Source organism: Ambystoma mexicanum, chromosome 3p, assembly GCF_040938575.1.
Source record: "Ambystoma mexicanum isolate Mex_15411 chromosome 3p, UKY_AmexF1_1, whole genome shotgun sequence".
NCBI lineage: Eukaryota > Metazoa > Chordata > Amphibia > Caudata > Ambystomatidae > Ambystoma > Ambystoma mexicanum.
This window is the reverse complement of record NC_090925.1, coordinates 761,397,163-761,685,520: the sequence shown is the minus strand read 5'-3', so window position 1 is coordinate 761,685,520 and position 288,358 is coordinate 761,397,163. Positions and strand designations below refer to the sequence as shown.

The 288,358-nt window shown below is 45.6% G+C and overlaps 1 protein-coding gene across 1 annotated transcript; it reads left to right on the top strand.

Annotated features, from left to right (window-relative positions):
• Window positions 1–46,644: 46,644 nt before the first annotated feature.
• On the top strand, window positions 46,645–287,244 carry PELO (pelota mRNA surveillance and ribosome rescue factor). The gene is made up of 13 exons (XM_069651673.1): window positions 46,645–47,212; window positions 102,456–102,548; window positions 103,511–103,661; window positions 104,099–104,189; window positions 131,170–131,333; window positions 143,955–144,015; window positions 144,698–144,859; window positions 151,631–151,677; window positions 182,345–182,418; window positions 248,093–248,164; window positions 265,719–265,793; window positions 276,535–276,566; window positions 286,963–287,244. Exons 1-13 carry the CDS (start codon window positions 47,172–47,174, stop codon window positions 287,049–287,051), a joined length of 1,152 nt encoding a protein of 383 aa, XP_069507774.1. The 5' UTR covers window positions 46,645–47,171; the 3' UTR covers window positions 287,052–287,244.
• The last annotated feature ends 1,114 nt before the right edge of the window (window positions 287,245–288,358 follow it).

Below are 288,358 nucleotides of genomic sequence, written 5' to 3'. Positions count from 1 at the left end.
CACTAGGATCTATACGAAAGCTACGGATAGGAACAGCTTTCTGCTTGCAACTAGTTTCCACCCCCAATGTACTATTGACAGGGTGCCTTTGAGCCAGTTCCTCAGATATAGATGTAACATTTCGGAAACAGTGGAATACAAGAGGTAATCTACCACCCTGCAAAAGTAATTTCTGAAGAGGGGTTACAGTCCTACCGTCATATCCATTATTGCAGAAAAGGTTGAAACAATTGATAGGGAGACTCTTAACATCCAAACCTCCCAAACAGAGTGAGGCATTGGTCTACGTGACGACACACTCCATTCAAAGTCATAAGATTAAGAACACCGTAAAGAAGAATTGGCTGATGTTGCAAATGGATCCACAACTACAACTGTTGTTTCATCAACCGCCAACTTTTGCTTACAGGAAAAGTAAGGCGCTATGGAACAGTCTAGTGAAAGTGGAGATACCTGCTATCCAAGCATGCAATAATAAACACAAGGGAACACAGCCTTGCCACAATTGCCAGCATTGTGGCAACATTATAACGCGCAGCAGCATCACACATCCCCATTCAGGTAAAGCCATTTGGCTTAAACACTTTTGTACGTGTGATTCAGCAAACGTAGTATATGCACTAAAGTGCCCTTGTGGTTTTTACTATGTATGCATAACAATGAGAAAAGTTAAAACAAGGTGGACTGAGCATTAGTCTAACATCCGTACAAAGAACTTGAAATCACCTGTTGCAATGCACTTTACTGAAGCGAGACATACCGTGGCTCAACTTAAAGGTGTGATACTAGAACAGGTCAAGCTGGGTAACAGAAGAGGGGATTTACATAAGAGATTACTGCAAAGGGAAATTCTTTGGATTGATCTCCTTCACTAGCTCCACCCGCGGGAATGAATTGTGAGTTTGATTTAATGTGTTTTGTATAAGTCATCGTGGTCCAATCACCTGGGGAACACTACCGGTGATGCAAGATTGCAAAAAGGTGGATAACCTTTGAGGCCTTATTATGTAATAATGGCACTATGTTACACTTTAGAGTAATGCTCTATTTTCTTTAATGTGAAGTGTAACTGATTGTCAGCAATGTCACTACCAAGAGAGCTGTGAATATGATGCATGCAATGAATGTATTGCAAATGTATGGGTTTTTAATAAGTTGACACAGTTTAGTCACCAGTGATGCAAGATAGTAAATAGGTGGAAACCTATGAGACCTTACTATGCGAAGATGGCACTATGTAATACTCTAAATCAACTCTTCATTCTTCTTTTTTTGTGACGCATTGAAACAGATTGTGAGCGGGTTTACATCCGAGAGAGTTGGGTATCTCATCTGTATGAGGGAGCTTCACTCCATTAATAGCGTTACCTTTACCCGCTTTTAGGAGGACATTTACCCACACTGAGGCATGGATAACTCTTATGATCCAAGGCAGTGAGTCAAAAGATAAGTACTTCATACCACCATGCTGTATACGAGAGTATCATAAGCACTGGACTAGTCTCGATTGGCCTCTATCTTAGGTTTCGCATTATTCCACTGCCATTGGCTAACCAAGTGCCCATTACCTTCGTGAACCTTTGTATCTAATCCAATCATAGCGGAATATGAGCACCACCAGGGTATCTTGTGGCAGCCATACCGCTTACCTAACACAAACCATTTAGAATATCCTTTGAAAATGGCAGGTGTGGGACACCAAACCAAATCATATTCGGCTGAGGTGCCATTCTTCCTGTCTTTTGATTGTTACACATAATCCGCTTGATAGCGGGGTGATGATTGAGAAACATGTGACTTACGACACATTTTATAGAGACAAGATTGGATGACTAAGCCTAACACTATTGGCTAATGTCGTCCCTCATAATATACTCAGCTTCCCCTGTGGATCACAGTGGTGCAGCAAACAAAACTTTAAAGCTGAGTTACAGTCACCTTCAGTAACCATAGCATTCCCACACCAAGATGCTGTATATTGACACGTGGCAATGACGCGCATGAGCGGTGGTGCCATGGTAACAATATATACAATATGAGATTGGCCAGTGTGTCATGGAGACAGTCAGCCCTGATCCAGTACAGAACCAAGGTGGGTGATTACATGGCTTTTGGTACGCATATTACACTGACAATGAACATCCTTACATCAAGACCATGAATGGGAGTTATGTCTTGGGATTGCCCTCGAACACGCAGAGTGACCGCATTACAGCCGGCACTGGCGTTCTTGAGCAAGTAGAGGATCAATGTATTAATCGAGCGTGTGCGAGTATCTGCAATCCCTTAGACCTAAACAATTAGTCTCCTGACAAGTGGTATTGTGGACCTATTGAGGAACCCTCATTCTGTACTCGGAGTGACTACAACATTGCGGTCACTCTCTACTTAAGAGCATTACCGTATGAATTCAGAGTGCGCCTGGCGTTTGGAATTTCCGATATACAGACAGTGATAACTTCTTGCGACATGGTTTGCTTGAGGAAGTTAACTCATTATTCTTTTCACTTTTCTTTGACAAGGCAGCAGTGATTACTGCTTTCCACAAAGCAGCCGATACATCTCCTCCCCCGGCAAGTACAGGCTATGGGACAGCCGGGTGAGTTGACATCTCTAACCTGTTGGTTTAGCCCATATATTACATATAGCGGTCAACTGGTTTAAAATGGACCTGTATTTAGAGTTACTGATATCTGTGTTCTTGATATACAGGTGTCTGCGGTAACCTCTGTTCCAAACACAAGGGGAATTAAGGTTAGTGCTTCACCATATGGAATAAATATAATGATATACTGGCATGCAGTTTGCAACTGGACTAAGTTTGTTTCTCTATAACCTCTTAGGTGGTTGTGCTAATAGAAAGTTACTGTTGGAAAATTATGGAACTAAGAGCTCCCAAGCCCTGAAGATGGATTTCTAATAATTTGAAACTCGTTGGCAACTGTGATCTTAAGTGGAGCCTATAGGAGGATTACAATTGTTTTTATGTTTGATGTTGCAGCCCAGCACCGAAATGCTATGGCAATTCCCTTCTGAACAAGAGTACCAACAGCAACCCCATACATGTGTTTCAGCCTTGTTGGGCCTCATCGGTGAGGTGGAGCTGTGCCTCTCTGAGCACAGTGAGCAGGTAGTCCACAAACTTTAGGACTGCTGAAGGCCAGGTTCTGCTGCCTCCGCAGATCCGGCGGGACAATGATGTATAGCCCCATAAAGGTTAGCAAAATTGTGCTGGCATGTGCCCTGCTGCACAATATGTGTATATGCCGGAACATTGCACTGTCCCCTGACATGGATCCAGCAGATGAGGATGACGACGATGATGATGGGCTGTGTGTGCAACAAGGGTGGTGTGCCATGGATGGACTACATGCATGGGAAGTACTTATTCACAATTATTTCTGAACAATCCTCCCAAGCAGGTGGAGCACATTATCACACACGTAATTTGTAATACTTACATTACATAATGTATACACACACAGAAGATTGACCACTCGTTATTCAGATTAACAACCCAGTGTATTATGATGATGACAAAACTAAACAGGTGCAACAGCAATACCCACCCAAACGTACCCACCCACCTCCCAAGCCCCAACTACCTATCCCAACTATGGACCCCCTCCCAAATATACCCACCCACCTCCCAGCCTGAAAATGGCAACATGTGCAACAAGTGTCAGCCACTGAACACTACTGCCATGCTTAGCCGCATGTTTCTCCCTCAGAGATGACCCAGACAGGCACATGGGCCTTCTCCTGGGGCTGCCTGCCTGGGTGCTACTAGGTGTGGTGCTGGTGGAGGGCATTGGGGGGTTATGCGGTGGTAGGTGCGTTATGATGGCCTGTGGTGCCAGTGCCATTGTTTCTGCTATGTTTGACTGGACACTGTTGCCCTCAAAGACCATCTGTGACATCCTCATGTTTGCTGAGGCGGAACGCCCAAGGGCACGTGCAACCCGGCACCCAATGGACTTCTTGTTTTCACGTTGAAGCTGACTCCTCTAGGTGCTGCTGAACCAGTGTGGCCAGCATGTCCTGCCATTCCTCCATCCGTTGGATACAGCTGGTGATTTCCTGCAATGATGGGGTGGAGCAGCGCATGGTACTCCTGGGGCTCATGGGGCTAAATGTGCCAGTACTTCAGGGGTGTTCGGGTTCTCCTCGCTGCCGATTCCCGCTACCTCAACGGCCACTTCCTCTGCACTGCGGTCGGTGACTCGGCCTGGTGGCGTGGTGCACGTCCCTGTGGGATATGATATGGTATTTATAACACGCCTATACACAAGTGTTTCAAGGCACAACGAGGCAAGGGAGGGGGAACAGAGGGAAGACAGACAATGGTTTTACTAGGCCAGGTGTCATTCAGATCACGATTGCAGCAGGGTTGTTGGCCTGAGGTGCTTGCTGTGTCCCAGGGGCAGCAGGGATGTTGGTCTGAGGGGCTTGCTGTGTCCCAGGGGCAGCAGGGATGTTGGCCTGAGGGGCTTGCTGTGGCTCGGGGGCAGCAGGGGTGTCGGTCTCCTCAGCGTGGTGTACCTGGGGTCTTGTGACTTCCCAGATGGCCGAGGTGCCTGCAGCAGATGTTGAGGGACGGTGTGCTGAGCGACGTGCTCATCCGGTCCCCCTCGACGTCCCTGGTTGTCCGCCATCAGTGTCAGATGATGATCCTGTGGGTGAATTAAAGGCATGCTGTTAGTGGACATACAGGATGAGTATAGTAGGATTACATGCAACATAGTCATCGAGCTACATGAAATTGTGGGTGCAGGCATTGATGCATGATATGTGCATCTCATGCATGGGTTGCCTTGAGTGAAACAGGTGTGCTGGGTATGCTCACATGTACACGCAGATTGGGCTATGGGTAGTGCCATTTGCGTCTGCCTGTGTACACTAATTTGGGATGGGAGTCAATGTTTGGGGGGGCATGCCTGGAGTCGATGTGTGACCTGCTTGTCTGGGAAGGATGTGTGTGGTATGTTCATGGCAGAGCTGCCAGGTTCATATGAGTCACATGCACTCCACAATCAGTGTGGGCCCATGTCTCCGTGCAGTATTGTGTTGTGCTGGCAGTGTCAGCATGGCAGACAAACATGCAATACTTGTGTCCAGGATGCACGTTGTTGCAATAGTAGGTTGTGCTCTGTGGTATAGGTATTTGGGGCCGGCTGGGGTGTTCTCCTGTGTGCACATGTGCGGATGGGGGTGGGTTCTGGGTGCGTGGCCTACGCCATGTCCATGCTGTACATACAGCTGTATATGGGGGTGCCAGCATGGGTGTGTGTGCTGCGGTGTGCAGGTAACACTCAGTATGGTTCATGTATTGACCACGCCAGTGCTACCGGCACCTTGCTTCTGGTGCCATTACCATAATGTCACATTTGGGTGGGCAGGCATGTGCAGTGTCAACACTGTTAACGGTGGCAGTGATTACTTGGCAACTCTGCATGGCAGTGGTGCAGCACCCACCACAGATGTGCAGGTTGGTAGTTGTAGCCATGTCAGCCACTGTAATGGGCCATCTTCATGCGTTTGCTAAACCAGCTACATGTGTGGTGGTCTACTTAAACATAAGTGTCTGGTTACACGCATTGATATGTGCTGCATTGTCATGTGGGTGTGTATGGGTCATACTTGGGGGCAGGGCATCTGACTGCCTTTGCACTGTATTCTGAGAGGGGGCGGCCATAGGAGTACTGGGTGTGGTTGGGGTGATGTGGCCTTTGATATGGGCGTTTCTGTGCATTTCTGTGCGTTGATGAAGGGGGGGCCAGGATAAGCTTGATTCAGCTTCTTATTTGTGCACTTTCTGTACTCACCAGGTGTCCCAGCTCCTGCCTCTGCTGCACCAACTCCCATGATGCCCTCTAGATGCAGCACACTGCTGCACTTGTCCTACCATGGGAGCAGCTTTAGGGGCGAGTGTGGTCCGCAACCTGTTGCAGTGCATTTATGTCTGTGGGCTGCCAGAAGGTTCCGCACCCTTAGGCGGAGGTCATCACAATTTTTGTGGTAATCCTTGACGCTACAGGCTGTGACACCCACAGCCGTCACCTTCTGGGCAGCCTCAGCCCATGTGGCCTGGCGCCTCTGCTGCGTGCTGCGCTGCTGGTCAGCAGAAAATAGCTCCCCTGTGTTTTCCACAATATGGTCCACCAGCATGGTGAGTTCTGCTTCACTTAAGTGTGGCTTGCGCTTGTGGTTTTGGAGTATCCTTGCAGCCATATCACCGTGTGTGTTGGCCCACTCACTGATGCTGGATGGATTCTGGTACAGAGGGATTGCAGTGGATTGTGATTTTTGTAATGGCCTCCGGTCTCTTTCTGTTTCCGGCAATCACGTTATTTCTGGTTCTGGTGTTTCCGGCTCCGCATACGTGTGCTGCTATGTCCGGCGTGCACATGGCAGAGGCTGGTGTTACTGTAATGGCAGTGGCACCAGTTCCGCGCATTAGTGATGCACGCGGTTGCCAAGCTGTAATCCTACTTTGTTTGCGGCACCATCCGGTGGCAGACACGGTACGACCGCCATGACGGTAACACTGGATTTTTACTGCCAGAACCGCAATTACCACCACTGTCTGTTAAAACTTTCTTATTTCTCAGTATGTATGCAATGTAAAAGTCGACTTGAGAGAAATAATATGCCCATCCCGCGTGTCTGGAGTTCTGACAGTTCATCTGTTGAAGTACTCTTAGGTTGCAATGATCCGTCTGAACCTCAAACAGGTGAGTTGCTCCTTGCAGGAGATGTTGCGACTCAAGACAGGTCTGCCTGATGGCTAGGAGTTCCTTTTCCAAAACTGAGTAGTTTATTAAACTGGTGGTAGGCATACAGGAGTAGTAAGCTACTGGATGCTACTCCATGTCGGTACCAGTTTGTAAAAGTACTGCTCCAATGGCACCAGCCGAAACATCCGTCTCCACTATGAATGGAATGGTTTGGTTGAAGAAGGACGGGAGAAGAACAGAAGTGGGACTACAATTCTTGGAAGGCTAGGTCTGCCTGATCATTCCATTGGAAGCAAACATCCTTCTTCAGAAAGGCCATTATGGGTAAGACAATGTTGGAAATGGTTCTTATGAATTTTCAATAGAAATTTGCCAATCCAAGGAAGTGTTGTATATCCTTAACTGTTTCAGGCATGGGCCATTGCATGTTGGCTCAGATCTGTTGAGGATCCATCTGGAAAGGATGAATCCCAAATAAGGAACAGACGCTGCCTCAAAGACACATTTCTCTGGTTTGGAGAGCAGTTTGTGTAGTTGAGGGCAGTGAAGGACTTCGGTAACATGCTGAACATTTGCTGAGGTGGAGGAAGAAAAAATCAAAATATCATCCAAGTACACAATATCCGTATGGAAGAGTATTTTGGCACAAACCTTATCCATAAAACGCTGGAACACCGCAGGAGCATTAACCAGGCCAAATGGCATCACTTGATATTAGAAGTGTCACAAAGGTGTTCTGAAGGCGGTCTTCCATTCATCTCCTGACTTGATTGCCTACCAGTAAGGTGTGACCATGAGCCTCTTATCTCCACCTTGTTTGAGGCTGTGAAAATAGATCCTTGATCATCAGTCATTTCATGTCGACATTCATCCTAGGCTGTGTCTCAGCGCTAAAAGACATACCTGCCTAGGGTTGTGTGCTTACCAACATGATTAAACATACACAGCCAGGATTTGTAAAGTTCCTGGACTCAAAGAGCTACCACTCTGACACATTACTCTGAATTATATACTTGACACAGGAGTTGCCATGTTAATATATTTAATATGACCCCCTATCCTCTGAGGGCTCTTATTTTCATTAAACACGTCACTGTGTTCGCTGAGTTTAGGGCTCTTGTGTAAAACTCCATTAGGTGGGTTTTCGCACCTCCACTGAGAGCTGTGTACCCATTCAGTGAATGCCTCTACTGTACTCTATGGCCCTTGGCAAAGTGAAGAGGCATTTCTCTCACTTGTTACTTCTTAACCTTGCAGACGTGCACCACGCTTCTGTTCGTGTCTGCCAATTTCCTGTTCTTGAATCATTATCAGATATCACACTTAATGGTGTGAAGTCAACACTCGCACCTACTGGTGTGCAGTTAAAACAGGCAGTTTTTCGATTGTGGTTTGCTCTTCTGCCAGAACAGGAAAGCGCTACTTCCTGGACCATGGTAAGGCCAAGAAATATTCATCCAGCAAGTGTGCATACTGGCCTCCTGTGAAAATGTGTGCTGTATGTTTGACGAACATTATGTTTGATGAACATTAACAGCTGTGATCTACATTTGTCATGGTTTCACTGGATAAAGGCTGCATGAGCTATGAAAAGCTGTCTTAAATTAGGTTTGTTTTCATGTCACCCCTGAAGACAGTTGTTATAGATCAAAGATGTGTAGCACTGTGAAGCCGTCATTAAACCTTCTAGGAGCTACATTTGCAAAACACGCCGCCTATTTGGTGGCAAAAAATAAAGCATAGACATCCTAGCACTGGCAAGTATTGATGACTGCATGCAAAAGTAAATGAGTTGCTTGATAAATACATGAGCGCCTAGAAACATATCAAATCAAATAACTGCATCACACTTCAAAACAGTTAGCGTTTATGGCCAACACAAGCATACATGAATACATGTATTTAACAGTGAGGTATTCAGGATAAGTCCAACATATTGTAACTGGACCTACCCAAGGATGAATGAATGCATGTATGTATTTAATGTGAGGTATTTTGGTTAATTCAAACTCCTTACTGGCAATAGTTTCAGGGTAAGACAAGGGATTCTTTGAGACTCCATTAGCAATTAATAACCAGCATAGCTTGGCTCCTGACTTTCTGACAAAATGAGCTTTAGACTGTGTCATCTTGAGCGTGTGACCACACGTGTAAACAGTCCAGTTTAAATTGGTGTTCTTTGAAGTAGACCAATATGTGAGTGCCTTTGTTACCCACAGTGATTTGCAAGTGGAGGTCATCCAATACGTACATATGCTGTGTGCACAAACGTGTACCTTAAGGTATAATGCGGTGTGCAGTCATAATGTCGACATCAATAATGTCGACAGTCAAAATGTCGACAAATTAATGTCGAAAATCTATAATATCGACATACAAAAATGTCGACATTATTTTTTTCGACATTAATTTTTCGACACATAAATAAATACATAAATACATTCATTCAATACATGTAATAATTAATAAAATAAGCAACTCAGAAGGTAATTTAGTTTCATGTTTATTAAATAGTAAAAATTAATTATAGGTAATATTTAATTCAAACATAACTCTGCAACGTATTTTTTTAAATAAATAAATAAATAAATGTAACAATGCATTTTTTCAGATAAATAAATAAATAAATGCAACATTTGTTTATAATTTAGTTCAACATGTAATATACTAAATAACCAGTTGATGGCGCTAGCGCGTTAAAAATGTATGTTTATCGTTACTAACATATTTTTGTTTTGGTTTCCTACGCACGATACGTAGTACAACGTAAACGTGAGCGCCATTTTTAAAGCTCACTATCGATTAGTTTCTTCCGCGGTCGCGTCTCCGTCCGTTCGGTCCTCGGATTGTTTTTTTTTTTGGTTTTTCACCATTTTCTTCTGGTTTTTCATCGGATGGACCGGGTCTACTTGGATTCCTTGGATTTTGCCTTCTGGATGTTGGACTTTGCATTCCTGGATGTTTCCATTTTTTTTGGATTATGGTTTTTTTGGTAGTTGTTTTTTCCTGGAGTATCGAGTTTACCTGGAACAGATATTTGGATCGTGGATTAATGCGGATTACGGATACTTTACGTGGACTTTGGACAGTTTTTTTACTCAAGCTGTGGATTTTAGCCTGGAATCGGCACTTTTTCATGTTCAATGCAATTTCGTTTTGCACCAGGATTTATGGTTTTTTTTTTCTGAGTTTTCACCTGTTTCAACACGGATTCCTGAGGACCGTAAACTGTAAGTGTTTTTCTTAACATTTTAAGTTAAATGCAATAGAATCTAAGTAACTGTCCTTGTTCTCTATGCTGAATGCGTGTACTAGTTGCATTAATTTATTGTCATAATCTCTGTATTTTTTTGTTTTTGGCGCTTGATTTGCCAATGAAATTGTTTGTGAAATTCGCAATTCCTGGTGCTGTTCCTCTAATTTTAAGTCTCGTAAGAAATGCCATAAATTTGGATGTAGGGTGTTGAAATTTTTATTTATGCGGCTATGCCAGCCTTCTAACGCGTTATTTGTTCTTGGTTTGTTGTCCATGGTAGACTGGTAGCAGTTCCACAAATCAATTGGGTATTTCGGTCTGCGTCTGTTGCCACTCCTAGTTAATTGGCCTATCCAGGTATTTTCGAAGTAGTCCAGTAAATTTGTACATTCATCCTCATGATTTTTATAGTATTGACTTTCAATTAAATGTTCGTAATAAGTAATAACATGATTTTCCGGTACAAAAGCCAAAGCAAAAAGTTTCTTAACGTTAATTTGAAAGTAACTGTCCTCCGTATATTTTGATCCCAAACCTAATTTTTGTATTTTTCTCCAAACACTTTGTGTGAAATGAAAAAAACATCCTTTTATTTTAGTTTCTCTGTACACGCTAGAAAATCCCTTGATTTGAGCTGTTTCATAATCCATGATTATTGTCTCTGGTTTTGAATCTGGTGTTGTTTCCTTAATTTTATTGTATATGATTTTGTATGCGTCCTCTGTTTTTTTTGGCATCAAAAAGGAAATTAGTGGTATTATTTTGTCATTGATTGTTCCATGTACGGTGTAAAATTGAAAAAACGGGTGAGGGCATACCTTAAAAGTGGCGTCACTCTGCCAATTTTTGCTTTGACTCAGATGTTGAAAGTTTTTTGCGGTAGCGAACACCAAGATTTTGTCATTGTTTATTCCAATTGAGTCACAGTAAAAATTTTCTCCTCGTGCAGTAACTTTAAAAATGTCCGGAATAGTTATATTTTCAAAGGATGTAGGTGGAGGGGGTAGGTTTTCATTAGTATGTTTGGCTCGGTTAATAGTGCGCTGCATTAATTTTTCATCCGGTAATTGCGCTGTTACATGTGTTGGTAATTGGCCACAAACTTCTCTGAGTACAGATCCACTAGCTTCCCCCTCATGTTCAATTGCTTTTCTTTTTAGTTCCGTTAAGGTTTTCCTGATTATTATATTCGTCTGATCAGGCATATGATTGTGTTCAGCTTTTCCCTTTACCTCTGTTCCGACTGTTGCTGCGCGTGCTGTACATTTATTTTTTGCATATTCTGTGCAGCTGTCATGTCTCGCTGGCGCCGCGGCTCCCTTTGGCGGCGCTGGAGAATGCGGACTTTGTCCTTGTTTCATTCTCCCAGCATGGCCCCTGTTACTACGGGTAGCGTTGCAGTGTTCCCGTCTTCAGTCAGACGTCCTCTGACGTCACCGCGCTGTTCCAAGGATCCCGGATATGGTGCAGCAGAACCACAGCTCAGCGCGTCGCTTCTCTCCTCAGACGCTCCGTAAGTTCGCAGCTAGGGTGCATGTTACCTACATCCTTGTCCTTAAGCTAATCTTTTCTCTTTACCTACCTATCTACATATCTACAGACTTGTGTCCGTATCCAGCCTCCCTCTCCCGACCTCCGAGACTCCTCGAGACTCCTCCTCCATCCAACTCGCTCGGTACTGCTTTTTTCTCACTTCTGTCTGTCTTCTCCATGATTATATCCCAGCTCATACCCTGTTTTGTTTAAATTAGAATACAGAAGCAAATAGAATCCTTCCCACGTTGAAGATCGACGTACCGAGGACGATTGGATCCATCTCCGTTCCGGCAGGGTTTTCTCCCCCAGGAGGGTTTCCCTGGGATCCCTTACACAACCACTTGTTTCCTAATCAGGAGAGGGGAGGTGTCAGGGTCCCTAGGGGGCTCCCCAACTGCCTCGTTGATTGCTGCACCATAAGGTTAGTGTTTGAAAACCTTACAGCAAGCGACGCCCGTAAAAGAGAAATCTAATTATGACAACGCTGCAAGCAGCGTTAGACCAGGTGCAGCAGTTAACGACTGTGGTACAAGGTTTGTCCCATGAGGTACAAGCCTTGAAACATGAAAACGCTTACCTGAAACAGCAAATGTTAGTGAGGCCTCCCACAAGTTCGGAAATCCCTCCGGGTCCATTACCAGGAGGGAAATATGACGGGAATCCTCAATCACTAAGGGAATTTCTGGACGCATGCACAGTGCAATTTGCATTCAAAACATCTTTTTTCCCCTCAGATAGAGATAGAGTAGGATATATGATTACCCATCTAACAGGACCTGCTCTAGCCTGGGCCACCCCTATTGTAACTTCTAATAACGCCATTCTTGATTCAGTGCCCGCTTTTACTGCCAGCCTGAAGGCTATGTTTTCAAGAAAAGAGTACCATGTCTCCACTCAGGAGAAACTGCTAGACATCAAGCAAGGATCCTTAGGTATTCTAGAATACATCACTCGATTCAAACAAATGGCGGCCGGCACCTCGTGGGCTGATGACGCTCTGATAACTTTGTTCAGAAGGGGGCTTCATGAAGAGTTAAAAGACGAACTCGCGCGGATTTCTAGACCCAGTACTCTTGCGGAATTGGTCTCCCTCACCATGCAGTTAGACTATCGGCTACAAGAACGACAAGCGGAAAGGAAGAAAGGGAGAAGTCACCGCTTTGGGCCAGACATAGTTTCAGTTCCCAAAACCACTAATTCAGATGAACCTATGCAAGTGGGGATTACTCGGGGACCTCTTACTCCAGAGGAACGGGCTCGCAGGAAAAGCCAAGGGCTATGTATGTACTGCGGCTCTTCCTCTCATACAGTACAAGATTGCCCTATTGCTCCTCTTAGACGGCAATCACGTTCGGGAAACGCCAGACCCCAACCGCAAAGGGAACAACGGTCGGGGCAACGGGTGCTGATTCCCACTCTCCAACCCTGATTCCTCCATCATTGGACATGGTAGTTTTACGGGTCTCTCTTTCCTTACCAGATAGAACCGTAGTAACGGTACCCGCCTTGATAGATTGCGGTGCAGCGGGTTTGTTCATAGACGATATGTGGGCTAAATCCCAGAATTTACCTCGCTCTCCCAAAGCCTTTGCCATACCAGTTGAAGGGGTGGATGGCACGCCTCTAGTTTCAGGACCTATACGGGAACAAACGTTCGCCTTAAGGATGTCTATCGGTTCCCACAGAGAAGAGATCATATTCGACATTATTAAGGCCGCCCACTATCCCATTATTTTGGGGTTACCCTGGTTAAAGCTACACAATCCCTTCATAAATTGGTCAGCTGGTTCTATTTTCTTGGGGTCAGAACACTGTGTTCAACACTGTCTTGCAGTCGGCTCTATAGGGTTCTCTACTCCTCCTTCACCTCCTGACAGATCCCATAAAATAGTGGACCAGATCAGTCTTCTCCCTCCCGAATATGAGGAGTTCCAAGACATTTTTTCTTCTCCTCAGTTCTCGGACCTTCCGCCTCATAGAAGAGACGATTGTTCGATTCGACTTGTATCTTCACAACCCATACCCTTCGGTAAAATGTACATCCTTTCGGAGAAAGAAAAATCGGTCTTAAGACAGTATCTGGATACCAACCTCAAGAACGGTCTGATAACGGAATCAATCTCTCCTGCAGGGGCATCATTGTTTTTCATAGCGAAGAAGGACACAGACGAATTAAGGCCCTGCATAGATTATCGGGGTCTTAACAAGATCACCATTCCGGATCGTTATCCTATGCCGCTCATCCCTGATATTCTGGAGGCCGTAAAGGGAGCCACCATCTACACTAAACTAGATCTCAGAGGAGCCTATCACCTCATCAGGATTAGGGAAGGGGATGAGTGGAAAACAGCCTTTCGCACCCCTTTTGGTCATTTCGAGTACCGGGTGATGCCCTTTGGTTTATCAAATGCTCCTGCTGTTTTCCAGAGATTTATCGACCATATATTTTCTGATCTCCTTCTCCACACAACGGTTATATATCTCGATGACATCCTGGTGTACTCCAAGGACCCAAAGGAACATCACCAACATGTGAGTCAAGTTTTACACAGATTACGGAATAACCACCTATTCTGTAAACTAGAAAAGTGCAAATTTCATCAGACTACAGTTACTTATCTAGGGTTCGTCCTGTCCTCCTCTGGGATTTCAATGGATCCCAGCAAAGTAACAGCAATTCTGGAGTGGTCTCCACCTCGTACCGTCAGAGAACTCCAAAGTTTTCTGGGATTCTCAAACTTTTACAGGAAGTTTATTGCAGGGTTTTCTTCGGTTGTTCTACCACTAACTAGGCTACTTAAGAAGGGGAAGACTTTCGAATGGACAATAGAAGCTCAGTCCGCCTTTGACACTTTGAAAACCCTTTTTACGTCAGCCCCAATCTTACGAACTCCAGACCAGAGCCTACCCTTTATTGTAGAAACAGACGCCTCTCACTTCGCCTTGGGAGCCGTGTTAAAACAGACTCAGGCACTTGGGTTAGAACATCCTGTGGCCTATCTTTCTAAAACCTTCTCTCCCTCGGAAATCAACTACACAGTATTAGAGAAGGAACTATTAGCCATAAAACGAGCATTTCAGGAATGGAGACATCTCCTATTGGGTTCCCAACATCCTATTGAAGTACGCACGGACCATCAAAACCTTAAAAGCCTCCAGTACGCAGAAACACGTAACAGTCGGCAAGCTAGATGGGCACATTTCTTTTCTCCCTACAACATAACATTCACAATCATTCCGGGGAACACCAATCTACAAGCCGATGCATTATCACGCAGAGATCCATCATGCAAACCTGGTTTTCAGACCGAAAAATTGTTTCCTCGAGCTACGTTTATTACTGTAGTCCAAGATTTCCTTCACTCGATTGCATCCCAAACCTGTCTCATCAAGGATTCTATCAGTCTTCAAATGGGAAAGTGGGGTCTCTCCTTTGAAGACGGATGCTATTATCAGAACCATCGAGTCTATGTCCCTACTCTCCAACTCCGTACTGAAGTGCTGCATATGTGTCATGATTCTGTCATGGCCGGACATCGCGGTATAGCCAGTACCCGGGAGCTTGTTTTAAGGCATTTTTGGTGGGAAACCCTGGGTAAGGACGTGAAAAACTATGTTTCATCGTGCGTGGTTTGCCTCCAAGCCAAAACCCCTCGCAGCAAACCTTTTGGGAAATTGGCAATGGTACAAATACCTACTCGTCCCTGGCAACTGATTTCTACGGACTTCATTGTCGACTTGCCTCCGTCTACAGGTTGTACCACCATTATGGTAACGGTCGATTATTTTACCAAATTGGCCCATTTTCTGGCTTTACCCTCCATACCAACTGCCTCACAAATGGCCAGACGCTTCATCAATACCATATTTTCTCAGCATGGTCTTCCAGACAGTATAGTGTCCGATCGAGGTTCACAGTATATCTCCCGATACTGGAAGCAGGTCTGTTCCGCTTTGGGGATTAAAAGAGCTTTAAGTTCAGGCTACCATCCTCAAACTAACGGACAGACCGAACGTTTGAATCAAACCCTGGAAACCTACCTGCGTTGCTTTGTGTCTGCGGCGCAAGATAACTGGAGGGAACTGTTACCCATGGCAGAGTTTGCCTATAACAACGCTCCTCATGCATCCATTAAGACAAGTCCATTCCACTGTACCTATGGATATCATCCCTCCTGTTCTCCTTCCTCTCTTCTCCAATCTTCGGCATTTCCAGATGCCGACGCCCTTATGGAGGACATCCAACAGGGACATCTTTTGGCCAGGACTGCTTTGCAAGAAGCTCAGGAAAGCTCCAAACGCTTTGCGGATTTGCATCGTTCACCATCACCCAAGATTACTCCGGGGGATTTGGTTTGGCTCTCGGCAAGATTCCTTCCTAGACACTTGATTCCATCTAAATTGTCCCCTAAATTCTTTGGGCCTTTCACTGTTTTAAGGTCGAAGGGCTCTCTAGCCTTTGAATTACAACTTCCTCCATCTTGGTCACGAATTCACCCAGTATTTCATGTGTCCCAACTCAAGCTCCATGTTCCAGATCGATTCGGTCGTTCTAAGGACTGTCCCCCACCTGTGTCAACCGAAGATGGTCCCGAATTCGAAGTCTCCGGTGTTTGTGATTCTCGTTATCATCATGGTCGACTTCAATATCTGATCCACTGGAAGGGGTATACTATAGCGGACCGTTCGTGGGAACCAGCCTCTGCTGTCCACGCACCTTTGCTTGTTCGCCGCTTTCATAGGTTGCACCCCGACAAACCCGGTGGGGGGACCCTTGGAGGGGGGCATACTGTCATGTCTCGCTGGCGCCGCGGCTCCCTTTGGCGGCGCTGGAGAATGCGGACTTTGTCCTTGTTTCATTCTCCCAGCATGGCTCCTGTTACTACGGGTAGCGTTGCAGTGTTCCCGTCTTCAGTCAGACGTCCTCTGACGTCACCGCGCTGTTCCAAGGATCCCGGATATGGTGCAGCAGAACCACAGCTCAGCGCGTCGCTTCTCTCCTCAGACGCTCCGTAAGTTCGCAGCTAGGGTGCATGTTACCTACATCCTTGTCCTTAAGCTAATCTTTTCTCTTTACCTACCTATCTACATATCTACAGACTTGTGTCCGTATCCAGCCTCCCTCTCCCGACCTCCGAGACTCCTCGAGACTCCTCCTCCATCCAACTCGCTCGGTACTGCTCTTTTCTCACTTCTGTCTGTCTTCTCCATGATTATATCCCAGCTCATACCCTGTTTTGTTTAAATTAGAATACAGAAGCAAATAGAATCCTTCCCACGTTGAAGATCGACGTACCGAGGACGATTGGATCCATCTCCGTTCCGGCAGGGTTTTCTCCCCCAGGAGGGTTTCCCTGGGATCCCTTACACAACCACTTGTTTCCTAATCAGGAGAGGGGAGGTGTCAGGGTCCCTAGGGGGCTCCCCAACTGCCTCGTTGATTGCTGCACCATAAGGTTAGTGTTTGAAAACCTTACAGCAGCGCCAGTAAATCCTCTCTTTTCGCTGAAGCTCCTTATAGAATATGTAACCATTCCAAATTAACTGCTTTCCTCCTTTTTGGCTTTCTATAAATTCTACTTTGTTTTCCATTTTATCACCTGAAACGATACATAAAATTAGTTTTTTGTGGTATTTTATACTATGTGTTTTATAGTACTCTTTTATTTTTTATAATGGTAGTGTGTCTTACCTTTTCTCCTGTTATAAGTATGAATGAAGTGTAATCAATTGCCCGAAGTACCCTCTCAAGAGATGTTCTGTCAGGTAATGACGGTTTTCCACAGCCGTTACTGGTTTCCTGCTACCAAATCAAGGTGCTTTACTCAGGAATGTCATCTACTGTGTTAACCATTTCGTAACCTATCTTTATCTAGTGTAACAGACAAGTGGGTGATGAAGGACGAAGGGAAGGGGAGAGGGTGCTGGGATGGTTCGTGATGTAGGTTGAGGTCAGGGGGTTGGGGGGGACCCCCCCAATAATTACTTCGGGTTATTGTCTATGTTAATCGATCATTTTTTTTGTCGACATTTTTTTTTCGAAAAATTGACTTTCTCCATTATATGTATGGGATGTCGACATTACTGTTTTCGACATTTTTTTCGACTTTTTTGCTTGTCGACATTTTTTTTTCGACATTATGACTATAAACCGTATAATGCATATATTTTCAGTTCTGTGGACCCAGATTTTGATGCCAGCAGTGGCGGATTTCTCAAAATTTCACGCTTTCTGAATTCAGGGTTTGCTGCTATTTGTATTTTATATTTGTATTTCTTTTATTTATAACGCGCAACCCACAGGCCCGGGGGCATCAGGGCGCAATTTGTAAGGTTACAGAAATGCATAGATACAGGAATCGCAAAGCATGAATTTACAAAGGAATGCCATTACATGATATGAACAGGACATTAGGTACAAATAAACAGTCAGCAGGTCAGAGAAAGTAAGACAGAGGCGCTGTGCGGGACTTAAGGCTGGTCGAAAAGCCAGGATCTGGTATTGGCTTTAAAAGTGTGAAAAGACTCTTCCGCTCTGATTGTAGCAGGGAGGGAATTCCAGAGCTTGGACGCTAGGACAGGGAAGCTTGAACCCCCTGCTTTTTGCAGTTTAAATCTAGGGATAGCTAGACAATGGGACTGGGCGGTTCTTAGTGGACGGGAGGTCGAGCGTCGCGACAGTCGACTGCCGAGATAGATGGGGGCCTTGTTGGCCAGACATTTGTGCGTAATGGCGAGTGCTTTGAGTGAGATTCTTTGCTTGACAGGTAGCCACTTTAACTTTGATCTAGTTTCTGAGATATGGTGGTTACAAGGGATGTTTAAGGCGGCACGAATGGCATTGTTTTGGGTAGTTTGGAGTTTATTTAAGTTCTCTTGACTAGCGCCTAGGTAGAGGGCACTGCAGTAGTTGATTTTAGCCATGATGAAGGTTCTCGCTAGTGTGACACTGTTGGAGGTGGTAAGGAAAGGTCTGCAGGCTGCAATGAGTTTGCATGTGTATGCCGACGCAGATCTGACAGCATTTGTTTGTCGGGTTAATGATAGAGTAGCGTCAAGGTAGAACCCTAATGTTTTAGTGTCTTTTGAGACTCGAATGTTATTGCCATCTATATTGAAAAATTGATATGCCTGTTCAAGTCTGCTCAGGCGTTGTGCAGTGCCCAAAATGAGAAGCTCTGTTTTATCATCGTTTAGGCACAGCTGGTGTTGGGCCATCCAAGCTTGGATAACCAGGTAGACATCGTTGAGGGCCTTGGTGTCAGCCAGATAATCACCAGTAATGGGGATGAGTATCTGGGTGTCATCCGCATAATTAGTGTAGGAGACACCCAGATAGTCAAGCACATCAAAGAGTGGTTTTGTGAAGATATTATAGAGTGTGGGTGACACAGAAGAGCCCTGAGGTACGCAGCAGTGAATTGGGGAAGGGCCGGCAGCTGCGGATGGGGCAAAGACTCTCATGGATCTGTTGCTCAAAAATGATTTGATCCATGCTGCAGCCGAGGATGAGAAGTTGGCAGCGGTGTGGAGGTGCTTGCAAAGGATCTGTTGATTAACCAAATCAAAAGCGGCCGAAAGGTCGAGAAGTAGTAGCATTGCTAGCTTGCCCTGATCCTTTAGGACTTCGATTTGGGTTTTGAGGTCTATTAACGCAGTCTCCGTCCCGTGTCTGGGGCGGAATCCAGATTGTCGTAGACCTAGCATGTTATTGGATTCCAGATAGTTTTGAATCTGAAGATATGCAGCACGGACTAGAATCTTAAGCAGAAATGGTACTGTTGTCATGGGTCAGAAATTAGTAGGAATGCTTGGGTCGAGGGAAGGTTTTTTGAGCAAAGGGATCACCCAAGCATCCCTCAGGTTATCCGGGACAATACCAGTTTTGAATGACGAGTTAATGAAGGCAGTGATAAATGGGGCCAGCTCATGCGCCGAGTCCTTGATAATAGGGGCTGGGCATGGATCACCTTGGCAGTTGGAGGGTTTAATTCTGAGAATTATGTTTTCTACCTCAACGACGGTGAGCAGTGAGAAAGTAAATGGTGTGGTGTTAGCAGTCTCTGGAGTGGGGGCCTTGGCAGGGGAGAGAGCACGGTTATCGCGCTTCAAGTTGTCCTGTTTATCTTTAATTTTCGCTTGTAGTGTGGACATTTTATTTAGTAAGGCTGCTTGGATGTTAGCACACCATTTGCTATCTTTCAAGCAGGTGTCAGGGGGGCGACTGGAGTTTCAAGCTCTTTTAAGATTTGAAAAGTTCCTTAGTGTTCGAGTCAGCTTGCATAATGCGGTTGTTGAGGGATTCCTTTTTTGCAGTGATGATGGCATCTTTATAGGAGAGTGAGGCAAGAAGGAAACCATCTTTGTGCTCGTCAGAGGGATGGCTTTTCCATCGATTTTCGGCACACCGTTTCGCTTTGCGGAGAGTTCTTAACTGTGGGGTGAACCATGAGTTAAGGTGAGCTTGTAATTTGGCCTTCCTAAGTTTGATAGGTGCTATAGAGTCAATAGCCGTTAGCATGGTTTGGTTGTACGTGTCTGCTAAGGACGTAGGGTCAGGGCAGGTGTTGATGGCTGCATCAAGAGCTGGGAGGAGTTTCTCCTTAGTTATATCTTTTTTGCTTCTAGTGGGGAGTGCTGGGGCTATTGGAGTCAGGATGCGTGGGGTAGCTTCAATGTTAAAGGTTATGACGTGGTGGTCAGGCCATAAACAAGGGGTGTTGCTAAGAACCTTAATGTTGCAATTGGAGCCAGCTAACCAATAGTGTTCTACCTTTGATATGGGTAGGTTCTTGGATGTACAAAGTGAGGCCAAGATCAGTTAGTATGTTCTCCAAGTCAGTTGCCACAGGATCCTTTAGGTCTCCAAGACCTAAGTTAAGGTCGCCTAGGACGATAGTTTGTGATTTGTTTTTAGTATTGTCCAGAAGGAGGGTGGAGATTTCACTGGCAACGGACGGTGCCGGACCCGGAGGTCTGTAAATGAGGTGCACGGTGGCCGTTTGATTGGGGGTGAGTGCTAATTTGACTGACAGCAGCTCAGCTGATGCCAGTTTGGCATCAGGTATCACTCTTAGGTCAAGCGCATTTTGGTGGATGAAGGCTACACCCCCACCTCTAGAGTGGGCAGTGGGGCGGTCACATCGTGCGATGCCGTAGTCAGGCGGTAGAGCCAGCGCTAGTAAGGGGCCAGAAGCAGCATGAAGCCAGGTTTCGGATATAGCTAGGAAGTCAAGGTCAGACGTGGTGATGAGGTCAGCTATGTCTAGTGCATGTGCAGTGAGGGATCTGACGTTAATAAGGGCACCCTTAAACATGGGCAGTTTAACCTCTGTGGTTGTGGATTTGCAAGTGGTAATGATAGGCGGTGAACCAAGTGGAGGTAGTAAGGTTTGCTTCGAGACGTTGTTACGGGAGTGACGTAGGCGGAATCTGGTGCCTAGTCTCTCATTGTCATGATTTCCCAACGAGTTCCCTGATTTAACCCATGTTTCTGTAGGTTATTATTATTATTACTTTGTCATTTGAGAGAAGGTGTTGTTTCCATTCAGATCCATATAGTAAGTCATGGGAATTGGGATTCCAAGATGGCCGCCTAGTGGTGTACCCAGGAACTAATCTGTAGGTCTAGTCTTTTGCGACCTCTGTTATAAGTACTCAATTTCTGAGGAGACTCGCGCTTCGCGTTGCTGACTGCCTTGCAGTACGGACGCTCACCGCGGTCTCCGTCGAATTCCAGTCAGAGTTTCCCCGCTCTTAATATTTCCAGTCAGAATTTCCTCGTCCTGTCCCATAGTTCTCCTTCACTGCCCACAGTCAGTAGTTTCTTCCTTATTTGATGTCCCCTTGTACCGCGCTCTCAGTTCCAGTCCGAAGTTTCTCCTGTCAGAGTTTACGCAAGTACCAGTGCCTAGTTGTTTCTCTGTTACGAGTGTTTTTAGCAACGGATTAGTCATAGTGCATTTTCGCATTTTTGGTTTACACTATACATAGTTGTTCCTTGTGCCAGTGTTTGAATCTCATTTGTTGTGTCAGGTTGTTGTCACACTGCCCAATATGTGCCAAGTTGGGTAGCTGTTGTAGCTAGTAGAACATCCTTTTGCATATCATTCCGCATTACACTTTGCTGATAGTTATTTAGTCAGTTCCCGATAGGACGGCGCTACACCTCTCATGTCATCTATATTTTCCACTATTGCCCTCCAGTTTTGATTGTACTAAGGTCTTCTCACAGCTACATTCATATATGACTATGACTAAATAGGCATTATTTTCCCCTTGTCACCAATCTCCTTTATTCTTTATATAAGAATTCTATTGGCATCTAGACATACACTGTTTTCTTCAGGACATGCGCCCCTGTGTGAATGCAGGATGGAGGGCTCACAAAAAAAGCACTTAGGGTGAGTTTTCCTGATGTTGGTTATCATTCAATTTTCAGTACTGGAGAGTTTTCTCAGAACAGGGTAGGAACATTATTAAGGAGGGTTATCTTGTCATCCTTTCTACAGTGATTGTGATTACTGAAGTTCCAGGGAGTTCTTCTGGCGTTCCCGCAGATTGACAGGTGAGCGTTACACTCATTTCTAAGAAGGAAGGGGCAAGGTTGGTTGGGTGTAGGTTTCTTAGCGAAGTGTTCTAGCCATAGTGCAGGGTCATTAAGGTATTGGTTGATCTGTCCTCCAGCAAAGGCTGCCGGGCTCATTCTAAGCGACACCATAAGTCGTGGGGAAGCTAGACTGAGAGAGGGATGATCAGGTTTAGGATGGAGTGGTAAGGTGGTTACCGTATGTAGCTGCGTGACTTGGGCAAGTCGAAAAGCTAGAGTGTAATAAAGTGGAAGGAGAGCACTAATATACATGATGGTCGGCCTAGTTACCTGCGTAGGAGGGAGAAAGCCCGGGGGGCGCTGCAATCACAAGTATAAGTAGGGGTCACCTGGGTTCGATTTAGCAATGAAGGCAGAACGGCACACCAATCAGATGCATAAATAGGGACACCTAGATTCAATTTAGCAGTGAACGGCAGAAAGGCACAACAATCTAATGCATAATAATTCTTTTGATGTGCGTTAGGAAGAAAAGTGGTGAAGGAAACAAAATCTGCATGTCAGATTTCTGCAAGGACATGGGCATTGGCTCATTATGCCATGCACTCCTGGAACCAGAGGTATCCATCACTTGTCTCACCTGTGAAAGATCCCTGGATACAGCGTTTGAGAGTAGGCATGTTTCATCTTGTGTCTGGCTTAAAACAGGCTTTGCAAATGGAGGCTCAGCTGTTTCCTTTGCTGGTGTGTTGGTCTCACAAGAGACATCTGGACACTTTCATCACTCTCTGAGCGGTTTCCTTTTCCTTGACATGCTACCATGGTGAGGTGTGGCTTCCGGTGGGGTTTTCAATGAAATCACAGTAGAAAACCTGAGGGAAGAATTTTTGGATGCCACACACGTCTCTGTGCACAGACAGCGTTGTGGCTAGTCTGGCATGCCACAAGGCAAGTCTGGATGATGAGACTCTGACCCCCACGTTCTTGGCAAGATGTGATTCCTTGGCACACACCATGCATCTGGCAATAGCTGATACCGTCAATCTCTTCCTGATCAATGAGAAAATTAAATGTTTTTGAAATTGAGCACATAAATGGTACCCAAGACATCTGCATAGCTCAGCTCTGAACCGAAACCGAGTTGCTTCTCTTCATGTTGCGAACATTCATGATTCAGTTTCTACAGCAACACAAAAGAGGTTCCAAATATTAGCAGCAGTCCACATCCCCAAGCACTTGGCGAATAAGTCTGTGTTTTAATGAACATGTCCAGTGTGGCCAGCCCTTTTCGAAGAGCTTTTGTGGCGGTCATGGTAACCACAGAAAAAACAGTATTGAGCCAAGAGTGCATGGCCTCTTCCATTGTATCTTCAGAGGCTAGTAGAGATGCAATCTGGTTGACCGCCGTGGAGTGTGCTTCAAGATAAGACTTCACTGCTGCACACTTTTAGACGCAAGTTTTGCTGTCGTGCCATATATTCACGCTCAATTTTGGATATTCTAGTTGTCTTAATTTGGAACTTGGCCAGTGTAGGAATCTGAATTGGGATGGTCTAGGTGGATTCAGAATAAACCTATAGCACTTTACTTGTGTACTCTCAGTAACCAGGTTTGGAAACCCCATTGCAACATGACAACAGGACTCATTGAATGGCACCAGATTTGAGCCATTAGATAAGCTGTGTACTTGACTGTGAAAGAATGCAATTGGTGCAACATGAAGTGTGCATTTAGTGTTACTGTCACTGGAACTTTCTGGCGCAGCATTCGCGCAAACTATGCGCGTAGAGCCTTTGCATTCACGTAATGAGTACAGTGTTATATCAGGACTTGAAGGTGATACACATGCATGTGAATATGGCACAGCATAGTCTTCACTGATCCAAGTGTCATTAACCAAGTGCACATTACCCCAGGAATGCAGTTCCTGACGTACCATGGAAGGTGTCGTCTGAAGGGGAATATTTAAACACCATGCAAAATCCAATTGGTCAAGCCTGGTGACCAGGCAGATGATGCTGCAAATCTCTTTGTAAGTACACTAAGCAACAAGAACGTAGAGCTTGACATCACCTGGCATACTGCAACCTTGGACAAGTTAAGTGCATTTATTTGTTCCGGCCATGAAATTACATTAGAATCTGGGACTTCCCTGGAAAGAGTGTCCAGAAAATCTGTTACCACAGAAAGACTTTCTGCAGCTTCTTGGTTGCTTCTTATCAGACAGGTCATTGTGAACGAATCACATCACATTCACATCTGTAATGACATCTCTTAGTGCATAGAAGCTCTGCTCTAGCGCTTGATCATTAGAATCTGATGCATAAAATCCTAGCCGCACTGCCTCACTTTCAGTCTGCAAGATTTGCATTATTGCTTGTGACCAAGTGGAAGTTCTACACGTTATGGACGCTTGTCCCACCTCACAAGGTACTCTCGGGTCAGAGGTGGTGCAGGTAGCTGCTCTCTTGACATGCCCACTTTCTGTACATCTCAGTAACCATAGCTGACTGCAAGATAGCTGTACAATTCTCTTCTTTTATAAAGTTATCTAGAGATTGTATTACCTCACTCAGGTGATACTCGAAAGCATTCCTTGGCACAGCTTACCTATGGATATTGCTTGTGTCAGGGAAGTGTTATGGAAATTCCAAGCCCTATATGGGCCCACACTGGTTCCTGCTTTTCTTTTATTGCATTAATTTGCTTTAACCACCCACAAAGCAGGCCTCCCTGATGCATAAGTAATAAGCATGGTGCCATTGTGTTCTTTTTCTTCTCTATAGGACACACTGCAAAACTCACCTTCTTCCCTCTTCCATTCTGGGTAGAAGCTCAAGTTCCTATTGGTGCAAGTGGTCTAAAACTGCATATAATTTAAATAAATACATGAAATGTGGGAAACTGAATCCCATGTCTAACGAGTGAACACCTTTGATTTGCCATATCGGTTGACCCCCAAGTAGACCACAGAGGAACAATTTCCCACCATGTTTGTTCAGTCATGTTTGAAAAGTATTCTCTGTCAAAAATGACTGAATCTGCAACATACATGTGTTGTGCATCATGTGGCTCTCGAGGGAATTTATACTGATTTTTAAACATATAATGCCCTGCTTGGTATGGTCTCAGTGAAATGTATGGGAACTGTGCTAGGAATTCAAGACTATGGGTTTGAAAAGGCACTGCACAGTGTTCCCAGAAAGTATATTTTGGCCACAGGATGGACTCACACTTGAAAAGTAAAAAGGCATTGTAATATCGCACATAATACACATGGGACCCCATCCTATGGAGATCCTCAACATCATCAAAAACACCAAATAAAGCATTTTGCACAAATGTCTGGAGCCTAGTTCTTAACAGCTCTCTATATGTTCTGGACACAAGATTACTGGGATAAACAGTCTGAATTCATCAATCACAGAAAAAGTGTGAACTTGCAGCTGTTTGGCTGGGCGATTAAAAGTCTTAAACGATGGCATCTCTACACATGACCCATGGTTAGAGGCATCATTTGTATCGAGGCTGGAGTTCCTGGCTCTTGGAGCTCTCTTTTCTCTAACATGCATGAAGAACTTAAAGGCTTTAGAACAACTTCTTTGCTTGCAGGTGGAGTGGAAACCTTGCTCAAAAAATGCCCTGAAGTTAGTGAGATGAGAAACACAGTGAGGCTCAGCCACAGTAGAAGGAAATATACTGCCAGCATTATGTAACACAGTTTCAGAAAGTCTGTCCAAAAGAATTATTTCATTACTTTAGCAACTAGAGAGACTTCCTGTTTCCAAATTGGCAGACCTGCAGCTCAAACCCTGAATTATGGAGTTGTAGTCAAGAGTGGCATATTCTTACTCATATTGAACGCCAATCATCATCATTTGTCTGATCTCCATCTCTTCTTCTTTTGCGTGCTCCTCAACTGGAAGAGGAGGACTGCATGGAAACATTGTTGTAACCATCTAGAGCTTGTTTCAGGTGATCCACAGAAACTTGTCTGGTACCTCTCTTGAGTGGTATTGTGGGCAGGACAGCAGTGCTGTAAACTTTCCACCTGATTACTTACAGTGCTGGTCTGTAGGACGGGCCAAACAGAGTTGCATCATGGATCTTCTCCAGGACCCAATATCCTGCTTTGAAAGTGGCCTCAGGACTGGCTTCAGCAGCTTCAGCCTGGAGGGATTCCCTCAGCAGTGTTGTCACCAGCAGTTGCTCTTGCCTAGAGAGGGGCCTGCTGAGAGTGTGTAGAGCACACATAAACATTGTTCTCCCAAACAAGAGTTCAACCAGAGTCTTACCATTGTATAGTGACTGGCTTGGTAAATTATTTAAATTTCTGCTAACTGGTCTACCAAGTTACCCCTCACTGAAAAGATGCATTTAGTCGGCACAACCTTATTGAGAGATTTGCCCTTCCTATCAGCCCATTTCATCTATGGATAATACAGGTTTAGAAAAGTGCAGCTCTGATCCCCACGCTTTTAGGGCCTTTCTCAGGGCCCGCCCTGCGAAAGCTGGACCATTACAGCATGGAACGTTTGAGTTGCTGTCATGGCTGCTAGACCCCAGAGTGCCTGTATGACGGATTTGCAGTCTGCTCTCTTTTGAGGAATCATCCAAGTGAACCTAGTGCAAGAATCTACGATTACTAGAATATATTTGTACTTATTAATTGCTGTTAGTGGGCCTTAATGATCCAGATATTGAATCTCAAAAGGCGAGGTTGCCTTTCTTAAAGGAGCCTCTTTCGTTTTTTTGCTGTGGTCCACAGTTGTCTTCAGACATGTGTCTCAGTTCGCTATGTATACTTTAACCTGTTACCTTAGTCCTGGCCACCAATACCGGTCAAGTAGTAGCTGTGCAGTTACAGGAACCCCAAAATGGGTAGATGCAAGTCCAGTGTGTGTGGCTGCAATTAGCTTTTCCCTGTCTTCTCTATTAGGTATTAATCGTTTAATAGGACCCCCTTTTTTCATAGGAATTGTGACTACTGCTTTATTATTCTCAATGCCATGAATGTAATTACTTGGGAAGCTTTCGCCCTAGGTACAATACCTAAACAAGCTTCTTTTATTTCCTCATCCATTGCAGTTGCCGAGCGAGTTATGGCTGCTTTCGTTTTTGGCATATCTATCTGCTAATACATTGCCAATGCTATGAATGTGCCCTTTAGTATGTGCTCTTGTGTTCATCATCCATCACCCATAGGGTAAGTCCGTTTAAGGTCCCAAACATGTTTCTGGAGTTGCCTGCAAACAATAGTTTTATGTCTAATGTCTCTAAAGTCATTTTGAATCCACCAATGCAAATCAGTGTTATAAGCCCCGACAATGTAATCTGAATCTGAGATACTAGTGGGGGCTTCCCTGAGTCGGCTTGCGAAATGCAAGCAGCAATCCATGCAACTCAGCAGTCTTCACAGACTGTCTCCCAGATGCTTTGTTGCAATATCATTATGTATAAATGCTTCTTCATGTGTAAAAAGTCCTACCACTGCTGCAGACGCAGCAGCATATTTGGAGCATGTTCTAAAAGCTGTTATGGCTGAGTCATTAATAGTAAATTATTTGGAAAAAATTAAAACAATGGTATGTCCGTTAGTGAGGTGTCTGGCTCTGTATCTATTGTCCAAGTCAATCCACTCATTCTTTACAATTCTGCTTTATAATGATAATTTACATCTGGAGCATGTTGAGATGCTGACCATTGAATCCATCTAGTATGTAATGCCTTTGCATTGGGCACGCAAGCTGTCGTGGCAGCCTCAAGTTTAGATAAATGTGTACTTATGTGTATAGTTCTAATTTTGTTCTTAGGTGTAAATCTTAATTCAGGTGTGGAATATACATGCAACTTATATGCAATTGGTTTAGTCTCCCCTACATTGTAAACTGTATGTGAAACAATTATCTCCAACCAACAGGTTTATTTCCACGTCTTTTTCTGTATTTCTGTCTTGCAAAGGACCAGTTTGAGTCATTAATGAATACACATGGTGCAGAATGCGAGTGTGCTCTGGCAACCAGTGAGCTGCTTTGAAATTCGGTTTTATCAAAGCATACAATGGTTTCACTAGCTCAGCGAAAATAGACAATCTGCTGACAAGTCTCTGCCCACATCTGTAACAGTGAACCCTAAGATGACCTATTCTTGTGAATGACTCGCTGAGTGCGTGGGCTCTGCATTCTGTAAGACTCGTAGGGCTGCAGTGTGTTTTTTCTCAACTTTCGCATCCTTTCCCTAAGTTTTGGGAAACTGGCATCTTTGCCTGTGAGGAGCGAGAGGAGCCCTCATCAGTGCCATACCTTTGTGGACTTTTTATGTGTTTTCTGTCAGTTGGTCTAAACTGGGACTGCTCCCTAGGTTCACCCCAAGATAGTCTACCCCTGCGAGTGCCTTGCCACTGCGGGGCATCATTGTCTCCTGTAGTTTTCTCATTTCTTGGTTCATGTTCTGGGTATTTTTCTTCCTCTATTGGCGAAAGCTGTCGTCTATGTGGTTTACCACCCATTTTACCTTGGAAACGATCCCCGTCCCTTTGAGAGTTTCCCTTCGTGGTACGTCTCCTTGTCTGGCTTACTGTCCTCGTTAGCCTTTTTCTGTGCCTCTGCAGGTCTCCTGCCTAGGTGATCCCTGCCTAGTGATTGATAAGTGGAAGTCACCATGTCCCCAAATTGCTCCCTTTATTCTTGCTCATTTAACTGGGCCAATTTTCTATTTTATTTTTATTTTTGATTTTATTTCATTTGTTATACGCCCAGACCCTTGGGTATCACGGCGAGGTTACAGACAACTTGTCAAATTTCTTGTACAATGTTACAGTAAACCGTTAGAATAACAGTAAAGTGAATGGCTCATAAAAACAGTACAATTAATAGTCATTAGGTTAGTAAGGTAAATCTGTGTTAGTAATATGAAGGTAGGGAAGTCTGTTCATCAATATTTGTCAAACAGCCATGTTTTAAATGATTTTTTGAAGCTAGTGATGGTTTCCTCATTTTTGACTCTAAGTGGTAGGGAGTTCCACAGGGTAGGGGCCAGGACTAACTGCTCCCTCCTGCTTTGATGCTTTTGTGACGCAGGATTCCTAATAATGCCTTATTATTCGATCTGAGAGCTCGGTTGGTGTTTATTTTTGTTATGGCATTGTTAAGGTAGCTGGGGGTTTTGTGAGACATTTATATGCAATACATAAGGTTTTAAAAATGATTCTAGCTTTGATAGGTAGCCAAGGATTTTCTCGCCTAATATTGGAGATATGGTCTGATTTCTTAATACGTAATGCCGCTCTAAGCGCTTTATTCTGCAGAAATTGTAGTTTAATTATATTGCCATTAGAGGTTCCTAGTAGGAGGATGTTACAGTAGTCAAGCTTGGTTAATATCAGCACTCTGGCTACAGTTATACAATTGGCGGGTGTAAGGAATTGTCGACTCAGAGCGATGAGTTTGGCTGTGTATGCCGTCGAGGATGATAGGGCACAAATATGTTTATACATAGTGAGATTGGCATCTAAATAATATTTAAAACTAACCTTGCAGGCTCTCCTTTCAATAAAGGTAGAATTATGCTCTCAATCATTTGATAATTATTGGATGCTATGGACATGCCTAAGTTCACGCCGGCAGCAGCGCCCTGTGTTCCCGTGACTGCCAATAATAATGCTGGCGGTGTGAAATACGGCGTGCCTATCAGCTGTAAATAAAGCCAGATATACATTGAGATCCAGCTGTCACAGTTCGCTAAAGGTAGTGTGCAGCCAGAGGGAAGGAACATGACTAGTGCCCTATGCCTATGCTGTGGTGTAACCTGGGGATAGGCAGCTTGCAGCTGTCCTAGCTTTTCTGAATACCACTTGGGTATGTCCTCATTTCTAAAGGGTATGATCTAATATAACTCTCAATGTTTGTAGCTGCACTCCTCCTGCGTCTATCTGTCCTTGTGGCTGCTGGGCAGGCGCTAAGCTTTGCTGCACAGCATACTGCAATACAAGGTTACGCACGGTGTCAAAATGTGTAGCCAGTGTGTGGGAGCGAGGGGCCCTCAGGCCCCTCGCGTCCTCTACTTCTCAGTACAAAACTCAGACCAAGTGCCTCCAGTAGTGGGTTCGCCCCTTGCCCTTATGCAATGTTAACTTTGGTTGACTTTCGCGTAGATGGGACCACTGAGCAGGACACGGGGCATCCGTTTTTGTACCCCCTTTCAACTCCATCTTGGTGGCTAGGCCTCACTGCGATAGTACAAAAAAACGCTTCTCTTCCCTTTTCTCGCAGCAGCAAGGCCAGGCGTGCAGGGCACAGGGCCCCCACCCTCGTTCTCACTCCGACTGGAAAACTATGCGTGCCCATTCTCACACTGAAGCAGGAGATGCTTGCAACACATAATAAATGTAACACATCGCTCTTCCTCTGAGATCACTGTCCTGCAAGTGAACCAGCATGAGCTAAGCACATAGCTCGTCCATCTCCACAAACGTGTTGTTGCCCCTCCCGCACCCTCGCCAGTGGAAACTTACTGCCATTGTGACCCTGTGTCCTTGCAAGATATTCCTTTCATGTGCCAGACCACTGACCATGCTATGATGCCCACCCAGCAGATCCCCAACTAACATTAGACCCCTGCTGCAGTATATCGTTTCCTACTACTAACAAATGCCACATACCAGAGATTCTTATGAGTACGGACCTTAACTTCAACCGGTGTATTATAGCGGTCAAGACCCTTAACCTAAGACTTGTATAATCCAATGTTATTGATAGTATAGATATTTGTGTGACTTTTATAGAGACATGATAAACTACTGAAGGTCTTTGAACAATTATTATTTAGTGTATGCATTTCTTGAGAATATATTATGTTAGCTTAGATAGTGACCACCCTGCCTCCCAGCGACCTGACCTTCACCCATGCGGAGCACAGAAGACTGACGTCAATCTTCCCGCCAACCAAACGACCAACCCGGATGAAGAAATGCCACTCCACCTGAGACATCGAGTGAACTGACCAAATTCGGGACCAACATATTATCCTATGTTAGTTGCGTCATTTACCTTATAAAATGGAATGTAATGATAACTTGTGCAGAGCGCTCTCAGATATCTCTTGAATACTATTCATTAGATAAACCTTGCCTTGAACTCTTGCAGCCTGCACTCTTTGCCTTATTCCCTGTCAGGGGTGTGTTTGTTTTATTCTTTTGCACGTCAAAGACGGGGAGGGCACAAACATTTGGTGACCCCGACGTGATTTGGAGAGGTGCCTCGAGGCCCACACCGTGCGGCGAGATCCGGGACGCCCACCAGCAAAACCAGCCTGTGCGCACTACAAGAAAGGGTCAAGGGTTCCTGGTTGATGAATACCCGACTGAAAAGCCCCTCGCCGAGGCGGGCCATGGCTTGGTTGGGGTGCGCACCTGACTGGGGTCAGACCGAGAACGGTGACCCTCGGATTACCTGACTGAACACGTGAGTGCCGGTTGCGAAGGTTTCCAAGGAAAGGTAAGGGGGAAAGTACGGGAACAAGGGAACACGTGATAGTGGGTTAAAGCCGAGAGTAGGGACTGTGTGCGTGATGCTGAGGCTTTTCTGATCTGTCCTTTATATGGCCATTAGGTTTTGTGAAAAAGTGAGAAGAAGTAGAGAAGAGGTATCCTAGCCCGAACGGGGTAGAAGGTGACACCTCGTAGCATGGTCTCGTCCAGTGCAGATAAATAAGTGAAGATAAAGAGAAAATAGTAGGGGTCTCGTATATTGAGTAGACTCAAAGTAGTTATTTAGAATATTCTTTTTCTGTATAAGCAAGAATTCTTGGGAACGAGTAAGAGGTGGGGAGTGAATGAGAAGAGCAGGTAAAACGGGGAAAGGGAAGGGGTGTTCAGTAAAGGGAACAAAGGAGAAATAAAAGCGCGCAGGTAGTGCATGTGCATGTTATGTGTTATATGTTTTTGCTTTTCGTCCATTTTGTGTCGCATATGCTGAAATGTTGTAAGTGATTTGTTGGAAAGAGGTCATACATGTTAAAAGTGAACTATTGAAGTTAGAAATGCAATAGGGGCAAAAGTAACATTGAATATTGGAACACAATAATTGCCAATAATTGAGAAACACTTGACATATTGCTGATCTGTATAAGGGACAAGTGGTTGGAGGGGGTGATTAGAAGGGAGGCTCAGGTGCAAGTGCACGTACAAGTGAAGGGAGAAACATTGTCATGGGAGGAATAACACCACTAGCTCATATTTGCCAGCACCTCCCACTATATAGCGATAGAACACAAAAATACCACGATCAGTGGGTGACAGAGATAAAAGGGGACAGCGTGACACCTCTTTGGCCAGAGGGAGGGTTGTTTGACAAAAGTGTGTTAGATTTAGTGTCCACACACTTATTGGCAAGATATAAGGGGAAACAGTTGCAGAAGAGGAGGGAAGTATTGGACCTGTGGCGAATGTTTGAAGAAGTCGCCCCCACAGCTGAGGTAGGTAAAGAAAAAACAATCGAAAAGCAGAAAGGGCAGGAAGAGGTAAGTGGAACGCCAAAGGGCGAGTGCACCACGACAACAGCTGAGGGCGATACAACCACAATATACCCCTTAATGACAAGGCCAGCAGTAGGATATAGCGAGCCTCTGTACATACCGCCATGCCCCACCCCCACTCCCTCTAACGGAGCAATAGCCACCGTACCGCCGCCATATGACAAAGGAGGCCTGCCCCCAGTAAATTTAACGCGATTAACTGGAGATCTAGACCGCCAGCTAGCGCATGCACAGATGGAAATAACACGGCTGAGAGCATTGTGTGATAAGGGCCAAATACTGCCGGGGGGGGGGGGAGTACCACCATTATCTGTAGCAGATCTTACACCCTCATTAAGCGCAACAGGGGAGTTGGCACCAGCAACATCAGAGCCAGCACAATCCATATCGTCTCATGGAACACATATATCACAGGGGTGAGAAAAGGGATGACGGTCAGGAGAGTTCTGTTCCATCTGAATGATAAACCAGTGAAAATTAAACACCCAGCCACCCCAGAAAGTCAGCAAGGGGAAGGACACAGTGAGAATGGCGAGCAAGAAGAGGAAGTAGAAGAGGTGTGGAGTGATCTAGATGAGTATGAAGAGGGAGCAGCAACTATGGGATCTCCATTACCATCTCAGCTTGATGATTTTGACGAACCATCGCCCCCACGATGGCAGGGTAGATTAAGGCAGCGAGTAGGGAACATGTTGGTGAGTAAGATAAAGAAAGGGACAGTAAGTAAGACAGGAAAGAAACACAAGTTGCAGATGCCGCTGATACATAAAGGAGCAGGTAGGCCACATTATATTCCGTGGGCCCAAATGGACAAAAACAACCTGTTGAAGCTCCTCCCCCCCACTTGCGGGAGGGGCAGGGAATTGGATACATGCATTTGAGAAAAACACAGCAGGAGTACCAGTAGCGATAGGTGATGTAAAGAGTTTGCTAGTGTCTGCCGTCGGTGATCAGACAGACGCTGTGTGGGAAAAAGCAGGGTTTCCAGGAGTGACAATGAGTTGTGACTGCCACGATGGATCGCCATTCAACAATGTTCGAGAGAAAGTATGGGACGCATTGCGGCGCACGTTTCCAGATATTCCAGATTTACATTTAGTCATGCAATGTACAATGGAGGAGAATGAGGATCCTACGCAATTCATACTGCAAGTGCAAGATTTGTGGAGAAGCAAAATTGGCACGGCGTGGAATCAATCCACTGCCCTGTTCTACTTTATTGTCAAAAAAGGGCTCCTGTAGGAGGTACAGAAGGCCTTGGATAAAATAGCTGGGCTAGAAGCCAAGGGTTGGCCAGAAATTCAGAGTATAATCGTACAACACTGTAGGAGGATCAAAGAGCGAGAAAAGGAGATAGCACAAAAAAGGTTGGCAAACAAAGCGAAACTAGTGCAGAACAAATTGGTGAAGGTCGCCGCCATAAACGCCAGTGTAACTGCTGAGAGAACGAGGGGGACGAAAGTGTGGGAAATAGACCAGTTGGAATAGCAGCGCTGTGGGACGCAGGAGAACAAGGACAGTGGAATGGAAAAGAACCACAGAGAGGACCGCAGTGGCAAGAAAGACCAAGCAGAGGAAGAGGTGGGTACCGCGGCCAGAGAGGGGGGTTTGGAGCTATGGGAAACAGAGGTTTTGGTGGGCAAGGGATGAGAGGGGGACAGCAAGGGTCATGTTGGAATTGTGGAAGATGGGGACACTATTCAAGAGATTGCAGAATGCGGCCGTCAGGGTACTTTCAAGGGCAACCACCCATGGACAATGAACAGGTATGGGGTTGCCCACACCCAGGTAGCCCCTATGGACTACAAATGGGGAGTGGAAGACCACAGGACCAGTGTTATAATGAACCCCAAATGCAACAAAGACAGCCACCCCCACAGCCACATCACAGTGCATCACAGCCCATGGCACGACAAAACACTGCAGGGAATGCCAGCAATAACAGTTTTACAACGGCTGCTAATGGGGCACCTGCACCATTCCGTGGTGTAACAGTTGGAGATAATGTCTTTTCAGCGCCAGGACAAGGAAGGTATGCAGATTAGGACAGCCCACAGGGAGCACTTGTGTGTCCAGTCCTATCTACCACCCCACATGCAGAAGAGGAACCCACCTAACCTCTCGATTAAAAAGCTTTTTTACAAAAAATTATTTTTGCCTGCTCCGTTTATCATGCCTGGGACATGAGGTTATTTTACTATTAGCAACGATACAGTTATATCTAAGACGTCCCATCTGTGCCACCTGATTTGATTGCCTGCCAGTTAGGCTTAACCATGAGCCTCTTATGTCCACCTCGTTTGAGGCTGTGAAAATAGACCCTTTATCATCAGTCATTTCATGTCGACATTCACTCTAGGCTGTGTCTCAGCGCTAAAAGACAGGCCTGCCTAGGTGTGCGTGCTTAACAAACATGATTAAACATATACAGCCAGGAATTGTAAAGTTCTTGGACTCAAAGCGATACCACTCTGATACATTACTCTGAATTATACACTTGGCACAGGAGTTACCATATTAACGCATTTAATATGGCGCCCTGTTTTCTTAGGGCTCTTATTTTCATTAAACAAGCTAAAGCAAAAGCAGATATAATATAACATAACATCACACCTATGAACAGGATTGCCATGTGGGCAAAGATTATGTTTGAATAGACAAATAATAGAACATGTGGTGGTTTTAGTTTAAAAGCATGTGTAACCCAGATGTCTCATGGAGCTATGCTACATGCAATCAGTCTAAATGCACTCAGCAAGCCCCCACCCTTCACTCACATTTAGAGCAGAATGTGCTTCAAACTAAACAGCTCCTTCTGGAGCTTACGAGTTTTGCTTAGCTGGGCCCGGCTGTCTCTTTCCTCCTGCTGCTCTGATCAGGACTCCTGTGCTCTGCACTCCTCGCCAGCCCCTCCAGCCTCAATGCACAGGCAAGTCTGCTGCTGTTTTCCCCTCTTCCCCTTTTGCTTGGGCCTTATATGTATGAAGGAAGATTGTTTCCCTGCCCGTGTGCATGCGTGCGTGCGTGCGTCATATCCGCTGTATGCAAGAGTACAGCCTAGGACTGCGCGTGTCACTGTGTTCGCTGAGTTTAGGGCTCCTACGTAAAACTCCATTAGGTGGGTTTTCAGACCTTCAGCAAGAGTGTTGTACCCATTCAGTGAATGCCTCTACTGTACTCTATGGCCCTTGGCTTTGCGAAGAGACAGCTCTCTCATGTGTTACTTCTTAACCTTGCAGACATCCACCACTCTTCTGTTTGTGTATGCCAATTTCCTGTTCTTTAATCCTTGTCAGATATAACACTTAATGGTGTGAAGTCAGCAAGTGTGCATACTAGTCTCCTGGGAAAATGTTTGCGGTTTGTTTGACGAACATTGTTTGATAAACATTTAACAGCTGTGATCTACATTTGTCATTGTTTCACTGGCTACAGCCCGCATAAGCTATGAAAATATATATAGGATATATATCATATATATCATAAAAGCCATCTTAAATTAGGTTTGTTTTCATGTCACTCACAGATTCTTAGCAGATGGTAGGCGCCAACTTGGTGAAGATGGTCGCTCCTTGAACCACCTCATGGATATCCTTGATAAGTGGCATGGGATACCGATCCTTGACAGTGATGGCATTTAGATCTCAGTAATGTTACTCTCACCTGGTATCCACGGGCGAGCCACACGATACTGGATGGAGGTCTAAGCGCTATCCTGGACCCCTCTCTGCTTGGTTATGTGTCAGATGTTGGGTAACGCCTTTAACAGGAGAATGGAGGTTAATATACTGGTTCTGTGATGGGTGTACTCCCACCTTCTGGTCCAAATCCCCTCCCTTGGGGTTATTGCTCACCTCAGGTTTTTGTGCGTTGAACTCTCCGTCCTGCGGCTCTGTGCAGGGGCGCGTTATTAGTGCGGGCGTTCCATGGACCTAGTTGCTTCACTGGTCCGTGTGCCCTTATGTCGGGTCCAGACCGGCTCTGACTCCGACTCTGCTTGCTGTCTTCCAGGTGAGTTGTAATATCTTTTCCGTCTTTATTCTGTCTCTTTCTTTCCCTCTGTTTTCACTGTCTTCTCGGCGTCTTGCTCCACTACGCTGTTCCCTAACAATGTCTCTTTTTTTGTTTTCACAGGGAGGGTTGCGATCTCGGAGTTGCCGCGCCGATGGCGAAGACCACGGTGAGTTATTGATGCGCGGAGCGCTGCACTGTTTATTGGTGTTAATTGCTAACCTGTGTTCTGTTCTCTTTGTACAGGTTGCAGTGATGTTCCGGAGTGATGAGCGATCGAAGTGCTGCTTACCCAAGTAAGTGCTTTGTAAATGCTGATCTTGTTCCTTCTCCCTTGCAGGTTGCGGTGAAACCCGGAGATGGACGAGGTAAGAGAAGCGCAGGGTGTTGCCAGGACTCGCTGCTTGCCCAGGTAAGAATTGTTATTAATGCTGTCCTTGTTTCAATACCTTTGCAGGTTGGGCAAACTCTGGAGATGGGCGAGGTAAGCGAAGCGCAGGATGGATTCAAGACTGGTTACTTCACAGGTAAGTGTTCTTGCTCGCTAATGCTGTTCTTGTTCTTCCAGGATATTAATGGAATCCGGATCTAGGGCCTCAGGATCGGTCCGCCGGAGAAGCAGATGAGCAGGAGCTGGACACGTTGAGAGTTACGCTGCAGAAGTGCAGAATAACGCAAAGCGTGTTCTGCTGTTTGGGTGTGGTTTAAATAACCCAGGTAAAGTAGTTCCAGGCCAAGTAGTTCCAGGCCCAGCCACATCCAAAACACTAGACCGCATGGCTTGGTTCTAAAGAACTGAGCTGTGTAATAGGCCTCCATGTTGGATTAAGGTCCAAAACTGGTATTGCTTTATTCCTGATAATGAGCCTGGCACCACTAAGTAATATAACTTGGACCTGGTGAGTTTAGAATCTCAGGACATCCTTGACTTCAAATTCGGGTTCTCCGTTAACCAGTACTGGATTTGGTGGTGTTTTCACCCGATTTCCAGGCTGAACAGGTTTTAAGAGTGACAGATGAAATACGGGATGGATCTGCACATTTGGTGGTAAAGTTAGTTTTACTGCCACGGGATTTATAATAGCATTGATAGTATAGGGCCATAGATATCTGGGACGAAATGTTTGAGTTCCTCTTATGGGCACGTGCCGAAACACCAACCAGACTTCATCTCCGACTTGGTGGTCTGGGGCTTTTCTTCGGTGTTGATCAGAGAATCTTTTCTGTCTTTCTTTGGCTTGGATCAAATGTTCTGCTGCCTTTTTGAAGGCTTGAGTGATGGTCATATGTAAAGTCTTCACCGCAGGCATTTCCAAGGCCATTGGGGTATCTAAGTCGGAAGTACGTGGGTGCCTTCCATATACGGTATAAAATGGACCATGTCCGGTACTGGTGCTTAGCAAGTTGTTGTAGGCATATTTGGCTATCCACAGCACATCCTTCCAGCTTTCTTCCACTTGATGTAACATGCACCGAAGATATTGCTCTAGTGTCTGATTCGTCCGCTCTGTTTGGCCATCCGTTTGGGGATGGTGAGTAGTGGACAGACGAATATCAATTTGGGCAATTGCACAACTCTTCCTCCAGAAGTTAGACACAAACTGACTGCCTCGGTTAGAAATCAGGACGGAGGGGAAACCATGTAATCGTAATTTGTCCACAAGTTACTCCTTAAGGGCTTCTTTCTCAGGAAGAAACAAGGAAAACATTCTACCAAAAGGAAGAAACATATTGGGTATTAAGCCTATGGTACAATCGATGTGGTGGCAACTCTTAGGTAATGTCTCTTCGAATACATCCCTAAACAGGTCATACTTGGCTGGAACGCAAAGGCTCACTGAGGTAGGCAGATTCAAAGACAACCTCATCTCAAGAGCAGTCTTGCCTAGTAGTTTGTTTTCTTGCTTGCAGTTGGAAAGGCAATATTCCGACTGGAATAGCACAGTGTTAGCGGACCAATTAATCAGGGGATTATGTCTGTGCAACCATGGTATACCCAAAACAACCGGAAAATGCACAGTGCGTATCTGTAACGCTCACCTGACTCCCACGGAGGCGCTGGCCAGGTTCGCGCTGCTGTGACCTCTTCTAAGGTGATGAGCAGGGTTCGGAAGACGGACTGGACCGGGCCCCCAAATCTGGCTTGTCTGGCTCGCAGAAGTATCCTTCTGTAGGTGAAAATAGGGGATTAACTGTCTGCGGGGTAATGCAATCGGCCTCCCACTTTCCCCTCTCACCCTCCTCGAAACCCTTCTGTGATTCCCCATAGCGTCTCACCTTAGGGTCTGGAAGGACGAGCTCTCCATCCTGCTTCTGATGAAGGGGCGCGTTGGTATCCAGTTACTTCACTGGATTTTCGGATTGGTGAGAAGCAAACTTGCTTGCTTCCAGGTAAGTTTTTTGATAGGGGGTTCCCCTTGTGTCCATGCATTAATGTACTAATGCTAGTGTCTTTTTCCCCATAGGGGCCGGGGTACGGAATGCCGGGGAACAGGCACCGACCCGAGATGAGAGGTGAAATCCTTGTAGAAATCAGGTAAGTCTTAATGAGCGTTTTTTGGTAATGTCTTTTCATTCGCTCATTAACGCGATGTCTCTTTTTCCCCTTAGGGGCCGGGGTCCGGAAATGCCAGGATGTGGCGCGGACCCGAAATAAAGAGGGAATGAATCAACAGGTAAGTCTTAACATGGAGATTTAGCTTTCCTTATTCCCTTCTCTCTCTCTCTCACCTTTTGTTCTTGCCTTTTTCTCCCTAGGCGCTGGGGCGTGACTGCGAATCCGGATGATCGCTGCTGAACATGGAGGCGCCCTGTAAAGGTGAGTGGAATGCGGCACTGCAGCGATTGACGCAATGAGCTTTTAAATAAAAGTCTTCCTTTTCAGGATTGTCGGTGAGATGTCTCCGGGATGCGGATTTAGCAGGTAAGGACTTTTCCTTCTTCTGTTCTCTTCTTCTCTTCCTTTGCAGGTGATCCAGGATGCTGGCAGGCGTGGCAGAAGTCAGGATGCAGGAGCAGACACGGTGAGCGTCCAGCTGCTAGATGCAGAACAACGCGAAGCATGTGTGGCTGTTCGGGTAGGGTTTAAATAGCCTTGGAAGAAGTTCCAGGTATGTATCCTTCCTCCAATCAGGTATGTATCCTTCCCCGACCACGCCCGGATGGTAAATTAGTCCCACAGGTAAAGTAGTTCCTTTCAGGCCTCAAGGAGGCCGGGATCCTGCAGCATGGTCTGCATCAGGTAAGTGCACCCAAGCACTCCCATAATGAGCCTGGCGCCTATGGCGCCACGACTGATGCCTTTTATGAGCCTGGCGCCATAGGCGCCAGGACACTGTCCAAAGGGCCCCTATATGGGGTTGCTGGGTCTTTCCTTGGGGACTGGATGTCCGCTTTCGGGGACGCAGGGCTTGAACTGGCTCCCCGGGAGCGGGCATCATGACAGTATCAGATCGAAGGTGAGCATCTCCTGGTGGTTGAACATATCCATCTGTATGGCTTGGGTGTGCTGTAATATTGGGCCGGATATCAAGGGTGAACCATCCACACCATCAACTGTCACCGGTTCCGTCTTATCCAACTTTGGAATATTTCCTTTCTGTAGCCCAAGTGAAACCCATGAAGTTACCGGCTGCCCCACAGTCCAACAGGACTATAACCTCAATGGGAATTCTCTTATGTAAATAAAGAAGGATGTTGAAAACCATTCATCTGTTGTCTACTTGATCCTGAACCCTTGTTGTGGTATAGCAGGGACCAGATTGGCAACCCTGACCCGTGATCCCCGTTAGGGACAGGGTGATTAGTTTCCCTGTCGCCAAGGGGGTACCTCGGGACAATTGCAAAGAATGTGGGTCTGGGAGCCACAATACATGAAAAGACCCAAATATCTATGTCTCTTGCGTTCAGATGGAGACCAAGGGCCCCTAGCTGAACCAATTTGCATAGGTTCTTCAGAAGGGCTGACTTCAACTGGTGCGGAACGTGGGTTTGGTAAACTAGGAGTAGTTCTCATCTTCCGTCATTCCATCTTCCTTTCTGTCATCCAGAACTCCACTTGTAAGGAGAGGGAGACCAGATCCTGGAAAGAGGCAGGTCGAGACACCCTAGATAGCTCATCCTTTTATCTCCTTATTGAGTCCTCTCCGGAAGATGGTCTGTAAGGCAGATTCAGGCCAACCTGCTTGAATGGCCAGATGTTGGAATGTAGTAATGTATGACTGCACATGCGAAAATCATTGGCAAACATCTAAGAGGCATTTGTAGGCAGAAAAAAGGACCTCTGGCCGCTCAAATCTCTCTTTGAAGAGCAAAACAAAGGCAGGATAATCCATAAGAACCAGATTTGTATTTGTATTTTATTGAATTTATATAGCGTTTTAATCCAAAGCACTTTACAAGAGGAACAGGCAAAATACAACAAGCATTACATAATAAATTAATCAAAACCTGAAAACAGTACAAGGAACAATTTACATTATTGGTAAGGTTAAGCGTGAGTGAAGAGGGTAGTGGTAGTAGCAGCAGAAGTCAGAGAGGAAGCAAATGGTGACAGGGAGGTGAGTGGAAGAGATAAGAATTAGAGAAGTGCGGAAAGTGAGGTAGGAGGGAGAAGAGCTGAAGGAGAGGGTGAGGGGGTATTAAAGTGAAAGAGGGAGTAGGAGGTGTGGGTAGAGGTAGAAGCAGAATTAAGAGAGAAGCAAAAAGTGTCATGGAGGTGAATGGAAGAGATAGGATTTTAGAGAAGTTCGGAACGTAGGGTAGGAGGAAGCAGAGCGGATGGAGAGGGGAAGGCGGTTCCAGTAGAAAGGAGCGAGTAGTTGGACGGAGCGAAAGCAGGAAGGTGCGCAAGGTTGTGGAGGAGGATGGAGTAGGAAAAGATTGGTAGACGGTGAGAGCGAGAAGGAGTATAGATAGTGAGAATTAGCAGTTGGAACCAGGGGAGTTGCCCATGCCAGAGCGTTTCCCACTAGGTTGGAAACCAAGAATCCTACCTTAGCCCGATCTGAATCATAGGCCCTTGGCCTAAAGGTAAAGTAAACTGAACACGCATCCAAGAATTCAGTGAGCTTGCATGGGAGAGCCATTAAATTTGCCAAAGGCAAAGGTTAGAGGACAAAGGTCACCCTGCAAGTCTTCCCTGGTAGTGACAAGCTGCCATAGAGTAGCGTTTTCAGTCTGCAGGTTTTGCATTTTGTATGAGTGATTCCTTGCACCGCAGCTACCAGTTCTTCGTATCACTTCAAGCTAGACATCTTACGGCGTTGAAATCTCTCAAGTGTGACCTTGGACTCCTTAAGGTCCATACCTTGTCTTGGGAGGATAGCTCAGACGCAACATACTCACCTTGGAAGCAAGATGAATCAGAGCACCACAATTTTGATCCCCGGATCCGTGCTTAGAAACCTCTGGGTATTAAGCGCGTTACAAATACCCGATCATATCATACATGCTGAGTCCGATGAGGCCTCTGTCATCTTTTTCCCTTTACAGTCAATTCTGCTCGCGTGGAGATACGGTCTATCCTATCCCCGTTGTAGGCCACCGCACTTGATGCAATAAACAAATCAAGGACGGTGACACCCTTGGGGACAAGCCTTCAGAGAAAAAACCCATAGACTGAGATGTATTTCATCAATGAGGATTGCTGGTGTCAACATAAGTAAATAATGTAAGTAAATAATCCAGCTTCTTTGTGGTAGCATGTAGTATGTAGTATGACCATAGAGAATCAAAGAGTGATTTGAAAGTAGGTAGCAACTAAGTAGAATATCCAGAAGCGTGGAAAGTAGACTGCATTGAAGCCATGGGGGCTAGCGCTTCCTAGCGGAACGTCGTGGAACATCTACCCCAGCCGCCATTGCCTCCAGATCTGCGGTATGACACCTACATGCCACATCCTTCCATTCACACCCAGACCTACATGCCACCATTCCTCCTTCTAGACCCACACAGAGAAACCCATGTCCGTCCCTCAATATACTCACCCAGATGCCCAATCTGTTCATCAAAACTAAATGCCCATCACTCCTACCCTCCAAATTCATGCTACAGATTCACAAGTCACCATCCCTGCCTCCGGACCCACAAGCCACCATCCCTCCCTCCAGACCCAAAGACCCACAAGCTGCAGTCCCTCATCCACATGCAGATGCACCCAGACCTATATGCCTCACTCCCCACATCCCACCCTCCAGATCTACCTGTCTCCATTCCTCCCTCTAGGCCCACTTGCTACCATCCCTCCCTCCTCTATCCACACCCAGATGCTCCCGTCCCTCCCTCGCAATTGTCTGAATGCTGCCCCGTTATTCCTTGTGGTATCGATGGAAGCGTCAGACGCCCATTCTATCATGGGGTCCATGCTGGGCTGTGTTTGCCCATATCAACATGGTGGCCGCTATGCACATTGCATTAGGGGAGGAGACCGACATTCAAACCTCTGGTTGGTGAACACTATTTACATGGAATCCGCCGGCAACCCCTTGCTTCGCAACTACCCATCTTCCCGTTGCACTGGCGCTCGTCTCTCCATACCGCAAACTGTTCTGTTCACTCGCTAACCCTTGCCTCGCTCCCCTCTCCCCTGGTTCTTGCTATGCTGCCTCCCAGCACCTTCCCTTTCATTCTTGTTTTGCCCGCCGAGTCTCTGCTCACTCTGCTTCTTGCCTTTTCTGCTATGTTGTTTGGCTGTGCCTGCTCCTTGTGAAGCCTGCATTTTTTCTGCGCTTCACCACGCTTTCATTCCAACTCTTTTGGCCCATTATACCCTTTGCTCCTCCTGCATACCTGTTTTGCTGTTCATTTCGGGCGCTTCTTACCAGCTATTCCCTCTGAGCCTTTGCCTTGAAACAGAATTCTTCTACCAGCTGTTTTTATCTCCCCGCTTCTCATCTTGGCCTCCCAACACTCCATGCCCTCATGTTTTCTGTACCTTCTCATCACAAACGTGTCCTTCGGTTGCCAACCATTTTGGCGTTGTTGCCTTCATCTGTACCAGGACTGTACATCCCAGAGAGTCCTCAAACTTACATCATCTTCAACTGTTTTTTTTCTCACTATTTCAGGTTTTCCCCTGACTTTGGAGTTGGCTCTAGGACCAGCCCCTCTATCCGCCTGTGCTGTTAGGGGTTGAGGTGGCTGCCCAAAGAGACAGGCCTCATCTCTTCCCAGAAAAGCCAATCAAGTTCACAGGTAAGGCGCGCAACTGACAGCAACACCCAAATGCTTCACCTCTACCTCCAGACCCACACCCAGAAGACCTCATCCCTTAATCGACAGACATGCTCCCATCCCTCATGTACACCCACATGCCTCCATCCAGATGAGCCATCTCTCCCTCCAGAGCAACACCCAGATGGCCCCATCCGTCCTGACTCCAGACCCACTCCCAGGTGCCCCCCCCAACACTCCCTCCACATCCACACCAGGAAGCCCCATCCCAGACGCACACATAGATACCCACTTCTTTCCCCTTCATATCCATAGATGCGCCCTTCCCACACCAACATACTTGCATCCCTCCATTCCAGACCCAGACTAAGTAGGGTAACCAGATTTTCAAGACCAAAAACCGGGCTGACCAACATAAAAGGCCTATCCCCAACAATGCATCCATGCCTCAAACTACCCCTACTCCATACCACAGTATTTCCAGCACTGCTCCTATAATGTTTGTGCTTTTGACTCCTGATACAAGCTTAATAATCAAAAAAGCCTTTTCTTTGTTACATGATACGAGCCTTACTGTTCATTCATTTACCAAGTGGTCTCTTTGACAGAACCAGTTAAAGCGTGTGTCTGGTACCTATAATATTGGGGGTTCTAGCCCAGCCTGCCATAGCAAAATTCTGTGTATACTTACTTTATAATTGTTGCTGATCCTCCCATTCCACAAAACCGGGACTGGCACCCGCCGTTTCCCCAAAACTAGGACTGGGTTTTTTAATTTGGAGGGAAAAAAACTGTTGGGGTGGGGAAAACGCGTTTCCCCGGCCCCAATTCTGGGACTGTCCTGGCAAAAACGGCACCATCCACCCTCCAGAGCCACATCAACATGGCCCTGTCCCTCCCTCCCCACACCAAGATGCCTTCAGACCCACAACATCAAGATGCTCTTGCCTAACCTGAACCACACCCAGATGGCCCCAGTCCAACCCCTCTAAAATCACTGCATCCTTCACAACTATTCGTTAATCCAAGTGTTGTGATGTAAAACATGTTGGAACATTCTTTGTTCCAATTCCTTGAGGAGTCTTTGCTTCGTATGATTCTGGAATGTGGGAATCATACGAAGCAAAGACGGGTGCCGAGTGAAGGTGGTGAAGGGAACTCTCCGTGTAATAAACCTAATTAACTAATTACACGACTTTGGTGTGCTGATGTCATATGTACTGAACATAACAAGTGGCGACAGGGAGGCCGACTGCTTTACTCAAGAAGGAGAGTTCCCACGGTTAGCAGCAGTGCTGTCAGAACCAGAGTCAAAGCACAATCTGCAAAACAAACGGTCGGACGGAATCCACAAGCTTACGCTGACGAGGTAGGAGAGCGGCTAGTGACTATAAAAAAAATACTTAAAGAGAAAAGAGGATAACATCACTGTTACCGGACTGTGAAAACTGCATCATTCAAATGTACGTGAGCATAGCTATCTCTATGGACGATAGATGTTGAGAGATACGCCAGTGACATTGTGCGGGGATTGTGACAAGACGACTCGAGTAAAGCACCTATGTACGTGCTCTGCGTGCCGCCATTTTGTTGTTCGTTACTATGACAACATAGTACGGAAGGTGGCTATTACTGCACAAGTAGCCGAAGCAAGCACGGTGTATGTCGATTACAAACAGCTGATGACATATGAGTATACAAACAGTCACAGTGTGTATCTCTACCGTCTAACACAACAAAACAAAATGAAATTGAAAGGAGTGGCAACCAACTCGCACTGTTACAACTTAAGTTACACATTAAATGCAATGGGTGATCTACGCTTCGAGTTGGCTCTATAAGGGAAAGGGCCTATACAATTAAACAGTGAATTCAAGGAAGAGAAACTAATACTTACTGTGCATGTTAATAAGCAACATAGTAGAAATTGCTGGTGAATAAGTTTGGGTTGCTGAATATCGAACTCACACAAACTAATAGAGGAGGTGTCAATTAATCTCACTCTCATCATGCAAAATATTGTGGCTCCTGCGAAATGTTTAGCCCAACCAGGTAGTCCCATCTGCCCATGGGAACAGTGGTTAGACAATTTTCAAGTCTATTTAAGGGCCATCGGGGGTGCAAAATATAATGATGATTTGAAAGAGGCTACTTGCTTAACTGTGTGGGGGCAGAAGCATTGAGGATATTTTGAACTTTACCAGAGGTGTGTGATGTTGCTGAAGGATCTGGAGATTCTGCAAGTGGTAACAGGAAATATGAAACTGCACTGTTAAAACGGGGCAAAAATTTTGGAAACAAGACAAACATAGTCCTAGAAAGGTATAGATTCTTTTCTAGGAAACAACTCAAGAATGAATCTGTTGATATGTATCTTGCAGCTTTAAGAGGTCTTATAGCTATGTGTGAATTTACAGGAGTAGCAGACGAATACTTGAGGGACCAAATTGTTCTGCATGTTGCTGATTCTAGAATCCAACAAAGAATGTTCCAAAACATTTTACATCACACCAAGCACACTCTCTTCATCAATCAAATGAGTCCGTTTTTTAGCCTACTTTCATCAGTAACACCACCATCCACTGTTCCTTTCCTGGCCCTCTCTATACCTGTCACAGTGAATAGATGAAACCGATCGATGTTAAAATAAAAACATAATTTTCCGACGGTTCCCCCATCTCCATCTGCTGTCTAAGACGAGCCTCTAGCGTTTACAAGAACTTTCCCGTTCTCCCGAAGAAAATACCAATTTAAATCTCAGCCCCCTAGGAGCACGCACACTCCAGCTGCGTCTGCAGCGCCGCCTGGCAGACGTAACCTTGTTCATGCTCATGAGGAGGGACAAGATGACGTTGGAAGCTACGTGCCTGGTGGAGAACGCAACGTGGCAAAAGTCACGTGAGGAAGAGACGGTGGGGCGTTGTATGGTCCTTTTCTCTGATAGGAACTAGCCACACTACCAGCCCTCTATAGCAGGAGAAAATGGTCATGCGATTTCATTGAACCTCCAAGTCCTGGAGTTATCGCTTATAGACTTGATGCGATTCCATTTAACAAGAAGACAGGGCACCGGGCAGCTGTCATTAAATGAGAGCAGGCTGGAGTATCTGGGACCTTTTCCGAACCGAGAAGAGACAGCATCTGTTAACTTCAAGATAGGTTGAATTGGAACAGTTCATAAAACTTTTGGGGCCCCTTCTATAACAAATGGGTCTCCGGGAATGTCAGTAGAGAGGGCAGCGTGTAAAGTGTGACACGCTTACAGAAGGTTTCCGTGGAGAGGCAGATGCCTTAATTCTTGAGCCGATAAGGACTCACATTCTCTCTTACCAAAGACCTGCCAGCCCAGCAGAAGGACAGTACGCCTAGCGCCAACATGAAGCTCGTCAGCAAGGACATCGAAAAGGACAATGCCGGGTAAGCCAGTCTAAAGAGACCCAAGGGGCCAGTGTTTGGGTGGTGGCAATGTCCTCAACTACTTGTAACGTGGTCTTTCATGTCTCTCTAAGGCAGTGGTATTCCTACCTTTTCATTCAGAGGCCACCTCCCTTGGGTAAAAATGTTAGTGCTGTGCCTCCCTTGCTCTAGGGTGTAAAAAAAAAACAGCACTGCCCTATAAGGTAAAGACAATTTTTAGGAGCAAAGGGCTTGCATTTTGGTTAATGTGCATACCCACGCTGTGTTGCTAATGCTAAAGTGGCTCTGAACTAGAGGTACAAGTCATTCTGGGCTTTAAGTGGTCTCGAGTTAGCCTACCCCCTAAACCACCCCCATGATGCCAGTCAGCAGTCTTATAACAAAGCAATCTATTCATTTCTATATTCTTATTGTTCTGAGGCTTTAAATGTGCATTTTGCAGTGCTCAACCTTACAAGCTGCGTTTTGTGCGCTTCTGGCTGTCACTTCCCTCAGGGTAAACGGAAGTGTTATTGCCTCATTTCCTTTTAACACTGGCACCTCCACATCAGTTACTTGCTGACATAGAAGTATTTATAGCATTTCAGTGGGCATTTAGTGTTTCAGCTCCCAGCTGGCTTGCTGTCTTGTGATAAACCGGCCTATTAACCCTCCACCCACATGTATTTCTTTGTCCCCATTAATACTAAGACTGCTGGTTTTATGGTATTTATTTTTCAGTCATTTCCGTCTGTATTTATCCATATTTATTTTTGGGCCTTTTTTCTGTATGTCCACATTTTATTTTGTCATAAAAAGATAATTTGCAACCTGTATTTTTCTGCATTTATTCTAATTAAAAAAAAGGCATTTATTAAAGCACACATGCAGCCATATAGGAAAGAAATGCTTGCTCCATTTACTTTCCATAACAACAAATGTCTGCTCCTGTGAATACTGCTGCCTTAAGATAGATACTGTTGGCAATTTGAAGAACTTTAATTGTATTTTTCTACAACGTTTACACTCTCCATGCTGCCAATCTTCAATGTGATGAGTGACATCACAGAGAACCAGACAGAAAGACCTGTTTTTCCATTTTTATAAATAACACGGACTAAAAGCAGATTTCTGTATTTATGTGTAAAAACGGTAAGCCTTAATTTATAATGTATTCACCCCACAGGTTCCTCATTCTATTCTATGCTCTAAGCAACGGGTGCCCCCAGCCATCATATTGAAACGGTCACCCACATATCTTCAGTCGGGCCCGGGGGTCGGAGATTCTGACTAGAAAATCTAGAGATGCCACAACCTTGCAGGCAGCATTTTAATCACACAGCTACGTTGAGTTAAAGGTCTGTCTGATGGGTTTGATACCTCTCACAAACAAAAGGAGGTGGGACGCACTGGTGGAGGACAAGAACTTTCTGGGGCATTGGGGCTATAAATGCTACATGCTTGCACACAGGGATCACAGGAGATACTCTGGTCGTGTTTCTCCATTGATTGTTACATTTTTTTAACCAACCTATATAGGAAACCAGGGGTCACATGGGTAAGGATCGTTGGTTCTGTGAGAGCGGACTTTGAATTTAACTGTGTTAGTGTTAAAGGGGTAGTTTGGTCAGAAATGTTATTGGCCCCAATCGACCGGGCACGTATTTTAGAACATACATTGATAGTTCTTAAAAAATGTCTAGTGCAACTTACCCGAGTTTTTCTCACTTTAACACATGTGAAAACGGCGGGTCGGGTACTGCCATATTGTGCTATTATCCATTGTACCATTGCCCTAAGTTCAAGTGCACTTGCGTCACTAATTCAATTTTATTTATTTATTGCATTTGTATGTACGCCCAAACCCTTGGGTATCACTGCGTAATTACATATATCTTCGTTGGCAAGTTAATGTTACATACATCTTTGTTAGATAGCTGAGTACATATCTTAGTTACCAGGACTAGGTTACATACATTTTTTAGTTAGAGCAATATAACAAGCATGTAGTCTGTTATATACCGTGGTGATGATCTAATTTTGCTAGGTTTATCTGTCTAGAGTAAGAAGTGATTGGGAGAGTCTTAGTACTTGTTGAACAACCAAGTTTTGAGTTGTTTTTTGAACTTGGGTAGCAAGGTTTCATTGGATAGATGGGTGGCAGAGAGATCCAGGGGGCTGCAATGGTGAAGCTGGAGTTGCCTGCTCTTGTGGTTGTGAAGCGGGGGATGTGCAGTTGGATATTTGCATTGAATCTGAGGGATCTCAAAGTGGTTTTGCGTGCATTGCAGTTGTTGAGGTATGTAGGGGCCGTGTCTGATAAGCATTTGTGTGTGATGGTGAATGCTGACATCACTAGATGTTCACAATGAGCTCCACTTATTTTAATTACATTAGTATGCAGCGGAGCCAAATGTACCCCGTCATCACCAACGTTCTGTAACGCAGGAACATAAATGCACACATCCACAACAGATGCTAAATTATAAAAACTGTTAATTTTGAAGAAAATGGCAATAGTCTGGAGCGTATCTAGTACTTTTGACATACCGCTGAAAAGAGGTAATTAAATCCATAAAAACATGGGTAATTTTTCCAATCAAGTTTATAGCTAGTGAACATCGCATGGTTCTCATTTTTTGTTTAACTGTGAATGGTGATCTTATAATGCTAATTCCGTTCATCAATCGATTTAATCCCAGTCTTTGCATTCTTCTCAGAAAGTTATCTTCCATCACTGATCTTCTGATCGAGACACATGCCGTTCCGTTACAGAGGAGAAATTGGTGCTTTAAATTTCAAATGCAACACTTTCACATCCCCACGTTTCAACACCTATGCTGTTCCTTATAACTGCAATTGTAAAAGGACAGATTGGTGTCTGGCGATTGTCCCAGATAATGGTGTCTGGCGATTTTCCCAGATAATGGTGTCTGGCGATTGTCCCAGATAATGGTGTCTGGTGATCGTCCCAGATAATGTTTGTCACAGATGTGGTGTTGATGATTATTATCCAATTAGGGTTGAAGAAGCCATCGACCGTTAAACTGTACCCATGACAGGCGCACATCTGTATAATATAACTATGTAAAATCGAGAATGCAAAACATATTTCAGTATATAATTATAATTGTATATAGACAGTACATATTTATGCTACCTATCAATTTAAGTTACAATTAACACCTACAGTGTCTATTATTTGCATCAAAGTGAACTTTCATCTGTCACAACGTGAATCATGTAGTGCCAGGGGAAGCAGGGAGCGAGGACCACATGCAAAGCGTGAGGACAGGGGTGGACTAGGCTCGGGAAGGGATGCACACCCTGCCAGGCTTGTTGGGGCAAAAGGGTCTGGATGGGTAGGTGCAGGTTGGGGAGGGGGGTAGGAAGACAGGGTGCTGGGGTATACTGGGCGAGGAGGACCTAGTGCCCTGTGGAGCTCAGAAGGGACCAGGCAGCCAGTTGATGCGCCAGGGGTGAGGGGGCATTAGCAGGGAGGGGATAAAGAAGAGAAAAGGTTGGTCTTGAGAATCCTCCAGAATTTAAGGCGATCAGGCAGAGGCCTGAGAGGGGCAGGGAGGCCATTACAGAGTGAAGCTCCTGCTGAGGAAAGAGATCTGCCCCACACTCTGCTTGGAATAGTGTTGGATCTGCAGAGAATTGCAGCTAGACAGCAGAAAGGTCTCTGAGAGGGAGGTATTTAGGGAAAAAGGCGGATGTAGAGGGGTCACTGGTCCCAGAAAACCTTGTGGATGATGCAGAGGGTCTTGAACTTGATCCTTGCAGCCACCGGGAGCCAGTGGAGATTTTGGGCTTGAGAGATGCAGTCCCTGGGCTTAAGTCCAAGGATAAGTCTTGAAGTCCTATTCTAGATTAGTTGAAGGGAGGATTTAGGCAGGTCGTTGAAGATGCTGTTGCAGTAATCCATCCTGAAGAGGACCAGAGCTCTGGAGACAATGAGTTTCTGTATGTCTGCTGCTCCAATTTTCTGCTTAGATTCTTCAACTATTGTGAGTTCATTACAAACAGGGCTCAAAATTAGGATTGGACAAGCAGAAATTGCAAGCAGTGCCTGGGTTTTCACCAGTAACTGGTCACCAGGGGCTACCACTATGAAACAAGGAGCTAGTTTATGGCGTTACATTAGTTGGCCTGGGGGAGCCAAAAGTAGCTCCTGGTAACTGCTGGTTTTAAGCTCACAAGTCTCTTCTACATTTGATTTGATTTGAGTCACATACTTGAAATAATCAGACTGACATTTATTGTTCTAAAATCAATTATATTGATGGTAATAAATACACAAATCAAGGAAAAATAGAAATGTTGAGGCCTATCTGGTGACATGAATTCACAATTTAACAATTACATCTCATGTGGCATATTATTCAATTTATTGTACAATTAAAACAGTTTCCAAACACTGTGAAAAAGCTTGAAACTGGCATTGTTAAACATTGTGAAGAGAGCCACACATCATTTGAATCTTGAAGTCAACCTTTGAACAAGTTCAGGTGTGGGAGGGCAAACCTCTTTTGCAATGTTTGGGCCTTGGAAACAAAATCTGGATCAATTCCATGCGTTTGCATGGCCAGCACATTCAATGTCAGATCTTTCACAAATTCAAAATCCATCTGCTGGAAGATTGACTTTGCCACCCACTGTTTGCTTATTTTGGTAAATTCCTTGTGCCAAAGCATCCCAAAAATCCCTGCAGTTTTTGCTTCCTTTCCAATGTTCTTGTGTGCAAGTACAGCCAGTCTTGTTCTGACCTACATACCGTCTATGCCAAAATGCAACCTTTTGAGACCTGTATTTTAAGCGGATATTATGGAACACCTCCAAATCCCCAGTGTTTCAGAACTCGAGAGTCCCCTCCTGTCTCTTGAAAGGGTTTTGTCGTACACCACCTTCTCAAATGCTGTGTGAGCAGGGGAGCCTGCAACCAACTACCTTTGCTTAAGCTCCTGCTCCTTGCTCAATGCTCCATGTGCACATTTGTGGAAATGTTTTTCTTTCCAAGAGTGTGCATTAGAACAATTGTGCATCCATGAATGCCATTTTTCAAGCAGAATATCTATAGCTCTACACAAGTTTTTGAGCTCCACCAAAGATTGATGCTGCTACACTGGGACCAAATCTAAAATGTTTTCTGCAGCTTTTATTTTATTTTTTTCTTCGAGCAACTTTTTTATTTTTTATTTAATTTTTTTTTTTGCGGCATCCCATACATCTTATTGATGATTTTATGTCTGGGAACTGCTCTCGCATGGCCTTCACTATTGAAACGTGCCTGTCGGTGGCTTTCAGGTCAATTTGTATTCCTCTGGATTGCAGAAGTTGAATGGATTTAATGAAACCATATTTTTCCATGGCAAAAGAAGATGTACATTCAGTCGTCGTGCAAGTAGCTGAACTTGCAATTTCTTTGGTTTCCGTGTTTTCGGAAGTGGTAAGTTCAGTTTTGGCAGAAAAACCTGGACTGTCACATTGTCCATTACCAGCAAGCCAGAGCCTTTTGCCAACGAGAGCATTGTCCATTGACCTCTGTCTGAGTGTCCGTGCCTTCTGATATTTGTAGTACTGGGTTTTTGAAAGGCTCTAGAGTCCCATAAAGTTAGAAAAACATGTAATTGTACTGTACATTGATCCGCTAAACAACAAAGCAGATGGGGAGGGGGTGGGGAGGGGAAAGTACATTTCCAGCAGGCACTTTTCCAAGTATAGGTTGAGTAGAGCATGACAATGATTTATGTTGGTATACATAGCTACGCGATCTTAATGTTGGTGCTTTTGACTACACGAGTAACTTCACCAATGGCTCCCACAAATATTCCTACGCCATTTATGATCACATTTAATCATTTTCACAATCTTGATCAGGTAGCTGTCGAATACAATGTGTTTTGGTTCCTTAAATAGCCATAGTGAAGTCCACATAACAAGCACAATCGTCAATCATTAGCGAAGATGCTTCGGTTATTTGTGTATGTGATATTTCAGACTTAGCAACATGGTACTGGGGAAACAGGGACCATTGTGTTTCTTAGATGGCATCTTTTTAAAGGGTGTGTATTGTGAGCGGTTTTGCAAGAAATTCTGAAACATCTTCTGCGTTATCTGTTTCTTGTGGGTGACATTGTGTGCTGTAATAATGATCAAGGATTACTTTCCATGTGCCACTGCTGACATTCAATTCAAATTCCGGCCACTGGACATCTGCATCACGACACTGACTCTTGCGAGGACCATGCTGAGCCTCAAAATGTAGCCGTGTACGGTTTGACAAGCGACATCATTAGTTTGTGTAGTTGTCTGAGTCTTTTTTCCTCTTCTTCATAGGCATCTAATTGAAGAGCAAAAATAAATGAAAACATGAATATGTAATATCAATGAAATAACCGATAAACCATTTTTTAAAAAGTTGTGCCCTTTTTTCAGAATTTTCCTTGAAACAGTCACATTGAATTTGCTGACGACCAGAACAAGCTGAAAAATAGCATTTTGAAATTGCATAAACCTTAAAATGTGCCCTTCCACTTAAAGAATCGTATATACATATGTAATAAAATGTCACTGTGGAAACCATTAGAACCTATTAAATATTACATCAGTTAAAATGGATGACCGCTGATACTTTACAATACCTTGTGTAAACCATATCCATGTGTCTCTTCAATTTTGACTGCTTCAGTAATACATTCCTTGTACATAACACATTCAAAGAACATTGATTACATTGTTAAAATATTTTTAACATTAAATTGTTTATCTCGCAAAGTACATCTTGAGAAAGATATTTAGTGATTGTCGACCTTACAATATAAGTTAACTATGTAAAAATACGGTTAATCATCTGTTTAAAATTTTTAAATTGGTATTGCATTAACTTCGAACAAACACTGTGCACATGCATATTTTAAAAATACCCATTTGAAAACTGTACCTGATAACCTTCAGAGATGTCACAGGGAGTTGGTGTGAGATCACCCTGCAAAACATATTGTTTAAGTTGTGGCCCCTTTTAAAGCATTGTAATGTTATTTTAGCAGCTAAAGTTTATAAACAAAAACATATACCATTCATATAGTGAAAGGGTCTATGTTATTAAGTGAATTTTTCTCAAGGTTTACTTTAATTTGTTGCATGTGTTTCTGTGATAAATAATCACGGTTGTTGATCGAATGCTTTGCAATTTGCTGCCAGTATTGCACATTATCAAAAAAAGAATGATCTTAAATGTAAACAAGATATTGTTAATCAACTATTAGAATAAATCATCCACTTCTCATACATCATCCTCCAGACCGGTTGCAGTAGAAGAATAGTACATTATTGAAGTTCAGGCTCCGCCTAACAATAATTGTAATAATAAAGATGTAACATTAAAAAAACATCACATGTAAAAAAGATGGTCGATATTGACGAAGAAGCCTACAAACCAGTTTGTATCAAAAGCTAATATTATACTTAACAATAATCAATATGGTTGAAGTTAAACAAATACATGTTTTGTACAGTAGCATCTGAAGGAATATTCTAAAGAAATTACTTGAAAGGTGAGTGAGGTTGCTGTTGTCTCTGGAATACTGGTCGATGTAGCATCACAGTCCTTTAATCCATTTTTATATATTCATACCATTGTTCAATAGAAAATTCGTACTGTAATTTAGACCACATCAAAAACAATTAAAAAAAAAAGGTTTGTATGCAAGCTGCTTGGACTCACCATTAGGAAGTTGGACTTGTCTGTGGTATCCTTCATGGTAAAGGTCTGTAATTCCATCAGAGTGCTCTAGGTAAAGACAGACCTGGTAATTTTAATGACCTATTGTTAAAGGATGGGATGTGAGCCTGCGTTTGGAAAGGCTCCCATTGCACTGAACTATTCGAGTATCTCTAAAGTAGGGATACACAAAGTAATCTAAAGTTCAAAATGTAAAAAACACAGTACATTGTGTCACGAAGGAAACTTGTGTAATAAAATATCAATGGAAATATTCCCCGAAAACTGAAACATTAATTCTGTTACCTGTTCACAGACTATTTCAATATATTGAGTGGTCATTTATAAGACATATACAGGCAAATTTAGAAAATGGTAAACTACATTTAAAAATTCAGCGTCCACTAATCGCCTCGGTCAGCATGTGCTGAAATTCAGTTGGAATTGCATTGGGAAATAATTTGCGAAGGAGTCTGGGGCGATGCTTTTTAGTGTACTGTGATTGTTCGTACATATCTTCTGAGAAGTGCGTGCTGCAGACGTGGAATCAATTGCCCCTCACATCATCCAAGACATCCTTGGCTTTCAATTTCGGATACTGGAAATCCGCAGCTCAAGAGCCATTTTCTTATTAAATTAAATCCTTTGGAAATACATGCAGGACTGTACTCTGACCTTTAGCATGGCTGTTATTAGTGCAACCCAAAACCATACAAGAAGGCATTGTTGGATAGTCCCTATGATCTGTAAAGAAATATAAATATTTCTATTAAAGTATCACAGTGAGTAAATCAAACATCACATTCCTTTGATAATACAAAGTGTACGTAATAAAAAATGGCACCTAAAGCAAACATGCATTGCAAACGTGCACTGCGAAAGATTACATTTGGAAACAATCGTCCCGGGTGGATAACTTGGCGGCAACGTGCTTTGGAAGCAAGACGACATGAAGCAACACGGGTTCGATCCCCGGGTCCGCACTTAGAAACCTCTGGGTATTTACGCACGTTATGAATACGCAACTAAGACAAAAACTCCTGTAACAGCGCCTCGATGCCCCTGGGCTGTGTGAGCGCTTTAAAAATGCAAAAATAAATAAATGTTTGTATTGTTATGTACTAATTACAGAGATAAAAATGCGTAGAATGGTTGCTAATGTTGTAGACTTTTTGAATAAAATAAAATGTGAATAGGGTGTACATTGAGTATAAAGCAATATGTGGCCTAGCAGAGAATGTTGACACTACAGAAAACGATAGTAAAAGTTGACTAACCGTTACTTAGAAGAAAAGATTAATTCAGCAAGCAAGGTAAAAAGTGGAGAGCTGGCGATATCGTTGTTGATCTCACAAATGTTTTCTTGTTAACTCCCACAGTGTTTATAAAGGATTACAGAAGTGGGTGTGTATGTTCATGACTGACGTGATCGTTCACACCCACCAAGCCTCTGACATTGGTTGACCTCAATCCTGCCAGTGCAGTCCCCTTTTGATAACAAGCCCACAGATGCCAACTGTCATTGATGGGGGAGGGGGATGGATGTGGGTGAGGCGAGCGCGATAGGTGCGGTACAGATTCAAAGGGCGCAGACATATGTTGATTTACATATACTGGGTCTTCAAAGTGGAGTCTGGAGACACAGGTCTGGGGTGGCCAGTTGGATAAGGGTGCTGTAAGGAACTCATGGTGGCAACAGTAAAGGCAGACACAAGTCATCACAGTTCAAGGGTGTTTATTGAACTTTGCAATGGGTGAGATAAACGCCTAACCTAAATCTAAGATGGGAGCAAGCTATGACCATCAAATAATAAGGCAGTCCTAGTGGCGCCTAGTCAAATAAAAAAGGGCCTATACTAAGAAAAACCTATTGCAATCCTTACTGCCAATTACAAAAAGAGTGTGGGATAATGTTCATCCGAAAAGTGTTTACCAAATGAAAATTCAGGATGTATGGCTGGGTCTCCCTTTCCCACGTTTTAAGCACAGGACAATGTGGGACTTCTGAGCACAGCACACTCTTTGGCCTCGTCAGTATGAGGTTCAACGATATCAAAGACCTTCAGAGGCCAAGTCTTTCGCCAGCAAATGTCTCTTGCCTTTAGAAAGCCTGCTGATTCACAATGACAAACAAAAGTTCTCTCAGTGATCTTGCACCTTGGACGATTGCTCTTCGCCCCAAGGATCTCCCTCTGCGGGCTCGGATCCTCCTTGCAGTTCCGGCCACTCTCCATCGGGTTCACTACGGCCTTTCTTTAACACAGTTCATGTATTTCTATCACAGTTCACGTGTTGCTCATTCTCACCAGAAAGCCAGGTTTCCCTTCTCCTAGCTTTCTTTCGCCAATCCCTCTGTCAGGTTCACACTTGCCTTATTCCACAGTTCACAATCTTATCAGAAAGTGGGGTTCCCTTCCCCTAACTTTCCTCTGGCAATGGGTCAAAGACCTTCGATTGTACAAGGGATTTGACGTGACCCTTGTAGGACCACTCTGCTGCTTCTCGCCAACCCCTCCTAGGGCCTTCTGGTTCTTGTAGTGTCAAAGAACAGGTCCCGGTACGAGTCTTTCAGATGAGCGCCCACATGGTGCCGGACCCCTCTGCACTTGGACCGAGCTTCTCTCTTTCAGATTCCTTGCGTTAACATTTTTCCGATTTTGCAATCTTGGGCTCAACACATTTCGGTTTGCTATCAGCTTCCTCTGACACTCCCCGGCTATGCTGAACTCGTTCTCTTGAGTCAAGTATAGTACCACGGAAGCCATCTTACCACTCCACCTGCGTTTATAAAAGCAGGAGGCCCCCGTGTACCATTGACATCTACTGTTCCACATGCCAGCTGCAACTCGCGGTCTTATGCGTTCTCTTTCAGAGGCTATGCGGGTCTGAGTTGAAAAGGGCAAGGGCAATTCCCCCTTCGTTGTCCTTCCAGGCCTCGCTGCCTTTCTTCTTCATTTGAACTGCTGGTTTGGTGTAGCTGTCTCCTTTGTGCGTTCGGCATTGCTCGAAGTGTGCTTTTGTGCTCCGCCTTTTTATCACTGTGGGGAAGGTAAAGGCTGTTGGGTGTGTGTGGTTACTGTCAATTGCCTGACTCTGCCTGACCAGTGTGCTGGGACATGTCAGGTAAACGGCTCTGGTGTTAGTCTGTTGTCTGTTACTCTGTTAGAAAGTGTTTGTTCGTGTGGGGAAAGCGGTGGGGGGGTTAGATCTTCTAAATATCCTACAGGGTAGGATGGGGGAAAAGGTGTTACAGGGAAGGGGATACCACATCTCAAACCTCAGTGATCCTCCGCCACTGGTCCCCCCCCCCCCCCCCCCAAGAACTGCATAACAAATGCACATTCAAAACTGTGAACAAAACAAATACAAAACTGGATCCAATAGCGATGGCCGTGTCCTGGGCACCTGGACGACAGATCTCCGGGGACTAGAGGGTGAGAAACCTTAAGGTTTCTCACAGTGCCCATGCAAAAGAAACCTTTGTGGTGTACATGGTATTTGGCACCTTGAGCGTTCCCAGCCCCCTTGCAAGCTTATGCCCACAGGTGCAAACTGTCATTGATGGTGGAGGGGGATGGACGTGGATGAGGCTAGCGCAATAGGTGTGAAATGCAGTCAAAGGACACAGACATATGTTGATTGCAGGGACAGGGTCTTCAGAGGGGAGTTGGGAAACACTGGTCTGGGGTGGCCATGTGGATAAGGGTGACCATGCAAAATAACTCTTTGTGGTGTACTTGGAATTCAGCACCTTGATTGTTCCCATCTTCCCAACCCCCTTGCGCGCTCACGCCCACAGGTGCAAACGGCCATTGATAGCGGAGGGGTGATGGATGTGCATGTGGATGTGGGGACCGCGATAGGCCTGTAAATTTGTTAAAGCACACCAATCTTTTACGATACTATTAGATGTTTGGAAGTGTTGTGGACTTGCATAAAATATCTAACAATCATTCAGATTAGCTCATTTTTCTAAGTGGATGGCATTGACACTACAAATTATACTCCTGCGGTCGAGGTACTGTCTGTATAAGTCCACGCTATTGTCCGTGGTCACTGCGGAATTCATCACGAATAGCTTGAACCACACAGGCACATATTACTTGTCGAACGCAAAATCCCAGTCTTCCATGAATCCATCATGTAAACGCACAATATGCCGGAAGTCTGTAACACCTGTGTAAGAGATACAGAAATAGTTTACTTGAATGAACCCAATAATTGCATTTTATTTTTTGTTTGCACTACCTTGTAAAATGTAAGGCATTGTTGTGCGAACTACTGACACTACTTGTGATTTCACGTAGGGATCACTTAGAAATGGGAACACACATTCCAGCAAAAACTGTTTGGGAGATAATTCCAAGTGAAAGAAATTTAATTTTTCATATTATAAATCTAAAGATGGACAGTTTGTTTTCAGATTAGCAAGAGTGATCTATTAAATATACAGAAAAATAATTTAATCAGTGATCAGTCGAAGCGATGGAGGGGAACAAGATATTATGTTAGCCGTTTCGGTCATCAAACACAACATAAATAAAATAAACGTACTCGTTACTTGGATTACGAGGGCGAACTGTAGCTCGAAGTTCATGCATAAGCACCATCATCATTCGCAAAACGGATCTTGTAAGGCTGCTCTGAAGTCATGCAGCTCGGTAATGCATAGCGGTGGAGTGCCAAGCTGCCTCAGTTTTCTCTGCAACAGCAGTTCTCCACCCGAGTAGGCATAAGCTCACAACAATGGCAGGTACACCAGGTGGAAACATGTTCCAGGCGACTGGGTTCAGGCACCAGTGATTGATTATCATGACTTTCATCCGATTCCACATCATCTCAAGTTTTTTCTCTTTCAAGGATTTCCTCCTCTGAATATTGGGGCTGGTACAGGTAGGACTGAATTGTTGCCATAGTTCCTGAATAGTGAAGAAGCACAGAATCAACAGTGAGATACATTTTAAAACGTTGTTTGTATAAAGTAAAGAGGTTTCCCATTAACATTGAATGATAAAGAAAGACAAGCGAAGAGACAGCCATGTTACAAAAACACATCGTAAAAAGACAGGATTAATAGGCTCAAACTTTGCAAGAGCACATGTACAAATATGGTTTGGTAAAGACATTTGTCCATGATATAAGAAATGAAAAGCAACTATTGAGTTAATTTTAGGCTGTATAAATACCAGTACTCAGTATGTCATACTTGGCAGATAGCTGAACAGAGCAGAAACCGGTCAGGGAAGCTCGAAATGAAATACACTGACACGAAGGAAAAAGAAATTTGAGTGATCAGAAAGGGTTTGTTTACACTTGTCGAGGAATGTTTACACTTTTCTTCCCCTCTAATTCTCTTCTCCCTCCCTCTCCCCCCCCCTTCATGCACTTTCCTCCCTCCAATCTCCCTTTCTCTCCCCAAGCTCATAATTTAGGTGTTCTCTTTGACTCCTCTCTCAACTTCTCGCAACACATTTCACTCCTCTCGCATCTGCCGATACCACCTCTATAATATTCGCAAAATCCGTCCCTCCCTTACTTTCCACGCCTCCAAACTCTTAATCTCCTCTCTCGTCTTTTCCCGCCTCTTCTACTGCTCTTCTTTACTCTTTGGTCTTCCCGCATCTCAGCTTGCCCCTCTTAAATCCGTTTACCACTCGGCTGTTCTTACCCTTTGTCTCCTTACCACCCGTGACTCCATCTCCTCTTCGCTCTCTTACCTTGGCTGGCTACCTTTCCACTCACAGCTAAAATCCTACTTTCTCTGCCTTGTCTTCAAATCCCTCCATGGTCTTGCTCCTCCTTATCTCTCCTCCCTTCTCTCCTTCTACTCCCCCTCCCGCTCCCTTCGTTCTGCTGACCATTTCCTTCTCACTGTACCTCCACCCCCCTGCACTTCCTTCCGTTTCCGCTCCTTCCAACTCCTTGCTCCCCTGCACTGGAACTCTCTCCCTCTCACAATCCGCTCTACCACAACCTTCTCCTCATTTCGCACTTCCCTTAAATCCCTCCTCCTCCCTTTTCCTCCTTGAAAACTCCCCCTCTGCTCTCTCCTCTCCCCCCCTTCCCTGATTCCTCTTCCCCCTTCTCCTGCTCTCTCTCCCTTCCATTTTCCCTCCAATCCGTCACCACCCCCCCACATCTAGCCCCACTCCCCTTTCCCCACCCCTTCCGTTAATTGCCCTTTCCACTGTTTTATTGAATGACTCATGATGTAAATATTTGCTCCCACTGTTACTGGTTCTTGTTATCTTGTATTTTGTTGTTCCAATGTACAGCGCCTTGGTATAAAGCGCTCTATAAATCAATCAATGAGGCATCTTGGCATTTTTATCGAGACACGTAAAAGGATTGCGCACAGAGGACGTTGACATGAGGGTGCATTGGGGTTATGAAATGGGGCGTGAGCGTCTAGTGATGTCAGCGTTCGGGGCAGCTTTTCTGAATTAGTGCTTCAAGGGCAATTGAACTTAGGGCGATGGATCAACGGATAAGATTAGCACAAGTTAGCGGTTCCCGACACATTGTTTTTGCATGTGTTAAAGTGAGAAAAACTCAGGTAAGTTGCATTGGCATTTATTTTCATTTATTTTGATTGGGCCAATACAATTTCTGACCAAACTACTCCTTCATACGGTATAAGTGTACACTCCAATGGCATTGTTTTTTTTTAAAAACCTGGAAATAGATTGGTGTCGGTTTTTTTGGGTAAGGTAAGGTGTGCCTAGTGAGGCACCTGCCATTTTCTGGTGGGCTTACTCTGCATTTCCCTTTCAGCGCTCGGTGCGCATTTGCAATATCTGTGGCTTCCCGCTCCCTGGGCCTGCCTGTTCCTCCCTGGTCCCGCTCCCTCCCCTGATTGGTGGATGGATTTATCCTGGCCAGGGTGGCCATGGGGCTGCAGGCCGGTGATTCTCCTTCATTGGTGTCGTTTTTTGGGCAAGGTAAGGTGTGCCGTGAGGCACCTTCATTTTCTGGTGGGTTTACTCTGCATTTCCCTTTCAGCGCTCCGTGCGCATTTGCAATATCTGTGGCTTCCCGCTCCCTGGGCCTGCCTGTTCCCGCCCCCTCCCCTGATTGGTGAATGGATTCCTCCTGGCTAGCGAGGCCGTAGGGCTGCAAGCCGGTGATTCTCCTTCATTGGTGTCGTATTTTGGGCAAGGTTAAGGTGTGCCTAGTGAGGCACCTGCCATTTTTCTGGTGGGTTTACTCTGCATTTCCCTTTCAGTGCTCGGAGCGCATTTGCAATATCTGTGGCTTCCCGCTCCATGGGCCTGCCTGTTCCTCCCTGGTCCCGTCCCCTCCCCTGATTGGTGGATGGATTTCTCCTGGCTAGCGAGGCCGTAGGGCTGCAGGCCGGTGATTCTCCTTCATTCTGCTCTCCGCCATTTCCAGCGGACCCCGACCAAGGTAAGGAGTCTCCTGACCCTCACCTCCAAGAAAGCAACTTTACAATAATTAAATGGCGCTTAAAAGCACCATTGCGCACTTGGCGTGTGGTTTGTGTCCTGGGGCCGTCGGCTTCCTGGTTTCCCTTATGCCCACCTCCCAATCCGCCCACTGCATCCGGATTGGTCCACATAACCCATATCAAGGACATCCCAGGGCAGCCCTCTGCCCGGCAGCCCCCGTGACGAAGGACCATGATGCAAAGGGCGGCTCCTACATTGGCAGCTCCAAGATGTGTCTGCAGGTGTCAGCAGGGGAAGCCAATGAAGCCAGGAGACGGTAGACACCAACAAAAACTGTGAGTGTGGCATGGGTGGGGTGTAGAGCAATTACTCTATTCCAGAAAACCCCTGCCACTTTACCTTACCTTTCCATAGCATAGACTGCCATAGACTTACATAATGCATACTTAGAAAGACTTGTGACCACTGCACATGGACTGTCAATGTTGCCCTGCAATACATACCAATTTACCTACCAATGTCTGCTAGTCCCACACCAGGAGAGAACTGTGTAGATTAGCCTGCGTCGCACCTAGATAGAACTATGAATGGAATTCCTAACTTTGCCCTGCACTGTATCGATACAGGATTGTGAATATTAGCATGTGCCACACTCAGACATAATTCCTAACTTTGGCCTGCGCCGTATCTAGACAGGTTTGTGAATATTAGCATGTGCCTCACTTAGAGTTGAGAACACCAGCCTGCGCCGTATCTAGACAGGATTGTGAATGTTAGCATGTGCCACACCTAAAGTTGAGAACATTAGCCTGCGCCGTATCTAGACAGGATTATGAATGTTAGCTTGTGCCACATTTAAAGTTGAGAACATTAGTCTACGCTGTATCCAGACAGGATTGTGAATGTTAGCATGTGCCACACCTAGACGGAATTATGAAGATTGCCAAGCACTACACTTAGAAATTGAGAATGTTGGCATGTCCCGCACTTTGATAGAATTATGAACATTGGCCTGTATGGTATCTGGATGGTATTGTTAGGGTTGGTGAGTGCCACACTCAGACTGAATTGTGTAGGGCAGCAAGTGCCACACTTAGATAGAACTGTGAATGCTTGCATGTTAAATGTCACATAACCCACTAACCAATAATTTTTATTTTTTTTTTATTTTTTTTATTTGATATGGTTAAAAATTTCAACCTTTCAAATTCAGCGTATCACAAGTTTGCCACACTTTAAACAATAAATTGTACAAAACAAAACTAAATTACAACTATATGTCTATCAGCTTATCTTAAAATAGATATGTTGCTTCCATAAGCATAAGAAGGTATAATGATTTCATTTTATTCTGTTACAATTTCATAGAAGGATTTCTTAACATTCTTTCTAAAATCAAGGGATCCTTTTGAACATTCTTTCTAAAATTAAGGGATCCTTTTGGTTAAAAAGCTGGAGGTTGCGTAACTAAATTTTAAAAGTTGACTCTAAAACACACACCTTTAGAGGAACTAGACAATATAAAAACACTTCAACATCAATTGACATCATCCTTAACAGTATATGGCAACACTGTTTGGACAAATTGAGTTAAAGCAATGTGTATTACTGTTCTGTTGCTCGTGGTCAAGGCAATCCATATTTCATAATGTGAACGTAGGCAAAAAAATTGCATTACATTTTTGAAATATTGTTCTCTCAATCCAGACAGAGCCAAACATTCTACAATTACGTGGCTTAACGTCTCAATTTGATTCAAATTAGTACAAAACCGACAAAAGGCTTCACTTTTGGGAATAATTCCCCGTCTTGCCAAGATTTGATTGGTTGGACACAAATTCAATCGTATTCTTAACATGGTGGCACGAACCACACTAGACGGACATTTAACTAAGTAGTCGCTCATCTGTCTAATTTTTTTATGAGGGAAAACATTGATGTCAAAGTCAACATAGCCAGAACAAATCTGTTGGGTCATTATCCAATCATGACGATATAAACTTGTTTTGGCTTTATTCGGATTAGAGAGCAGCATCTCTATAGAAATATCTGCATCCACAAGAGCATTTAGCACAAACAGCCTCCAATTCTTAGAAAATATATCTGATGAGGAACACATATGGTGGCCAACGAGTCCTAGAATGTTATCTGATTGTAATCCCAATAATAGTTTACGATAAAAATTGCAAAATTTCCACAACACCTGTGCATGCATTGAGGTCAGGCCCAATTCATATCTTATTAACCATATGGGAGTACAAGACGGTAGGCAAAAGACTGTTTTCCAAAACTTTCCTTCAAAGTAATCCCAGTATCGTCTTTCCCTAGGCGGGAAAGTTTCAGCCCCATAAAACAGAATTGGGACGACTTTCTGCATATAGAAAGTCTTGACATGACTTGCGGTAAATTGCCCATACTTGGCTAGGATAATTTTGGCTTGTGATGTCAAAGCCATACTTTTGGCTTTGATAGTGTCCTCAAGGATCGAGTTTGTTCTTGACCCTGCAAATGGAAGGCCCAAATATTTATAATGCAGTACTTTCTTCAAAGATAGAGTGGACACCTTCCATTGGTAATTTATCATTTTTGGATTGGTTTTTCTAAGACACGACACTATTTGGGTTTTATTTGTGTTAATTATTAGATTGTTCTTAGTCGTGTAATCGGATAATTGATTCAACAGCTCTTGTAACCCATTTGGGGTAAGGGATACCAATACTAAATCGTCCGCATACAGGAGCCACATAATCTTTTGGGAGCCTAGTTTCGGAGCATCTGCCATGCAGTCTTGTAGGCATATACCCAAATCTAGCAAAAACAAATTGAATAAAGTTGATGCCAGAATACAGCCTTGTCTTAGACCTCTAAACGTTCTAATCTCAGAAGATAGTAGCCCTTCAAGTGACAATTTGATTTGTATACTCGTATTCGTGTGAAGTTTTTTAATCACAGTAAGCAGAGAAGAGGGGCATCCATATTTATGCAATTTCTGAAACAGTAGGCTACGGTCTATTGAGTCGAAAGCATTTCGAAAGTCAACAAAAGCCATGTAAAGTGGCTGCCCAATCTTATGATATTTTGACTTTAACAAGTTTAATGTTGTTAGATTTAAGCCAGTTCCCATTCCTGCAACAAAACCCGATTGAAATGGATCTCTTTTGCCCTGTTGGATAGCCCAGGTATTTAATTCTTGTAGAATTATTCGACTATACAACTTTCCAGGGGCATCCAATAGGGCAATCGGTCTATAGTTATTCGGTATGCGCCGATCCCCGCTCTTAAATATAGGCACTATTATGGATCGTCTCCATGAATCAGGAATGAGTTGTGTCACATTGATTTGTTCAAAAATTTGGCATAAAATATCAGCCCAAGCCTCGGGCTGTTGCTTGAATAGATGATTGGACAACCCATCTGGGCCCGGAGCTCTTGACTTACTGATTTTATTTATAAGATGTAGTATGTCTAGTTTCACGATGTTTATATGAAAATGATCATAGATTTCCTCTTGCCCCGTGGACCTCGTTTCAGTTGGGCTTGCATACAATTTCGAATAATGTTTTACCCATTCAACTTCAGGGACGGTGTGAACTTGGAGGGCTATTTGTGATGGCACAAGTGCTGTGTTTAATAATTTCCATACACGGGCCGTATTGTGTCCATACATGGCTTTGAGCATATGTTCTCCATCTATTTGTAGCAGTTGAATTCTGTGCCAGCGACACCAATTCCTATATGTCGTTTTAGCCTTTTGTTGGAGAGAGCTGCTGATCCACCATCACAGGCAAACTTTCTTGCGGGGCCGTTTATGACAACAAGTGGGGTAAGTCTGGCTAGCCTGCCAATTCAACACTGCAGATAGTTGCTCACTTTGTGAGTCCATTTTGGCACTGAGCAAATTAAATAATTGCATCAACGTCTGCAAAGTTAAATTCATGGCTTCTAAAGTTAGTTCAATAAATTTAGGTGATTTTTGTAGCTTTTGTAACGCTGACACTTTTTCGATACCTAAACTCCTACGAGGAGTAGGAGCTAGGAATGAGGATGATTGATTCGGTTGTGATGGCTCAATACTGGACAACATCTGAGGGGAATAAGATAAATTTTCAAAATTTTCTTGTATAGTAAAATTTGATTCCGCTACAGATAAGTCTATAATAGCTACATCATCCAAATTTATATCTGAGATCGTGTCAAGCACGATCTCACCCGTGCCAACCGCTCGCTCTGAGCACAGAGCCACTGAAAGTGGCACAACATCAACTTCCGAGGACGCTTTCACAGAAGATGATACATTAATGCAATCAGCATCAGCACTCTTAGTTCTCTCAATGGTCAAACTCCGTTCCTGGTCAACCTGAGCAACCTTGAGGTTTTCCCATTGTTTCCCGCGGGAGTCTGGGAAAAAGCATCTAATGTCACCCACCACACCAATTGGTTTTGCACCCTTAGATCGAGAATTTGAGGTTGGTGACTTTTGTAAGGCACACCTCCTTGCTTTGAGCATAGGAGGAATCGGGGTGGAGACACGCGCCAAGTTTTGAGTGGATTTTATGGGACATGATGCAATTTGGCATTCTATCTGAGGCATGCCCGTTCGCAGTGTACAAATTGCGACTCATGTCGCCCAAAACAAATACAAGCTGAGCCTTGTTATATTATTATGCGTCGCCTGGCATGCAGAGACCAGCAATGTGATTAAATGCCTTTTCAGTTGTTAAAGCAACTTTGGGCTTAAGGACACACCTTTATAGAAATACCCGCTCCGCTCGCGAACTCGGCGAAGCGGGACTTCTACGGGACTTTCACGGGTGCGCGCGCGCGGTGCGCGCGGGTTCCAGTTTATATAGGCCCGCCTCCACACAATGAGAGGAGCCTGGATCAAAGAGAAACAAGGGTTATAGCTACATATAACCAGATATAAATACTGATAAAGTCCTGCATAAAGTCAATCTTCACCTCCTGGTAGAGTAAGTCCGTGCAACAAATCAAAGCAAAAGCACGCCGTGAAGAAAGAGGGAGTGTCCAACAGCAACAGGAGCAGCGTCTCCAGGCAAAGCGGGACTTCTACGGGACTTTCACGGGTGCGCGCGCGGGTTCCAGTTTATATAGGCCCGCCTCCACACAATGAGAGGAGCCTCCTGGTAGAGTAAGTCCGTGCAACAAATCAAAGCAAAAGCACGCCGTGAAGAAAGAGGGAGTGTCCAACAGCAACAGGAGCAGCGTCTCCAGGCAAAGCGGGACTTCTACGGGACTTTCACGGGTGCGCGCCAATATAAACTCTAACTCTCTGCATTCTTAAAAAAACTCACACAACCATCTTTCGCAAAACCAGCTGCATGCACTTCACCACACTGCAACAACACATAAGCCGCACCAACAGCACACGTGGACTGACACCGATCCAATACTCGCACCAAAGCTCGGCACCCGGTATCTACCGAGTTGAAGCTGCCAACAGTACACCACTCCTCCCACTATCCTACGCCCTCTTCACCTTACTAACCCATCCCACCTTCTCATTTACAGATCCTCCAGAGCGCCTGGGGACCAATTCCGTTGTTGACGGTGCGCTATATAAGTACTGTTAACATAACATAACATCCCAAATGATTTCTTATGGCGATGAGTTGTGGGCACCTTTTTTTTTTACTTATAGTTTTCTGTCTACCAAAAACTTGGAAAGATATGTCGATATTTACCATGGTGACTTCTGTCTCCAACTTTTTCTGCCTAGTCACTGTTTTGGACGGCACATGTGAGCTCTTTTCTAAGGTGCTATACTGCAGATTGGTAGAATGGGTAGAGGAAGAGAGGGAGCTTTGTGATACTCAATTGGGGTTCAGGGATGAGCTTGTGATTCCCATCTAGGATTTGAATCTATATTTAATGTTGACGCCTGTCTACGTGGCACTCATGGATCTAAACCCTGCATTTAGCCACATGGACAGGCACATGTTATGGCCTATGCTGTTAGAAATGGGCACCCAGAAATCCCTGCACCTTTATATTAATGGAACTGCACTTGGGTACCAGAGCTCATTTTGTGATATGGGATGGGGAGGGAGATTGATGGGGCAGTGGATCAGGCAGGGTTGTGTATTAGCCCTCTCTTGTCTAATCTTTACATCAAATACTCCTCCTCGCATCTAGAGAATCTTTAATCTGATTTTGCATCTAACTGGTACGAGTGCTCAGCTATATATCGGAAGGCACTTCTGTGCGTGTGTGTGTATGTATGTATATGGGATGCAAGGTCATCATGCAGCCTGTGGGCGGGGGCTGTTCAGATTTTTCTTTCCTGTTGACAGCCAATGGACATGCTATTCTCTGTGGCCATTCCTGCCTGTTGCCCCACCCACACCCAAAACACACACATCTGAGCTTTCTTTGAACCTGCTGTGTGTGTTTAATAGGATGCCAATGTTATTTCTAATAGTCTTCTGAAACGAAATGGCTTAATTGAACTGTAAACTAGCTCCTGGTGTAATAAAACGGTCTTAATCAACTATGCCTTCAGCAACTTGATTTCCAATTAATGTGCATCCTAGAATGTGTTCTTTGCACTGAATGCCTGTTTAAAACCAGCATTGACAAGGCTAACAGTTTTGGCTCATGAATAGGCATTTTCAAGGCACTGCTATGATGTTCCCAGGCGCTAACGGCAGCCTTTGCAATCTTAAGGCCAAGTAGTACCATTATGGCAGCTCCTGGAAAATGTTTTGCTGGGTACTTTATAATTGTTCTTTTATAACGCGCTTAATACCAGCAAGTGGTTTCGAAGCGCGGTATTCGGATTCGAACCTGTGTTACACTGCGTTGTCTTGTTTCCAAGAGAAATGGGTTGCCCTTTAGCTATCCTTCCTTCCCAAAGGTGACATGTAGTCCCGAACTTTCATAACTGGCAATGCTAGGCGTTCCTTAAACTGGGTATGGATGACAGTGACCGTGTCCTACCATTGACATATAATAATATTTTACCATTACTTGAGTTTCTTTGCCACTAGGCCTCCGACATGCTAAGGGGTGTTGGTAAAACAGGCCAAGTTGGCTGGTGTGGAAGGCCATCAGGTACTTTGAGAGGCTAGGAAAAAGTATTGTACCATTTTGAATTATAAGAAAGAGGACTGGGTAAGGGAACTGTGGACCTCCCTGCTATCTTCTATTGAAAGCAGTGATTCTCGGGAATTCTGGTCCTTGATGAGCATTGGCCTCCCTTTTGGATTGTAACAATCTTCAGAACTCTATTACTCTATTGGGTGATTCACTTCTCTAAATTATACTCTTAAACCAGGGTCTATGAGAGCATTGATTGTGAAAACGTGAATTTTCGTGAATGTGTCCCAACATGCAGCCTTGCTCCCCTGGTTATGACCACAGTGGAGGTTGGTTGTGCGCTTAATGGTCAGATGTTTGGTAAGGCCCCGGGTCCAGATTAGGTACCGGTGGACATTTATGCATCAGAACCTGAAATCTGGATCCCATATTTAACCGAGCTGTTTAATACGGCCCTTGTGCATAGTGTGCTACCTGCCTCCTAGACCAATGCAGACATTGTACACATGTTTACAAAAAGGTGCCTGGGACTCCTCCAGCAACTATCGACCCATCTCTCTTTTAGATGTGGATGGGAAGCTATATGCTCCGTTGTCCTGGAACACCTAGAGCTGTGAACAGTGGATCATTAACCACCTTCTGGCAGGTTTCTGTAGCGGGGTAAGCATAATTGGCCCGAATCTCCTCCTACTGATATGTGACAAATATGCCACTCTCAGAAAAATTAGTGTATACGCTGTATTTGACTTATCTACAGCTTTTGACATTGTATCCAGGGCGTGATTATGGAACGCACTTTGGACCTGAGCCTACCTCCCTCTCTTTTGAAGGATATACAAAGTCTCTACTCTAATAGATGCTGCTGTAAGATGTGGCATGGATGGTAGTGTCATTAGGCCAATAGAAATGGGAGTTCACCAGCGTTGTGTCTTGGCACCCTGGCTGTTCTGCATTTTATCAATGATGTGATTAAACAATGACTGGCCTTGGAAGCCGATGCCCAGCTCCTAGCAAAGGAAAAAGTCCCGGTGCCTTAGATGGAACTGAATACCTTTGTGGAATTCTGCGAGACAAATGGCTTGTCAGTTAAAGTCGCTAAGACAAAGTCTGATCTTTAATGGCAGCAGAAGTCTGAAAAAGAGAGCGATGGCTCTGAAGCTGAATGCAGGATCCATAGAACACATGGAGGAAGTTTGATTATCTGTGTGTGAGGGTTATGCCAAAGTGCTGCTGGGATGCTCTTCTGGTTAAGCTAGGAGTCGCATTAGCTAGGTATAGCGGAGCGCTGGCAAGATTTTCAAGTGAACACAGAGGAGAGGCAGTTCGGGTCTCCTTGGAGGCCTATAGTGCACAGGCCAGGCAAGCAGCTATATTCAGTGTAGAGCTCTGGGGAAACCTGGGATGCCCAAAGCTTTTGATAATGGAAAACAAATATTTGTAAAAATTCTTGCATTACCCTTTAGCACTCTGAATTTCATTATGCTGCTGGAAACTGGTATGCAGTTTATTGAAGCGATGTGCAGGTCCCGCAATGTTTATTATTGGGTAAGTTTATGGTCAACTGACGAGGGGGGGGGGAAATGTAATGAATCGTTTGGCATCATTACACCCTTTTCGTCAGTGACCTGCCCCCTTCCCCTCCACCCCCCCCCCCATGTGTTGCCAGGGGATGGCAGCCACTACCCGATCCAGACTCTGTGGACGGCTATATGAGGGAGGATCACAGGGGGAGACTACCTCCGGGAGGGAGTGGTGGTATCCACGGATGAGATATGGTATCCTCCTTTCCCCTATACCCAACATCCTAATGGCCTATTGTAGTTCCTTCCCTTCTATCCCAAGGGAGAACCTTGACTTGCCCTCCGAATATGATTCCTCTGTTTTCATGCAAGTTAGTAAAAACATCTACTATTTCCAGAAACACCTTAACACTGCAAAGAGGAATGTAGAACAGAGGAAGTCTCCAGTACAGGCAACACTCTAGTTGCTGTGAACGTACAGCTGCGCTCGGGACGTTTAAAAGAAGATCAGCAGGAGAAAAAGCAGATTGCTGGTGGGAGCAGACTGCAGCTCTGTGTTGCTGAAGAAACGAAAAGAGAGCGCTAGAGCTGACCGGCTCATGCAGTGAGCAGCAAAAGACAAGACGAAGAAGGTTTCCCGGCGGAACTCCGGAAGCAAGCTCAGTGCTCCTGGGCATTCACTGGTGGAAAACCGCAAGAAGATGCTTACTAGAGAGCCGTGAGGAGAATAGAAGCCCAGCTAGAGCCATGGGTGAGCCGAGCAGCATGAAGGAGAAAGAATCCCATGGCTGTCATCTGCGAGCTGCAAACAGACCACGAAACGTTGGGTAGAGCCGGAGAGTCCACGCTGGAACAAAGGGAGCAACAGGGCGTATTGGCGAACACGACTTACATTAAACAGTGAACAATCCAAGTCAGATAAAGAGAGAAAATCGTTTCTTAATAATGAAAGTAAGAAGTTAAAAGCACATTGGCCTCAGAAGGGTATCTTTAGCAGACAATGTTAAATAACCCACAATGCTAAGGCGGTGAATGATTGGAAGTGTGAGCAAAATGCTGATGAGGCAAAGTACTATGGACTAAAGGAATCGGCCAAAAGGGCTAACGTGCTAAACTATCAAAGGTGGAGTTGTAGAGACAAACAACTACAAGAAGCCCTGGCAGGAGAGTATACAAGGTATCCTGACAAGCTAAAGGCTAAAATGTGACTTTCGATATTGATCAAGAGAAAAGACAAGAATTATTATTGTTAAATTGTGAAGAATAAACCAGGAGAAGGGAGACACCCTCTGAGTTAAGTAGCAATATCCTTGAGAGACATTATGTTGGAGTTATTTATTTCTGAACACATTTGAAACATTGAAGGCCAAGGACATTACCTATGTAAAGTTAACTCTGCACTTCTATAAATAAATAATATTAGGACACATCTGTACGATATGTAAAGCATAAGTGGTACCAAATAATGGACAAAGGGATATGTTTGCATCTTATGTGGACGTTCGATTTTCAGAGCCCTATTTAGTAGCTCCACGTTCCCCAATGCTAGCCCCTGGTTACTGTTTAATGCTGGATATCCAGGAGCTGCTTTTAACACCTGCTAATCCAATCATAATTTTGATTACTGCTGTAGCTGGATACTGGTACCCAGGACTCTGCCTAATGAAGTGACTGCCCTGCAGGTGTCCTTGGCAGCCTTGCTTGCTGGGGAGAACAGAAGATAGACTCCCCTTACTCAGTGACCCATTGAATGGCCCCAAAGCACCCCCACGACCACAATAAGCTGCATTTGGCTCTCTGCAATTAAGAGATACTTCGGGGGGACTGCAAACACTGTGTACACCTTTTTGAACCACTGCAGAATCACAACTGAGCTGCCTTTGACACTGGCTTCTTTGGACTACAACGACCCAAACGTTGCTGCCCGTTCCAAGCGTCCTCAAACCATTGCCACGTGTCGGACCACACTACCTTGTTAGATCCAGTCAAGCCAGCTCGCAGTTGAAGCTGGATCCCAACTTTCTTGCATCAAAATCCCATCAAGCTTTCAAGCTATGCGGACTGCCTGTCCCAAGCATCTCAGACCACGAGACATTGCTGCTTGTTGAACCGTATCCATGTGCTGAATCTCATCAAACCCCTACTAAACTCACCTGAATGCATAGAAAAACCCAGTTCGATGTTCCTGAGGCAATGAAAGAAGTCAAGAAGGTATATATCTGGGATTCTGTCCCCGTGGTCTTCATCTTATTCTATGTGCCCTAGTGATGATGAAGACCCCATTTTATTTCCTGAAGGCATATTCTTAAACCTGTTTTGACTTTTCAACACCTCAGGGACCCCTTTTATTCAATATCCAGACTACCCTTTTCTCACAAAGTCTGCATTTTCTTTGACGCTCATTACAGGGGTGGTTTGTTATCATTTATAATATTTTATGCATCCTTCTAGTTTACATTCTTATTTTTATAGAATCTTGATTGGGCATTGCTTTTATTTTGGTACTTAACGTATTAATTTCTTTCAGCTGCTTCCATGCTGGCTCACACACTCTTGAAGAGTATAACCTGCCCTTGGTCCATGCTATCTTAAAGATGCAGAGGCATACCATTTGTGTTGTGCCTGTTTCATTTTTATGATTAAGATCACTTCTGAGTAGTGTTTGGCTGAGTGGGGGTATGGAAACCATACTCGGGAGGACAAGTGGAGTGGAGTGGAGGGCAAGTCGCTGAAATGGAAAGGATGTAGGGATGAAAGCAGGGGCAGGGGTAAATAAATTAGGGAGAGGGGGCGGGAGAATAAGGGTAAGAGAGAGGGGAAATGTCGGAAAGATCGGTATAGAGAAATGACAGTGTGAATCGGGACACTGATATGAGAAAGTGAAATGGGACATGTCTGCAAGAAGCCAGTGATTGGAGAGTGGTAAGGACACCAGATTGTTTTCTTGTCAAAGGCCTTTTTATGACTTCTAATGCTTTGTGATGACATTTGTGTCTTTTTTCATGCTTTGCTATGCCGTGGGCTGTATGTGGATTCAGGCTTTTGATCCTGTGGTTTTACTGTATCTGATGTTCGATTTATTGTGTCCGCAGGGTTCCAAATTAAGATTCGATGAGCAGGAGCTAAAACCAGCTCCTGGGTGTCGGCATTAGGAGCTACCACAGGGAACCAGGAGCTACCAAAGACGCTCCTTTTACTTTTTGTCCATTTGTATGAACCATTGTGTTTTAATGTGTATTAGATGTGTTCCAATTCTTATTTATTAACATACTCAAGTTAATGTCACATTTACATGTTCAGAAGGCTTCAGTTTTAGAAGGCATCAGTTGGCATTAGGAGCCAAAAGTAGCTGTTGGTTTCGGGCCTAGCAGGCTTCTATTATGCTAGAAGCAGGAGATAAATAGCTCCCACCTAGCCTCAATTTTGAACCATGCAGAATATGTGGTTAACTTTAATGTACTGCTATAAACCTTTGTGCACAGTTTACACACATGGGATCATTCTTATTACTGATGGCGGAACTAGCCTTATGTAACTCGCCTAGAATAACATTACACCATCAGTTGTTGCTCCTAATCCACGGTGCACTGCCCTCTCACTGCCTAGTTGTAATACATCAACCTCCTTCAAAATAAGACTTGTCAAAGCAAGCTCTTTCCTGAGATGTCTTTTAGATTAAGCCAAGATAAATGGAAGCCAAGTTATCTGAAATGTTTTTGCACACAAAGATATGGAGGTATCGCTATAAACTAGCATTTTATTTAAAGTTCTCTTCCTGCAGTTATAGTTTAATTTTTTCTCTCGTTTGAATAAACTTTTGCAAACTCCCTCTTACAAATGTCATGTCTTGGTTTAATTTCTGACTTTCACTTTTCCCGTTGTACATGCAGTGTTAAACAAATAAGCCACAAGTTGTGTTTCTTTGACAAAGAGTCCTTTGTTCCTTCGTAATAGAAATCCCTTTGAAGCGTTTAGAATGTTTACATTGTGGGCTTCACATAACCCGGGAATTAAATGTACATAAACGGCATCCACCTTTCTGTGTCCCTCAAAAAGAGGTATGCTCTTTACGCTCTGTAAGTGTGCAGAAGGAGGAGAATGACACACAGGTGGCATGGTGGTTGCTAAAGACATTAATTTTGTTCCAAATAAGGAAGAGAAAACCCTAAATGTCCTTATCTCTATGAGGTGGGGGAGGGGTTCCCTTTCTCAACCAAAAATACTAAGGGGCCGATTCATGGAACAAATGTGCGCCGAAAATCTTGGCGCAAGCAGGCGCAAGCGCCAAAAAACAGGCGCACGCGCATGCGCACGCATGCGATTCATGGCTGCGTGTGTTTACCTCGGGATGTGCGCCAAACCCGTGCATGGCGCACCACAAGTCACTGCAACATCCCGAAAGGCGTGCGCGACGCGCACAGTGAAAGCGCACAACCTCGGCGCATACACCAGAAAGTGGGCGGAACACGGGGCGTAACGCGCGGAATGGGGAACAACGCGCGAAAATAAGGGCGTAACTGGGGATGTACTGCAGGGAAGCAGACGGAACGCCCACACGAACCACACGTATTCATGGAATCGAATAGGGCAAAGCCACGCACAGCCAAAGACACGCACAAGCCGAAACGCGTCCGCCACACGAAGGCAGGCGGTAGCGTCCCTGCGCATTACAAAAGTGGTAACATACAGCAATTGGGCCTGTGCGAGCGGGGCACGTGTATATCTGGGGTGCGCGGGAAGTTACACACGCGATTGAGCAGGGCAACTTGTATATCTGGGGTGCGCGGGAAGTTACACACGTGATTGAGCGGGGTACGTGTATTTCAGGGGTTCGCGTGAACTTTTTCACGCGATCGGGCCTGGGGGAGCTGGCTACGTGTATTTCAGGGGTACGCGTGAAGTTTTTCACAAGTTTTTCACGCGATCGGGCATGGGGGAGCGGGCTACGTGGGCCTGGGGGGAGCGGGGTACCACTCACCGTCTGCCTTGCGTGTAGAAGAACGCGTAGCCAACACCCGCTGTGAAGTAATAGCGTGTGAACCCCAACGGATGGAAAACACATGCACCGCACAAAAAGCACGTACAGAGCACTGTAAAGGCACGCGGGATCTCCAAGCCCTGCCAGGGCAACGCCCGTGCGCGAAACGTCACAGACGCGCTTACGCTGTAAGGGCCTTTGGTCCAATGAAATCGCGTACGTGTGCTGACGCGCTTACGCGCTAAGGGCCTTTCCTCGAATTTTACGCTGACGTGCAGGATTTTCACGTGCCAAATCACTCCGTATCAAGCTGGCCACGCGAAAGACCACGCTCTTGCCCAGAAGGCCGAATTACTGTGCCCCGAGCAGCCTCCCACGTGCCATCTGCTGCTGCCTGCCTGCTGCCACCGTGCCCTGCCATTTGGTGCCTGCACATCAGCCATCTGCAGGGGTCCAGTTGCTGTGTCCATCCCTGCTGGAACAGAAGACTCCCGACTCAAATAACATCGCTCCACAGCCCAGCCCCAGGACCCAGTTGCCCACCCACTCCTGCCCCTGGGGTTGCCATGTCGGGCACATCAACATCTGGCACCAGTGGCAACCCCTGGCCAGAGGGGCAGAGGGGCACCAGCTTCACTGCCACCGAAGTTGGTGTCCTGGTGGAGCAAGTCCTGGGGCAGTATGATGCCCTCTTCGGATCGTCCCGCGCCAACAAGGAGGGACGGGAGAGGATCTGGGCCGACTGTGTGGTTGCCATCAACGCGGAGGGGGTGGCAACCCGCACCATCCAGAAGGTCAAGAAACGCTGGGAGGACTTGAGGTCCAGGACCCTCATAAAGGCCCGGCGCCTCGTGGAGGGGGGCCGGGGCCGTATGAGTTCCATCCAGATGAGGGTCCTGGAACGCGTACACCCAGCGCTCCACGGCCAGGTCCTTGAGAGGGAGACCCGTCTGGAGTTGAGCGGTAAGTGGCCAAGCATTGCTGTGTGAGACAGGGCATGTTGCAGTGTGCTGGTTGTCTGATACTTGCCTGTATGTGTGACATAGGCCATGTACGCATGTATGTGTGCAGGGACATCATGGTAATGCATGTGCAACCAGTAATGTGTGAACCGCACGGTTGTTGCATGTGTTTAAATGCGACATGGGGAGCCCTATGCAGATTGTACACATGAGAGCATGGCAGTCTCTGTTCCTGGACATGGGTGGGGGTGAGGGATGGGTGCTGATACCAGGTACATATATGGTATCCATGTCTGTGTGCCTGACCTGCGTGTCTGTGACTTGTGAATGCCATGGATGCATGACACATGTCTGTGACAATGTACAGATTCACTGATACAGCCTAGTCATCCTTGTATCCACTGTGATTGGGGTGTACGGGGCCAGATGGATGTGACTGAGGTGAAGTGTGTGCATGTGGTAGGCATGACCCATGATGCATGTGAGTTCCATTACATTGTATGTTTCGAGAGTCCATTGGACATGTATGGAAATGTCCATGGCATGCACCATGACTGTCACTGTGTGTGTTTTGCCTGGACTGACACGTGTGTTGTGGAGGGACATGATGGAAGTGTACTTTGACAGTGGCACTCATCTGCTATTGCTTCCTGTCTAGGGGACCATTGTACAGTACCCTGATGCTTGTGTTCTATGTCTCCCTCTACGCAGCGGCTAGTGAAGAAGAGGGCGGAGACAGCGCTGTGGAGCAAGGCGGCGGGGATGCCCCCACGGCTGCAGCGGAAGGGGTGGGTGAGCCCCCACAGGGGCCTGCTACGGCGGAAGACGGTGAGGAGCCATCCAGGTTGGTGGTTTCCATAGAGGAGGAGGAGGCCGCCACTGAGGCGCACATGGAGCCTGGTGGGGGCATCCCTGCTGGTGCAATTGGTGCAGTCCAGGGGCAGGAGGCAGCACAGGTCACCGTGGAGGGGCCTGTGCATGTCGCTGTCCCTGACCCTGTGGGTGCACCACCATGCACCAGCAGGGATGCCCCATCCCAGGCCCGTCCGCAGGTAGAGGGGATGTCCATGTCATCTGACTCCCCTTCACCTGCGGACGAGGGGACCCCTGGCCGTATGGAGAAGGTCCTGATTGGGGTTGCGATGCGCACGGCTGTGATTCGTGATGCCGTGCGTGCTTCCCAGGAGGAGCACGCACGTCATCACGAAGAGCACCGTGCCGACATGGCCCAATTGGGATCGTCCATGTTCGGGGGTTTCCTGCATGTGTCGGCCAATCTGGCGGCCCTCTCCTCCTCTGTGGAGACTATACGCCAGTCGTTCTCCTTGCCGTCTTCCGGCCCAGCTGCCGCCAGGGCCCCCTGTGAACCTGCCCTGACCAATGCAGCCAGCTCAGTGGGGATCCCATCCCTGCCACAGTCCGGAGTCAGAGGTCCAGCAGGGATGGACACCACAGCAACTGTACCCCAGCAGATGGAGGATGTGCCGGCATCATCAGGCAGGGCACGTGCACGACGGCGTCGGTGGATTCCATCAGCCTGGATGACGTCGTGCTGGCAGAGGCAGTGGCGTCGGAGGCAGCAGCGGAGTCAACGTGGGAGGCATCATGGCTCGGGGCCATCAACATCGGAGGGGCAGGCATCGGCCGGAGGGCAGGAGGACCCAGGACGGGAAGTGTCTTCCGTGTGACAGCGGTTGGGCCAGCAGATAGGTGCGGAGCAGCAGCGGGCGGAAGAGGCGCGGCTCACAATGGTCAGGGCGGAGAACTCCATGCGGAGGGCCCTGAGGCGGGCCGAGTGCCTCGAGGCAATCCGCAGGGGTTTGGAGGAGGAGATGGCGTCGTCCCTGTGGACCCTCGGGGCCATGGAACAGGACCGCCTCCGGGACATCGAACAGGAGTTCGATGATGCCCTGGCCCGGAACACCACCGAGTGAGCCGCTGGACTTGCCCGCCGCCTTTGTATATAGTTATATAGTTAGTGTTAGGTTTCCTTTATTCTTTTTTTTATTTGGTTGCGATTGGACAATGCGCCACATTTTTGTATGTAGTTCAGTTATTAGTTAGTTGTCATAGTTAGGTTTCATTTGGTTGGGCTCATGGACCCAGGATTATCTTGTAAATAGTTCTTCAATGGATTTTTTTATTTTTTGGATTTTTTTCATTGCCATGGAGCAATGGGTTTTGTTTATCATTTACACTTGGATTACTTTTCTGACTGTGACTTTGGACACCATTTATTTTGATTGCGCTGTGTGTTTTTGATTATTGTTCATGGACATTCATCTTCTTTTGGTTGTTTTGCTTTGTGGTTTTTTTCCTTTAATTTCCATTCAAGTTGATTTTAAATACATTTTTATTTTCATCCTTCAATGTGTCTTATCATCTCATTGCTTTCATGCATGTCATATTGGGTATTTTAACATTCACTTGCAGCCATTGTGTGTGACAGACATGTGTTCATTTGCATTATTTACATTGGGTGTGTAACATGTAATTGCCTTTGATATGTGGGTGGATTTGCTAGTTGGTTGGGCCTTTTGGCAGGGGAGGATGGCCATTACGGACATGATTGAGGATTGGTGGGACCCAGGTGCAGGGGGGCATGGATGGGACATGGGCGAGGGCCTGGTGGAGGGTGCCCCATGACTGCTGGGGGGTGGGGAGGGTGGGAGACATGGGTGGGGGCCTGCTGGCAGGTGCCCCATGACTGGTGGGGGGTGGGAGACATGGGTGGGGGCTTGCTGGCAGGTGCCCCACAGTGCTGGGGGGTGGGGGGGGTGGGGAACATGGGTGGGGGCCTGCTGGCAGGTGCCCCATGACTGCTGGGGGGTGGAGGTGGTGGGAGACATGGGTGGGGGCCTGCTGGCAGGTGCCCCATGACTGCTGGGGGGTGGAGGGGGTGGGGAGACATGGGTGGGGGCCTGCTGGCAGGTGCCCCATGACTGCTGAGGGGTGCGGGGGGGTGGGGAACATGAGTTGGACATGGGTGGGGGCCTGCTGGCAGGTGCCCCACAGTGCTGGGGGGTGGGGAACATGAGTTGGACATGGGTGAGGGCCTGCTGGCAGGTGCCCCACAGTGCTGGGGGGTGGGGGTGGTGGGGAACATGAGTTGGACATGGGTGGGGGCCTGCTGGCAGGTGCCCCACAGTGCTGGGGGTGGGGGCGGTGGGAGACATGAGTTGCACATGGGTGGGGGCCTGCTGGCAGGTGCCCCACAGTGCTGGGGGGTGGGGGCGGTGGGAGACATGAGTTGCACATGGGTGGGAGCCTGCTGGCAGGTGCCCCACAGTGGTGGGGGGTGGGGAACATGAGCTGGACATGGGTGGGGGCCTGCTGGCAGGTGCCCCACAGTGCTGGGGGGTGGGGATGGTGGGAGACATGGGTGGGGGCCTGGTGGAGGGTGCCCATGGGGGGTGGTGGGATACATGGGTGGGGGCCTGGTGGCGGGTGCCCCTGCACTGCTGGGGGGTGGTGGGAGACATGGGCGGGGGCCTGGTGGAGGGTGCCCCTGGTGGCTGGGGGTGCAGGGGGACATGCGTTGGTGGGGAGTAGTGCAAGTTGACATGTGGGTTGGTTGGGGGGCATGGCCATGGTGGATGGGGGTGCCTGCAGGACATGTGCAGGGTAGGCCCCTGTGGTGTGAGCCATCTGCAGGGGCCGTGGAGGGTGTAGAGGGAACACCTGGGAGGACCCACACATGCAATTCACGTGTGGTGCTCCCCGCGCATCCCTGAAATACACTTACCCTAATGGAATCGCGTGTGGAACTTCCCGCGCACCCCTGAAATACACGTACCCTGATGGAATCGCGTGTGGAACTTCCTGCGCACCCCTGGAATACACGTACCCTGCTGAAATCGCGTGCGGCACTTCCCGCGCACCCCTGAGATACGCGTACCCTGCTCGCACGGGCCCAATCGCGTGTGGAAATTCCCGCGCACCCCGAAATACACGTACCCTGCTGAAATCGCGTGTGGAATTTCCCGCGCACCCCTGAAATGCACATACCATGCTGAAATCGCATGAGGTACTTCCCGCGCACCCCTGAAATACGCGTACCCTGCTCGCACGGGGCCAATCGCGTGAGGTACTTCCCGCGCACCCCAGTGATACACGTAGCCCGCTTGCAGTGCTGGTACAGGGTTAGCGCAGCCCTTTGCGCTGGATTTGGTATATTGATGGCTTTTCCCTGCGCGAGAGGCGTTCTTGGGGGCGTAACTGGCGCTGCTGCAGGGTCGCTTCGCCACTGTGCGCTACGTCTGGTTTTGTTGGCTGGAATCCATGAATACGCTGTGCGCGGAAATGGATTTTAGCGCACGCGGCTGGCGCAGGGATTCGCACGCGCACACTGTGCGCCAGCCGCATGCGCCACTTTTGCGCTGAATTCTATGAATTACCCCCTAAGAATTCTGTTAGGATGTCCAAACGCCCACTGTCCTGTGTGAAAACCCTACTTCTATCTCTTACACTTCTAGCTAAACTAAAGATGTAGTATATCCTCTTGGTCATCAGCTAAACAGAGCTGTATTGTCCTCTTTTTAGGGGCCTTCTGGTTGAGGGACCACACTATATCAAGCACAACAAATCCCATAAAAACGGCTTCCTCCCTTTAGGCTATTAGTCTGTCTATGGCACCTGCCAGACAGATGCATAAACTACCCTTTCAAAATGTAGGGAGGCACACAAGATCTTTCAAAAAATATACATATTTTAATGTCTATCAATTCATAAAACAATCATAAAAGATCAAAATACGTATAAAAAACCTTAATGATTCACAAAAAAATTGCATCCTTTTTTTATAAACACAATTTCATTGCAGTGAGTATGCACCAAATTACAAACAGACATGTTGTAAAACAAAACATAACATGTACCCACAGTCAACTATGTGTTTTCAATGAAACCTTCCCCTTTATTTTATATGGAGAATAAGTGTGTCAACACTAATCATGTGTTTCTGGAATCTATATATGATTTTATAATACAATCAAATGAATTTTTCTTTGTATTTTCCATAGATTCTGTCTTCCGGACACTTTCTCTTTTCGTCACGCAGTCATATTATACGTGTTGCATACTAGGAACAGACACGTGCTCCCCAATAGATCTTTTTTTGTTTCTGGGTACACCCTTCTTGGTCCTCTGGAGCCAAAATGAAGCCTGTGTTCGAAAACAGGCTGCCTTTTTCTAAACCCTTGATAGATTGCCGCTCAGATAATTTTGGAAAAACAAACATCCCGATCTTCTTCTAACGATATTACATATGTGGAGTGACCTTCTGTTGATCACTTCTTGGAAGCAAAAGACTGCACGTCGTGAAACCTCAAATGGTCCATGGAATCCCACTGCTTTGCTCGCCTCAGCGCGGGTGTCTGTTTTTTTCAAAAAGCCTATATCTTCTTGGTCCAGAAAAATGCCCCCCCCCGTCTTCGGGAAAACGGAGCACAGTTCCACCCGTTAAGTGGGGATCTTCACCTGAGGGAATGACTCCCGTCCCCCAGGTCTCAATCCCCTTTCCATAGATGTTTCTTCACTACTGGGTTCCTAGAGAATGCCTCCCTTCTCCAGGTATCCGCCTCTGTTTTTTTTTGTTTCCTCATACAAAGCCTGTGGGATGACTGCCTTCCCCTGGACTCTTTCTTCACAACTACACAACACCAGGGCTTTGTTCTCCCGCACCCTCTAATCTTTTAGTTTTACAGCAGTAGGGGAATGTCTCCCTTACCCAGACCGTTCTCACACACTCTTATCAACGTGGGTTCCAAACCTGTATTCCCCAATCCTTTAGGGATTTGTTTTGGCGCACCTGGTTCACTACCCTGCCAGGTACTACCACGAAGATGATTACCTGAGATGATTACCTGGATTACTCTTCTTCTCATGGTGGGGGTCCCAGACCCTTCTTTCCTCTATATCTCGTTAGTGATGGACCTGGTTCACTTTCTTTCCCTGTACTATTACTTAAGGTATTTATCTGTATTACATCTGGGTCCTAGATCCTTCTTCAGAAATTTCTCTTGCCCAGCCCCGACAGCCCATGCACCTAATGGGTGTCTGCTGTTTCTCATTCATCGGGTTCGGGCACTTCTGACGACTTCCTTGGATTCTCTCGCTCCTGCTGCTTTGCCAGCCCCTGCGTCGGGTCCACAGAGTTTTGTTCTGCGCGAGTTGCTCGTCTCTCCACGACTGCTCTGCCCGGCTGCTTCCTGAACCAGGACTTGTGCTTCTCCAGATCTCCATTCAGCCTGGACACGGCCGACCGGATTGGGACACGTCGGTTTCGTTTCCGTGTCCCAGTCAGCAGCTTCTCCTTCTCTCCACGATGGACATCCTCGGATCTCGCAGTTCCTCTTGTGAGGGGTCTGACGACAAGGTAAGTCCTTTGTCGGTCTTCATCTGAAATGAGTGTTTATCTAAATCGCTCATTCAGGTTCCAGTGAGGAATCCTCATGGCTCTGCAATTCTCCCTCATCTCAGCACCTCGTATTGAAGTCATGGTTGGGTCATTCCTACTCTTCCTCGTCTCTGTGATTGCTGTGCTGTCCACCTTGCAGACATACATGGAAGAGTGTGACATGGAGGAGTGTGGTATGGGATGAGGGGGTGTAAAGGAGGTGGGTGGAGGAGATTGGGGGGGGTTCATACCGCATTCTCCCAAGATGTCCTCCCCTGTCCCCAGAGGGTGGGGTGGAGGGGGGGGGAAGAGTCTCCCCATGAGTTCCTCCCGCTCAGTATCATCCCCACAGGCACTATCGGGTAGCGGCCTCACCTCCTCCTCCCTGCCCTCATGGGAAGGGTCTCCTCCATGAGGAGAAGTGGCAACTTCTCGGGATTCATCCAAGCTCTTACTGAAATCTAGCAGGTCGCATATCGGAGAAAATGTTTGTGTGCACCTTCATTTCCATACAATGGAATGTCTTGTTTCGTACACATTTCTGGGTGTTATTTCCTTCATAAAGATGTGGCTTGTCTCACTTAGCAAACTTCTGGTTTTTCATCCATAGGTCATATTGATACAAACATTGTATCGCCTCTTTTTTTTAGGCTTTAAGATGGTTTTAAGTGTGACCATAATTGTTATTCCAGGTTGTGTTGCATGTTTTATACTTTGTATTGATTCTGTTTCCAATTGGATTTTTATTGATATGCTCAGTTTTGTCCTTTACAATATGATTCCCCACTTACGTGATATCTTTTCCCTTAAGACCGACGCGTTTGTGTGGGTTCTATGTGATTCCATCACACTTTGTATTGTGGGAGAATTAATCAATTCTGCAAATGTATGCGGGGAGAAGCATGCCCCTCCCCCCCACAGCTCCCCTTTACTCCCCCAGTACCCCATATCTTTTTTTTTTATTATCCTAACCCACCTCCCAACATACATTTGCGGCAAAATGTGTTGGAAAAAATGTGATGAATTCTCCCACGATGGCAAATCCAACAATGGAATATTAATATCACAATGTTGTGTATGTTTGCTCTCTGAAGAAACCTGTTTTACTACAAAGTTCCTATTCCAATCTGGACACACAATGGCACATTTTCATTTTCCATTTAACTTGATTCAAACTATATTTACCAACCATTTGACGGACACATGGTGGGTTTATGGATTAGACTCTCTATGGCCACTTTAGCAGATTGGTGATGGAGAGCCCAGGGTGTTTCCTATTCTAGAAGAGTTCAGCTTTACTGCTTTACTGCAGACTTATTCTCTATGCACAATTACTACATTACAAGGGACGCTTGTATTAAATATCAAAAACGGATCACCTAGTCCTAGCCGTCCTCTAGTGAGCAAGCTGGTTTGCAGGTTTGGCATCGAGACTGGGAAGAGGGTGTTAATAATTCCCCCACCCTATCTTTGTACTCTACCACTTCTTGGTACTGGCACTTTTGGCTTGGCACTCCAGATTACACTTTTTATTTATAAGGAGTGAAGTTGAACAACTTAAACTGGTGAAGAAACCTCCACACTTAAAGGGTACACTTGAGCACATTTCACGGGAGGCCATCACACAACACTGCTCTGACTTTGGTAACACCTGCATTGTACTAGAAATGACCTCTTAAAAAACCTCTCGCCATAACGGGTGGTTCATTTTACCCATCTCTCGTATGATCAAATGCACTTTACTACACAACCCCTGTGACCACTATCATACATCCTCCTTTCCTTAGCCCTCTTGTATCTAGCCATGTGCTTGTTTGTCTCTTTCCTTCTCCTGATTTTCCTTCCCTCTGAACAATTCCCCTTTTCCTTGCCGCTTATTCCTCACCACAGACCTGTTTACGCCCGGCAGGGACACACTTTGCCACAATCCAGACAAGACTTGGCAGAGTAAGACCACTATGGTGGGGATGTGTACAGTATAGAAGACTCTGAGCATAGCCTAAAATAAAAAATAAACAATTCTTTTAAAATTGTTGAAATTTTATTTAGCATTTACTTTTTTGCCCACTGTACAATAATCCCTTAAAGTGCAAGAGAGGGAATGGGGAAAGCAGGAGACAATAAGAGAGACAACATGAAATCTGAAACAAGAAGACCTGAAAAGCAAAGGAAAAAAGAAATGAGCAGGAAAGCTAGAGCATTTGTGAGCCAGTTATAGGGGGCAGTATTAGAGGGAGAAAGCATGAGATGAAGCCGCATAAAAGGTGACAAAACATGAAGGATAAGTGAAAGGAAGGAAGTGGGGGACGGGGGAACAATACACAAGGTAATAGAAAGAAACCGAGGAGAGGAGTAATGAAAACAGGAGGACATTGGGGATGAAGCCACACTTGTTTCCAAGCTTCTTCAATTCCATCTGTCTTTCATTCTTCCTATCCTTCTAGCTTTTCTATCTAGCCAACATCTGTCCTCTCTTGAACTAGAAACCTGCACTCACCAGTAGTTAGTGATAATTGACTCTAGAAAGTAAGAAATGTTGTGCTCTGTGTATGTGTAGAATTGAGGTGGTGATGGACCTTTTAAAGCTGGATAGTAGCTTACAACTTGAAATAGTTACCCAGGCTTTTATTTTTCGCTGATGGGGTCAGGAATGTAGTCATCTGGCAGTCAGACCTGGGATTTTACTTTCAATTTGGTAATCTTGTTAAGTATTTGATATCAAACTATGCTTGTTAAAACATACTTACTTTTCTTCCTCTGAAGGATCATCCCTTAGCAGTAGGAACCCTTATCAATTCTAAATTAGATTTGGCCGATAGTTTGTTAACCCAGAAACACTAATCCACCTATTAAAAATTGTTAAAAAAACAAACTGCTGTTAGACTCATTTTTTGCCTCTATCCGATTTATAGTTGTTCCTTACATTGTTTTCCAGTTAGAAAAAAGATTACATTTTATGTATGGTCTGTAAGTGTTTGCATGGTTTGGCACCTTGTTACCTTTCTTAAAAATTTCAAAGATATGACCGCATTAGACAATTGCTCTCTGCACACCACAATCTCCTGGTCATCCCGCCCACTAGAATCCACCTACAGGTAATGGTTTTCTGTTTTTTGGCCCCATTTCACGGAATGCTTTACTCTCGCAGTTACATACCATACAGACTCGTTGCTCCTTTTGCAAATAATTGAAAATATATCTTTTTAGATAGGAACACCACGCCTTTGCATAATCTGCGCCTACATGAGGTGGGCTCCGCCCAGAGTGCTAAATACTTAATTAATCGTGTGCCCTTTTTATCTAGTGATCTTTACCTATTCATTGTATACATTATGTATCAATCCATTCCCCATCTTTCCATCCTTCTACCATCTTTCCTATCTATCCACCATCCTCCCAGCCATTCTTCCTTTCTCTATATCAATCTATCCTGGACAAATTAGACCAATACAGGTCTTTTTGTTGCTCCATTTGATCACATTTAGGGACATATTTACTCGGAGGCAAATAGAAGAAATACTGGTATATTGCCTAGTCCTTTGTCCATGTCCATTTCCATTTCTGCATTTTTTTTTTATTTGAAAGAAGTCACTAATAAGCATTGTTCTGAAATGGCACAAACAGAATCACCCTCAGAAGATAGCTTATTGCTCAATATTTTCCAAGAACATAAATGCTGCTGTTGTCAAAATGCATGTGAGATGTACCATGCTATCAAGAAGTCTCTGCAGTGCAAATCATTGGTCAACTAAAATCGTTTTGCAAGAGCACACATCTCATGCCATTATCTTCACCTTTTAATGACTCACACAGGGCTTTGAACAGGGACTCTGGCTACAGGGCATATGGGCTATGTCTTGAGCTAGTGCCCTTTGCTATAGTTGGATCATAATCTCTATCCCCTTTAGATTACATTTTGGGCCTTACAGCACGCTTGCAGCCACTTGAGAAACTAGTCTGCGAGGTGCAGTTTGTTAAAATGGAAGTCTGGTTCTAGTCGATTAGCTATGCAGATTTTTAATCGTCCAGAAGCTGTCAATAGGAGTTCATGGAGGTGTGTGTGTGGCAGAATAACCTCCAATTTTTGGGTCTTGGCCCACAACGTAAAGTATTGCTAATTGTGATTTTTGGGGAAAGAGGGTGCGTTACAAGCGTGATTTGTGGGAAGTTGGGTCAAGCATCGGGCTTTATGGCGGAAGAGGTATGATCCCTATGTTTTATATATGGAAAAAGTACTTACCACTGTATGTAATGTGGTTTTTGTCAATCGGCCCTCGTAATGATGCCTCTCCCTTTGATCACAAACACATTGTTTACTTGCAAAACCTTGAGTGCATACAGCTGGGGTGACCTTATACAGAAGTGTTTATTGGATACAACTTGTGTAATGATAAGTTCTAGTTCATGAAATAGGTATGTTTAATTGCATGCTGTTTTTAAGGTCAAATATATCATGACTATTGTAGGGGAGGACTGGTCCAGGAGACCCCCCTCGCCTGCGTTTTCTCCCCAGGTGTGGGCTATGGCTCATTGGGCGTCCCCTCATGCCACCCAGGCCCAGGTGGTGGAGGGCTCACCCGCTGGAGGCATTGCCCACACGTATTGATTGCCCACACGTATTGACTGCCCACATGTATTAAAATTTAGCTAGGCCCAGAAACCATTTTGTCTGGTAAAGATGGTGTGAGCTCAGCGCACTGTAGCGCGGCCCCCACCCTTGGAGAGTCTCAGTCATCCCTGTTGCCGCAGCACCCTGGCAGATCCGCTGCGAGCACGTTCCCACGAACAAGACGGACATGAGCTAGCGTAATACACTAACATTGTAGCAGTTCACCTCCCGCAGTGTATCATCGCTCCCAGCATGACCCGGCCAGCAGGCCTGGGAAATGAAAAGAACAGTAAAATGGTCATCAGATGGCAGACAGTCTTTATATATTAATGTCAAGACCACTCGCAAAGTATGCTTTCTTCCACAAAATCCCTTATTACAAAAGCCTGTAAAATGTATAAACATAAGAAAGCATGCTTCCATGATATAAGCGATGGCAAGCCCACACCATTGCAGTTGGGTGCTAATAACAAAGGAACGCACCAGGGATCTATTTGTTACGTGTATCACTGGGAAACTTACACTCTATGGGCTTGCGCCATAACTGAACTAATGCTGCTAGAGGACACGAGAAGATGAATGTAACCATACAGAGGGCTTATGTGAAGGATGCACGAGAAGGCGCTTGTCATGTGTGCATGTCTAGGCCCCACATGTGCCACCACCGTCACGAACAGTGGCGGGTTATTTTCTGTGTACTCCACCAATCCTAATTCTACCTCACTTACTGCAAATATATATGCATATAACTAAATACTGTAGTTGTTAAAACATAATGTATGAATAAGGTGCTCAGACTGGGTATAATCGAGACGCATCCAGCAAAGTTTAAATGCATGTTTTGTATTGATTTGAATAAGTATTATAGAGTGTTCGAATGTTTGTGATGTCTTCACCTAAAATCGGCAACACACGAGGGAGATACCTTTGTGAAATACGTGCAAGGCCATTCCCCCTCCCACCCTGCGAAGACTGCCAAGGCATGAGAACAGAGGCCGCGCCGCACTGCTCTACCTCCCCCAACCAGACTGGAGCCGCTTCAAAGATTTGTAATCCCCTCTGTAGCACCCAAGGCCGCGGCCCGCCACCTGCATTATTTACAGCTCAGCAGTAAACCTCTGCCTGAACACACGCGCCCCCTCGTAAACCCCACAACCCACCGGACCATCTCAGACTTATGGCCCTGTGCAATCAGGACACCCAACACTTTGACAACACACAGAGGAACATCCATAACAACTTCTAACAAGGCAGAAAGACCTGTACCGCCCGTCCCAGGCCCTGAAGCTTAACCCCTCGACCTATGGCCCCGGTCAACAGGACACTGGTAACCATGTCCTGACGTATTACCTCCAGACCCCTCACAAGGTACATTCCTCCTGTGTTGCATTAACCTGTGGTATAACCTATTGGAAGATTTACTAAAGAGAATAATATTGAAATGACTGAATGACTGCGGTGTGCATGGCATAGGGCAACCAAGTCAGGAAAAGACATTCATCTCTGACACTGGCCACAATGGCACAACAACACCGTCCGGATGAACTCAGCCGACCTGCCAGGCCCAGCCCAACCCACGAGGCTGACCAGTGACGTCATCCAGCCAAAGCCAACCACATCGCAGCAGCACCTATAGTTAGTCGTCGCCACCCAATCCCATTAAACTTGTGCCCCCTATAGTGTGTAGGTTCTTATGACGTTTTTTGTAAATATATACGCCTGTCTTTGCTATTGTCAGACAGAGCGCTCTCGGAGTTTGCAGAGTTCTTTGCATGCCCTATTCTGATTGATAAACTCCCATTTACGCTCACCCGCACTCTGTCTTGGCCTTATTCCCATTTTGGGAGAGTCCTTCATTGTCTCTCATTGCGGGGAGGATCGTGCTGTTTGGGGACGCTTGCCTTCAGTGGTGACCCCGAAAGCGTGATTATTATTATTATTATTATTTCCCGATCCAACATTACCGTCCCCTTTTGGCACGAGAATCTCCGGTCGAAAAGGGATACGCACGGTGAGCCGGCTCCAGGAGGCTGCCCGCCAACGGCGACCGGTACACTAAGAAGTGCGCACTCAATAGAGAGAGGGTATGGAATCCCGGTTGAAAAATCCCCTTTGAGTACCGCTCGCCGGAGCCGGGGCTGACTGTTGAGCTGACGGCGACACTGCCTGGACGGACCCAGTTTCGGAGACTATCGGTTCAAGACGGGCATGTGAGTACTGAGTGCGAGCGATTGTAAGGGGGGCGGGGAGAGAAGTGTAGGACAGGTAACGAAGAGGGGGTACGCAGATCTACTAAAGATCATCTTAAATTTTCTTTGCTTTTTCTTTGCATATGGCCATTAGGATTACGAGGTGAATAAGAGATAAAAGTGACGGGAACCTAGCTCCGAAAGGGGGTGGAAGGCGGCGCCGCATAGTGCTATCTTGACTAGTACTGGGAATATATGAAGAAGTGGAATATGAAATAAAAGTGTTCAGCAAAAGGGGGCACTGAGAATATATTAGTGATCGCTATTACTTCTTTCTTTTCTTCTCTTTAGGGGTAGGGGGAGAATAAAAAGTGAGATTAACACAAACGTAGGGGAAAAGTAAGAGAAAAAGAGTCCTACTGAAAGGGGGGAGAGCAGGCGAACATATATATCCATGCGCATCCAGAGATTCAAATAAGACGGACAGGGACAGCCGGCTAGGGAGGAAAGGGAGGGCAGCTTGAATGGTGAATTGAGTGGTACCAAGAGGTGTGTGCACCTCGTATGTGTCAGAAGACAATCTGATGTTGCGAATGTGGAAAACGGCTATAAATGTATAATAGTTAAATGGTCATGGTAAGTGTGACCGGATAAAACTTTTTGAAGACAACATTGATACAGTGAAGTGAGTGGGTGCCTTTTGATTTCCGGGTTGATATTGTCAAAATAAATGATGGGTTGCTCTTGTATGTGCCCCCCAAAGAGAACAGAGTAGAAACTGTGTACAGTCAGTTTTGTATTGTGCAGTCAAGGGGGGGAGAGCCCAACCGAGCATAACATTGAATGTGAAGTAGAATACGAAAAATAATATTGATACTACATTTACATTGTAGTTGCAGGGGGACAACGTTTTTAGAACAAGTGGGTCTGACATTACTGTCTGCTGCTTTTGCTAGAGATGACCACAAGATACTCGTTCAGCGGTTGGAAAAATATACTGATGTCTATAGATGGGTCCCCTCGTTCCTGTCCAACCGCATTTAAAGGTGAAGCTTGGCCATTTTCTCTTGTTAAAATAACTCCACATGTGGGGTTCCGCAGGGCTCCACGCTGCCTTCCCCTCTTGTTCAATGTTTGACAAGACTGCTATGACATTTTCACCAAATATAATGTTGGATACCATGCATACACAGATGGCACAAAAGTTTAACATACAAGCCAATGATCTAAACTTGAATCTTGATCATTTGGGTATGTGCCTGACTGGGTTGGAAAAATTGATGTTGGACAATGCATTTAAAGGAGAGTTCCGGGACTTTTTTTTTATTGTCCCTACGGGTCGGCCATGTGTTTGTAAGCATAAATCGGTAGATCGTAGGAAACTTTCCTATGGACCTTACCCGACTTTTCGCCCATTATCGCACTCGAAATCAGCCTCCATTTTGTGATAATCCTATCATTCCGCCGCATCGACCTGGCTCACCTGCCTTTGCGGCACTAAATCAAATCCCCCGCCCCTGAGCCTGACATCAGCAGACGCGTACTGCCCATTTCAAGCACGTCTCGTGTCAACAATCGCTGCGCCTCAGCTATTGACGTGTTGCCATGGAAATGGCAGGACGCCTCTTTCCCCAATAAGTATAAACAGACCGTTTCACAACACACAGCAGCAGATTTTCGATTCCATTCCTCTCTCTGTGTTACTTTGAGTATTCTGTGACTCGTTTCAGTGCTCTGGTCAGCTACCTTCGCCGCTTGTAGCCCGTGTGAACACCTGTACCATCTCTGTAAATTATTTTACTATCTTTACCGCACAATGGCCACAATAATGCTGTATATGTACGAGCCCGAGTACACCGAGGAAGAACTACTGGAAAGTCAAGCACGCGAAAACGATGGGGATTCGGACGGCAGTTGGGAGGACCAGTCAACGGATGAAGAGCCTGGACCATGTCGCATGGACGGCGTCTCCACCTGGTGCACGTGCAATCGGTGCGAGCTAATGCCAACTGAGGAGGAGAACTGCTGCTGCCGTGAAAATTCCGGGTGCTTGGCCTACATTTCGGAAAGCGAGCAAAGTCTGCAGGAAGGCGAGCAAAGTCCGCAATGCATCACCGAGCTGCCAGAGTTCAGGGAAGCCTGCCTCTCACGGACCGTGTTGAGGATGATGATGGTGCTTATGCACGAACTTCGCGGCACTGTTCGTCCGCGTAATCCGAGTAACGAGTAAGTATACTCTGTTTGTGATGTCAGTAATGCCACCACTATTTCATGGTCGTCTCCCACATATAAAATTACATTTACATATCATTCGAACGCATGTAAATTTGTTCCATATAGTGCATTTTCTAGATATAATTTTTTTCTAAGAAAAATGACATGTGTTACCTGAATCGACATTGATAAGAAAGTTTGGTCAGTTTAATACAGTTTGCATCTTTTTTTTTCACAGGTGGTACAGGCTGGTGGCCTATCGTTGCTTCACTTGGTGGCTTCACGGGAGGCTCGGACACCGCGTTCGGAGAGTAATACCTGCCTGTGCGGTACTTGCCATTAGACAACATTTCCCCAGTGACAGTGGACAATACCGCGGATTTTCCCTCGATGTGCTGCAACCTCAACTTTACAATGTGTAATGTTTATTATTTATGTTTAATTAAAATCTAAAATAAAGCCCAACATATATTTTAACAATGGTTGTTTTGATTTTTTAAATGAATCTAGTGTATATTCTCCTGGGAGGGTGAGGTATTTATAAACTCACCCCCCTGCATTCCATGTAGTAGATCCTGCAGCCATCCTCTTACATTCAGTTAGATGGCCTCTCCTTGGTGAGGCCCTGCGGCAAACGGGTCTTGTCTGCACGACCACCGCCCCGATCCACCCCCCGCCCTATCAAAGGCAGTTCGCACCGGGGTACTTGTGCTGGCAAGTGGAGCTGTCAGGGAGCGATAAAGGCCAAGAGGTGCCAAAGACCATGTACACTTCAAAGTGGTCTATAGAGCATGGGTTGTTGTTCCCATGTCTACCTCCAGACCCCGTGTCTCCTGCCAAGCATCCCCCCTCACGCTGGACGGCCCCCTGCAATCCACATAAGTGTGTCTCCATTCACGAGTCTTCCTGTGTCTTGTCTGCACGACCACCGCCCCGATCCACCCCCCGCCCTATCAAAGGCAGTTCGCACCGGGGTACTTGTGCTGGCAAGTGGAGCTGTCAGGGAGCGATAAAGGCCAAGAGGTGCCAAAGACCATGTACACTTCAAAGTGGTCTATAGAGCATGGGTTGTTGTTCCCATGTCTACCTCCAGACCCCGTGTCTCCTGCCAAGCATCCCCCCTCACGCTGGACGGCCCCCTGCAATCCACATAAGTGTGTCTCCATTCACGAGTCTTCCTGTGTCTTGTCTGCACGACCACCGCCCCGATCCACCCCCCGCCCTATCAAAGGCAGTTCGCACCGGGGTACTTGTGCTGGCAAGTGGAGCTGTCAGGGAGCGATAAAGGCCAAGAGGTGCCAAAGACCATGTACACTTCAAAGTGGTCTATAGAGCATGGGTTGTTGTTCCCATGTCTACCTCCAGACCCCGTGTCTCCTGCCAAGCATCCCCCCCTCACGCTGGACGGCCCCCTGCAGACCGCATAATGCCACGACATATACACGTCATTCATTCACAAACACACCCCTGTTTCGAATTCTTTATAACCCACTTCATATTTCTAATGAGAACTTCTTTGCGCTTTGCTAGTCAACCCGTGAAGGTGCTGGTTATCTGCTCTTCGTCTCTGTGAACTTCCGTGACCACTTTGAGCAAACTCGTCAGTTTGCAACCTGTGAACTGCTCCCTGTTCTACGACAAGAAACTACTCTGATCCCTGCATCTAACTGTTTGTTCGTCAAGGTAAGTCCATGTACCATAATCATTTTGCGTCCAATTTTTTAATTTATATCTATTTGCTAGTAGTCATCAAATTGCATCCATGTTTTCTTTTCGTTCACGACAGTACATGCAAGGAACTAGTCACATGTTCTGAGTTTAGTCAAATTACTTTTTCTATTTTTTGAAAGTTATTGAAATACTTATCCGCATGTGAATAACATGTATAGTTCCAAGAACCAAAACGGACCTTGCATTGAACCTTTTATGTGTCATTTAATGTTTTAACACATTGGTATTCATAGAGAATTGTTGATCTTTACTTTTCAGAACTTTCCATAATGCCTGCCTGTTCCATTGGCGGTTGCCCTTCGAAGACCCATAACAAATCTGAAGGTACTATAATGCATGTTTTCCCTAAGACAATAGATCAGATAAGAGAATGGGTCCGATATTGCGGATATCCAGCCTCTGAGATAGAAAGTAGAGTCCTAGAAGTCTTTGCGGACAAGAGGGGTGATCGATACCGCATCTGCAGCAGGCACTTTAGCCCAGACATGTACTCCACATCATTGCTAATAAGGACGAAAACACCGCGAGCGAGGCGAAAATTGCTCTCAACCGCTATTCCCACTCTATTCGTCCACATCCCTCCACTGGTGAGTCAAGTTTACGTATTTATCTCTCGGCATTGCGGTAGTGTGTAGCATTAGCTAACAATAATTTCCCCATTTATGTATCCACTCAATATGAAGGCTGAAGATTCTCCATCCGTGTCGTTATTGCAGTCATCAGCCACTTCAAGCGCCTATCGGGTAATCTTACTTAGCTATTCTGACACTGACTTGTTTTAGGCATGTAAATCAATAGTTTTAATTGATCGTGTAATTATTTTACCTAATGGTACACCACAGTACTCGTCCTCTAGTCTTTGTTTTCAGTTATAATTATTGTTATCCAAAATAATGCAAGTACTGTCTTTCAGGGAGATGCTGAGGAGTCCAACGCATTGACGACAACCGTAGATGTCACTCAGATGCTCGAGGTACGTTTCCGGACAGTTCCATCGATGGAGATCATCAGATCTTGCATTCTTGTAGCGTGATTGTTACACACAATGTTTCTTTCGTTTTTAGCCATTGGTATGTCCTTCTGTCGTCGCCCTCCTATGTGTCTTCTTTTTTCAATATTGTGTTCATTACTAATGAAAGTCCTATGTTTCAGGGAGTCGATGGAGCATTAGTCCAAGAGGAAGGGGGAGCATGCAGTTACGGGTCGGCGCAACAGCTTGCAGAAGTGTGCACCGCAGTTACAGCGTCCCTTGATGTTCTTATGCATTTCGAGGTATGGATACTGACAGATCAATCATGCGAGATCAAATGACGTGATTACATCCGCTATACTTCCTTCTTTATTAACGCAAGTACTATGTTTCAGGGAGCTGACGGAGCTTCTTCAACAAGAACATCACCCCTAGTAGTTGATGCTTATCTCTGGGTGGTGACACTTCCAACGATGGAGCAAATCGAATCATATTTGGATATCCATTATTTATTTTAGACAACTGATCATTTGTGCAGGTCTATTTAGATGAGCCGTTGACGCCTGCAGAAAGTTTGTTCTTTTAAACAAAATAGAAAACCATACTAATGCAATTACTGTGTTTCAGGGAGTTGCTGAAGCCTCATCTTCAATAATATCATCAATGGAAGTCTATGCGGAGCCCGAGGTATGGATCTTGACAGTTCAATCTAACTAGATCAACAATGCGTGAACTATTGTCGTTTGAATGTTCTACACAATGCGTTCATTCGTGTTTTGCTATTGAGATGTACGTATGGGTATTGGTCCCCAAGTACATTTTGTGTTTTCAATATTATTATACATACTAATGAAAGTTCTATGTTTCAGCGAGTCGATGGAGCCTCAGTGAGTGATGGATGTGCTTATCATGAAAGTATAGTCGTTGCAGCGCGAGAGGAAGTGGAGACATGCACACACGAGTCGGAGCAACAGCGTCCAGATGTTGAAGTTCGAGGAAAGAAAGTTTCAAAGAAAAGAAAGCAAAAGAAGGTTAGTGTCCTGTTCACTATATTATGTTGTCTTTCACTGTCAATAGTTCAATACTGTAAGTTGTGTTTAAACTGAACATCCCTTTTCTAATCTGTCCTCTAGTTGCGAGTGGGTGTAAGAACTAGATCTACACAGACAGTGAAGCGAACGAGAGATGTTGCTTGTCAAACCTTTTGGCAGGGACTTGAGACTGGAGATGCATCGTGCCAATGGGAAGAATATGAAGTGATTGACAACGGAGCTATACCACCACCAGCCATTGATAGTGAATGTCCTCCTGGTAGTTTGGATGCAGTCGTAGATCAATTCACAGAATCCACACCCGCAAAAAATAAGAGCACGCGAAAGTTGAAGACATTGTTTTTTTCTCCCATCTCCGGACAAGGAACAGATGTTGCAATGGAAGAGAATGAAGTGGACGACAATGAAACACCATCAATATCACTCAGCATAGCGGAAGACGATATCAGAGATTGTACCTTTCATGCAAGTGACATGTCCTCAACGTTACAGGCCGAACCAGCTGGGATGCAGAGTGACAGTATAAGGAAAGAGGCCAAATTCATTGTATTCGATAGCTGTTTGATGGATATTATTATGATGATGAAATGTGGGCATTGGGTTGGTGGGGAAGTATGTGGGGAGCCATTGATTAATGTGACTCGTGCAATTCGAGGCACTAACCTTAAAATACATGCCACCTGTACACAATATCATCCGTTCGCATGGTCTGCACAACCCATGCTGGGGCAACTGCCAGCAGGCAATCTACTTTGTGCAGCGGCCGCACTTTTTAGTGGTTCAAGTTTTAAAAAGTTACAGTATTTCTTTCAGTTTGTGGGAATCCATTTCATTGCGAAAAGTCAGTTCTACAAATACCAAACCGATTATCTATTTCCAGCCATCAGCGAAGCTTGGAGAATGGAAAAAATGTCAATGGAAAGTACATTCGCGGGCAAACGCTTCAGGCTAGCCGGTGATGGACAATGCGACAGTCCAGGATTTTCAGCCAAGTACTGCACCTACCACTTTCAGGACATGGAAAGTAAGAAAATTGTGAGTTCGGTGGTCGTGCAGGTGTCACAAAGTACATCCTCAGTGGCCATGGAGAAAGTTGCCTTTGTAGCATCATTGCAAGAACTACAATCGCGGGGAATGGTGATCGACCTGATAGCCACGGACAGACACGTTTCAATTGCCAAGACAATGAGAGAACAGTTCAAAAATATAAATCACCAATTTGACGTTTGGCATCTTGCAAAATCAATCAATAAAAAATTGTCGGCTGCAGGAAAAAAAAAAGATATGCAAGGTATTTCACAGTGGTCCAAGTCAATCAGCAACCATCTTTGGTGGAGCTCAAAAACATGTGAAGGGTCGTTGGAAATTCTACTGGAAAAATGGCGGTCAGTAATGTTGCACTGTAGCAACGTACATCGATGGTCGACAAATGAGCATTTCCACAAATGTGAACATGGCCATTTGTCCACAGAGGAGGCACGGAAGAAGAAGTGGTTGATTCCTTCATCACCCACTCACAAGGCCATTGAAAAGATTGTATTTGATAAAACTATAACAAGAGATTTGAGGGGACTCACGGAATTCTGCCACACAGGAGATTTGGAGGTGTTCCACAATATGTGCCTAAAGTACAGGCCCAAAAGATTGCATTTTGGCATGGAAGGCATGATAAATCGGACTCTTCTAGCGGTCTTGGCACATAACCATAATGTTGGCCGTCAACAAAGTAGGACGACCGGAACTTTAGGGACGCTTCGCTACAATAAGGCCTTCACTAAAAGAAGTAAACAATGGGTGATCAAACCAGTGTTTGAGGATATGCAATATGAGTTTATTGAGAGACTTATCGTAGATGTCCTCGATAGGCACATACATGGAGTGGTGAACGAACCTATGCAGGGGACAACTGCATTGCCACCCAACATTGCCTCTGTTCCATGTCCACCTAAAGCAGAGCTCATTGAGAAATACACATCACGGTTTAAATGATTGTAATTCGATTGTCTGTTCTCTCGAGTCTCCTCATGTTGCAGGCCCATTGCAATTAAACCAAACAGTAATATAAATCATTTTTACAAAAATTATAGAATGTTTCCGTATTACAAACACATGGCCGACCCATAGGGACAATAAAAAAAAAGGCACGCAGACAAGATGCCCTTACACTAACTGGAGCTAACTAGAAATGTGTGCTCGCTCAAAGTGAAGGTCAGTTGCTTTGATGTTTTGCTCGGGTGGCGGAACGGCCCACGACCCAATATAAGGTTCTATTGTGATTTGACCTTGACAGGCCGGGACCATCCTGAAAGACTAAGAAAAGATAATGAATAAAATTTCAGAAACGAAACGATGAGCCACGTTCATTAGAAGAAGTAACGTCGGCAAAGAAGGAGTGGTGTTTCGGGTCTGCCCTACACAGAGACACAATGGAAAATGCAAATATAATGTAAGTAACTTTTGATGAGTTTATACCGCAATTTCATTACTATACAGTGGCTTTAAAGACGGGTTCAGTTGTACTTGTTCGTTCTATGTGGCATAGTGTTTTCTACCGCGCACTATCTGGAGGAGAAACATCTGCTTTTACTGAAGCACCTCAAAACCTTCCTCTTTGCTTCTGCTTTCTCTCTCCCTCTCCCCTGCTACAACTGGTCCACTGTCTGCGACCTCGGTCCTGGGCCCTTCCACTCTCCACCTGCACTGCCTCCCTGTCAACCCCTGCACTGGGGGACTGTCTCAGTATCCTACAGCCCCCCCTTCCCAGCACTTGTTCTGCACTTACCTTGCACTTGCCACCAGCTGGCCCTATTTATTTATTATTTTATGCTACTTACCTTGTACTCCACTCCCCCCCCCCCCTCCATGCCTCGCCACGCCTTTAAACACTTGTGTACACCCAGTAGCGCTGTCCTCGCTATGAAATGAATAATTTTAATAAGGATCTGATGGTGAGACTAATTTCATTTTTTATGTTTTTAGGTACATCATTCACTACTGTCTGTGTCACGAGTACCAGACACCGGCGGACGGCTTCTACAGCCGCCAGTTGCTTCTCCGCGTGAACAACGTTACCACCCTGACCATTTTATGGGACGATCGCCAAGTACAAGTATGCCCTTACGCGGTACTAACGGTTAGATGCAACATACCTACCGTTGTGGTGGCCTAGTGCCTCGTTGTTGGAACAGCCATGCGATTATCAGTGCGACAGAAGAGCTTATTTTTATCGTAAACCAACACCCTGTGTACTGCACACGAACATCGCTTCCCTCAAGACGAACTAATTTGGATCGAGAGCAAAGAAAAATGCAAATCGCTGAATATTCTCTAAACATTTGATGTCCAATAAACGTACTTTGCCAAATGTACAATCTTGCCGTTTGCTTTTAAACCACGGTTTCACATTCCGAATTGTGGTGCTGTATTGTGAGATGCTCTAAGACCCTGTGTACAGCAAAGGACCATCGCGTTCCTCAATACGAACTTTTTGGAACATGAGCAAATAAAAATGCAAATCGCTGAATATTCTCTAAACATTTGATGTCAAATAAATGTACTTTACCACATTTACAATCTTGCGGTTTGATTTCAAAGTACAGTTTCATATTCCGAATTGTGGTGCGCTGTATTGTGAGCTGATCTGTGTTGATTTCCGGGGTCTGTGTGGAGTCGCGTAGAAGACGCCTGGGCGCGTTTGCCTACGCAGCTCAGTCACGTCACGGATAGAGGCGGGGAATATGAATGTTTTGATAAAGTCTGTTTCAGGGGCGGGGGATTTGATTTAGTGCCGCAAAGGCAGGTGAGCCAGGTCGATGCGGCGGAATGATAGGATTATCACAAAATGGAGGCTGATTTCGAGTGCGATAATGGGCGAAAAGTCGGGTAAGGTCCATAGGAAAGTTTCCTACGATCTACCGATTTATGCTACAAACACATGGCCGACCCGTAGGGACAATAAAAAAAAAAGTCCCGGAACTCTCCTTTAAATGAAATAAAACCATCAATCTAAAATTAAAGTCTTAAGTCTAATTAATCACCTGGTAAACTCACCCTTCGATCAATTGAGTCTTTGTTGCAGAACGCGTCCTTATTTTGATAAATGCAATTTTTCAGGTTTTGGTTGGCTCCTTCATTAATTCAAAATGTGAGTGTAGTAATTTTTTATTTGATTTTAGAAAGCAAAAGCACACCAGTGTTCCCCACCTTTCTTTTGTGTCCCAATTGTTTTCTCCCAGTCCGGGAGGAGTAATGCACAAGCAAATAGCTGGACCACCTCCTGATCAACGGGTCACTATTTCACTCTTAGGTCCAACACCTATTGGTTTATAAAAAATGAGTCCATCTATTCTGTTGATTTTCAGCTTTAATAGTGTGTTTAATAAGGACTTTTGAATTTAAACTTCATCAAAATCTCACTCAACCATCTCCAACAGTAATGCAAAGTTCAAAAACCTATACAGGTCATTTGCCACTCTGCGATATATGCTCTTTCCTGCAGGCTATTCTTAGCAAACTAATGTGCATGATAAACGCACCAAGGTGAAAGAGCATTTATCGAAGAGAGTGGTAATTGGCTTCTATATGTTTTTGAACGTAGCAAATTACAAATTAATACTGTTGGAGATGGTTGAGTGAGAGGTTGCTTAATTTGTTTGGTATTTGATATGTTTCTAGCCACTTGAGGAGGATCTTAACAGATCGAAACATGTGCATGTAGTGGCTGTCGTGAGGAACCATTGGAGAAATAAATATGGTCTTTGTTTCAATGAATATGCAAAAAAGATGATGAATTTGAATGAGGTTTAAAATTCAAAAGTCCTTATTAAACACTATATAAAAGCTTTTTTGAAAATCAACAAAACGGATGACTGTTTTGCGTTTGCTCGGGAACGTGAGACGATCCCTTAGACTTGCCGCTCCCTGACAAAATGGGTAATTCTCACAGGCAAAATATCACACTTAGATCATTAGGTATGGTAAAACATATAAATGGCCTGTTATAGGCCCTTTATTATATATATATTCATAGGAAAAGAGTTAATCACTGTTAGCAATGTGGCAGGAGACACCTTCATCTTAGCCCGCACGTCACTGCTTAGTCCCAGAGCAGGTAGGCAAAGAGATCATGCGCGATAACTGGGCCGGAGCGGAGCATCCTCCCTCTCAGTGTAACTGCATTATCCGGGGGTCCAGATTCTAACTGTCTTTTCTGATGAAATAACCTCTTCTCGTTATGAGGCGTGAACCCGCCCTTCTCGGTTATGACTGCCCTCAGCCGAAGAGCAGATCGCAAGTGGAAGGGGGCAAAGAGCGGGAAAAAAACAGCAAGAAGTGGAAAAACCCAGCTTCCCACTGCTAGTGTTCTCCCAGGACCCCTTATCACTAGACCTGCAGCGCGCTCAGACTCCCTCTGTCCTGTCCTTCAGTGGACAATACAATCGCTTTTCCCCACAGTAGTCCACTCAGCAACAATATTTGTGACATTGCTTCACCTTCACGGCCGGGATGCGCGTTTATTCTGCTGAGCGCATGAAAAGACCTAGGCTCTCACTACGGTGATGGGAGATGAATGTCCAAGATGGCTGCGCACTGGCACCATATCGTTTTAGCTCGTATTTCGAATAAGCATTACAATGACTATCTCTTTTATTTTTTTAAATTAAGCAATAGATGTTGGACCCAAGAGTGACAGTGTGCCATTGATCAGCAAGTGGTCCTGCTGTTTGCTTCTATAGTAATTTTCTATACTGAGTATTTCAAATCAAAAGAATACAAGAGTCCAAAATGCAGCTATTCGTCTTGATTTTTCAGCTTTCTCGACCATTACCATTTGTCGCTTAAGCATCACATTTGACTTTAAGGTGAAGTACCTAAAGTTTAAATGGCACCCATCTTCAAAATACTCGGTTACAAGAGATTTGTATGTTCAGAGGATAAAAATGTATATTAATGGTGCTTAAAACTAGGTTAACACATAGAGGCGACCGAAGACTTGCAGTGGCGGCTTGCAGATATATTGTGGAAATTTATTCCACAATCTGGAAGTTTTACAATTTCAGAAAGCATTAAAAACCTGACTTTTCTGTTGACACTCTCTTGGCTAATCGGGACTGTCCCGCCATTGATGCAGTTAATTCTGCCTCTGATGCATTACAAATGACCAATCGCAATCTTTGGCAGCTTTATAACATTAAGGCAGCAACAGCGGTTTTCCCAAGGTGATTAGGGGGAATTTCTGCATGGGCCATATGGTCCGATCACAGGGCTTGAGTAAGCATTACTCCCTTGATTCTTTATTCAGAGACAATCCACAGTTTTGCCATTCTGTCCTCATCACAATGTTTGCTTGAAGGTTGGTTTGTGTGCCGAACCAACCATGAAGGTAATGTTCCTGTTTGATTTTCTCTCCCTTCTCTTTGTCTCGTCTATGTGGCTTTATGAACCGCCCTAGACAAGTGACGCTGATCCCAGATGAAGCCGAAGACATGTGGCACACCTATAACCTTCTGCAAGTGGGGGACAGCCTGCGTGCCTCAACAATCCGGTATGTACAAATCCCTACTTTGTAGACTGGGTAGATAACCGTTACAGCCGTCACTACTTGATAAGGAGGGGCATTAATGCCACAAGCATCCGGTATGAGGTGGGGGGGGCCCCACCATCAGAAGGGGGCTGGAGAGCGGGGGCCTATCAGACATGGTTGATTGGATGAAATATTTGCACCCCATTCAGCCACAAGAGTGTGTTGTAGCAATAACCTATGTCTCCTTTCTCCAAGTGCTAATGTCAGAGTACAGGTAGTCTGGAACTCTCCATGAGCAGAAGGATTAGGCAAGGGGCAACCCTAAGGTCTCTACCTGCTGGTGCAATGTGGATGTGACAAGTGAATAGTAGCCCAGTTCTACTTGATGTACTCGTGTCTCTGTTCCCCCACCCTTCCCTCCACACATATCCTCTCTGGAATATATGGAAATGCATGGTCTGCTGAAGGGGTAAAATGTTCAACTTGCAGGCGAATAGCCAGGCATAAAAAGTAATTTGCCCCCCCCCCCCCTGGTATTGAATGCAAGTTTTCCATATGCACACTGCAGGCCATTTCCTACTCGCTAATAATACATTATCATTTGCCAGTGAGTTTTGAGGCCTAGCCTGGCTTTTTGTGATTGAGGTTTCAGAAGGAACAAGGCAAAAGACAATAGAAGTGCACACTCCATTACAAATGCAACAGGCACAACATGTGTGCCCTTAGTACACTGGTCAGACTCTGCAACTCTATCTTCCTTTCCCCTCCCTAGGCAGCAGCAGTACAGCATACACACAAGCTAGTACATGAAAGTGTAGTTGCAAGCACTGCATGGATACCAGCAGCACTGCATGCTTCTCCCTTGTACAAAACCAATGCCTTTTCCTTGGGAGCCTGCTCTAAACACATTGTTTATTCCTATTTTAGGGCCATTATCACAACACATAGTGTGATACTCTATTCTGACTTGTTTTGTTTTGCAGGAAGGTGCAGACTGAGTCGGTCACAGGCAGTGTTGGCAGCAACCGGGTGCGGACAACACTCACCATCTGCGTTGAGACCATTGATTTCGACACCCAGGCTTGCCAGCTGCGGGTGAAGGGTACCAACATCCAGGAGAATGACTATGTGAAGGTGAGGAAGAGCTTTGGGACACAGCACGACCGAAGAGTAGGACTATGACTGAGGCACTGGGAGGGGAAGACTTTTAACTGACTTCAAATAGTCTGTTCCTGGATTAGTGTTACCGCGAGATATCTCATTATGTAGGAACTTGTTTAAGGTCACGCAAAGTCAGCTGCAGGGTTAGTGAAACAGTGTAGGGGAAGGTACTTGCATGAGTTTGCAAAGGACCAGAGGGTTTGCCTGCCACGTGCTTTACTGCTGGAAATATATGCACAATGTTGACTTTGTTTGTGCAGTAGGTATTCAAAGTGACCATTATAATTACTTTGTGTCCCCTCGGGCACATAGGCATGAACTTTGCTTGTAATCGGTTGGCAGCTGTGTTGTTGCATCCTTTTATTTTGACTTCCATCACCTGAGGATTTTCTGATTTGTTTCATCGGCAGATGGGAGCTTACCACACCATTGAACTGGAGCCCAACCGCAAATTCACACTAGCCAAGAAGCAGTGGGACAGCGTGGTGCTGGAACGGATAGGTGAGTGTGGTGGTAGAGCCATGGGAGCGTGTATAGAGCTATATTAGGGTCTCTTTCCATCATACTTAATCACCCCACTTTTCCTCCCCATTCTATTCTCCTTTTCTCCTCCTCCCTTCATCCCCACTGTGTTCCTTTTCTCGATCCCTCCCTCGTCTATTGCCTTCTCCCACCTTTCTGCCCCTCACTCATCTTTGATTCTTTTCCCCCATTGTGCACCATTTTGTATTCTTGAGCATCTGCTTGAGAGCTTGTGGTTTATAACATTACCCGTTTTGGGATTCCTTCTCTGGCCTCCAGTGTATTTATTCTTCTGAAGATATTGCCTCCAGAACTGCACTCAAAACATCAGATCCTGTAGATGTGGCCTCCAAAGCAAGATACGTTTTGCTGTATGTTTCCTTTATTAATTTGATTCACCTAAGTTATGTTTTTAACCACCTTGTGGTTGTTTCTTTGAAAAGTAATAACGCAGCATCCCCTATGTCATTGATGACCTCTAATATTTATATTTATCTAGGAGGTGTTTTATTGAGCTCTACATGTACGCTTGTGGTAATTCCAGAGCACTTGTCTGCCATGTGGACATTGCACTGTTAGAAACTCTGATAGATTAGCTGCTGATTGCAGCTCAGTGCAGACTCTGCTCCTAAAATATGGACCAAACTATCCTGAGAACAGCGGATTTTTAGAGTCTGACTGACCAAAGCTAAACAAAGAAAGATACATGAAATAACGATGGGCAGAAGCAAATTATCAGTCAAGAACTCACTTTTATTGATCCCCAATATCTTTGAGAGGGATTTCAAACTATGTGCCGTTTTGAAATGCTGCATAGAACTACACATACTAAGAGAGCTTCTGGAAGCCATTTCTGTTTGCCACAATAACACCAGTTTGGCAGAAAGCTAAAGCGGCAAGATAAAATGCAGGAAAGAAATGGGGCAACTAGCATGAACACAAACAACAAAATGACTAGCTGAGCAAATTCAAGGACAACCTCGAACAAAGAAGATTGAGGACTACACTAAAGCAAAATAAATTGTGGTGTACTCCATGTTAACAGAAGGAGCAGCAAAAAGGGGATTCTTTTCATGTAGCACAGATGGATAGATTTATTTTTTGGAGCAAAAGCCCCAAGGGAATGTAGTCCAATTAGTTGTACCCAATCATTCACTAGCGGGCGCAGTGTTTTTCTATGTTAGCTAAGAGCAGGTGATTTGCTGATTTACCCTTATTTGCCGAATTAGTGAACACTTTGGAGAAGCATGAATAATTGCAGTAGTAAGCACTACATTAAAATAATCCTCTTGTTGCTACTCTCTCTGTTAACACTGAGTACCCCAGGATTTATTTTGCTTTAATGTTGTCCTCAATGTTCATTGTTCGAGGTTGTATTGCAGATGCCCAATTTCCTTACTCCATTTTATCTTCGCTCTTTAGCTTTCCGCCAAACTGGTGTTATTGTGGCAATCAGAAATGGCTTCCAGAAGCTCTCTAGTAGGTGTGGTTTTAAGCATTCCCTGGAGCTAAACGCAAAAGAACATGTATGCTTAGAAGGCTGAACTTGGTACCTACTTTGGATATTCTTGGCCTGGATTAGGCATAGACGTAAACCATAGATATTGCAGATTTTGTAACTGGAGGAATGAATTGGAAAATGTTTGCTTACCTCCTGCTTAGTTGCCTCCTCCCTACGTGTTGTTTCTGAACAAATTCACTCATAATGTACATATAATTAGTAACAATTATTTCTGGCAAAGATGTCTTTCGCGGGAGACTAAGTCATTGATATTGGCCACGATGAAATGATGGTTGAACATGGAAAAACAATTGGAGACTAAGGATGTTCTACACGTTTGTAGTTGATTATTTAATTGTTTGTGTCTAGGGACCTTGGTTTTAATATCGTTGTTTTTTAAATGTATAGTATGAGATGTTATGTTGTGTGACAAGTTATTTATAACTGGACCACACATTGGAAAAAAAAGAGAATATTCAGTGTCCACTTAGGTCAAGCTAGTGGACAGAAAATATTGAAGATGGGAGGTGAAGCCGAATCTTGTGCGACTCCAAATCACATTCCATTAGGTTGTTAGTAATAGGGCTAGATGGAGACTGCCTAAGTTAAATCCATCTGGAAGGATTTACTATACAACCATCCATCCCTCTCACCACAATCTTCTTCTTGTCAAGAGGACTTGGTGGCTGATTTAGTATTGAACATTCTCAGAGGTTCATCAGAATAAGTACCCAACATAATCCGAGTGCACTATTGTCCAGAAAAGCTACCAAAGCCAACTCCATAACTTTTCCCCCACAAAACCTGCCTACGTAGTATCCAGGAGTTCATGGTTCCAATTGACTGACCACTGCTTGCTCACAGGCCTTTGTTGGGTGTAATGGCAGGCCCGAAAAAGAGATGGGGCGGTGAACAAACCCATAGTTGGAGAAATAATTAATCACTTCTGGCATTCTGACTAGGATGCAGTGGCCAAAAGGTTAATTTGGAAGTGTAGCGAGGCAGAAGGTGATTGAGTGAACCTACGACTTTACACCTTTGCTTCTCCTTGGTTGGAAAGTAGGAGCATGCACGACTACATGTTTCTTATCATGGTGGGTATACAGGAAGCGCTATACGTGACCATTATTGGACTACCTCTAGCCTCACAGAGATGGACTTGATGAACTTGTGGAGGAGATGCACTTTATCCTCAAAACGTGCAGCGTTAGTAGAGCTGCTTTGGTGGGGGTCCTGATCTGAGGTGGGAGATGTAAATAGTTTTAAAATACAAAAAAATGTAATGTGGACACTTAAGGGCATTGGCACTGGATTATTGCTCAATGACTTGTACACTTGCGATCAAGTCTTGTTCAGTTGCCAGGTCGTACTCTTGCTGTCTTGTTTTTTCTTGCAGACATTTCTTTAGCTTTGGCTGAGCTATTATCTTGCTGTGGGAGGTTGGCAGAGTGTTTTTCTGCTTTAATCAGGATAAGGGTGTTTAATGTGCTCTTTCTGTCATGCCAGCAATGCAGAATTCTAGTTGTCTGGAAGGTGTATGCAAATCAAATACAAATAGCTTTATTTCGGCAAAGTGTCATAAAACCATAAACACAGATAAACAGATGCATAGTCAAAAATACTATAAATGCTATAAAATGTGCAGTGAAAACAACATTAAATCATATCAAGTTAGTAATGTAAATGTCAATCAGTATAACATTCTTGAACGGGCACGTGCAGTATAATACAAACAGTGGGCAGAAAATATAATTGGCAGTCGTGCGACCTACGAAGTGCCAGGAGAAGAGGAAATGGATACATTTAAGATGACAACATTAATATTCCCAATTCCATAGTCCTTCAATCACATTTTCGGACAAAACTCTTGAAACCATAATAGGGTACGTTTTTGCAGTTTTTGCTTATGCCACCATTGTGCACTTTGTGCTGCGCTGCAAGTAAGTTTACCAAGCCCCCTTGAGACCCACTCAGCCCCAGCGGGCCTAATTAGTTTTCCCAATGCCGAACTACCTGATTCCCCCAACTCCTCCTGCCTTCCATCCCTCCTACCTCCCCTGATCTGTGAACAGAAACCCATTTAGAGCAACCATCCAGGGCATCCCCTTGCCCGTGCAACCCCGCGGCTAAGGACCCCAAGACAAAGACAATCGCTCCCGAAGAAGCAGCTCCTGATGGTGTTTGCCCGAGAAGGCAGCAGCCAGCCATCAACCAGCAGCGACTGACAAGATAAGTGTGGTCTGGGTGGGGGATACAGCAATTGCAGTATTCCAAAAAGCCCTGCCTCTCTTAAGCGTACCAAAATCAGCCATCTAGTAAATCATACCCCTTTCACTGCTGTGTAACCAATGCTCAGTGGTGTTATTCACTGTTGTGTCCCTTTCTTAATCGTTCTCCCTCTATTCAGATACCTCAAATCGTGGTGTTTGCGCTTACTAATGGGCCTCCAATTTAGGCGTTCACACTCTGTCCTGGTGTAGGTTAGCCATGCATCACACTCAGAAGAATTGTGAAGATTAGCATTGCATCACATTTAGGCAACTGTAATATTGGCTTGCGTCTCATCTAGACATGAGAAGCCTTTGTGAGCTTCTAGAACACATCGGTGTATTCTTTACGAACTACACTGATGATACTCCACTCATTTTTTTAACTCCCTGGCGACAACACAATCGATAGCACAAAAATAGCGGAGGTTTACCACATCATAGATAACTGGATGCAACATCATTGGATGTGTTTAAACAATACTAAGACCAAATTGATGATCTTCGGACACGACAGGCCAGATCTAATTTGGGGGTAGAATATAAGACATTTACCATTAAAGAGGCCATTATCCCGGTAATGCCCCACGTTAAAACTCTCGGGATGGTGGTCGAAGCATCAGTGGGCTCTGAAGTACAGGTCAATTACCTGCAAAAAAATAACGCCTACTATCTGCGCCTTCTGAGAGCTCTAAGACCTTATATTGATGAAGAGAACACAGCAACCATTGCGAGAGCAACCATACTATCACGCCTAGATTATGGCAATGTCCTATTGCTTGGAGCAACTAAGAGGGAAGTGGGAAACTGTCGTAATGGAAAACTATGCAGTTAGCATAGTCAAGGGTATCGGAAATAGAGAACACGTATCAACTGGGAGAAGAGCTTTACATTGGCTCAGAGTGGAGGACAGAGTTAACATCAAAGCTATGACGATCATTCATAGGTGCTCATATGGAGAGGTCCTGAGCTATTTAAAAAAACAATTCTCTTTATACAGCGCGGAGATGCCTTGGATCAGCTGACGGGGGGGGTATTTTGAATATACCCAGTGCAAATCGAGTACAAGAACGAGGGAGATCTTTTCCGGTCAAGGCAGCACAATATTGGAACAAATTGCCAATGGCCCTAAGGCTAGAGGAGAATTCTCAGAGATTCAGGAAAGTGCTGAAAACCTTTTGGTTTCAATAACGCATGGAAGCCTATGCTATGTTCTGACCGAGTCCAATCTTCTAATGGAGATTAATATGTGAATTTATCCTTTTTGGTACCCCGCGCCCTGATGCCCGCAGGCTTTCGGCACATAGTATTTACATAAACATAAATATAGACAGAATTTTGACGATTAGGTCTGAACATAGTGACCAACAATCACTGCCCCCATTAGGCTGTTTGATCCAATCATATATTCTGTTCCCAATAGCATTCAGCATGCCAGATGGCCATAGCACCGTTTTTGCCTGATTGTGCCAGATAGCCATTCCTCGTATTTAGCCACATTTTTGTAAGATTGCACCAGATTGAAAGACCCATTTAGGCGTTTTTCTCCCATTATCCAGGTGTTCCACACCTAGGTGCTACTGTATTTGACTGCCTACAAATCTAGGTGCCAGTCTATTTAGTGTCTACTGCTGTACCCCAGTAAGGTGTCTCACCCGCCACAATCCAGTTTCCACTGCATTCAACCATTCATTGTCACCCCCCCCCCTCATCCCAAAAATCAAAATTCTAAAGCGCCTTACTTAATACTGTAGTACCCTTTGTTAGGCGTCCTCCCCCTCTAATCAGGTATCGTGAACCCACCCCACTGCACTGACCTGGTGCCATAGGCCTTATAAGTACACATATCTAGCGCTGTATCCCAGTTGGAGGTGCACCTCTCCTCAGACACATAATCGGATGCACCCGTCCCACAAGACCGACACCATGCCACACATTGGACAAAGCAGAGCAGCACACTGGCGCACCGGTAGGCCTGGTGAGACCCACCACAGCCAAACTCAACCACCACCACCAGCACACAGCCCATCATCCCAACCCTGCACCTCATAGACCTGCAACCCTTACACCTCACCTATCTTCTCTCCTTGCCAGACCACCACACCTCACCCCGACATGCAATGCCCACCGCGTAGATCCCACACCGCTCAATTTAGAGCGGCAAGATGGAGAGAGGGAATGGGGAACATTGTCCCCCGGAACATACTGGACCGCCCAGTGACCCATATAAAACGGTCACACACCATCCCTGCCACAACCACTCACCCACACCAGCTGCTCACACCTGTTCTTTACAATATAGCACCTACAACTCGCGCTTCCCCAGTCTCAGCGCGGCAAGAGCAGGTCTAGCCAAAACCCTATGCTCCACAGCCCTCTCACTCTCACCCACACCCCTTGGGCTGTCCAAAAGCCAAGGAAAGGCCCAGACCAAAGCCACTTCATGCCCCTCTTAGCATCAACCATTCTCCAGCCCAGATCGCAAACACTGCCACCACACTATAGGACCCAAACCTCCCCACGCACACCCAACCCGGTCCTAGCCCTATTCCCTTCATCTCCCAATCCGCTATTCCAATTTCTACACACCGCACCCTCACCCTGCGCCACCCTCATCCTTGCCCCTCTAAGACTCGCAACCCTACCTGCCCAGAACCTACAAGGGCACCCCACCAACTATACTGCGTACTCATTAACACCAGATCAGTCTCCAAAAATAAATTCTACATCCCTGACCTCACAACAGAAGAAAACCCAGACATCCTTTTCATCACTATGTCCTGGTTTGCTGACGATTACGACTGCCTACCTTACTCTCCGAAACAGGTCGCGAAGGGGTGGTGGACTTGCAATACTACACAAACACCAATTCCCACTAATAATTAAAGACACCTCGACCAACACCAGACTAGGTAAAACTGCAACCCTCACCTTCCACCTCACACAGCTTCCTACTCATCTACAGACTCCCTGGCTACAACAAAAACGTTGCAGAAACACTTTGTGAAGCGCTGGCCACCAACCTCAACCTACATCAATCACTTACCATTTTAGAGGATTTCAATGTCTGGTTCGACTCCCTTCAAACCTTATGACCCGATCACTCCCAGACAGTCTAGAATCGCTCAACCTGACACAATACATCTCCACACCCACTCACACGGGAAGTCACAAGTTCAATGTGATCTTCAGAACTACAAATCTTAAGAACTTCAAACATATCTCCTCAGACCCCCCAGGGGGGTGCCCTATCTTGGACTGATCACTCAGCAATTAACTTCTCCATACCACTGAGCACAGGGGCAAAGGCCACACACGACCACCATCATCCAACTCTCCCCTCATTCCACCATGGAATAAGTCATAATCACCCCAGATCTAGCAAACTCCCTCCTCAGCTCCCTCCCTACACTTTCCCTCCAGGAAGGACCTTCAGCAATCAAAAGCTTTGACCTCTGGCTTTCAAACGTCCTTACACCCCTCATTCCAACAAAATGGACCTCTCTGAGATCGGGACCCACACCCAGGTGGTGCACCGGCAACCTGAAATCACTAAAAACTCTCAAGCACCTTCTGGAACTGACCTGGAGAACCAACCCTACGGCCCAGCACAAAACCGCCCTAGCAAGAACAACCAGAGTATACAGACTGGAAATCGGAAAAAACAAGAAAACATTCTATGGGATGAGAATCCTAAATGCTCGAAACTCGAGCAAGGAACTGCATAGAATCGTATCCAAATTCAAGTCTCCGGCCTGCTAGAGCCACCCCCACACGTCTGCCAAGCCCTATGTGACACCTTATCCTTACACTTCCACAATATCGCTATTGACGGACACTCCTTTATCATCTCTAAATTGGAACACATTCCCTGCCCCCTACACGCCCACAGGCTGACCTTTGTCAACCCCCTCCTCCCCCCCGCTCGATTCAAATCTTCAACTCTTCTCCCATTTCACACCAGGAGTTCCAGTCGCTTGTAGCAGAAAGACGCCCTTTGTGCTCCCCTGAGAACCGCTGCCTGGCCACACTCCTCAAAAACATCCTAGCCTCAACCTGTGCAGGTAGTTCTGAAGGCTCAATCCTCAACCACTCATGTCAGGATCCTTCCCGGTAGCCCTAAAAACCTCCTACATAAAACCCATCCTCAAAAAACAGACACTTCACTCACTCCTCCCACAGAACTACCGGGCAATCTCCAAAACACGCTTCATGCCCAAACTTATGGACCGCACAGCATATAAGCGGCTTGGTCTATTCACTGAAGCCAACAACCTCCTAGACCCTGCGCAATCTGGCTTCAGGCCACTCGGAGGAACTGAATCCTCCGCAGGCTCCATCTGTGATGAGTTAAAAAGAACAGCGTACTCGGAATGCTGCGCTGTACTCATCCTGCTTGACCTCTCCGCAGCCTTCGAAACCATCAAACTATCCTACTAGACGGAATCAAAAACACAGCCATCTCATGGATCTCTTCTTACATCTCAAATCGCTCACAAATCATGCACCTCCACCCGTTCACCTCCACCTCATGACCAGTAAGAAAAGGGGTCCCAAAAGGAGCATCCATATCTCCCCTCATCTTCAACCTCTACCTAAAACTCCTGCCCGCATTCATCCGCTCGCCCAATCTTCCTTGCTACAACTATGCAGACAACGCCCAGATCATCCTTAGAATCCCCAAATGTCCAGGCTCTGATAGTCCGCACCGGTCATCGTGCTTCTTGGATATTTACCACTGGATGACGACCAACAACCTCATGCTCAAACCTGGGAAAACTGAAATCCTAGTCTCTGGGAAAACCGCGCTCCTTCCCCAACCGATTCCGTGGCAACTTCAAACTAGGTAAAAAAACATTGGATGTACTTTGCATACAGACTTGTCCCTTGCCCAACACACCACCTCTGTATCTAAAACCTGTTTCTTCCATCTACAGATTATCAGGCATATTTTCCCTTATTTCACCTATCCTCACCACTTCTTGGCCATCAACTCCATCATTCTGTCTCGCTTAGACTATGCAAACTGCCTCTACCTAGGCGCATAGCATTTCAACTAGGGAAACTGCAAAGAATCCAAAATGCTGCAGTATGCCTGCTCATCAACCTGCCTCCCAGAGAACACATCAGCCCTACACTAACCGTCCTCCAAAGGCTCCTGATTGGACGACCCACTACCTTTTTAAAGCCATGTGCATCACCCACTGGCCCATCCACAACACTGGTCTGGAAAACTTTCAAGACAAAATCCTTTGTTACCAGTCCTCAAGGAGTCTCATATCTTGCACAACATATCGCCTAGTGATCCCACATCACAACTCCCCCATGCTGGGCGGACCCTCGTTCTCCGTCAAAGCGCTGATCTGCAACTCCCTGCTGCTACACATTTGCAATACTGAAAGTCACCTGAAATTCAGAAAGGCCCTGGCTTTACCCAACATCCTCTTGAACCCCCCCCCCTCTCTAAACTATATCGCTGAACCAAACACAACAACATTCCAACCAGTTACAACACGGATGCCAGCAGCGTTTGCAGCGGCTCACCGTGACAACTCCCCTCACCCCCCCATGCACAAAAGTCCTACCCATCAATACTGCAGGGAAGCCGGCAGCATTCACCGAGGCACACTGCACTAAACCTTACCCCTCTGAAGAAAAACAATACTTCTACCCACTAAATATCTCAATGACTTGCCTCCAACTCATCCTCTCTTTGCGGCAACCAGTGCCTAGTCAATTCCCTGCCAATCCAGGCCTTCAGAACAGCCTTGCCTTCCAAAATGTCCAACTTGGCAAACAAAACCAGAGAAGACAGACCATGTTCTCACCCAGAACCAGGACTTAATCCAGTGATCATGATCTTCACTCGAGCAAGACACCTTGAAAATGACCAACAATCCAACATCACTAAACGGATTTGCAGGCATGCTCTGTACAGAAATCATGGTATAAGGCAGTATTTAACATTGGAGTACATGATATAAAGCTGAAAGGAAATTATTCTTCCCTCCAAGCGTTTAATAGAATTGGAACTGCCTTTATTCTAATGAGGATGGGCATCTATATTCTATGACAAGATCATGAGCTGCAAGTATTATGCTTGAGCAATGTTTACCACCAAAAAAGCCACTTCCTTAATCGCCTTAAAATAGAACTTTTTGTAATCTGTCCAGCTGTATTGTAAAATCTGTTAAGACTTCGTTGCCAAGTGCATACTGTCAGTACCATTTGTGTGCCTCTTTGTCTTTCTCTTTTTTTCTTGAAATCTCTGAATAAAAAGATTTTAACACAAAATGAAGAATAGAACTGAAAACCCCAAACAATCGACTAACCTCCACAATATCCTGTAGTCGGCCTTCAAGCTGGAAGAAGCATGGCCCTTCTAGTGGAGTGGACCCTTTAAGTGGCCAAGTTAATACTAGCTTGTTCCATGATCTCTAACACACCTGGCCAACATCAGAGAGGGGACAGGCTTATGATGTCTGAAGCTCAAGACCATTTGCTTGTAGTATGCAGGCCTGTGTGCGGCCATAGCTACCCCGTAATGTTTGCGTAAACAGATTACACATAGACACAGGTGCGCAGGGCAGGCCGGGTAAGGCACTGATGTAAGCCCTGTTTTGGTGCGCTGAGAAACAGCGAGTGACTGAATGGAATCTCTGCAAAAAATGTAGGCCGTGCATCCATAATGCGCTTTCGTGAAATAAAACACAGATGTGCAGTAAGCTTACAAACCAGCTCCTTCATTCTCTAGACTATTTTCTCCCTGATTCTCAGTTACAACACTACATTATCATCTGTGGCGGGTCAGAAGGAGTTGAACACTTTGAGGGCATTTTAGCGATTTAATAAAAAAATAAAAATGTAAATTATATAGAGAAGGCCTGATTGTTCCTATTGCTAGAGGGTTCACCATACTCAGTGCTCCAGATAAGATTTTGAGGTGGTAGTATTTTACTCCCTATTTTTAAACTTTGAGAGTAAATGTGATTTTAAGAGTAAAAATGACGTTTCTCCTTTGCAAGAGTAAAATGTATGTGACATCCAGCCGACGTGTGCAAAAACTCTTCTGGAAATCATTACTATGCAGCAGCTTTCTGCATTGTGACAGAATACATCTTTCATTATTTTCCTAAGCTCTGGACATGTGATCTCCCCTGTATATATTTAAATGTTGAAATCACAAAAACTTGGCAATTGCATAGTAAAACAAACAAGAACTGTATTGTGTGTTTTGAGGTTCGATAGCAGAATTGTCTTTTGATGTTTAATGAAGGTCCTAATTTCCTGGAGCTACTACTACCAAATGGTATGCCAATGTTATCATACAACAGTGCAGAGAAGCAAGGACCCCATGCAGAATTCTATATTTAACCTAATGGTCATGGTAATAGCGCTTTTGGCAAAGCGCTGTACATAGAACATATTTATCACTATTATTACCAAACCAAAGTCTGTATTCCTTTATCGACCTCGAAAGGATGAAAGGTTGAGTTGGAGTTGCCGGGATTCGAACCTGCAACCTACAGATCACACACAGATTGCGACGAGTGCTCAACCGGCTGAGCTATCTTATTGGCTAACATCCTTCAGAGGTCGGTTAACTGAGTATCAACTGAGGTATAATAATTACAGTACCTAGATGTTGGACGAACCATTTATGGAGCGCTAGATAAAGTTAAATACCTATCTGGATTATCACAGGGACCGGTTTCGCTGAGTTTCTATTTCAATTACCAATGTAACTTTCATTTGATGGTTTTTGAACAGTGCTTGCATTTCCTGGAGAGTCAGGTTTTGGATGTTTTAATTGTAGTCTTGAAGATTTGAGAGGCTAGAAAACCTGTGATTGGTGTAATGACGATCACTCACCCTTGAGCAAAGACTCTGCTGCTGCTACTGACCATTTATAGTATTGTACCCCATTGACTGCAGGTTGAATGGATGTAAACTAGACGGTGTATAGTCACAATTTAATTTACACTCCAATTATAAAAACAGTGTGTAAAATGATAAGTCTAAAAATGATGTGCCTCCGCATGATTATGCACACAGCACTGGAACAAAATTCAATTGTGCAATACTGGGTTGCTTTCACTGGAAACAAAAGCATAATTTGTTACACAATATGAATTCTCAATTGAAACTTAGTTTTCCATTTTATTAATTATACAACCCTAAAATTCTAGGAAAATATGCATAGTGCTTCTGAAGCTGAATGGAAAGAAACCATTCCTTTTATTACAGTGTGCAGTTTCTTTTTTTGAAAGGCTTCAGAGAAATGCATTCCGTTTCAGAGGTGGCTTGCAATTACATCCATGTAGATAAAAATCAAAAGAAACCTTCTGGTTTCTGTCAAGTAACCTGACCTTTCACTGCCCTCTGCTCTAAACCTGTGTGTAAATGTACACAGGAAAATAATGAAGCTGTCGTATTTACAAGATTTTCATGCGTAAAAAGGCCGGACCCTACCCATCTAAAAGAACTAAGGGTGCTAGTCGGTCATCAGGAAGTCCTAAAATAAAAATATCCTCAGTCCAAACCTACCTCTCTGACTGTACCACTTAGATAAACAACTTGCACTCATCCAAGTGATCTTTATTCTCTTGGATTGGTAATTGCTTCAATAGTCTCTGGATGAAATTTCTGTTTCACCTGTTTCCTCTTTTTATAACCTCCAATAAAGCCTGGCTATCTCTTCATGAGCTCTTAATTCTTAGACAACACTCCTGGGTTGTGTGGTTTCTTTAAGGATATGTTGTGGGCACTGAGTCTTTACATACTTTTTCATACTCTCGTCTCTTGTTTTATAGTCTCTCAATTCACCCTTGAGTAGATCACATTGGACTTGATGCCCTAGTCTGATGTCACTCTCCTGGGATCTTTCTTTAGTGCTGTCTCTTCTGATCTCATACTCTCTTGGTACTATACCATATTTCTTAAGACACCACTTTGGGTCATATTTTCTCCTGTGTTCTTGGCTCATGACACCACATCCCTTCCTCCCAGTGTCACAAATCGCTCCTCCTGGAAGTTATGGCATGCTTTGGGCTGCCATTTAAGTGCCATCACACTCCGGATTACAATGTTCGTCGCCAGTCTATTATTTATTCCATCATGGCATCCGCCGGCAGCATTTATCCAGTCCGCACAACACAGGTCCTTGTGTTGTGTTCTGCTTTCTGCCCCGGGTAAGGCACTAGTTTACATTCTTGATTGCTCTCTTTGCCTGCCCGTTGCTTGCCTTGGTAGGCACATTTCTCCTTGCTGCTTCTTCTGCAGCGCTCGTATTTCCCTGCTCCTCCTTTTTCTTTTGCTTGTACTTTCTCTGCCCTCTAGTCCTGGGAGTGCTTCATTGCTGCCTCTCTACTCGCAACCTCTACCCCATGGACCGGCGATCCAGTTCTTCCGCATTGGATCTTTCCAGCTTTTGCCACGTTCCGTGAACCATCTGGGAAGCCATATGAAACATTTCCCCCCGGATACAGCCAGATTCAGTATTATACAACGAGCCGTAATAAGACCGCACAGTGCATTGTGGCCTTCAGGGTATTTTCTGTCACATCAACTTTTTCCCCGCGTTGGGCTACACCAGAGTGGGGACCCCGTGTTTCAGTTGATTCCTTAAGCTGGGCACAGTGGCTTCCTCTTGGGATAGATCCTTTCTCTACGAAGGGCAGAGATCCTCCCAAATAAGGAACACATCTGCTACATCGGAACGACGTCCCTCCACGTCTGCTATAAGTGAATCAGGTGAGGAGGATTCCACTATTGGTGAGAGATTGCAACGCCCGAAGATAAACAGGGCTACGACAGAACAGATCCAGGAATGGTATCTGCAGTCCAAATGCTTTCACTGGAGGTCCAAAGATTGAAGACAGAGAATGCGGTTCTCAGACGGTCACTGCAAGAAACTCTGCAGACATATCTTCGTCCGTTGTTGACAGCCTCTGGCAAGTTCGACAGATCAACTAAAAGACTGAGCGAATTCATTGATGCGTGTGCGGTTTATTTTACTTTCCCACTACTGCGTTTGCCTCGGATAGAGCACGAATAGGCTTCTTGATATACAATATGGTGGATAATGCTTTGACCTGGGCCACTCCTTTAGTAACAGCTGCCAATCCCATGTTGCAGGACTCCGTAGCTTTTGTTGCCTTTCTTAAGAGCACGTTTGAAAGGCTGTAGGTGGTATACACAACTTGTGAAACGCTTTTGGATTTTCAACAGGGAAATATCGATCTCCTGTCCTCCTAAACGTACTGCGACTGAAGCAGGGGGGGCCCAAAATATGCACAGTATTCAGACGATAACTGCACGAGGATATAAAGGATGGGCTCGCTCGCACCAACCGCCTGCTACTTTGGCAGACTTGATTAGTTTTAGCCCACCAGATAGACTATCGGCTTTCAGAGGAAGGCCAAACGAAGGAAGGCAATGGGGCCACATATTCCACAAATGCCTTCTGCCAACTACCTTTCCTCTGTAGAAGGGTCTGTTAAAGGTGAAACCATGCAGATAGGAGCTGCTCGAGGACCGTCGTTAACCTCATCTGAGAGAAAGAGAAGAAGAGACTTGGGTATTGTTTGTATTGTGGTGCCGGTACACATCTGCTGCAAGATTGTTTGGAGGTTCCACCAAGGAGACAGTAAAACAGCAAACCCCGGTCTTGGGAGGGACCAAGAGCCGGGGTTCTCAGCAAGGTCCCAGTGTTCCTACTGTTCCTGACTCAGACACCGATTGATGGTTGTTCGAGTTTACCTCAGTGATCCTGGAAGGAAGATTCTGGAAGTTCCGGCCTTGATTGATAGCCGGGCCGCAGGTAACTTCATGGACATCTTATGGGCTGACAAGGAAGGGATCCCTAGACAAGAACACAGAGTGAATCAGACAGTTGAAGGAGTAGACGGCCAGCCGCTTTGTCCCGGTCCCTTCAGGCACATCTCCAGACATATGTGCGTAAACCATGTTCATGCACCAGGAAGTCTTGTGTGCTGACTTATCAGAGCAGCCCTTCCCCCTGCCCCCTCATATTGGGTATACCATGGCTTTGACTCCATAACTATCACATAGATTGGAAGAACACCCTCAGTTTTACTCTAGAGCACTGTGCTTCTGATTGTGTCTACCCAAGTTTGGAAGACAGTCTTCTTCCATGTCGTATGCCACGACTCAGCCAGCCGCCATCAGAGTCTGTGTTCCAGAAGGCTATTTGGAATTCTTCAATGTGTTCCAGGACCAGATCCCCAAGGAACTATCCTCTCACCAACCAGAGGATTGTTACATACACCTTATACCCGATGCCCTGGTACCCTTCAGGCTAATGTATTCCATTTCCCTACCTGAAAAGAAAGACCTTGGGGAGTATTTGGACTGCAATTACTGCAATTTAGACCATCTAAATCTTTGCTGGGGGATCCCTTTTCTCCATTCCTAAGAAGAATTCCAAGGAGTTAAGACCCTGCATAGACTACTGGGGTCTCAACGGTGTTCCCATCAGAGACAGATATCCCATACCACTTATAAAGGATATCCTTGAAGCAATCCAGGGGGCCATTGTGTTCACGAAGTTGGACCTCCGTGGGGCTTATCTTTTCAGGATCCACAACAGACACTAGTGGAAGACAGCATTTCGAACTCTGTCTGGAGATTGAGCATCAGGTCATTCCCTTTGGCCTGGTCAAAGCTCCAGCAATAGTCCAATGATTTATGGACATCATATTCTCAGACTTACGTTTTCATTCAGTCATAGTCTACCTTGATGACATTCTAGTTTTTTCCTCTTCAAAGGACACACACCAGAAATATCTCGCTGAGGTTTTGCGTCTGCTTTGCAAGCATCATCTGCTAGTCCAACCGGACGGAAAAATGCCTTTTTGAGGTTCCTTCTGTGCCCTTTCTAACAGTTAATGCTGTGGAAATGAACCAGTGAAGGATCTCAGCCATTCTTCAATGGCCATCTCCATCCTCTGTCAAGGAGATCCAGTGTTTTTTTTTTTGCCTAGCCAATTCCTACCGTAAATTCATTAGGAACTTCTCTGGTGTTCTTCCCACAACAGCCTTACTCAAGACGCATACTCCATTTCTGTGCATCTCAGAAGCAGAACCTGTTTTGTTCTGCTCCGATTCTCAAATAACCCGATCAAACTCTTTCCTTTATAGTGGAGGCCGACTCCTCTGAAGGAGCCATCGGAGCAGTGCTTAACCAGTCAGTTAAAACCAAGAACATCCAGTCGCATACCTTTCTAAGACATTGAGCCCTAGCGAAAGACACTACTCCGTCATTGAAAAGGAACTACTCGCCATAAAAGCCTGTATCGAATGGCAGCATCTACTACAAGTTACCACGCATCCTTTTGTGGTCCGTACTGATCGGAACCTCAGGGTTCTACAGCAAATGGATTGTCAAAACGCTCAAGCCTGGCCATACTTCTTTGACCAATTTGACTTTCTCCTCGCATACATTCCCGGCAGTGAAAACACATTGCCAGATGCCTTATCTAGAAGCCCTGCAGTTCTCACCGACCTCCACGTTCCGTCGGAATGGATCTTTCTGGAAGAGAAGGTTGTGCTTCTGGTTTCTAAGTTTCTTCAGGAGATTTGAGATGCATCTTCCGGTATTGACCCACTTTTAGGAGACCAATTACTAATCCCTACGCACCCTCTCCAACTGAAAATCATGGCTGGATGTCACGATTCCAATGTTTTGGAAGACTTTTTGCGCTCTCCTTGGTATTGATCTGGCCTTAACCTCCGGCTGCCATCCTTAGTCCAATGGAAAAACTGAAAGGCTTAATCAAATAATGGAACTGTACATCCGTTGCTACGTCAATGCCGAACAGGACAACTAGGTAGACCTCTTTCCGACCGCAGAATAGTCCTACAACAACTCTATCCACACAACCACAAAAATTAGTCCCTTTTTTGCTCTTATGGTTTCCATCCATGCTCACTACCCTGCCCTACATTCCCATCATATTGCATACCTTCCATTCACGTACTTTTGGAAGAGATCTCTCAGGCTCACAAGACGGCTCATGGAAATCTCGAAAGGAGCAAACAACAAAACCAGGAACAAGCGGACAGGAACTGGAGGGAACCATGTTGGGAAGTCTGTTCTAAGGTGTGGTTATCTACTAAATTCCTACCTCGTTGGATCCATCCAACAAAGCTTTCAGCCAGATACATCTGTCCATTTGAGATAATTACCACAATCAATCCAGTAGCCTTTAGACTACGGTTACCCAAGACCTTGTGCCAGATTTTTCCGGTATTCCACTCATCTCTCTTGCGCACACACTTACCTGACCCCTACAACTGGAGGATGGACCAGTCAATCCCTATCCCACCAGATGAACCAGAGGAATACGAGGTGTCTTGAATCTGACTCCTGATACTATAGGGCACCTTGCAATGCCTAGTATGCTGGAAGGGATATCTTGCATCTGAGAATTCATGGGGAACCTCTTTCAACATCCAGGCTCTGCTCCTACTTTGTCGCTTTAATCGGCTTCATCCAGACACGCCCGGTACGACCCGGTATCGGAGGGGGTATACTGTCACAAATCGCTCCTCTTGGAAGGTGTGTCATTCTTGGAATTCCATTGAAGTGCCATCATGCTCAGGATTACATTGTTTGTCACTGATCTAGTGATTTTTCCATCATGGCATCCGCCGGCAGCATTTATCCAGTCCGCATAACACAGGTCCTTGCGTTGCAACTATTATGATTTCTGCCCAGGTTAAGACGTTGGTTTGCATTCTAGATTGCTCTCTTTGCATGCCCGGTCCTTGCCTTGGCCAGCACCTTTCTCTTTGCATACCTCCTCGCCGCTTCTTCTGCTGCGCTCGGATTTCCCTGCTCCTCCTTATTCTTCCGCTTGTGCTTTCTCTGCCCTCCTGTCCGGGGGTGCTTCATTGCTTCCTCTCTGCTCACAACCTCCTCCCCACAGACCGGCAATCCACTTCTTCCTCATTGGATCTTTCCAGCTTTTTCCACATTCCACGAACCATCTTGGAAGCCATATGAAACATTTCCCTCTGGATACGGCCAGCTTAATTATTATACAACGAGCTATAAGAAGACCGCACAGTGCATTGTGGTCTTCAGGGGGTCGGGGGTGGTGGTTTCTGCCACATCAACGTTTTCCCTGTGTTGAGCTAAGCTGGAGGGTGGACCGGTACTTCAGCTGGTTCATTAAGCTGGGCATAGTGGCTTCCTCTCGGGGGTAGACCCTTTCTCTACGAATGGCAGAGATCCTCCCGATGAAGGAACACATCTGCTACATCGGAACAACATTCCCCCACGTCTGCTGCAAGTGATTCAGGTGAGGATTCCACTGTTGGTGAGACCCAGTGTATTTGTCTCCAGTCTCACTCTACCTTTTTGGGTTTATTTGGTATTCACATTGCCAGTTAAACAACTTTAGTCCTGTGTCTCTTTTTTGGGACTAGGATGAGTTACTCTTCATGCACGTTATTCCCCTAACGGGGTTGCTGGTTATTGACTCCAGGCACCTTTCGCATTGGTAATTCAACAGTTGTGTTCCTCTTGACTCATCTTTGACTAGGATGAGTTGTACTCCTGTGTTCCTTCCCCGGCTACCTCCTGCTTTGCTTAAGCTGAGCATGGGAAACTTGCAGGGCTTGGCACTCATTCAGGTACTCTTTGTGGTACTCAGTTTTCTTCTGCTTGGCTTTCATCAGTGTCCCGATCTCGGCTTCCCCTTGGGCTGATGACTTCTTTGGACGTGGATGACTGAGAGCTCTGCCCACTCCCAGCAGTCTCGGCGTATTTGTGCAGGCGCTTTGCCCACCACGATTCACTTGTGGTCCGTCCACCACCAGGTCCAGGACCCCTCTTCTCTCCTGCGCAGCAGTTTCCCCAGAGCCTTGCTCGCCTGTCTCCTGGTGTCTCGCTTTGGCGATCCTCGCCTTTTTTCAAAAGTCACAGGCTCCATGGCTAATCTCAACTCCACCTCTTCTTGGTGCGATTACGTCAGGGGGCATCCAGTACTCGCGCTCCTCCTCGCCTCTGTTAAGTGCAAGATTCTTAAGGGACATCTTCTTTTGCGTTCTGTTATAATTTTGCTTCAGCATTGCCTACAGCCACATATAAGGATGTAGCCTTCTTCAACCCAATAGGCAGCTCCCATATATGGTGATGTGTGGCTGAACCATGAAGTTCCTCGTAGGAACGGGTGTCTTTGTCCCCTAATGGGGAATCGCTCCCAAAGCAGTCCCACTTGCCCACACCCCTGGGGAGGGTCTAGCCTCAAAGGGGGTGGCCCCTTGAGGAGAACGGACAAATGCTCTCTTTCGTCACACATCCCAAAGTGAAGATTAGCAGGGTTATGGACCTGAGACGCGTCAGTCCTTTCTGCAGCCGGCAAAATTGTGCTTGGTAGCTGGTTTACCGTCGTCGAATGGTATCTGGTCTATCCATCGAATATTCTTTCATCGAATTGAAATCCAACTAAATGTATTCATTGAAAGCCATTTTCATCGAAATGCACTTTCATTGAATACATTTTCGTTGGATTTGGATTTCGATTAAGGTTGGGGGGGGTTCCCCCCCCAATGAACAATGAACAGTAAAACGTTACATGAAGCTGGCCTGTGCCGAAATACTTTAAAGATTTCAACACTGGACAGCTCCATGTAACGTTTTAACGTGAAGCATGGTTCATCGAATTCCTATATTCGATGGACATGTTTCAATGAATATGTAATTTGTAATGCAATAGATAGCATTTCGATGAATTTATTTTTGGTGCTTTTAATTTGATGCATTTCTTTTTCAATTGGTGTTTTTCGGCGGAAAGACTATAAACCTATCGAATTAGTGTCTAGCTGAGGCCAATCTGTAGATGCCCATACCTTAACCATTGTCTGCAAAGGAGTTCTGGATATGCAGTATCTATGCTAGGACCTGAACAATTTTGTCATCCTTCTCCATACTCCAGCAATCCCAGACAGTCCATGCTGCATCATAATTCTTTGACATAGATGGTGCCCAGGAATCTTTGAAGCAAGTAGCTGAAGCCAAAAGCTCTGGGATATTTCAACAAACTCTGAAATCATCCAAGCCTCGAGGCCAAAGACCCCTTGTGTATTAACTGGTGGCCGCCTCCTGACGGATGCATCAGAATGTCTCTGTTAGGAAAGTTAGGATTGGAAAGTTCCAGAATAATGAAAACCTAAGCCTGAGCTATCCACTGATAATATGATCAACAAGAACACTCCTGCTCATTATGAAGGGATGGTATGCATCCTCTCTCCCGAGGCCCAAAGATGAGATGGTGTGTTACACATGCCTTTGGTTCTGGCCTCCATCGGAAGACGTGTGAAATTTGGGCATTGTTTGGAGGCAAGTGGATCAGTCTGAAGGGAGTGCAAAAAATCTTGGTGCCTTGATAACACATCAGTTGTGTGAATTTCTTAAATGCTCGAAGAAGACTGTTTAAATTCTTAAAAACTGATTTAGTAAACAAGATTATTTCTGTTTTCATTAAAGTGCAAATTAGTTTCGACATACAGTAATTAATACAAATAGTAGTTCGTTGGCACTACTTAGTAGACCTCATATAGCATTTCTTTCATGCATTAGAAAAAGGTGAAAAAATAATTCTTGATCATGTTATATAACTGATTTGTTGTATGTGTGTGCCGTTTGTACCTCGTGGTTATCGAAGCACCAGGTTTTTTTGCACTTTTCTGATCTGGTAGCACGGATCCAACAAGGAGCACCTGTAAGTTTATTTAAGCCCATTGTAAGTATATATCAATATATAGCGACTTTTGAAGGAAATGGAGTGCACCTCTACAACCTACTAATAGTCTCAGTCTGGAGGGAGGCCAACCCCCAGGGCTGCTGATCTAAACTCTGGTCTCTAAGGTCTCTGGGATGTCTGGTTCAGTTGGCCACAATGTTGGAGAGACCTGACCAGTACTACACCACTACTGACAACTTCTTCTGCAGTTAACTGTGCAGCTTTGGCAAAAGATTTTAGGCAAGGAGTTTGGGCCTTCTGCCTCTAGTTGGTTGATGTATCTGACTGCCGAAATGTTTTCCAATCTTCCACCAGGTCTGTGCTAAGGTCTCTGATCATGAAAGAGCTAGTCAGGGGTTCCAGGCAGTTGATATGTAAATTCAACTCTTTCTGTAACCACTTCCCTTGAGTGGAGACCTTTCTTCATGTTCTTCACCACTCTGATCTGCTGGCATCCAGTTCTATGGCAAGATAGGTGGAACTGAACATGGCCCAGCCGTTCCGAGTTTTCATGTGGTCTAGCTACCAAGGGACCTCTGTCCTGGCTTCCTTTACCAGGTGAACAATCCTGCAGTAAGAGGTCCAAAAGTGGGTGGTAGATCTTCAGTCTCTGCAAGTCTCTACAATGATGCAGCACACAAAAGATTGCTTGAATGGAAGATTCCAGGACGCCCACAACTTAGAAGTAGAGGCCCCCATCCCTACCTGCTCTAGCAGCGATCGCAGCATGTGAGCACTGCACTGTTCAGTGCATTCATCAGCGCCCCAAGCAGAGCTCCCGGAACCATGTTCCCCTGTTCCCTTTGTCCCTGCTTACATCATCGTGTGACTGAAACTCTGCCGGTGGCCCCTTAAGTCGTGCCTTTAGAATCAACATGACTAAATTATAGGAATCCCTGTACAGCAACAGAGTAATCACTCCCACCACCAGCCTGCCAGGGAGTCGCTTGGCACACATTCCGGAGAGGACAACTAAGATAGGATGGGAACACTCTCACTACATAAGACTGTTAAATACATACTAGCAGTGGTAGCTAGTTCATAATGGGCTGTGGGGCGCAGCCCCCGCCTTGTACGCCAGTCACCACAAGCTCTGTCAAGCACAACACTCCATTTTAGGAGTGCTTTGCCTGACTGATTGCTGCTGTCTGCAGTGACAAGCTCTAAATGGAGGTCAACTGTTTAAATGACTAGCCCCAGCCGAAACACTGCCTCTCCATAATTCAAGTCTGGTTGTTCTGCTGCCTTCCGGAGTATATCCTCTTCAGTAGTTCAACTAAATGCACCCTTGTCCAAAACTAGCTTACAAAGATCAAACTTGTTGGAGGCTGTTGTGAGTAGAAGCCACAAATCCCCAGGCTTCACCATCGACTGGAACCTTGGTTCAAAGCGTACCTTGCGAAGAAGGCATAGAGCCCTAGGTGCAAGCTGTCACTCCTCGAAGAATTAAGCCCTTCATACACGCCTCAGACTTAAAGACAGTGTTCCAAGCCGTCGCCTTTTCTCACCTGGATGGTGACGCCACCCACCGTTTTCCTAATTGCAACACTGGCCCTAGTAAGTGCTGTCCAGCACACCTTACCATAGGACTGAAGAGACTTGACCAGCACAACCCCAGAACGTAAATGGCTATACATCCAAGTTTGCATCACCTTTAAGATACTTTCATCTTTTATAAGACATCCAAGGTGCCATCATAGCTAGAAGAGAAACTCACCATCTCAGGAGGCCACCACATCGCCAACAGCCAAGACCACTTCAGCCTATGATCTAAGAAGCACATGAAGGAAAGGAGTCCACGATTCCCCATCTATACTCCACCACTACGGAAAACATCAAGCCTACTAACATGTTGGTTTCCTCCTCCTTCCACGATCTACCCCTAATATGTGTACAGTGCTCTGCTGCATCTAACATGCCCCGTGCTATATAAATCGCACTCATGAATGTAAATACTTACAAAGTGCAGCTTACCTCCTGTATGTCTCTCAACCTCACCAACCTGAAAGAGTATATACTTAAGTTGGACTCAGTTTTCATTCAATAATATCTTTCTGTTAATAATGCCAACACGCATTGTACTGTTATGTTTTACAGCTCTATTCTAAAGAAATGTGTTTGCTTCTCGCATTTCCCAAACCTATGTGTTATGCCTGCTTGGGTGGGGGAGGTGCATGAAAGCGGAGTCGACTCCATTCCCATTCAATGTTTGCCTCCTACACTGAGGTTCCCACCAAGTGCTAGTACTCTTCTCTCTTGCTTACTTTCAGATAGACCAACGTGTGCAAACCTCAGAACTCTTCTCGCAGCAAATCTAGATACCCCACGCACCAAAACCGTTCACTCTTAAAAAGCCATACCTGTTGGATTTGTTTAGTATTTGGATCTTAAATTGCCAGAAGATCTCTTCCACTACCAAACGCAGACTCCAACACAACCATCAGCCCTTATTCTGCTCGACCTCTCTGCAGCCTTCGACACAGTTAGCTATGACACCCTAACCAAAAGATTATAAGACATAGGCATAACAGACACAGCGCTACAATGGACTAAATCATTCCTAGCAGACAGAACAGAAACCATTTGGATTAAACCCTTCAAATCCATCCCACGGGTTAACAAATGTGGAGTGACACAAGGATCCTCACTATCACCACTGTACTTAAACAGCTACCAAACCCCAATTATCAGAATCTTCAAGAAACACAACATCACATGCTACAACTACGCAGACAATACACAAATCTACAAAATCAAAGACACCCAAGCCGATCATTCAAACCTAACCAACTGTCTAAATGAAGTCCTCAACTGGATGAATGCCAACAACCTGAAAATCAACCCAGGAAAAACAGAAATCATGATCATATCCAAAGACCAAGAGAAGGAAACCGCCATCCCATGGCCAACAGAAATGGGAACCGCACCATCACCGTCTAAGGTAGTAAAAAAATCTGGGAGTCCTGATGGACAACACCCTAACGTTAGAACCGCAAATAAACGCAACAGTCAAGAAATGCTTCTTCCTCCTCCACACGGCAAGAAAAATACTACCTTTCCTCCCATTCACACACAAAACACTCACTGTCGTCGCCCTCATCATGTCAAAAATCGACTATGCAAACAGCCTCTACCTCGGAATACCGGAATACCTACTGAAGAAGCTACAACGGATCCAAAACGCAGCAGCTAGACTACTCCTCAAACTATCCAGAAGAGACCACATCACCCCTGCCCTAAAAACACTACACTGGCTCCCAGTAAAACACTGTATCACCTTCAAAACAATGTGCATAACGCACAGGGCAGTCTGCGGACAAGGAGCAGAATTCCTACAAAAGAAAATAATCTACAAGCCAACGAGACCTCTCAGGTCAACCAACGAAATCCGCCTGGAACTAAAACCTTACATCAAGAAAAAACTTGGAGGAACCGCCTTCTACCACTTAGCCGAAAAAAACCTGGAACAACATCCCAAAAGAAATGAACACCAAATATCACCTTAAATTCAGAAAATTACTAAAAATCTGGCTCTTCAATACCACAGACTAAAACAGAAACAGTAAGACTAAATGACTAAACAGGAAAGGACATTGACAAGCTCCCAGAACCGACTGAGAAGCACTCAGGGCACCGGGAAGGGTGACGCCGGACAGAGTGGTTCACATGCGAGACCCATGGAGACGGAGGCAACAACCCCAGCCAATCCATACCATCCCCAACCGCCTGTTTAGCTACAACTAGGTACCACTGGGTTGTGGAACTAACAAGACACCACCAATCACCACACTAACTGAGGTATGGACACTGGCAGGCGCACTGGCCATGTGGGTGGGGGTGAGGAACATGCAGGGTTGGTGACGGAGCTAGCTGAGGAGGCAGCTAGATGTTCAAGGGGCCTCGAATGCAAAACGGGCAGGGACCTTCAGAGGCTCAATGTGCCCAAGCACCCCATCGAGTGAGATTACGCAAGCCCAGCTGGTCAATTCAGGATAGAGATGCCAACTAACCAATACCACTAACAACTTCCTCCTCTGCATACACCTCTCAAACTCCAAACCAAACACAACCACAAACCTCCAGCACAACAAACCGCACTAACTTCACTACACTGCAACAACAAAACAATAAACACACATATACTCGCACATCAGTACACGAGGACTACCGGCCACATACACACCAGGCCCAGCCGACGGACCCACCGGGCTGAGGCTCCCAACAGCACATCACTGCACTCTTGCACTTTTCCAGCCTCCACCCACTAACTCACCCTGCCTCCCTTTTTTCAGAGCCGCCAGAGCGCCAGGGGACCACTCCGGTGGTGATAGAGCGCAGTACAAATGTCCTTTAACATTAACTACCACCCAATCTCAGTGGACCTCTCAAGCAGAAGATTCAAGCACTGGGTTGAAGGAATACTTGAGTTATTATGAAGAGTAAATGGTGCAGGTCTTCAGAGCATACATACTGTTGGGGAGGATTCTCCAGAATGGCTAATTTCCCTTACCTACTGAGTCCCTCAGCAGCTCTGCTGGATTTCTAGGATTTATTTTTTTCACCTGGTAAGAGTGTGAGCCTTTTCTTCCCACTCTTACATGTGTTTTGCTGTGTGTTTTTACATTTTTGTGTTCATAGACTGTGGGACCTCACCTACTCCATAGGCATCATCGTTTTACTGTGTGTCACACAGCACCTTTAGTGCAGTGACACAGGGTTGTCTTTTTTAGACTTCCCACTTTAAACTCCATTTTCTGGGACTGACTACTGTCTCCCAGAACACGTAAAGTTGCCATTGACTTTATTAGTCTTTTTAAATACATAGACCCAGTACAAACTATCTTCCATAGAGTACTGGAAAGGGTTAATAGTTATCCCTTTTTGTCTGTTTCTCATGGAACATTATTTCGTTCCCCTTTTTTTAAGATTTGGCTGGTGGCAGTGGTATCTACCATATTTGTCCTACCGCGGTCTATGTAAATAGCCTTGGTACTGTTTTAGGCTAAGTAAGTAGCCTCGAACTTAAATCCGCTGGACCCCATTTACTTTTATTTGGTTCCAGCTGGGTTTATTCACCATTTCTTTTTGTAAAGGTCGGTCTTGTGTTTTACTCTGCGTGCCAAACCAGGTTTGGTTCCTTTGTTCGCCATCCTTAGGCGCCTGAGAGTCTGGGCAGACATGATGTGAGGGGGGGGTTGTAGGACAACTGCACAGGGTTCCCTTGGAAACCAAAGTCACACTCTTGTTTGATTGGCTAGGTGACTGTCCTGCCAGGACAGTCACCCTGCTGTGTGATTGACAGCCAGGCTGTGTGAATGGGGGAAAACTGCATAAAAAGCAGGTCTCTGGGACTTGGAAGGCAGAGTCGCCACTGGATCGAGAGAACCGAAGAGAAGCTGAAGGAAGAGGACCACTACCATGACTGAACCTCCCGGTGAAGCCCTGCTGCGGGTCCGAATCTCCAAACTTTGACAGAAGATCTGCAAGGAATCTTCTTCCCTTGGGCTGGTGGGACCAACCAGTTCACCAAGCAAGGCCTCTCTCCCCTGGTCGAGTGCACAGCTGCTGTGAACCGGATAGCCAGGAGGACTGGACCCTGTTTGGGTTTTAAGGAACGCACCTTTTATTCGCTGCTTTGCTGCTGGTTTCTTCCCTGGGCAGTGCAGGGCCCTCCAGTCTTCCTCTTTTGTGTCAGTCCAACAGTCGCTTCAGGAACCGTGAGCCTGCAGGATCTATCAGGAACTTCTGTCTCAGCTACAGCATTCTTCTTCTAAGGTACTGTTCAAACCCGGTTGTTCGTTCCGTCTGACCGCGGTGAAAGTGTTTTAAATCTTTCCCCAATCCGAGCGCTTGTCCTTCTCTACTCTTTTGTAACTTATCTTCCGACCAACTTCATTTCGAACTCTTGGCAAAGTCTTAACCGCAAACTATTACTTACTTGTTGGTGCTGCTTAATTTTGTATAACCTTGTCTTTTCCCTCCTTTTTAAATTGCTGGAGTGCCATTTTGCTCACACTTAATTTGGAGCTTAACTTGTCCAGAATTGATTGGGTGTGATATATTAAGATTGTGATTTTTCTGCTGCTTTACTTAGTGAACTGTTTTACAAGTGAATGTGTAAACGTATATTCTTTTACTCAGAAACCTTGAGTCAGTGTTTGTTTGAACCATAGCAATTGCTGTCCTTTGTGTAACTTCTGATACTGCTCACTTTACTCTTGAGAGAAGTCTGTTTGCTCAGCCATCGCTGCCACTTTACTGTGTAGTACAGGCTTGTACCAAAGGTGAATTTGTACTTGTAGTCTTAATTGTGTGTGGTGTTCCCAAAGGGCACTGCATATGATTTTGCCTAACACATACCCCACCAATGCTGCCCTATCCCTTTTCTCTCTCCCAAAACCCCCCATCCCCCACTCTAGAACAGGCCTGCGATCCGGCCTTTGGTGCAGATGTAGCAGCAGTGGTGATGCAGGAGGGTCTTGCTAACATCTGCCTGGTGACACCCAGCATGACCCTCATGCGGGGCAAAGTGGAAACAACGATCCCCAGGAAGAGACGGGGAAACTGCACACAGCACGACAAGGTGAGGGGGTGTTTGGGCCCTGCAAGATCAATGAATTGGAGTGTTTGTGAGACATAACTGGTGTCCAGTTGTGATTGATTCAGCCAGCAACATGTGGTGTCATATAGACAAACATCAGATTTTGCTGGCCTTCAGGTAAGGTTCTTGCAACAATCAATAGTGTTTGCTTCTGATTATTACTATGACAATGGGTTATTACTTCTTGACAAAATGGGGAATAATTACTGTACTATGTTTGAAAAAATGCACGATGGGCAGGTCACTTTGGATAAAGAATTACATTTTCCATTCTTTGTGACAATTGCATGTTGAGTCTCCGTTCATTGCCAATTGCTGCTGATTTTCCTGTGTACTTTAGTAATCTCACTCTATGAACATATGTTCTATTGACTTCATTCTGTATTGAAAATAGTTATTCCGAATATTATTCATTTGAACTTTCTTCTCCATTAATACATACCTATAATTGTTTGTTTTAGCTGTGTTTTACTAAGACATTCGCCAGGATTACAACATAGCTGTGTTTTACTAAGACATTCGCCAGGATTACAACATTTATTACATGGCATGTCCTTTTCTCCTCTTCAGCCCATTGTCCCACCAGTGTTCGCCCATGCTAGCATTGTGTCTTTATTTATGGGATTCACCAACTTATTTTTGTGTATGTTAGGTTTGCTTTGAGACCTGGAAACTACCATGCTTAAGTGGGACAAAAGACCTCATTGTACGACCGTTGCTTTTCTTCTTTTTTGTTTCCTAATAGACTTGGTTTACTAAATATTACAATACTTCTCAATAACTATCGAGCATTATTTTCTCCTTACGTACTTAAAATGTGCATAATTGGCCTAGTTGAAGTCCCATGTGCACAATTACTTATTTAATTTGGTGATTAGGGCACTGCAATGCACATCTACAAAGTCTCACTCAACAGTCACTTTATTTTAATTATTTTTTAGGCAGCCTGTACAACCAAGCCTTTATTTTGGGGGCAGTTTACTTGCTCTGGCCTCATTTGTTATATCTTTCCCAGTCTTCATAAAGAGTGTTGGTGTTTCTTGCACTCGCTTTGCATTGGGTTGCATGCCTGTTTCACTCTTTCATGCCTTCACGCTCACAGTGCCTTCTCCAGCCTTCAGATGCAATTTTTGCATTGCTCTCATTCCAGATTACCTGGGTCTTGTGCTCATTCTGATTTCCCAGCGTTTGGTACCGGGAACTACTTTGGCAGTCTGACCCCACGGATTATGACCCTTGCTGGTGTCCTCACGCCGGGAGCATTCGCCTCCATATTCGTGCTCGTCTCCCTTGTACCGGTACTCGCCATGTGGCGCTTGGAGACTCTGGCTCCTTGCTTGCTTATGGTCTTGACGTCGGTTGCTGGGCACCCGGCAAATCACTGAGCGTTAGTGGTCGTGCCACCAGGAAAGACTGTTTGCTTCACATCTAGCCTACTTTCCTGACCGAACCCTCTCGCTTGGTCAGTGCTGCGTAGCCTCCAGCTATCGGCCTTGCTCCTGCTACGTCACTGCTGGCTCTGTGACTGCGTGTAAATCTGCCCCTCCAGGACGTGTTCAGAGACTCACCTCTGCGTACCGTGGACTCCTAGCCCAGTCTCTCTCCATTCACAGTTCTTATTCTGTGCACGTACTTCATCACAATCAAAAAAGTTGTCATCCTTGCTTTACATCGGCTTTCAGATAGCGGTCCACATTACCTGAAGCCAAAAGGGTGGAAGAAGGATTGCTATCACTTGTAGCTAAAATCTGAGAGCACACAGTTCTTTCCAGTCCTATTTAGGTGGACAATGTAGTCCTTTCAGGGAGGTCCTCATTGGACTGAGAGTCGCTCGCAGTGAGTTCCCACTTGCCCAGATCCCTAGGGGATAGTCTTGCAGAGCGGGCTCACCTCCCTAGCCTCGCAGGGGATGACTCCCCTCTGGGGAGAAGGGATGCATTGTCCAGATTCATCACACACACCAGAGGTTGCACAACCCATTATCGGACACCAACAATGGGTGCATTTTCTGATTTGATGGCTTCTTGGTCCTCCAGTTCTGTACGGTCCATATGGGTTGTGATTGTGCCTAGCCTCTGAGACCACTGCTTTTAGGGTAAGGAAGGTAAATTGTTGAGTCTGTTGGAAAAGTGGCTCAGGTTAGCATGATCTGAGCAAGCCAGAAGGAGGTAAGTTTATGTCTGGAAGTACTCTTTTGACATTTTCAAAGGGCAGCTACGAACTGACTTAAATTGCAAATTAAAAAATAAATATGGGCCGTATTGTTATTGTTTTTTTTTTTCCTCCTAGATCCTTTGTGTAGGATTCTGGAAGATGAATCCACATCTCGGTTCTATGGTTCTCTCACTATACCAGACTCTGACAAGTGTAGACTAGCAGAAAAGCCTGAGCATTAGTTAGTAGGGCAGCAGGATGCAGAAAGCGTACAGGGTAGTGCGAGGGGTCAGAAATGATGGCCGGACAAAACATTGTCATGTTATTGGTTAAAGACTTTTATTAAATGAAATGGGTTGGGAATATTCCTCTGGCCCTACACCAAGAGGTATGTCCCTACCTACACCAAAAACTAAGGAACTGTCTGTGTCAGGATGTCAAATCAAAAGCCTTCCTTCTGTCCAAACTTTCTAACCGAACCCTCACACTATAAACAAAATAACAAAGTGAAAAGGGAAATGTCTTTAACCTGATGCTTTTCAAAAGGTGTTTATAAACAAATAGAGCACAACTCCAACATAAATCTTCTCCACAGTGGAAAAACCTTCATTCCAGAGGGGCTTCACTTTGTCTTGAATCCTTAATGGCTTAACAATGTCTCTTGGACTAACAGTTTTTGAAGTTTCTCTTGATTCACACAATCCCAAAAGCTGATTGGCATCATTAGCCCTTCAATCCAAGTTTCTTCTTTGACAACCGTCTTATCTTGTCTTTCCTTATAGGTTCACACTTTGCCTGGTATACTCCCCTACCAGGACTCTTTATGCTCTTTCAATTTCCTGGTTTACTTTCCTGCCAGAATTCCTCTTGCACTCACAACTACTTAATACTTCCTGGTATACTCCCCTGCCCAGGATTTGTCTTACCTTCACAACTGCCTGGTATGCCAGGTCTTTCTCAACTTCAAATGCCTGAAATTTGCTTATCAGGACTTTGTTATTGTGTTACAGCTTCTCTTTAAAAGCAAGTAGCATATACAGTTCTGGTTCTGGTAGGTATGTTTACTTGATTATGGTGTTCCCCACTTTTGACTTTCAATTCTTAACAAGGTTTGGTTTAAATAGGCGCTTTTGCCCTTTTCTTCAAAACCATTCCTTTTTGTAGTTCACTTTTTCGTAAATGCACAATGTTCAGATTTTCTTTAATGTTCAAAACTCTTTGCCGCTGTTGCTGAAATGTCCTGTGCTCCCCACGCTACTCTGGCAAACTCATCTGTTCTCTGTATAACGCAACCTTTCTCTACTGCTTCCTCCCCAGTCCAAGTGGCTCTGATGTCTCACCAGCCTCTTCCGTAGTTCCGCTCCTACACGCTGGCGTCTATGCAGCTCCCGGTCGGAACTGTGCTGCTTCAAGTTGCCTGCTGAACACCCCGAGTTCCCCCTCGCAGTTCTCAGCATCTCCACAGCAGGTGGCATCTCCACAGCAGGTCCCTCTGGCAGTACGTCTCTGTCCTGCTCAAATGGCGAGCTTCTTTGCTCTGCCACACCGGCTCACACCTCCAGCTTTCGCTCACTGACTTCAACGAAGATGTCATCTTCTTTGGAGCTTCTTTCCTTAGTTCTGTTACCATATTTAAAGGTCCCGCATATCGGTACTTTTCTCTAACAACTACCACATTCACTATGCTTGTTGTTCTAGCATTAAATCCCTCCTCGTCTCAGTACTTGGGTGGTTGTGGGAATTGAAGTGCACTGATGTTTAACATTGGAAAAATTGTTCTTAACAACTTCTCTTGGCAAATCAGTTCTCAAAGAGAGGTTGGAGCGTGTGCTGCTTTGACCAAAAATGGGAGGTTGGGTTGAATAATGTGAATATGTGTGGGTTTTGCTCAGTAACTCCACATGAAAGATCAGGTTTACCTGACGGAAAACTAGAACTGGAGTGTTTGCTTTTTAAGTTATGGATAGAAGTTTGACCTAACTGATGCTGGAGAAAGGTTTCTTTACTTTTCTTATAAGGGGCATCAGATGTATGACAATAGGATATTAATATATAGGGTCTTCTCCATGTGAAAATGGGGACTACCGCATCTCGTCCAGTGAAGCCATGACCTCTCCCAGACGGTTCTCTCCTCCCATGTGATCCTTCCCAGCGTCCGGATCAGGTAGCGGCTACCGTCCCCTGGCCACCGTAATGATTCCATTGGATTTGATACAGTAGCAACAACACAAAATAAGGACGTGTCCACACAGGGTGCAGTGTTATCCAGTATGTTAAAATTGAGTGGGTTGTTGGAATAGTCATTTAGAGCAGTGACTATCGCACAAATCTCTAAATGTTTAGGACACCGTCCAGGAATAGTTTGCAGTATTTTTGGGTATGGAATTTGCAACTTGGTTAAAACTCAGTCAGTGGGATAAATTCAAAAGTAGAGTGCTCCTGTTATTGAAAAGTGCAGTAGTCAAACGGGGGGCAGAGCCAGTACTAGGACAAATGTTAATAAATGCAACGAAGCCCAGCAGCAACCCTCCAGGTGGTCGGAATAGGAGATGTTGTTGTCCAGCTTTGAAGCATTTGTGCAGACTGCAGTTCGCAGCAAAGACGAATGGCACAGTGACGCTGGACTGCATCATTGGACAGAATAAAGACGCGCCTGGTGCTGGGAATCTGGCCAGCTCCTCCCGTAGCGAGGGTTGCAGCCTTTGTGGGCAAAGCAGTGCAGGCAGAGGCCCTGCAGTTCTGATGAAAGGCAAGATGCTTGAGCTGCCATGGCTCTTGGGCATTACCTACTGTGGGTCCTTTGTCAGAGAGTTATGGTCGGAGACAGTCAGCTGGTTAAGCGACTAGCAAGTGCTATTCTGAGGAGACCTAGAGTCCTGAGGTGAGTAACTCAGACAAGGGAGCACTGGCGTGGTTCCCATTTTGTTCTGGGAGTGCGGTTTCAACACTGGATTGTAGAGTGTAGCAGCAAAGCATTCATCTACCTTGGGTAAATCCTTTCAGTGGCTTTGGGACGAGTCCCAGCATTTGACAATTGCATGGTGAGGATATTCCTATTGTTAGACAGACCTGTAGTTTTGGATGCACATCCAACCACTAATGAGGCACACTGCACCATTTGAACATTTGGAGACCGCCCAATCTGGAGTGGTCGACATTCGAACCAAGCCCGACATCCTCCCAGGAAAACACAATGGGGGTGGATTAAGGCAATGTCAGATAGCCATTTGTATGCTCATCCAGATCTTGTCATGGCTGCCCTAAGCTCCCAACCTCGACTTCTAGGAACACCATTCTCATGTATTAATTAATTAATCTTTTATTATGCACTTAATACGCGGGACTGCGATTTGAACCTGTGTTGCTCTATGTTGTCTTGGTTCCAAGACAAACATAATGCCCCTGAGCTATCCTCCCGCATCCAACACGATTTTCCACATGCTTGCTGTGTAAACACAGACCCTTTGTCGAGTCTTGCTGCTTCTAAATCCAGGTCGCCATTCTAATGGGGATGTGCAGGGTGACCCGTTTTGTTCCTGGATCATAAGATCATACAATGGTGGTAGCAGTGTGCAGCCTTCTAAACTTGAAAGAGCTACCTCTAGCTGATGAGGAGCTAATCGGATTGAGCTACTCCGGCAAATCGACTGCCTTTGGGGTCCCCTGTCCTGCGAGTCTTTGGACACACATGCTGAGTTAAAACATCATTGAGGCCTTGGATGAAGACTGATCAGGAGAAAAAATGGTTAACTCTAAAGGAGAAAAAAGTACAAATTACAGGGGCACCCTGTGACCCTCAGTGGGAATTTAATCTCAACACTCCTGCTCTGCCTGGCCGTTAGACTTCCTTATTTCTCCCGCTGCCCGCACACCCAACTCTGAACCAAAACCATCAAGATATAGTGGCATTGATTGCAAATATTTTGCAGCAAGAAAAGAAAATATGGTCGCACAGGCATGTTTTGTGACACTTATGCATTATCAAAATAGTAAAGACGCTCTTGCATAGATAGTCCCTTAATTTAAAATTGTGTGGGGCTTTGGAACAATGGCACTGTGGGCATTTAATATCAGAAATTGACAATCTATGGGCAAGACAGTGGGTACAGCTTTTTCTGTGCCCTTGCTACAACTGTAGATTTCAGATTTCGGGAAGCTGCACGCGTCTCTGTAACCATTCTGTGATATCTGGTGTTGCATTCGAAAATAAAAAGCTTTTATAAAACAAAGGGAGAGAAAGTTTAAACACTTAAGCAAACATTTAAAATAAATAGCAAAAATGTATGTGTTTCAATGGGGGAAAAGTGGGGTACCCACTCATTTTAATCTTAAAAGGAGAGTGTGTTGTAAAAGAAAAAAGGGCAGAGTGACACTTGGGGCCAGATTCTGAAAGTACCGCAAATGAAAGGAGTACAGTGCATAAAGCTGACCTGACTATTTTGAGAGGGGCTGGGCAGTTGAAGAAAAATGCGCCGTCCAACTACCTTGCATACGCTCTCCCTACACGAATGTATTTAGACTCCAGAAACCACGTGGTTGCTGGGAGTGCATTTCACCAACATGGGTCGTTAAAGGGCGCGTCTCTTTGAAATACCTTAATGGGGGAGAAAAAAACATTTCATCCCCGTTTGGAGGACGGCAATGCAAGTGTGACAGCTGTGGTATGACTGCGATGTCGCATTTTAAAAAATAAATCAATCTTTTACACACACACAAAAATAAATGATCATGGCTGGGTCAGAAATAACTGTCATTATTTTTGCCCGTTTCAAAAGGCGGCAGGCCGATGACCCTATTCGGCAAGTGCTTTTAAAAGCCCTGAAACGCCCTCTTATTTGCACAAATGAGGGGCAAAAGGGCATCGGACTGAGCGTCTTTAAGTAGCGCTCATTCAGATGCCTTTTATGAATTGAGCTCCTTTTTTGGCGTAAGTGAGGAGTTGTGCTAGGCATCTCCTCACTTGTGTCAAAAATAGTTTGACTCTGCCCTTTAGTATCAGTGAATGGCGTATATATGGCAGGGCAATAGGAAAACCGAGGTGTCACCTGTCAGTGTTTACATTAAATTATTACAGGCTGTGGAAATCGGAACATCCCTGTAGTAGTAGTGGTATTCCAGCTATTTTAATTCCTTAAAGATGGAAACCAACGGACACCTAATACTAACCTACCCACACAGCTTCTTGGACTCTAGAGGTACCAGCAGAGTAGTGCTGAAAATACTGCATGAAAAGTCGGGTTTTGTTGTGTGCCAGCTTTACTGGGCCCTGTGCCCTAGATGCTTGGGGTTCTCCCAGTGTCGCAGATATGTAAGGACTGGAAAAGATGTCAAAGCCCCAGTCTCTTGCATTGAAACATTGGACAAAGGGTTGTCCTTACACAAAGATTTCTGCGCCACACAAGTGTAGTTTGGATGAAAGTTTCCTTTGACTAAGGTATTGGCTGTCTTTGCCCATTGTGAGACATGTGTTTCGACACCGCATGTGTCTTTTTTTCAAATCAGGGCCACTATAGTAATGTACAAACATTACACGCACCCACAGGCATGATACACAGAAGCAATGACGAACCCATTGAAACAACCATATCAATTTAGGTAAATTGGAAATATGACAATTAGTTCAATTCAAAATAAAATTTGCCATTTGAAAAGTAAATTTCAGATAAAACAGGAGGGGTGACTGGGAGGAGGGTGTAGGGCAAAAGACAATAGAGATAAGGAAAACGGTATTTGGAGAAAAGAATAAACAACAAACACAAAGTTTGTATACATAATATCCACAGTAAATTAGATGAACATAATTCCTTAAATTAGACATATATTATTTATAAATTGGTGATAAATCATCAGGCCATTTATTGTGTGATATTGTCCCGGTTAAGGGATTATTTAGTCCTCTCAAAAGGTCAATACGCTAATTACATCATGAATCTTGTATGGTACATTAGCAAGTTGCAGGGCAAGGAACCTCTGTAAGGTATATTCAAGTACCTTAACCTCTACCTGATAACATACATAGTCGGTTCAAACTGTGTCTTCATAGAGTGGGTTAAATCTCTGCTGTGAACAAAGGAATTTATTTAGTTCCTGATTTTGAAGTAAGCTGTATCAAGCATGGATATGCCATCCCAATATACCACCTTTATAGGGAATTTGTGGTAATTTTAGTGCAATGTGGAGTGGGACCCTGTGTGCGCTTGAAATCTGGTTCATGCAGTTCCTAATTTCAACAATCCACAATATCCAGCATAGCCATGTCGCCCTCAAGTTCCATGGTTTGCTTGTTTACATGTTTTACAACGTGACTTGTAGTGTACCTTGGTGCTTGGTAATAAGTGAGCACAGAAAAATATATTCACTGCACGTTTCTATCTAACGTAGTTTTTGTTCCAATATATATATATATATATATATATATATATATTATTTTTTTTTTTTAACACGTCCCTTTGAATAAAGCCAGATACAACAGACTTTACATATTGAATTACTGCTGCCGCTTTGAAAAAATGCCAGTTCTTGCTCATTTAAAAGGTTGCCAAACGTTATGTTTTCCTTTTTTAGATCGTCCTGTTACATTAATGTTTTGGGTCCCCAATATAATTGGTGTGTGGTATCATTGTGGTCCATTCTTAATGACTGTATCTTCCCAATTATCTATCTTGTAGTGGTGCTGAAAACGCTAGGGACTTACCATAAAATGACCATCTCCGTCTCTCAGCGTCTGCTTCAGGAGTCAAGTAGTTTGCAATGTGTTCCTTGTAACTATAGTGACTTTAAGTCCCTTCACAGTATTCATTGCCTTGTGTTGCTTGAATTCCACCAGCGCCATCTTTTGGGCTAGCATTGCATCTGGTCGAATAAAATGCATGCAGTGCTGCCCAAAACATGGTGTGTTTGAAAGGCAAAACTTCAAGATGGTAATGCAACACGTGTGGTAGGAATATTATTACATTATTGAAAAAGTCAAAAATCGTAATTATCACTAAACCACATTTACTTGACATTATTTGCATGTGTATTACGAAAAAAACATTTTGTTTTCCCTTTTAATTTATTTTTTTGTTTAAGGCTTCTATAAGTGCTGTTACTTAAGTTTTAATATGCGCAGCATTATTACAAATGTCTTGTTCCTACACATAGCAGCAAAAACAAATATGTTGTTAATTTTGTAAAGAACACAAATGTAGGATAAATGGCAAACTCTAATGCCTCATCTTGAATATATGGTGCTTTATTGTCCTATATTCTGCCGGTGGGGCTACTACATGTGCTTCAAATGGTACCTTTGGTATGCCTGTCAATTAGGATGTTGTCGTCCCTAAAGGATGTTCCAAATTTGTCCCACAGTATAAAAGTTAGAATGTTGTTTGTTCCCCATGAAAAGGCTCATTCATGGGTGGGGGTGTTGTCAAAGTGGTGAAACCCATTTATACATATATCTTTAGTTGTGTATTAGTTATGGATAGTGTAATTTACATTACCCAACTTAATGCTCCATTTTATTCATTATACACATTATTCATACTTATGCTTTTTAGTTATAGAAAATGTATCATTTCATTGTCTTGAGTGAGTCCAAAGTCAATCGAGCGAAATCGGCAAATTACTTGTGCCTCAGCTTGTCAGAGCAATAATTCTTTCTTACTCCCTCTTTTTCCCAAGGTTATTTTCAAACCGATAAATTGCAGGTTGTGTTTTTCCTCAAGTTGATGGTGTGCTTGCCAGTGTTGGGCAAGGGGCAATGATGCTTCCTGGCTGCCAATTCCTGAGAAATGCTCACGGATTCTTGTCCTCAGATATCTAATGGTGCTGCCGATGTAGATGCGTCAGCACGTGCAGATAATTGCACATACAACATACTTGGTCCTGCAATTAATAAAGCTTGTGATTTTCAAAGAAGTGCCATGTGCATCTGTGAATAGTTGTGTGCTGCGATGTGCGAATTTACATACTCCACATTTCCTAAAACCTGTAGGCATTGTATTTAACCATGTTTGTGTGTTTTTCAGTTGCTGGTGTTGGAAGTAGAGACAGACTTAGCGTCATTTTCAGAGCTTTGGCTCTCCTGTAAATTATTTTGGGTTTGTCATCGATGTGGGGTTCAAGATGTTTATCCAGTTTGAGCAAGTGCCAGTTTTTAGAAAGAACTCTGTAGATTTCGTAATTGTCACACAATGTAGTAATGTAGCGTACCCTCTCACTGTCTTCTTTTGGTTTCTCTCTCCTGGTGGTCATTGTCTGTTCCCTTGGAATTAGTTGTGCTTTGTTATATGCTTGTTTTATGCATTTATTGTTGTATCCTCTTTGTCTGAATCTGTTCGTTAGCAAATTACATTCCCGTTGGAAATCTTCAGAATTGGCAGTTTCTCCTAGCCCGGATAAATTCTCCCTTGGGTATATTGTTTTTGACTGTTTTTTGATGACAACTGGAGGCGTCTAGCGTAGAGTTCACTTCTGTTGGTTTCTGAAATGTTTTGGTCATCGGGTGATTTCCTTTGACATAAATCGTGAGATCCAAAAAGTCAATTGAGGTATCTTGGGGTACCTTGGTGTAGTCTGGCCTTGTCAATTTAAGAGCTTCACGCAGTCTGTAATAGAAAAACATTGTAACCGTGTTTGACTCCCGTAATTCCTCCCATGATATCAACTTCCCGTAAATCGTAAGATCCCCCAATAAACTGATCGCCCAGCTTCCCAAACAGTGTCAGGAATTCGTGAGCGGTAAGCCCCTAACCTTCTATATGGAAACGTCGGGAGAGTAGGAGGCAATTAAGTCCATTACATGTGCGGTTGTCTGCAATGCTTTACAAATGACTGCTGTTGGTTGGATTTTGGCTCGGTCACAAGTGGGGGGGTGGTGGGGAAGCTTTCCACAGGAACCTTTCAAATAGTCAGGGGCTATGATCGCCTTTTCTAATGAGACGTGCGGGAGGTCGGGTGTAGGGAACCACCTGCAAGTGGAGAACTGAATTTGAGTTGCTAGGAAATGTATGTAAAGATCTGGGTTTTCCATTCCTCCCAACTCGTAGGGCATTGTCGGTACCCTGTAGGATACCCTAGCTTGGTGACCTGCTTATACTGAACGGATCATCAATATCTTGAGTTTTGGCCAGAAGGTCATGGTAGGCCAAATATGGGTGTTATTGAAAATGTACAAGAATTTCGGGAGCAGTATCATTTTGGCTACGGACATCAGGACTGCCTGTGAGATGGGTAGTCAGACCCACGTCCCTACTCCATGTTCCATTTGTGTTAACACCATCATATAATTGTTGTCGAAGAGGGATACCTGGGAAGTGGAGGTATTCATTCTCAGATATTCTATGCCCCGTGGGCACCATCTGAAATCGTCAGTTATATTTTCCTGGTGAAATGCTGAGGTCAGTTGTAAAGCCTCAGATTTAGCCCAGTTGATCTGCACACCGGATATTGTACCATATTGTTGAATAACCTCTACGACCATTAGCAGATTCACCTTTGGATGTTTCAGGTATAGTAACATGTCGTCAGCATAGAGTGACATGATCGAGGAGTGCGAGTGTAGTCTGTCACCCTTCGTATATGGTATTCCCTCCGATGGCAGGCGAGGGGTTCTATGGCCAGGGTGAAGAGGATACGGGACAGTGGGTACCCTTGTCTGTCTGGTGCCACGGGTTGGTATGATGCCCTCGGACAGGCTCATTTGTGTATATTGCTGCCTGGGGGGCAAGGGCAGCCCTTTTAAATACAACTCTTTCACCTCTTCAATTCTGCCACCAAGTATAGGCAATGCAAGGCGAAACTTTGTGGTGTGAGGTACTCAAGAACCCATTTTGTTGATGTGTGTTGTCCCCAATCCCTGTCCACAAGCACGTACTAGGAAGGGAACTACAGCACCTCGACTGAATGTTCGTGAAAACGCAGTGCATCCTTTGGATCCAAGCTTTGACTAGCTGAAAATAGACTGCATTCATTTCAGACATCCTTTCCACCAGACCTAGGCATGTGAATGGTCTAGGTGACCAACTCGCAGTGCTCTAAGATTTGTTGCCACCTCTGCACTTCACTCTGAATGTTCTATTCATCCAAAGTTAAACTTTTTCCTCTACCTGCTTTAACTTATTTAATTCTGGTAACTGAAAGGTATGCCCTGGGCTCTGACCATTCTTGCTGAAGCGACTTGTGGTAAATAGTAACGTGTTTCTTTAGAATACATGGTCTGCATTATGCTTTGTTTATAATTTTGTATATTGGCTTTGAACAAAAATAACCTGTGGTCTTCTGTAGCATGTGTATGATCACTCGGATGAAATTATAGGGAGACAGTCTGTGACAGTTAAGGACAGCAGCAAGCTAGCGAAAGGCACCAGCTGCTGCAATGCTCCGAAGTCCTTGCTTTACCTGGGGTGTTTGTGATGCTGGTGGGTGGAAGTTGGCACATGTAATTTAATAGCATCTCTTCTTCAGGCTTTGGAGCGGTTTTATGAGCAGGTGATGCAGGGAATCCTACGACATATCAACTTTGAAGGTGAGTCTGCCTGTAAACTGTGTCCGACAACAGAGAAATTCCCTTGTGTTACACCAATCTCAGTCTTGATGTGAGCTGTACCTTAGGCGGTACCGCTCATAGGGCCTCAGGCCTCAGACCTCTGTCTTGTTCTATCACTCTCACATCAGACATCAGACAAATGCTATCTCACAAGTCGCACATCTATCACGCCTCACCCAGCACAGCAGCATAGATCTTAAGGTATGAAGATATTCCAGGATAAACCCTTACAGAACAAAGCTAATCCTTAGGTTCCACAAATGTTACAGGCTTTGAACAGCAGAGCTAGGCCTCATGTTTGGTCCTGTGCATTACTGGATGAAAACATCCTCAACCTTTTTAGCACAAGAACGTTTTCCAAAATTCTGCATGGAGTTAGCTGGAATTTAAGGGACCAAGAGCCCCACCACTTCACTCCACCACTGCCTTCAGATTGTGTGTGTGTGAATTTGACAGCTGAATCCTTGAAATGTGTTGTTGGAAAGTGACGTGCCTTTCCGTTTCATTAGTCTACACCTTGCTCGCCCTTCCATCTATCCCTATTGACTGTTCCATCTTCCCATTGTCATTTTCACCTCCTTTTTTGTTCCTACTCTCCTTCATCTTTGTATCACTTGTCCTTGTCTGATTGTCTCCTTCATTTCTTCTCTCCTGCCCCCAGTGGTGAAGTGTGTCCTCATCGCCAGTCCTGGTTTCGTGCGGGATCAGTTTTCAGACTACATGTTCCAGCAAGCTGTGAAGATGGACAATAAGTTGCTACTAGAGAACCGGTCAAAGTTCATGCAGGTTCATGCCTCGTCTGGACACAAATACTCCCTCAAAGGTGATAAACCACTCCTCCCCCTTCCATTGGCACCCCCTATGGATGCCATTATCCCTAACAAGTGAAACGTTATACTAACTTAATCCCCAGGACACAGTGTTCGAAAAATGACTTACCCCGTTCCCAGACTATCAGCCCTCCACCAGTGGGCACAACCAGTCCTTTCAACCGTACCATTGCACCACCCTATGAAGTATAAGGAAAACAGTGTCCCTGCAGATGGAGCTACCCCCATCAACTTAAACCTGCCACCACACGTTCGTAGAGGTAACCTCACAAAGGTGAACTACCACCTATCCAACCAGCTGTGTGACCCATTGCCCTCCATGTCTATTATTCTCCCTGGAAATGCCCTGTCCTAGACAGAAGTACCCCCTGAATAGTTCACTGATCAGTAACTTAATTTCTGATACTTGTTAATCTGCTTAGAATCACATGCTGTGCATATGGTCCGACATCCAGTGGTAACCGCGGAGTATTGCATCTTGTCTTTCGGGGGACCGAAAGGGGACGTCGGCATAGGCGTGTCTGAAACACTATCCCTATCGTGATGTGTGTAGTACCCAAAATCCCTTGCGCGCCGAGGTCCCTCAGATTGTTTTTTTCCGCCCAGATAACTGGTCGCCCTATAGCGGAGCTCTTCATGAGACATTGTTTATCTTACCGAATTGTCGGTTTAATCCCTGTTAAGTCACTTCGCCTATCAAGAACATCTTCGACGAAGACTACGGGGGAATCGTCTACGGCTGTGGGTTCCGGCGCCTAAGATCCGGCGCTCGGACCTCCACGTGGTCGGGCCTAGGGAGAGGGGCTTGGGGTTTGCCTTACTGCTATGATGTCTTTCCTCTTTTCTACTTCTTTCCTTTTTGGTCTGGTCACCCTTCCCTTCTGCTATGGAAAGGACTCCATTTAGATTCTGCCCTGTGTGTAGGGTCAGATATCCGTGGAAAGAAGAGCACACGTTGTGTAACGCTTGTCTCCCCCTAGAGCACTAAAGCGGTGTTCGGCGTGTAAACTCCTAAACCTAAAACCCTTAATGAGCGCCGGTTGAAGCGGTGGGCCGCGTACGGAATGTCACGGGTGGAGCCTCCCTCCCCTGCCGCGACACCAGCCGAAAGTGACGGGTACATCGGATGACCAAACGTCCAACGCGGATGTTATAGACCTTGAGGCGGACTATTCTAGAGCCGCCACGCCCGTCCCCGACCCTTCCAGGCTCGACTCCGGTCCTGCTACAGGGACCACACCGGTGACAGGGGCGTACAATCGCACCGCACAAAGCACACAACCCAAGCGACCTCCGCAACAACTTCGTCGAAGAAGGCGAAAGCGCCATCGGATCGGTCTGATCCGAAGCCTTACCCGCATCCGCAGCAGTGCATGACGACTGGGCTTAACAAACATAACAAGGGCGCTACTCTCCAAACTACACACGCGGAAGTTTCTGAACAAGAAACTTCGACGGGTTCCAAGGTTTCCAAGGCCCGTGCAGGCCCGAAAACTACGAGTAGGCCTCTACCCGAGAAGCCATCATCGGAGGCGTTGTCTCCCGAAGATTTGGTGACTATCAGTAAGAGCATCAATAGGATTGCTACGGCGGTGGCCTAGTACCGGTTCCGCCAACAGTTATGGGCCAATCCGCCGAAAGGTTTTCCACAGATTTGGAAGACGACCCCGAAGACTCTTACGAAGAAAGCCAGGTACCCCTCTCAAGCACCCTGAGGAGATCCTCTCAACGCCTTAGGGCGCAGGACCCGGTTCCTACTCTGCTAGATCCATTTGGGTCATCCAAGTGGACCATGGTGCAATTCGAGGGGTGTATGGATCGGCTGGAGCAATTTTTCAGGGCTTCTGATCAACCTCCGCCGAAAAAAGCTTGGGTAGACCCTAACCCTCAAACACAAGTTGCCCAACACCTAGATGTCCAACACTATGTTGACTATCAAGAAGATGTCCAGAAAGACACGTATAGAGACATCTATACAGAAGAAGAGGAGGCTTCTTTTCTGGACAATTATGGGGAAGATCAAGGTGCAACGGACAACTGGGAAGACTCCCAGCAGGATGATCACAATTCTGATATCGTTTGCCTCGACTCTCCCCCGGTGGATGATCAAATGGCTTTCAACAACATGTTGATAAAAGCAGCGGAATTCTTTAAAATTGCCACGCTTGAAGCCTTGCCTGAACAAGATTTTGCGGAGGACATTATTAATGACAAGCCTCCGGCAAGCCAGTCTATCCCTCTCTTGAGCTCTGTAAAGAGACGACTGGCCCCTTCCTTACTCGCACCCACTCAGACTAGGGCTGTAAACCCAAGGGTCGAAAAACCTTTCCGGCTCTCCCCCACTGACCCGCTTTATATCAAAGTGCACGCAATCCCAGACTCGCTGGTGGTGATCAACACTTGCAAGAGAGCAGGGGTTCCCCTTGCCACGGGAGAGTCATCCCCGGACAAGGAATCCAAAAGGTTGTATGCCTTAGGCAAACTGGTCACGTCGGCGGTGGTTTATACCGTCCGTCCGTTACTGGCAAGCTACGTCGACGCCCAATTGAACCTACTCCAGGAAGGCCTTCAGGAGGTTCCGGAACCAACCAGAGACAAGCTTCTCGCCATTGTTTCGGATGGCAAACTTACCGATCAGAATGTTGTAAAGAATACCCTGGACTCCGTAGAGACAGCAGGCTGGTCTCTCGCACAGGGTACTCTCCTAAAGAGACACGCCTGGCTGCGCGCGTCGGGCTTCAGGCGTGAGACCCAGGCATCCATCATCAACAAACCCATTGAAGAGGCCAACCTCTTCGGGAAGGCGGTAGACAACGCATTGGAGACAGCCAAGAAGGATCACGAGACTATTAAGTCGCTGCACCAGATTTCCCAAAAACCCTTTTGACAGAGGAGCAGTAATTATCGGCGGTCCTTTCGAGGACAAGCCCGCGCCGCTCAAAATAATTTCGGCACGGGCAACTTCAACTCAAGTCAACCTGCTGAAAGCCCCACCTACTACCCCGAGAGGGGTCAGAAGCACGGAAAGTATAGAGGCAGAGGTTCCAATTCCAGAGGAGCGTCAACTTCGGGTCAGAAATGACTACCAAGTTCGGGTCCCCTCCCATGTCTCCCCGGTCGGAGGGCGATTAACATCTTTCCTCAAGGCATGGGAGGGGATAACTTCAGACCAGTGGGGTCTTAAAGACGGTCGCCCACAGTTACTGCGTGGAATTCGCCCGACCTCCACAGTTCAGACCGCCGAAACATCAACGCCTTTCACCAGAACATCTGCAGATCCTGATCCAAGAGGCGGAAGCTCTGCTGGGAAAGGACGCCATAGAAGCCGTCCCGATTCTTCAGGTAAACGAGGGTATCTATTCAGTGTACTTCCTTGTACCCAAAAAGGATCTCACCATGCGTCCTGTTCTAGACCTGCGCCCAGCGAACAAGTTCAGAAAGCCCCAGAAGTTTTGCATGGTAACACTGCAAGAGGTGATCCCATTGCTAAAACAGGGGGACTTCATGACAACATTGGATATGAAAGATGCATACTTTCATATTTAATGCTGCCAGCGCACATAAAATACCTAAGGCTCGTGATTCAGGACAAACACTACCAATTCAAAGTACTCCCCTTTGGCATAGCCTCGGCGCCAAGGGTGTTTACCAAGGTCCTGGCAGTGGCAGCGGCACAACTGCGCAGACTTTCAGTTCCAGTTTACCCTTACCTCAATGATTGGCTCATCATGGGAGACTCGTTCGACGTTTGTTTTTCGAACACCCAAAAGACAGTGGACTTACTGTTCAGCCTGGGATTTTCTATCAACGAAAAGAAATCCAGCTTAGTCCCCAGCCAAGTAAAACAGTTTCTGGGGGCTCCAATTCATACGGAAGAAGGTCTAGTCTTGCCTTCCAGCGAGAGTGTTCAGAACATGCTCTCTCAGGTTCCTCAGTATGTAGCCAGTCGAGAGGTGACGGTACGCAAAGCTATGCGTTTGCTAGGGATGATAGCGTCATGCATATACTTGGTTCCCCACGCGCGGCTGCGCATATGTCCCATGCAAGACTGGCTCAACAGCCAGTGGTGTCAGGCCAGCGGACAATGGGAAGATCTGTTAGTTGTCTCGCCAGCCCTCGTTCTCTCTCTGCACTGGTGGTCGAGGGAGAACCTCTTAAAGGGGAAGACCTTCACCACCTCTGCAGTGGAAGCCACTCTCAAGACAGACGCATCTCTCACAGGGTGGGGGGCTCACCTGCTTCAACAGACAGCGCACGGAGTGTGGTCCCCTCAGGTAGCGTCCAACCATATAAACCTACTGGAGCTACTAGCAGTGTTCAAAGCATTGAAAGCCTTTCAGGAGCAACTGCAAGGGAAGACAGTGCTGGTCCTAACCGACAGCACAACAGCAATGTATTACCTGAACAAACAGGGTGGCACTCATTCTCCAGGGCTATCCAAGCTGTCCCAAAACATCTGGATATGGGCTCTCAAGCACAAGATGTTCCTGATAAACCAACATGTTCCAGGGGAACTCAATCTTCTGGCAGACATACTCAGCAGAGATTTTCCTCTGCCAGAAGAGTATGAATGGCGACTGCACGAAGACATTGTATCCAACGTCTTCGCAGAATGGGGGTTTCCAGAGATCGACCTGTTCGCTATTCAGGAGAACGCCCAATGCCAAGATTACGCCTCCAGGTACCCCCAGAACCGATCCAAGGGGAACGGTCTCTGGATAACTTGGTCGGGGAAATTCGTCTACGCTTTTCCCCTGACTCCCCTTCTGAACAAGATGGTACACAAGATGCACCATGAACCAGTCACCATGATTCTGGTGGCTCCCATGTGGGCCCGCCAACCTTGGTTTGCGCACCTGATGGAAATGTCCCTCTCCCCATCATTCAAGCTGCCCTTCCCGTACAACATGTTGTCTCAGGACAGGGGGGGAGACTCTGCACCCATGCCCACAAACTCTGAACTTAGCAACCTGGCTCCTAAGGTCATAGAGTTTGGACATCTGCAACTCCCTCAAAGATGCATGGACATACTGAGGGAGGCAAGAAAGCCTAACACACGTTATTGCTATGGCAGCAAATGGAAACGTTTTGTAATCTGGTGCAGCTCCAAAGGCGTCAATCCCACCGATTGCTCGCCTTCACACATTGTGTTATATCTTACCCGTCTGTTGACTCTGGGTTAGTCTTCAATTCCTTAAAGGTTCACCTAGCGGCGTCGTCAGCCTACACCACGTCACAGCAGAAGGTGTTGTGGTGGAAAATACCTTTTGATTAAACCCTTTATGGAAGGGGTTAAAAGAATGTATCCCCCCCCAATCACTCACCCAGCCCCTGGGTAGGATCTAAATGTGGTTTTAACTAGGCTCATCGGACCCCCTTTTGAGCCTATGCATAAAGCTAGTCTGAAAGACCTGACTTACAAGACAGCCTTTCTAGTAGCTATCACTTCTATCAGAAGAGTTAGCGAACTACAGGCCCTCTCGGTTTTGGACCCCTTTGTTACAGTCCACAAAGATAAGGTAGTTCTGCACACTCGTCCCAGATTTGCGGCGATAATTTATTTCGAAGTTCCATGTGAACCAGTCAATCGAATTACCCACGTTCTTCCAGAGACCTACTAACATGGCCGAACGAAGCCTTCACACACTAGATGTGCGCAGGGCAGTCATGTTCTACATGGATAGAACTAAACCACTGAGGAAAACTAAACAATTCTTTGTTTCAGTGGCAGCTGGTAGAGAAGGGGATCCTGTCTCTAAATCATCAATATCAAGGTGGATTGTCAAATGCATCACACTATGTTACCCTCTTGCAAAGAGAGAACTGCCCTTCAAGCCTAGAGCACATTCTAGTCGAGGCAGTGGGGCATCCATAGCATTCATTGCAAATGTTCCCCTAGAGTCCATTTGCAAAGCGGCAACCTGGAGTTCTGTACACACCTTTGCAAAACACTATTGCCTAGACACTCATTCTAGGTCTGATTCTCAGGTGGGAAAAGCAGTACTAAGACATCTTTTTTCTACTGTTCCTTCTCACAACCCACCTCCTACTCTGGGTACTGCTTGCTAGTCTATGCAGAGCATGTGATTCTAAGCAAATTAACAAGCATCAGAAGACATGCATTACTTACCGTAAATGTATTTCTGATGATTGTATCTGCTTAGATTCACATGCGCCCTCCCTGCCTCCCCGCTCGGGGTGGAAGGAACATAGACTTCTTACTACTTTCTCTCTTCATGTACTCACTCACTATAGCCTTGGGCTCCCTCATGGCAGAAAAAATACAATCGGAGGGACCTCGGCGCGTGAGGGATTTTGGGTACTACACACGTCACGATAGGGATAGTGTTTCAGACACGCCTATGCCGACGTCCCCTTTCGGTCCCCCGAAAGACAAGATGCAATACTCTGCGGTTACCACTGGATGTCGGACCATATGCACAGCATGTGAATCTAAGCAGATACAATCGTCAGAAATGCTTTTACTGTAAGTAATGCATGTTTTATAGTTCATATGCTCCTTCAGGCTATACAGAGGGAGTCTGGACACTCTGCCCTCGTAGCAGCCTCCGTTGTCCTTTCCGTCCGCTTATTGCTGGCATGCCACCCACCCATTCCCATGCTTTAGCAGACATGATGCCGTTGGTAGTTACTGATATCCCCTGAAATGGTCCCTCCGTGACCCATGTTCTAAAGAGATCGTCTTAATCCATTAAGTGACAATTTAATCACGTTGTAACAAGCTCTCCCTTTTCTCTCCCTAGAGGTCCTCTCTAACCCTGCTGTCACAAGTCGCCTGGCAGATACCAAGGTAAGCTTGTAGAAGATCTTCACAACCTATTGTCTGCCAGAGAGTTAATGTTTGCAATTTCAGCAATGTTCACACAAGCAACCACATCTTTCACCTGATCGTAACATGCGCATTCTCTGTGAACTGTTTCCTCATCACTGCCCACCCTTGTTATCATGAGGCGCAGGAGATTGGAACAGAGCCATCTGTATTACTAACCTTCCAAATACTGAGAAATCATTAAAAATGTATCGGCTTTCTAAAGCTTTGTTCGTACTGTAAGAAAATTACTTGTTGTTTTTGGTCTTTTTTGTACCATAAATTAGAAGGGGTGATTGTGCTAAAACACGACTCCTATGTCTATACAACTGCTTTATTTACAGATTAAATCCTGCATCTTATTAATAGGGTTAATTATGTTCGATACATGTGAGGACATGATACTTGCCATTTAACAAAGCTGTGATATACAATCGCTGGATTGGCCAATTAGACAAAGCTATGTTGCAAAAGCTGTAAATCTTCCCTGATTAAATGTCTTCGCAATAAACTGAGTAGACCCTCTTGAAATTCAAGCATGTGACCTGCAAATCAAGACCACACCCCTGCAGCAGGTACACAATACCACCAACTGGCACACAGATTACAAGAAGGGTAAATTATTTTTCCAATAGGAAACTGAGTCTACTTATATTTGGACCTGTGATATCAGAATATTAAAAGGAAGGAAGCAATGGGTGAAGGGCAGGTACCAACCTACTCTGTGATTAATATACATTTAAAGGGCAAAGAACAAAAACACCCTTAGTGAATTCATTGCCCTCATAAAGATCTTGATGCTAATGCTTAACTTTTCGTTGAGGACTATGTAACCATCGAACATAAAGAATCTGAATTGTAATCACTCTCTTCAGTTGGGCCTTTTAAAGCTAAGGATTTCTAACACTACAGCTTAAACTCTTAGGTACTCTCTTTCTAGGGAGTTTCTCTCTTTCTAGGGAGAAAAGGGAGAAAAGATTTTCCGACTGTTATTCCTGAATAATCTTGATGAGTTCAGCTCAGGGTCCTGGAGCAGTTACACCCTCTGTCAGTATGAAATGATATATGATGACATGATATGGCATTTATAACGCGCCTGTACACAAGTGTTTCAAAGCGCGACGGGGCAAGGGAGGGGGAACAAGGGAGGACAGACAACGATCTTACTAGGCCACAGTTCCTGTCTCCTCCACTTGGGAGGAGACAGGAACTGGGCCCTGCCAACTGCTGCCTTCCCCCACTGGAGAAGCCAACATTCTGGCTTCCACCCAGATAGACCACCTGCTCTAGGCTGCAAACGGTCCCCATACGCCCTAGAAAAGTTCAGTTAACTAACCTGGTCACAACCTTTAGCTAAAGACTCTTTGTGCCTGCTATGTGTGGGTTATTTTGCCTCGTAGTTGACTAACATGTGTCTTTGTTGAGGATGGAATTCTTAGGAGTGGGACTCTGAGGGATTAATGTTGAGAAAGTAACATCTGCTTGTACTCTCTCTAGGCTGGACTATTGTAACAGATCCTCACCCCCCCCCACCCCACCCCAAATGGAGGGTCCCACCTCATGCAACCCTCTCTGGGGGCAGATGCCCCTTCCTAGGATCAGATATCTGCCCCCAGGGAGGGTTACAAGGGGGTGCCCCCTTTCTACTTCGGTTGGGGGAGGGGCACCCACACTTTCATTCAGTAAGAAATCCATGGTGGCTAGTGGCCCCCCACCTCCACCCCCTTTTCCCATCATTTCATTTTTTTTTACATTCCCTTGGGGCAAATGGTCAGCCATCTCCCCCAGGGTTCACATGCATGTGCCCCCATGCTTTGGGGGCCGGGAGGGGGGAGAGGGCTGCTTACTTGAAGCAGCCCCCCCCCAAACTCACAAACGCATCCATGGTGGTCCAGTGGGTTGCTGGTCACGGATCGAGCGCTCTGCGCTGATCCGTGACCAGCAATGCCTCATATATGTGGTGTCCTTGGAAAGGGGAGAACCTCCCTTTCCAAGGACACCACTTTTTGCGATATCCCTGGTGGTCTAGTGGGCCCCAGGGCCCCAAACCCCCTCCTACCTCCCCCCTTCCCTCGATTTTTTTTTTCTTTTTCTTTTCACCCCTGGGGGCAGTGATCATCCGCCCCCAGGGGTCTCTGGCGCTGTGGCCCCGCTTACCTACTAAGCAGCCCTCCCCCCCGCGTCACAAACGGATCTGTATTGATGCGGTGGCATTGCTGCCCGCGGATCGCGTGCCCTGCGCCCAATCCGCGGGCAGCAATGCCACACAATGGGTTCCGTTGTAAAGGGGAGAATCTCCCCTTTCCAACGATACCCGCCTCGATCTCCGGCTTGAAATACAGCCGGAGATCGAGGCAGAAAAAGAAGGTCTCTTACCTTCGCTGTTCCCCGCAGCAGCCGAAAATGGCTGCTGCAGGGAATTTACTTTGTTTCACGCGACGTGTGTTACGCACGCCGATGTGAAACTGAAGGTAATCCAACCCCCTGGCAGTGAGAGGGGACCTCCCCCTCACATAGCCAGGGGGTTGGATTAGTTTTGAGCGATCCCTGCTTTGGAGGGCGTCGCTCAAAACAAGGTGCTGAAAAGGACGAGCTATCTCGTCCTTGACACTGCGTGTGCACTGCCAAGGGCGAGATATCTCGCCCTTGGCACTTAAAGGGTTAAAGGAGCAGCAAGCAACTTAGACACTTTGTTACATATTCTTTTGCATAGTTACAGTTAAAATACTAACTCATTTACAAGTAAGTACTTTACACTTGTTATAATGGTGGCCCTCCTGTGCATTACCGTGGCTGATTTGACAGCCTGCAAGTACTAATGACTAAAAGTCATAAAGTAGTTTCACTGCCACCAGCAATACAATTAATTTTATTTTTTTATTTTTTTTATTTATTTGATTTAACTGTCAAACGGTTTTTACAAAAAGAAGCAGGAAGAAGTTCGATGGGCAGAATTCGGTGGGCCTTTCCACCCTCCCTTTATTGTAATGACTCATTTTCTTTTGGTCCAACTAAACCAATGTGTCTGAAGAATCCTACCACAGCAATCTCTCATTGGGTTTTTTCGCCACTAATGAGAGGAGACCACCATACTTGTTCATCATAAACAAAAAGGTCCTTGAAGAGATGTCCCAGCCAAGTCTTTCTTTCGTTCTTCACGCCTGAACATGAAAGTAAGAGGTGTTTTTATAGACTCAACCTGCTTTGTCGTCTCACAAAAGCGGCAATTATGAATTCGCTAGACCTCTTATGGCACGAATTTCATTGGTGCTCATCCGATTCAATGAATCCTTAAACATTGGCAGGTTAGTTGGTCTGGGAGGGCGTCTCATTAAGTTTTTTTTTTTTTTTTTTATGTCTTGATGGAAGTTCTTTAGTGAGTGTGTAACGTTGCAGCTTCCTGCAGAGTTTCGATCCAGTCGAATTCCAGTAGTTCTTTATTGACCCTTACCGGGTTCTGAACAAGCTCTTCTTCATTACTTGGTATTCGATCAAAAATTGTTCTTTTTTTTTTTTTCCTCTATTTCATGAGCATTGTATTCTGCTTCTCCTCCATTTCAATTTGGATGAGTTTAAAAAGTGTTTTAGTGGATGGGATAATGACTTTTCTGTAGAGCATTAGTCCATTCCTTTCCACTATTGCTTTAATAGAAGTTGTATATAGTTCACAGTGGGTCAAGGCCATCAGTGTTGCTTAAGGCAGGGCCAAAACACGCCGCCAGAATCGACCCTCCAATTTCTTCCAAATTGTGTCTGGTAGGAAGGGCATGGCTTCCGCTCCGTAAGGTCAACTAGGCACAATTTTGGCTTTGAAGAAGTTCAGTATAGGTTTTAATGAAAACCGAACAAACGTCCTATTGACCACTTTTGCTTGTGCTAGCAAGGAGGTGATTTTTTTTCATCAAGATACTCTTGCATCGGAAGCTCAATGCTGCTGCTGTTTAGCACAATACCAAGGTATTGTCATGACCCTTGCCCCTGGCCCTCACTGGCAAGTCAGCCTTCCAGTTAGGGCCAGGTCAAAGGCCTTGAATCCTCATCCAAGAATCTCTTGGAGTCAGTCCTGGCGCCTTTGGCGCCAGGCTCATAACCATCATGAAGACCAACATTAGAATGGGACTATTTACTTGGGACTATTTAACTTGGAGGGGGGGGGGACTGAGCTATGCGATCTAGTCTTTTGGGTGTGGCAGGCCTGGGACTTTTTTACCTGGACTACTTTACCTGAGACTATTTAAACCGCACCCAAACAGCAGAACATGCTTTGCGTTATTCTGCTGTGGGCAGCGTAACGCTCACCGTGTCCAGTTCTTTGATGCCAGCTTGCCTGAAACCAAGGACCTGCAGAGGGAGAAAGAACACTACGAAACTTACCTGTATTAGTATCCTGCCTTCAATCCATCGCCGACTTCAGTTCCACTCACCTGAAGGTATGAACTCCCACTCACCTGAAGGTATGAACTCCATCATCCATGCACCGCATGCATTCTGGAATACCATAACCTGGAAAGAGGAGAAAGAAAGACAGTATTAGTAAGCGTTTACTCACGTTTCCTCCCGAATGAAGAAAGCCACACAATTCTTACCTGGGTAGTCGTCTCCTGGTCAGTATCATTGCTGGAACATTACGGCGCTCGGCGAGGAACATCGCAACCTGCAAGGAGAGAAAAGACACAGGTTAACAATATAAAAGGCGAAACAGCACTGCGCATCGCGCATTACTCACCGGACAGCATCGCGCACACTGTGCTTTCGCCTACCGACCCATGCTCATCTTCAAACTGCATGACAACACCAAAATACCTTTCCATACCTAAAAGGAAAGAAGCAAGACATTATTATTCGAACTAAGAGGAACATAAGAACTGCATATAAAGACTGTAAAGCAGCAAACCTACGGAGTCGCAGCAGGCCTGGATTCCCACAGGGGGGCTTGCACCAGTGAAGTAACGTGGTCGCTGCTCGCCTCCCACATCTACGCGCCCCTGCCACGAGGAGCAGGACTGAGAATCCACCTTTTACAATATTAAGGTGAGGAGAAGGCCCAAGGGGGAGGAAGGAGTTGAGGCCAATGGTGGTGGGAAGACACAAAGACAATCTGGTATTAAATCCAGCTCTCCTATATTGCAGACCCATCTTTAACCAGAGACCTTACCAAGGGACCGGGAGAGGGTTCGAGAGTGCAAATCATCCAACCAGAGCTGGGTGGCGTCCCCGTGGAGACCAGGTGAGCGTAACAGGTATTTAAAGCTTTTCACCTTCTATAGTTGACTCCCTTCAGTGAGTTTTTGAGTTTTCTTGTTCGTCCCAGACTTTCCAAACAACATAGTTTTTGTTTTTGCTTTTAATAGCTCCAAGTTGTTTTATTTCAGGTAGGCAATCAGTTTGTTCAGCTGCCTTTGGAGACCCACTGGTGTTTGGTCGATTAAAATTATGTTGTCCGCATAAAGTAGTTTGGGGATTGGTAAGTTTCTTATCGTGGGGAGTGGGTGGGATCACTCTTATCCTTGCCTGTGAGTCCATAAAATCAACTATCGGAATTGTACAGGACTGGGGCTAGTGGACAACCCTGTTTAACTCCTCGCGCCGTTAGTATATCTTGAGATAGAAGGCCAGTTCTGTTCCATCTCACTCTCATAGATGTTAAGGAGTATAGTGAGTTAATGGGGGCAAGAATCGAATCTGGGCAGTTTGCTGTTCAAGCTTGTTCCAGAGCATTTCCCTGTTGACCCGGTCGAATGCCTGGACCAGGTCAACGAATACCAGATGGACGGCTGGTTTTCCATCCAAAACTTTTGCCTTCAGGGCACTGAAGAATATGAGGTTAGCAGTGGTGCCCATGCCTTTCACAAACCCCGCCTGTAAGGGATCATAATATTTTGAGAGTTTTATCCATTCCTGTAGATTTTCTAAAGCAAAGGATCCAAAAAGTTTGCCAATGGTGTCCAATAAAGCGATGGGCGGATAGTGACAGGAATCAACCTTGGCACCTTTTTTGAAGATCGGGACAACATGGGTTTTCTTCCATGATGGCAGAATCTCTCTTGTTTCAATGCAGTTGTAGAAGACCGTGCTAACAAAGGCCGCCCAGGCTTCCGGATGTTTCTTCAATTCACGATTGGTTATTCCGTCTTGGCCCGCCGCTCTTGAATTTAGCTTCCTGATCTTATTTAGGATTTTGTCTGTATTAAATGAGATGGGATGTTCCAGTTAATTTGCTAGAACAGGTGGGTTCTAGGTGAAAGGATCGAATCAAAAGGATCGAATGACAAAAGGGTTGAATCAAAAGGACCGAAAACAAAAGGATAGAAAAAATCTTTTTTTTTGTACTTTTTTTTTTTGGGGGGGGTCCCCCCCCCCCCAAAATCCCCCGTTTTTGTGGTTAAAACCACTTTTTTTACCTGTACGGAAAAAAATTTGACCCTTTTTGTTTTTGGTCCTATTGCGTCGACCCTATTGCATTCGATCCTTTTGTAGTCGAAACTTTAACCGGACACCGAGCAAGTGACATCCTTCTGGGAGGTTTTTTATACAATTCTGTAAAGTGGGTAACCCAGATGTGCTTGGCCACATTATTCTGCAGGACCGTGTTTGTCCCATTAAAGCTTGTTCTAATCAAGGACCAAAAGTCCCTTGACCTCTTCCCACTCAAAATCCGAAGCATCTCTTCCTAATCTGCTTGATATAGTAGATGGCGTCTGTGTCGCAGCCATGTTCAATACATTTTTGCCATACCCTTGGCATCCTCAATTAATTTTGGATTACTTGGCTGCTTGGCCTGCCTCTTGGCTTTTCTTACCAGCCGCCTCTTTTCTACCAGCGTTTTGTTGTAAGCGTGTACGTTTTATTTGGCCGAAATAAGATGAGTGGTCGGCTTCATTTTGTAGGTCACCAATAGGGGGCTATAGTCTATTTTGTCCAGCCTCACGAGATTCCTGTGGGAGGTGAATAGCTGATACTTCTCTGTGAGAGACTTCACTGTCCTTGCATTTAGTCTCAAACGGGTGTTGCCATTGCAAGTTTCCAAGTCTGCAGACATGAACAATGGTTCTGTGCGGCTTGATTCCCAAGTTGTGACCAAGATATTGTGGTCGCTGTTTATAGTTTTAATCACCCTGAAACTCACAATTTGGGCCAACAGCTCCCGTGAGACAAAGGTATGATCTAATGTCATACCTGTTCCATTTCGCTCCCAAGTTGGACACACAGGCTCAGAGGTGTCTCTCTTATCCTATGTAAGTTGTGGAGATCATTTGAAACCATCAGCAGGTTCCATTTATTTCCTGTTGGTGACGGGAGAATAGTGTCTTTTAACTTGGGCTTTCGTTCTTCTTCAATGCAAACAGCATTAAGATCGCCAGTAATGATTATGTGATCCACTTTGTCAGCCTCTTGCGTTTTCTCTAGTAGATCCTCCATCTTCTTTAAATAGCTTGTTGTGGCAATTACTGCCGGGTTCCAGTATGTGTTTATCAAAAGGATAGTGTCTGATTGTGGCACTTCTTTAGACTTCTTTGGACTCTTTGATAATAAGCATTGATTGGATGAAGTCCGAAGTTAGTATGATGTTCTTTAGTTGTAAAGCACTGCCAGATCGTATGGCTGTCAGATCTGCTGAGGGGCGACCTTTTTGGCCTTTCTTGGCTGGAGAAAATGCCAAATCATAGCCATCCAAACTCGGTTCAAAGAACAGCCACGTCTCTTGTAGACATAGAATGACAAATATTCCCAGTTTCACATCTGAAGGGGTTGGAAGGTGGCTGAAACCACGGGTGTTCCAGTACCCCAGAATGTGCATCACGTTCTTACTAATGTGGCCATGGCATTTCCTCTTAGCCCTGGCCATTTTCGTCAAATCAATATTTAATGGCGAGTTTACTTTTTGATTCAGGATGGCACGAGAGGTCCATGTGCAATTTATTTATTTGCTCTTTTATTAGTTTTATACTGCTTCTTCTGTTTCGCATTGGTGTAGACCCATTTTTTGTTTTTTTGTTCTATGTCTTGCTCAAAAGTTATTTTTAGTTGCGCGCGCAGGCTTTTTGGATATCTTCCAGGATCTCTGATGTGGAGGTCTGGCTCTTTGCCCTCTGTTGAATAATTGCACTGTCTTCACCGCATGGTTTGAGGTTGGTCTCTTGCTTAGGATCTATTCTCCGCTGTGATTTTTGACTGCAGCTCTGGTTTATTACCCAGATTCTCAGCTCTTCCTCTCCCACCTTAACCCACCTTGATGCTCTTGCGGGAGGGCTTGATTGGTTTACTGCGTTGAATCTCTGCAAGCCCTTATTCTCGTAATCTGTGTTGTCCGACCATTTTGGATGTTTTCTGTGGTCCTCTAAGTTTAATTCGCGAAGATCATAGGCCAGTAAACGAAAATTGTTAATGGCTTTTTCAGTAAGTACTTTACTTTTGTTGAGGCTATATGAAGAAATAAGGCATCTCTACGATCTTCATAAACGGGTTCAACTATTTCTATGTCGTCCAAGTGAAGGTGCCTAAGACTTGGTATGTTATCATATATTCTCATTAAAATTCTCCGGTTTAGGATTAAATTATGCTTTTTTGTCACCGTTCTTTCAAGCTTGAAAGTTCTGGTCTCTTTTATTGACTGACCTCTTATTGCTCCCGACTGCTTTATGTCTATCCTCCTCCTTCATACCTTCCTTTGGGGCTGGATCGATGCAACTCTTGCAGGGCTTTCTTCCTTCTTCGACCACCGAGTAACTCCTCTTCTTTCGATTCGCCAAGGAGTCATTAGAAGTTTTTTCCTCACTCTGATGGCTTTTTCTGGGCCGCAAGCTACAAACTTCACCATTCCTGCTGCCTCTCCTTACTGGCGAGCTTATAGCCTTGAGGGAGCGTCTAGAGTCAACCGGCCCCGCTCTTGAATTCTCTTGAACAGGAGAGGTATGTCCACTATGTACCAGTTTGCATTTTTCGGCCATTGTCAGAAATAAAGGAGACAAAAGGGCCCTAGCTTTGCTTTTCTCTGTGTATGACTTTTGCAACAGCAGGTGTTGGGCTCTCTGCTTTTCTTTCTTTTTAGTGGCTGTTCGATCAACTCAGAGTCTGAGTCTTCTATCGTATACAGGCTCATATTCGTGAGATCAACCGTTTCCTCCCCGTCTTGACTGGACGTGATGGTTGTATCTTTTGCATCCAGGCTCTAGCCAAGGTGTGGGTTGCTTGGCTAGAACCTCTGGGACTGCCATAGGAGAGCCCAAAGAAGTGTTCCAGAGTTCGGAATATGGACACAGGAGAACCCCCCCAATAGAACTCTATGGGAATTGTGGTAAGGAATCTCTACCCTGGACCAGAGGGTGAGTATCTTGAATAACCGCCCACCCCGTGATCCACAGGTAAGTACTTACATAGGTAAGTTGTGCGGAAAACTGTTCCAGCAGCATGAAATAACCTGCTGAGTCAACGGCTCTTTTCCACAGATGTAGTTTTCAGGATTCGGTTACCAGGGACCTGCACCCTGAGCCATCAATGATCCCAGTGACCCAGAAAGCAACCAAAGGCTCTTCCCAGGACATCACCCCTCAAGCCATTATTGGAGCTTTTGGTGAGGACGACTCCAGGAAGACCTAAGAACCCACAAAGATGCCTCCCGGTGGCACAATGAACAAAAGATGAAGGCAGCACAGCAGGAAATGGTCTCTAGATGGGGACAGCAGCTGGCGGCACCCTTGGTTGTCCTAAGCTGAAGGAATGGCGGGGTAGTGAAGACTCATAGCCCCTATGGACACCAGCAGCAACTCGCAGCCAAGTGGGTGATCCTGGCAGCAGATGGATTGCAGCGGCAAATAGCCCAGAAAAATGTTTGAGTGTAGCACTTAGCATAACATATGTGGGGAGTCAGCAGGAGTCTTCAGGAAGCCTGGTCTGGACTTTCATAGGCAAAAGAAACCAACTGAGATATGCCTAGGCCCACTGCCCTTAGCAAGTTTTGTCACTTGAGGGCTTTAAAAATGGCAAAAACTGTGGCATGCACCAAAAACTCCTGCAGTTGGCAAACCTACCCCCTACAAGTTGCATGAACAAGTATCAAGAGAGCAGTAGGGGCAGGACAAATCTCTGGAAGGTATGGTGCCAGTCCAATATAGCTCTAATAATCCCAATTACTGAAAAAAGCCTTTCTTCATCCCTCAGTTCTAAACTAATAGAACAGATAGTCCCCCCCTCACAACTTCAGTTCCATAAAGAAGAAAAGAACCTGCCGGACGAAGATTAATTGGTGTTTTACTCTACCCAGGTGACAGAAACCGCTCTGCTCTCGGTCTGGATGACATATTAGAAGCAGCACGCTCCTGTAATGCTTGATTTGTTATCATTCAACACGGTCGATCACAAATGTCTTTTATCACGCCTACAAGATCAAACTCATATGAATTGGTTTTGTTCCTTCTTACAAAATGTAAAACAGCATGTCAACTTAGGCTCTTTCCTGTCACCAATAAAGGTTACTTGTGGGGTGCCACGGAGCTCATCCTTGCCCCACTGCTCTTTTAACATCTACATTACAATGCTGACGACACTCAAGCATATATTAAAGCTAAGAGCCTAACACCACTTATAACAAGTTAATTAATTGCCTAGTGGAAGTTGATCATTGGATGCTCGATAACGCCCTTCAAACAATCTGTGTAAAACAGGTTATTCTTGGAGACAACCTCTAACACCTATCATCCACATACCCTGTTACATGTTCCAATGGCCTTCTCTTCAAAGGTAACACATTTAGGCTTGTACTGGTAAAATGTCCTGGGTGTGAACTCTCAGGTGAATCAATTATTAAAAGCCTCTTATCTTAAACCGAGACTTCTGTGCAGAGTTTCGAGCTGCATTAGAAATTACGATCTTTCAGTAGTAGTTGGCTCCCTCATAAATTTCAGTTTGGTCTATTGCAATTCGCTTTATATGGATATGCAAGCCGGTCAGATAGCACCGGGAGTTAAGCGCTCGCCCCCGATATCTGTGTGCAGCCTGCTGTGGCAGGTTCGAATCCCGGCAGGGTCAACTCAGCCTTTCATCCTTCCGAGGTCGATAGAATTAGTACAACTCTGTAGGATAAAAATTACTTCTGTTATTTGAGCGCTCTGAGATCTGTGGGTGTGTAGCGCTATATAAGAAATACATTATTATTATTATTATACCAGATTATCAGCTGGAGTGAATGCGAAAAGTCCAGAATTCAGCTGTTTGCGTCAAAACATGAAAAGTGGCAAAATAGGCAATCTCACTTTCCCGCCAGTCTTTACGTTGGCTTCCTGCAAGAAGCCCATTTCAAGTTTAAAGTCCTATGCTTGGTCTTCAAATTCCTTCAGGGGTTTGCCCCTCCATATCTCCAAACATAATTCCATCAATATATAACATCCCATTCTTTACATTCAGAAGACAAACATTTACTGTTGGTGCATAAATCTATTTTAAGACACTTGTGTTAGCAGATTTGCCGTCACTGCTCCTCATATTTGGAAAGACCTTCCCTTTGCAATTTGATCCATAGACCCCTTCTGTTCATTTGAGAAAGCCATAACAACGTGCTTTTCTTTTTCTCTCCTGTTTCCAGCAATCCTTGTTTTAGCTCCGTGCCTTCATAGAGTTTGGTTCGTAAGTGGTGTGTCCATTGCAATACAACAAAGCCCAAATACGATTGTACAAATGGACTTTGGGGATAAGGGGTCATTCTGGTTCATCACTAAACTGCCACTTAGTCAAAGCCCATCCTTACAGGAAGTGAGGGTAGGGAACTGTACTGGTCTACACCAGTTGGGATCAATGTGGAGGCTGCCATTGTGGGCTCAGAAAGAGAAGCAAGATATTCTAAACCACTAATGCAATGGCCATTGTTTTGCTGTTGATGTGCACTCTCTTGAACTCGCTATCCTCTGTCATGACTTGATCGGCAATCAAAAGACAAAACCAGAAACTCGCGATCAGTGCGGTTTAATCACGTTTAAATATAGTGTGTGGTAAAATAACCTTGGAAGGAATAAAGCTTAACTGAAGAGTCGAGATTAACCTTTTGGCAAGCGCTAGCTAAGAATTCATGGTTAACTAAAAGGTTCAATATGGCTTTTCTTCAGCCTAAGGTTTCTCTTCTGGCATAGTCTTTTTACAAAGCTGTGAGTTTTCACCTTAGCTAAAGTCTTGACTTGTTCCAGGCCTTTTGGAAAAACTCAATCCAGCAGCATCCTTAAGTGGATGTCTCCCTGATTTTCCTTGTAGTTTCCTGTGACTTAGTCATTCAAGCTCCTTTCCCTGGGAAAGATCGATCTGTCCCTTGCCCCTGTTGATTCTTGTTAGGCTTTTCAAAACTGGCACTGGTGTGGGGCTTTTGGAAGGCAACCCAGTGGACCTGTAAAGGTTTTTCACACTTAAGTGGCTGGTAGGCCAACCAGGGAGAAATCCAGTGTCCGTCCTAACCCTTAAGGGGGTGGTGGCAGTCCAGAGCCCTCCACTATCTAATCAGTCAACCTTTCTCTCAAGCCATGCCACAGCCGCACAATATTTGTCATTGCTCTCTTGTCTCTACTAGCAACATCCTGGAAGAACGCAGTGAGAAGCCACTCACCTTGAGCAACATCCCAGCACCATGCCCTGACAGCCAACTGACCGCAATCCAACCAGCAATGCATAGTTCTCCCAGAGTTTAAAATCTACATTCATTGGCGGCAGAGAGAAAGCAACAGAACAATAGGAGGGCCACTACTCTAAGATCGGAGGAGAAGCTGCAAGAAGTTTCAGCTCAGCAGCAGCTAACCCACAACATTGCTACAAAAACCCACAAGATTACCAGGTACCAATACAGTGGATACAATGCCCAAAACCCATGGAACATAACTTTTGGGGCCCTGGCAAGGAAGCCCCCAAACACAAACTTGAATGGTAAGCCTCCCGGGCCTGCCATTGTTGTTCCGTGGCATATCTACGTGGGCAGAGCTTAGCCCGCTGCTTATGAACTTCAGCAATGTTGACCTCCCCTCCGACACCCTTCATCCTCCTTCCTGGGTGAGGAAGACGAGGTCAGATTGGCCAGGGAGAGAAGGCCAATGTCTGGAGAGAGGGGGAGATAAAGGGAAGCAGTGGGACAGTGGGAAGTGTGGTTTATTCGGGTGAGGTGCGCGGTGGAGGATGACCATAAGACCAGCAAGAGGGAGGAAGAAGTGGCAGATTGTGGAGGTGATGTTTTGGAGGTGAGGTGTATGGTGCTGAATGAAAGAAGGGTGTCTCAGTAGTAGTCGGTGGGAGGAGTAGTAGCAATGTGGAGGAAGGAGAAGTAGTTTGGAGGAGGGAGGCGTACCATCAAAGGGTGAAGGCAAAACCCAGAAGGACTGGGAGACATCGGAAGGATAGATGATTGGAGGGAGAAGTGATTAGAAGAGGGTAGAGCCGTGGACTGGGAGTAGAAAGGGAGTAGAAGAAGGGCAAGAGAGGGAGAGGTGAGAGTGAGTGTGGTTGGAGGACTTAATCCAACAGGGTGTTTGTAAGGCTCAATTTCCCAAACCCCTGTAAAACACTAACAACTGGATACAGTATGGAGAGTTAGTGATTACCTGAGGGAGTTAAGAGAGATTACTGTCCTGTTTTTAGGTCCTCACAAATAGCTGAAAATATTAGACTGAGAGAGAGGCACGGCCCATAAAGATTTTTTTTTTTTAAACCTGAACTTCCTCTGAGATTTTTCAGTGATTCCTGCACCATCTGTGACATGTGTTGTCATTGTGGGACTCTTCCAGAGCCCAGAGGTCCATTTCCATCCAAAATGCTAGTTATGCGAGTGACAAGTACGGCAGGCTTCCTACCTGAGACACAACATAAGCAGCAGGCTGTGAACTATACAGAGATGAAGAAGTAACCTCTACCTTACAGAGGGAAAGCTATTGTTCGGACCGGATTGAAGGTGGAAATACTGGAGGGTACCTATGGAAGAATGGCCCCAAAGTGTGGACTATGTGGCGGATCAGAAGGACATAGACTCTTGTTAGACATTTTAAGGGTGCATTAAAGAAAAAGGATAATGCCTAGCTCTCCCTATTTCTATGGGGTATTCCCCATCTAATAAACTAGCTCAGGTGCTCGTCGGTCATCAGCGAATGTCTTAACAGAAGCTGTCCGCTGTCCAAACTAACCCTAACTGACCTTCGCATTTACTTAACAAATAAAGGCAGGAGAATGACTCCCTTCCCATGGGTACTTGCTTCTTGCAAACGTTTGCTTAATAACTGTCCCTTGTGGCCTTCTTAATCAGTTCATACAGTTGTCTTATTACTTTGTTACTCTTTTATTTCTATTTCTTCTCCACATGGGATATCCTTGTTCCTGCACTGATATCTTTTCCCTTGTCTGTGACTTGTGTTTGTTGGTTACTTTCCTCTTTAATTCTATCTCCAAAGGTTAATCTTCATTTTTCCCAGGGTGAAGCTAGCCAACCTCTTTGTGTTTCTCTTGAGATGTATTTCTTTTCTATTTAGTTCACAACCTTTAGTCTCTATTGTATATATCTTTTGATATAAAGATTCCTTTATCTTTATCCTCGGGATCTTCGCTTGCAGTTTCTTTCTCATTGTCATTGATGCCTTCTTGACTTTTACTGTGATTAGTATGATCACTCTCCTATCGATTTATCATCCAATTCTTTCGCTTTCAGTGTTATAGTTTTAATGTCTTGACTGAGACGAGGAGAAATAGTGTCATAATGATTCCCCATTAATTCTCTTCTTCTGACTGTTATATTCTCATCTTGACTGCGATGGGTATGAGTACCCTGATAATGATTCTCATTCACATCTCTCATTCTCTGTTCTATTCTTGTTGTCATTGATAGGACGAGTATGAATACTTTAACGCTTCTCATTCACTTCTCTGGTTATCACTGTTCTATTCTTGTTGTCTGGACTGGGACCAGTATGAATAGTCCCATAATGATTGTTAGTCTTTCTCCCAGGTCCTCCGTATTCCCTGTTATCTGACTCTCTTGGGGATAACGTCACTGGGGTTTTGTTTCGTTAGTCTTGGGTTCTTGCTTTTGGCCGTTGGATTCCTTTTCCTCTCTCTATATCTAATACTCTGTATCTTACTCTCGAATTGCTCTCCCTCTCCCTCACATAGATCCAATCCTGATGAAGCCTGGAAGAGCGTGGTCTCAGAAGTTGAGAGCAAAACCCGCAAGACCCATTTCGTGGGCAGGGTTGGACTATCGACCCAAGAGGCCATGACTTAACTTTCCACCAACTGCTGGTCTCAAAACAATTCCAAATGGCTGTGATGGAACTGCCTGGGTGTAGTCTGCACCCTGCCCCCCTGTAACCATCCAAGTATAGTAAATGATACATCTTCCTGATTGTTGACTATGCAACCTGATATCAAAAGGCTTTCCCCATGAGAAGTAATAACACCAAGGCAAATACACAAGGTGCTCATCCCATTCTTTATGACAGTGGACTTCACTGCCGAAATCTTGGCCGAACAGGGAAGCAGTTTCATGTCAAAACTGATTTAACGAAATGAAGATCCTAATGAAAATCCATACTCTCTGTACATCCATCTACCACCCACAGATGAAAGGCTTATTTGAAATGTTTAACTAGACCTCAAAACATATCCAAAAAAACTGGTTTCTGAAGCTGAGAGGAACTGTGACAATCTGATCCCTTGGAACCTATTTTCAGTATAGAAGACTCCATAATCGGCAGACTCCCCCCCCCCCCCCCCATTCGAACTGGTCTACGGATGGAATCTGAGGCAATCACTTGCCATTCCTAGAGAAGAATGGGAGGGCACCAACAGTCTGCAATCTAGTGACCACCCCATGATCGGGAACACCCGAGACTATATAGAAAAGGTCTGTCAACTGGTGAGAACCCATGTGCAAGAAGACAAAGACCGACAAAGATTGTAAAACCAGAAGGCCTGACTATGTACTTTACAAGTGGTGGATGAGGTAATGGTCTTGCTATCTATTACCCAAAACAAAATGCTAACTTGTTTGCATCGCCCATATACCATAACAGAAGTTGTCTCCCCACTAACATTCAAGATACAACAAGCAGACCCTCTCACGCCCTCCCTACTGTAGCACATAAACAAGTTGAAAAGCTAGAGAGAAAACCTCCACCCGTAATTACTCTTGTTGTATGCCAATAGTAACAGAAGAACACTTATCTATCGAAGTCGGGGGAGTAACCATCCCAGCAGGGCCGACAGCCACCTATAATCAGAAAATAGCCCAGTGGATGAAGAATACTCCGAAGTGTTCTCCACAAAACCTGCGCGTCGGACATGGATTGTTCATAAAATAATCGCCCTGCCAGGGAACAAAGCATGTCTGAAATTGTGTTGACTGCCCAAGTCATGGAAACAGATAACGGAGGATCACAATGATGCTAAACTTGAGGTTCATAGAGAAATTGCAGTGTGTTTGATCCTTCCCAATTGTACTAGTCCCAAAGCTGAATAGTGCGCAGCCCTTTTGTATTGACTTTCGCCACCTTGATGAAATCTGAAAATTTGACACGCACCCTGTGCTGAGGATAGATGAGCTGAATGAAAGGCTGGGCCGTGTGATAAGTATTTCCACCTTGACTTTAACAAAAGGGTACTGTCAAGTACCATTTGATGAGGAGGCGAAATCCATAACCACCTTCTCTTTCCCAGAGGGAAAGGTCCAGTTCACTGCCTTACCATTTGGGCTACATTGGACCCCTGCAACCTTTCAAAAGGTTGATGGACCATGTCCTGTGTCCTTGCCAAGCCTTCACTGCGGCCTACCGGGAAGATATTGTTGCAGTCTATAGTTAAAACTGGAAGGAACATTTACAACATCCCACATTTGTCAGTAACCAACTGCGAGAGGCGCAACTAACCGCCAACTCAAGCAAATGTCATCTAGCCTAATAGATTGTCAATATTTGGGTTTTCAAGTGGGGAAAGGCCAAGTCGCCCCACCCCCAACAACCAGCCAAGGTTGATGCAGTATGGCAAGTTCCTCTTCCCATCATAAAGGACCTGCGTGTCTTTTTGGGCCCAGTTGACTATTATCAGTGTTTCATTTCCAACTTCTCTGAAATCATATGTTTGATCAACTGAAGAAAGCCTTGTGCGAGAGCCCTATCCTTATCATGCCTGACTTTACTAAATAATTTATCCTACAGTTGCCTCTACCGTGGGCCTTGGGGGCCATACTATCACAGATCGGAAATGGAGAAGTGAAAATACGTGATATTTATCATTTGGAAACTACACCCCTGAAAAGTGATTCATCATATAACCGAACTGGAGGCCTTGCTCGTTAAGCGGGCTGTTTATGCCTGCAATATTAACTTACTAGCCACACTGATTGACCCATGCCCCTCTCATCTGAATAGCTAGGAATAAATACACAAATCGTTGCATTGTGAGGTGTTTTTAACGGCCATTTTCTTACACTGTAGAACTTTGTGTGGGTACACAACAATTCAAATTTGATTTTCTTTCACAGTACCCCCAGTCATTTAGCAGACTTGAAGAGGGGGTGGGGTGGTGAGAGAGGATTTGGGAGAAAGAGTGGAGGTGTTACAAGGCCAGTTCTCTGGGTTTGTCAAGAGGGGGCAGAAACCCCTCTCAGCTGAGTTTGGGAGGTTTACCAGTTAGAGATACAGTGCCAGTCCTACTACTGAGTGGGATAGTGGCAGTTGAGAGGGTGCCAATTCCTGTCCCCCTTGTGCCTGTCTGTTTCCCATCAGTCCACCTTTCTCAAGCCATACCTCCACTGTACGATACTTGGCAGTGTTCTCTTGTTACTCCTAGCTACATTCTGGAAGAACCCAGCGAGGAGAACCTGACAGTGAGCAACATTCCAGCGCCATGCCCGACAGCTAGCAGACCACGACACAACCAGTGCTGTATAGTTCGTATACAGTATACAATCGGCTGTTGGCAGAGACTAAGGAACAAAGAAGGAAGAGTGTTGCAGTGCCACCACTCTGTAATCAAAGCCTGCAACACTGCTACAAAAACCCCTAGAGCACTAGGGACCATCACAAGATACAATCCCCAAAACCCAAGAAACTTGATTTTGGGGCACTGGCAGTGAAGCACGCAAAAATGAATTTGAATGCTCGCCGCCCACCACCTGCCTGGGCCGCAATTATTATTGTTCTGTGCGAATCAATTGGGAAAGTGGGTGCGGCTTAGCCTGCTACTTGTGAATTTAAGAAATTCTCACACGCCCAGAGTGGGGGAAGACCGGGCCGGATTGGCCAGATAGAGAAGACCAATGTTGGGAAAGAGGGGGGGGGGATAAAAGAAAGCAGCAGGAATTAAATGTGGGCTATTAAGGTGAAGTCAGAGGTAGAGTTGGAGGACAACCAAGAGGCTAGCGTGGGGGAAGACCGGGCCGGATTGGCCAGATAGAGAAGACCAATGTTGGGAAAGAGGGGGGGGGGAATAAAAGAAAGCAGCAGGAATTAAATGTGGGCTATTAAGGTGAAGTCAGAGGTAGAGTTGGAGGACAACCAAGAGGCTAGCGTGGGGGAAGACCGGGCCGGATTGGCCAGATAGAGAAGACCAATGTTGGGAAAGAGGGGGGGGGGGAATAAAAGAAAGCAGCAGGAATTAAATGTGGGCTATTAAGGTGAAGTCAGAGGTAGAGTTGGAGGACAACCAAGAGGCTAGCGTGGGGGAAGACCGGGCCGGATTGGCCAGATAGAGAAGACCAATGTTGGGAAAGAGGGGGGGGGAATAAAAGAAAGCAGCAGGAATTAAATGTGGGCTATTAAGGTGAAGTCAGAGGTAGAGTTGGAGGACAACCAAGAGGCTAGCGGAAGGAAGGAAGGAAGGAAGGAAGGAAGGAAGGAAGGAAGGAAGGAAGGAAGGAAGGAAGGAAGGAAGGAAGGAAGGAAGGAAGGAAGGAAGGAAGGAAGGAAGGAAGGAAGGAATATGGAGACAATTATTTGGGGAGAAGGTGAATTATTTGCTTGTTTGTGAAAGTGGTACTGCAGTGTGTGTTAATGTGGTTAGGAAAGTTAGTGGAAGGAATGATTGTGACGTGTATTGTAGTTGGTGAAAGAAGGTTGTCTGAGTAGTAATTGGAGGGAGTAGTAGTAGCAAGGGGGAGGAGGGGGAGTAGTGTGAAGAGTACCATCAAAGGGTGGAGGCAGGACAGAGGAGTGAGAGATATTGGAGGGAGGAGAAGTGAGCAGAGTTGAGAAAGGGGAGTAGAAGAAAAGAGGAGTGAGCGAGGTAGGAGGACTGAATCCCAAAAGGTGTTTTATAACGCACAATTTCCCAAAACACAGTAAAACGTAACAGCTGGATAGGGTAGGGTAGGGAAAGTTAGGAAGACTTTGGGGGAGTTTAGCGAGATGAGGCATTCTGCCTTTAGGTCCTCACAAATAGCCCAATATAGTATTAGACAGTGGGGGGTGGAGAGGACAACCTTCTATATCTACTAACCTAGGGTCATGGATGCTTCGGTTAGGGAGAGGTGCGATATTAGACGAGAAAGAGAGAGGGACAGTGCTAGGGCCCAAAAAGATTTCAACATAAACCTGTGAACTGCCTCTGAGATTTCGTAGTGATTCTTGTGCCATCAATGACCGGGTTTGGATGCTAGATACAATTGACATCAAGAGCTTGACAAGTATTAGAATTTCCACACAACTATATATTTAAATATATTCTACTAAGTGCACACTTGCATTGAAGTAATAACTACCATCTAAGCAAAGCAAATTATATACATGTGCCAACACAGTTTGGTAACCCACAATGGATTACCCACCACTTTAGTATTCATACATTTAGATAGCCACGCATACTTTAAAATTACTTGGATGGGGTAAAAAGATGTTATCATACATATTATGGGCTTTATAGGTTTTTAGAAACCCAGAGCACTTTGAACAGTGCTTAAGAAGTCCAGCCCTACTCTATGCAGTGTCCATGTGTGTTACAGGCAAGTAACCTTAGTTGTGCAGGTATAGAGCAGTTCAAACGCACACACTTGTGGCTACACTGGCTCAACCATGAAATTAAATTAGCTCGAATTGGCTCAAAAAAGACAGTTTGAAAGTCAGTCTGCAGTGTTACAGCTCAATTTGGATGAACAAGTAAATATTCAATACCAAAGGTTCATGTAAAGAAAAAGGTAGATGGTAGCTGGCGGGTAATAAAGGTGCTTTGAAGAGGAATGACAGCTACTTTATGCCCTAATGAGGTGTTTAATGTAATGCTTCAAAAATATTATGCTTAAAGTGGAGGAGGCTAACGCCAGGCAAAGAAATGTGTAGCTGCCTGGGAAGAGGAAATTAATGTGATCCTGTGCATGGTGGCATGGGATTTGATTTGGAGAAGAAACTGTTGTTTAACTGGCTCTGCAGGACGAGAGCACTGTTGTTCCTCGTAATTGGGACCCTCTGGATACCATCACGCATAAATGTTTGATTTCAGCCATCGTTGGTGGAATTGTGTTGACAACCCAGTAACATGTAGACATTTGCTTTTTGAATGACCTTAGTGGGTAAAAATATTTGCTCGAAGTTTGGGAGCCCATTGGTTTGTGTCCTAGCTGGTGTTTTTAATCATACTCTCGTTGGAATGGAGTTAAGGCTGTTACCTCTCATGGGAAGGGCTAAATTGGGTGTCCTAGTCAAAGTGGAGGAACTCTGGTTGTCTGACCTACAGGTTAGAGAAAGTACACTATACTCCTTTACATTTTGAGATATACATTTGTCTGCTGATGGAACTCTCTTGATGAATCCTGCTTGGCCCTTATAATCACACACCGCCATGTCCCTTATTAAAATCTAGGAATCCCCTTTGAATGGTGTCCTTATCCCTTGCTTAGCTGTTACCCCAAGACTAGTTTCTAAATTCTACCATCTTCAAGTTTGTTGGAATGTTTTAATGGCCACTGCGCTACTTGGTTGTGTGTGCCTCCATCGGACCCTCTCACTTCTTCCCTTGTGTTGCTTTGTCTGTGACGACTTCTGTTCACTCTTTTTCCTGTAATAAGTGTTTAAGATAATATTGATTTACTATTTTAGCAGTTCGTGTTTTTGTTGGGGGTCTGTCCAGTGTATTGGATTTAGATGACTTTATATGAAGCCTGTTCTCATATTCTGAACTGACCATCTTTTCCTTTATCTGGTTCCTTTTTTTTCTCTTGTGATCTAATCTGGGAATATTTATGACATGCCTTTGTTAGTAGTTTGAAACCAGTACAACAACCAAAGTTTCCCTGGTCCTAGCACTGCGGCATTGAGAAAATGACTACATTGGCACTGGTATTAGTGCCATTGCTAAAGCCTGTGCAAATGTTTTTTTTTTTTTTTAAACGGTTTTTATTATTTTAAAACAAACAATACAAACCAAACTGGCAGCGTTATTTGCAACAAACACATGAACATCAATTAGTCAAGACCACTGCTCCCCCAATCCCTCCCCCCTCAAGAGCTTGTTTGTCCTTCTCATTCCGTATCTGCTGCGTGTGGCAGGGTATCACCTTCTTCTGAGACTGCAGAATCTGTTATTGTTCCAAACAGTCCTGCTATTAATACTCTCCATGCTAGCAGGGTACTCGCTTCTTCTTCCCCACACTTGCTACATGCCTCCTGCCATACCACCGTTTCAGCCTCTGCCCATTTTTGCAAATCCCGCCACCATACCTCCACCCGTGGCTTATGGCACTACTTCCAGCCCATGGCAATCCTTCGTTTTGCGAGCACATAAGCCAAGTCCTTCAATTTCCCAACATGGTCCGTGGTCTGGGAAACCCTCCCAACAGGCAGGCCCAGACCGTATCTATAGTGAGCGTGACCACTTTGTCCGCTAGTTTTTGCACCACTTCTCCCTAGAAACTCTCAATCACTGGGCAAGACCAAAACGTGTGTCCTATCAGCATCTTCCTTATCGCATTTTGGGCACGCTTGTCGTCCCGCATTTACAAACTTCGATATTCTCATCGTGGTCATGTAAGCTCTGTGTGTTATGTACAACTGTATTTGTTGTAATCTGGCATTTCTTGACACTTTCTTGTGGTATCCCATAGCACGCTCCCACATCCCATCTTCCATCTGTGCTCCCACCTCTGTTTCCAAATCTAGCCTCAAATGTGTCAATTCCTTCCCAACCCGGGTCATCACCATCTCATACAATCTAGAGATCTCATGCCCTCCTTCTGATATGTCATATATTATCCCCATAATGGCGTCTGGTTCCTCTGCCAATACAGTCTCGGGCCAGATTTTACAAATATTCTGCACCAGCCTTAGATATGTGACATACTGGCCCCTATGCAAGCCCGCCTCTTCCCCTAGTCCTTCAAAATCCTTAATGGCCCCCTCTTGCCAGACATCCCCCAATGTAACCATCCCGACCGACTCCCAGTAGGTCCTGATTATCATCCTTAGTTGTTTGTCTTCCCCTGCCAAGGCCACCAACGGCACCTGCGGGGAACACGGGTAGGGGTCCTCCATCATTCGACATACTGTACGCCACATCTTCCACCCAAGCAACATCATACCCGAGCGCTCCTTCATTTCTGACCTAGGCAACCAAATAATTTCCTTCAGGTAAAACGGAGTGCAGTCCTGTCCAAACAGCCTAAATTCGGGAGTTACCTCATCAGGGAGCCATGTGACCACATATTGCAACTGCCTAGCTACATAATAGGCCTCAAAATTAGGCAGCTTAATACCCCCTTTTTCACAGAAATTCTGCAACTTCCATAGCGCCACTGTATTCCAAGTGCCATGCCATAGGAAGCCTCTGCACATACTATTCAGCTTGGCAAAAAACTTCTTAGGTATCATGTACGGAATATTGCTGAAAAAAATGTAAGAGCCTAGGCAGGACCACCATTTTGAGCATCACCCCCGTCCCATCATCGCCAACGGCAACTTCTCCCAAAACTTCATACTGATACGGATTCTTCCCACAGCCACCTCGGTGTTATGCAAATGTTCCTCCTCTACCGTGTGATATACATCTATTCCGAGGTAGCGGAAGGAGCCAACAGCCCATGGTATCGACAACACTGGCAACCGCTCCGGAGGCGTTCCTCTGTAGCTACCCAATGGGAACATGCTCAATTTTTGGGGGTTCACCGCTATGCCAGACAATTCTGCATACCTTTCCATTACCTCCAGAATATATTTAAGATTTTCCTCCGGATATTTCAGATATAATAGCAAATCGTCAGCATACAGGGATATTAGGTGTTTCTCTCCCCCTACCTCAATGCCTATCATGTCATATTGTTGTCGAAGGTACACTGCCAGGGGCTCCAGGGCCAGAATATATAACATCGGGGACCAGGGGCAGCCTTGTCTGGTGCCTCTGCTAAATTGCCACCTCTCGGATATCACCGCTCCTGTACGTACCCTAGCCAGCGGCTCACTGTACAGCAACTTCGCCCACCTAACATAGCCCGGCCCCATCCCGTATTCCTTCAGGTCCTCCAGCAACCACGGCCACCTGACTGAGTCGAAAGCTTTGACTGCATCCAGGGACACAACCGCCATTTCACCCTCGCTCTTGCTCCCCCCTTCAATCACCCAGTGGAGTCGCATATGGTTGTGGGTTATATTTCTGTTGGGGACATAACCTGTCTGGTCCGGATGTATCAATTTACTAATAACTCTCTGCAACCTATTGGCCAGGACCGCCGTCAATATCTTGCCGTCCTGGTTCAGCATTGACAAGGGCCTATAGGAGCCGCAGCTATGCCCTGGTTTGTTGAGCTTAGGGAGCAGTATTATTATCGCTTCTCTAAGCGATTCTGGCAGCCGGCCCACCTCAAACGATTCATTAAGCATTTCTAGCATGGAGGGTGGGGGGGTACCTCCTCTATATATGCTTTATAAAATTCGCTAGGGAGTCCGTCCGCACCCAGGGTCTTGCTGGTGGGCAGCTGCCTCACCACCTCTTCCAATTCCTCCAAAGTAATCGGTGCATCCAGCTCTTCCTTTTCTTTGGCACTAATCTTAGGTAATCCCATATCTCTTAAAGTTTCTCTTATCTCCTCTCGGTTGCCCCCACCTTTGTCATCATATAGTGCCCTGTAATAATCTAAGAATGCCTCATTGACTCCTTCTTGGGTGTTCGCTACCTCTCCATCCTCTCAACATACATACAACATACATACATCTCTCAACATACTTCTTATAGTTAAGGTTGCAGAGCCTTTCCCAAAGTTCCGCACACCGCTGCTGTAGTTTAAGTACTAGCTCTGCATCCCCCTCTCCCTTATTGAGTTCCCGTTCCAGTTCATCCTCAGCTTCCCCTAACTCCATTAGGACCCCACCCTGCAGGCCCTTTGATTTAGCAATGGCAGCACCCCGCAATACCACCTTAAAGGCTTCTCAGAGCGTGCCCGCCGAATCCACACTGCCAGCGTTCTCCTCGAAATAATGTGTGATCTCATCCCTGATATCCTCTCTAAAGACCGGATCCTTGAGCGCCTCAGCCCGGAGACGCCACGTCGGTATCCGCGTTCTGGGGCGGCAGTACTGCCAACCCAGGACCAGAGGCGAGTGGTCCGACAGGACCCTCGCTTTGTAGTCTTATTTGGGTGGTCTCTATCACCACATCTGGCGTGGCAAAAAAATAATCAAGTCTTGTATGCAGTTGTAGAGGGGCTGAGTAATGCGAGTACTGTTCCTTATTAGGATGTTTCAGCCTCCAAACATCTGCCAGCCCGAAGTCGTCGAGCAGTGTCTGCAATGCCCTGGCCGCTGGGGTGGGCCTATCAATCTTATCATCAGATCTGTCTACCCTGGGGTTCAGCACGCAATTAAAATCCCCTCCCCAAATAACCGCCCCACCCACACACTCACCCAGGTTGGTACACAGAGTCCTAAAATGTGCCGCTGTATTTTGATTGGGGGCATACGTATTTACAATGCACACCTCCCTATTCTCCACCAGTGCCTTCAATATGACCATCCTCCCCTCCGTATCCACCACCTCTTGTGTAAGTTGGAGCGGAACGTGCGGTGCCACCCAGACCAACACTCCCCTAGCGTAGGCAGAATACGGAGAGCCCACTACAGTACCTCTCGACTTCTTCCCCACCAGTTCCAACTTTTGCCGGGTCAGACGCGTCTCTTGCAACAGTGCAATATCAATCTTCTGTCTTTTCAAATACATCATGACCTTGTTCCTCTTTAAGAAACTATAGAGTCCCCTGACATTCCACGTTAAGATCTTAAGATCCCCCATAGCTCATAAGTATCCTCCCCCCTTCCGTGCAGCAAATCCCACCTGCCCATGCGATACAGATACAGCCCTCTGGCTTTTTCTTGTAGCCTCTTGTACAAACTCGAACACCCCATAACTATACACACCCCAAACTCCCCACTTCCCTCCCCACCCTCTACCCATCCCTTCCCCAACACCACACACCCCAACTGCTGCCCAGCTCCATCCTCGGAACACGGGCACCCCCGCATCTAGCCCTGCAAGCACCAAACAATGCCTAGAGCTCAGTAGGGTGAAGTCGCCCTAATGGCCACTTAACTAAAGTTACTAAGTGGGGTAAAGAGATCCGCTCTGCAAGGCTCCCCTAAATACAGCAATAGTCACAGTGCTCATAATATCTTGTGCAACAGTCTGACCTTCTCTGCTTAAGGCTGCGCAAATGACTATAATCAAGTCCCAGAGATCTATTCCGTGCCATCTTGTAGCACCCTCCTCGTGCACTACTTATCTCCTCCATCTCCTCTTCCCGTCCGAATGTCAGGCTCCTGGGGACATCCCTGCGCGTCGAGCCATCCCATGGCGTCCTCCGGAGTCTCAAAAAACAAAGTTTTGTGTTTATGATAAACTTTCAATTTCGCCGGATACAGCAACATGTATTTATGGCCCGCCTCTCTCAATCTCCGCTTTACAGTCCCAAAGTTCATGCGGCTACGCTGCACAGTCAGGGTATAGTCCGGGTAGGCCGTTATGTTTGCCGCTCCTCGTGTAATCGTTCCTCCCTTGCGGAAGTGTTCTAGTATCCTCTCCCGGTCCCGGTAGTTAAGGATTTTGGCAATTACTGGCCTAGGTGGGTCTCCCGGCGGCGGCCTCCTTGTTAGAGCTCTATGCGCACGTTCCACCGCAAATCCTTGAGATAAGACTCCTCCGGGTATCTCCTGCAACAGCATAGATTCGATGAACTCTGTAGGATCGTGGCCCTCCGATCCTTCTGGCAGTCCCACAATGCGAATGTTGTTCCGTCGGGTGCGTCCTTCTGCCTCCTCCGCCCTGCTCTCCAAGTTGCCCACTCTCTGCACCGGGGCATGCAATTCGGCCTTATGGGAGGCGCAATCTGCTGTGTTCGGGCTCACCTCTTTCTCGAGGGTCTCAGTGCGCTCCGCCAAGGACCTGACGCCCTGCCGGAGTAAATTCACCTCCTCCTGCACCTCGCCGACCTTAAGGTCCAATGCCATTTTCAGCTCAGTTACGGTTAGTTCAAGGTTAGCTTCCCAGGTCGCCTTCAAGTCCACAATCGCAGCCAGGACCTCTTGGTTAGTACCCGTCGCATGCATGCCGCCTGTAGGCGACTTATCCTTACTCTTGGAACTTTCCGGACCAGGACACGTCTTGGCGAAGTCGTCCAACGTGGGCTGCTTCGCCTTCGGTCTCACTGTTCTATTAGACATGACCCAGAGGACCTGCGTTCTGCACAAGTTACAAATGCGCACACAGTTCGCTTCTATCGCCCGACCACCGTGTGGCCTGCTCCTTCCTTTGCTCCAGTTGTTGACCGGCCATTTTGTTTCGTCTTTCGTCTCCGGCGCTCCTTATCTTTTTCGCACAAAACTCCACCACCGTTCCTCCCACGCCTTCCAAAAGTTCACCAAGCACAGTCAGACCGTTCACACGTCGGCATGTGTGTTTTCAGCAGTCATAGGCACAATGTTATGCAATATTTCGCCAGGATCATTTCAGGATCTCGGGAGCTCCTCCAGATCGCGTCCTCCTACATAGCCCTTGTAGCCACGCCCGCCCTGTGCAAATGTTATCATTGCACCAAGGCTCTCACTAGCCATTTTTGGTCTTTGTGTTGGGGCTTCAATTAGCAACGCCGGTGCAATTGAACCTATGGATGCATTTTAGCACTCTTGTGAAGACTGGAATCATGCTGTTGTTTCCAACAGTGCATATCCTGATATTGCACCAGTTCGGAAGCCAGTCATATTAAATCATTTGGTTCGTGCTACAGCCAGTGCAAATCCTAGCACTGCTCAGCACGTAGACCAGTGCAAAGTGGGTTATTGCCCCATTGGTGTCATGTCACAAGTAATTTACATGCACAACAAAACCGTTCCTAGAAGAAACTACTGTCCGAGGCCCAACACAGACCTTTCTGCTTGAGGTCTGGCTGTGCTGGTCTGGATCTGACCATTCAGCCCACCCCAGTCAGGCTGCAAGCCAATAGCAGACACTGCTTAGGGGCGGAGTCTTTATTGTTGTTTTCATTGCTGGTTGCATCTTTGCTGCCTGTCGAAGGCCTTACTCCACCAGGGGGAACATTGGTCTTCATTACGCCAACATCAACAGAAGGTAAAACTTGCTGATAGCGAGCAATTAATGCTGGTCAGTGATGGGGTACATGAGCATAATGAAAACCAGGTATGTTTTACCTAGCAAACTGTAGATTATGTGCAAAATGGGGACAGTATAAACTAGTCGTCATCTGCTAGTTTGGGATCTTGGAGTTCTGTAAATGTTCATGGGGCAATTTGGTGACTGGCATAATGTAAGGTGGTAATGATATGCAAAGTGAGTTTACTGGATAATTGTTAGGAGAGTTTTCTTAAAGTCCTACTGGTAGTCTGACCTCAGTAAGCTATCCTAGTGGTTTGTAGATCTCCAACTCTTGGTATCAGTCTGTACTAACTCAGGACCTTGGTAGAGTGCCAGAGCAGTCCGGTTTATCTTAAGAGGAGGATGTGAGCTTGTAGGTAAGTACAATGAATCTAGTTAGAAAGGCACATCAAAGAAGCACTTGCATTATAAAAGTGTGTATATATATATATGTATATTTACACCAGAATCACTTTAAATACTTTAGACGTTTATACTAGAACACTTAGGAATACTTTATAATACACTTCAAAGGGCACTTTCACTTTTGTGTGTTTTTTTTTTGCGGTTACATTTGTAGCAACGTTTGAAAGGGAAAAGGCAATGTTATCGTATTATCAGCTATTGCGCACTCATGCATTTTTCAAAGGTTTATACAGTAATGCATTTACTCTGTAAACACTTATAGTAAAGTCATTTAAAGGAAAAGAAAATGTTAGTTGGTTAGTGTAACATGAACTTGGTTCAAGGTTCTAGATAGGGCTTCTCCGCATAGTAAGTCCTTTAAGTCCCAAAACGCAACCTTGGCTAAAGGCAGTTCGGAGAGGGTTTGAAGTCTTGACAAGCAGCAGATTATGAAGTGTTCCTGTGGATTTCTCCTAGTTTCTAGTGTTACTGAAGCAGCAAATTAACAACTAACAAGGGAGACCTTAAAACAGACTCGAAGAAGGGACCCAAGCAGCAGCTTCGGTCCGAAGTAAGAGGGGGTTGCCCTGGACACCTCTTTGTGCACTCCAATGCTCTGGAGCTACTTCTTGAAATCGGTTAAGCAATACATTTTTCCCCACAGTACCCTAGGTTAGAAGCAGAGGCGTTGCTAGGTGGGGGGGCGGTTGAGGGGCTATAGCCCCAGGTGTTTTGGTTGTTGCCCTGGATAGAATCTCAAGGGCTACAGCTAAAAAGGTTAGCTAGCCCCAAGTCCCGACAGTCCAGACATTAGCATAGCCCAGAGTCCCGACAGTCCTGACATTAGCATAGCCCCAGATCTTTTCCAGACCTAGCAACACCCCTGGTTAGAAGAAAATGTTTGTGCTGGATGCTCCGCGATGTTGCAGCTCCGGACTCGACCACCAGATTCCTTGGTCTAATGCAGGACAATGGACAGGATCTCTTAGCAGCTGTCTCGAGGGAGGACCTGTAGCGCGACTTTCAGCAATTTCTTGGTTCACTCTGCGGTTTTGGCACCTTTTCTGCAGCACCGACAAAGGACACGTTCGCCCAGTTAATTGTCTTCGCTTCCGGCAGTCTCTCGCTTGGATGGGGGGGTCTGGGCCAGTTGGATTGGATCTCGGGAGTGTCCTTACAGGTTCAGCAAAGATTTGGACGGATTTGGCCTTCCCACGATGATGCCCTCAAAATAGGCCACAGGTCTCGTAGTATTGGGGTTCCGCAGCTCTGGAAACTCGAGCACCACGGGAGATGGCTAAATTCAAAGTTAGTCTTGGGACTGGTTGTTGCCACCAGCCAAAGGGAAGGAGTCCTCTTCAGAGCTCTTCAGTTGCACAGAAAATGGGGTCATGGCAGCAGTGGTCGCTTCAGTGTTGCAAAGGATCTGCATGCGTCTCTGGTTGTCGTCTTCTTCGGTTACTTCAGCTTCCAGTGGTCGACTTGATTTTCACTACAGAAGCCTCACCTTTTATACCGTTCCAACACACACTGTAATCTCTCAGCATTTTACAGGAAGGGGCGTTTGTCTAATCAGAACAGCCAGACCCTCCCTCCCTCCCTCCTTCCTGCCTGCCCAGACTCTCTGGAGCCTAGGCGGGGATACCCAAGGGTTCCTGCTAAAGGCAAAACACACAGGCCTATGCCTTCCCCTCCCAGAATGGTAGAAGAAGGGCGGACCAAGATCAACCACGCTAGTAACAGTGAAAAAGGGAGGGTCCCTAGTTGGTACTTGGGTGCCCTTATTGTGCACCACTGAAGCTATGACCATAGCCTGCAGTACCAAATAATAGACAATAGTTGGTAGAACACATCCATTGCCACCAGCCATAACTAGGTGATTGTCTATGTAACTAAAAAGTCACAGGAGTAGAGCGAAGGGGGCCGCTAGGTATCCCTTTGGCACTCCACTGAAGGTGGTGTTTGCCAATCTCTCAGACTATAGAGTTTTGGGAGCGATACAAAATCTCCCTATCCCCGAGAGCAGTAGATTCTTGGGGATATTAAAAAAGAATCTTAAAGGTGGACCCTGAGGGTCCCCAGCAACATTTCCCATAAGGAGCTGTGTGCTGCAGTAGTAAAACACAGATGCCTTTTAAGAGCCATGGAGCAGACAGACCCCACAGTATATGTAGAATACAAAGAATAGAGTTCCAAAAGACAGACCCTAAAAGAATGAATGAATGAATGAGCGTAAAAAGGCTTCACTCATTTAGGATTTAAAGACCAGGGTCAAGAAGTCCAGCAAAGTGTGCTGGAGGTCTTGCTGTGAGAGGGGATTAAGCATACTAATGATACATCTCCCTAACAATAATGTATAGTGGTCATGATGTACTCTAGGTTTAAAAGCAAATTATAATTATTCATCAAAATGTGTGGTCCCTTATGCTGACCGTGCCACTTTTAAGTACTTGTTCATACAAAGGACATATGATCATGTTCATCAGTCTGCCCCTTGTCTATAAAGGATACTTTCTAATGAAGGATTTAAGTTCTAAAAAGTGATGTATTGGCTCTTTCCTTGTCTTCTCTATGGCAGATGTGGTGGGGTTGTTCATGTTGAGGCTAATGGAGTTAACATTGCGTCTTAATTTTAAGAAATGCGGTGGGTAACATTCTTTCCGGTCTCCTCTTGCCACAGGCAGCTGGAGAAGTGAAAGCTTTGGAAGATTTCTACAAAATGTTGCAGCACGAGCCAGATCGAGCCTTCTATGGGTGAGTTTGTATAGAGACATGGAGCTCATCAGTGCCCTCTTCTGCTGAATTTTAGGAATTTCACGGTTCGGGTGAGTTGAAACAGTGGCCAGAGGTGGTGGCGGGGCAGAAGAGGGTTAAGTATGCTTCCAAGCATACATTCAAACCTGGTCTGGGTGAAATGGGATGGGTTATTTCAGTCCCCATTTTTTTTAAGAACTAGGTGTACCTGGGTTACCCAATTTACTCATGTCCATTACCCTTTATTCCATGCTTCTGGGATGTCTTTCCTGTGTAGCATAGGACCTGATCCCAGTTTTGCACAGCTATTCCTTTAGGTAACAATGGAGTGCATTGCTGGGTTAAGGTGATGCAACCCACTGTAGCTCCTCCCTCTGACTTGCCAGGCGGAGGGAGGAGCACAGGCGTGCCAGCAGGACTGGACGCCTGTGCACCAACAAGCCTTTTTTGTCACTTTCCACTTTTTATTTCTGTGAGCTTTATGCTTTTTCGCTTTGAGAGCAATTCCCTACGACTTTTGCCACAAGTGTTTTTATTCCTGCATGTTTTGAGAAGGTTCATTTCTGATGTCGAGTGCTTGAGTCGGAACCATGCATGGGAACACTGCTCACTATGAAATTCCTTGTCAGCAAGTTCACTATGGAAATGGCTTCCGTTTGGGAATGGGATTTTAAGAAATGTCTGTTTGTATCCTTCAAGGACTTTCTGCTGGTGAGGAAAAGACAGGAAAGTACTTCTCACATCCTTTCAATAGCACCCTGCCTTGGTGCCCCATTCCCTCTCGTCACTGGCCCTGGGAGGGGCATACACTGTTATAAAGCAGCTGCCCATTGCTGTAGGCGACTATGAAGACTCAGACCGGCAACTGTGCTAAGGACTTCCCGGGGCTTATTGCCATGATTCACCAAGAAGGTGTTATTTAGGTATTTCTGTGGAGCCGTTACAGTGCATCAGAGGCTGAGACTGGGTTTCTCCTACACTCATCTAGGGTCACTCATTTCAGATTTTCCTTTTAAATGAGTGTCCACTTTTCACTGAACTTTGGGGTTCTTCCTGCTTACTACATCTGCTGTCTGCAGGTATCAACATAACCAGGGTATTCCGGGTGAAATCTTAAACTCTGGGAGAAACTACATTTGGCCCGGCTTGTCAGGAAGTGGATGAACGTTGGATACAGGCTGGTTCGTGTCTAGAAGCTCTGTATTGTCTCCTCGTCACAGGCTGAGTCTCCTGTAGCAGGCAGTCATATGTAGAACAAGTCTCCTTCCATCCTTTTGTTATCTGGAAAGCATATTGAAAAGGATCTGCAACAGGTGGCAGATGACCTCATAAGGTCCCCGCTCCCTAACCTAGTCACTGCAGTGTGTGATATATGCCATGGGAATGAGAAGACACAACAAGCTTAAACGAGGGCCTCCAAGTTTAATATTGACCTTTGGGAGAATATCCTGGATCTACCTTTTGAAAGGATTGATCGTTTTCAGCCATTCACAGATTAGCTAACAGGTATACCCCCTCCCCTCCCCCCTTTACTTCACCTAGAAAACTTCCCCTTCACTTACTGGGTGTAGAGATTTATTCACCAGCCATTTATTTTGTTATACATTTACTTCTTCATAACTTGTCTGCCGCTTCATATTATGATGGTGGCCATGCATGTGGTTAAGGTTAGCTAAAGGTTAGGGTTGGGATCAAGAGGTGGCAGGGGGGTAGAATATGCGGTAACAAAGAAGCAGGTTCCCTGTAATGACAAAGTGAATGCTAGGGCAAGTGAAAGACAGGAGAAGTAAAGGTATGGATAAGTAAACGTGACATAGTGAATGTATGGCAAAATGAATGCTGGAGAAGTAAAGACGTGCATTCAAGCTAACACAGAAAAAGACCTATCTGTGATGAATGACCTCGCCTTTGGACAGATGACTTGGCTGCTCCATGCCAGTATGATTGCTAAGAGGAGGATATTGAGATCTTGGAAGTCAAGCAGCTCCTTCAATATCGATGAATGGGTGGAGGAGCTTCTAACTATTTCAACCTACGAAAAAGCTATCTACAAGAATGCAGGAGACATTGGGAAATTCTGGGACATTTGGAGAAATTTCCTTGAGGTCTACGTATAATTTAGATCTTTTATTTAGAATGTAGTGTCTCTGGAAATTATTATTATTTTTGCTAATACGTCTAGATTTACCATTTCACCGTTGTTTGACTTAATAACTGATAAAATGTTAATTGATAAAAATGTTTTATGGTTCTCTGTCCTTATTCTATTGTCTTTTTTTTCCTCTTTCCTCCTGCTATTCTGTTTGTTTTCTTCTTCAATTCATTACTTAGAGTTAGGTAGTTTATTTTTATTGTTGATTATATGCCTGATACATTTGGGTTAGCATTATTGTAATAATTTGAATGATATTTGCCAATTCAATATGTTATGTATTGAAAATAAAAAGTTTAAATCCATAAAAAGTCAACAAAGCAAGCTGGGCCTCCCAAGTATACAAACGCACAAGCAGTGAACAACACCAGCCGGTTTCTTTCTCCAATTGTGTTCCTGGAAGCAAAGCAATGACTTGTGCATCCGTCATGTAACATCATGGAGAGCGTGCACATTTACTGGAAAACCTTCAGATGTGTGGCCCACTATTTGGAAAGACCTTTGGGTATCATCTGTTGTGTAGATGGGTTTCCACCTCTCTTCACACTGCACCCCCCCACCCATCCAACTGTCTTTATCCAGGTGGGCTGCAGCACCTTATTTGATGAGGAAAACTACTGGAAATATGAGCGTTGAAGGTAGCCCCATTTTCTGGGAGAAAGGTTATGTCTTCTTCAGATATTTAGAGATGCTCAAAAAGAAACCTGCTGACCTGCTGACATGCATGGCTGTTATGATCACGTGGCTCTTTGTGAGCCACAGCGACAGCCTCCATATTGGACCCAACTGGTTCAGGCCAGTATAGGTCCCTGGACTAGCCCTTTCACTTCCTGTGGGGGTGGTTCAGTCCCTTTGTACAAAGGTATTTAGGCTGTATCCTGTGCCTGTTGCACTCTCTTGCTTGCCGGTTGGTGTCACTGGTGGTGGCAGGTCTGGCGAACTGCCGAAGGCATTATTCTGCCATTTTTTTTAAGGCTTCATTTGGCAATACTTGCTAAGTGCAGTGGATTGGGCATATCCTGGTTTGGGTTTTTTGCTATTAAAAACCAAGTCCAGGCTTATTGAAGACTCCCGGTGACTCCCTGCATCTACTGGGTCGAGCCCTCCATCTGGAACCATTTTCTGGGTTGTTTTACTGCTGCATCCTGCTGTTTACCACCACTATCTTCTGCTTGGCTGTGGGTAGCTGCTGGTGTCCAGAGGGGTCCTGAGACATCAACATCCCACCAGTACTTCAGTTTAAGGTGTCCAAGGTTGCCACAACCCATTGGGCCTCATTACGACCTAGGCGCTAATTTGTTAACGGCGCCGCAAAAGGCTGCGGCGCCGTTAACCTACTAGCGCCTAATTACGAGGTCCCTTTGCAGGACCCGACCTTAACGGCTGGTTTTACCAGCCGTTAAAGTCGGGACCCGCAAAGGGACCTTGGTGCTAAGTACAGTGCCGCAATTTGCGGCACCGTACTTGGCGCCTTCCCCATTCCCATTGAGCCCTATGGGGCAAAAATGGGAATGGGGAAGGGCCATGGCGGCATGGGGAATTACCACCCCGCCAACCTTGGAATGGGGTGGTAATTCCCCATTCCGCCATGGCGGAGTCGGTAAGTTACCGGCATGGACCATGGTGCTATTAGCACCATGGTCCAACGCCTGGGTCGTAATGAGGCCTATTGTCTCCATCCTGGGACTGTTTGCTGCTGTGCTGCTGCCTTCTTTTGTGCATTGAGCTGCTGTTGCCATGGAGTGACGAGGGGGTGGGGGGGGGGGGGGGGGGGGGGATTTGGTTCTACGTGTTCCCTCTTTTCCTGAAGTCTTCTTCACCAGATTTCCTACTCCTGGCTTGAAGGTATATGTCCTGGGAAGAGCCTTTGTTCCTTTCCTTGGTCGCTGGGATCTTCATTGGCACTGGATGCAACTCCTGGAGCAACAAAGCCTGATAATGGCACCTGTGAAAGCAGTGTTTATTCACCAGGTTGTTTCGGGTTGCTGGATCTGTTTTTGCTTAAGCCACAGACTTGAGTACTTACCCACCCCAGTACCACAGGTAAGTATCTGAGATACTCATCCTCCAGTGTCTCCCTGGTCTGTGGTAGAGAATCCTTAAAGGTGAGTCTTTACCCCATTTCCCATAGACTTCTATTGAGGTTCTCCTGTTCTGCAGCTTCTTCAGGGGTCTTGAGTCCATCTTTCAACTCCTGCAACACTCATGTGGTGTCTCCTGTGGCTTTCCCTGTAGTTAGTCATCGCCGCATCCACTTCTGTGAGGCAGATCAGACTTACCACCATTAAAGGCAGAGGGCCCTTTTACTTTACTTTTCCCGTTCGTTCCTATGGAACTATGAACTTACCTGAAACTCTCCTGAAAATTAATTCTGGGGTGCTTACCTGCCCATGGAAGGGTTTCCTGGCTCCTCCAGGGGGTCTCAGTGTGCTTTGAACCACTTACCTGTGATATATATATTTTTTTCAATATAAATTTTGAAAGTCGCACCATCCACTTCTCTCATGTGCAATATACTTGCAACACTGTGACTATATCTAGTGACTATTGCATCTAATCTAGGGTGGTTGCCCCTTTTCCCCAGGGGGAGCCACCCCCTGTGAGGCTAGGGAGGTGAGCCTGCTCAGCAAGACCCTCCGTAGGGGTCTGGGCAAGCGGGACCTTGGGAGCGATTTGCTTATAGGGAACAAGGACTCCTATTCTCACAAGGTTTGCCCTACACAAGCAGAACGGTCTGCATATATGGGATTTCCTTTAAATACATTACATGGTTTCCCTTCTATTGGCTTCAGGTAATGCTGGACAGAGTACGACATTTGAAGAAAAACATAACGTTGCTTGGAACAGAAAACATGATGTAAAGAGGAGGAACAAATAATGGAGGCGAAGAGGGAAGCATACGCAGGGGAATCACTCCGACGTACACGCGCATAGGGGAGGCGGAGCAGGGATGAGCCGCGGAGCCAGCGGTAACTTGAGCGAAAGAGAATGCTGAAGCGAGACACCAAAGGTCCGGCATAACCTACAGTGGAGCAACTGCTGTGCAGACTGGGTCCAGGAGACCGCCTGAAGGGTGGCGTGACCGCGAGAGGATTGTGGTGGGTTGGGGACTCGCCAAACAACACCAACACCAATACCTGTACTAGTTGGAGGAACAAATCCTGCCGTTGGCAAAAGTGTGCCGTCCACCGTGAGTTAGCGGAACAAGCAGGAAGCCCCTGGGGGTGAGAAACCGGAGGCGAAAGGCAGATCATGTCACATGGCCGAGCACGCGGAATCAACCCACGCTGACTGAATGTAACAGGGGGATTCTAATAAGAGGCGGCCATGCAGACCACATTAAAGGATAGTTCCGGGACTTTTTTTTTATTGTCCCTACGGGTCGGCCATGTGTTTGTAAGCATAAATCGGTAGATCGTAGGAAACTTTCCTATGGACCTTACCCGACTTTTCGCCCATTATCGCACTCGAAATCAGCCTCCATTTTGTGATAATCCTATCATTCCGCCGCATCGACCTGGCTCACCTGCCTTTGCGGCACTAAATCAAATCCCCCGCCCCTGAGCCTGACATCAGCAGACGCGTACTGCCCATTTCAAGCACGTCTCGTGTCAACAATCGCTGCGCCTCAGCTATTGACGTGTTGCCATGGAAATGGCAGGACGCCTCTTTCCCCAATAAGTATAAACAGACCGTTTCACAACACACAGCAGCAGATTTTCGATTCCATTCCTCTCTCTGTTACTTTGAGTATTCTGTGACTCGTTTCAGTGCTCTGTTCAGCTACCTTCGCCGCTTGTAGCCCGTGTGAACACCTGTACCATCTCTGTAAATTATTTTACTATCTTTACCGCACAATGGCCACAATAATGCCGTATATGTACGAGCCCGAGTACACCGAGGAAGAACTACTGGAAAGTCAAGCACGCGAAAACGATGGGGATTCGGACGGCAGTTGGGAGGACCAGTCAACGGATGAAGAGCCTGGACCATGTCGCATGGACGGCGTCTCCACCTGGTGCACGTGCAATCGGTGCGAGCTAATGCCAACTGAGGAGGAGAACTGCTGCTGCCGTGAAAATTCCGGGTGCTTGGCCTACATTTCGGAAAGCGAGCAAAGTCTGCAGGAAGGCGAGCAAAGTCCGCAATGCATCACCGAGCTGCCAGAGTTCAGGGAAGCCTGCCTCTCACGGACCGTGTTGAGGATGATGATGGTGCTTATGCACGAACTTCGCGGCACTGTTCGTCCGCGTAATCTGAGTAACGAGTAAGTATACTCTGTTTGTGATGTCAGTGATGCCACCACTATTTCATGGTCGTCTCCCACATATAAAATTACATTTACATATCATTCGAACGCATGTAAATTTGTTCCATATAGTGCATTTTCTAGATATAATTTTTTTCTAAGAAAAATGACATGTGTTACCTGAATCGACATTGATAAGAAAGTTTGGTCAGTTTAATACAGTTTGCATCTTTTTTTTTCACAGGTGGTACAGGCTGGTGGCCTATCGTTGCTTCACTTGGTGGCTTCACGGGAGGCTCGGACACCGCGTTCGGAGAGTAATACCTGCCTGTGCGGTACTTGCCATTAGACAACATTTCCCCAGTGACAGTGGACAATACCGCGGATTTTCCCTCGATGTGCTGCAACCTCAACTTTACAATGTGTAATGTTTATTATTTATGTTTAATTAAAATCTAAAATAAAGCCCAACATGTATTTTAACAATGGTTGTTTTGATTTTTTAAATGAATCTAGTGTATATTCTCCTGGGAGGGTGAGGTATTTATAAACTCACCCCCCTGCATTCCATTTAGTAGATCCTGCAGCCATCCTCTTACATTCAGTTAGATGGCCTCTCCTTGGTGAGGCCCTGCGGCAAACGGGTCTTGTCTGCACGACCACCGCCCCGATCCACCCCCCGCCCTATCAAAGGCAGTTCGCACCGGGGTACTTGTGCTGGCAAGTGGAGCTGTCAGGGAGCGATAAAGGCCAAGAGGTGCCAAAGACCATGTACACTTCAAAGTGGTCTATAGAGCATGGGTTGTTGTTCCCATGTCTACCTCCAGACCCCGTGTCTCCTGCCAAGCATCCCCCCTCACGCTGGACGGCCCCCTGCAATCCACATAAGTGTGTCTCCATTCACGAGTCTTCCTGTGTCTTGTCTGCACGACCACCGCCCCGATCCACCCCCCGCCCTATCAAAGGCAGTTCGCACCGGGGTACTTGTGCTGGCAAGTGGAGCTGTCAGGGAGCGATAAAGGCCAAGAGGTGCCAAAGACCATGTACACTTCAAAGTGGTCTATAGAGCATGGGTTGTTGTTCCCATGTCTACCTCCAGACCCCGTGTCTCCTGCCAAGCATCCCCCCTCACGCTGGACGGCCCCCTGCAATCCACATAAGTGTGTCTCCATTCACGAGTCTTCCTGTGTCTTGTCTGCACGACCACCGCCCCGATCCACCCCCCGCCCTATCAAAGGCAGTTCGCACCGGGGTACTTGTGCTGGCAAGTGGAGCTGTCAGGGAGCGATAAAGGCCAAGAGGTGCCAAAGACCATGTACACTTCAAAGTGGTCTATAGAGCATGGGTTGTTGTTCCCATGTCTACCTCCAGACCCCGTGTCTCCTGCCAAGCATCCCCGCTCACGCTGGACGGCCCCCTGCAGACCGCATAATGCCACGACATATACACGTCATTCATTCACAAACACACCCCTGTTTCGAATTCTTTATAACCCACTTCATATTTCTAATGAGAACTTCTTTGCGCTTTGCTAGTCAGCCCGTGAAGGTGCTGGTTATCTGCTCTTCGTCTCTGTGAACTTCCGTGACCACTTTGAGCAAACTCGTCAGTTTGCAACCTGTGAACTGCTCCCTGTTCTACGACAAGAAACTACTCTGATCCCTGCATCTAACTGTTTGTTCGTCAAGGTAAGTCCATGTACCATAATCATTTTGCGTCCAATTTTTTAATTTATATCTATTTGCTAGTAGTCATCAAATTGCATCCATGTTTTCTTTTCGTTCACGACAGTACATGCAAGGAACTAGTCACATGTTCTGAGTTTAGTCAAATTACTTTTTCTATTTTTTGAAAGTTATTGAAATACTTATCCGCATGTGAATAACATGTATAGTTCCAAGAACCAAAACGGACCTTGCATTGAACCTTTTATGTGTCATTTAATGTTTTAACACATTGGTATTCATAGAGAATTGTTGATCTTTACTTTTCAGAACTTTCCATAATGCCTGCCTGTTCCATTGGCGGTTGCCCTTCGAAGACCCATAACAAATCTGAAGGTACTATAATGCATGTTTTCCCTAAGACAATAGATCAGATAAGAGAATGGGTCCGATATTGCGGATATCCAGCCTCTGAGATAGAAAGTAGAGTCCTAGAAGTCTTTGCGGACAAGAGGGGTGATCGATACCGCATCTGCAGCAGGCACTTTAGCCCAGACATGTACTCCACATCATTGCTAATAAGGACGAAAACACCGCGAGCGAGGCGAAAATTGCTCTCAACCGCTATTCCCACTCTATTCGTCCACATCCCTCCACTGGTGAGTCAAGTTTACGTATTTATCTCTCGGCATTGCGGTAGTGTGTAGCATTAGCTAACAATAATTTCCCCATTTATGTATCCACTCAATATGAAGGCTGAAGATTCTCCATCCGTGTCGTTATTGCAGTCATCAGCCACTTCAAGCGCCTATCGGGTAATCTTACTTAGCTATTCTGACACTGACTTGTTTTAGGCATGTAAATCAATAGTTTTAATTGATCGTGTAATTATTTTACCTAATGGTACACCACAGTACTCGTCCTCTAGTCTTTGTTTTCAGTTATAATTATTGTTATCCAAAATAATGCAAGTACTGTCTTTCAGGGAGATGCTGAGGAGTCCAACGCATTGACGACAACCGTAGATGTCACTCAGATGCTCGAGGTACGTTTCCGGACAGTTCCATCGATGGAGATCATCAGATCTTGCATTCTTGTAGCGTGATTGTTACACACAATGTTTCTTTCGTTTTTAGCCATTGGTATGTCCTTCTGTCGTCGCCCTCCTATGTGTCTTCTTTTTTCAATATTGTGTTCATTACTAATGAAAGTCCTATGTTTCAGGGAGTCGATGGAGCATTAGTCCAAGAGGAAGGGGGAGCATGCAGTTACGGGTCGGCGCAACAGCTTGCAGAAGTGTGCACCGCAGTTACAGCGTCCCTTGATGTTCTTATGCATTTCGAGGTATGGATACTGACAGATCAATCATGCGAGATCAAATGACGTGATTACATCCGCTATACTTCCTTCTTTATTAACGCAAGTACTATGTTTCAGGGAGCTGACGGAGCTTCTTCAACAAGAACATCACCCCTAGTAGTTGATGCAGATCTCTGGGTGGTGACACTTCCAACGATGGAGCAAATCGAATCATATTTGGATATCCATTATTTATTTTAGACAACTGATCATTTGTGCAGGTCTATTTAGATGAGCCGTTGACGCCTGCAGAAAGTTTATGTTCTTTTAAACAAAATAGAAAACCATACTAATGCAATTACTGTGTTTCAGGGAGTTGCTGAAGCCTCATCTTCAATAATATCATCAATGGAAGTCTATGCGGAGCCCGAGGTATGGATCTTGACAGTTCAATCTAACTAGATCAACAATGCGTGAACTATTGTCGTTTGAATGTTCTACACAATGCGTTCATTCGTGTTTTGCTATTGAGATGTACGTATGGGTATTGGTCCCCAAGTACATTTTGTGTTTTCAATATTATTATACATACTAATGAAAGTTCTATGTTTCAGCGAGTCGATGGAGCCTCAGTGAGTGATGGATGTGCTTATCATGAAAGTATAGTCGTTGCAGCGCGAGAGGAAGTGGAGACATGCACACACGAGTCGGAGCAACAGCGTCCAGATGTTGAAGTTCGAGGAAAGAAAGTTTCAAAGAAAAGAAAGCAAAAGAAGGTTAGTGTCCTGTTCACTATATTATGTTGTCTTTCACTGTCAATAGTTCAATACTGTAAATTGTGTTTAAACTGAACATCCCTTTTCTAATCTGTCCTCTAGTTGCGAGTGGGTGTAAGAACTAGATCTACACAGACAGTGAAGCGAACGAGAGATGTTGCTTGTCAAACCTTTTGGCAGGGACTTGAGACTGGAGATGCATCGTGCCAATGGGAAGAATATGAAGTGATTGACAACGGAGCTATACCACCACCAGCCATTGATAGTGAATGTCCTCCTGGTAGTTTGGATGCAGTCGTAGATCAATTCACAGAATCCACACCCGCAAAAAATAAGAGCACGCGAAAGTTGAAGACATTGTTTTTTTCTCCCATCTCCGGACAAGGAACAGATGTTGCAATGGAAGAGAATGAAGTGGACGACAATGAAACACCATCAATATCACTCAGCATAGCGGAAGACGATATCAGAGATTGTACCTTTCATGCGAGTGACATGTCCTCAACGTTACAGGCCGAACCAGCTGGGATGCAGAGTGACAGTATAAGGAAAGAGGCCAAATTCATTGTATTCGATAGCTGTTTGATGGATATTATTATGATGATGAAATGTGGGCATTGGGTTGGTGGGGAAGTATGTGGGGAGCCATTGATTAATGTGACTCGTGCAATTCGAGGCACTAACCTTAAAATACATGCCACCTGTACACAATATCATCCGTTCGCATGGTCTGCACAACCCATGCTGGGGCAACTGCCAGCAGGCAATCTACTTTGTGCAGCGGCCGCACTTTTTAGTGGTTCAAGTTTTAAAAAGTTACAGTATTTCTTTCAGTTTGTGGGAATCCATTTCATTGCGAAAAGTCAGTTCTACAAATACCAAACCGATTATCTATTTCCAGCCATCAGCGAAGCTTGGAGAATGGAAAAAATGTCAATGGAAAGTACATTCGCGGGCAAACGCTTCAGGCTAGCCGGTGATGGACAATGCGACAGTCCAGGATTTTCAGCCAAGTACTGCACCTACCACTTTCAGGACATGGAAAGTAAGAAAATTGTGAGTTCGGTGGTCGTGCAGGTGTCACAAAGTACATCCTCAGTGGCCATGGAGAAAGTTGGCTTTGTAGCATCATTGCAAGAACTACAATCGCGGGGAATGGTGATCGACCTGATAGCCACGGACAGACACGTTTCAATTGCCAAGACAATGAGAGAACAGTACAAAAATATAAATCACCAATTTGACGTTTGGCATCTTGCAAAATCAATCAATAAAAAATTGTCGGCTGCAGGAAAAAAAAAAGATATGCAAGGTATTTCACAGTGGTCCAAGTCAATCAGCAACCATCTTTGGTGGAGCTCAAAAACATGTGAAGGGTCGTTGGAAATTCTACTGGAAAAATGGCGGTCAGTAATGTTGCACTGTAGCAACGTACATCGATGGTCGACAAATGAGCATTTCCACAAATGTGAACATGGCCATTTGTCCACAGAGGAGGCACGGAAGAAGAAGTGGTTGATTCCTTCATCACCCACTCACAAGGCCATTGAAAAGATTGTATTTGATAAAACTATAACAAGAGATTTGAGGGGACTCACGGAATTCTGCCACACAGGAGATTTGGAGGTGTTCCACAATATGTGCCTAAAGTACAGGCCCAAAAGATTGCATTTTGGCATGGAAGGCATGATAAATCGGACTCTTCTAGCGGTCTTGGCACATAACCATAATGTTGGCCGTCAACAAAGTAGGACGACCGGAACTTTAGGGACGCTTCGCTACAATAAGGCCTTCACTAAAAGAAGTAAACAATGGGTGATCAAACCAGTGTTTGAGGATATGCAATATGAGTTTATTGAGAGACTTATCGTAGATGTCCTCGATAGGCACATACATGGAGTGGTGAACGAACCTATGCAGGGGACAACTGCATTGCCACCCAACATTGCCTCTGTTCCATGTCCACCTAAAGCAGAGCTCATTGAGAAATACACATCACGGTTTAAATGATTGTAATTCGATTGTCTGTTCTCTCGAGTCTCCTCATGTTGCAGGCCCATTGCAATTAAACCAAACAGTAATATAAATCATTTTTACAAAAATTATAGAATGTTTCCGTATTACAAACACATGGCCGACCCATAGGGACAATAAAAAAAAAGGCACGCAGACAAGATGCCCTTACACTAACTGGAGCTAACTAGAAATGTGTGCTCGCTCAAAGTGAAGGTCAGCTGCTTTGATGTTTTGCTCGGGTGGCGGAACGGCCCACGACCCAATATAAGGTTCTATTGTGATTTGACCTTGACAGGCCGGGACCATCCTGAAAGACTAAGAAAAGATAATGAATAAAATTTCAGAAACTAAACGATGAGCCACGTTCATTAGAAGAAGTAACGTCGGCAAAGAAGGAGTGGTGTTTCGGGTCTGCCCTACACAGAGACACAATGGAAAATGCAAATATAATGTAAGTAACTTTTGATGAGTTTATACCGCAATTTCATTACTATACAGTGGCTTTAAAGACGGGTTCAGTTGTACTTGTTCGTTCTATGTGGCATAGTGTTTTCTACCGCGCACTATCTGGAGGAGAAACATCTGCTTTTACTGAAGCACCTCAAAACCTTCCTCTTTGCTTCTGCTTTCTCTCTCCCTCTCCCCTGCTACAACTGGTCCACTGTCTGCGACCTCGGTCCTGGGCCCTTCCACTCTCCACCTGCACTGCCTCCCTGTCAACCCCTGCACTGGGGGACTGTCTCAGTATCCTACAGCCCCCCTTCCCAGCACTTGTTCTGCACTTACCTTGCACTTGCCACCAGCTGGCCCTATTTATTTATTATTTTATGCTACTTACCTTGTACTCCACTCCCCCCCCCCTCCATGCCTCGCCACGCCTTTAAACACTTGTGTACACCCAGTAGCGCTGTCCTCGCTATGAAATGAATAATTTTAATAAGGATCTGATGGTGAGACTAATTTCATTTTTTATGTTTTTAGGTACATCATTCACTACTGTCTGTGTCACGAGTACCAGACACCGGCGGACGGCTTCTACAGCCGCCAGTTGCTTCTCCGCGTGAACAACGTTACCACCCTGACCATTTTATGGGACGATCGCCAAGTACAAGTATGCCCTTACGCGGTACTAACGGTTAGATGCAACATACCTACCTTTGTGGTGGCCTAGTGCCTCGTTGTTGGAACAGCCATGCGATTATCAGTGCGACAGAAGAGCTTATTTTTATCGTAAACCAACACCCTGTGTACTGCACACGAACATCGCTTCCCTCAAGACGAACTAATTTGGATCGAGAGCAAAGAAAAATGCAAATCGCTGAATATTCTCTAAACATTTGATGTCCAATAAACGTACTTTGCCAAATGTACAATCTTGCCGTTTGCTTTTAAACCACGGTTTCACATTCCGAATTGTGGTGCTGTATTGTGAGATGCTCTAAGACCCTGTGTACAGCAAAGGACCATCGCGTTCCTCAATACGAACTTTTTGGAACATGAGCAAATAAAAATGCAAATCGCTGAATATTCTCTAAACATTTGATGTCAAATAAATGTACTTTACCACATTTACAATCTTGCGGTTTGATTTCAAAGTACAGTTTCATATTCCGAATTGTGGTGCGCTGTATTGTGAGCTGATCTGTGTTGATTTCCGGGGTCTGTGTGGAGTCGCGTAGAAGACGCCTGGGCGCGTTTGCCTACGCAGCTCAGTCACGTCACGGATAGAGGCGGGGAATATGAATGTTTTGATAAAGTCTGTTTCAGGGGCGGGGGATTTGATTTAGTGCCGCAAAGGCAGGTGAGCCAGGTCGATGCGGCGGAATGATAGGATTATCACAAAATGGAGGCTGATTTCGAGTGCGATAATGGGCGAAAAGTCGGGTAAGGTCCATAGGAAAGTTTCCTACGATCTACCGATTTATGCTTACAAACACATGGCCGACCCGTAGGGACAATAAAAAAAAAAGTCCCGGAACTATCCTTTAAAGTACCGAAAAGATAGCCATATTGAGACTGAAAGTTTACAAGAACAGGAAGCCCTGTATTGGAAGAAAGCAAGAGAGTTACATAACGTAACTTATGATGATTATGGCATTATTTGTTGAGACTGTGATAAATATACTGAATTAAGCCCAAACAGCTGTGACAAAAGTCAGACATTTAAAATTAGTGGAAATAGTTCAGGAGGTGGGTTACCAAACACAGGAGAAGGGTATAAGATACCTCAGAAGAGAGTAAGAGACAAACCTTGAAGTAAAAGGGTTATTGTTGCTAAGAAAGAGCCACCGTCTTCAATAGTATAGGAGTGAGACTCTCGAGCTCCCAGAGACCAAAAGTTTAAACATATACCAAGAACTACAAAAACTCATCAGTGAGTGTTACGGAACATGTATAAATAAGGAATTCATACTTCATAATGCTTGAGAGAACTTTTGTAGCTTGGAAGCCCTGAAATAAAGTTGAGCAAGCCGGCAAAAGGGGAGCTGCCTTATTTAGCTTTTAAATCCAAGTGGTAGGGCCAGGTAGGATTGGGTGGTTGGATGGAGGACTTTTGGTTTTGGACTTCTGACGAGCACCATTAGTTTGGTTAGGTAGGGAAAAAACCCATAGTCGTAGAGCACGATAGCGTGATGAATCTAGTGAGATGATCCCAAAACCACCTTTCATTTGGCCAGGGAAAGGCAGCTGCTACTTTATCCTGACCCTGGGGGCTGTATTATGTGGAAGGATCACAAGGGAGGGGACTCGTATCAGGGGGAATTGCTGACCTCTTTAACTCATGATTCCCCTATTCTTCCTGATGCATTGATGGCATATTGTAAAATGGAGCAAACCAATGTGACTGCTGTGCAATCCATGATGGACTTTCAAGAGCCATAATGCATGTTGTACTGGGACAAGGAAGAAGGGCCGCGAGTTAGTAAGGATCAAAGGTGCTATTGACCAGAATGTGTGGTCTAGTTATAGAGCAAGAAACCTGAGTGGGATATTTAAACTCAGGAATGAGTTGCAGCTGAAGAGCGATTTGGAAGGAGTAGCTGGGGCAGAGGCAGTCTGCAGTGCTGGGATTGCTGCAGAAAGAAGAATACCAGCTGATGCCGACAAGAGAAGTGAAGGTGTGTGGCATTGCAGAGTGTGTGCAGCAGGAAGCGGCATTGGGAAGAGAATGCCAGCTGAAGGGGAGACCTGCTCCCAATCCGACATGTGGCGCTACAGTGTGCCGTGTGGACGTTGAGGACCAAACCAAGCTGGCATAGCTCTGGAAAAGAGCAGTGCAGTCTGCTGTGGTTACGTGGGACCTGGCGATGGAGAGGTAAGGATGCAGGAGGTCTGCCACAGCAGCAAACAGAGAAGCAGAGACGCCAATGAAAACCGGTCAGTTGGCCTGAAGCTAAAGGTGACCCCAGGGTCCTCCGAGCAAGACATTTAACAGTAAACAATAATTTTGAATACCAAACAAATAAAGGAACCGAGGGTGCAATTCCCCTTTTATGGGACACCAAATGGGGTAAACCTGTAACCCACATTGCCAACTGACAAGGGGCTGTAAAGAAGCAGTCGAGAGGCAACGTGGGTGCAATTCTCATTTCTTCAGTTTCCAGTTTGGGGAATCCTGTAACCCACATTGCAAAGTCAAGAGACCATAAAAAGGCAGCCACTGTGCAGCCCTCCACACATAGGATACTGGTGTGCAGAATATTGAAACAGATATTGCTACTAAGACCATTTGTAGTTGTTGGAGTTTTTCTTCCTTGCAGGCCAGTCACCAGGGAAAGGGATCAATAGTAGTTAGTCCTGGCATGCGAGTGGATCAGAAAAGATGTTTTGAAGCAGTGGTGCTTGTGGCAAAAAGGTGTGGTGGAAAGTACTTGTTGGCTCCATTATCATCTTGACAAACTGCTGCATTACCAGAGGTAGTTGCTGTGCTATCCTGACCAAAAGTATTTTGTTGGAAGAATAAATGTGATATGCTAGTAATTGCTTTACATTCTGAAGAGAACAATTGCCTTGGTTTATGAACGTGTTTTGTGAGACAGACATTTGCCTTACCCAGAAGGATATTGTGGAAGACACATGCTTTGATTTTTTAACATGTTTTTGCGAAAGAGACATTTACTTTACCACGTGGTATGACGCAGAGGAGGGAAAATACATTTTGTATTGAACTGATCAGACCTTCATTGAATCAGAACGTTTCCAAGGTTATTCCTGAATTGATCCATGGGGTGTGGGGGGGGTGATCTGAGCCCAACCCTGGTCACAAGGAGTACTTTATGAATTGGAACTTTTACACTGTTTTGTTGAACTGGAGACTGCCAAATATTCCTTGTATGCTTTTGTTGTTTGTATTCGAGTGAGGGTCAGAGACATTTTGGACACCAGGTCATCCATCTTTAGTTTTAGTTTGTTTGGTAGGCACATCCTTGTTAGGATAGGGAAAGATAGGTGTTTATCTCACCCTTTTTCATTTAATAAATGGCAAACATTGAGAAAACTATTCCTTTGTGTGTTTCTCGCATTTCGACCCCTCACAATAGGCATTTAATTCTTTTGGTTAAATTAAAGAATATGCAAACAACCAACTTGCGCCCGACTCCTTCTGGTTCACCACACTACATGTATTCTTTTCCCTGAAATGTTTAGGAAGGTAGCTGTTGCTAACATGTTATATTGATTTCTGGAACCCCTTGGCTGTAGTTTACAAATGTTTAATTTGCTCTATGGCTGTAATGTATATGTGGCTGTGCATGAATACTTCTATAATGCCCTGGTAGACAATATGTATGTGGATAAATGGTAATTGGCTTTGCGGAAAGGACAGAGATTGCAGCCCTCCTAACTCCCTCACCCCACCTCTGTCAAGTACACTGCTAGGCCTCCTGTGCCAGGTTGAGAGGGGTCCCCATCCCCTCCTGTCCGGGTTGGGTCTGCAGTTATTTTTACTTACTTTTAATTGTGTAATTAGGGTAGTAGTGTACTAAACTTGAGTATTTGTGTACTTACCTTTTGTGGTTACTTTTATTTATCTTCTTTGTAAGTGTTAACCGTACTGCATAAGTGCCCTCCCGCGCCCTTAATTCAGCATGGCTGCTCAGCCGTTATATTTTAAGAGTTGTTGTTAAGTACATTTTTGATTGAGACAAGTTGTCCTGCATGACTTTTCAAAGTGAATTTAAAAACCCTCCTAACAATGATAACCAGATGTGTGCTTCTTTCCCCAAATAGTCACTGCCACAAAAATGGTGAACCGCTCCAAGACGTTCTTGACCGTGTTCCCTGTCCTCAAGTCCATCAGACATTTCCTTTCAAACTGTTTTTCCAATAATTACCCCAAAACCTACACTCCCTGCCATGTCCATGAACCCCCCCCCCCAAGGTCTCACTATTCACTTCCCCCCTCTCCACAGTGATTGCACTGACACTGAAACCAGTGCAAATCACTTTTGTTCCATCTCACAGACCAGGACACAGTTGTACCTAGCCCTAGTGATGCCAAACATAATGTATGTGTGCTATAAACCCCAAATGAGAAATGTAAACAAACTGAGTTTCTAGAGGTTCAGACTTGTCAAACGCAGAGCGGTCCAAATCATGCATGCTGGAGGTACCAGTCTGGTTGTGTGGCTTGCTGTCCTGCTTACATGAGGCACCCAGGGGAGTATGTGCCTGGACAGCGCCAGCATTTTTGGCAACTTTTGCAGCACCTTCCAGCACCACCCAGATCCAATAAAGGAATGTCTGAAGATGGATGAATCGATGGTCGAAATGGACAGCAGAGGAAGATAAATCATGCAGGTCTGCATCTGTTGGAACTGAACATTCTTCCAGCTGGATGGGTAAGGAGGACTTGGATTGGAAAACGGATGGCGATAGACGTCCTAGCCACTCATTACGCCGCTTCCTTTTTTTCCAGTTCTCGTCTCATAATTTAATTACATTTTGTAAAGGCAGGAGGAGAAAAAAGTGAATTTCTGTCCTGTATGTTACTATTTCTGTTTTGGTTGTATTGTTTTTGTTAAAAATGTTCTACATCTAAATTATACAATGAGCATGTGAAAAGTTTAAATTGTTGTAACTATATCGCCCAAAACGTTTCAAATTGTCTACAGTTTCAACCTATTCACTCTGTGGCAAGGCTAGTAGCATGGTAGTTAATTACTACCATGCAACACACCTCCTGAAGGCAAACATCTCCTTATGACCATACCACCATCAATGAGAATGGGAAAATACACCTGCCAGAGCACCCAAGGGTGCGTGATAGTATGTCTGTTACTCCACTCAAAAACCTCCAAAAAGCAAGTTTCCAAAAAAGATATCTGGCCTATTGCTAAGCAGGTCAGCCCTGGCCAAAGTGATGTAATGCAATTATAATAGGCTTCTGACAGAATAGGGAGTACACTATAATTTTGTGTTGGTTAGATCATATCCACAACAGCCCACACCTCCTCTACATGTACTTCATTTTCTACTTTCCACTTATACTTTTCGTGATATTGCACGTTTTCTTGAAATATCCACTTTACACATTTAGACCCCCATCACTCACCCCGGACAACCACAGCTTTTGGGTGCTGAAGAGTTCCAAGCTCCCTTGTCCCCTCCCATTCATCCTTTTGCCTCCCTGAGGTCTTGTGACCTGGAACACTGTTGTCCTACATTTGTGGCTGTGCAGCACCCTTTTATTTTTATGTGTTTGTTTTTGTAGTGATTTTACCAAACTCTTAACATACAAAAAGCAGCACAATGAGCGCAAAGCAGATGATCAATCTGCAAAGAAAAGACCTAAAGGAGATTGTCTTTTAAGTGACGATGAAGGAGAGGAAAAGAGTAAATGGAGAACAGGATTTTGTTCCACTGCTTAGGTGGAAGAACAAAGGAATGGGAGTGAGCACAAGGAGGACTGGGAAACTGATCATAGTCAGAACAAATTACTTACCTGTAATTTCCTGCTCTGCAGCATTGGTATCTTTCATGGATTCACATGTTTATTGAATATTTCCTGTCGTTGGGCTGGGAATCCTCAGTAATATTAAAGCAGTTTGCCTTTAAAGTTTGAACTGCTTGCACTTTTGTGGTCTAGTAGTGTCACTTTGGGCTATACTGCCCAAGCCAATGAGACAGGCCCTCCTTAGCACAAGCCCCGGTGGCCATCTTCCGATTTGGGAGTGCATGTAATCTGGCAATAGGAACCAAGAAGAGCCAAAGAGAGGTAGGCGGGAGGGTCGCATGTGAATCCATGAAAGACATCCATGATGGAGAACTGGAATTGAATGAGATTATACACCAGTACATATACACAACCAATGGGAGGAGGTATAGCCCTACAGACTCGCCTCCGGAACACTCGCTCATCTTATGCGAACAGGTTGCGAAGCACTGCTTGGCTGACCTGGAATTCCTACCTGGAATCCCTCTCGACACAGTAGAAGCTTGTGAAGGTATTGACAGGCCTCCACGTGGTAGCCCCGCAGATGTCGAGCAGGGGAACACCGGACAGGAAGGCCGTAGTTAATGCCATGGCTCTGGTCGAGTGTGCTCTTGGTCTTCCTGGCAGGGGCCTGTTGGCCAGCTGATGGCAATGTGAAATACAGGCCAATAGCTATCTTGAAATCGAAGCTTTTGCTAGGGCTTTACCCTTAAACACTCGTCTGAAAGCAGCAAATAGCTACGCTGATTGGATGAAATCGTTTGTGCGAGCCAACTAAAAGTTGGGGGCTCATGCGACTTCGAGAGAATGCAATGATCGCTCTGCGGGAGAAGAGGGTGAACCAAAAAACGTGTGCCGTACAAGGGGTTCATTTGGGTGAAATGCCAAAGGACCTTTTGGCGTGAACGAAGGGTTTGTCTAGAGTACCACCTGGACTTGTGAAATGTTAGATATGAGGCCTTGCAGGATAATTTTTACAGTTCAGCCACTGGTCTAGCTGAAGTGATTGCAACCAGAAAAGCCGTTTTCCACGAGAGGAACTTTAGCGGACCACAGTGAATAGGCTCAAATGGAGGGCCGGTTTGTTTGGAGAGGACCACATTAAGCTCCCAGGCTGGAGTCGGCGCTAGAATGGTACAGTCCCTTGAGGAATTGTTTTATGAGTCTCTGTGACCACAGAGACGGCTGGTCTGCGGTGCGTGTGCAGCGGCAAATGGCTGCTAAATGCACTTTGATGGACAAGTGGGCTAGGCCCATTTTAGCAAGAGACCGGAGGTCTGGTAGAACGAGCAGCGCGGCTGTGGAGAGGATGTGTTGAGATTCACACCAAGTTGTACAGTTTCGATTTGTGCTTCTAACATGACAGAGTAGAGTAGTGGTCTTCAACCTTTTATGCCAAGTCCCACCTAAACAAAAAAGAAATTGTTTGGGACACCCCTGCCCGGCCCTATAGAGATGGCTGCAGAATGCGTGGTGCCATTATTTTTAAGGTATATGTTGTTGGGGAGACTTTACAAGACAGTAGGACAATCACTTCCAATCCAAACATAGAAACTGTGCAAGTAAACTCATTCTCCAGTAGGGCTTTTATGTTCTCAAAATAGATTCCTACTTGTTTTTTCATTGGGAGGCAATTTGACTTTCCAGAGCAAGTACTAATGGGAAGGGTGGCCCTGTCTCTCTGCAGAAAGTGAGTCAATGTGTGGCTTTATTTTTGAGACCGCCACTCTGAGGTTGTCCTCCACTTCCAGCCTTGTGCCTTGTGCAGTACTTAGTTTTCAGTACAGCCAATGCTAAAAAGCCTATTTCGCACAAATAGGAAGACCCAAAGGGTAAGAGAGACTGTATAGCAGACCTTGCCAATGTAGGATACTCCTGGTTTACCTTCAGCCAAATGTTACCCACTGCAATGTTCCTAAATTCAGATTGCAGGGTAGTGTCAGACTGAACCTCAATCAGCTCCTCCTGTGTATCAAATGGAAGATGCACCACCTTCTCTGCCAGAAAAGGCTGCATCACTCAGTGATTAATGCCATCATTTTCTTCAGCGAAGTATTTATCATAGCAGGACCTTAATGTGGTTAGGTGACTTGTGATGGGTGCTAGGACATGCAGCAAGTTGTACTCTTGTTTCCTCAATTGCTTCTGCAAGCAATGAGACTGAACTGCTATCCCAGCTCCAATTGTTCTTTTCCAGAGGTCTAGCTTCCTCTTGAAGGCAAATACTTGTTTATTCATTGTAAATTAATTGGCATTGGCTCCTTGCAAAGACATATTGATGGTATTTAGCCTATATCAGCAAGGTATGCCAAGAGCACAAGCCAGTGGGGATCAGACATATGGTTTGCCCTGTGGGAGCACCGCAGACCCAAAGTGAAAGCCGCTGCAGGCAGAAACATAACGCAGGTGTTTAGAAATGCTGCAGTGCTTCACACTGCAGCAGCTTTCGCGTGGAGTCTGCTGGGCTCCCCCAACCCTGAGGGAGTCCAGGAGACTCCAAGCGAAAACTACCGCAGTGAGAAATACGTTTTTGGATTTTTAAATGCTGCAGTATTTACAAATCCAAAAACGTTGTTATTCTGAATGCGGCAGCTTTCGCTGGGAGTCTCCTGGACTCCCTCAGGGTTGGGGGAGGCCAGGAGATTCCACGCGAAAAAGCTGCCGCTGTCAGAATAACAACATTGTTGTATTTGTGATTGCCGTGGTTTTCCAACCACGGCAATCGCAAATACAACAAAGTTCTATTTTAAATTGGTGCGCCTCGGCTTTTTGCCTTTATTTTACGTTTTCTGTGCTTGTCAGGGATTGGGGAGCACAGAAAACGTAAAATGAAAGTGAAGGCAGCCTCCTCAGCTCTGCTCAGGCTGCAGTAAGCAAAAGCTCCCAGTCGGGGGCTTTTGCTGCTTGTTTAGTGCTGCAAGGGCAGAGCTGAGGAGGCTGCCTGAAATCACAAAATGGATGCTCCCATGTAAACACTTTGAGCCTCGTTTTCTCAGTGTTTACAAAGGAACTTCCATTCAAAATATGTCTAAACTGTGTTTTGGACTATTGCCAATCATTCTATAAATTATCATTTCTGAGCGCACCATTCCTTTAACTATTTTTACAGCTGAACTAAGTGAGTACATCAGAAAGTTCATTGTCCATATTCCGAGCAGTAAGCGCTGCACAGTGAATTATGCAGTGTGTCCCTGCAACATGTGGAGCGACTGCTAACCCTTTGGCCTTCAACCCTGATCTATCTCCACACATTGAAGGCACACCATCTGTGCAGATTCCAACGCAGGGTTCCCATCTCAAACAGTGACTGCTCATAAAATCATTTAAAATGTCACGCAGTTCTGATGCTGTTGCCCTGGTTTTAATGGCCTTACAAAACAAAAAGTCTTCCAATATTGTTGTTGCGCCATAGTACCATACATAGGCTATTAAATGAGCCTCTCTCGATACATCTGTTGCCTCATTCAACTGTAACGCAAAGAGACCGGTTTGCAGTTGTGTGATTAATTGTGCAGTGATATTTTCTGCTATCTCAGACACAAGTCGGTTGATGGTGGTGTTTGACAAAGAATCATTTTTAGCTTTTCCACTACACTTTCAGCACCCATTCTCCTGCACATTGCCATGGTTGCTGGTAGAACGACTTTCTCAGCATCGGTGAATGTGTTTTTTTTAATTTTTTTTTATTGTTGGTAAGGAGGTAGGCAACGTCATAAGATGCGTTCAGTGCACTTGCTGGAGTAAAATCAATAATTTGCACTGTACCTTTCTGCTGAGTGATGACTTGTACCTTGCGAGCAAATAAGTCTCTGCTCTTACCAATGAGATCCCCATGTTTTGTTTCCAAGTGGTGTCCTAATTTGGTTGGTTTCAGGATCTCATTGAACTTCCTTGCTTTTGCCTTTTTCTTTTTCCTGTGTTAATGTCTGCGTCTGCCTTCCTTTTCACACTACCATTTTGGGGCAAAAATAAGTGCTCCATTTCAAAATGAGTTTCTCGCCTATGAAAAAATAAACTCTCATATTAAAGCCTTTTCATGTGCTTTGCTGATGACCTGCATTCACGTACCGAATTAGGTACAGTAGGATTTGAAAACGATAATTTGAACGTAGAAATGCAATAAATGTTGTAGGTGTGACAAAATCACACATGCACCAGAAGGCTGATGAGCAAAAGTTAGGAGCTGGAAAAACATGATCCTCCAGTAGTGCACCACAAGTGTTGTGGTGTTCTACATGTCCTATGGTTCCCGGTTTGAAGATCTAGGTAGTTTCCAGAATTCATGGAAAGGCAAGGGACATTGCCAACTCTTGTGCTAGCCAAAAACCATTGGGGCATTAAGTGGTGGTCCTCGAAGGAAGACATTCTACCTTTGCCTTCAGACCCAACCAAAGCCGCTTTACCCATCGTTTCACAAAAAACAAACCAGGCAACGTTTTGGAAAACACAACCCCTCCAATTTACAGCACTCCAAAATAACTGTACAACCAAAATTTAGCAGGATACCCAGTTATTGCTCTTCTTCGGCGTTCCCACTTCTCCATGAATGCCCCCAAAGGTGGGATTGAGTGTTTGTGGGGTGCTGAGTTATAGTGGTCTTATAGTTTACTTTTCAACAAAACACATTGTTTATCAACCAGACAATGTATCATTTTGTAGAGCCTAAAAGGGGCCACTTGACCCAAAGCAGCACACTAGGAGATGTATTTTGGAACACTCAACATTCTAAACAAACCTAGTTCAGATTGTAAATAGTGTTATAATTACAAGCACCCAGTTAATAAAGTCCACGCTTAAAACACTTGATAAGCATTCACTGAATAAAATAACCTTGTAAAAATAAAATGCAGCTTTGCATAACATTAAAGATCATTTTGGGATTATCATGCACTGGCAAGCGGGCTCTACTATTGCTGTGAGAGAAGCGAGGCTTGCGATGGCGATTAAGGTAAGGTTAATAACTGCCGTTTATCACAAGATGGCAAGCCAGCAGGGATCTTAACCACTAAATGCCCACTGAACACCTATAAACCCTCCTATGTCAGCAAGAGGCTAATGTTTAGGAACCCGTGTTCCAAAACAATTAGGTGATAATACTGTACCATATCCCGTGGGAGGTAATTTCTCCACCCCCATCCTCCCCAAATACTCAGTTAAGGCCCTGCTCATGTGAAAAGGTTGAAATGCCCCGGCACCTTCTCTGGCCACTGCTGCTGCCGGAGAAACATGGACCATGGGAGCCTCTGTTATATCAACTACAACAGAGGCCCCCCCACGCCTCGTTTATTCCTCGTGTTTCTGGGCACTTCTTTTTTTAAAGTAAAAGAATAGAAAAGCAGGAACCTAGTGCCAGCATGCAACTCCGGAGTCGATGGACTCAATCTGAAGCAGGATCACTGAAGCTGCAGGTGAGCATTATTTATTGTTGGAGGAAGTGGCACCTTCGATCCTCATTGACTGTCAGCCAGATGAAGCTGGCAGCACAGCTTGTGACCTTGGAAAATGCAAGCTCAGAGAAGCTGGCTGCCATGGATTGGCCCGGCCACCCTACCAACCCCTCCCATCTGAAAGTAGGGCAGGAAACCAGTATGTCATTAATGAGCCATCATTGGGGATTTCCTGCTCTTCATTCAGATGGGAGGTGCTGTCATCGTGGCAAAAGAAGCTGTCTTTTTTCTTTTGTCCTTGTTAATATGCTCCTAATGGAGCCTGAGGTCCCACAAAACCCCGGCCCCTGTCGCACTAAGCATGTGTTCCAGGGGCCGTGGATTGGGCTGTTTTGTTTATGAAGCAACAGCCTGATCCGTTTGTAATGTATCCTGTTTTTTTTTTATTTTTTTTATTTTCAGGCTGTGTGCGTGTGCCCCTCTGGGCATGAGGCTGCGGCCCACCAGAGGGGTGCCCCCCCACTGTTGGAATACCGCTGGAGTAGAGGATGCTCTAGCTCTGGCAAGAATTTGTTTGCATTCAGAAGGCAACAGAATGTATCCAAATTCTAAGGCTGCTGGAGGCAAGCCGTCAGAAGAGAGACTCTGGATCGTGGTGCAGCACTGCCCCGTTGTCGCTGGAAAGCAGGTCAGGAAGATAGGGCAGCTTGACCTATGGTGCCACCAATATGTGCAGCGGCTCGGAGTACTGAATCTGGTGTGATCATGCCAAAGTCACCAGGATCCTTTTGCAGCTGTACTGTTTGAGTGTATTTGGAACATGAAGCATTAGTGGAATTGGGGAAAAGACATACAGTAACAGTCCCTCTCACAGGAATCAGAAGGCATCCCCCAGACTTGCTGTCTGAGGATATCGACTGACAAACTGTGTACACTTTACGTTTGTGGCTGTGGTGAACAAGTCGATCACTGGACACTGCCACCGAGTGAAGAGGCAGGGAATTTAGCTCAGGTGAAGCTTCCACTCATGGCAGGACCAGTGCTCCCTGCTAAGAGTTGGATTATTAGTGAGGAACCTGTTATGGTGGGATTGACCTTTCAATGGACCTCAGCGCCCTGTTGGTGCACTTTTGATTGTCTGATCATGGTCGCACGGAGTGCTTGGTTCCTCAACTCTGTTTTTGTTGAACAAGAGGTTTTTGGAGGTTACATAGACCTATTTCCATGCGCCCACACTTTACCAAGCAATGATGACAAATGACTCCCTTCTTGGTGTTCAACCAGTTGAGTTTGAACACCAAGAAGAGAGTCATTTGTCATCATTGCTTGGTAAAGTGTGGGCACATGGAAATATGTCTATGTAACCTCCAAAAACTTCTCGTTCAACAAAAACAGAGTTGAGGAGCCAAGTACTCTGTTACGTTCCCGTGTGACCGTGATCAGACAATCAAAAGTGCACCAACAGGGCGCTGAGGTCCATTGAAAGGTCAATCCTGCCATAACAGGTTCCTCACTAATAATCCAAGCATTACCATCGGGGACCTAGGACCTTGCTGACCAAAAATTGTAAACAGGATATTAATCGAAAATGGCTGAATACCTAGAAAATAGGGAAGTGGATGCTGTGAATCTATTTGCACCCAAGGGAAGCACGGCCCATGCATTTGCATCTAACCTGCCCAAACCAAGGGAAGACTTACGCTATACATTTGTTAAATTAGAAAAAGCATCAAAAAAGGAAGTAGACAAATACTGGGAAATTATTTCCTTAAAAAATTATATAACAACGAAACAGATACCAAGAGGGTTAAGGATTTTAATTTTCCCGGACTTCACTAAAGAAGACGATAAAGACCTTGCAGAATCATGGGTACAAAACTTAAATCAAAGTTCAAACACTATGCTAGAGCTGTTAATAGAACATGCCTCAAGGGAACATAAAAGAATAACAGAACAAATAGAAATGATCAAGAAGGAAATCAAAGATGCCAAAGCGCTGGAAGTAACAAAAGATAAAAATTATCAGAAAATGTTTGAGATCCTAAAAAATATCAAGATGAGATTGAATTAAGGAAAATGAGGAAATTCTTCAGAGATAATAGGGACTATGAGGACGACCAAGTATATACTTTTCAAGATAAATACAGGAAACTCACCAAAACAACATCACAAGAAAGCACCCCGACCACTTCACCTGGCAGCTCAGATGTGGATTCAGAAGGGGACCAAGATAAAGAATCGGAAGCAACTAAGAAAACAAGTGAAGGGCAAGGTTTCTTAAACCAAATCAGAAGGATCAAAAACGGTAACATACTAAACTACCAGAAACAGGTATGTTTTTTACTGGCGCAGCAGACAACTCAACAACCACCGCCTGCAGGAGGAGGGGGAAGCGTAGGAGTTTTAGACACAGGAAATCCAGATGCCATAGAAGACTTCAGGCGCCTCACGAGAGCATGGGCAAGAGAAGCTGCGAACCGGAACAAATAAATGATCTGGTACTAAATATATCTAACCACCAATTGAAACCAGAAGAAATCTCCCTACTAAACAAAGGGTTTACCTTTGCACCATCTACGAACTTTGAGAACACAGAAGCCCACATAGATCTTTTCAAATTCGTAAGAAAACTCAAATTGAAAAAATATTTTGACACACAAGTCTCAGCACATCACACTAAGGAACCAACAGCAGAAAGAAGCACACTTACCAGTGAGGACTTAACAAACATACATCTATTACGGTCTATACAAGAGACAGATGAACGACCAATTCACAAAACTATACAAGAACTCCAAATAAGGCAAACGGGCCTCACAACTAAAGAAATGAAAGCCAAATCTAAATTTACTCCGCAACTAATGCCAGATAACCTTGTGGATACCTTTTTATAAAGCTGTCACTAAAGACCTGAATGATTACATCGACTGCAAACACAAAACCAATAAAGGATGGAAACGTACATATGAAAACTTGGCAACTATGGAAAGAAAGGTGCTTCAAAAGTTAAAGACAGACAATAACCTGGTTATCAAAGGAGCGGATAAAGGAGGAAAGATAGTTGTGATGGAACGGGATGATTATGTAGAAATGGCCATGAACCATTTAAATACAAACTCTGCTACATTAAACTTAAATCTAACCCTAAATTGGAAATACTATCAGACTTAAAAGATGCAATCATGACTTGGCATAAACAAGGACTTATTACGGACGAAGAGAGGACGTTTTTGGACATGAAACAACCAACTTTACCGACGATATACTTTTTACCTAAGATCCACAAGGAATATGAAAGGATTCCAGAGGGAAGACCAATACTGAGTGGAATTGGTTGGGCCACAATTAATATGGCACATTATATTGATGACATCCTAAGACCCCTTGCAATCAAAACCAAATCATATTTAAGAGATACAACTTCAGCAATTAACCAACTAGCCACAATAGATTGGCAAGAAGACTATATTAGCCAGTTGGGATGTAAAAGCACTTTACACATCCATCAGACTTGACACTGCCATAGAGACTGTGGACTACATTTTCTCCAAGGGAGCAGCTTCAAATTATCAATCTGTGAACATGCTAAAGGAAATGTTACTTTTAACATTACAAAATAATGTCTTCATATTCGATGGAAACTATTACAGGCAAACCAGAGGCGAATTACAATGGCTATGTACGAAGACAAACACATCTACACAGATGAGGCTTATGAATCAAATGTGATACTATGGATACGTTACATAGATGATGGTTTACTGATTTGGAAAGGGAAGGATGACGGACTTGAAGACTTTAGGAGAAGACCAAACAAAAACTCAATGGAGATTGAATTTACTGGCAACATAAGTGCAAAAGAAATCAACTTCTTAGACTTGAATATCTATGTCTCGCAAAACTCTTCGGAAAAGTACAGAAGCAAACTCAACGTTATATGCCACCAGCTTCCACTACAATTCTGTGATCAGAAATATACCAAAGGGAGAATTCATTAGAGCTCGGAGGAAATTGCACCGAGGAAACGACTTTCAGAGATGAATGCAAAGTACTCACAGAAAGATTTAAAGCGAGAGGATATGGCAAGAATACAATAGCGAAAGCACAGGAGAAAGCAATGCGATTTGACAGAGAGAGGACTCTAATCACTAATCAAAAACCAGCACAAGAAGGGAAAATCGGCTTTGTCACTACCTATTGTGCTGATAATGGAGTTCTAAGAAGGATTCTGAACAAGAATTGGCACTAAAATTGGATCCTAATGTGAAACAATACATCAATGACAGCCCAACTATGATCTACAAACGCGCAAGAACGATCAAGAGTATTCTAAGTCCGTCCTTCCTCCCAGAGGTAAAGAATGCCAACACAAACACATGGCTCCCAGCACTACCAAAAGGTTTTTCGCAAATGCGGTACCTGCACAATGTGCAAGTATGCATTAAACAATTCTACAACCTTCGAAGATAAACATGGGACCACGCAGAAAATTGAAGACTACATTAACTGCAAGACAAAATATGTAGTGTATGCCATCATCTGTCATTGCGGGGAGATATACATTGGCAGCACCATCAGGGAGCTCAGAACAAGAATACGGGAACATTTATCAACTATAGGAAGTCAAGACACAAACTTTCCATTAGCCCAGCACTGGCAGAGGATGCACCAGATAATAAATCGCTGAGTTTTGTTGGTCTTAAGAAAGTGACCTTGGGTCCAAGAGGCGGAGATCAAGAACTGAAACTTAGGCAACAAGAAGCAAAACTAATTTGCAATTTTCGAGCTGTGGAGAAAGGCCTCAACACAGACAGTGAGATGGCCTCCTTTTTGTAAAACATGGATGAGAATGATGGAATTTAGTTTTAAAAAAAAGGTTGAAGTAGTAACATAGTTGTAAGCATTTTTACTGTGAAACATGGAATATTAATGATGTAATTGAGTAAAACAGGTTGAATTAGCCACATACTTGTAAGCATTTTACTGTGAAACATGGAATATATAACGACAGTATTGACTGTTAGAACCCAAATCTGTGAGAAGGTGGGGGATGTATGGTATTAGGTGTCACTTGAATTTAGCATGATTAAACAATTAAGAAATACTTGTAAGCATTTCACTGTGAAACATGAAATATATAACGAAAGTACTGACTGCTAGAACCCAAATATGTTAGAAAATAAGGGGATGTATGGTATTATGTGTCGCTCGCATTTAGCATTAAAATATGGTTTTGGAATGATACTCTAGGTATGATAGATCAGATCTCACCATGGTACACCAGGTTATGTATGTAATGAACATAGTCACGTATTTCTATTTTTTCAACTCCCAAATTTGCCCAAAATATGGCCGCCAGAAGAGAAACTGAAGTAGGACTACCGGGAAGATGATACGATGTTCAGTAATTGGAACTACTTGGGTGATCCATCAGGACAACAATATTTGAACATAGTTGGCATTAAATTAAGACAGGTTTTTCCATTGATAATGCAATTTAGACTTCAATAGGAAGTGCGAAAAAATGTGCGGTAATTTGTCCCGTGATAATTAGAAAATTAACATATAGTGGTTTTATTTAACTACAAATAAATGGCAACTATGGAATTCGCAAAATACATAGTATTTAGAGTTTAATATAGAACAAAAAGAACTCTAGAGCCAAACATGGCCGCCGTAGCTTAGAGCGCAGCAGGATTCTGTTGCTAAGCAACAGAGCTGTTGATATGAGTACGGGAGAGACGCCGGGAGGAAAAGGACTTATTTGCACGAGACCTGAAAGTTAAGGTAAGCTTGCAAGAGGGGCTCCGTATAATAAAAAGGGCGACTGTAACACACAATTTAAACACGCTGAAAGGGGGACTGTAAAACACACTATGTAAACATGCGTTATCGCGTGAAGCCGTGTATACTGTGCCTACGCACCACTAATCAAAGTAAGCAGCGGTTTTGGGCACGAAATGAAGGCGCGAACGCCATGACACTTAAGTTTCATTTTGAAGTCGAGGATTTAGTAATCCTAGATGCAGTGAAGTGTGAGACCCTTGTCTGCTTCACTTCTGCCACAGAACCCCAAATGGGAAGCTAGATTCAGCACAGCATGTGATCAGCAACACCACGAACTCCATTAATGCCAGCACTTGTAGTTAAGATATAGGTTTGCACCTTATTCTGAATCCGTTTTTCTTGACCTTTTCCATATGTCCTGGGATTTAACCCTTGAACTTAGTCCAAAGACAGAAATTATACTTTCTCAAACCCGCATTATTGGGTAAGCTAAATTCCTTTTATGAACCTAAAACCATACAAACCTTTCTTTTCTGATGGGCTTATGCTACCTTGTACATAGGAATTGAGGAGTAAAGACAATTATCAATGTATGTTGAGTCAAATTAACTAACCTTGTGCAAATTTTGTGTTTTATTTTCTCTCTATATCTGTTTCTCTACTACCCTTCACCCCCCCCCTAAAATGGCCAATTTCTTTTTATTATGTTTAATATAAATGCATATATAAAATGGATATGTTATTTGTGTGAAAGGGAAAGGGAAACCATATTTGATTAGCCCTGATTTGAAAAAGACGAGCAAGTCGTCGAAACACGTGTAAAAATGTTGAGTTTGAACACCAAGAAGGGAGTCATTTGTCTTCATTGCTTGGTAAAGTGTGGGCGCATGGAAATATGTCTATGTAACCTCCAAAAACTTCTCCCTGCTAAGAGTCTGGAATGGTATTGTGGATGCCCAACAGGTGGATTAGAAACATGCTGTGGGCTATTGCCCAGTTCTTTAGCGCCTGTGCTTACATGGACAAGACCGTAGAGCAGGTATCCCCCTGCTTCCGTATATAAAACATGCTGTCCATGAAGATGCGCACCACCTTGTTTTGAAGTTGTGGCTTGAAGTACTTCGGAGCCCAGAGCACTGCCGTAACTCCCAAGATGTTGATGTGAAGGGCTTTGTCTTCGGGTTGCCATAGTCCCCTGGTGTGGCACTGACCCGTGTGGGTTCCTCACCCTTGTAAGGAGGCATCCCTGGTAACTGTCGCCTGGCGCATTGGAAGATGAAAGGGGGCACTTTGCGTGAGTTTGTTTCGACACATTTTGCCAATGTGCGTCAAGGAATTCCTGAAGAGATCTCTTGTGTGGAGCCTGCAGTTTGGTACCAAGGGGAGGCATGAGGACGTCATCCCTAGCAGGGACTTGATGAAGTGGACTGACGCTATCGGCTGGTTGGATAGTCGATGGACTTTTTGCGATGTGGTCTTGACCCTTTCTTCTGAAGGGGTGGCGAGACATGTGAGGGTGTTGTGGTGTGCATCTAGGAACAATAAGTTCTGACCAGGCTGCACACAGGATTTCGGAAAATGGATGGAGAACCCCATAGGTGTTACACACTGGATGGCGGTCTTGTTGTGCTGTGTTCCAAGTGGCAGTGATGGTGAGCGCACCAGCCAGTCATCCAGGTAAGGGTAAACGTATATGCCTGAGTGCCAGAGATGAGCCGCCACTGGAGCCAGGCATTTTCTGAACACCTGTGGTGCTGATTTTAGCCCGAAGGGCGGTGCCTTTAATTGATAGTGCTTACCTTGCACTACAAACTGGAGGAAATTGTCTGTGATGTCAATGTTTGAGGATGTAGAAATCTGCATCCTCCAAGTCCAGAAAGGAGCGGAAGTCTCCTCTTTCCGGTTGGTCTAGGATGTGTTGTAGTGCGACTATCCAAAACACTTGGGACTTGAGGAACTTGAGTCTCCTGAGGTCTAATATGGGCCTCCATCCTCCGCACTTTTGTCTCACTAGGAAATATCTGGAATACACTCTGGAGCCCCAGAAGTTCGACGGGACATATTCTATTGCTTGTTTTCTCAGGAGGGACTGAACCTCCTATAGGAGTATAGATTGGTGGTGTTCCTTTTTTGGTATGGGAGCGATGAAAGGGCATTTCCTCAAGAATTCCACGGTTTGATCCTGACAAATTATGTTTAGCACCCATCTGTCAGTGGTGAGGTTTTCCCACTGCTTGGCAAAGTTGGTTAATCATCCCCCTACTAAGGTGCCGAAGTGGGGGCATGGTTGTGGGAATTTGTCAGGCTTGTTTTGGGGTTTGGGCCCTGGACGATGCCCTGCGCCAGTGCTGGTTTCCCCTGTAAGACTGGGACCTTCCTTTGTAACCTTACTGCAAACCTGTGCAGGATGATTGCGGGCGATAGGAGGGTCTGTTTTCCATTGACGTCCTTGAGAAACTTGCTTTCCCTGATCAAAAGGACTGGCGGCGTTGTTGGATGGTGCCCAGGGGGAACGGTCTGTGTCCAGATCGACCTTTTATACCCTGCAATCTTGTCAACCTTTTTCCTGAAAAGGTCTACCCCACAGAAGGGCACATCGACCACCTTCAATTGAACATCTGGCTGGAAGTTGGTGGCCTTTAACCATCCTTGGCGTCGCAGTACAGCTCAATTTCCCATCTGTCGGAACCCTGTGTCTGCGATGTCTAATGCAGCAGTGATAGCATGGTCTCATGCAGCCTCTCCTTCACGCAATAGTGCGGGCGCTTCGTCACGCTCATCATCTGGCAGGAATTGCAGCATGGGACTGCTATCATATCGAGATAGTATGGGCAATGAGTTTGCCTCCTTGATGGTAGACGCAACCATGGCTATAACTCTCTTCCCAAAGGAGTCAAGCTGCTTGTCCTCCTTGTCAGGGGGCACCATGCAGGCAGATGAAGGGTTGGCAGATCACTTTCTTGCCGCTGCTGTGACCACCAAGTCTGGGCAGGGCTGAGTGAGTAGGCACCTTGGGGCGGAATCTTGCAATGTGTACTTTTTCTCCAGGTAGTCCTTTTTGGCGGGCACTGAGAAATGTTTCTTCGTGACCAGAAGACCATCCTCCCAGATATCCTCTAACATGGGAATGGAACTCGCAGACCTCAGGACGCTTCACTTCTTTGAAAAAGAAAACCTTCCTTTCTTTGTTCTTCCGAAATAAGGTTGAACAGTTTAGCTGCTCGTGTCATGAGGGTGTAAAAGGGCCAATTTCATCCGGAGGTGAATCGCTTGGCCTCAGATGGGCTGGCTCTCCATCGCCTGGACTCTGGTCTTCAACTCGAGTGGCTGGGGGGGGTGGGGTAGCACTCTCTTGAAGGGAACCCCTGAGGTCCGCCTTGAGGGGCTAATGAAGGATAATGATAATGTGTTATTTTATATAGCGCCTTAATCCAAAACGCTTTCCATAGCGCACATTTGCATACAATATCACCCCCCCCCCCCCGCCCCCCTGAGATTGGTACTCATTTATCGACCTCGGAAGGATGAAAGGCTGAGCTGGCCTTGTCGGGATTCAAACCTGCGACTTGCAGATCACGCTCTGATCGTAGCAGCTCAACCTGCTGAGATATCTTACTGGGAGAAGGCAGTGCTGGAGCGCCGACACCAGAGTCTGCAAGATTTATTTATTGAACATTTGTATGGGACATATACTGCAGAAAGTGTTTTCAGGTGCCACAAGACCAAAGGGGAACAGAGGAGAATACCATCATTAAATGGCCCTACTAGGCCTTGTGACATTCGGATCGTGCAAGTGCAGCAAGTAAGAAGTGCAGGAGGGGGGAAGTCAGGATGAAGGGAGGTAAGGAGAGGGCGAGGGAGGGGATCTGGGTGGGAAGGCAGGGGCTGGGTAAGTGCTAAGGGGACCCCTGAAGGCAAGTGCGCTGGGTGAAGCGATAAGAGGAACTAGTGCGAGGAGAGATGGGTAGACTAGACTTGGTAGTCTAGACAGGGAAGGGGGCACAAAGGCAAGTGCAGAAAGGGTGTTCTGAGGGCAGACTGGTCGAGGGAGGGCCTGGCCCCCGGTGTGACTCAAAATGGACCAGGAACCTGTTGCAACAGCAGGGGGACTGTAGCAGGGAAGGAGGAGGAGGAGGAGGAGGAGGAGGAGAAGAAAAGGAAGATCTTGAGAAGACTGGTCTTGCTCTTCCTCCTAATCAGGGAAAACCGCCTCCAAAGCTTCTGCAGTTGAATCTTCACTGTGATGAAGCAAGTGCTCAGGTGGAGCAGTGGATTGACATGAGGTGGTACATAGGGCACCAGAGAGAACAGTGGCTGAGCCCATGCAGGTCTTGTTGACGCTCACTCCTCTTGGGAACGTGGATACTGCAGGTTTCTGGACCAGTCAGGGCAAAGGTGCAGACGATGGTCTGGGTGGCAAAGATATCTTGGCCATCGAAGAGCTGGTCAACAGGGTAGTAATGGTTTTTCGTGCCGTGGCGGTAGTTATGGATGAAGCAACGTCAAGATGCTAGACGAGGCAGCCTTTGACGAGGATGTTGTCAATTCTGTTCGCTTATGGGTGGTTGTGGATGTGGTCTGGGTCGAACGTCGCTTCTCTGAAGAATGTTTTGACAAAGTAGTTTTGTCTTCTGACAAAGTGCTTGCAGGCATAGATGAGGTGGATGATGGAGCAGGCGTAGACGGGATCGTCAACGAGATAGTCGACAGTGGAATAGCGCGAGACCCATGTCCTCTTGTTTTTTTTACTGTCTTCCCCTGGAAAGATTCATCATGGGTCCTCAACCCTTAGAAGAGGGAGTGCATTCTAGGGGTCTGCTGTGCCTGGCAGAGTCATAACTTCAGACTGAGGACGAGTCAGAGGCCGTGGCACATCCAGCCATGTCACTAACTTCTGATGAAAAGGATTGGCTGATGGAATAGCTACTGACATCATGATCAGATTACAGGCTGTACAAACACCTCTCATGTAGACATTCCTGAGGTTGCATTTGGACCAAGCCTTAAAAAGGCTTTTCTTCCACATGTCTGCCATGCTACCAAGAAGGTCTCGGGCAGGACTGGAACTCTGTTTGCGTCTGTAATGTCACTGGCAACGGATCGCCGTAGGCAGGAAGTGGTGGCGTACTAAACCCCAAAAATAGGATTAAAAACATTGAAGAGCAAAAATCAAGGACTCCCAACACTTGAACGTGTGGTAAAAGATCTGAAGATGGCCACAAGGGGTTCAGCTAAAGAGGACCTGTCTCATTGGCTTGGCCAATATGACCCAAAGTGACACTAATAGACAAAAAAAAAGTGATAAGCTGTTTAAACTTTAAAGGCAATCTGTTTTAATATTACTGAGGATTCCCAGCCTGGCGATGGAATATTCAATAAGCATGTGAATCCATGAAAGATCCAATGGTGGGGAAACTGAAATTGTGGTTTGATCTTTCTATCCCCCATCCCCTTCTCTCAAAGCAGAAATAACGCTACTAAAGACATTTAAAGAGAGGGTACATAAATGGAATAGTATACAGGATTCAATGGCTAGCCATTGGGGAGAGAACAGAGCAGGGTACACAGATTTTTTTTTTTTCAATTTGGCAAAGCTTCGTATTAAAGCTTTAGAAGGCATTGAGTAGGTCGAGAAAGTAGCTATGCTTCGGTCTTGTGCAGGGTCACAGGCAATATTAAAATCGCCCAGCATCAATATGTCCCCTTCCCTGTACCTTTCAACCTGGGTAACAACAGATCTTAGAAAAGCTTCTTGGCCCGTGTTAGGAGAAAATACTGATACCACTGTTATTCTCTTAGAGCCCAACCTTCAGTACAGCAATAAGATAGCGTCCCTCTTTATGGATATGCATCTTTAACACCGTACAGTAAGGGCCCGTTTTCAATGCCAGAAGTACTCCAGCCACTTTAGTCTTCGCATTAGCCTGTAACACCAGCGGGTATCGACGAAGCCGCAGGTTATAGTTATCTGATAGACATATATTCGTCTCTTGGAGCTCCACCAAGTCTGGTTGGTGGCGCCCTAAAAGAGCGTCTAATCTTCTGTGCTTCGCCGGCGTATTCATACCTTTTAATATTCAATGTTAATCATTCAAACTGTTCCATTGACATTCTGAACAATCAATAGCCCAACCTCAGCATGTTTTGGCCACTGAGTACCAAGCAGGACTCCCCTCCCCTTCCCACCCCGATTTGTAAAAAAAAAAAATGTTTATTAACTTATTCACACAACAAAACAATACAAACCAAAAAAGCAGTGCAACCTTCAACCGCTTCATTATACATCCATAAAGTCTAGTCGCTGCTTCCCTTTCCCTCCCCCCTTTACAAGTCTATTTCTTTTAACCTTCCTTTTCTGCATCCTGTGGTACAGTCTCCCCTTCTATAGCGTCTGCCAGGTCTTCAATTGACCCAAACAGGTCGGCTATCAAAAGTTTCCAGACCATCAGGGACTCAGTCTCCTCCTCATCCCCTGCGTTACTAGCCTCTTGCCACACCATGGTTTCTGCCTCGGCCCATTTTAGTAAATCTCTCCACCACACCTCCACATTTGGCATATGGCAGGTCTTCCACACCATGGCAATTCTCCTTTTTGCAAGCACATAAGCCAGGTCCTTCAATTTGCTCACATGCCTGAGCTTCCACGATCTTGGGAACCCCCCCCCCCCCAGCAAACAGGCCCACACTGTGTTCACTCTAATCTTAACCCCTTTCTTCTCCAGTTTCTCTTTTACTGCCCTCCAGAAACGTTCAATAACTGGGCATGACGAGAACACATGAACCATGCCCGCATTCTCCTCATCACATTTGGGGCATGCCTGCCGTCCTGCATTCTCAAAACTCGATATCCTCCAAGGTGTCATATACGCCCTATGCGTAACATATAGTTGTAACTGTTTCAGTCTCGCATTCCTGGAGACCTTCCTATGATACCCCTGCACCCGTTCCCAAATCCCATCCTCCATCGGGGCACCAACTTCTGTTTCCCAATCCATCCTCAACTTCGTGACTTCCTCCCCCACTTTAGACAGCAACATTTCATATATTCTGGAAATATAACCCTCTTCTGCTATGTCATATATCGTATCCATGGTGGCATCTGGTCCCTCCTCCAGCACTGTCTCAGGCCATATTCTTACTTGGTTGCACCATCATGTAATATGTAATATACTGGCCCTCGTGCAACCCAGTTTCTTCTTGCAGCTCTTTGAAAGTAATACTAGAGCCCTCCCGCCAGATGTCACCCATTGTTACCACCCCAACCGGTTCCCAGTGGCACCTGATTGTCATTCTTAGCTGCACATCTGCCCCTGTTAATACAACCAGTGGCACCTACGGAGAGCATGGGGACGGGTTCTCCATCAACTGGCATGCCCTGCGCCATATCTTCCCTAATAGCAGCATTTTAGGGCGCCCCATCATTTCCGCCCTGGGTACCCACATCATTTCTTTCAAGTAAAATGGAGCACAATCTCACCCGAACAACCTAGATTCAGAGGTTTCCTCGTCAGAAAGCCATTTGGCAACGTATTGCAATTGCCTTGCCACATAATACCCCTCATAATTGGGCAGTTTTATCCCGCCCTTGTCATGAAAATTCTGTAGCGTCCATAACGGCACTCTATTTCGCATGCCATGCCACAAAAAATCCCTACACATGCTATTCAGTTTGGTGAAGAACTTCTTAGGGATCAGGTGCGGTATATTCCCAAGGTAGTACAAAAGCCTTGGCAGAAGCACCATCTTTAGCATTGCTCCCCGGCCCATCATCGCTAAGGGTAACCTGACCCAGAATTGCATGCACTTCTCAATTTTAGTAATAGCTACTTTGGTGTTGCGCCTATGCTCCTCTTCTATATTATGATATATGTTGATCCCCAGATACCGAAATGTACTGACCGCCCATGGTACCTGCAATACAGGCAATCGCTCCGTTGAGATTCCTATGTACCTCCCCAATGGGAACATGCTGGACTTCTGGGGGTTCACCGCTATACCGAACAACCCAGCAAATATATCCATCACTTCCAAAATGTACTGGAGATTTTCTTCTGGGTATCGCAAGTACAGCAACATGCCATCAGCGTACAGGGAAATCTGATGTCTCTCCCCCTTTACCTCAATACCTATGCTGTCATATTGCTGTCTCAAGTATATTGCAAGAGGTTCCAGGGCCAATATGTAGAGCATTGGGGACCATGGATATCCCTGCCTGGTGCCCCTGCTGAGCTGCCATCTTCCGGATATCACAGATCCTGTCTTAACCCTAGCCAATGGTTCACTATACAATATCTTTGCCCACCTTACATATCCAGGCCCTAACCCATAACACTCTAGGGCCGCAAGCAGCTATGGCCATCTAACGGAATCAAAGGCCTTTATTGCATCCAAAGACACAATCGCCATATCCTCATCATTTTCACCACCATTCAACAATTCTATGGAGCTGTCTATAATTATTAGTAATATTTCTGTTTGGGACATAGCCGGTCTGATCTGGGTGTATTAGTTTGCTAATGACCTTCTTCAGTCTATTCGCTAGGACAGCTGTCAATATCTTGCTGTCTTGATTCAGCATCGACAAGGGTCTGTAGGAGCCGCAGCTATGCCTAGGCTTGTTGGGCTTGGGGAGCGGTATTATGACGGCCTCTCTCAATGAATCGGGCAAGCATCCCGTCTCAAATGCTTCGTTTAGCATTTCTAGCAATGTGGAGAAGGACCTCTTCTATGTACAATTTATAAAACTCACTTGGGAGTCCATCGGTCCCCGGGGTTTTGATAGTAGGCAGCTGCCTCACCACCTCCCCTAGCTCTTCTAAGGTAATTGGTGCATCTAGTGCCTCTCTCCCTCACTTATCTTTGGCAATCCTATGTCCTCCAACGCTTCTCTCATCATAGCGCAACTGCTGCCGCCGTCATCTCCATATAAAACCCTATAATAGTCCATGAATGCTTGATTGACTCCATCTTCGGTGTCTGCTATGCTACCGTCCTCTCTCTCTATGATCCTGATTGTGACTCTGGAAGTTTTGCTCTTATATAACCATGCTAAAAGTCTCCCCGGCTTATCACCACCCGCATGCTGTCTCTGTACATATTTTTTATAATTGAGGTTACATAATCAGTCCCAGTATTCTACACATTTTTGCTGTAGCTTAAGTATCAATTCCACCTTCTCTGCTGTATCATCCCCACCCCTAAGAGCCTCCTCCAGTTTCTCCTCCGTCTCCCGTAGGTCAACTAGAATCCCGCCTTGTAGGCTCCTGGATTTTGCTATGGCTACTCCCCTCATCACTATTTTAAAGGCCTCCCATAGTGTTCCCGCTGAGTCCACACTCCCAGTGTTTGTTTCAAAATAATTCACAATCTCCTCCCCCAAGTCCTCTCTAAAGAAGGGGTCTCTCAGCGCTTCCGCTCGTAGACGCCATATCGGGATCCTCGCTCTCAGGGGGCAGTATTGCCATTCAAGAATCAGAGGCGAGTGGTCCGAAGGGACCCCTAGCCTTGTACTCTATCTGCGTAATCTCAGCTATCATTTCAGGCGAGGTAAAGACATAGTCTAACCTTGTGGATAACTGCTGTGGGGCAGAAAAGTGTGAGTATTGTCTCTCCTGGGGGTGTCTCACACTCCATGCATCCTCCAAGCCAAAGTCCATCAGCAATGCCTGTAGCGCCTTGGCCGCAGGGGCCGGTCTATCCATCCTCTCATCCGATCTGTCCACCCTTGGATTCAGTACGCAGTTGAAGTCCCCTCCCCAGATCATTGCGCTTCCCAAACATGCGCTCAAATTATTACACAATGTTCTAAAGTATGCCGCTGTGTTCTGGTTCGGGGCGTACGTATTGACTATACTTATCTCCCTGTTTTCCACCAGTCCCCTCAATATAACCAATCTCCCGTCCATCTCAGCTATCACTTGCAATCGCTGGAAAGGGACATGTGGCGTCACCCAAATGAGCACTTCTCTCGCATAAGCGGAGTATGATGAGCCCACCATCACTCCCTTCCATTTCCCAGCTATCTTGTCCATTCTCTCTCGTGTGAGGTGGGTTTCCTGCAACAGTGCAATATCTATTTTGTTGACTTTGTTCCTCTTTAAGTAGCTATTGAGCCCCCGTACATTCCATGTGACTATTTTAAGGTCTCCCATGGCCTATTCGAATTCCATTCCACCTCCCACAGGTGCAGTCTGCCTCCAAGTTCCTTTCCAATCCGCATAGACTTGTTACTCAATATTAAACTCCCCTTAACCAAAAACACCCCAAACTCCCCATTCCCCCCCCACCTCCTATGCCTGCCCCAACATCACACCCCTGAACTGTTGCCCAGCTCCGTCCCTAGATCTCAGGCTCCCCCGCATCTAGCCCCTTCCGGCCTTTGCCTGTACTCGAAGCTCCGCAGGATGAGGCCGCCCTAGTGTCTAGCCTACTACTACAACTATAATTCGGGGGGTAAGTTTCTTTTAGTTGCCGCTCATATTCACTTCAGTTTAACTACGCATAGCTACACAATTTACGCATGTTTACTTATTGCTATATTCCAGTCCTTAAAGTTCGTTCTAAACAGTGATATCTTAACAAAATGTTAGTAGATCCCCTTTACGTTGCTAGTGCTGGTGTCCGTGTTGATTTTCACTGCACTTTCCAGGCTGCTCGTTCTCTCCTGACGTCTTGCCTCAGCAGGGTAACTTCTATGCCTCTTGCGTCTATTTTAGCCTCCAGGGAAGTGCGCAGGTCCGACATCGCTGTCCCCCATGAGTCTCGCAGCTCCATTATGGCCGCTAGTATCTGATGATTGTCAGTCGCTGCAGCGCTCTCCCCCGGTGTTATTAAGTCTTTGGACGCTATGACCGCTGGAGATTGTTGTATTTTGGTGAATGCTTCCATCGTGGATTGCTTATTCTTGTTTTTACTCACAGCCCCTCGCCCCGTCATCTTGCAGCCTCAGTAATGCACCCGAGGTTGGCTGGCCTCAGATGTGCAATATTGCTTTTCTATGTAAGCTCGGCACCAGTGTACCTCCCCGGGTATAGGCAGCCGTCCTAGAGGAGCCCTGGAGTTAGCTTATGTATGCTGAGCTCCAAGTTCAGAGTGGGTTGTGCCCTCCCACGTATCAAACGTCCCACTGCGTCCCAGAGACCACGCCACCCCTTGGCGTAGTCACCTAGCCTCCTGGCTTCTTACGTGCAACGCACCACCGACTATGTCCCCGGCCGCTTGAGCCCCCTGTGCATGCCTTGCTTGGCTTGGTGACGACCGCTGTTCACTTCTAGTGCTTCTCATAGGTGCACTGGTCATCCCAGTGCTCCATAGTACATACAGCTCCCATTATACGTCCCTTATTGTTGCCAGAGGCGCAATGGCGCTTCAATTGAGGCCTTGTTCATTTAGTTCACTGGTTAGGGCGCATGAGATCGTTTTTCGGGTAGATTGTGTCTTCCCATGTTTTATTTTCAAATACGACTTTTAGTGGCACATGCTCCTATTAACTCCTTCTTCTGTGGTCGGGTTGCCTGGGCACATGCAGCATTAGCAGAGTTGGGTGGCACTCCAAAGTTATGGTAAGTGGACTCACTTATTGCCTGTTCATTTTCCTCATGTAGCCACCTTGTACAACATTGGGGGGGTATAATAATACTTTGCTTCACAGGTCGCTTGCAGCCTCCCAGGTTAGTCCCTGTAATTATTATGTAATGCGCACGTCGGGTTTTTGTACAGTCACTTGCAATGCGCTTTACATACCTTCCAGCTCGCTCATATATTAGTGAGCGCTCACGGGCCTGTTTCTGTGCTGTATGTGCAACGGCATTCCTCCTTGTGTAAATCGGCTCAGCTGGGTCTGATCCTGGGGTCCTTGGCAGGCAGCGCCCGCCCCGGGCGCTTCCTACCTGCGCTTCGGATCACAGTACATGTACGCCGTAAGAACCGCTTGACGTGTTGCAGTGCCAGGTTACTCTTGCACACACGCCTGGTGTGCTCCCGCCGAGCCTAGGGCCTTTAGCTGCACCAGCGAGGGGAAAACCGCTCCCGCCTGCGTCTTTCGTTTAGTTTGTGTATTGGATATGGTTCCAGCCACTGTTTGCCTTCATTTCGGAAGACCGCGTTGTGTGCCTCATGCCAGTGTGGTCGGCTGACATCGGCCGCATTCAGGGCTTCACTGCCCACAGGCTCCCACAGCTCTCAGTCAATGTACCACAGCCGCTGCCCGATCCAATTGTTACAAGCTTTCAAGCACGCAGCCTGCACGAGCGGCTGGGAGCCGCGGTTGCATACCGCGCCCACAGTTATTATATCCGTCCGCTCGTGATACATGTATCACATCTCAGGAGCGTCTCAGCATTTTAGGGATAATCTTGATACTGACCGCTAGCGGCCGGCGTCTTCTCGCTTCTTTCGGTGCGGCGGTATCCAGCTGCTCGAGTACACGATCGAGAGCCGCCTCGGCTTCCGGAGCTTGTTTATCTCTGTAGCAATCTCCAACTGCTACAGTTATTCGGACCTGGGAGCGCTGATCTGCCAGCACGGTTCCATGCAGGAGGGCACGGTTTAATCCTTGACAGCCATCTGCATCCCGCTCCGTGCAGTTGAAGGTTTCGTTTCACTCTCGGACTGCGCGAACCCTTCCTTTGTTCTCTGCCATCTTGGCAACAAAATATACAAACGGCTGTTCCCACCAATGTCTATTTATCTTTCAATCCGCTGATGCGAATGACTCACTCTTCAGGATTTCTGTAGTTCATCTGTTCCGACTCTTGTCTTTTCAATTTCTAGGCACTTCTGTCAGTTTTCAAGCGTAATTAATCGGATGAATGTCGGATCCACAGGAGCTCAGCCCAGAGCACGTCCTAACCCATGGCTAGTTAGCCACGCCCCCAGCAGGGTACACAGATTAACGATGAGAAATGGTAAATGGGCAACTAGAAGAATTGTAGATCAAACGCAGAGGAGCAAATTGATTAGCAGGAAGACAAAGAAGAAGAATGGAGCATTAAACACGATGAGAAAAGACTAGAGCAGTAATAGGAAGTTTGGTGGCATGAAAGTATGTGCTTTCCTGATGTTAAAGAATTGAAAATGGCCTGTTGGAGCAACAGTAGAAATGGAAGGCAAAAAGGAAAGCGAGGGATCAAAGGTTACACAGAGATTATGAACTGTGTGTAAGGCAATGAGAAGGGAAAGAAATGGAAGCAAGAGGAAGGGGCAATGGGACAGTTGAGGAGGGGGCAAAAAACAACCTCTGTCTTGATTGATTAAGATAGTTGGCAGACATCCAGGATGTAACAGCAAGTTAGACACAGAGAAGAGAGCGAAGAGACGCGGTGAAAGAAAATCTGAGCGTCATCCACCTAAGTGTTCAATAAAATCAAATGAGGCAGTAATGGAAGATAGAAGAATAGTATAAGCGTAGATCAAAACGGGGCCAAGAACTGTTACTGTAAAGCAATAGTCTAAGGAGGTATTGCCAGCTGAGGTGACAGAATAAATGCGGCAGGTGAGATAGAACTGGAACCAGTAACGTACAGATCCGTGGAAGCCAAGGTGGGCATGATTAGTAAGAGGCACTGTGTGATACAGTATCATTGGATGCAGAGGGGTCAGAGACAAGGAGTGAATAGTGTTTAGCGTAGAGTGCAGAGAGAAGCGTCAGTAACATAAAGTAGAGCTATCTTGGGTGAGTGAAAAGAATGAAAGCCAGAATGAGAATGGGCAAAAGGGGAAATTATTTAGGTGAGCAGAAACCTGAACGTAAAGCCCGTTTGTTAAGTTTAAAAACAAAGGTATGAAGTGGAGGACGAAAATTAGATGGCAAAGGGAGGTTAAGAGAGGGTTTGTTCAGAATTGGGAGAATAGAAGCGTGTTTAAATTCAGCAGGAAAAGTAGCTGTGCACAAAGAGATGATGCACAGAATTGTTAAGTAGTTAAGAAGAAAAGGATATACTTTGGGAATCAAAGGAAGAGGTTAACTGGTCAGAAGGAGCAGCTGTGGGTTGAGCCCTATCTAAGTAGGCTGCAACATCTGTCTCAAAAACAGGAAGAAAAGGGTCATCAAAGAAGAGGAGGGGAGGAAAGAAATCGGAAGATAGATTCGAAGAGGAAATAGAAGCACAAAGAAGTGACACCTTACAAATAAATAGCTGGCCAAGTCAAAGGCCAAGAGAGGTGAAGGCCTTGTGGCCTGACTTCTTTCTTAATGAATTCACCATGTAACTGTGCTACAGCAAACCTGCAGCAGAAAACAAACGAGAATCACCTCGAAATTACAACAGTATGGACACATGAATGACCAACCCACTAGTCCTCAGGGGTGGCAGGTGGGTGAAGAATATGACTTTAGAAACCACAGTGTCCTGAGTTTGTGCACTGCCTTTTAAAGAACCCTGGCGCCAACACTTACCCTAACATCACAAACCCGTTGCTTCCCAACCACGGGTGTGCACTGTCCCCGACACGGACCTAGTGCAAAAACAGTTTCCTTGCCCATCCCGTAAAGGATGAGCCTAATACGAGCCTCCAGTCCAGCGGGTGCTGCTGTTGAGAGAGCCGTCTATGAAGGTCTCCCCCCGCCCCTGGCATTTCTATTTATTTTTGTAGAAAAGTGAGATCTGAATTCAAAGCCTGCTAAAGGAAAATGGAGTGCAAATTCAAGGAAGAAGACCCTCTCGAGGAGAATCCTGATGCCTGAAAATCTTAGGTGTGCAAAGGAGTTGTAACTCGCAGCCCATGGCCAGTATTTAAAACTAAAATAAAGAAAATGACAGCCAAGGACATATTGAAGCCTAAGGATGTGAGATGGACCAAGGCCAGGCTGGTAAATGCCGCCGGAGTAAGACTATTGAATGGGGGGAGACTGGGAGCATACCAATCTCATATTTGTAGTGTCTGTGGTCCCTTATTAGGTACTAATGTCTGGCAGATCCCATTGGAAAGCTTTGTGCACGAGCTAGAGAATGGATCATGTGTTAGGAAAGATTTCATTTTGTCATTTTCCCTCCAGTTGTACACCCCCAAACTTTTTCCTGCTGTTTAAACACCATAGACTGACTTTGCCAGAGAAGCACAGCTTTCAGCTGCACTCCTCTGGGCTTTCACCCACTTTTAATGGGGAAACTGACATGCCCTTACGACGTCAGTACTGGGAAACTTTGTTTCCCTTAGTCCGTTTCCACTGTTGTGCGATTTCTGCAACATGTAACAAGTGCACAATGTACCTTCCAGTACAGTGCACTTGGGTCTCTTGGTCATTTCCAAAGGCCCTGGATACTCCCGAAGGACCTTTTAGGCGATGTTCAGATGTGTCATGGACGGGGCTGGTGGCAGCTATCTTTTTGCATATTTTTTAACCCTTTCCTGCCGAGTTAACCGCGGTTGGCACAAATAGGTGGCCTGGCTCCAAAATGGCCATGCCACGAGGTTCTTTGTCCTGTCCTTTGGCCATCTCACCCCTCCACCCCGATCCCCTAGGTCTAGCCGACCCGGGACAGTCCTTATTTGGTCATGCATTTTCCTGCAAAACACCAAGCTTTCGCAGGGTTCTGCATGCCTTGTGTGTGTGCCTCCAGGATGTGGGCTGGAAAGTCTGGTTCCAATACACATCCTGTGTGCCAGAGAGTCTGGAGGGCTGTGAATGGGTGGGACCACCGTGGTCTATGATTGGTCCACGAATGGATTGTGTCTTTGTGAGCATATCTCCCAGCGGGTCCTCTTCGTTTTGGCGTGAAGGAGACTGGATAAGAGGAGGCCAAAAACACTCATACCATGTCGATCTCTGGAGTTCTCACTGAACGAAGGATAGGATCCAAGTATCCTGAAACTATGAAGCTTAATCGAGGAACCGCTGGTAACCTGCTGGAAGGTTTGGCACCCTGAGCCCACTGTCGTCCTTTGGGACCCCTCTGCATCTTATCGTCCTAAAAGGTCTGCGAAGACGCTTCGACCCATTGGAGTAGTGGGACCAACTATTCTTGGCACTTTCATCAAACCCTGCAAGTAAGATTTCTTGTAAGTGTCCCATGGCCAACCAGTGTACTGACCAGCTTACCCAGGTCCTTTGCTCCGGTTCGTGGAGGCCCTCGTAACTTGGTATACTACTAGCTCTGTGTCCACGGCACCCTCACACCAAATTTTGTATACTTTGCGTTCCCAGGTCTGAAGTGAGACTAGTGCGCCAGGACCGAGTACACCCGGTTACCGTGTTGCCCCGCCGCGGCAACGATCTGTGCAGGTGCGCTCTGCATTTGTGACCCTCTTGCCCCTGAAGCCTGCTGCAGTGAAACTGACTCGATCCATTCATCTGGAGCGGAGAAATCACCACTGTCCCATTTGGGAATCATCGCTGTATCTTCTGAACAGAAAGCCGCAGAGACGTCCTTTGTCACATCTGAACCTGCAACCACAGTGGACTCGACTGGCAAAGTTTGGTCCGGAATGCGCCTGGGGCTGGTGAGTAATCATAACCCTAACCGGTGGCCCCAGCGCCTCCATCCATTTTTATGCACGAGTGCCCCCTGGGGGCCCCTCTCCTTTCCACTGCTAGTGCGAACGATCCCCGAACCTTGGAACTTCCTCTGAATAGTCCTCCCTGAATAGTGGGAATCTATTCTTCATCACCTCACCCACCTTCCTGAGCTGCTAGAGACCCATGAAGAGACCCCGTTTTGCCCATTGGAACAACCGTGTGCGCTTGCATTGCATGTACTATTGAGCACAAGGCTCCTCTTTTCTTAGGTCTTGGACTACCTCTTAGTTAGGTGTGTGTTTGATGTTGAAGGGGACTAAACACTACCTGCACTGCCCGTTTCCTTCCCTTCTAGGTTGTGGACATATTTCGTACTGTTAACCCTTTAGACCCTAATGGTCTTGTATATATCTTGCATTGATAGTGTTGTGTTGGTTTAGTAGTATTGCTTTGATTTGTTTACTGTGTGTTGAGTTACAAAGGCCTTGTAATAAATGTGTTAATATTTTTGATATATACACCTGTTTGGGAGTAATTTGTAAGTGTCCTTGCTGTGTGTGCTCATTGAGATCTATCGGTCACCCTCCCCCCGCCTGAGACCTAGTCTTGACCGCCTGCCATAGCTACCTTGATTGGTCTGGCTTGTCCAGAAGTTACCCTTTTCCAAGAAACTAGGCTGGCCTTCTGAACCTCTGCCCACCAGGTCAGAGTTCAGAAATCCAATTTAACACCATGGCAAAAGGCAGGAGCGAGAACCAGATTTGTTACCCCAGGGGCACTGTGAAGTGCCAGATTATAGCTGGAGCTGTGACAGGTGGGCTTTCAATCCATCACATTGATCAGGGCCCTTATTCCTCTGCCTCCAGTTCACCATTCAAATCAGGTGGCTGTCCTTCCAGGGGTATATGAAGGTGGTCTCAGCAAGGTGTTTACTGTCCCCACTGGGGATGTCCTGGAGTCATGAAGGAACAGCCTAACCTTTTCAAGCGCAATTTGCACTACAAGAAAGAGGAGGAAGCAGCTGCCTTTCTGAAATAACTTGGTGTTGTGACTTCAATTTTTACCCAGACATGTAATGTTTTAAGTTTTGTATGATTTCTGACATGAGTTTCGAAAATGTATTTGGATCGTTTTGAAGCTAGTTCCAAAATCTGTAAAATGAAATGTTTTGGTCATATCGGCTCATTTAATTGCCTGGTCATTTTTAAATAAACCAAAAGTGGCTTTGAATTGTTTATTTCTAGGAAGATCCTCCTCGAATCTTGTCAAATTGAACTCTGCATTTGAGGACCCAACTCCACATGTCATAACTGTTAGGAAAGTTGTATCTTTTGGCAACTTTCCCGCCATAGTTTCTATGGACCCCCAATTTTTCTGCTTTTGTTTGTGAACCAGTCCTGACTTTTTGAGGGGGAAGTAAATCCTTCAGCTTAGCTTACCCTGCCTTTTGCTCATTGTTAAGGGGAAACTATATTTTTACCATTTGTGTGTTATTTCTAGAGTGCACATTCGCATTTTCCACATATATGATATGGCATTTGTAACACGCCGATACACAAGTGTTTCAAGGCGCGACGAGGCAAGGAAGGGGGAACAGAGGGAGGACATAGACAACGATCTTACTAGGCCAAGTGACATTGAGATCGCGCAAGTGCAGGGGAGGGGAAAAGTGCCAGGGAAAAGGGGAGGGGACAGTGCTGTACATGGGATCAAAAAAATAACGAATTGCGGCCGGCAGGCGCAAGGCTAAGTATAGACAGCAGGTGTCCAAAAGTGCAGTTAGCGGGACTGTAGGGTTACCGATACAAACCCAATTGCAAGGGTTGCTGGGAGGCAGTGCGGGCGGTGCAACTTGGCGGGTAGCCAACCTGGGCACGAAATCAGAGGATAGCCAGGTGACCAGTGCAGTATCAGGCAGGAAATCGGCAGGGGAGAGTAAGAGAGAACGCAGAAGCAAAGAGGATAGTCTTGAGGTGCTTCCGGAACCGGAGATGGTTCTCCTCGAGTTTCAGAGAGGCAGGGATGCTGTTCAGAGGGCGGCCCCAGATGGAGAAAGAGATCTACCTTGCTCGTTGAGATTGTTGCTTGGAGAAGCGACTGATCCTGAGGCAGTGGGAGGTGGAGGAGCGAAGAGCTCCAGTAGGAAGGTATTTACGAAGAGAGAGTTAGAGGTATTGAGGAGCTGGGCCCCAGAAGGCCTTGTGGACAATGCAGAGGGTCTTGAACTTAATCCTTGCAGCCACTGGGAGCCAATGCAGAGATTTCAGTGCTGGAGAGATGCGATCCCTGGTCTTGAGGCCAAGGACAAGTCTCGCAGTCCTGTTCTGGATAAGTTGCAGAGGGTTTAGAGTAGAAGCAGGCAGATTTCGAAAGAGGCTGTTGCAGTAGTACAGCTTAGCGAGAACGAGAGCTATAGAGATGGTGAGCTTCTGGGGGAAGACAAAAAAAGAATAATACCTCTGAGTCACCTGGCTACCCTCTGATCTCGGGCTCAGGTCCCCTCCCCCGCCAGCTGCACTTCTGCACTGCCTCCAGGGCAATCCCCTGCATTTGGGGGCTGTTTGTGTCCCTACAGTCCCCCCAGCTTTTGACACTTGATGTCTGCACTTAACCCTGCACTTGCAATGTCACCTGTCCTAGTAAAATTGTTGTCTCCATCTTCCCTCTGTTCCCCCTCCCTTGCCTCGTCGCGCTTTGAAACACTTGTGTATACACGCGTTATAAGTGCCATATCATAATCGGAGGTGCAGTTGGTAGTTTGACTCCTTAGGGACGTCGGCGATGTGAGGAGAAATGGAGTGTATGGATTCGAAGATGACCCTGAGGTTCTTAGCCTCATAGGTGGAAGCAGGAAGAGGGCCAATAGAGGCTAGCCAGAGAGTGACAGGAAAGGAGGGTGCAGGTGTACCAATGTGAATCTCTGTCTTACTTGCATTAAGGCAGAGATCGTTGGCGGCACACCACTCCTGGATAGCAGACAGTCAGAAATGAGAGAAGAAGAGGTGGCAGTGTATGGCTACTAAACGTTGCTAGTGCCCTAAATGGCCAGGTCCTGGCTAGTGGGGGTGGATAGGAGGGGGGACTGACCAGCTCTCCATTGGGCTACCTCAGTAGAACAGTTGTTCTGCATTTGCATCCAGACCTTTGGCCGCCAGCTTGTGGCATAAGTCACCTTCCTGATGAATTTCAGCCTCCCAGCTTCAATGGATCCTGCTCTTGAAGGACTTGCTGCTGTCTTTTTGCTGTCGTTGTCGCTGGAACTTGCCTTGCCCCGTCCTCTGAAGTGTCCTGAAGAGGGCTGCATCTGTGCATTCTGTATTCTTTGTTTCCTTCCATTCCACTGCTGTTTGGTCATAGCACCGGAGCAGCAAAACCTTAAAGATAAGAACACACTTTGCTTACCCCGTAACTTTGTTGCATCTCTTCTTTTGAACAATCACCAACATAAGTAACTTACCTGTATCAGATACATTCTGGGGAGAAGCATTGTGACTCTTGGGCACAAGGCCCCACTCTTCTTGAGGGGATTGGACGTCTGAAGCTGAGGATTATCGCTTGTGATTTGGTTCCATCTTACTGCATCACTTTACTACCACACTTGTTGATTAAAGTCATGAATGTGTTTTAAGAACCTATGGTGACTGCATAAATGTTTTATTGAGTGCTGTGCAATATCACCTGTTTGTTTCATTTTTTTAGTGTGTGTTAAAGACCTAGAATAAATACTATATTTGTATATACATTCTGTTTAAATGGAATTGTGTTCTTCACTGTGTGTGTTGGCTCATTGTTCACCCCTGACCCCACTCTTGTGCTCCTGAGAATAGCCTTGATGGCTGTCCATTGCTAGCTTGATTTGGTTTTTGCTACCCTCTCGGAGTTCCCCTGTTCACTAGAACTATGGTGGCCTCCTAAAATCTGTCTACCAGGCCAGATTCTGGAAATCTATCTCAACAATAACCCTCACTGATGCAATTTACCATAGGCCTAGTAAGATCAATGTCTCCTCTCCCTTGTCTTGTCGCGCCTAGAAACACTTGTGTACAGGCACGTTTTAAATGACATGACGTATATCATACCAGTGCCCCCGTCATGTAAGGTGGAAATGGTTTTCATTTTTGGACTCTGTCGAATTCCCTATAAAAAATATAGTTTGCCTGACCCTGTTGGATGAACTTGATATCCGCCCCCTAATTAGTTAATTCTGGTTTTGCACTTCCTTGAATTACACATTCAAGGCACCTTTTCTCATAATTAAACTTTGCTGACCGTGACTAACTAATTGTCCAACTTCAAAAATGTTGTCTTATGGAGTTTTATGCCCTTTTGAAAAAATATGGCAGCAAAATGTATTTTTTTAATTTTTATTTGTTTATGGTTATCAAAACCTTTACAAATGTTATCACATCCATACAACATAGCAAGTCGACATTAAAAAAATAATAATATTCAATTTTAACAAATCATGCACAGGAATCTCAGACCTTTTCCGCTCAATAAAATCGCAAATATCCATTAGTGTTCAGAACCCCCTTCCTATCTATTAGACCTGACTATTTTGTGTCCCGTTTTGTGCTAGCATTCTGACCATTCCCACCCCCTGCCCCTCCTTTGGGCTTAAGTAAGGAGTTTCAAGGCCTTCAGTATATTAACCAATGCTGCTGTTAACTGTAATTCTTGGCCTGATCTCATTCTGTTCCAAATATGATCTGATAGAATACAATCCTCTCTGTAGACCAGACTTCGAAGCTTGGATAACCTTAAAGGCCATGTTCCTTTGCATTCCATTAACAGATGATGAAGCGACTGGTTTGATGGTGTGGCACAGATGTTACACAACTTACTTGCTTGCTTCCCTTGTGTCTGCATATTCATTACTTCCACAGTGGGAAGAAGATTTAGTCTTACCCTTAAAAAATGGTTCCTTATCCTTTTGGTTGGGGTATTTTACCAAATACCGAGGCAGATGGCCTTTTATTTTCTGCTGCCAAGAATGCATTGGTTGGGATCGAGCTTCATACCTTGGCTATGGTCTCTAGCCAATCCAGACTTTTGAGGTCACGCTTTACCTTCAGGGGATTGGTTATCAGAGTTTCTAAACATCTAAAATTGTCATTGCTAGAATTGTTTTTACCTTTTCTTCTAGCCCTGCCAGTACATGGGATTTCGAGTTGGATAGATGTTCTTTTATGTCTTCAAACAAAGAGCCCGGCCTTGGACTCATTATTTCTCTGTACACTGTTACCAATTTCCACTCGGCCATACACTTTAAGGATTTTAGGCCCAATTCAAACCGCACATTCCACCCCGGAGTGCTCATCGGCAGATTTCGGGATTCCTTCCAGATTCTGCCCTCTAACTTTGCCCAATTTATGTTCCACAAGTGCATTTTGGTCTATAGGCCATAAAGGATAATGGGTACTATTTTGGCTTGATAATATTTTATCATGGGCACGATGGAGAATTTGCAGTACCTACTCATGATTTTCTTCATATGGGGTATCCATGTCTGCACTTTGCTTACAATATCAGACTCCGACTTGGTCACTGCTGGGCTTGAGTAGATCTTGTATCCCAGATACGTCAATTCATCCACTCAAGGAATGGTTTGACCGTTCAAAGACCATTTTCCAAAATGGATTTTTTTGTTTGGACTCTTGAACACGAAGATCCTTGATTTTAAGGGATTTACCTCAAGCCCATTGGAAATGGCATAGTTACTGAATCTTGTCAGTAGTCTTTGCAGGCCTATGGCAGTCCTGTCTAGCAGGACGATCTCGTCCGCATAGGGGGGCCGAAAGATATTTTTCCCGTTTCGGAGCGGGCTGGCCAATGCGGACAATTCCAATTCCTCCCCCAGGTCAGAAAGGAACAGATTGAAAACAGTGGCGCTCCAAGACACCCCTGCCTTACCCCCCCTTTCTACTTCCACTGAGTCTGACAGATTTCCTTTGTCATTTAGTCTTGCCCTCACCGAGGTAGCTAATTAATGTAGCTCCATTAATATGGCTAGCAGATGTTCTGGGGCGCCCTTTGACCTCCGCTTCGCCCATAGTTTGGATCTATCGATCTATCGCCCATAGTTTGGATCTATCGATCTGGTTGAACGCTTTAGAAAGGTAAATCCATGCGCCATATAATGGCTGACCTCCATTCAGCATGGATGATTCACTCACCAGATTCAATATCAACCCATTCAGCGTAGTTGAGAGCATGTGCCTGAAGGGTGTCTGGAAGCAAGATAATGCTCTGACCTGATCCACCCAGGATGTGAGTTCTTTAACCATCAATTTCATAAAGACCTTGCTCTCTATGTCCAAAAGGGCGATAGGACGATAGTTTACTGGATCAGTCCTATCGCCCCCCCCCCCCCTTAAAGAATGGAATTACCAGGGCTGTTTTCCAGGGTGGAGGGAATTGTTTTACCCTAAAGATCTCTTCATAAAGTCGCAGCAGGAACCTTGCCCAGAATTCTGGTTCGTTTTTAAGAACCTGGTAAGTTAGGCCACTAGGGCCGGCAGCCTTGGAAGAGGAAGACTTTCAAATGATATCGACAAATTCTTCCTGATCAGGATACCTTCCACTCACTAGCTGATGGCATAATTATCTCACCCTCGCTGGGATTCCTGGACAAGTTCCTTACTTCATTCCAGGCACAGTTTTCTGCCTTGTCTGCTGAGGTAAGGCAATCCTTATCTGATTTTAGCAAAGACATAACTTCCTTCGGGGAACGGGTAGATTGCAATGAGCCGGCGATCCAGGAATTGACACTGAAAAGCAAACCCTCTGCTATCGCTCTAAAAGATCCATCAAGCTGAGCAGATCCGAATTATGAGAGACTGGTGGGGCGCAGACACCGGGAAGCGGTGGGTACAAATGGAGTGAGCGATGGGAGGGCTGCAGCTTGGCGATAGTTTATGGTCCCTAAATATGATCGTCCTCCAAATATCCACAAAAGCAGGATTACGAACCTAGTAGAAAAGGTCTGGGATGCAGCTGTTAAACACTACAAATTTACAACATTTCCTTCACCCCTTACACCGTTGTTTTTCAATCCTCGATTCACTCCGGGTCTTGACCCCCCGGCATTTGTTAGATGAAAACAGGTGGGTTGTACGAAACTCTGCGATATGTTCTAAGGGAAGGACCCTAAACCTTTTCACCAATGCAAAGTAGAACTGGGACTAAAGGAATTAGCTCAATTTCAATACTTCAGCGCAGCATTGGATACTGGCTCCCCCAAATAAGCAAGCAGCAACCAGTGAGCTGACGCTGTTTGAAAGATTTGCCACCTCTAACACAAGGAACAGGGGCCTAATTTCAAATTTGTATAAAATGATCTCTCAGGCTACCCCTCATATTCCTATACATTACAAATATCGTCGGCTATTCACGCTGGGGGAACACATTTCAGAAGAAGAATGGGAAAGGCTTTGGAAAGATATCACCAGACTCGCCCTGTCGATCCAAATAAGAGAACTCTCGTACATGGTGTTAACACAATGGCACTATACCCCAGCCCGTTTGCATACAATAAGACCGTCTATTTTGGACCAATGCTGGAGACAATGGGGTATGCTTGGGGTCTGGGGGCACATTTGGTGTGGCTGTCTGATTTTAAAGGCGTTCTGGACAGAGATAGGTGCTCAAATGGCACAAATGTTTGGATCATTGAAACCCAACACTATTAAGTTTAATATCCTGTTGATATTAAAGTCAAAAACAAGATGCAGATCCAAACAAAAAGTAGGGGTTTGTTAATGTTTATTTACGAAATGCCATTTAAAAAAAAATAAAATAAACCTGCGTTCACTGGTTTTCTTTGAAATTTCTTACTTTTTTGGTTGGACTAATACACAAATACCCTGTAATTTGTGTGGCCCTTCCTTTGTGTTTATCACAAGGAATAATTATAAAGATGTTACATGCTTGTCAAATTGTTTAATCACAAATCGATGCTTCTATTGTGCTGACCGCAGTTATTAGGAAATTAAACTGTGGGTTCTTGGGTGCTATCTTTTGATTTTTACTACAGGGGCAGAAATACCCTCACCTCCATCCTGAATATGAGCAAGCGACCTGCCCAATCCATCCCCTAGGCAAAAATATTTTATTGCACTTTTTTATATGGAAAAAAAGTCATACGATTAATAACACATTTTTAATATAGAACATCTCAGTAACGTTCTCTCAACCTCCTGAGCTACCCTGGTAGCCTTCTACTGTAGAGCAGCGTGTCTATGGATCCCTTAATGTACTAAAAATGACTGCCTTACCAGCACTATTTTGCTTGCAGCACTGCCATTGAAGTTGTTTAAAGTGGATATTTCCTCCGACTGCATCCGAGTCCTTTATCATGCCCAGGCTTGGGCTATTTATTGAGACATTTGGACTTCTTGGTCCCAGCCCAACGTGTGTGCTGTGCGTAGCAGCGCTTGACTGACTGTATGCCGGCGGGATGCTCCGCTGCCTCCTGTCGCCATCCTTGACACCCCGGGTCTACACTTGGGAGAAGCTGCGTACCAGGGACCTCGATCCCCCCCCCCCCAACTATTCGTCCTCTCACCATCTGAAGCTGGAACCAGAGGTCTACTCCCCTCTACTCCCGCCCCTTTATCTGGCCCTTGACCCCACCCAGGACTGCCCCTCACACCTGGCTCTTCCCACGCCCCCTCCACCCCCTCTTCTCCGACCCCGCCCCTTGCCTGTCACATGCTGCCCCCCACCCTTAACGTCAATGGTCTCCCGTCCAGGGGGCGCCCCCCCCCCCTAACCCCCCATAGGTGGGGGACTCCAATGCCATCCTGCGGGCAGCTTGGCCCGCATTTTTTCTTCAGGGCATAATGGAAACCAGCCACTTTAACCAAACTGTAAATGAAGTTCGTGGTAGGCTTAATTAATACAAACGTGCTATATGGTCTGTACAGTGGGTGTACTGGATAAACACGTGATGTGCAACTGGGCACAATGTACACAAATTGTTGAGCATAACTTTGTGCGAAGGATATTTGATTGAAATTGAAAGCGATGTGCTAACTGTATAATGTAAACTGGGAACAATGTATTGGACTCGATTACAATATGCTTCCAAAATGGCGAGGCTAATATCGTCAAGCTGTTAAGCTGTTTGATGACTAATGACAGCTTGATTTGAATAATCGTTGGAAGGTTGTGTTACGTCTCGGTGTATGTAAACTTGCATGCCTTGAGGAGATCATTAATGTGAAGATGTATGTTTTCCAATGCCCCCTTGTCTCCAGCTAAGATGTGTATTTCGCCCCTGGTTTGTCTTGAGTGACCGCGCATAAAGGCCGTCTCTGGACGAGCTGAAGGCAGGCATGTGGCCGCAGTTTTGGGGCTCGATGCAGACACGGGTGGGGCTCCTTGGGAGGGCGGGAGGTGGAGGGGGGAGCGTGGGGGTGTTGGATCACCACAGGTGTGCGGGGGAGCCACACCTTCCACACCGTTCTGGTTCCAAATAATTTTCGTAATTGATTTATCAGAAATGTATTCCTTTCATGTCACCTCCGAGTCCCGCAGGAACGGGCGTGTGTGTGTGTGGTTAATTGCACATAATTGATCCTCGCCCCTCGGCGCTTTCTGGGACCGGTTACTGAGAACATCTGCTGCCGGGAATGCCTGCTGTTGGGATACCGAGCTGAAGTGAGGGAAAGCCGGGTTCGGCGTCGGATGTAGAAGCGTGTTTCAAGGAACTGGGGTGACGAAATGTGAACGAGGCAACAGAGGGGTGGCTGGGTGGGTGCGCGTGCGCGCGTGCGCGCGTGTTTGTTTGTGTGTGTGTGTGTGTTTGTGTGTGTGTGTGTGTATAGATATCTCTCACAGCACGCCCAATCCCCGTAGAATTCAGTGTCGTGACTCGTGCGCGTGATGCTGGTAAAGAGCGCTGCATTGTGTGCATATATTGGGGGCAGGGGAGCCGACTTATGAATTTGGGGGGGGGGGCCCAAATACAAGAAGTGACATCACTGGCAGTTATATGACTGCAAATTTGCTTGTAGTCGCCAACTTGGTGCAACGGCGCGCAGGGGGGGAGGGGGGCGGGTGTTGGCGCGCGCAGCGCAGCACAGTGGACCAGGGGCGTTGCTAGGGGGGCTAAGGGGGCTATAGCCCCTGATCTTTTGGTTGTAGCCCCGGATAGAATCTCAGGAGCTACAGCCAAAAGACTAGCTAGCCCCCAGTCCCAACAGTTCTGACATCAGCTTAGCCCCGGGTCTTTTCCAGACCTAGCAACTTCCCTGCAGTGGACACATTGGCTAGCATGCACTGCATCTACTAAAGTCAAGAAAGAAGGAGATTTAAGCCTTCGAGTTGCATTCCAGTAAGACATCACTGCCCCTACTCCACCGCTCTATAATCGTCCAGGTTGTAGTAGCCCTCCCTCAAAAGGCAGAGCAACACAACTAGGATGGGAGAATGAAATGCTTGCTAAACAGGCGGTACAGCTTCAAGGTGGAGTACCACCACCACCAAAAAAAAAGTTCCCAATTCAAGGGAAACGAGAAGTAAAGACGTTTCCCGATTAAAAACTACCAAGCAAGACGTGTGTGGTGCCATAGTTCAGTAAAACATCAACAATTCAAACTTAGAATAGTGCTGCTGTAGATTGGCCAGCCGAAAGTGGCATTTGCTAAGATGTTACCTCTGGGTAACCAGATAGAGTTAGGGATGTAGCTTAATCTTAAACCTTTCAATGGACGGATCAGATGTGCTGCTGAAGTATAATGCAATCCTGGCTGATGCGTAATGCAATCCTGGCTGATGCGTAATGCAATCCTGGCTAAAGTATAATGCAATCAAGTGTGGTTTCAGACTTGAGGGGGAAGAGTGTTAACTGCTTTTAACATTGTAGTTTACCAGAAATTCTGGTAAAGTAGTGTACAATGTTAAAAAGCAGTTACCCAGGCTCACCCTGCACCCAGGTGATGTTTGGGATTGATTGAAGCACTCGCGTCTAAATGTTGTAGCCATGGTTGTCTCCATGTTTTTAAAACTCACACTTTCCGCGTTTTCAACATTCATTTGAAACACCCCTTATTCAAAAAATGAATGAGTCAGTTAAAAAAAAGTATAACCCACTTATGCTTAATAACGTCTTACCTTCCAAGGAACCTTCAGTCAAAATTCACCCACTGCAATGTTCCTAAATTCCGATTGCAGAGTGTGGTTCCATCAGACACTAATCAGCTCTTCCAGGGCATCAAATGGAAGATGCACCACCTCCTCTGCCAGAAAAGTCAGCATCACCCAGTCATTAATGCCAGCATTTTCTTCAGGAAAGTATTCATCAAAGCTGGACCTTAATGTTGCTAGGTGGCTTGGCCAGCACCAACTGTTCTTTTGCAAAGGTCTAGCTTCCTCTTGAAGGCAAATACGTTTTATTCATTCTTTCCTCTGTGTTGCCATGTCCACAGGAATGCCCCCAAAGGTGGGATTGGGAGTTTCTGGGGTGGTGAGTTCTAGTGGTCTTAGTTTCCTTTATAAAATACACAAATCACATAGTATGTCAACCAGACAATGTATCATTGTGTACAGCTTAAAGGGGGGCACCTGATCCAAAGCAGCACACTAGGAAATGTATTTTGGAACAATCAACATTGTAAACACACCTCTAGTTTAGATTGTAAAGAGTGCTTGTGCTGCAATTACAAGCACCCAGTTAATAAAGTCCAGACTTAAAACACTTGATCAGCATTCAGTGAGTAAAATAACCTTGTAAAAATAAAATGCAGCTTTGCATACAATTACAGAGAATTTTGGGATTATCAGGCACTGGCATGCGGGCTCTGCTGTTGCTGTGGGAGAAGTGGGACTTGCGATGGCGACAAATTTAAGGTTAATAGCTGCTGTTTATCACAAGATGGCAGGCCAGCACAGATCCTAACCACTGAATGCCCACTGAACAGCTATAAACCCTTCTATGTCAGCAAGAGGCTGATGTAGAGGAACCAGTGTTAGAAAGAAATGAGGTAATTCTACTGTACCATATCCCGTGGGAGGTGATGCCCCCCCAAGACTCAGTGATGGCCCCTTGTGTCAAAAGGTTGAAAAGTCCTGCCGTCTCAGTCCCCACAGTCCTAACTTCTCCCCCGCTTAGAGTGGAAGCAGTCTGCGGAACACAGCTTGTAATGCAAATCGCACATTTTAAGCATCAGGAAACAGAGAACTGAATACATTGCTGAGGTAAATGAGTTCTGACTGGCAACACTGGTAATACCGTATAGAGCCACATTATCGCACCGCCCAACTATGAGTTTGAGGGCAAAGGTGGAGGAAAATCCTTCAGCAAGAAGCTGAAGGTATTTCCTCCACCATACCACCCAAAATAGAACAATTTGGGGTATTACCACCAGCAAAATTACTACCAGCAGTAATACCGCTGAAATCCACCATCGAGTCCTACGGACTCCAATTAATGGGGACTAACACTGCCTACTACCACTTGAAATCCGTCAGTAATACCGCCAGAACAAGTAGCAGTAATGGTAATACAGTGGGTGGTATCTCGCCAAATATACAGGCCACACAGAGACATCACACCTCTCCATGTTGTCTTTTATTGCAAAGTGGATTACCAGGTTTCAGACTTGTAAAATACCCCTGTCTCCTCAGGTGACTCAGACCCCCACCATTCCATCCTACATAAACTTGATGCCCCCAGGCTGTTCTTCTAGTCTACTTTTATTCCAGGAACGTCATACTCCTGTTACTTTCATGGATTATTTTACTTTCTGTTCCTTAAAGCCATGGGTCTTAAACATGTGGCTCTCCAGATGTTTTGGACTACGACTCCTATGATCCATCACCATTGACTATGCTGTCTGGGGCTGATGAGCATTGTAGTCCAACACATCTGCAGAACTAAAGGTTGCAGAACCCTGTGTCCAAGCAGAGGCCTGGAACTCCATACTGCCACAAGCACCTTATCATTTGACTCTGGCTCTGAAATAGAGACTTTATGCCGGCCCTTTTCCCACAAACACTGGTTGTTAATATTAGACCATGGAGCTGCACGCGTTAATCACTAGTGCAAGAAACAGACGTTCAGGACGGGCGGTAAAAAGACTTCTGTGGGTCATATGCGGCCTATGAGTTCACAGGGTTTGGTTGACCGTGGAATAGCACACGAGTGATGGAGTTGGGACAGGTTGGCAGGTTAGCTGCTGGAAACCTTTCAGGTGGCAACCGTAAACCAATGAAGAGGGAGCGGAGATGTGCAGTGCTTCTTTGCCCCCCTGATTCTCTGATTTGTCAGAGCTACATTTTCAAAGCCTCTCTCTGAATGGAGCATGAGTGCATTCATCTCTCAGTTGACTCACACAGTTATTGTTCTGTCTGCGTCTTTCATTTGTTATAAAACAGCACCCAAGTTTAGTGGCTCTCAGGGGTGCGGAGCCTGGGACGCTCCAAGGACAACGAACTGGCAGCCAGGGGGTTTTAGTAATGCGCTACTTTTGTAAACAAAATGAGCCCCCAAAAAATCTTTTTTTTTGTGACTACACCAGTAAATCATCAAGAATCGATGACTGGGAGAGAGGCTGCAGGAGAGCGATTTCCCCCTTATTGGTATGGTACAGTAGCACAGATAGGAGAAAGAGGTTGGTTGGCTCTCAATTTACATCTACCTGTTCAGTAGCACACCTGGCAGTGGGTAGTAGAACTGGCTTTGGGGTCCCTGTTTCTCTGTGACAGCATACTCTTGAGGGCATACTTTTTTTAATGAACATTTAATTGCAACTGCATGTGTATACCAAGTGCTTAATTTGTAAAACAGTAGGTGCCTGTGCCCAAATATGTTCTAGACTTCTGTGACACTTGGGCAGTTCCACACCACTGCTGCCACCACCCATAGTGCGACAGAGGCCGGGCCTTTGTGGGGCCTCAGCAGGGTCGGACTGGGACAAGAAATAGGCCCGGTCACCCAAAAAAAAGTGGCCCACCACTCGCCTCAAAAAAAGTGGCCCACCCCTCGCCTCACGACCCTTGACCTCTGATGACATCACCAGAAGTGATGTCCTTTGACCCCATAGTGACATCCTGGGAAGCGATGAAACACAACCTTGCACCCCTTGACAAAACAGGAAGTGGCATCAAATCGCATTGTCCCTAAGTACATTAAATTACTGTGAATCCAAGCAGACGTCCAAGGCCAAATGATAATGTTATTGTATAGCACTTAGGCTTAAGCTCTTTTTTTTATAGAAGAAATATGCATACAATATCACCCAACCTGTGGTGGTACTCATTTATCGACCCAAGAAGGATGAAAGGCTTTTTGGGAAAAAAAAATAAAGACAATATTTTTTCTCTTTTTTTTTTTTTTTTTTTTTTTTTTTTTTTTTTTTTTCCTAACCCGCCCAGGCGTGGCCAGAAACCGGCCCCCACTCCCCAGGGACGATTTCGCCACGGGCCGAAAGGCCAAGGGGCCAATCCGACCCTGGGCCTCAGGTATTCATGAAGACCAAAAAAAAGTACACACCTTCTTTTGCCGTGATGACCATCATCAAGGCAAAAGAAGGTGGGCGCTTTTTCGTTTGTCTTCATAAATAGGCTCCTAATGGAGTCTGACACCTCACAAAGGCGCGGACCCTGTCGCACTAAGCATGTGTGGCAGGGACCGTGGATCGGGCTGCTGCTTGTTAATGATGCAACAGCCCGACCCTTTGGTCATTTATCCTTTTTTTTTTCTTTTTCAAACTGTGGATGCGTGACCCTGTGGGCATGAGGCTGCGACCCACCAGAGGAGCGCGCCCCACAGTTTGAATACCGCTGCGCCTAAGCCCTCCCCTCCAGGACCATACACCAATGAGTCCTAGAGTGGAGGGCTTAATCGCACATTTTCGCGATTATACCCGGCCGGAGATAAGTGATGCAGTATCGATGGAAAGGGCCATCGATGCTGCATCACTTCTCTCCGGCCTGGGGGTGGCTCAGGCCCAACTTGATTTTGCCGGGGGGCTCGGGTCCCGGAGCCCCCCGTACTCGGTGCCCCTGATTGGGGGCATGAACGCAGGATGGACGATGCCTTCTGACTGCACGCTGGTCTAGAGGGTCTTAGCAGTGCCTGTCTGTAGCTTCCCAGCGACTGTGCCCCCTTTTAACTCCAGGAGAAGAGGAGCCCTCCAATGTTGGGACTCGTACGCCATTTGAGGACCACGCACCAATGTCTTCCAGGCACTCTGGTGGATACAGGTGAAAGGAGGGGTATGCTTTAAGTTGGTGGGGAAAGAGGGGCGCATGCAATATATGAATTGGGGATTTGGTGCACCCTGGCAGTGCGCAGCATATGGTGTTTCTGGCTGTGTGCCGGATTTTGGTATCCCCCACCATGTGCACGTGTGAATGATCCCAGGCAAGACTTTCCAAGTGGCCAGTCCTGAGGCCCCCCGTGCATGGGTGTATGCCTGTTGGTCCGAAAAGGCCCCAGAGGCCCACCAATATGGGGCTTTTCTGCAAACTCTCCAGAAAAGACCACATCACTCCCTAAAAACACTGCACTGGCTCCCAGTCAAACATTGCATCACCTTCAAACCAATGTGCATAATGCACAGGACAATCGGCGGACAAGGAGCTGAATTCCTGCAAAAGAAATTAACAATCCACAAGCCAACGAGACTCCTCAGATCAAGCAACGAAATCCGCCTGGAAGAAAAACCATACCGTGAGAAAGAACTTGGCGGCTCCTGCTTCTCCCACTTAGCCGCAAAAACCTGGAACAACATCCCGAAAGAAATAAGAAACAACAAAGACCACCTACAATTAAGAAAATTACTAAAAACCTGGCTATTCAACATCACAGATTCAAACTGAAAAACTAAACCATCAAACGGGAAACAATGAAAAGGATGACCAATCTAGGAAGACAATGACAACATCTAGAACCAAACAAAGAAACTCTTACTACAACAAGAGAGACAACACTAAGTCTAATAGGACACAAGCGACACCCTTGAGAACAGAATCCAGCATCCCTAGCAAACTCCCAGCAAACAACCTTCACCCACTCAATAAATGCTACTAGAGATCATACATGTATAAAGTTGGGTGAACGTTAGCACTTTCCACTCTACTAAGCTATGGATATTGGCAGGGGCATGGTCCGAAGAGAGTTGTGAATGAAGGCAGATGCCGCCCCTGGACATAATTGCAAGTGTTAGCGTTGCCACATTCCAAAGGGGGTAGGAACGGTAACATGAACGAGCAACTGAATAAGATGAATGGCGATCAGCCCCAACACTTGTAGGGAGTAAACCCGGGCTTACCGATGCCGCCCTCCTGCTAGACTGGGAATGCTTTCTGGGCTAGACTGCAAAAGACGCACAAATGTCTGCCCGCCCCGCATACAAACAGGGTCCACATAGGTGGCCGGTACCCAACTTCGACAAGGTTATGCATTTGAACGGATGCCATATGGGAAAGGGACCGTGTCATACACCCCTGATCTGGACATAGACACGGAGACGCCCACACACCCCACCTAATTAGAAATATGGAAATTTAGCGCTTCACCTCAAGACAGCAATGCCAATTAACCAACCCACTAACAACTTCACCCTCTGCATACACCTCTCACATTCTAACCAAAACACAACCACAAACCTACAACACAACAATCCACACAAACTTCACTACACTGCAACAACAAAACAAAGCACACATAGACCCGCACAACAGCACACAACATCTTCTGACAGTATAACACCCCAAGCCCAGCCAACGGAATTTCAGGCTGAGGCCGCCAACAGCACATCACTACTCTCTTGCACTTCTCCAACTCATCCCACTAACTCCGCTCCCCCAACCCACCCTTTTTTTTCAGAGCTGCCAGATCGCCACTGGACCACTCCGGTGGTGATAGTGCGCGGTACTAATATCCTTTAACATTAACAGTGTATTTGTGCTGGAAGCAGCCGGGCAAGAGGCTCTGGGGCACACTTGTGTAATGAGGTTGTGGCTTCTTTCTACTTCTTGCTAACTTGTTTCATCCATCAGCAGTGATTATTGGATACTGAGGCTTGAGCCTCATTGCTCCATCCACTCAGGTTGAGTGTGTAGTCGTGGGTTGGATTACTTCATGGTCTTGTGGACTTGTAACAGTAAGGCTGGTTTCACAGGGTCTTTGTTGTGACGGGACGCGGGTAGCAGTCAGAGGGGTTTGCAGTAAGTCGTGGTCTAGTCCTTGGCAGAAGTTCTTGTTCAGCTTCGCTAGTTCGTCCAACATCTCAATGTCGAGTCTCTGTGATGGTCAGCTGTCCTTGCGAAGAGTCGAGATCCAGCCGCTATCCGCAGGGCCTTGTTTTGGACTTTCTGAAGACCCATCCAGTGTCGCTCCTGGTAGGTCATTCATGCTCTGGAGATATAGATCAGGGTAGGTCTGATGATCGTCTTGGTGACGTTGATCTTTGTGTGTAAAATAAGCGTTCTTTTACATCATCCTGTCCCTTTTGGGGGGGGGGGGCTTGTTGTGCTTGGTGCCGTAAGAAAAAGGGGCGAATGAAAATCTTGTGGTGTTGATGGGTGCAGGTTTGTGCCAATCTGCTTTCTATGGGTTTTGTGGAGAGACATGCGAGTATGTTATTTATAGAGAAGATCCCAAGATTTGATGGACTACAGCACTTTCATGTCTTATATGCCGCTTATTAGGGTGGGTGTGATACAGTTAGAGGGGAGCTTAGTCATGGCTTGGTTAAAGTTTATGTGATCATGGCAAGTCATGCAGCGGCCATCTTGTTAGGGATTTGTGTAAATCTTGCAAGGCCGAACCTGCAACCCTGCCCTCCTCTTCCACTGGCCTCTTGCAGACCAGTTCCATTGAACGATCTCACGTTGCCACACCCGCTCCCATGCTCACTGTCTTGAAGTTACATTGTACCTCATGTACAACAAAACAAGCATCTGGCAGTTGGCAGGCGAGGGAAAGGGGGTAGTCTGGAAGCTCCATTCTGTACCACATGGCAAGGGTTGTGGGAGGTAAGAACTTTTGGTTCAGGGAACGGGCTGCATGAAATGTGAGGACCTCAAGCATCCTCTTCACCTTCATAAGTGTGTTGGTTGGCAGGCTGAGGGAACCTCAGACCTCACTCTAACTTGCTAAGGTACTGTGCTCGGTTGCCTGTCGGGAATTTTTCCTGTCAGAGGCAGTGCAAGGGTTCTGTCTGGGGATTCGCCTGATTCCCGGCTAGTTTCTGCTAGAGAGCACCCTGCGTTCTCCCACAAGCCCCAAGCCTTCAATTGCCATGACTCACCAGATCTTGAGGATGATGCAACCCTGCAGCGGGTTATTCACTGTGCACGAACGAGCAGAAATGACAGAAGGTGGAGTGCGGGTCCCTTGTGCTGCCCTACACACCTGGATGCACGATTACTTGCATTAAAGGGGGTGCTTCAGCTGCAGGAAGGTAAATAGACGCATGCTGGCAATTAAAGAAAGGGCGGGGGGGGGGTAGGATGGACAAGCTAATAGCATTGAAATCTCAAGTTTGCAGTATCCATGGCACCTTGCTTGGTAAGGGTTTCTGCCCGAGTTCCTTCTTTGTGCAACTAAATGATGAAACCAGGGCAAAAACAGATGTCCAGTATTCACCTACATTTTAAGAGCGGTTCCTCCACGGATAGGGTGGGACTGTCTGTTGTGAACTGCTTCCACAGGGCCGGCACAGCTGGTACCAGGAAGGTACCACCTCACTCAGCAGCTTTTTACTCTACAAAAGAGAGGGGGGGGGCAAAGGCGTCTTTCTGGAAGAAGGTGGGGTTCACTGATGTTGAGCTTTAATATTCACAACCTTTGTATGTGTGTGTAAATGATGTCGAAGGGCTCCTAGAGCAGACTATAAAATGTGTGTATGTAATTGATTGTTGGGGGGGGCACTATTAGCCTGGGCCACACGTGCACAGTTCCGGTGCATTCCCACCTATGCTTGTTTCCATTTCCTATAGGATTAAGCAAGTGGAGAAGGCAAACGAGGCGCTGGCAGTGGACACGCTGATGATCAGTGACGCCCTTTTCAGGTACTGACCTTTCTTTAACCTTGTGACCTGTTGCAGGTTTTGCTATTATTTGTGATAGTGCCAAATGGTTTGTGGTCTAAAGAGCTTGAAGGGAAAAGTGCCATTGCAGTAGGCCACCCTTCGCAAAGGTCGGTCTGTGTTTTTGCAGTGTCCCCCCCTACTCCTTTATTTGGGCACCCCTCCCTTTAATCTGCTTTGTTGCCACTTGCTATCTCAGCCCCACTGGGCCCAGGCGCAAGAGACTGTTCATCTGCCTTAGTGCCTTACTTAAGTTGCGTTGCGCTTGGGCACAGTGGTCTGGAGACCACGAACTGGAGCAAATACCCTAGACAGTTAGTCCTCCTTTTGAAGTCCCATGCACGGAAAGGCCTAAGAAGGCATGGCTCAAAGAGGTTGAAGGGAGTAGAACAGCAAGAGCCCCAACATGGTGAGGAACAGAGGAATACCAATCGCTGAGAAACCTTGTGAAACAGGAATATAGGCCACGAAAGGGAATGGGTAGAGGGGAGAAACTGGAACACAGGATTCGGAGAGAGGGTAGGAGAGCCAAGGTATTAAAAAGAACAGGGAGGGGGATAGCTCAGGGGCAACGTGTTTGTCTTGGAAGCAAGACAACGCAACACGGGTTTGAATACCGATCCCGGACTTAGAAACCAATCTCTGGTATTAAGTGCAATATAAAAGAAAAATGATAATAATAACGGAAACACGGGCCACTGAGAGCGTGAAGGGCACAAGGATGGGTGAGAGGAGAAGAAGAAAGTGAGCGTGGAGCGAAGGAACCATAGCCTTTGTGAGAAACCTGCCCAGAGGGAGTTGGAGCACAGAGGGGAAGAATGAAGCTGAGGAAGACAGGGTGGCAGATGGCGAGAAAGGTTAGGAACCCGGGGCCCTAAGAGGTTCAAAGCACATATCGCGAAGTGGCAGAGCTGGTGAGGGGAGCACATGAACACAAAGAGCACTGAGATGGACCCGGAGCGTAGCGATGGGTGAAAGGAGTGAAAGAAATTAAATCAGCATGTAGACCACGCAGAAAGCAGAGGGCACGGAGATGAACCACCTGCACAGTGACAGTGAAGGCAGAGAATCCAAGCCAAGGGAGAAAGTTGATCAGGGGAACACCCAGGATACACAGATGGGTGAGAGACGCAGAGGAAGAGAGGGCTCACAGATGGGTGAGGGGGAATACAGGCCATAGTGATGGGCAAGGAAGCAGAAGCATAGAGGGTTCAAATATGGGGGAGGTAAGCAGACGAACACCAGGCACCGGTGGGTGAGGGAAGCAGAGGAGTACAGGGATCAGAGGAGGAGTGCGCACACAAGCAGGTGGGAAAGTGTCAGAGGAACAGAAAAGCGGGTGAAAGACCGAGAGAAAATCAAAGGGCAAGGGGCAACTGGCAAGCATAATTAGCATAGCCAAGAGTGTGCGAGGAGCAAAGAACGCCCTGAGCAGGGTGACTAGAGCAACAGGACAAAGTGTGTACGTTTGGGGGGGTGCAGGTGGCCCAGCGGGACTAGAATATTCAGTGGGCATTCCAGGCACGTTCAAGGAGGGTAAGGGGTGGGTGGGGCAGCTTTTGGTGCTGAAGAAGCGAATATGGTGCAGCTGCGACTGGTGATTTGATTTCTTTCTTCATTGGGGATGCATAAACATTTCCCCTAAATTAGCGCATGCCACGGAGCATAGTGGTGGAGCCATATAGGTTGGTTTGGAGGGAAGAGGGGAGGGATTCCCTAATGGGTTAAAATGGTGAATTTTTAAGCAATTTTCTTCAGAATAATTGGGCCAAAAGTCATGGTTCTTTAAGTAAAAGTCTGACTTAATTGCGCAGGCACCGACAATTCACAGGAGGATTTTACACGGTTTTCCTGATGCCTGTTCCCACAATTTCTGCCTGCACTGCCACTGCAAAGCACATGCATGTGATGCTGGCGCCCACACATGCGCTCGCCTTGGCAATGTAAAACGCTTCCTTAGAGTGCCCACAATGTATACCAGTGCACAGCAAATGAGCGTGGCTTGTGTCCATAATGCATACAGGCGTACATAGCCTTGTGAAAAAAGAAATGCCATGCAGCTTGTGAAAAAAGTTCCAATCATTCGTCAGTAAAGCACTTGGATGAATGGTGCAAAATGCATGCTTGCCACTTTAAAGCTCATAAATGGGGCCGGTGCAGACCCTCTCCCCTGCCAAACACACAGATGCATACGTCACTCCAAGCATGCACACACTTACACATTGCATTCACGACACTTTTGCACACACATGCCTTATTTATTGATTTATATTTGTAAACACTCTTTTGAAAGTGTCCTCCCTCTGGTCTGGGGCTCCTCTTTGCAGCAGTTTTAATTGGAGCAATCCGCTGGTAGTCAACACGTGTGATGCCTTAGGGCAAGGGTTGTGGTGGGTTTGGGGTGGCATGCATTAGGGAGGAGTGGGCACCATGGGGGCGTTTGGGCCCAAACCAAGCCCACTTTCTTTATGTGAAAGCGGTGCCTGTGTGCAGCATTTGCATTCAACCTCGCCTGCACAGCACAGGTACAGGAGGCAAGGGAGACAAGTCAAATGCTTTTTGCATCCTTCAAAATGTAGGTCCCCCCCCTCGCCCCCTGTTTGTTTGCCCCTGCTTTGCCAAGCAGGCGAGGGTAGGGTGGGTGTCGCGCGAGAATACCCCCTTACCACCCACCCCCCCCGCTCCCCGCTCTGCCAGGAAAGTGAGGTGGATCTTTTCAGCACATCAGAAGGAACTGTGGAAGAGACCTGCTGTTTAGGGGGAGGTGGGAAACCTGATCTGGCAATGTGCTGGAAAAAGAGCAAGGCCCATCTCCTTGGGCGCGCATGGCCCCTGCAACAGCAGCAGTCATGCAGCCCAGGTTACCTGGGCCAGGAACTAAACCTAACGATACAAATGACGGCAAAAAGGGGAGAGAACCACTATTAAATGCCACTGGATGCTTCCCAGAGCAGCTATCTAATAAAAAACCAGGTCACACGTGGAAACAATGAGTGCTTTCCAGGAATATATATTTTTTAATTACTCCTATTCAATCCAAAAAGACTTTGTCATAAAACATCATATCATGAACTCAACACCCACACAACATCCATCCATCCATCCATCCATCGATGCACGTCAAAGCGTGCAGTCTATAAAAGTGCTGGAGATGAAAAACATGCTTCAACTAACAATATTCATAGCAGATAAAAGCTGTTCCAAGACGTTATTATTGGTCCAACCGGACGTTGAAACTATCTAAAAGCGCAAACCATGCAATACAACGGCTTATTCTAACATGTCTGATGGAAAACATCAATTCCGTTCACGACCCGTTTAGGAATCTATCCTCGAACAATAGTCGCTTCTGTCGGGACAACAATGGGTTGAATCCAAAGCAGACACGTCAACTGGTGTCGTCCTTGCTAGTTTCAACGTAATTCTATGTCAGACATTAAGTCATTTTCATCACGACTAAAATAACCTTTTATTGGATCCCAGCCCACCACTGTCATTGCAGAGCCATTGAGCCAAGGTAACCGGAGGTTTACTCAAAATTCAAAAACATCTTCAAATCTCGACGATGAACAAACTGGAGATTTCCCCATCATCCGGGCCCTGTTCCGCCCTATTCCCGGCGCCCGCTAAGGGCATGTGTCCTGGTAGTTCCTGTTCACCCTCCTAGCAGGGTACCTCTACCATCCATAAATGCAGAGAGCCAAACCCAGCTCCCGCTAGCGTCCTGGTAACCCAACGGGAAGAGTACTCCTCTGTGCGCCTGTCCCTTCTCGGCGTAGTCCTTTCACGATCTTACCATTGCACACTTGCATGCATACATGCGTACTTGGCAGGGAAGCAATTCCCCAACTTTCTGTAGTTGGACAGCATCGTTACTGCACCTCTCTGCCATGTGTGCTTTCTTTCCAGGTCAAAGGGCCCCTCCTCCCTTGCAGTTGGCCAGCGTGCTTCTAAATCCAAGGACACTACACAGTGGACTGAGGCATGGGGGGCCAGTGCGGAGCAGCCCCCTGGCTCCTTGCGGTTAGACGGCCTGCAAGGCTTCCATTTGTGAATGCTTGAACCCTCGAGGGTGGGCATGGTTTGGAATGCTGCTGAAGGAAACTGCATATTCTAGTGCCACACGGAAGTGCTGGGCGATAGAAAAAGTCCATTCAACCGTTCTATATGGTTGGCGCGTTTATGTGAGTGCAACCATGCAATTCCTTCGGGTGGCACGTTCAGGAGGCACTTGGGTCTTAAAGTGATGGATGGAAAGCGTTGAATTAACCTTCTTGTCCGTTGCGACGAGCAGACTTCCATTGCATCATTTTGACAAAAAGGTGAAAAGAAACACGTGCAAACAAGTATGCATCCCACCCAAAAGGCAGCTAGCCGCCCAGAAGTGGAAGCACAGCGCCGTTTCACACAGGGCCACAGTTTTTTGCCTAACCCATCCTGTTCATTGAGCTTTCTGTTCTGAACAGGTGTGTCTCTGCTGCTGCGGCCATTCCTTCATTGCCGGAAGGGGATTTCGTGATGAGGGGTGGGACCGATGCAAACCTTGACCTTCCATTTCCAATCACTCCGATTTGTAGTAGACTGAAAACAATTTGATTTCAAGGTGCTACTTTTTGTCATCGAGTCCGTGCCCTTGGTTTTCGTCCAGTGCCTAGCTACTGGCGTTTAAACTTCCCCAAAAACGGTTTATTGAGAAGGTCCTCTAACTAGTTCACCCATTTCTAAATCGCTTTTCTCTGCGGCATCACAAAATAATCCTTTTAGATTTTTTAGTCTATATAGTATGTTTATTTTGTGTGGTTTTTAATTTTTTTTATTTATTTTTTATTATCCTTGCTGGATTTTTCTTTGAGGGTTTAGCTTTCAATGTTAATTTTCTTTTATAATCGGTCTGGGCAGTACTTGTTGTTCCTTTACTGTATTCACTGCATTGTTTGTCTGCTCCAGACCTTCAGAGGGAGGGGCTTTGCACTCAACCTTGTAAGAGTGAGATGTTATTGGTGGTATCCTCTACTCTATCTCCATCTCTACCTCTGGTGTTCACCAGGGGTCTAACCTCTCTCCCTGGCTGTTCAGCCAATACCTGGCACTTCTTGCCCACCTCATTGCCACTCTCTGCCCTAACTTTCAGTGCTATGCGAATGACACTCAACTCATTTTCAGGCTCCCTTCTGCCACCTCTTCTTCTCTCATCTCTCTCGGCCATCCAGGAATGGTGTGCCAGTAAGACCGAGATTCTCCTCATCGGTACACCTGCTCCCTCCTTTCCTGTCCCTCTCTGGCCAGCCTCTCTTGGGCCTCTTCCTGCTCCCACCTGTGAAGCTAAAAACCACAGGGTCATCTTCAACTCCTTTCCTTCTCTCCCCGCATCGCTGACATATCTAAGAAGTCACACTACCAGCTGCACCTCCTCAGAGGTATTTTCCCTTCCTCTCCTTCCCCCAGAAGCTCACTGTCTCCAGAGCTCTGGTTCTCTCTAGAACTGTCTAGGCTGGACTACTGCAACAGCCTCTTTCTAAATCTGCCTGCCTCTATTCTCCGCCCTCTGCAGCTTATCCAAAACAGGACTGTGAGACTTGTCGTTGGCCTCAAGCCCAGGGATCGAATCTCTCCAGGGCTGAAATCTCTGCATTGGCTTGCAGTGCGGGCGAGGATTAAGTTCAAAACCCTCTGCATTGTGCCCAAGGCCTTCTGGGGCCTGGGACCTCAATACCTTCAACTCGCTTTTCCTAAATATCTTCCTTCATGAGTTCTTCGCTCATCCGCCTCCAACTTCCTCAGGGTCAGTCGCTTCTCCAAGCAGCGCGTTAGGGGTAGATCTCTTTCTTCAGCTGGGGCCTCCCTCTGGAACAGCCTTCCTGCCTCTCTGAAACTTGAGGACAACCATTTCTGGTTCTGGAAGCACCTCAAGACCTTCTGTTTTCTCTCCTCCTCTCCCCTGCTGATCTCCTGGCTAAATCTGTAATTTCACTGGTCACCTGGCTACCCTCAGATCTCAGGCCCCGGTCTCCTGCCCGCCCGTTGCACACCTGCACCGCCCCCTGAGCAACCTTTGCACTCAGGGACTGTTTCTGCATCCCTACAGTGCCTACTAGCACCTGACACCTGATGTCTGCACTTACCCTTGCAATGGCCTCCAGCTGGCCGCACTTTTATTTATTTTCTTATTTATTGTCTTTATATACTTACTGTTATCCTATGTACTGCACTGTCCCCTCCCCGCTTCCCCTTTCCCCCCTCCCCTGCACTTACGCAATCTCAATGTCACCGGGCCTAGTAGGATCGTTGTCTGTCTTCCCCGTTTCCTCTCCCTTGCCTCGTCGCGCCTTGAAACACGTGTATAGGCGCGTTATAAATGCCATATCATATTGTATCCGTACGCAATAGTTGAATCGTCATTGGGGTTCGAAAAACACCTACAAGATGTAGGGGAATGCCCTCGAAATAATGATCTAAATCTGTAAACCATAATGAAGGTTGGGCTAACGCTAAGTGAGGTTTCCCAGCATGCTCTAGCACCCGGAGATGCTAATGCCAACGATCAGAAGAGTCTGAATCTGAACCTTAGCGAGTGCCTGTGCACCCAGGGATGCCCTGCTCTATTCAACCAGCTTCAAAGTGGGTGGCCCATCTACAAGCCCAAACCTATTACCACCTCTATGGCAGTGCCTGGCAAATGCCTTCCCATGCCTACAGACAAGCCACTTTGCCAATGCTTGTTTGTGTGGCCACGGTTATCTTTATACCTCAACAGCTTGCTACTTATGGCAAAGCATGTGAATCCATACCAGTTGGTGAGCTTTAAAGCCAGTGTTGCAGGTCAGACTTCTTCCGCAAATTAACTAGCACGAGGTGACTCTCCCGACTTAATGCGTGTGGCACGGAGACACAGGTAATCGGAGTCGCAGATGAGAGAAGGTGAAAATATTCACCAATAGTTCTAATTTAATTTCGTAATACTTTTTCAGTATATCGAGCAGTTTAGATTTTGGAGATTGGTTACGTGTCCACAAGGAGACGTATGACACATATAACTATTTTTGGACTAAGATTAATTCAGCTATCAGGAACTTGTTTGAGTAGAGGTTGGGCAGTGGCAAGTTGGCTAAATAGCCCAGGCCCTATGGGTAGCTTGTTTTTTTGTTTGTGGATTGTCGAGACGGTGGCCCTGAGGAAGACGAGGTTGTGTGCCTATCGTCGAAACTCGTACCCCGACCATTAATGGAAATGTTAGCTGCGTTTGAATATTTAGCAGCCATAGGTGTTTCCAGGATAAATCACGTGCACTTTCTTCTGGTCGGCCATGGTTTTTTAGGCATATTTGCCATGTATGTGGTGCACCTTTTCAACATGGGATATAATCATCGTTAGGGGGTGGAATATTTAATCTTTTGGCTCCATGCAATTTGCCCATTTTTGAAATATTATACATGGTACCCTTGATAAAGAGTAACTGCGTGTCAATGGTTCTTCATGTATGAATAGATAAATTACTATGCATTGTTGTGCAGATGGTGTGGAGCTGGGTTTTTGCACTGTATATGCCATGTGCACTTTATATCCTGTGTATTTGGTTAAAAACGTTATTTATTATTCTGTTTCGCACTATGTCAAGGCTGTGAAACTGCCTCCTTTATCCATTTGGTGTGATATTGATTAAATTGTGTTTTAGGAATTATGGGCTCGTGTATGTGACTTATGATTGTCTCTATACTATCGACAGCCTATTCGGTGTTTAAGTGTAAAGAGGTTTTGAACTTAGCAATGCAAAGATTTAGGTGCCTGGAGAATCGTGTTTTGTTAAATAGAAGTTTGAAAAGATCCGAATAGACTGTCTCATGACCCTATTTTCCCAAAGAATCCCAAATCTGGCCACAAGACGGCAGTAGCGTGAAGCGCATACATCCGCAGGTTTATAGGCGCAAAACCTTTCAATGTATTTCATTTATTGAGCATTTGTAAGGCGCCTATACAACCAAATGGTGGTTCAAGGCGCCAGGCTGTTTCCTCTCTAAGAGCCAGAAGGTGTGCCACCGCGCTGGAAGGCTCTTGCTGGGTCTCTGGTCATTATACATTGCCCTGCCTGTAGACCGTCCTGCACATTCACTTCACCTTAGGCGCTGAATCCACACGGCTATTCTTTATCACCAGGGGACGGATCCTCACGTTTCCCCGCGAAGAGACGTTCACAATTGTAGTTTTCCCCTGGACATCTTAAATGATTCCAGGCCTGCCACCCATAGAGTCACACTACTAACAAATAAAGACTGCATTCCAGTGGCCCGATTTCATGATTATAGTGACACTATGGTGTCCACTTGTACTCCTCCGTTAGTGGCCTCCGAGGCCGTCACCTGCAATTCTTATTGTTGCAGTGAGTGTCCCTCAGTCCTCACATAGCTTATTTTGATGGGCAGAAATAGTCTCACCATACAGTCGCTCTGCCAGAGATTCTAGAGTAGAGATTGCCCTCTTACTGCAAGTCTCTGAAGGTGCCTGGGCCGTCCTCGGTGCTAGCCCAAAGGAGAAGGAGCGAAACGTATGTTATTGGGTCTCCCCTTTTCACGGGTTCTTGGCTTCGGGACTAACACGGGGCGGGGCAAGGATGCTTTGTTGCAATGTTGAAGTGTGCAGCTCTGAAAAGATGAGGTCATCTGTAGCGTGTACGTTTGAGCTATTTTGTAACTTGTGTAGAGCAGTTATGTCAGCTCCTGATGATAATGTAAATTGTGTGGTTGACTGTGGTGTCTGTCAGAGTGCAGAGGGTTGGCGGATTTACCGCTGGTCGACCCATTTTTGGAAGATTCACCTCCAGTTCGTTGCTGGAGGTAAATTGTCCACTTTATCTCCAGAAATCGGTGTATATACAAAGCAGCAAATCCACCAAAAATCTTTAAGGAGACCTATTGACTCCAAAAATGGTGAATTACACCGCCCTACCACCTCCTGTAATCCCGTGGACTCCACTGGGCCAAGTGGTGGTAACTGTAATCGAGTCTGGCAGTAATTCATCAGATTTATAGCCAAATTAGCACAACTCGTAATGAGACCCATGTTTTTCGGGCAATGTCACCGGCCCAATGGGCATGACATTGCACCATCGGTTGCTAATTTGATGCTAATTCCCCAAAACTTTCCTTTGGGGCGAAGGGAAGTGGGCACCACACAGGTAACTTTTCCTCACCCACAGAAGTCCCTGAAGCTAGTCCCCTGCCTACCATGTGACGCATTAACCTCCATCCCCGAAGTTTTTGTCCAGTTGCGCCCCTGCAAGGAAAAGAAAGTAGAAGAGTGTTGGTGTCTGTGTACACCAAATGCCCCAGTAGAGTCCCCCCCCCCTTGCCCCGCCACCTTCCGAATTGTTAATCATCCTTGCTTCCGGTACCGTCGTCCTGCAACTGAAAGCCTCAAATTTAACCGAGAAGCTCAAACTGTTAAAAATGTGCCATGATCAATAGGTGCAGTAACTCTAAAGCAGCCATGGTCGAGGCTAAAGGTACCCGTCTTGTGTCCATCTCTTGGCCTATCCAATCTGGAGCGTCCTGTATATTTCGGGACACCGCCTTTCATCTCCTTCTTTGTCGACGGAATCAGCTTAATTAACCAGATGTTTTAAACTAAAAACCGGTCACTTTAGAGATGGTTCCAGATGGAAGGTTGCAGGTGCATTGGCAGAGTGGTATGTGACTTACAGTACTGGAAAAGGTGAGAGTTGCAGTTTGTATTTGAGATTAATCAGAGTTTTGTGTCCATCTAAGCACCGAAATTGCTTTTTATGCTCCAGGGGAAAATGAGGTCCATTGCCAGAGCTCGATCTGTTGCTGTTGTACTAGAAAAGCAGAGCGCACTGGTCCTCATTAAAGGAGCATTGCCAGAGCCTGATGCGCACCGTGATACGCAAGTAGCAGAAGTGGTTGCACACAGGTTTGATGAAGCAACAGAGCGATTTGTGTTGCTGGAATGGTGAGTATAGTGCTAGTTTGGTCTGGGGAGCTTTGACAGAGGTTTGTGTCGCTGGAATGGCAGGTAGGCTACAAGTTGGGCGGGTACCAGGAGCTTTGCTAGAGCGGTTTGTGTCGCTGGAATGGGGAGTCTACTGCAAGTTGGAGGGGGGTGCGGGGGTCTGAGGAGCTTTGATAGAGCGATTTGTGTCACTGGAATGGTGAGTATACTGCAAGTTGGCGCTCTGAGGAGCTTTGCTAGTGCAGTTTATGTCACTGGAATGGTGAGAATACTGCAAGTTGGCGGGTCTGAGGAGCTTTGATGGAGCGGGTTGTGTCGCTGGAATGGGGAATACACTGCAAGTTGGGGGTCTGAGGAGCTTTGATGGAGCGGGTTGTGTCGCTGAAATGGTGCGTATACTGCAATTTGGGGTATGAGGAGCGTTGCTAGAGATTGTGTCGCTGGAAGGACGGGTGTGCTGCTGCAAGTCTGGTCCGAGGAGCAGTGACACAGTGATATTAGTGGAGAGAAAGGGCGGCAGTCGAGGACAGGAATGGCCGGGTGCCCCTTAGCGCGCGAATGTGCAGGTCGGGAACGTGGTAGTGATCGTGTTAGTGGTGTTGAACAGGGCAGACTTGGAGTGCAGCTTCAGAGCGCAACACTCGTCCCAGAGTGCCAGAAGTCTGGGTGTGTCTGTGGTGAAAACTTGAAAGTGCAGAATCAAAGAGACTGTGATCAAAGCTGGGGGGGGGGCTGTTAATCACTGCCAGCCCCCACCCCCTCGCACTTCAAGTACGTTAGGCACCCCAGGCCCCACCTCGCTGCAGACGCGTTTAAAGTCTTCGGCAGATCTCCTTCATTGCAGGTGTGGAGAGATCACCCAGGGGCAGCCAGCAGCAGTGGCTTGCGATGGTGTGTAATTATTAGCCTCCTTTGGTCTTTTTTCCTTTCTACACAGATGGCGGGGGGGGCTCGGTCGGGGGGGAGGGGGGAATAGGGATTTTTGTGTGCAGGGCTGGGGGCATGTCTCACGCCTGCCCTCTGAGACAGTTTGCAAGAGACAGAACGTTTTCGTTGGTTGTCTAAAGAGCACTTTCGGTGTCCACACGATTAAAAGTCAATCGCCTTAAATTCGCGGATTTACGGCTTACACTGCTTCTGCGTTTAGGAATGTCTCCTCATAGCCCCCCTTCCCTTACTGCATGTCTTTCACCTCTCCCTTCTGTAGTTTTACCCACAGGTTTTGGAATATCTCCTTCGTACAGCCCCCCACCCACCCACCTCGATTGTATGTGTAGGCCCGGGGGTATTTGAATGTCTTTCTCCTCTCCCCCCCTGTAGTTTTACCTCGCCGTTTAGGGAGATCTCCTAGCCCCCCTTTTCTTGCATCTGTGTACTTCCGGAGGTTTTGGTTCAAGGGTCAAATGGTAGGGGGGGAAGGGCTACTTTAAGAGACTGTGTAGGCAAATCCAAAGGAGTGAATTTTTTTGGGATGTAGTGTCAAATTAGCAACCTATGGTGCAAATACCTTCCCATTGGCCCTGTGACATTGCCCAAAACGTGATGGTTTTAAATAGAAAATGCACATACTGATGGCTACTGCCCACATGGTATTGCTATGGTTGTGATGTGTTGTGGGGTTGGATTGGTCATTTGGTAGCTCATGGTGCATATCCAGCTGCGTTGGACCATAATCCAATGCAAGGCTGAGTGGCGCTATAGTTGCAGTGACTTTGAGGTGTCAGTGGACAGTCAGAAGCCAGGTCCCAGGAAACAGACAGGATACTGTGGTTCCTGAACTCGTGTCATGGCATAGCGTCTCCTCACATAGCATCCCCTAGCCTAACACATCTCGACACGCAACTCAAACAGCAAAGCATAAGTTACACCTACACCAACCGAAGAAAAATGTCTGCACTGCTTTTCCCTGAACAGCACACTAACCCACCACAGATACACTACCACACTCCTTAAACATCTCTCCGGCAGACACCACAGTTAACCACACCACCAATTTACCTTGGCAACCTGGATAACGCAAATGAACCACTGGTCTTCGCCATTCACCAAATAGATAAAACGTGCACACCGAAGACATCCTTATCTTTTCAGAGCTGCAAAAGGGAGAAGAGGAGAGTTTCCATTTTAAAACCATTGAAAACAAGACTGCGTTAGCACAGATACTCCCAACTAAAGCCAACAAAGGACCTGGCTTTTCCAATCCCTGCGTGTACAGCTATCCGTCTGGCAGCAAATCTTGCGCCATTTCTAACAAAGTTTATAAATAAATCCCTAATGGAGGGCTATGTCCCTAGTACTCTGAAGGGAGCACTGGTAAAACCTTTATTGAAAAAGCCCAATTTAGACCCAACTGTCCTCAAAAACTACCGGGCGGTAGCTAATTTATGCTGGCCCACTAAAATCTTGGAGAAAGTGGTCTGTGGCCAATTTGAGGATTTTGTGGACAGCAAGAGCATCCTGGATGAATGTCAGTCTGGGTTTTCGCCCAAATCACGGAACAGAGACCGCCCTGCTGGCGGTCCAGGATGATCTGTTAGAAGCTGCAGATAGGGGAGGATCCACAATATTGCTGTTGGACCTCTCTGCTGCTTTTGATACGATCAACCACAAGATCATTTTCCAACGTATTGAGACAGTTGGGAGAGCCTCGAAAGTAGTGGTAGATTGGTTTAGTTCCTTTTTGAAGGACAGGACACAGTGGGTAACTCTGGGAGGTTTTCTATCAGAACTACTATGGCTAAAAGGTGGAGTTCCACAGGGGTCGCATTGTCACCTTTGATCTTTAATCTATACATCCGACCATTATTCAACATTTTGAGGAGGTATGGATTGAGATTTCATTCTTACGCTGATGACACCCAAATATATGTGGAAACAGAGAATATAGAGGAGGCTTTTGAAAAGATCAACCAGTGTATGCAGGAAATTAGAATATAGATGGCGTGCAATCGGCTACAGCTGAATGCAGCTAAAACCGAGATCATTTTATTTGGAGCAGGGAGCAAGTTGATGGCCGAAAAACAAAGTATAATCCCACGGATTCTAGGGGAAGAGATTCAATTTTCAAGGAAAATAAAGAACCTCGGATGCACATGGCAGGAAAACCTAGGGAGTGAAGGCCAGGTAGGGGCCAAAGTGAAGGCCGTATATCACTCCCTACGTATGCTTAGGAATGTGCTCCCCTTTGTGGCAGCAGAAGACCACCCTGTGGTCGTAGGGGCGTTAACCAACTCTCATCTCGATTACTTTAACAATTTAATGGCAGGGATTCCAGTCAAACAGATGATGAGACTGCAAAGGGCTCAGAATGCGGCAGTTAGGTTAATTGCCCACTTAAGAAAAAAGAGACCATGTGTCAGCTTCGCGTAGAGCTCTCCACTGGTTGATGGTGGAGGACAGGGTGAAATTTAAGATAGCCTGCCTTATGCATAAGTGCTTCTATGATCATGCACCAAAATATTTGAGTGCCAGGATCAATCATCTCCAACCAATAAGAGATCTCCGTTCAGGAGATAAAATGTTGTTGACTATACCCCGGACTAAACGGATCTCAAAGGGAGATAGGAGGTTCTCGGTCTTTGGCCCAAAGGTATGGAACCAACTACCATGGACTATCCGCTCTTGTCCATCATTGAAAAGCTTTAGAAAAGCACTAAAAACCTTTCTATTTAAGTGAACCTGGGTGATCTATATCAGTCGCTACATGTTGATCAAGGTACAAACCATAGTTAACATCTGCGCCCTAATGCAGTTTATTCTGCTTGGTGCGTGTAATAAATATTCAAAATCAAAATCGAGCACACATCAACATTGCAACAAAGCATCCTTGCCCTGCCGTGTGTTAGTCCCCTAGCACACCACTTAAGCTCCAAGAAACCGTGAAAAGGGGATATGTTATTCAAAACTATATAACAATTATTTGTGGTAGTACGCTGAATAGCCCAGGCAATTTCGGAGACTGGCAGCAACAGGGCAGGATATTTGCTGTCAGTCTGCTATGCTATAATCTCTGGTGCAGGGACTGTCTGGTGAGACTAGATATCTACCTGACAAATGTTGTGACATGGGAGCTACGTATGGTCACTGCAATAACGCAATTCTAGGTGGCCGCTTCTGGGCCTCTAATGGAGTATCACGCAGAGACATCATTTCGTCACTAAAATCATAAAATCTGCCTCTTTGTGTGCCTTTTTCTTTTTTAAATATTGTTACATTATTCACTTCTATGGACTCCACTTTTTTAGGTAGTTAAGTTCCAGTGAGATTACACACTTTGTTTTAGCAGTGAACCTGGGATTTTAACCCCTTCAGCGAATTAGGCTCTTGGCCACATACCTCCTGAGCCTTTCTTTCGCACAAGTATTTAATTGTTCACGTTCACAAACAACAGTAATACTGTCTTCTAGTATATGCTGAAAAAATGCACAAATCCCATGGTAAAGCACCTTGACAATGTGTAAATGCTTATAGAAACATGTTAAGCCAAAATGATATAATATTTTCCACCTCCTAAATGAAAATGATATAATGTCCTATAATGCAAAATAATAGCTGGACAAATCTCATTGTACAGCACTGTGCTTCCAGCACTTTAAGAAATACAGGAGGTCATTTAACTAAAAATTGTAAATTGCATGGAGGGGCCCCGTTGGGTGGAGTGGACATGTTGGGTGCAAACGGGTCCCCTGCATGCATTTTTAGTCATCTGCACTCAAAAGTCCAAAATAAAGTTGCAAATGCAGCTTAATCGCCTGTATCCCTCAGATGTTTCACTTTGTAAAGCAAAGTGAGTAAGTATTTATGCATGGCAGGCAGGGTTTGCAATGGATTCCTTTGGGATCTGCTTGCTTTTAGCTGGTGTAAAAAGCTGTTGGATTCCATAAGACCCCAAAGCATCTGTGATAGCATGAACATGTTGTGCAGGGGTACATGCTTGTGCAGTTGTATGACAGCGAGGGTGGCAGAAAACGCGATTCTGTTCCTTGCCCCCTAACCACAATGCATATGAATGAAAATATGGTGCGGCATAAAAAGCATGCGTAAGTATATATATTTCACCTCCTTATTGTGCTGTGACACAATAAACATGATCCCCACTCTAAAAGATATTGTATAAAGGGTCATTTTTGGAGATTTTTTTTTTCTTTCAAATATGTGTTCCCCGAGGACCATCTCGAGCAACATCATTCGTGGAAGACAAAGTTCACGGAGTATTGCAGCAAGGCATTGTACAAATCTTCGAATTGAAATAAGACAAATGTGCACTTAATTCTTAACTGGGAACTGTTTTTATGGGAAAATGTTGTATTTATTTAGAATTGAGATGTGTACTGGAAAATTGTATATTTTTCTTCTTTGCATATTGTGGGATGAAATGTAATTTTTGTGACCAAACGCAACACAAATACATGAAATCAAAGGTCATCTGGTATAGAGAATGCTTGCCGCAAACGTCCAACTTTGTTATCCATCATGTTAAGAACATAGAATATCCACATAACCGTAAATCCTTTTCTTTTTAGCTTGTCAAGGTAGTAAACATCAAGGGTCTAAACTAATCTTTAAAAAGGTGCTTTATAGTTTTACTCACTTAAATTGTCTTGGAATCAGGCATAGAGTTGCTAGTTAATTGGAGCTGCACAGGTGTCTCTCCTTTGGAAATACCCCTTTGCAGTGCTAGTGGCCTAACAATTCACGTGTAAAAAAAAAGTTACTGCTTAGGAGTGGCCTCGAATTTCGGGGGCGGGACTGGAACCCAATTGGCCCATTGGTGTTGCGCCCATGCGCCTCGTCAGAATGGTGTGCGGGTAGTCTGCTCCCAACAGTTTTTGCAAAGGAAGAAGCAGCCCTTTCATCCAAATTTGCAATCAGAAATCTATATAATTCAGGAAAAGTCTTTCCTTTACATACAAAATCTAGATGTAATACCCTTTTAAAAAATAAATAAGTGTTTGCTTGCATACGTGGGTGCGTTGGAATGTTGTCTGATCTGTGTGTGTTCACTTGTGAGTCTGTGTGCCTAAGTGAGTGAATGTTTGTGTTGACGGGGTGCACCAGATGTATAGTGAGATCATGCAGGCATATATTGTGGCCGCCAGAAAGTGTTTTACAGTTGCAGTAGAGACCTTTGTTTGGATAGAGGCAGCACGAAAGTGTTCAATTGGGCCATTTATTGTGCACACCATCATGAAAGGGTTTTACAGTAGCAACACTGGCACATATTTGGGCACAAGCAGCATATAAGGTGCACAAAAGCTAAGCACCATGAAGATGCACTTTGCAGTGGTTGTGTTGTCATGTATTGTGGGCACTGTCTTGAAAGTTTTACAGTCAGAACACTTGCATATATTTTGGGCACAGTGTCACAAAAGTGGTTTTCAGTGGGAATGCTGTGAAATATTGTGGGTGCAGCACCATGAAAGTGTTATAAAATACTCCTGTACGCTGTCTGTGACCTGGCATCCATTGGATTTGTTCATGTTCCCTTATAGAGCGGTTTGTGCATTTTCTGGTAGTTTGCATTACTGTTTAAAAAATTGCGCTTTAAAAGACCCCAATTAAAACAATTCTATTTTAAACTGGTGGCAAAGCCTATGTACACTGCCTAATTAATGTGTGTAAAGGAGGACATTTTCAGAGTGTAAATATATTGTGGTGTATTTTAACGTAATGTATTTTAATAGAAAGAAAAATAATAATTTGTAGAGGATCTTGCTCCTTGTACGTGAAGGAGTAGTAACCTCAAACTAAATCGTGCAGAATCCATTGTAAGTTCAACAAGTACATACAGCCAATTGTTGTATGTGCTTCTCATTGTCTTGGATTCCACTTAAGGCTTTGGACTCAAATCTATAATGTTGAGGGATGTCCGAGTAATAAAATTCTTGTGCAGCATGATTCGAAATGGACATAAAGTAAATTGAAAAGTGCATGAAGATTATTATTGATATAATAATACATACCAAGAAAATTACAATTAATAATGACATAATACATAAGTACATTAAAAAGTCATTTATTTTGTTAGAGAAATAGTGGTTCATCAAAGGATTTTAAAAAAAATTATATATTTTTGTAGTCTATGCAACTTGAAGTATGCTGTAAGTAATATCCCATGCCTTGGGCCTTTTCTGCAGCTAATCATATGTTATCATTGTTGAAATACACATTTTGTTCACCTGGAAGATGAACTTGAAGTCTTATTGTTGTATACGCATTGCAACAGCTCCTCTAGCAGTGATGACGAAGCAGGCAGGGCGGCTTCGGACAAACATACATCTGGCTTTTATTATGTAGTATTTTTAAATGGGTCCTCCCCTCCCCTGAACCTCCTACATTACTTGGGGCTATGCTTATTCACTCATGATAATTTGGGGAAAATATTGATGCCCCTCCCCACTCAAAATATTCACTAGCTGTCAATGTCCTTAAATCTGACGGTCCCACACACTGCAGGAGCCAGCTGTCTCTGCCACTGGCTCCCCGTTTGTGCTCATTGAAGTCTTAAAGGGACGAGTAACCTTTTTGCTTGTTTTGTTACTGTCCTCTTCACATGCTTTTTCCCGTTCCCCAGGCACCAGGATGTCCCCACAAGATCTCGGTATGTGCGTCTGGTGGATAGCGTGCGGGAAAACGCTGGAACTGTGAGGTAAGGCATCCATGAACCGGTGTGAGTGTGTGGAAATTGACAAGCAAATGTGATTTTGTGAGCAGAGCCTCCATGAAGTGGAGAACAGGGCTGTAGAAGTGTACACAAGTTGAGGTGGGTCTGAAGATTGGGGTGCTGTCCTGGGGTCTAGGAGAGATATGTGATTAGGGAAGGAAAGTGGGTGCACATATAGTGGATCAGACAGACTGGATGAGAGGAGATTGGTTGGGAAAGGCAAGTGGGACGGTAAGAGCTGAAACAGTGGCGTGGGAGCTACAGAAGATAAGTTAACTTGGAAAATATTAGAACTCTGGAGAAGGGGCTGGCCGTGGGAGCATGGAAGAGGGTGGAACGTCAAGGGACATTGTTTTGAGAGAGCTTTATTAGGAAGAACTGGGGGAGCGAATGAGCTAAAGGAAGACAACTGGGGGTCTGGGTTGGGGGAGTTAGGGTAATTGTTTTGCTATCACCAAAAAAAAAGTATATATATATTTCTGATGCTTGTTAATCTGCTTAGAATCACATGCTGTGCATATGGTCCGACATCCAGTGGTAACCGCGGAGTATTGCATCTTGTCTTTCGGGGACCGAAAGGGGACGTCAGCATAGGCGTGTCCGTAACACTCCCCCTATCGTGACGTGTAGTGTACCCAAAATCCCTCCTCCACGGAGGTCCCTCGGATTGTTTTTTTCCGCCCAGATAACTGGTCGCCCTATAGCGGAGCTCTTACTAGAGACATTGTTTATCTCACCGAATTGTTGTTTATTCCCCGTTAAGTCACTTCAACTACAAGAACATCTTCGACAAAGTCTATGGGCGAATCGTCTACGGCTGTGGATTTCCGCGCCTAAGATCTGGCGGCTGGATTTTCCACGTGGTCGGGCCTTCTGGCCGACCTATATAGTAGGGAGAGTGGGGTCGGGGTGGCCATATTGTCGGTATGTCTTTCCTCCTTCCCCTCTTTTCCCTTTTGATCTGGTCACCCTTCCCTTTAGGTATGGAAAGAACTCCTTTTAGATTCTGCCCTAAGTGTAGGGTTAGATATCCTTGGAAGGACGAACACAGGACGTGTAATGCCTGTCTTCCCCTAGAGCACGACGAAAGCGGTGTGCGGCCTGCAAACTCCTTCAGCCTAAAACCCTTAAGGAGCGCTGTGTAAAGTGGTGGGCCGCGTACGGTATGTCACGGGTGGAACCCCCTTCCCCCACCGCCACACACGCTGAGAGTGACGGGGGTACTTCGGATGACCAAACATCTGTTGCGGATGTTATAGACCTTCAGGCGGACGCTTCTAGGTCTGCCACGCCTGTCCCCGACACTTTATGGTCTGACTCTGGTCTCGGTACAGGGACAACACCCGGCGACAGGGGCGTATAAGCGCATCGCACTAAGCACACAACTCCTATACTGATTTTGACGTCTTCGTCGAAAAAGGTGAAAGTGCCAACAGGGCCACCGAAAACTTCGCCGGTTTCCTCGGATCGTTCTGATCTAAAGCCTTTCCCGCATCCGCAGCAGCGTCTTGCGACTGGGCAGTCCAAATCAAACAAGGGCGCTACTCCAAAAACTGCCAACGTTGAAGCGTGGAAGTCCGACGCTTCGACGGTCTCAAAGGCCATGGTAGACCCGACAACTACGGCTAGGCCTCTACCCGAAAAACCGACCGATGGGCCCTCTAGCGCCGCGGAAGGTAGTTTACCTGCCGGTAAACCATCGGATCCTTTGTCTCACGCCGATTCGGTGACTATTGAAGACGGCATCAAAAGAATTACAGCAGCGGTGGGTCTTACCCCGGTTCCGCCCAAAGTTATGGGACAAGCCGCAGAAAAGGTTTCAGATGTGGATTGAGATCCCGATTCTTACGACGCTTACGAAGCTAGCCAGGAGCCTCTCTCCGACACCCTAAAGGACTCTTTTCGACACTGTAGGGTGGAAAATGTTGTTTCTCCACCCGCAGGCCCGTTTGGGTCCTCTAAAGGGACTACAGAGAAGTTTGAACTGTGTATGGATCGGCTGGGGAGGATTATCGGGTTTTCTTTCCATCCTCCGCCGAAAACGGCTCGAATGGACCCTGATCTCCAGATTGAAGACCCGTCTCATGCCTTCCAGCAGGAAGACGTTGTCCACATGGACACATATAGGGACATTTATAATGAAGAAGAGGAAGCTTCATTTCTTCAAAGTTATGAGCAAGAACAACGGGATACTACGGACAACTGCGAGGAAACCCAGCAGGAAGGTCTAGACCCATGGACACAGCAAGATCAGGATTCTGATGTTTTGTGTCTGGATTCTCCTCCGTCCACCCCGGCTCGCCAGGCCTCTCCTGTGGATGATCAAATGGCCTTCAACTCCATGTTGAAAAAAGCAGCTGAATACTTCAACATTCCCACTCAGGAGGGGGTGCCTGAGCAGGAGTTTGTGGAGTATATCCTTAAGGAGAAACCTCCATCTAGTCAGGCCATACCCCTCCTCAACTCTGTGAAGAGAAGGGTGGCTCCCTCATTGGTATCACCAGCTCAAACCCGGGCAGTGAACCCAAGAGTCGAAAAACTATTTTTGCCCTCCCCTTCCGACCCTCTATACATCAGAGGGCACGCCATCCCAGATTCATTGGTAGTGACTACCACTCGGAAAAGGGCAGGGGTACCCCTTGCCACGGGGGAGTCACCGCCGGACAAGGAATCTAAGCGACTGTATGCCCTTGGCAAACGTGTCACGTCAGCAGCCGCATACACTACGCGGATTGCTAATAATACTACACTATTGGCAAGCTATGCTGACGTCCAATGGAACTTGCTCCAGGAAGGCCTCCAAGAGGTTCCTGAACCCGCAAAATCAAAGCTTCTCCCCATTAGAGTGGAGGGAAGACACGTTAACCAGCATGTGATCAAGAACACTCTCGACACTGCGGAAACTGCAGGCAGGTCTCTGGCCCAAGGGACCCTGCTGAAAAGATATGCTAGCTTACGTCTGGTTTTAAACCGGAAACTCAAGCCTCCCTCATCAACAAGCCCATTGAGGACTCGAACCTCTTCGGGAAGGTGGTGAATGAGGCTTTGGAAACAGCCAAGAAGGAGCATGAGACTCTGAAATCTCTGCAACAGATCACACAGAAGCCTTCCACCCAGAGGGGTAATAACTCTCGATGGTCCTTTAGAGGGCAAGCCCGTGCTGGCCAAAACAACTACGGCACAGGAAACTTCAACTCAGGACAGACTTCTGGAAACACTGCATACTACCCAGCAGGGGGTCAGAAACGCGGCAGAGGCCCCAATCCCAGAGGAGCCACAGCTTCTGGTCAGAAATGACCACCAAATCCAGGTCCCCTCTCATGTCACCCCGGTCGGGGGGCGATTAACATCTTTCCTCATGGCATGGGAGGGAATAACTTCAGACCAGTGGGTCACAATGTTCCCTCTAATTATTGTTCTCTATCTGCGGAAATGGCTGGCCTTTGTGCGCACATTATTTTCCATGTGCACAACTGACTAACGAGGTAAGCCACTTTGTGAACATGCATAGTCGGTGAGCGATCATTCCCAAAGCGTTTGTAAGGGAGTTTCTCCTTTCCGGATCGGTCACAATACTTATCAAAAGTAATCCTCCTGAGACAATGCAGACAAATCATTTTATTCCACTGGAAAAAAACTCATCTTTATTACAAAAAACAAATAATCACTCATAACTGATGTGGCTGGCAACACATTTAGACAGGATACAATATTGGCAGATGGATTAATGGTAACTAAAAGGAACCTCCTCTATAATGAAGAAGTAATTTAAAGGCCAGGAGAAAATTTGTATTAGGATGAAAATGACATTAGAAAAACTGCACCACAGAATATGATGGAAATTCCTGTGCCTCTGCTTACCATCCACATTACATTGTACTGTGAACAGAGCTGTGACACTTCCTCAAAGCCAGTCTTGCAGCTAGGAGGCATACCATCACCCGTTTTTATTCCCTAAAAACCGGAAAATGTGCCAAACAAACGGTAAACATATATGAGCCTACGCCCCGCTTCTACCCACAAAGCTCTATTGATATTTTTGAAACCGTAGCCAGCCGAGCAGTGGCATCGGACAGAGCTCTACTGATTTCAGGAGGAAGTTTAAGGGGAAAGAACATCTTTTAATAGGCGTAAAGTATCCCTATTGGCAAAGCAAATTACTTTTTTACTCCCTGAAAAATATTTTTCGATTCCATGTAGGGAGTAAAAGAACATCAGAGCCCTACTTGCAAACCTGACATAGGAAATGAAATGAAATGGCAGGGCACATAATACAGTCTATAGTTTTGCCCACCCTTCCTCACCACAGCCTAGAGAAAATTCAACAAGAGCCTTACTGAGGCTTCTTATGGAGCATGTGGATATGGAGCATATGGAAGGGAAGCAGATGCATTTTCCTTTTCTGTTAATAGCAGCATTCTCAGAGGTACAGCAATTTGAGTTCCATCTTAACTAGGGACCCCTCTTCTGCAATTGACTGTTCTCAGTTAAACAAGATGTATGGGGATGCTAAGGGCACTAAACACAGACCACGTGATTATATGGGGAAAGCGCTGTGCTAATGAGCATAGAAAGAAACAGAAGTTGCAGTTTCTTGGACTGCCCCTAGAGTTTCCTATCCTTCAGCAAACAAACACATTTAATTCACTGTTCTCTACTGCTGAAACATCTGACTTGGTTTTTGAAAGTTGCTGATTTGTGTTCCACCCCCAAGGAGCGTTCTCCTGGGTCCAACCCCCAGCCCCTCCCCTTTCCCCCCACAGGCAAGGCAATTCACAGCTCATGTGCTAGCCTCCAATACTAGTTGGCAGGGCTCTGTAAAAAGTGAGGGATTTTAGCTGTAAACACTCACTAGTATGTTTGCATGCCCACAATACTTTGCAAGCAAAACATGTTTAAAGCTTCACTGTGCTTGTATGGGCAGTTTAAGAAAATGTCACGAATCTGCATGTACACAATTATTTTGCAGTCCATATAAGATTATATGCAACATACCCCACCATAATATTATTGGGTAGGATTATACAAGTGCTCAGTGAAACCTTTTCTCTTTTATAACAGAGTCTTCATATAATTTGTTAAGGCCCATGCCCAAGGGAACTCTGAAAACCTGGAAAGGATGCATATGTACAAAAAATAGGAAGCATGGGGGGAGGTTACACACCCAAGTAGCCTGCTTACTGACAGTCCGTATCGGATGTTTGTGCTCACAGTTGGGTTACATAGTGTGGATGACGCTTTTGCTAAGGCACCATGAGTATCACAAATTCTGGTGCCTGAATGTTATTCATATTACAACAAACATAAAACAAGTGGAAGTAGGTACAACATTTGTAACGTTTCTCAGAGCCAACTTGGGCAGAGTCAAGGTTGTCCTGTAATATCTAAATGTGGACTGGAGCAGAGGTTGGAGCCATAAGGTACAAGTGTGGTAGAGTCAAATATTGGAGGCATGGTGGGGAGTGGAAGACTATTTGACTGATGTATGTTGGCTTATCTGAGCTATACCGTCTGTTCATGGAGCCACTTTTTCATATTTGTTTTACCCTCTTGAGACTGTGTTCCCTTTTAGGATTTTGAGGTTTTTAAGGTTACACTTTCATAGTAGCGTAATGGAAATAGACTACCAGAATATCAAGACTAGTTTGAATAATCTAGTTTTATTAGGAGAGAAAGCAAATGCCAGATAACTGCTGTGGCTTGTGCCTTATTCATTCTTAAGGATGGGAATTGTCTGTGTGCGCTGCTAAAGTTCTTCTGAGCGGCACTGGAAGGAAGGAAGCTGGGTAAGCGCACATGTGCACAGCTTAGAGGGAACATTGGTGGGTCATAAAGACGGTCGCCCACGGGTACTGCAGGAATTCGCCCAACCTCCACAATTCAGACCGCCGCGCCCACGGGTACTGCATGGAATTCGCCCAACCTCCACAATTCAGACCGCCGCGCTCACGGCGCCTTTCACCGAACCATCTGGAGATCCTGAACCAAGAGGTGGAAGCGCTGCTGGGAAAGGACGCCATAGAAGCCGTCCCTATTCTTCAGGTAAACAAGGGTATTTATTCAATGTATTTCCTTGTACCCAAAAAGGATCTCACCATGCACCCTGTTCTAGATCTGCGCCCAGCGAACAAGTTTATAAAACCCCAGAAGTTTCGCATGGTAACACTGCATCAGGTGATTCCATTGCTGAAACAAGGGAATTACATGGCAACATTGGACATGAAAGATGCATACTTTCATATTTCAATGTTGCCGGCGCACAGAAAATACCTGAGGTTCATGATCCAGGACAGGCATTACCAGTTCAAGGTATCCCCCTTCGGCATCGCTTGGGCTCCTAGGGTGGTTACTAAAGTCCTGGCAATGCGGCGGCACACCTGCGCAGACTATCAGTCCCAGTTTACCCTTACCTCGACGACTGGCTCATTACGGGGGACTCGTTCGATGTTTGTTTTTCGAACACCGAAAAAACAGTCGATCTCCTGTTCAGTCTGGGTTTCTCAATCAACGAAAAGAAATCCAGTTTAGTCCCCAGTCAAATAAAACAATTTCTGGGAGCTCTAATTCGGAAGAAGGTCGGTCTCGTCTTCCCCTCCAACGAGAGGGTTCAGAACATGCTTTTTCAGATCCCTCCATATGTAGTCAGTCGGAAGGTAACGATGCGCAAAGCCATGCGCTTGCTAGGAATGATGGCGATGTGCATATACTTGGTTTCCCACGTGCGGCTGCGCATGTGTCCCATGCAAGAGTGGCTCAACAGCCAGTGGTGTCAGGCCAGCGGACAATGGGAAGATCTGGTAGTTGTCTCGCCAGCCCTCGTTCTCTCTCTGCAGTGGTGGTCAAGAGAAAACCTCTTGAAGGGGAAGACCTTCACCACCCCTGCAGTGGAAGCCACTCTCACGACAGACGCATCTCTCACAGGGGTCGGGGGGGGGGACACCTGCTTCAGCAGACAGCGCACGGAGTTTGGTCCCCTCAAGTAGGGTCCAACCATATAAACTTACTGGAGCTATTGGCGGTGTTCAAAGCACTGAAGGTCTTTCAGATGCAACTGCAAAGGAAGACAGTGCTGATCCTAACGGACAGCACTACAGCAATGTATTACCTGAACAAACAGGGGGGCACTCACTCTCCAGGGCTATCCAAGCTGTCCCAAAACATTTGGATATGGGCTCTCAAACACAAGATGTTTTTGTTGTCCCAACATGTTCCAGGGGAACTCCATCTTCTGGCAGACATACTCAGTAGATATTTTCCTCTGCCAGAAGAATACGCATGGCGGCTACACAAAGACATTGTATCCAACGTCTTGGCAGAATGGGGCTTCCCAGAGATCGACTTATTCGCTACTCAGGAGAACGCCCAATGCCAAGACTACGCCTCCAGGTACCCCCAGAACCGATCCAAGGGCAACATTCTCTGGATAACATGAAAGGGGAAATTTGTCTACGCTCCCCCCTCCCCCCCCCCCGCCCCAATTCCCCATCTCGAAAACAAGAAAGTGCACAAGTTGCACCAGGAACCAGTTACCATGATACTGGTGGCCCCCTTGTGAGCCCGCCAACCCTGGTTCGCTCACCTGATGGAAATGTCCCTCTCCCCACCAGTAAAACTACCCTGCCCGTACAACATGTTGTCTCAGGACAGGGGGGGGGGACCCTACACCCATAAACCCTGAATTTAGCAGCTTGGCTCTTGAGATCATAGAGTTTGGACACCTGCAACTCCCTCAGAGGTGCATGGACATACTCAGGGAAGTGAGAAAACAGAATATGCGTTATTGCTATGCCAGCAAATGGAAACGTTTTGTCATCTGGTGCAATTCCAAGGGCGTCGATCCCACCGATTGCTCACCCACACACATTGTGCTGTATCTAACCCATCTGTTGGACACTGGGTTAGTCTTCAATTCCCTAAAGGTTCATCTAGCTGCTCTGTCAGCCTACACCACTTCACAACAAAAGGTGCCGTGGTGGAAAATACCGGTGATTAAAGCCTTTATGGAAGGGGTAAAGAGGATTTATCCTCCCATTTCTCACCCAGCCCCTGGATGGGATCTGAATGAGGTTTTGACCAGGCTCATGGGAGCTCCCTTTGAGCCTATGCTTAAAGCAAGTCTGAAAGACCTGACTTATAAAACAGCCTTCCTAGTGGCTATCACTTCTATCAGAAGGGTTAGCGAACTACAGCCTCTTTCTGTTCTAGACCACTTTGTTACAGTCCACAAAGATAAGGTAGTTCTGCGCACACATCCCAGATTTGCGCCTAAATTCATCTCAAAGTTCCATGTGAACCAATCGATCGAACTACCCACTTTCTTCCAGAACCCTACTAACATGGCAGAAAGAAGCCTACACACACTCTATATATGCACAGGGCAGTCATGTTTTACCTGGAAAGAACGAAACCACTGAGGAAGACTAAACAGTTCTTCGTTTCAGTGGCAGCTGGTAGAGAAGGGGATCCTGTCTCTAAATCCGCTATCACAAGGTGGATTGTCAAATGCATCACACTATGTTACACTCTTGCTAAGGGAGAACTGCCCTTCAAGCCTAGAGCACATTCTACTCGAGGCACCGGGGCATCCATAGCATTCATTGCAAATGTTCCCCTCGAGTCCATTTGCAAAGCGGCGACCTGGAGTTCTCTACACGCCTTTACAAAACACTATTGCCTAGACACTCATTCTAGGTCTGATTCTCAGGTGGAACAAGCAGTACGAAGACCTCTTTTCTCTACTGTTCCTTCTCACAACCTACCTCCAACTCCGGGTACTGCTCGCTAGTCTATGCACAGCATGTGATTCTAAGCAGATTAACAAACATCAGAAGACATGCATTACTCACCGTAATAGCATTTCTGATGATTGTATCTGCTTGGATTCACATGCGCCCTCCCTACCTCCCCACTCGGGGTGGTAGGAACATAGACGTCTTACTACTTTCTCTCTTTGTGTATTCACTCACTATAGCCTTGGGCTCCCTCATAGCAGAAAAAATACGATCGGAGGGACCTCGGCGCGTGAGGGATTTTGGGTACACTACACGTCACGATGGGGATTGTGTTACGGACACGCCTATTCCGACGTCCCTTTTCGGTACCCGAAAGACAAGATGTAATACTCTGCGGTTACCACTGGATGTCGGACCATATGCAGAGCATGTGAATCTAAACCGATACAATCATCAGAAATGCTATTACGGTGAGTAATGCATATCATTAGCTCTCTTGCTCTCATTCCTGTCCCCAATACACTGAATAGAAAAGCATTGTACACTTGAAATGCAAGAATTCACTGACTATCATCTAGATTATAACTAAGGCTTCCGGTTTTATGGTATTTATTTTTCTGCAATTTTATTAGCTTTTTTTCTGTATTTATCCACATTTATTTTTTGACATACAAATATTATTCGCAACCAGTATTTTTCCGCATTTATTCTAATTAAAGAATGCATTTATTATCGCACACTTACGGCCATATAGGAAAGAAATGCTAGCTCAATTTTATCCATAACAACAAACGGTTGCTAGAGATACTTCTGCTGCTTTAAGTTATATGCTGTCAGCAATTTAAAGAACTGTAATGCTATTTTCATACCACTTTTGCACTCTGCATGCTGCCAATCTGCAATGCGATTGCCCTGCGTTGTATGAGTGATAACCAGACAGGAAGACCTGTTCTGTTTTCTTTACATTTTTATAAATGAATACAGACAGAAAGCAGATTGATTTCCGTCTGTATTTGTGTAAAATTCAGTAAAAATGGAAAACTGCAAGCCTTAATTATAACAGTCTCATTATGGCCGTTTATTGACCCAAAACAAAAGCATACATAAGTGAATAAAAGATCAAATAAATCACTGTTGTTAAAGCTGTAAACCAGTTCATTTTGCCAAGAACTTCACTGGACAGCTTTCAAACCAGGTTGGCAGAGAGAATCTTCACAACGGAACCGACCGGAAAAGATGCGTCCACCTTTTCTCCATCCCTGAAGCCTTTTCTCTGACAGCCTAATCCGGTGTTCTCCATTTAGAACATTACACACATGCGTGGTCATGAATCCTGTTCTATGGAAGCTGAACTACTGCTATATTGTAACAACCAACATCCCCCTCCCCACCCCCTTTGTGTGGTCTCAGTTTCTGGTCTCCCTCAGAGCTGCTGTGGTATCTTCCCCCGAAGGTTTGGCATGCTTGCCACCGCACCAAATTCCCCCTCCACCCCGATGAATGAGGTTTTCTCTGCTCATTCAAGGCGTTGCCAGCTGTGCGGGGGGTGGCTAGGTTTGGGTCTCTGAATGAAAGTGTGAGTGGCCTTTATGTTATGGATAGGTGTGTCACCTCCTGGTATTCTGTCTTTCTCTTTCATTCTCTCTTTCTCTCTTTCTTTCTCTCTTTCTCTCTTTCTCGCTCTTTCTCTTTCTTTCTCGCTCTCTCTCTCTTTCTTTCTTTCTCTCTCTTTCTCTCTTTCTCTTTCTTTCTCTTTCTTTCTCTCTCTTTCTCGCTCTTTCTCTTTCTTTCTCGCTCTCTCTCTTTCTCTCTCTTTCTCTTCTCTTACTCTCTTCTCTATTCTATGGGGGGAAGCTCAGGATTTCAAGCAGTTCATTCTCCATAGAGGATGTAATATGTAGCTCAAAGATGACTACCTTCCAAAACGAATGTTTCTTAATTATCTCAATTCTCATCTGCATTCTATGTGGTGTTTTTTTTTTCTCTCTAAACAGAATTTTTTCCAGTCTGCACGTTTCTGGCGAACGTAAGTAAAGCTAAACTTATTTCTTCATTATGTCATCCAGAGGTCTCATATGGTGCTCACTATTGTCCCTCATGGCACCTAGATTGTCTTCCCTCTTTCCCAGGGCGATTTTCCTTCTTGCTCCAAGATCACCCAGTACACCCGTCCCCGCAACGCAGAGCTTCTATCTACTCCAGAGCAGCTCCCCTCGACTTGGCTCCAGTGCCCCCCCTTCTGATGGACTGAGGCCCGAAACCCCCACCCTGTTGAACCCAGACCCAGAGCCCCCTCCCTCCCCTTTGGCCCTGTCTCCAGAGGTTCCCTCTCCTGGTTGGCCCTGGCCCCATAGGTGTCCCTTCTAACCCTCCTCCATTGGCCCTGCCCCCAAAGGACCCTCTCTCCCTGTTTGTCCCATCTCCAGAGATGTGTGTCCCCAAGCCCAGAGCTTCCTAAACCTGCACCCCTGCTTCCAACAAGCCTACTCCCAGAACTTGTGCTCTAAGTTAGAACTGTGCATCCTATCTGCAGTTCCTTCCCTTCCTGCCACCAGGGCCGCGCCCTTAGCCCAGCTGTGATATAAATACTATTTTTCCATTCTCCTACACGCAACGACCTCTTTCACTCTGCTTTAGCCGCCCCATGTTTTATTTTTTCTTTCCTCCTTAAGTAGTCACTCTCTCCTTGCAGTCCTTCCCCACATTTTTCTCCGGACAGCCTTAAAACAATCTTCACCAAAAAATATTTAACAATGGAAGCCTGAAAAATGTCTTAAAATCGCCACATGATTGAAACGCCTTTCTATTTCACACCTGGATAAGATTCCAAGATACTTGTATAGTTGGTATGCTTTTAAATGACTGGGGATTAATGTATCTTCATTATTGAAAGCCTATGTATCACACAGTTGTCATGTGATGGACATATGCCCTTTTTCAATCATAAAAGCTAGGCACTTTTTCCCTGATTTGTGTTACTCAGTGTAGACTAATGCCTTTTATTCTCATTTAATTAAAGAGCATCAAGATTAATGAAAGTCTGGTGAAGAGCATACAATCTTCAAATGACTGAAATTACGTTTTTTTTAAAACAATTTCAGGTTTCTAGGCTATGACTAAAAATGGTAGATGGGTTAGCCGATACAAATAGTTCATGTATCTTCTCTATGCACTTTCTCTTTTTTTTCCATCGCTGCAATTCATGTCAACTTTGTAATGTGCTGTGTCCAGATTTCTGCACAGGTTGCTTTCGCTCGAGTCTGGAGTTCCTCTCCATATCCCAGGAGGCTCTCTGCAAAGCAGCTGAGTGTGGTCTCTTGCCATCTATTGTTTATATAAGTCCTTGGATCACCAAATAGGGTTTGCTGCAGACATTTAATGTGTCTCAGATTATCGTTACATTGCAGGGGACCTGGATCAATGAGCTCTAGTTACACTGTGTCTGCCTGGTAGATACCTTTAAACATACTTAACTCTCTGATTGGTACTTCTTGTGGTACTAATACCTTGGATGCCCAGACACGTGCGGGATTAGTGGACATACATAACAACTGCCATTTACAGTTTCTCTCCCTACCGCACTCCTATCCATATAGCAACTGTTGGTCATCTCAGGGTTTTGCACATCTTCAATGGCATCAAGGCCAGCCCATGATGTTCATCATACTTTGCCCTTCGTGCTTGCTGTTCTATTCGCTTTTGTGGGCCAATGGGTTTGCTCACAAATAGTTTACTGCTAATATCAGTGCTTATGTTACAAATATTATTTTAAAAAACAAATGGGAATTATTTATCTAATATCATACTCACACTTATACATACAGGTGTAATTGTTATGTTCTTGTTTGTATGCTCATTAATATTGTTATGCAGATTTGCAAAAATGTTTTATGGTGTTAGTATATGCCCCCTCTCCTCCTCCTCCTCCTCCTCTTTTATATGACCTCCTAATATAAAAGATGCTCCCCCAGTACATTCCTAAAATACACATTTGAATGCTTAATAATCCTGCAATAAAATGCATGCCACACATGAGTATGAACATCTAGGAGAAATCTCATAGCTAACACGTTTTCTTTTTTTTTTCTTTTTTTTTTTATTTTCATTCAGTTTTTACAAACTTTTTGAAAACTTTTTAAACACCATAACTTACTAAAAAACACTTTTAGAATACATAAAATTGAGTCCAAAAACAAAAATAGGAAGTATAACTAAATGGCAAACTTTCTCTTAGCTTAGCACAAATGGACCTTGGTATTTCTCCATTCGGGAGAATCCTCTAATTCTCGTTTATTTCTGTACTCTTTACACCTTCCGTTTTCAGATCTATGCGTATATAATAAATGGCTTTCTTGTTCAGTGTCTTCACTATTCACCAAGTCAATTGTTTGCGATTGTCTTATCCTCACAATATGGAGAAGTCTCCTCCAACCGAATTTGCATTTGATCAAGGAATCGCATCGTTGCAATCAGCAGGGATTTACTTTCGCCAATGTGAAGATGTATCCACCATTCTTCCAGACCATACGACAGGACTCTACTCCTCTCCTTCCTTAAGCAATTTTCTCGTTGAACTTTAAGTTCGGGGCAACGCAGGACCAGATGTTTTAAGTTTTCGTCTTCCTCTGCGCGGAACCTACATTTAGAGTTTCCAGCCGCAATCTTCCTTCGATGGATTAGGATCTCTTTGGTTTCATAGATGTTTAGGCGTAATTTTAAGTATAGTCTTCGTAATCGTTTACACAGTGATAGCGTTAGATATTTCGAGAGTGTGTTGCGTCTTTTGGCTTCAGGTGGAGTGTTTAGCATACACTTATGCGAAGATCTTTTTTCGTTGATTTCTATCCAGTCCCAGTCTAATAGTTTTCGTTTTACTAGATCTGGATTCTGCCATAAAGTATCTTCGTCTGAACCCAATTGTGCTAGAATTTCTTTGCACTGGCGCTTCCACTCACACAATGCTGATTTTCCTTGTCCTTTATCTTCTATCAAAAATGTAACGGAGGGTAAGTTTGCTACTTCGTGTGTTTTCCTGAACAGAGCCAGTTTGTTCCAGGTGATTCTCGCGTTAAGAGTGGAGATTCCTATCTCAAACAGTACACATGCTGTAGGTGTGCTTAGTGGGATCTGGAGAATCCTTTTCCAAAAGATGCTTTCGCAACGGGCCCATATTTTGTAATCACACCCAAACATATTCTCGGCACCATAGGTGAAAATTGGACTTACTTTACTCTGGTAAAATCTTCTTACCGCTTCATAAGAAAATTTGCCATATTTTTGCTGTAAAATGGTACCCTGTGCTGTTAAGTTGCAGCTATTTAGGAGTTTTTTTATCATTGGGGTGTCATTTATGCTGGAGTTAATCATGGTTCCTAAATATCTTGTGTGCAGCACCTTGTTCAATTTATGTGTTCCTATTGACCAAGTTGTTTTTTTTTTACTTGCAGTTCTTCCTCTTCAAGTAAAAAAAACAACAACTTGGTCAATAGGAACAAATAAATTAAACACGTTTTTTAATATACACTGAAGTGTCTGAAGCCGCTGATTCCTTAGTCTTCTCACCTAAAGGGGGGAAAAAAGAAAAGAATGCACACAAAAGCTAGGGCGGGGGAGATGGGAGAGAGAGAGAGAGAGAGATGGATGGATAGATGGAGAGAGAGAGCTAAAAACGTAAAATATGTATGTAGCGTGTGTGCGCACTAATGAAATAAGGGCCCTTATAGATTACTGCTGAGGTGTACAAACAATATCAAGTGTTTTTAAGGCGATTGTGAAATGTTTGGGGTGCCCTGTGGGCGTCAGAAAGGTGCATCCAATAACAAAGCCCCTTCACCTTTACAGCAAGGGGAGTGGAAAACGCCACTTCGTAGGGACCATGAAATCTGGGGTTATTCCATTTCCTAACAAAGCTCATTACTTAAAAGAGCTCTCCAGGCAGCAGCGGTTGGGGAACCAGTCGCAGTTGTTTGCAGTGTCCGATGTGTCTTCTGGTCCGGCCGGTGCAATTGGCCAGGTGCAAAGCTTAGTTTGCTCTTGAGGAGGCTGTTGATCCTCTCCACAATGCTGTTTGCTTGGGAGGGATAAATGGAACACATCCGATGCTTTAAGCCATGTAGTGCTGTGATCTCTTTGAAGAGCTAATTGAAAAAATGGGTGATGTTATCGGACCTTAACACATCACACGCAGTGATGTGCTCTTCAATATGGGGCACAAACCAATCTTCTTGTATGTCAGCTGCAATGTGTGTTGCTTTGTGCGTGGGAGGGGTGGTGGAGTTAGTTTACATCCATTCACCTTGCAGTCAATGGGGTACTATAAATGGTCACTGGCAGCAGAGTCTCTGCTCAAGGGTAAGTGATTGTCATTACACCAATCACAGGTGTTCTAGCCTCTCAAATCAACAATTAAAACATCCAAAACCTGACTCTCCAGGAAGTGCAAGCACTGTTCAAAAACAAACAAATGAAAGTTACATTGGTGATTGAAATAAAAACTCAGCAAAACGTGTGCCTGTGATAATCCAGATAGGTATTTAACTTCATGTAGTGCTTCATAAATGGTTCATCCAACATCTAGGTAATGTGATTATTATACCTCAGTCGATACTCCATTAACCGACCTCTGAAGGATGTTAGCCAATAAGATAGCTCAGCTGGTTGAGCACTCATTGCCGCAATCTATGCGTGATCTGTAGGTTGCAGGTTCGAATCCCGGCAACTCAGCCTTTCATCCTTTCAAGGTCGATAAAGGAGTAACGACTTTGGTTTGGTGATAATTGTGATAAATATGTTCTATGTACAGCGCTTTGCCAAAAGCCCTATATAAATAACCACTTGACCGTTAGATCAGATATAGAATTTAACATGGAGTCTTTGCCTCTCTGCACTGTTGTATCATAACATGTTTGCTTTACTATGTAATTGGCTAGGTTTTTGTGATTTCAACATTGAAATCTATACAGCAGAGATCAAATGGCCAGACCATAGAGAAATAATGAAAGGCGTATTCTGTCACAGTGCAGAAAGCTGCCGTACGGTAATGATTTCCATACAGTTTGTGCATGCATCGGCTGGATGTCACATACATTTTACTCTCTTGCAAATGAGAAAAGTAATTCTTACTCTCTTAACATCATATTTACTCTCAAAGTTTAAAAACAGGGAGTAAAATACTCCCACCTCAAAATCTTCTCTGGAGCACTGGTCCCATGTATTAAGTTGGGGAGAGCAGAGGGGAGCCACTGATGTGTATTTCTGAGTTTAAGTAGTACATGAGGTAGTGTCACACTGCAGTGGATCGGAATGTGAAAGGAGTGGATGGTGGTTTGGAGAGGGATTTCATCATGTTGAATAGTTTCTGTGTATGATTGGTGGCAGATTGGATTTCTTGGAGGTAATGGGTGGCTTTGGCATTGTATAATGGCTGTTTTGTATTTGTTGTGGCAGTGTTTGGGTGGTGTTTTGGTGTCGGGGCATGGGCCCTTTCTAGGTGTCTGGCTTCGTGTTTGATATTTTATTTCTATCGTGCTCATACATAGGTCAGAGCGCGGCAAGGAAAGGGGGAACAGGGGAGAACAAAACAACAATCTTACCAGACCCATTTGACATTGAGAACGCGCAAGTGCATGGGAGATGGGGAGGGGAAAAGTTCATGGAAGGGGGGGGGAGAAATGGAGTGTGTGGAGCAAGGAGAAACAGATAAATAATAATTAATAAAGGCAACAAACAGTAGTAGTGCAGCCAGCAAGTGGCAAGTGCTGGGTTTAAGGCAACAGACCGGGTAGGTCTGATAAGTGCAGGAACAAAAAGGGGAGGGGAGCTGTATGGGTACAGATACAGCCCCCAGTGCAGGAGGGTGGCAGGGTGAGCAGGTACCTGGGCCCGGAGGACAGAGGACAGAGGGTGGCCAGGTGCACGGTGCAGAGAGAGAACAGATCAGCAGGGGGAGAGAGGGGGTGAAGGCAGAAGCAAAGAGGAAGGTCTTGAGGTGCTTCCGGAACCGTAGATGGTTCTTCTCAAGTTTTAGAGTGGCAGGGAGGCTGTTCCAGAGGGAGGCCCCAGCCGAAGACCGAGATCTACCCCAGCTTGTTTCTTTGAAAAACGACTGACCCTGAGGGAGTTAGAGGTAGAGGAGCGAAGAGCTCGAGAGGGGAGGTATTTGCGGAGGGATAGCTGAAGGTATTTTGGTCCCAGGCACGAGGCAACTGTTTAACCATGGTTGATTGTTGTTGCTGCGATTTTTGGGTGTTTGTCAGGGGGACAATTTTGTCAAGTGCTTGTGTAGTGATGTAATTGTTGAGAATCGAGGGAGGTGTGTTTGGGGAGGCAGGGTTGGTATGAGTGGTGCTAAGGCTGTGTCTTTAATGCATTTGATTTGGCTGGATGGGAGGTTGGGGGATGTGTTTGATTTTAGGGGGATAGGGGGCTCCTGTGTGGTAGAGTGAGTGTGAAGGGGATTGCAAAGTGATCTGACCACGACACCCAGATCCGATTTTCCATGGAGACATGATTTTTGCAGTAAATCAAAAGGTCCAGGGTGTTGCAAGCTGTGTGTGTGGAGTAGATGATGAGTTGTAAGAGGTGATAGGCGGGCGAGTTGAGTGAGGGGTTGCTATTCTTGGCTGAAGATGTTTTAGTGCTTCCTGGGTTTGTTCTCGATTGTCTGCTCTCTGTGTAGTCAGTGAGACGACCCTGCCTTGGAACCTGCAGTATACCTGTAAGCAGAACTTCCTTGACCCCCTTCCTCACCATCTGAGCGCACCCGACATCTTTGCCTGCTTCCTGGCAAGAGTATGTGTGTGCAGACCGGAATGTGAACCACTGCATTTGTCCTCTTTGCCAAGTGGGCGATCAAGCCGCCCTTGTAGTGCTAACAAGCCTGCCCAAACCTCTGTTGCATCTTCTACACCTTGAGCTATACATTTTGGCGCCTCGTATCAATTCAGCAGTGTTCTTAAACACTGTTCTAAAGACTCGGCGTGCTCCACTCCACCACTTACCAGAGCTAGCTCTGATTTACTTACCCCTACTTTCATGTGATTGGCACTCGAAATCTCTATTGTGACCTTTTGGTGCATTGTTGATTCATTTACTTGCTGTGTGTTTTACAAGGTAATTGATAATTCTGTACACGTTATTTGATATTGTTGCAGAAGGTTGGACTGCAAACTATCTGGCCCCACTCCCCGACTTCTGACAATAAGGCTAAATTAACAGAACTCTCCAAACACTATAAAAAAGAAATAACCGACACAAAAAAACATATTCAATGATAGAATTGCAAAAGCTAGCTCCAATACTAAGGAACTGTTTTCCACCCTCCGGGAAATGGAAGCCCCAATTCCACCGGCAGACACTGCCCCAAGGATACGCCATGGTGTACCGCAATTCAAAAAACCCTCCGAAATAAAATTACTACGCTCCAAGCAGAAAATAGCAATTAAAAAAGCCTCTCTGTCCTCCTCTGAGCAACATCCATCACCTGACACAGGGCGTAACACAACTACACCATTTACCTTTAAAGAAATTTCTATCCTTGACACAGAAAAAATCATTCTCTCTTTAAAACCTTCAAACTGCAAGGGCGACAGCTGCCCGGCACAAATTATAAAGGATGCTGCTAGAGACCTGGCCCCGTTTATCTCCAAGCTCATTAACGCTTATTTTAAAACTAATTCAGTACCCAATAACCTCAAAGAATCTTGGGTCCTCCCCTGCTTAAAAAGCAAACACTAGACCCCACTATCCCCACTAACTACAGACCTATCACCACTGTCCCCTTTCTACTCAAAATTATTGATAGGGGGGCATATATTCAAATTCAGGAATACCTAGAAGTTAATCGGCTACTAGGATCACGACAGTCTGGCTTCCGCCCACTCCACGGAACGGAAACTGCCCTGCTAGACCTCAAGACTCAAATTGACGAGTTGAAGGACAAGGGACAAACTGCTATGTTACTTCTCCTGGACCTCCCTGAAGCGTTCGACCAAGTGGATCATGCAGTTTTATGCAACCACCTTAGGTCGGCGGTGCACTTTTCAGGGGAAGCTATAGCCTGGGTCCAATCCTTCCTGGCTAACAGGACAATGCAAGTCTTTTCCCCATTAACAGCTGCTGACCCAATTCAAATCGCCTGTGGAGTACCCCAAGGATCCTGTGTCTCACCTACTATGTACAACATCTTTACTAAGCCTCTGTTTGACCAATTGGACAGACTGGGTATCACCTACACAAATTATGCAGATGATATCCAGATCCTTATCCCCCTTTCGGCAACTTTTTGGAGGACACAGCCTTAGTAAACAAAGTATACCTCCTCATTCAGGCATGGATGGCATCTCGTGGCCTCTGCCTGAATGAGGATAAAACCGAGATACTAATCCTAGGCTCTGAAGCAAACATAAAAAAACTTAGCCTTAGCTATACCGCCTTCAATATTGACAACAATCTCATCAAAGTGATGCCTGTGGTCAAGACACTAGGTTTCTATCTTGATGCCACTCTCTCGCTTAAGAAACAAATCAATTCCCTCGCATCTTCCACAGCCTATACCTGTAAGCTCATCCGAGCATGCAGACCATTTCTCACTACCTCGAGTTGCATCACCCTGGCCAATGCTCTCGTAATGTCGAGACTAGACTATTGTAATGCTCTCGAATCAGGTGCCAACAAAAATATCATTGACAAATTACAAAGAATGCAAAATAATGCCGTAAGAGCAGCCTTGAATATTCCTATGAGAGAAAACATCTCGGAGGCTAGAAGAGAGATTCATTGGCTAAAAATATCTGATAGGATACCTCTAAAAACCACTTCCCTCACCTCTAAATGTTTAAACAACTTAGCCCCACCCTACTTTGCTGATAGGATAAACAGAAGATCGTCCACACGCCCATCAAGAGCAGCCAATGCCCATACCTTGGAAGTACCCAGATTTAAACGTGTTACATTGGGAGGATCTAGCTTCCCAGTTACTGCAGCTCAAACTTGGAATGCATTACCGTATGACCTTGGAAGGGAACAGCCTTATCCCAAATTTAGACTCAATGCAATCAAATGGCTACGCACGAATGACAGTTAGCCTAACTCTCGTTACCTGCACTGCTGTCTCTGCTGTATCTTTCTTACCGTGCTTCCTTACGCCATTGTAACTATCCTGGCAGTACTTATTCTCCAACTGTGTTGTATATTATATGATTCATTGTACTTACTCTGTAACTAAGCTTAAGTTGTCTTGACCTCTGCTGCGCCAGAATGCCCATGGGTTTGGTGCGCAATAACAAATAAACAAACTTGTCAATATGAAATAAGAAAGATCAACTGTGTTACTTTTCCCATTAGGTGTAGCTAGAGTTCTGGGCTGTACCATGTTTGGGGCTACTTTGCTCTTATGAATATAGGTCTGTGGTATTCAAACTTTGTTTTTAAAAACATCTAAAACTAGAACAGGTCGGGTCAGGGCAACGTGCAAAGAAACATTCTCACATTCATCTCATGGCTGTGGGAGTTGCAGGTTGTAACTCGTCAAGCAAAACGCCCCTTAAGGAAACAAATGGTGTCAGGTCCGCATGGATCTTTGAAAAGCGGTTTCCTATCTCAATCATCTTTACCCGTGCCTTGCAGCGCTGTACCTCTCGCTGCTCTTTGCCTCATGCTTCCCTGCTCCTTAACCCTTCCTTGATAATGACCCCCATGCACCTCCTTCTGCCACACACCCCAGTGCCTTTCTCCCTGTCCCTTACCTCTCCCATCATGCTTTTTTAATGCAGTTCCTACAGGCGCTCAGCTGCCCCAACCTTGCATGTTTCCAGCTAGTAACACTCCGATCCTTTCAGAACCTTCATATTGTGACAGATGTTCAGTCTGTCTGCTTCCTGTCGATTTCCCCCAATGCTTTAAATAACTATGTCCTGCACCAGGGGTCTCTGCTACCCAACCACTGGGTGCCACTTTCCAGCACTCTTCTTCTTCCCCTAGTCCCCTTCCATCACATTGCCAGTAGACATGCACTACTTCCTCACCACCGACTCAAGGGTGAGGGCACCTGGCACCCCATAGGATGAAGGCACTTATGGAATGTGGTGTTGTATGTTTGAGGATGATATGCCTCGCACAACCAGTCTCCCCTGCACTTGCTCGGCTGCATGCCACAAGGCCTAGTAGGACCGTTATTTTTGCTTACTACTGTTCTTTTTCCACCATTGTTTTATTACTCCCCTGTTCCCTACCCTTTTTGCCTAGAAACACCACTGGGTTGAATAGGCGCCTAACAAATGCTCCATAAATAAAAAGTAAATAAATAGCATCCACCTGCTTCCCTAAAACCACCCAAAGGTGCCATGAAAATGGTGCACACTGCAATACGACACGCCTCAGTAGCAATAGCCTAACATCAATGTATCTTTTACTTTCCACTGCAGAGTTGACTCAGTTGACGGGTGTGGCAGCCATTTTGCGTTTCCCTGTGGCGGACCTGTCCGAGGATGAATCCAGCTCTGATGACGACTGAGAACCAGGCGGGACGCCTGCTATCCAGCACTGGGTGCTAAGCAGTGATTAGACTTGTTCTCACGGACTTAGGAGCGGGCAGAGGTCTGGCACCCATGGACAGCACAAAGGACTTTACCTCCCTCAAGACTGTAATCAGAAAATCTCACTTTGACAGTGGGGACGATGCTAATTAAGAAAAATTTGAGAATTCAGTTATGAGTCGGTATTTTTTCTCCATTTTCAGTCGAGCGTGTTTTTTTTTTTGTTGATGAAACATTTTTCATTTGACCCTGAAAATCCATTAGGGAGAGGAGGAGGAGGAGGAGAAGGAGGAGGAGGTGGGGGAAAGGAGGGTCCACCAACATACTTTTCATATTAGAGGTGTATGGAAAACTGTAACATTATTTTTTTTCAATGGAACATGGAACAGCCATGCAGAACCCTGGCATCATGCATTTTAGTCTTGGCTAGGATTTGAAGGCAGAAGAGATGGATTTCCCCTGTTTAAACCATTCCCTCATTCTGCCTAAAGAACATCCACCTGCCGCATACAAATTCGCCATATGGAGAGCCAGAATGACGAGCAAACGTGTTGGTCAATCGGAAGGCCGGAATGCCCTGCACAGGAGCTGGAATGTTGCCATGTAAGCCCCTCAGCTTGCGCAGAACATTGCGACCTCCTGATCGGCTAAAATGGTTTCCCACATCCCGCTTCTGTCTTTTAGACGGATGCCTCCCATTCACAGAAACATGCGGCACTTCCGCAGGAAATTTCGTAGCAGGGAAGCGGATGGCGCATTGCCTCTACATTCCACCTTCAGCGGTACTATTTGTGGGTATTTCGCACACTCTTGCGCCTGGTGACCCTCCTCGTACTGGGGATACTTGGCACATCCCTATGCTATTGGCATCAGGTGATCCACTGAAGTAAAACTGCTTGTTCTATACAGAATGCAACTTGTTAAACAATACATATGTTATGCACTAATCGTGACCTATAGGCTGCCCAGAAAGAAGATGATGGGAACTTGTTATTTTGATGGTTATGTCAGGGTATCACACGTGTTATTGGACCGGGATTATCATGAAGAGAAGGTGCTTGACCATTAGGATTCACTTTGAACAGCACTTGCTCAGTGCACATGGGGAAAGTGCCAACCCAGATCACAGGCACCAGAACACCTGTATCATTGAAGCAAACTTGTCTTTATGTACAGTGCTTATCCTGCTCTCCACCCCCTTTTCTCTGAGTGACAAAGTAGATGATTCTTCTCCCTGTGATTTGCAAGTGGAAGTGGCATGTTTTAGGGGGTGGTCCCCCACCTA

Bases quoted from the DNA above. Each gene is read 5' to 3' on its own strand.
- PELO (XM_069651673.1), top strand. From the start codon at position 47,172: ATGAAGCTCGTCAGCAAGGACATCGAAAAGGACAATGCCGG. The intron at 47,213-102,455 runs GTAAGCCAGTCT...GAACCGCCCTAG, and splicing joins ATCGAAAAGGACAATGCCGG to ACAAGTGACGCTGATCCCAG. The intron at 151,678-182,344 runs GTAAGCTTGTAG...CTCTTGCCACAG, and splicing joins GTCGCCTGGCAGATACCAAG to GCAGCTGGAGAAGTGAAAGC.